Below are 217,260 nucleotides of genomic sequence, written 5' to 3' on the forward strand. Positions count from 1 at the left end.
TAAGTGTTTTTCATCCTTCCTCTGGTGGGTTGTTCCACAGCCTGATGTCACTCCATGTGCAGAAGTTTTCTTTTCCATTTATTTTGTACAGGCTGCTTTTCATCATTAGCAAATGATAAAAAGCCTCTTGTCTTCAGAGAGCAGAAGCTGCTGACATACCTCTCTTTGAGTATTGTATGTACTTTAATCCCATCCTCTTACACATGTCCTAATATGATCACCCCTGTCTTTTTCCATTCCCTCTGGCTATGACAGAAACCCTGCTCTAAACATGTCCAACTAGAGTGGCAGAGCAAGTGTCCTTATTTATTTTATATAGCTCTGCTAATGCTCTGGCACCAGTCCCCTGGGTTATGTCAGCTGTATTTAAATAGAGACCAGAGTCAAGGCTGGTCATGGTACTGAAAGGTGAGTTGTATTCACCTGAAGGAAAAACAAAACCAAACAAAACTACCTCTCTTCATTGACTTACTATTACTGAGAAGCCAACATGTAGACCCCTGGCTCTTATCAGAACCCTTTTCTGAGCCCATCTCTAAATTGACCAGGAAAGGAGGGTTTTAGAGGCTTCTCACACACACACAGAAAGAGGGGAGCAGCCCCCAGCCTCAGGTCCCTCACATCTGGGGCTCAGGTGTTGTTGAACATGAGCTTGATGAGAGAGCCTACTGTGCACTCACCCTATGAATGCAGCCACAGAGAAATTTTGTTCCTGCCCTTCTCTGACACCCCAAAGCTCAGCCCAGTGTGGTTCCTCCATCAGGAACCACAGCACCTCTGAGAGTCCTTGGGAGCAAGTGGGTAACAAGAGCACATAGCCTTCAGGCATGCTGGTGCCATGCCATGCAGTGCTATGCATAGGCACCCTGATCCCAAAATGGAAATTAAATCAAGAAGATGGATGGGTGGCTAAAAGCCAAGCTAGTGTTGTCCTCCCCACTTCCTCCCTGGTGCATTTCCTAGGAGACAGGATACAGACACCACTGGCAACCAAATCTGTAGGAAAATTCACTCTTTTCCATGTTGGAGTCCTACAGTCAGGGTCAAAAGGGGACACTGCTTGTCCTGATTATTAGGAGCAGTGTAATAATAAGGTGTTGAGAGACATCAGCTCCCTTGCACAAGATAATTTTCAAGTATTATACCCTTTGATTGGCACAATCCAACTAGTTGAAGCACCAGCACAACCAATGTTTGTCTTAACAGCCAGGGTGCTACAGCTCATACCATGAAATGGCTCACCCAATTTACCTGCAGCAGCATCTGGAGCTCCAGCCCAGGACCTCAGCCATGAAACCAGCCTCCCTCTCATGGTAGTGGTCACACATTTGCCCTGCCGCTGGGAGGGTCCTGGTGCTGGGACTACCTGGGGGTTGTGTCCCATCTAGAACTGGACGTTCCTCCTAAGTATGTTGCCATGAGGGCCGGGCTTTCCACTATATGGTGTTAGTATAGGTTAAATTACACTTACAAATACCTCAAGCACATGGAAAACTCAAAGCTGTTCTGCAGCAAAAACATTCTCTAAATGAGTGGCCAGTCTTTTCTGGTGTTTCATTTCGAAGGTTTCCAAAGGATTTCTGCGCTCTACCAGGTGCTGAGCACACCACTATCAGTCTTTTCTTTTTCCCTCTATCTTTCTATGACATAGGTTGTGCCCTACCCAGAGAGATGAAAAGACCTTGTACTCTGAAATGGGATGGAGTTATTTCTAAAAATCTCCATCACGTCTAGCTATGGCTGAATCATGTCTGCCAAAGACTATATACTCCCGAGACTCTTAAAAATTCTTCCGATGAGTACTTTTTTGTTTCCTTTCGAAGATATCCAGTTGGATCAGTATTTTCTAAACATATTCCCAGGATATGACATCTACCTAAGAAGTCTTTAACTGCACATGAGGACGCTTTTCTAAGCTACAAGCTGCTGGGCTTCCCCTGCCTCTCTCCTCCCTCAGAAGGTCCTTGAAGGAACAAGAAATGACCTGGGTTGGCTGGGAAGCACAAAGTCACAGGGGAGAGGAGTGTCATCTATTTATTTAATGCCATGCTTTGCCCTGCAATACCTGAAAGAAAAATGGTATTACCTTTTCAGTTGGAAACTGCTTTCAGTGTCTTGTGGCATGTCCAGAGCCAAAGTAGCCACCTCACACGGATGGACTGGGGTTCCTGCTACCCCTTCAGCATGCCTGCTCTGGACTACATAGGGGAAAAGCCATCACGTTGCCACTCAACTGCCCCATCCCTCTATCCTCTTCAAATGGCAGATGAATTGGGCCATGATAAAGACAGTAAATAAAACAGCTCTCTGCTTTGGCACATCTTCATAAAAGCTTTGGACAGTGCCTTTGCCCAGTGGTGTGAGCTCCTTCCTTTAACCATGCTTAAGATAGGAACCACCTCCAGAGCAAGTGCCACAACCCCACTGCTCTCCTCAGTGTCGGTACCCTTCCAGCACATTGTACTGAGCACGGGCTGAGTGAGGGGGAGATCTGAAGGGTCTCCTCAAAGTCTCCAGCCCTGCTGCTCTTTAAGGACAAGCTAGAATCCAAAGCCCACCAATGTTGTTTCCCACTCCGCAGCCCTGAGATCCCTTCCAGGCTGCAGTTCTGTGACTTGCTGCTGGCGCCTGGGGTGTTCCCCTCTTAGGGGGCCAGGACCACAAGGACAGTATGGGGTTGGAGGTCATCTCAGATGGAGACCTTGTGAGAACTTCACTCTGACACCAGAATCATGGAGGAGGAAGCATGCAGGGGGAAGGAAGCACCTTGTTTCACACCCAGACCTCTAATCCGTCATCAGGAAGTAGGCAAGTGTCACCACCAGATTTCTGGCCAAAAGGCAGGATGGGCAAGGCTCTGCCAGGTGAGGCTAAGGTGGGGAGAGAGAAATATTCAGGTACTTCACAATTAATTTTACCAAAATCATAGATTCCAAGAAAATTGTCGTAGAGTTGAATTTCCTCTCCTCTCCTTCCCTGCCTTCCCACATTCTTGCTGCAGAGCATCTGAAGACCCAGGACACACTATTTGCTCAACATTTCTTGCTGCAGTGCTTGGTCAATGAGGATCTAAAGCAGAGCTTTGCCAGCAGAAGCAGAGGGAGTGACAAAGCCCCACTATCTTTTAGCAGCACTGGCCTGCTCCTGCACTCATAGATGGAGAGACAGAAGAACAACTGCTTTACATGGTGAGTAATTTTTAACCCAGAAACCATAGCAATGGAAAAACCACCACCCTCCAACAAAGAAAACAGCCTGATGAAGTAAACACTGACAGACACAAGCCCCCATACCAAATATACACCTTCCTTGGTCTCTAATCAAAAGCTCTCAGCTTTACTCTTAGAATGGAAGCTTCTTGCCTACCTCATTAAAACTTCATGTCCATGGCCAGGGAGGTCGGACTCCACCTTCCCCCAGATGGCCAGGACCTTCTGCCATTCCTGGTCACTGAGCCCCATGGTTCACTGAAGGCAGGTCCTGAGTGCTCCCTGCAGCCGTTTGTCTTCCCCAAAGGGTGTCTGGCGAGCTCCCCCGTGCAATTTATAGCCCCTGCTCACAGACTTACACCTGTTAATCGTCAGCTGGACATCTTGCTTTCTTTCAGGCTTGTTTAACCTAATCAGCCTTCCTATTTTTTTTCTAGGAAGCTATTTTGGGTCAGGTGCTATTGTGGGTGCCACTGAAGGCATCGTTTCTGCTTTTCGTATTGGACTGGCACATGTCCCGCTCCAGACAGAAAGGGCACTGCCGAAACACGGTGCCAGAAGCCTGTCCTGGCTTCCCAAGGACCCAGAGACAGTGTCAAGCTGTATGGCAGGAGATTCCTGAAGAGTACTGTCATCTGCAAGGCCACCCCACCTCCCTCTCCCCTGGCATGCCAAGGACAGACAGGAGAAAAGGCCAGCACAGACAGTAGCATCAGCTCCATCCCTTCCCCATGCTGATCATCTCACCCTCCTTTGCCTGTGGGGTAACATGCACCAGTTACTAATAGAGAAGAGCACAGTGTTAGAAGAGACATGTTCATAAGAGCTAGCTGTATTCAAAGCAGCCCAGTCATCTCCCCAGCCTCTGCAGGAGGGAGGAAGGGGATAAAAGCTACATGGGAGCCAGTTACCCTGCACCTGCCTGCCAGGGTCCTTCTTCTCACCTCTCCCGGGAATGCCCAGGATTAGCCACTGGCTGAGCCTGGACATCGGAGCCAACAGACATACAGCTGCGCCAGAAGGGTGGTTTGCAGTAGGCCAGAGACACAAGGACACAGGAAGGTTTCACTCAACATGCACCCAGCCATGGGTTAAGGTCTCTGGCTACCTCTGTCAAGCCGAATGTCAGTGTTGGGAGGAAAAGTCACTGGGCTGACAAATAACGTAGATGTGCTTTGGGACACCTCCCAGCCTTTCTTCTCCATCCTTGTCAGGGCTGATAATGGCCTGGCACACCAGTGGGGTGATTAGTCCCTTCCAGGAGGAGATTGCAGTCAGAACACAGTCTGATAACAAACCCAGCTAGTGCTGCTGTCCCGAAGCATGCACTTACCTCTGGATGTTTCCAAAGAGGCAAACACCACAGGCCTTGGCAGACAAGAAATGTCAGCCAAGAGCTGAAGACACCTGCCTTGGGGCTCAGGAGAAGAGCGTGCAGCCCCACGGTCCCTATCACAGTGCTGAAGGACCTGAGGTGCATCGCTGCCTCTGCACACATCCATCCACTCTCTGCAAAGCTGGAACAGTTCCCCTGTCCTGGCCTTGCAAGGGGAAAGAAGTGTCCACATACAAGGGTGATCAGGCAGTGAGGAAGATAAGGTGCAGAACCTCACATCCCTCAGAAACACACAGGTTTAAAGGGAATAGTTTGGGTAAGAAGGGTGGCAAAAGCCAAATGGAGGTGTCAACTGGTATCCAAGCCTAGAGGTAAGGGAATTTCAGCAGTTAAAGATTACAAGCCTCTGCCTGTCAACCCGTGACTCTGAAATCCTCCCCTTTTCTCTCCTCTGTGCACCAGTTTGTGTTACATCCAACAATTCACATCCTAAATACCTCAAGGGCAAGATTTCATCTTGTTTTACCCACGCATATACCAGGGCACTAGCAAGTACCCAAACTAAGCTGAACTGATGGAAGAGACCTTGGAACCCCTCTGAATAATTCCTTGTGCTGTTCTCCACAGCACAAGGCTGAGACAGGAGAGAGCACATATCTGCAGCCTCACTCCCCAAGTACTTATAGCAGTAAACAAGCATTTGTACCATCCCAGGCTCAGCCTTGGGTAGGATCCTGAATACTGACCTTACTATTTTACACGCGTTTCAGACACGACAGAAATGTGCTCCTGGTACATGAGAGGCTGCTGCTTATGTACTGAGTTCTGTCATATTCCCCAAACTGGAACTACTCAGTTGCCATAATAACTTCATTTGAAGTTGTTCAACTCTCTGCTCTCTGTAGCTTTCCCCAAGGTGATTAAGCCAACAGTCCTAGCATGGACATTACTGTTAAATGGTCAGTAGGCTTAAAAAGAGTACGGGATTCCATGTTGCTTTTTTTACAAGTGAAATAGTAATAAAATGAAATAATAAAGTCTTCTCCCTAGAGCTTAAATAAAATATCTTAAAGAAATACTAAGAGCTTTATTGTGCACCAAACTGTACCTCAACCCTGTAGCTGTGAAGGGAACAGGCCTCCAATGTCCCTCTTGAGGCACAGTCTATCACTTGCACAATCATCTCATTAAAAGCAAACTACAGAGAGCCAACATATCTGTTGCCTCCTTTAAAAAGCGTCATTCCAAGCACAGCCGTGCTGTCGAGCGTGGCCGTCCGTCTGCAGCCACACATGAGACGCTCACGCTAAACGAGCATAAAACATATCGTTCATCTTTTCGGCCACCTTTTGGTGTGATGTGTGTGCTGTCGCCTCTTTGCAAAGCCCCTCGGCTGGAACGGCGACCACATGGTGCGGGTACCCGCCCTGGGCCCCCCTCCGCGCGGGCCGGAGGCGCCGCAGCAGCCCGGCTCCCTCGGCCAGCGCTTGCTACCATCTAGTGGCCACGGGCGACAGAGACACGGGGACTGGAAGCCACGTCCAAGCCCCACCGCGCCGGGATTTGGAGGCTCGGGGAGGTGGCCAGCACATAGCCTTTATATTTGGGAGGCAGGAGAGCAGGACTACAGTGTCCCAGTGCTGGTGGCAGATGGCAACACTTTTGTAAGGGGCTCGTTTTCAGCACAGGACACAGAGATGGTCTGTTTTGCTCAGAAAGGGCCTGTGTTAGGGCAGCAGGGCAGTAACACTGTTGCAGTTGCAGGAGTAACACTGTTCCTTCCCCCAGACCTGAACACTGGAGAGAGATGAGGTGGTGAGATTGGGGCAGAGGAAGGTCCCATGAGACAGCAGCACAGCCACAGCTGAGCCTCAGGATCCTGCTGTCTTAGAGGCTGTGTGGGGCTGGTTTCTACACAAAAATGCCACGAAAAGGTGCTTAGGAAAGGTCATCTCCCATCTGATGAGCACAGCAGGCAGAGGAAGAGCCATTTCTGGCAAAACAGTAGATGCTTCCTCACCTCTGCATTGCCTCTCTCTCAATGGATGGCAAATGTTTCTATGGGCATCAACGAATGTAGATCATACCACATCCCTGCAAATGGAAAAGCTGCTTGTTTTCCCCATTTAAGAGGGAACAAAGAAGTTCTAACAACTTGCTTGAGCCCAGAGACAGCACCAGTGGAAGAGCAAGGCCTGGCTCTTGGATATGGTTTTAGAAACACCAGCTGTTTGGTGGTTATTAACATGGGGTGCAGCAGTCCAGACAGAGCTGGGAGGCATGGTAGGAATCACACACCAGCCACAGAGAGGGACCAGTTCCAAGTCTTTTTGTCTACATTTGATTTTCTTCTTGGAGTATCGCTGTTGTAAAGAGAGAAATCCAGCCCTGGCCTGCGAAGTAAACACCAGAGCGCCCATCAGTCCCCCACATTACCTTGGCAGTTAATACAGCAAATCACCAATGATTTCTAGCCCTGTCTTCTCTGCAGTCAGACCTGCTGCAAGTAGGGAAATGTGTACCCAAGTGAGAGGCACTAGCAGAAGTTATAGACTTTTTTTCATTTGAAGTAAGTTCATAAAATAAACTTTCAGGCAAGGAGGAGCAAGGGATGCTCCAAAAGCTGGTCCATTTTCCTCCAACAATAACCCAAACCATCTCGTATGCTTACACAGCAAAACAGCTCAGAGGGACAAACAGATTGTTTTTTATCAAATGAGCATTTTCCCCACAACACAATTAAAGAATCTCTGTGAGTAGCCAAGGGCCCTATGGCTGGGATCAGCGGTGGCCCCAGCTCTGCTGTGCCCCCGGGTTGTGTAAAGCTTGGTGTGACATAAGCGTGGTACACACTGCTGGGCCGGGGGAGTGAAGAAGGGGGGTTGGTGCTCCGAAAAAGCCAGGAATATTATATAACAACAACTTACATAATTACCTATTGCATAATGCCAGGGACGAGGCCCTGCATAACGCAGCTGCTGTTTCTATGGCATTTTGCTGATACCCGGCTGCCTCTAAGAGACTCATTTGCACTTTGCTTTAGGAGCCTGCAGCTCAATCTGTGCAGACAGACAGGTGAGACCCCATGCTCGTTCTCCCAGCAGCATTAGCCAGAGAGGTAAGGGTTAGCTGGAGAGGTAAGGAAGGGTGATAGCAACTGGATCTCATAGCCATAGCAAGGGAAGAGGGTTGTGTTTTCTGCAACTGTGCCATTTACTTCAGTATTCAGAGGATCAGAAGACTGACAGAGAAGAGTATCGCATGAAGCTGCATGCATTGCACAGCCTCCAGAGCTTGTAGGAAACAAGGTGGTGTCTAACTCATGGTGGCAGTGGCCAAATACCTTCCAGGATCACACCTCTCTTCCCCTCGCTCTTAAACACTATTTTTAGCAATGCCTCCAGGCAGAGCTCCCCCACACTGGGGCTTTCAGCAGCTGAAAGGTGACCCTGGCTGCTTGCTTAAAAGGAAGAGGAAGGATTAGGAGGAAGAGATTTCAGCATCCAGACAAGATTTGGGCTATGAGGCTGCAGAGCTGTGCCGTGTACTTATGAGTATGACAGCATGGGTCCTTTCAGGTGTCAGGCCCTGTGCCATAAAGCTAGAGGTAGCTTTACCTTTGCTTCAGTGCTCACAGGATCCAGCCTTTAATGACTATCAGACAGGCAACCGTATGACCCAGTCATTTTCTTCTTCCAAAAGGTGCACAGGATAACGCAGGCATCATCTATAGCTCCTATACAGCCATCTATGGTGTACATGACACTGCAGAGCACCTAGACAAAACATTTATCTGGGCCGAGTGGGACACATTGCAAGCCAGTGCTTGGATTCAGTTGGAAAACAAGCAGGAAAGCTGCAGGGCAGCCCAGGACCAGAATATTTAGGTTCCGATGTAGAAGCTGAGGTTGTCTCCAAGGCTGCACGAGGTCTCCCTGGGGGTGCAACCTCCTCTGGAAGGCTGGAAAACTAGAGCACAAAGGGACTGTGGATTTCTGTGGGAAACTGTGAGTGCAGTTAAAGGAATGACAAGTTTGATTAGAAAACAACAGGCAGATTTTAAAGCCATTCCCAACCCAGAAGCAAAGGGAGGAAATTAATTTTTTTGAGGTAAGAACACAGATTATATTGGCAAGACCCTGTAGATCTCTAGGAGTCAGTGAGAAGACATGAAGGAACTGTGGCATCCAGCGGTCCCGTCAGGTGGATTAAACTTCATAATATCATAATGGCACACAAGGATCTGTGTACTACTTACTTAAATAATAAAGCAAGAATGGAATTCCTCCCTCATCCATCACCAACAAAATACTGTAGCTAGAACCTCCAAAGGAATAACTGGAAAAGAGAAAGGCCACAAAAACACATAAAGGCAAAAACATCAAGCAATCAGTATGCATGCAGTATTGTGTGTCTGCCTGACACCCTAAACTCTGTAGTTCAGGAAGCTGTAACAGAGATGCTAGCAGCGTGGCTGAGACTGGGATTTCATGCTCAGGTTAGACTGAAATCCAGGCAGCTGGTGGCTGTTCCCACATCACATCTTATGCCAGAGAGGGTCTTCATCCTCCTTATCCCAGGGCCTTGGGAATATGGGTGCAAGGGGCATCTTGCAAACTACTCTGCCCTGCAATAGTGTGGGGTGCGCTTTGGGCATGGCTGAGTGCTACTGGACAGGTGCTCACAGGCCTGCAGAGGCAGCAGCAACTGCAGCATGGCTAAGAGCAGAGCAACAGCAGCATCGGAGGAAATAAAGCTGAGCTCCTGTGCAAACAAGCACCCTTTCTGCAGCCCACCCACCCTTCCTTGGGACACACACAGAGTCTGCAGGAAGCTGGCAATGCCTGGCTGCTGCTTAATCTCTCTTAACAACGAAAACTTCTTCATGTCTGAGCCACTCCTTGATGAAGATGAATCAACGAGGACACAACACACAGTGCACAGCTCAGCTGTGGGCTCTCAGGGTCCCCAAAAGGGGCAGGAGAGCCCATCGCTATGTGGCAAAATCAGGAGATACAGCTGCAAATTGCCTTGCCCAGCCCCAGTGGGCAGGCAAGTAGCCCTAAAGGTACCAGCACTTAATATGAGGCTGTATGTGGTTTTAAGTTGGATTTGAAGGCAATTTCAGCACAGCCTCTCCCACTCCGTGATGCTTGTGCAGCTCTTTATGAGAGCTTGAAATGAACTGGATCAAGAAACCAGTCTGGGTTTAAAGTAGCTGTGTTTATCTCTTGGCAAGTTTATTTCAAAGCCGGATCAGTACTGTGGCCTGGTTTGTCACAGAGATGGACCAGCACATGCCATGGGGAAACAGGTGGCAGAGCTACTTACATGGGCATTGCTTGTGAAGGAGACACCCATCAAGCCCTCCTCCAAAAGCCTGGGCACTGTGTAACCAGTGGCACAGCGCACACAAATTAGGTTTCCCTTTGCCTGTGTTTCATGGGGTGAAAGGCGAGGAAGCAGACACACTTTTTCATTCCATTTGTCTGAAAAACAGCTTCTCATCCACAAAGCATGAAGCTTCTGCAAGATAAGAGCCTGTGGGGAAGCCAAGATCTACTCCTCATTTGTATTGATGTTTACACTTGCCTTTTAATGAGCTCCAACAGGTTCTCGCTTCCAGCTGCAGTTGGCCCTTTTCAAAGTTCACGGTCTCGTTTTGCATTATCGTTCCAACGCCAAGTGCTCCCTTAGGGAGGAGAGTGACAACCAGGTCGTTTTCTCTTCTGAGAAGCAGCACCAATTTAAGTAGTCCCTAATCCAGTAGTGCTCTCTGCGCTCCACTGGTCTTCTGGGGAACGCCTGTAGGGAAATGGATCCCTCTGCAAAAATGACTCGGCAAAAGGTGTTTTCTTCAAGCAGATCAACACCGGGTGGCAGTGAGCATCCTAGACACAGTGCTGGTGGCCTGGCTGCCCCAGCAGGGCGTTTACAGCTGAGTTGGGGATGGCATCTCTGTTCTGCACCTTTTCCTTGTTACTGTCATACTTGCGATTTCATCTCATTTACATTGCCACGCTTGCAATCAGATCTTTTGACTTGTCCAATCTTGGGTACTGCTGACAAGACAACCACAGTGGTGGAGCTTGATATTGGCTGCAAGATACTGGCCCAACAAATCAAGTACTGGAAGATCTCACATACGCTGAGCATCCTGTGGTTGCTTTGGTAGTGGTTCAAGCATAACGCAGCATCCCTGCCAAATGCTCAGCACAGCTTGCCCTCTTGGCTGCTTGGGATCTAGGGTTGCACGTATTGGTGTCCCAGGCTGGGCACCTTTGGAAAGCTCACCTGTAAGCACCTGTGTGCACAGGATCCATGGGTAGCTAGAAGTTCATCCAGCCTCTTGCCCAGCAGCATCCAGAGGCGAATGCCTAGGAAAAGTGTAAGAAGCAGGAACAGTCATACTCCATCGAAGCAACTTGAGGCTAAAGAACTTCCCAAGGTTAGATGTGCATGCTTCTGTTTAACAGCCTTAGGCAGAATTCTGCATGAGTTTACAATTTTTTAATCCTCTTATACGTGCTCCCGAAACCATATTTCAGACATGGCAGCAGCCCTACTGGGACAAGCTGTTAAAAGCAACCTGCTGACTTGGTGACTCTGCAACAGATTAACCAACACGCAAAGACAAAAATTTGCTAATCACTTTGTAACCATTCACAAACTGCTTCAAGGCATGCCCATTCGAAAAAAAATCAATAAAACCAGAGCTGCATTACCATCAAAGATCTCTGTACTGCACAGGGCTCCCATCTCTGGCACCTTTTTAATTGCAAATTCCCCAGACACCATGTTTTTATATTTTTTTGATCTTCTGCCTTCCGCTAAGTGCTCCAGTGCTAGTGGCTCAGCTGGTTGGATACAGCTGGTCTGTGGCAGCATCTGCCTGGAAATTGCTGGTCTTAGCCCGCGGTCCTTTTATTTCCTTCCCCGTCAGCTGCAGCAGAGATCTCACCACACGTGGTGGCTCCCTGGTCTAAGCGAATCCATGCTCCTTCTCTGGGTTTTGGTGCTAATTCTCTGTCTGTGAGTTTACAGCAAGGGGCAAATTGCACTGGATTTATTATCATCCTGAGCAAAAAGGCCAGTGTTTATCTGCTGTTCTTGCAGAGCTACAGCTCATATAGTTGAAAGCGGTACATTCACCCCCTCAGCAGGACACACCTGCTCCCTCATCGGGGCAGAGAGAGTCCAAATCATAAAAAAACAGGCAAGGGACAATGTTGGGACCACAGATCAAACAGTCAGAAGAAGAAATGGGTCTGCAGATAGACCAGAAAGAGCAGGTAGGTCTCTTGCAGGAAGAAAATGGGTATTTCAAAAGGCTCCCCCACTGAGCAGAACCTGGGCTAAAAGGGGGTCTTTGGGGTCATGGGGAGAGTTCAGATGGAAATTCAGGTGGAAACATGGGCAAGTTATTTTGTTGGGTTTTTTTGTTGTGTTCCTTTATTGTGTTGGTTTTGGGGTTTTGGGGGTTTTGTTTGTTTGTTTGTTTGTTTTAAAAAAAGGACTGACCTGAGCAACACGAGAACTTAGCAGGAAAGTGAAGTCCCAGTCAGTCTGACCGTGAGGAATGAGTACGGGAAGCCATTGATTGAACAGCTGCTTCTTTTTCAGGACTATGGGTCCTGCTTTCTGGTGTTTCACTGTATGGACAGAGATGTGCCCCTCACCTGCTGAGCGATGAGCCCAATGCGAGGGTGCTCCAGGTGCTGGTTCTGCAGCACCCCATTCTCTTGGCCTAATTCACAGGGATATTTAAGAGAGGAGTTATTAGGAACTTTCACATCCAACCATCTCATTACAGGTTATGATAAAACCATTGTAAGTTCAAGGCAGCTAGCAGCACAGGCAGCTACCAGGCACTACACAAAATATAGGGGAATGTCCACAAGAGGGAGAGTTGGTGCCGGTCTTGACAATGATTTTGTGCAAACGGCATTTTGCTGCCTGGCAATTGTTCAGCTCCAGCTTCAGCTGGAGCTCAGCTTCAGCTCCCCCATCAGAAATGTTTCCTTCTCCTGTTGATTCCCTTTTCCACATTATTTTCCCACCTCCTCTGAAGGTCTGGAGCACAAGTCTGATGAGGAGTGGCTAAGGGAAATGAGGGAAAAGTTTAGTTTGGAGAAAAGGAGGCTGAGGGGAGACCTTATTGCTGTCTATAGCTACCTGAAAGGAGGTTGTACCATGGAGGGTGTTGGTCTCTTCTCCCAGGTAACAAGTGATTGGACAAGAGGAAATGGCTTCAAGTTGTACTAGGGGAGGTTTAGATTGAATATTAGGAAAAAATAGTTCACAGAAAGGGTTGTCAGGCATTGGAACAGGCTGCCTGGGGAAGTGGTGGAGTCACCATCTGTGGAGGTCTTTAAAAGATGGGACATGGTTTGGTGACAGTGGTAGGCTAATGGTTGGACTCAATAATCTTAAAAGTCTTTTCCAGCCATAATGATTCTATGATTCCTTCTCCAGTCAAACAGTATTTCATCTTCTTTGCATGGGGTATGCTGAAAGGCTACACCACAGAGGCACTAGACATGGTGCCATCAGAAAGGTGCTGTAATTAAGATGGTTTCTCTGCCCTCACTGCTGCTCTGATCCCTTTTCCTCTTTGTTTTGTTTTGCTGTATTGGAAGGGCACCCAACACCAGCCCCAGCACAGGTATCCCCTCCTCTCACCCAGCCCATCACTCAGACACCCCATATTGGCTGCTCTGGGAGCCCAGTTAGCCTCTATGAACATCTATGTAAAATACCAGCCATTCGTGCTGGGCCCTGTGCTTGGCCTCAACACTCCAGGCCTAAAACCAACTCTACATGGGATTTTCAAACTATTTTCCAAAAATAGTTGATGACTACCAGCAACAAGAACCTAGAGGTCTTTGAGCAGGACCAAGCTAACTGTGAGGAAGCACCAGAAGACATTGGTGATGTGGAGATGATGCGGGGTAGCATGGACTGGGAGAGGTGAAACCAAGAAACTCCATGGCCAAAAGAAGTTCCTGCATATGCACCATTTTTTCTTTATGGCTCAAGGCTCGTGTATGCAGTCACATCCAAAGAAGGAGGGAGCAAACCCCCAGATCATGAGATGACTAATGTAAAGTTTTTTTCATCACAGATGATTTTCCGGGGGGAAGGAAGCAGCAGTGGGTGTCCTGGAAGCTGCCTGTGTGGTTTAGGGTTGGTGGAATTTTTATCAGGTTCCCGTGTGGTTCATGAACAATTGAGAGAGCATCGCCACCTATACCCAAAGGAAGGCAGAGCAGTAAGGGTGATCTCCTTCCAGAGCTGTCCCTCACCAGACAGAGCTGTATTTCCTACAACCTTCTCTCTATCAGATTTTTTTCAAATACTGCCCTGGTCAAACATCCATATTTAGGAAAATTTTGGAGTTTCAGATCTTGCAGAATTAGAACGACAGGTCATTTTCACTCTCCCTTTAGTTTTCCTCTTCATTTATTTTTCTCCTGTTTTCTTTGCCTTGCCCTTTTCACCTCTTCCCTCAATCTCTGGTAATGTCTGGAACTCTGAGTAAATTAGAGTCAGAGAACAAGGGGGAGCACCAGCTCCCCAAACCAATGACCTTCCTCCAGCCCATCCTGCCCCAGAGAGACGTCCAGACTTGGCTTAGTTTCCACTAGTCAGTGGGGGCTGGAGGCACCATAACATGCTCTGGCAGCAGCTGATCTCTTTCTTATCTCCTTCCAGCTGTCCTCACATCCACACAGGGAAGAGGCACAGATCAGTGGCCAACCATGTGCAAAAAGGGTGACCACCTGCTGACCGCAGGTTCCCACCACCCTTCGCTACCTGTCCCCCACACCCTCCATGATGCAGCTTTTCCCAGGATGAATCCTCCACCCTGAACAGTCAGGGCTCCATGCCAGCCCCAGCAGATCTTGCTCTTTCTCATTCTTCCCTGTTCTTTCTCACTGGGGTTTTGGTGCGACCTTCTCCACTCCGCAGCCTCTGTGGTTGGAGGTGCTCCTTGTTGCTGGTGCAGCATGAGCAGCAGCAGGATTTTCCCCGTGGAATCATCTCACCAGCTCCACAAAGAGCATCCCTAAGCCACGAGGTCCAAAACTTTCAAGATACCTTTTTATGAGTGTGGTTAGTGTTTTAACAGAAACTGTAATGAAGGTCATAGAGTTCCCGAGGTAGTTTCCTAACCTGAAAGCTTAGAGAAATGTATCCAGAGGAGATCCATAGAAACCACCTTGCTGGGATCACCACAAAAATCCCAAGCATGGCTCACAGCACCTTGGCCGCCCTCCAGCTGCTGTTGGACTCCGAGTGCCAGAGCAAGCCCTGCCTGTGCCCAGCTGGCTGCGGTGTGGTGGCAGCAGCAGCCAGTGGTGGTTCTGCAAGTGTGTAGGAGAAAATCAGCTCTTCAGGGGGAAGGAACAAAGCAGGGGAGCTGCTGGCAGAGAGGTAATGCCAAACGGTGCTGCTGGCTCCCTCTGGGGAGAGGGATTTCCAGCCTGAGGCACAAAGCTATCAGAGTCAGAGCTTCCTCTGAAGCACATTGCTCCTGCTGGTATTAGCATTTCAGGTATTGCGTAGAAAACTGCCCTGGAAAGAAGCATTGACATGCAGGCCTGTGAGTTCCAACGCCTGACCACTGGCCAAAGAGCTCACTATAGCAGTGAACAGGGTCCATAGCCCAGCGGGGGGCATTGGGCAAGCAGGGCAAGGACAGCACTACCATGTCCAAAATTAGATGATTTATCAGTACACCCACAAAACCTGCCTTGAAGGACATCCTTACCATTGTGAAAGATGCTGAACATTAGTGGGGGAGGTGAGTGGAGGGGTGGAATGCAAATCTATAGAGAACACCACAGGAGGAGAGAGAGATGCCAGCTTTATTGTAAGCCAAAAGCTTAATTGCTCTGCTCCAGATGATAACTCTAATGCTGGGAGAGCTCCCGCGCCCAGCTGGGCTTTTAGAGCAGTTTATCACCATTGGGCGGGTGCAGAATTCTACAGTGTGAAAAACCACCACCTAATCCCAGATCCTGCAGTTGTTGAGCATCTAACTCAGCATTACCTACTCACATAGAGTAACCTGAGCACATACAATAATGCAACACTGTAAGCAGCAGCTTGGCAAATACGACTTTACTACTGTAGGCAGCATATTTTAAGTTAGCTTTAGACATGCTGACAGGAGCTAACATAACCAAAAGCCATCAGAGGTGAGAAGGTGAAGAAGAAAGAGAAGGGCCATGCCTTGGCAGAGGTGAGAAAGCAAGGTGATTTACAGAACAGCCAGTGGATATGTGTTTTATTTGTATAGGATAAGAAAAACAGAAGTCTCTACTGCTAATACAAAGTTATCTTATGTTGAGTGGGATCATTTAATAATATAAAATTACTTCATACAGATGAAGATAGAAGTAATTAAAAGAAAGGTTGTGCTCTGAGGCAGAGTTCCTCTGGCACTGAATTCAGTTCCACTGGGAAGCTCTCACTTGCAGATGCTCCCAAAATCAAATCCCCAAACTTCAGACCGTTTTCCCTAGCAGCTAAGCTATCTGTTGTGTTCCTTGGAGTCATATTTTAGGTTTAAATTTAAGTCTTTATCCTCCTTTCTTACCTTTAACTTCTCTCTAGCTTATTATCCAAACAGCCATGATTTTTGTAATTCCCTGCTCTTGTTAACCTGCAAACAACCCCCAGACTGTGTTACACTGTTCTCCACTGGGTAGCATTTGAAATCCAGAGATGAGTCCCCGTGCGCATCAGCCTGGGCTGTGCAGCGGGGGGCTGTGGGGAGGCAGCTGCCACCCGGGCTGGTGGCTCACTCCCTGCCCTGGTGCAGCACCCGACGGTCCACGTTCTGGAGTGTATTAAGGGTTAGAAGGAGATCTGCCTCAGGACCGGCACTCAGAACAAGGTCTCTTCTGAAAGAGTTTCATCTGAAAGCTAAACAAAACCACATAGACCCCCATGATGCAACATGGTGCCAGGATCTCAGGAGGCTTTTGGCTTTCCAGGAACCTAAAATAAGTATTTTCAGCCTGAGCAAGGTTAGCGACAACATTTTATTTCTTTCCTCCCACCTCATGAACTCACAGGCAAAACACAAGCCGCAGTTTGCCCACCTCAGGAGTGAAATTATAACAGCAGCGAACACTTTTCAAGTATCCCAGTGAAATACGAAACTTGTTCCTTCTTTCTGTCTTTGCCCATGTGTGCTTGCATGATCAGCCTCCCTCCCTCCCTGCAAGAGCATGACTTTCAGTACTCTTGCAGCAGAAAATCATTAAACTACATTTGCCCCAGACCTCCACCCTTTTTCACACACACATGCCACACCGCAGACCCGGGCGCTGTGTTGCAGAGATGCCTCCAGCGCTGCCACAGCACACAGGGGCTGCCTCCTGCCCACAGCGGGGCGACCCACGCAACGTCCTTGGGCAGGGGGATGCTTTCCTTCCCCTCCACACACACAGCTGCAACATCCTCACCATGTCCTGGCTTAGAAACTAACAGAGCAGATTTTTCACAGTGATGAACCTAGGGGAAAAAAGAAAACGGGTGATATTTTGTGAAGGCTAAACATCCACACCAGCTTTACAGAATCATTGAATCATTTGGGTTGGAAGAGACCCTTGAGATCATTGAGTCCAACAATTAACCTAACTCTGGCACTAAACCGTGTCTCTAAGGACCTCATCTACATGTCTTTCAAACACCTCCAGGGATGGTGACTCAACCACTTCCCTGGGCAGCCTGTTCAGTGCTTCACAACCTTTTCTGTCAAGAAATTTTTCCTAATATCCAATCTAAACCTCCCCTGAAAGTGGAAGTGTTTTGCTCTCTCGCCATATATTCCCATCATGTTTAGGCAGACTAGTACTGACTTTACTGACTTTTCATTCTTCTTCTTTTTTTTCTTTTCTTTTTTTTTTTTTTTTTTTTTTTAAGCATTTGAAACAAAATAATCTAATTAGAGAATAAATATTTAGCTTGAAATGAGCAGACAGACATTCAAAACCATTTTCTGACATGACAGATGATCTGAAAGGAGCTGTGCTGCAGGCATTGTGTGCCATTCAAACCCAATTTAAAAATACATGCCATAGTAGCAAAAATAGACATGACCCTAAGCACAAACATCGCCACGCAGACAAATGTCGCCTGTAAAATGCCATCAGCGATTTGCATGGCAGTCAAACCCGGAGGCAATGAAACAGCATTGCCCACCTCCGTGGGCGCTGCCGTGACAAACCAATGCGAACACCATCGCAGCAACATACGCATGTTCCCATGGCAGGGCTTGCCTGGCTGCTCCAGTTTTGGGACCCCAAAGTGTGTCCCAGCCTTTCCTGAAAACCTCAGGAAAACTCCTTTCCCCTTATACACATGACATGACCTCCAACTCTTGGCAGGCTCAGAGACACCCAAAATGACTCTTGCTAGTTTTGTCACATCTAAATTATTGTGACAACCAAATGGCAGGTGAGAGCCAGGTAATGTGGGAAAATAACCTCTTCACCTTTGCACACTGAGGAGCTCACGTCCAAGCGTTCACACCTCAGAGATGCTGAGGAGCAGGGAGACACAGGAGCAGCATCTCCCCTTCAGCAGCTCCATCTCCAAGCCCACACGGCACACCAGGAGATGGGCCCACTCCAGAAAGCTTCAGCTCAAACCCTGGTGCTCCTGAAGCAGCCCTGAGATTGCAGCAGAAGCAGATGGAGCTGTGAGCCCAGTGTTGGTTAGAGGGGTTGGGAAACAAGAGCTGAAGGGCTGCACACCACCCATGCAGGGGAAAGCCACCTCTGAGTGACCAGAGGGACCTGTACTGGGTCCCTATGGGAGTGAAGGGTTGTGACCAGACATTTGGATAGCTCCACATGGGAAACACAGCTACAGGCATGACCTGGTGCAGTCTAGAGACAAGAGAGGTGTGCGAGACCTCTGCAGACCCACCTCACTACCCACATTCTGCATGTGGGAGACCAGCAGGGAATTTATGGGGTTAGATACAGGAGGAAAATCCTAAGGGCAGTAGCTCTGGGATGGGAAAACATGAGTGAGCAAATCACATAGTAACACTGAGCTGCTGTGCCCACATCCCAGGAAAGACATTAACTGAGCATCACAGTGTCTCCACAAGGTCATCCTGATGTCTAACGATTGATGTTTTGATATCAGAAATATTTAAAATCACAGTGATGGCAATGAATCTATTTCATGAACATTAATGGCTCCTTGCAAATGTGTTCTCTAGAGCACAAATATTAAGGAAGACAATTTCAAGCATGGGGTGCTAGCCCCATTTTTCAAATAGAAGTGATGAGCAGCAATCACCAAGAGGTCACGTGGGCAGGAGGAGGCGATGCCCCCACCCAGAGGACATCAGTCCTTCCACCCTAGCCGGCAGCCTCGCCTGTCAGTGAAGCTAATGGGGCCATCCCTGCTCAGGTTTGGAATGAAACTTCACAGATCCCCTTCCTCCTGATCCCTCCTGAAGGCTGCAGTGCCAGAGTGCCTCCTCAAGTCTGCCCTGCCATGCTCAGTAGGCTATGCGGTCCCCGCAACTTTTGGTCACCCCTTTGACCTATTTAGCATTAGGACCATACTGGCAGTCCTTCTGTCCTCCAGACCTTCCACCCAGGGGCTTGTTCTGTTTACATGAAGCAGTTGTAATCAGACCATCAGTGGGCCAGGTCTGAGACTGAGTCCTGGGTTTGCTGCTCTTCCCTGGTCAGTGGCTCTTGCAAGACTGGGGATGAGGACAAGCCAGTCCTGTTCCTGGTGTGACCGCAGACAAGGCAAAGCAGCAGAGCTCCGGCCTTCCTGCATACAGAGAGTTGGGAGATCACCAAGATATTGCAGATCCAGGTGCCTTACCGTGGTTTTGTGAGGTGAGCGATGATAACTCCAAGTTCTGGGGCCTCTCCAGACTATTTGCAGAAACACTAGTGAAGTAGAAGTGGTGATAAAAAAATAAATTGTAATATGAAGGGGAATGATAACTGTTCTGGGTAGAGGAATCGCAGAAACACCAATGCCATGACTGTTCTGGTGGGTAAGGCACAGCTCCAGGTGTTCAGGGCACTGCTGAGTCCTGCAGCCATGGCCAGGCAACCTACATGCAGAGTAAGGCAGCAGGGGATGCTCTGTGTCCTGGGAAGCAGGTTAGATTCAGCTTTATTGGTCCTGAGTTCTCCATTTTATCCACATGAGCAGATTATTGAAATACCACTCAAAATATGCCTTTCTTCTTTCGCTGCCTTGGATAATCTTATCTGCTCAAGCCCTGTCATCCAATGGGTCATTCCTCTGGGCACTCCCATGGCACATGGTTTCTCTTGACGTAGATGATGAAATGACACTCTTTAAAAGCAATTCTGTTTTCCCCAAAGCCTGGAGTGAAACTGAGGCCAGAAGCATTTCTGAGCATGAAATCTGGCTCTGGGCACATTAGGACTTTGTCCTGAATGTATTGCTTGGCTGACAGCAGGCAGAAGTGAAGGGTTTGGAAAGATAATGCCCACTCCACAGAGTCCCCAAGCAGCCACCTATCAAAGAGCCAAGGAGTTGGGACAGTGTAGCAGAGCTCAAAGCACAGGACCTGATCATTTGCAATGCAAAGAGAGGAGATTCACCCATTCCCTCTTCTCTCCTCCTGGTAACTCTCACTCTATTTTGGGCACAAGATGCTCCTACTCACTGCTGGTAACTGATCTAGAAATGTGTGGCCCCAGGAGATTGCAGTTGCAGGGATGGAATCTGGTGGATGCATGTGATGAGCAAAATCTCCACAGGTTTGCTCAAGGAAGGTACTGTACAAGGATATGTCTGTTTTTCAAGATGTGCTTTCCACAAGCACAAGGTGCATGGAGGGGACACAGCCCCTCTGCCAGGATCCCTGCCTCCTCCATGCCTTCAGGGTCCCCACTAAAGGCTCAAGGGAACACAGAGCCACAAAAGGGCAGCGGAAAAATCACGTATCCCACATCTTCCCAGGAGGATCCAAGTATAAACCCACCGTGTATCTGCCCAGTTCCACGTCGGGCTGGGCCTCGCTGCTCTGCAGGGACAACCGGGCTCTTGGCTCTTCACCACAGCCGCTCAGGACTTGTCCCCAGTGCCATCAGCCACTGGCAGGGAGAAGGATGCTCAGCCAAGGCGTTTCTCACAGGACCCCATTGTTTTTGTCAAGGTGTTTCACTTCCAGTGGGGAGGCTTGGGGAAATACAGCTGCCAGGGACTTGCAAGTATGATGGGAGCATGCAAAAGACGGGCAAGACTCCAGAGCACTGATTTATTTTTCTATTGCCCACCTGGTGGAGAAGGGGTTGGTTTCCTTTTTCCAGTAAGAGAAACAAGGGGAGGCTTGCTTTTCACCCCCAACCACAACTCAAACACTCACAATGCTTTTTCTGCTCTCAGAATGAGAAACATTTAAATGCATGAGCAAAGAATGGAAAATGGCGAACAAACATCCTGGGTCACCAAGCGGTGATTCACCACTACCGAGAGCAAATCTCCCCTGTTCCCTGCCACACCAGGTCACGCCCGGCCTGCAAGTCACAGCGAGTTTTCTGAAGGTGCCAGAATGTGCCCCTGAGGCACCTGCTGGGGGGGGGGCTGGTGTGGCCCTGACCACCCTGGGACATTGCTGGGAGTCACCAGGTGGTCACTGCTCCCATGACCTGAGCAGCTCCAGCGAGGTGCAAATGTGAATGTTCCCTAGAGAGAACTTCGGCCTCAGCCTCCTCTTGTTTTTTTGTATTGAGGGCACCCTTCCTGAAAGAAATGCAATGTGCTTGAGAGCTTGAAAGCTCCAGGCTTGAACAGAGCAAACCCAGGATGCCTGGCATCCCATCCCTGGGGTTATTTATAATCCCTTACAGCTGCCTTCCACAAACTATTCCCTAGGAAGATGACCAGAGCAAGGTCCCTTAGCTCCACCTGTGGGGTTTCTGCCCACTTTCAGCATGAAGACACTGACTGATGGTCAGGAAAGGTTTCACTGTGCCCCACAGCTCTCCAGTAATGGTGGGGACCGGCGACTTGCCAAAATTCATGCTGCTTAGCAGAAAGGCCCGTGGTACTTACTCGTGCTGGTGTTGACTGGTCCTGACTCCATATTGCAAGGGGCATTAAGTGCCACCAAAGAAGCCTGTGGGAATGGCAAGTTTCACTCAACCCTAAGGTTACTCTGGGTATTTGCTCCTTTCAAGTCAAAGCTATTTGAGAGCTCAGGGCTGAAGAGATTTTTTGCACAGCCACCCAGTGACTTGAATTGCCGAGCTGGGCCCTGCCTGGCCTCCCCTCAGAGCTAACAACCCTCTCAACCACAGCGGGACCTAGATCTTAACCAGGGATGAGTCAGCTTCACAACTAGCTGTAATCTACGTTGCTTCAGGGCTGAGTCTCATCCAGCTTGACCTTGAAGAGTGTTTTGAACTCATCTCTTCAGACCTCTGGCTGCACAGGCTCTCGGCTTGGTGCCAGTTGTGCCATGGCATTAATGGTGAGTGAGGGTGATCCCACACCATGAACCCCATCACCAGTCCATGAAGGAGAAAGAAGAGTGTTATTGCTGGATCAGAGCCCTGCAGCCAGCTCAACCCTCACCCACCAAGGCAAGCATGCAAGCTCAGCAGCCACCAGCTTTTCCTCAACACTCAATCCTCAATTTCCCCACAATTTTTTTGTTCAGCGCTCCCCAACACAGGCATGGAGTATCCTACCACCTGCAAAAGTTTTGCATGAGACAACGCTGGTTTTCTTTTCCTTTCTCACTCCCCAAAGCCCCACAGCCCAGCAGCTCGGCAGAGCAGGCAGTTCACCCCAATGCCTGCGCACATTTGCACTGGGGTGAGCAGAAATCCCTCCCCAGCCTCCCACTCTCAGGGCACTGGTGTCCGCCCTTTACCAGGGCAGACCTGCGTCCATGCACAGCGAAAGCACAGGGACCGCCAGCGGCATCTCGCCCACACGAGCTGTGCTTGGCCAAAAGCGGGAGCTATTTCTGGAGAGCAGCTTCTCTTCGAGCAGCAGAACCAGGATGCAGTGACCGAAAAAGAAAAGCCCCAGTGTTTCGAACGCAAAGCGAGGTTTCCCAGTCTCCCCCCGGGGAGGATGGATGACATCCTTGCAAAAATAAGAAAGGACTGCAGCGCTGTGCAGCAGGAGGGCTCCAGACGAGCGCTAAGGCTATTTCAATAAAAGCGTAAACACGCCAGATTTGCTGTTGTTGCAGAGCTCTGTGAAATCCATGATTTCTGAGCAGAGTTCAGCTGGAGAGCGTTGGTGCTATAAAAAGCAAAGTGACTTTGGGCTTTGACGCTTCCTCCTGACACAAAAAAAGGTGATTTGTGATTCAAAAGATGAGGAATTTATCATCAAAAGGAGCCGGGACAGAGCTCAATGTTTACCCATGGCAGAACTAGACAGGCACCGAAAGCAGATATATTTATACCCATCCATTAATAAAAGAAGCCAAGTCAACCATACCTTTGTGCTAAAGTTAGAGCACAGCACTCAGCATGCCCTTAAAAAGGCAAGAAAGTTTCCGCAAACTGGGACAGCTGGTCCCACTGCCGGCTCCGCGCATCCCCTCGGTGCCGGCTCCGCGCAGGGGCCGCCGGCACTGTGCGCTGCAGCGGGACAGGAGCCCAGCGCAGCGACGCTTCTCCGAGCCAGAAGGCTGAGTCCCAGAATCTGGTCACGGGCTGGTGGCCACAGCACCTCAGGAGCCAAACAGTCCCTGCTCCACCTTCAGAGTCCTGCAGGAGCAGTGTGACTCTTCACAGAAACAAAAAACCCTCCAGTTTTAACTCCAGGACCCTGTCTCTTCCCTGGTCATGGGGCTCACACAAGCCAGGAGCCTTCACCTCTGCTGCAGCAGAAGAGATGATGGCACGCTGGTGGCAGCACACTGGGGCTGGCCCTGGGGCTGAGGACCCGGTTTGTGGGGCTGTCTCCATCAGTCAGCAGAGGGAAGAGGAGCAGCACCCAAGGGTTACAGGTTTGTTCTGCTGCTGAAGGGTCAGTGCGAGCCCAGGGTGAACAGAGCGTGCAGGATGGTAGACAGTTCATCCCCAATGAGATGAGCAATAGGGCTGGCCAGTGAGAGTCACCGTAAAATCCTGGGTTAGGATTTGATATTTAGAAATGCTTCAGAAATAACTGCAAGTCCCTTAACCCACAGATAAGGCTGGAGTTGTGTGGCTTCACCTCCCAAGCACTGGGGTATGTTACAACACCGCCAGGTAGGAAATCCATAGAAAAGTCAGATCTTTGTTCCTTTCAAGGTGCTTCTAGAAAGCAATTAATTGTCAATCTTGACAAATAAACCGATTAGCTCTTGCAGTCATTTCCCTGTTTTCCCTCTCTTCAGCCCTTGAACCATGCTGGAAACCCTTTGCTGAACCTCTCTCCCAGTTCATCTTGAGCTGCAGGAGCTAGTGCTGGACGTGCTATGTCAGAAATGATTGTGCTTTAAAACAAGATCAGCCACAAAAAATACACCTTGTCTCAGTCAAATCTAAGTGCACTGCAGTTTTTCTTCTCCACATCCCAGTGAAACAGCCACAAGTGACAACCAATCCCGGACTGTGCGGTGAAGAAAACAGGGCTGTAGGCAAGCACAGGAGGCCATGGGCCACCTCTCACCTTCCAGAATGTGACCAAGTTGTTGGCACTCCAGAATGCATTTCACTTCCCAGCTCGCACTGAAGATGCTACAGTTCCATGAACCCGACTGACCTTTGAAAAAGACATGGGACTAGATGACCTCCACAGGTCTCTTCCAACCCAAATCACTGCACAATTTGTATAAAGACAGAAAGGAAGGACGCAAATAACCCTCCCACACCAGTCACTAAGCTTTCCCATCAGCAGGATGCTCAGGCGGCTGTCCCCGAGTCAGCACAGTCAATAGCAGGCCAGCAGCAAAGCCCCAAGCACAGGTCAGCCCCACCTCAGAGATCAGGGCTTCTTCCTGAGCTTTCAGGCTCAAAGCACCTGATACAGCTTGTCAGTGCCAGACTAAGACACCGCCTTAGCAGTCACACTAGCCTCACCCTTGAGCTCTTCTCCAAATTAAATTTGAACTTATAAATCAGTCCAATACAATCCAAACAATGCTTTCCAGCAAACGTTATCATTTATTGACTAAATCCTCACCATGCAGCTGCCAAACGTAGCCGTGCGGCACAGGAATTCACATTCGGCAACCACGTTGCTGGACCCCGGGCTGCCATCAAGCCCTGTGGCCTGGAGCCCATGTCCAGGTTGTTACCAAACCCTCTTCAGATGTACTTCCCAACGTGACAGTGGTGCCTTCGCTCAGTGGACGCTGCCTTCACACACTGAAATGTGCACGGTGCCTTGCAGTCGGCTGTGGCTGACTCACGTGGTTTGTCTATTTTATTATAATTATTTATAGCTTACAGAAGGGCAATGTATGGAATCAGCAGCATTCATTTCCTTAGCCAACTTGCAGCCCATTCCAAGAACCTGCATCAGCTTCCTCTGATGAGCTTTTGGTAAATCCCTGTTGAGCAATGCAATATTATTACACCACTTCTAATGACTTATTAGTGAATTCCAGGATCAGCCATTTTATGGTTTTGCCTGGAAATGACGGCTGGCTGGGAGACCCAGTGTCCCTGCATTCTCTTTTGAGGCGTGCTCCTGCGCTGCCTTCCTCCCCACGCAGCGGAGCTTTGTTTCCAGACCTCTCGCAGCCTCAGCGATCCAGAGCCCTTAAACCAGCTCCTCCAGAATTTTATTCAGCCCTGATTTCCAGGCATCTAATTTTAGCAGTTACTGTTCAACATCCTCTCCAGTTACTGTTAGAATGAAATGAGGGTCATCTGACAGGAACACATTGCAGCTCCTTGGTAAGTACTGGGGAGGAATGCTTAAGGAGCTCGCGCGCCTTCCTGCATCGTTATCAACAATCCTGCCAACCTGGGACACACCTGATCCCAACCCTTTTGTTCCTGGTACCCTGCATTTCCAAACGCAATATGAAAATCCTGCGCTGGCCTCAGCCATACTAGGCATATTTCGCAGCATCATTTCGCTCAATTCCGAGTCTCCATAATTACTTGCCAATTGACCACGGGGGTTTATTATTTGTTATTTTTAGGATCATTTCAGCAGAAAAGGCATCCAATGATATGGATATATATTTGCAGGACATCTTTCACTAGAGGATCTGTAAGCACGTTGTAGAATGTGCATGAATTTCTGCTTGTCTGCAGTGACACTGCTTTTACAGGCAGCAGGACAACAGGAGTAGTGATTACAAGAAACGTCTAAACTCCCAGAGCAAATTTCATTCCGAGCACAGAACACTGGCTTCCAGTTGTGTGTGTTAACTATTAAACCTGTGCTAACACAGACAGCGGGAAGTTGGCTACACAGCATTAAAGAAAACGCTGATACTGTAATTTGAAATGGTTGTCTCTCCTTCCACACTAACAGGTTTAAACACAGATTAGGCTTGGAGGGAAAAAAGGGCGGGGGGGAGAGGGGACTTCTTATCAAATACCAAACAAATGGCCCTTTTCTGCTAATAAGCAGCAATGGGAAAGGATGGCAGGGAAAGGCATGGGGTTAGAGGGAGCTCAGTGCGTGAACAGACAGGGCTGCGATTTTTTGTCAGCCCTGCCAAGGCTTCACCCTTCATCGTTAAGAAGGTCCTGTCTCCCAGCTCATTCTTCACACCAGCATCGGTCCCCTCCGTATGTTTTACCTGCCAGGGACATGGCAACAGTGAAATTCATCCAGCTGCACTGAAAAACAGATGACACACAGGAGCCAGCAGACTGGTGTTTCTCACTTTTATTTAAAAACAGTGCTTCATTACCATTTGCAAAGGGTTAGGAAGGGTTTCCCCCCTTGCTTAGAGTTTATAAAAGCCAGCAACATGATCAATAATTTATACACATGGATAGTAATACAAAAAAAAGGAATAAAAGCTAAAGATCTAACTACTCCGACCTTCACAATTCCAGCTACTTGATAATAATAGGAATAACCCAATGAATACTGTATGGTCTGAAAGCTACTATACAATATGATACTTAACGAGGGAGGGCGGGAAGTTAAGAGGCTGTCACAAAGCCCTGGGATGCAGATACTGCTTCTCCAGAGTCAGCAGAGAAATGGGACCCTGGGCAAGCGGCTCGGGCGTCCTAGGAAATGATCCAGGGGAAGGGAACGCATCCCACTCGGGACGCGTCCTGTTCCCCGGCGGTACCTGGCAATGGGAGGTGCTGGGGAGATGGCGTGAAGGGGCAAGTCCATCGCTGCTAGTGGAGGTGCTGCGGCATCTCAGCCTTGCACTGAAAATCTCCAAGTCTCAAGTAGATCAGCCTGTGAGGTCAGTAAAATACTCCGCCAGCTCCGTATCGCTCTAAAGCCCTGGTTCTCATCTGCTATCAGCCCCACGGTTTAGCTCCAGCTATTTACAAGCAGGATTTATCATATTAAAATTTTAAAAAGAAAAAAAAAGTAAAAAGAAAAAAACTCAAAACCAAATCATTTCCCCTGGGGTAAAAGAGGATTATTTCGTCACTTGATAATGCAGCCAAACCAAGCTGCCAAAACTACAACACACGCACACACACAAAATACTGTGAACAGAAAAAAATAGAAAAACATGACCAAAACTCAGACCATTAATGTGAGAGGCCCAATTTCTGTAAGGAATTCACTCCTCGGGGACGCAACAAGCCCCTCCACCAGCAGAGAACTGGGAATCTGGCAAGAGATTTATTGACCCACTTCAGGGAAAAAAAAAAAAAAGAAGAAAGAAAAAGCATTCCTAAGATGAACCAGCATTTTGCTGGCTGTCAGCCAAATGAATATTCGGGTGGACGGCTTTAAACATCAGCAATCTCCTGGTGAAATCATGCAAGATTTTTGGCTGATGAGTTCTTGCTCTACCACAAGTCGAGAGGCAGTGGGGGAAGCTTGTCTCCTGCACAAGCCTGGACCAGCTGCAGGCTGTCACCCGGAGAGGACAACCACTGGCAAGAAGTTGCCTTGCAAGGTTAACAGCAGCAACACGGAGCTTGGACATCCCAAGTTCCCTGGAGGCTGCCATCAAAGCAGGTGCTGCAGCGGGACGGGGGCTTGTCCTGCCAACTCCTGGATAGAGGGAAATGTAGCGGGGAGAAACCCCAGAGCCTGCTTGACAAGGGCCCCATTTCACGCTCTGGCTATCAGACTCCTGCTTGCCTTGTTGACTGGAGTTTTCATTGTAGAAGAGAAGTTTACCGGGGTTGGAGGGTGGAGAGGGCAATCAGTAAGGTGGGGGTGGAGGGAAGGGGCTTTTTAGACATTAACATCACCAAAAATAGTGTTTTATGCAACAAAGAATCAAGTCTCACTGGTGTATACTACAAAATGTTTGACATTTTCCAAGAGCATGACAAAATAAAAACACAAATAAGTTTACATTGGATGTTCATCTTGTTCACTAGGTTGGGTGGGCTTTTTTTCCCCCTCCTATTGTAAAACAGTGCAAACAGGTAACACACTCTAAAAATCGCCCCTCTGCACCAAGGGCAGCATTCCCTGACCCTGCCAGGCTGGAGGGCTGCGGGCTGCCTGCCACGCCGCCCATGGGCTTTCCCTTTGGAGCCAGACTCAGCAAAAGCACTCTCCAGAGCTGGGTTTTGGTTTTCCCTTTATTGAATTCCTAAGTGCTCCCCCAATGTGTTCTTCAGTTGCCTCCTTCTCTGGGGCCAGGATGGGAAGATACAGATAGAGATGAGCAGGGTAATAATGAGGCTCTGCTTTTTTCATTCCTCTGCTTTGTATTCCTCGCAGCCAAAGCTCTGGGTGCTGGAATCGAAATTCCAGCAGCCAGGTCTCTTTCTGGGCAAAGAAATGGTTTAATTAACCGTTTCACAACTAGTACTCGAGCCAGCAATTGAGATAACCCTCCTCAGCTCTTGCTGTGCGCTTCACATCCACAGATCTCACAATGGGTGAGAATAGGGGATAAACTTTCACTTCACTTTAGGGATGGGGAAGCAAAGTCTGGAGCAGTGACAACTGCTCCACGATGACCCTTGAGGATCACTGACAGAGCCCTGACCAAAACACAGGTGTCCGACTCCTGAGCTCACGCACTCTTGGGCACTGGAACAGCCCTGTCACAGCTCATTTAAAACATGGCTCTGTCTGAACTCATGACACAGGATACATGTAACTGCTTAACCTGGGAATAACTGGCTATAGCAGGTTCATACTGACCTCTGTGGTGGCTCCAGGTCCTGTCATGGCTTTTCTTAGAAAAGGTAACCCACCTCCAACAGTGCAGCCTTCCTAGTGTGGGGACAGTTACAATGCTTTGCTAACGTGCTGGGCATCAATGTAGTTTATTCCCAGTAGGGAACATGCTATACCAGTAGAAGTCACCTATGTACCAGCACAACTGTACCCACAAGGAAAGACAGACCAGCACATTAAATAAATCAACTCTTCAATCCAAAATTTTATCAGTATAATATCACGTGCTGGCCAGACCTATTGCAAGACAGTACAAACAGCAACACTTAAAGAAATGTACTTTCCTCTACTTGAAGAGGAACCCCAGATGCCACCAGACTAGAAGGTGACAAACAGCAAGCTACTTGCCAGGCTGTGGTTTCCCTCGGAAAGCCAAGTCCTGCTTTGCGAGGGACCTGTGACTGCAGACCCATCTCAGGGAGAAGCACTAGCTGCCATCGGTCAAACAAGTCAGGGCCCAGTTTAATTCATTAAGTGTAATTAATTTTGCATAGGGAGATATAAGCTTTGTCCTCACTTCTTCAGAAGATGGATATAGCCATGGCTTGGCTGCTCTAATGCACCTCAAGTCAGTTCACAACATATCTGAGTGAAACCAGAGCTGCTGTTTGCCAAGAGGGAAGAAAGGCTGAAGAGCTCTCCTTGCACAACACAACGCTCACTGGAGAAACCTCGCTGTGAAATTCCAGCTAGTGTGCAAGTTTTTGGGTGGTGTGGTGCTCCTGAGACCTGGAACCAGCAAACTACCCCTGTCTCCTCGCCATACACGTGTCCTGGTGTCCCCTCTGCAGCTCAATGCTGCGAGCAGGCAGCCGGGCTATCGGCAACCTGCCTCGGCGGGGATCTTACAGCATTAGCTATGGAGTTGGGGAGACACTGACTGGTTAACGCACCGCAAGAGCCTGGTGGGGAGCAAACAGAGGAGGTCGGGCTCAGATACAAGAGGAATCAGGTTGGATGGTCTGGAGCGGGTATTACTCGGAGATCATACCTTAGGAGATCACAGCCCCGCAAAGGTTGGGCGCTTCTGCACTAAACCCCTCATGCTTCTAATATACTTGGGTGGGCTGAAGCTGCCATGCATAGACTCTGCTCAGTTGCAGAAATGGGGCTGGACCCCACACTCCCAGAGAGGCCAAGTGGCGGGGGGGGGGGATTGCCGGCAGCACTAGCAGGGCAGGGGAAGGTAGGTACTCGGGGAGGGAGAATCTGGATTTCGGGAGCTGCAGTCAGAACCAGCTGAACTGAAAGGCAGGAAAGGGGCAAAGGGGCCGGGAGCCTCCCCTGCTGGGCTCTGCCAGCTGCGCTCCCCTTGCTCGCAGCCTGCAGACCTGCTGCAAGGGGAACGGCCTGCAGGGACAGGACGGGAAGGGGTGGCCTCACTCAACCTCTCTGCCCCACAGGTGGGTAGAAACAAGTCCAGTAGAGGCTTTTGCTGCATCTCAGCTCCAGAAGTCCGCTGGCTCCCCCACGGTGGAAATGGCTCCCCTTGGATATGACTATTTCTACCACAAGTCCTCCCTCCCCTGCCTCAATAAAACAGCAAAAGCCCCCAAATGCCCCACATCCCCCTCAGTTCCTAGATTTTGTGAAAGCCCCAACACCTTGTTCCCCCCTCCCCATTTTCAAGCTAACCAAAATATTTATATACAAACAACAAAAAAATTGTCATAACAGCAACAAACCAAACTTTGGCTTGGAAAAGAAAAGTTAAAAACCAACAACAAAACCAACAAAAAAAATAAAAGGTGGCCAACAGGCTGGTATTTTGGTGTCCCCTTTATCTAGCTATTCTTCCAGAGAATCAATAGCTTCAGGGTCTCTAGCTTAACTAATGGCTTCCCCATCATTCCCATTTGAGGTGCCTCCTCTCTGCTGTGCACAGAGAGGCCACACGTGTCTCGCTGGGGAAGACCAAAACCAAAAATGTGTGGTTGGGTCAGAACACCTCCCCAGCAGCTTTGCTTGTCGACATCGCTTAGTGTTAAATGCAGGAGGTTTCCTATTCTGGTGTCAGCAGTAGATGGAGAAGCAGGTGTAGTGCTGGAGTTGGAGAGGCTCCACCAACAAACCCACACTCCAAACAGCCCTCTGGGGGGTAAGCTCACCCCAGTACCAATAGATGGAGTCGAGGCAGCTTAATAAAACTGCGCTTCTGCATTTCTCTAACCTTTGGTTAGAGATCCTGCCTCTGAGCACCGGAGCTTACTGGGAGCACTCTAGGAGCCAGCAGCTGAGCGGGGAGGTCTGGAGAGCAGCAGCTCCCCCTCACAACACAGCTCACGCTGTCATCTAAGAACGCTGACTTTGAAACACAGTGAAATCACTGTACGTGAGAGCAGAAGGGAGATGGTCTTGTGAGCCACGGAGTCCTCCCTTAAATAGTCTCTCTGCTTCAAATCTTCTAATATGTAGTGTTTATATGAACTCAGCAGACCAGGTATACAACATTCTATGAGAGGCTGGGCAAAACAGTCCCCAGGGCTCCAACACAACTATGTAAGGGCCTGCAATAGGTTGTGGTGGGAAGTTCCTATGAATTCAGAGCTTGCAAAAACTGCTTCTGCCTCCCCTTAAACTCCTGATCCAACCAAAACTACTACAGGATCACATTTAAAGACTCTTCCCCCACTCAAACCCACGTTTGCCCCTCGCCTCAGCAGCTTATACATGACTTGTTTTTCCTCACTCATTTTAAACAGATTACTTGCAAAAGTGCCGGAGCAGCTCAGGATGAACAGGAGGAGAGACTTTGCAGGCTGGACCTCAGAGGACCCAAGCACGGCGCTGACGCAGGGATCTTCAGCTAGATTTCTTCCTCTCTAAGGCTGCACACGTTTCACCTCTGCATGTTTAACCGCTTGCTGTCCGCAACAGAGGTGCTCTGTGTGATGCTGCATTGCATCTGCCACTCCTTGAGGAGAGAAGGGGAGGAAAGGGCCAGCAAGGGACAAAGATCTTGAAAAGGAGGAAGAAAAACTAAGATAATTACAGCCATCAGCAATGGACAACAATCATCTAGAATAAGTTGCACGTGTGTGGGAAAGATCATCCTCATCAAAAACTCCTTTTGAAGTTCTTGTCCCCTGTACAGCAGAGAACAGCCGAAGTCTTTGGGCAGGTTGAGGAAATCTTCTCTTGCCAAGTCTAAAATCCTGACACTGCTGAAACTGTCCCAAACCTGTGCACATCAGATGGTGATAAAAAACGACGAAAGTCTCTGCATTTCCCCCATTTCCAAATGTAAATGACTATTTCCCACCAGCATTTTAGGTCCCAGCCACAGCGTGCTTCCTTCTGCAGACCAGAAACATGGCAGGTGGAGACTTTTCCCTCACGTATTCCTGTCTCACAGGCACCAAGCACCAGACCCAGGGAAGTAACTCTGTCTGCGTGTTCCTGATTAACTGTATGATATCAGTTTCTAACAGCTTTCCTTAGCACTAATCACCTTTTCCGTGATTGGTAGGATAAGCTATGCACCAACATACAGACACGGAAATGCATTATTTTTACCACAGTTAAAAAAAACCCCAAAAATGAAAACAACAAAAAAAAGCACAATCTTTGGAACAAAAGAATTAAAGGCAGAAATTTAAAGGAAAAAAAAAATACATATTCAAAGAACATAGTGAGGTATAAAAAAGTATTTTCTCTTTTTTTTTTTTGTTTTTGTTTTTCCTCCTCGTCTTGCTATAGAGTTCCTCTACTAGTAAATATTGCAATAGCCAGGCCTCATGAACTGGGGGGGCTGTCCCACTTGCAGGGGGCTCACGTCACTTCAGTAGGGGGCAAATCGGCTGTAGCCACCTCGGTATAAACTCGCCTGTAGAAATTAAATGAGAAAATAAGAGGTCGTTAGGAGATGAACTGTGAAGAAACACTCAGGACAGCATCCCATTGCTCTCAGAAGGACTAACAGACATGCCCTGGCACTGACCTGCCACCATCAGCACCTCTAAGAAGCAAGAGAGGAGAACTTTGCCTGCAAAACCAGAGACATGGCTCAGAAGGACACGCTCATGACCAGCCAGCTGGAGGTAAATTTGCCAAGTCTTGGTCAAAGGGACCTCAGTACCAGAGGTGGGGCTCCTGAGTCCTGTCTCTGAGCCAGTTGTCTAGGCTGTCTTTACGGATAGCAGAGACCAGGACTTCTAAGACACTCTTCACCTCACCTTAAGGTAAAGGTCTAAAATAGACACGATGACCTGGTATCCTAGAAGTACCTGCTTTTCCTTCACTGGCCCCAAAGAGAATCCACATGATGAACTGAGGCTCAAATGGAGGTGCTACACTGCAGGTATCTATATTTAGGTGTCTTTTTCTCTGAACACATTTGTATTCCAGCCTTTGCAGCAACACAGATACTGCACTGGCTAACAGCAGATGGGCAAGCATGTGTTTTCAGCAATCTGCTGTACTCCCCTCTGATGCCAGAACCACCTCATTCCTGCTCTTGTGTAACTACTGCTGGCAGCCAGGACACCGCATCCTTCCATTAGCGGAAGAGGGAACCAAGTGCAGCAGCTTTGCACTGAATGACACTTTGGGTCATTGTTCTACCACCTCCTTTGTACTAGGTGATGTGCAAGACCAAGTAATAACTGGTCCCCTCTAACCTAGCTCTTTTGCTAGTCCACACTCACACACATGAATGCAGAACAACTAGAAACTCAAGCACTGCAGCTAAGGGTCTTCTCCCTCAAAAAAAAAAAAAAAATCTGGGTGAAGTTTAATTACCTGCTAAGCAGTAAACAGCTGTTCCCCATACTGGAAACGAGAAATAGCACTAGAAAGAAAATCCCACTTACCACAGCGCCAACTCCGTAGCTAGCGGCAGGGGCAAGGGCATGGTAAGGATCTGCTGTGTACACCCTGCCATAACTGAAGAGAGGGAGAACAACAAAAAATAAAAGAAAGAGTCACTCTGGGGGCAGAGAAACAGCTGTCTGACCACAGGCAATGGAAGAAGCAGCATGCCCTTCTACACACATGTATGCATACATGCACACACATGCACGCAGGCAGCCCCTCTTCGAAGAGATCCTATGGGCACGTTGCCATGCATCATATGAGATGGGCAAGAGAACATCCTGCAAGGAGGAATGTGGCAGAAACCATGAGTTTAACCTGTAGGAAAGAGGTGAGCACCTTTGAAATGACAGCTAATGCATCCCTTACCTCGCATGATGCAATTTGGGAGGAGAGTGACTGCTGGCACTAGTGCTACTGGCACACTAACAGCTGCTAAATGGAAAGCAGTGAGGGATTCTCCAGAATGAGAAGGGAGTATAAATTTTAATGGTCTCGCATGCTCTAGGATTAAAACATGGCCTTGCTGCACAGGAGATGAAAAACCTTAAGGCAAGCACTGTGATGATGATAATCCTTTGTATCTATACAGAGCTGCATGTTAAAGCATCCTTGACTATGGTATTAGCTGAGCAATTTTTACTTTATGGATGGGGAGAGAAAAACACCCGGTGATTAACCAGCCTGCCCAGAGTCGCAGAGCAAGGAGCTGGCAAGGAACGCCAGGTCTTTGGACTCCGAGGCCGTAACCACACTGGCTCCTTTGTGCAGAGAATCACAAGGATGGGGAAGAGGCCAGAGTTTGTGCCAGTTCACATACACCGGAGGACAATACTGCCCAGGAACAGAGAGACAAACTGTGCATTCACGTCTTTCATGTCGCGTTGTGCATGCATGTGTGCGTGTGCCAGTACAACAAGAAACAGGAAAAGAAGTATTGTGATGGATCAATGCTCCTTGAATCCCTGAGCACAGCAAGCTAGCCCCAGGGGATACCTCCCCCTTACATACCCATCGCTGTAAGCTGCTGCAGCGGCTGCAGCGGCCGTGGCTGCTGTTGCAGTAGCAGGCTGTGCATATCTGTAGGCTGCGTATCCACCCTGCAGGAGAGAAGAGAACTGACTTTACAGATACCTGTCCACCCATGCAGAGCATAAAAAAATAGAAATTAAAAAAGTCACACACATCACAAGGAGAGGAAGTGTTTCAAACTGCATCAGCTCCCATGTCATGTCTATCGCAAGCATCGCCCATTTACTCATGTATATTCCTTTCCTCAGAAGGACCATGAAGACTCTTCCATTACCCCATTTAGTAGAAGGAATAAACTAAAGCAAGCCTGAGCACGGTTATATCCCTGCAGGAAATTAAATTTGGTGTGGAGGAACTGAAAACCAGAAAAGAGCTGAAATCCTGCATGCAATATAATTTTTATGTCCCCTTTCTCTTACGCTGGGGAAATCAGAGGTAGGTACTTTCCATGAAGTGTGTGTTTTAGAAAGAAGACCATTCAGAGAAATTTCTGCTTTTTCCCCCCGTCTCTTTTTTTAAGCCTGGGAAACCCAAAAGGCTAGAATTTAATTTGGTCCAGCTATATACAAGTATCAACAGTCAGAGAAGCTAAAAAGCAATCAGGAAGAGATGGTCAGAGAAGACAGTCCCTGGTGGTCTCAGGCTGGCAACAAGCAAAGTGACATCGATATCAATCAGACCATTCTCCCCTCCCTGAATGTAAGAAGGAAACAAGTCAGGGGAAATTATGCCAGAACAGTCTGTATTGCTGCTGCATTTCTGCCCATGCTACACACCTGTAGTTAAGGTCTTTATAATGCTTACTTAAGAGGTAGTTACTAATGGCTTCCCCATCATTCCTATTTGAGGTGCCTCCTCTCTGCTGTGCACAGAGAGGCCACACGTGTCTCGCTGGGGAAGACCAAAACCAAAAATGTGTGGTTGGGTCAGAACACCTCCCCAGCAGCTCTGCTTGTCGACATCACTTAGTGTTAAATGCAGGAAGTTTCCTATTCTGGTGTCAGCAGTAGATGGAGAAGCAGGTGTAGTGCTGCTGGAGTTGGAGAGGCTCCACCAACAAACCCACACTCCAAACAGCCCTCTGGGGGGTAAGCTCACCCCAGTACCAATAGATGGAGTCGAGGCAGCTTAATAAAACTGCGCTTATTTGCAGCTGAGTTGGCAAAATGTGAATTCTGAGTGAGAGGAAGAGCTGCAAGTCTCCTCCTGGAACTTCCACAGGGAGCTCTGGCGAGAAGAGCTGGCTGGGGCAGGTGGGCACCGTGGGCAGTAATGCAGGAGGGAGGCCAGTCACACTCTGGACTTGCAGGAGCAAAGGCTGCACAGTAGGCAGAAAACAGGGCTCTGAAGCCCAGGTTAGAGTTTTCTTTATTGTACAGCTCTGTACACGTTTTCATTAACTCTGAATGGGGGAATGGTAAATGAACTGGGGCTTTGATTTGCTAGAAACACAATGAGCCATAAATAATATCAGAAAACACCAGATTGCTTTTGGCTTTTTTTTCTTTTAAATTAACAGAAGGGCAGACTTATGCTCTTCACTTCCACCATCAGCTCAACATACCTCTATCACTTATTCCCTATAGATCTTCTCCCTATATGTAACTAAGAGTACAAGATCAGCTCTACTACAGGACTGTGTGTTTGCTCAGCAATGCTCAGTTTTGGGGGTAGGTAGCTTTTAAATTAGAAGTAATGATTTAAAATTAATTTTGATTGCTTTTGTGGGGCCTGTGTTAGCCCCACGAAGGCTAACGTGTGATCCAAAACATGTCTGAGGACCATTCCCTGCTCCAGAGCAGGGGGGATTTACAGCCTCTTCAATCTTCTAGTTAAGAGAAGAAAGAGTAACACAAATCTACACCTCTGAAACATCACCACATTGCGCGAAAAGAGATGCCATGTCACAGTTTTCCCTTCGTAATCTCATCTACCTGTTCCAACCCTTGCGTTCTGGATTTATAGTTTGGTGAGGTTAGGCTCGGTTTTGCCATGCTATCACTGCACCACCATTACTCCCACCTCTGAAACATGATGAAGATGAGATGAATGAGGTGCAGCCTTAATCCAAATCACATCTTCACTGACCTCACTAAATTAAGACAAAATTGGATACCAATGCCATTGTGGTATTCCCTAAAGTTTAGGAGCTTCCTGAACTCTTGATGGGGTCTGTCACTTGGGCACAAGGCATTTTTGCCTGGCACAACCCTCCTCGGGGCAGCTGGCTTCAGTGCGCACCCAGATTCCCGCTCTGTCCCACACTTGCCAGCCACATTTCAGATCAGGAGCCATTTCAAATGCGCCTGGCACATATTCTGAACATGACAGCGAGATGCAGTTTGAAACCAAAGAGGGTTATCATGTAATTCTCTTTTAACTCATGTCTCTCAAAGGAAAATGAAACCAAACCAAACCAAAACAATAAAAAAGAAGAAAAGAAAAGAAGGGTTGGAATCAGGTGTGGGAGGGGGAATGGCGTAACATTTATTAATCAAAATTAAAAACTAAGCATGCTGACATCTGGAGCTAGAACAACCAGCAAAGTCACCACGTTCAGACTCATATTGGCTAGTTCTATCCATCCCAGCATTCTCTTGGGACAGCAGTTCGCCCTAGGCTCTACCACAAGCTCAGTGAAGTACACAGCCTCAAGTACTAGAGCGTGCAGCCACAACAACCTGCTATTACGGAGACAGTCAGTCACCACTGGAGTTAACATTCCAACCTTAACGACTCCCGCAGCCTCCCGCCCTCGCCCCCCGAAATGGCTCCCACCCTAGCCCTGTCCCACACCACAATGTTAATAATTATAACAAGCAATAACCCATCTGTTATATCAGAGAAGGGAACAGAGACTCCACTGAGAGATTTAGAGCGGGATGTTAACATTTCTTCAGTCAACTGCACAACAAACAAACAAAAAAAAAACACACAGGAGAAATAATTCATTGGAGAAATGAAGTTAAGAAATAGCTGACATGTGTATTGCTTTTTTAACCATGCACTGATGCAAAATTGAAGCTACTGTTAATTAAAAAAAAAGAAAAAAAAAATCACAGTATAGGGGTACACACGCACAAGCAGACTGGCTCATTTCAAAGCAGTCTGCGAATTCTACTTGCGTGTACTTCAAATAAAACCAAAAATGGGGATTATAATGGCCATGGTACATTCCTGTCATAGGAGCAATGAGTGTGGACAGCTGGGGGATTTCTGGCACAGGGATGTATTTAGCATGACCAGCAGGTCCAAATACACCAAAACAGGGTGAAGGAAAGAGGAGGAAAGCTGCGACTATTACTCATTATTTCGTAAATGCTTTCACCAAGCTCTGGGACCAGTCCAGAGCAAAGCAGACACTGTGCAGGTCGCCTTGCCCAGCTGATGCTCCTGTTCTCCATAACCCAGGACCCACCTGTAATTCTGTCAATGCATCTAAAGCCTTGCTCAGCTTGTCTAACGTACTAGTTATTTTCTCCTGCTATACCTGTTCACACACAAGTTTAACTGGTATGCAGAGCTCATCCATAACCTTACCTACATGGTCTTACCACCCCTAGTAATTTTTGATGCCGCTCACTTTGGACACTCTAGTAAATATAAACCGTAACAGAGTAGAACATCTTCAACAAACACGAACAATCGTGTCTCCCCCCTCCAAAAAATAATAATTAAAAAAAAAGGCCCTTGTTAGCTGCACCACTCTCCTCCAATGCCACAGCCAAACTGCAAGAGAAGACACCATCAAGTGGCACAGTCCCCGAAACCCAGGACAGCCATGCAAACTCCCACTCCATCTATTTAAGTAATTTCACAGGGATGGGTTTACCCATCTAGGTTCAGCTTTTAAAATCTTTAGCCTCATCTCAAAAAAATGAGTGTGGCTGAGCTTCTGGCGAAGATGTTGAGTCAGAGATGTTTCTATCAAAGGGACAGTTTAAACGCTGCCTTGACAAGGAAACAGGGCAACTAAGGAAAAGGCTTATGCATTTTTACTGGGTACTAATTAACAACCAAAACAACTGTATAAATCAAGGTTAGTCCTTTCTGGTACAGTCTTTTGGACGGTGTGGGGAGCACGTGAGAGAGATGCACACAACCCAAATGTTGCTTATCTTAATTCAAATTCTGCTTCTCTGGATATCTTGGCAGTATTGCTGGGGCTGTGCTAAACCCTCTTCCCCATGTGAATGTGCGGTGCTTCAGCCTCTAGATCTTAATTGCCAAACAACTGTATTTGCCCAAGCATTCACAAAATCACAAATTAAAAATTACTCTTCTGTGATGTTACCACCCTTGGCTCATCAATGAAGCAAGAACATATTTTTTTAAAATTCCTCCTTTAGCATTAGACGACAGCTTTTTCAATGTTGTCATATAACCTCTGAAGTAACACAAACATGGCAAAACAACATATACAGGAAGCTGCAGTCCCAGCTAAAGCAGCATTCCAATTACTGAGCACATTAATGTAGATAAATGAGCACTTTGAAACTATACAGTTCAGCTCAAAGTCAATCCAGCTTCTCTTCCACTCTTCAGGTGCATATTAGGTGATCAATCCAAAGAGAACATGAGGAAATCCAAAACTACAGCTTACTAGGTCAGTGTATCCTATGGTATCAGCTTCCCATTTCTTTTTCCCTTGCTGCCTTAGACAGGCACACATGTGCTGCTGGCACTTTTTACTCTGAAGTCTTTACATCACTAAGACACAACATTCTCAGGTCCCTAGAGAAATGTGTAACTCATGGTACCAGGTAGATACATTTAACCACATGCCAGGTTTAGTTAGCAAGCCCAGTTTTAGGATCTTTCAGTTACTGTATCTCAAATGTGCCTTCTCCACCCCCAAAATGCCCTGTAACATAAGTTAAGAAGCAGAAAGGGCTAGAACCGTTTCCAGTATTTCTGTATTAGAAGGCTGGCATAAGTGCACCAGGAATGAGCATGAATGAATTAAAAGAGGTGACAGGACAACAGTGTCCATTGCAGCAGGTGCTTCTACATGGTAATGGGACAAGCATGACCTTGTTAACCCTTCCATTTAATTTATATTATTATTTTGTTTTGGACGAAGTGCCACTCGGTGTGAAATCTGGACACATGCCGCCCTGCTACAGCAGGGGCTCGGATCACACATGAGTCTGCGCTGCCCTAAAAAAGCCTCTGTTCCCATCTCTAATGTGGTGCTGGAATGGTTAGTATAATTCAGTTTTTTCCACTGCAATCCACAATCTGATCGGTTGGCAGGTCACACTGGCACTCCTACCTGAGGTATTTTAGCGCTAATGATTGGTTCCTGTAAGACTATTCTATAACAGAACACAGGAAGAGCAGTTCAAAAAAACACAGCTGTGGAAAGAAACAATCATACAAACAGCCCACGGCAGGGCTCACCAGCCTTTTCTTTCCAGTGGATGCAAGCACGCTTTTCACAGGCAGGAGCAGTCTTCGCATGAGTGGGTTTGTTTGGGTTTCCCCCCCGCCACCCAGATTGACCCCATTGTAGAAGAAAGATAATCTTTCTTATGAGCCGAAATGAAGCCCTCTGCATCCTGGGGCAGGTTGTTTATGAATTCAGGTGTCTTGCCAGTATGGGATGCATCCAACAAGAGATGGAATGCCTTCTTCTCAGAAGAAATGCTACCAGGATGGTTGCCCCAGGAAAGAAAAAAGGAGTGAGGAAGAGGAGGAGGAGGAGGAAAATGAGAAAATTGGTGCACAGCATATATGTGGAAAAAACAGCCCAAACTTGGGACACTTCCCCTTCATCTGGCATACCACTAACCACTCCTGCCAGCTCAGCTCCTTTCCACCCTTCCTTGACACAACACTACAGACTTAGAATACCAAAGGGAACCTCAATTTAACTCTCCCCCTCGTCCTAACTGAAGTACCCTCTGCCATTCTCTCCACCATCAGGACAAGCCTTTCACCGCAACCAGAGGGAGCTACGCATTGCAGTGAAAAGCACGACAGATCAGTGGGGCACAGGGACACTGCAGTGACACTGTGCTGAGCAAATTCAAAAGGTAACTTCATGTTTGGATTATGGTAACTTTTTCCTCATGTTCACCTGGGCAGCAATAACATAGGAAAAAGCACCACCATCTACCTTGATAAGCCTCCTCTTCGATCATCCTGCTTTCTGACAGTGAGACCAGAGCCACCAACAGCAAAGTCATCAGAAGTCTACCTAACAGCTCTAACCTGACTTGGGGGCTCGGTTTTGTGTTACGTGATGCTACTGCACTGCAGCACCACGTGGTTATGGGGATTCTTCATTACCGAAATCTCTGTCCATAAAGCATGTTAAATAAGCCTCTCCTCCTCACCTCCAACAGAAGCTCTGAAGGAGCTTTCTCAAAAGAAATAGGGAGTAACCCTGGTCAGGCTTCCCTTTCAACATGACAGCAACTTAAATGCCATACCATCAGGCAAGAGGGACTAAGCATTGCTCGTTGGCTTGCTTACTAGCTGTAGCAAAGTCAGTAGTTGGTAGAGCTGGTGTTTTAGGAGTGAGGCAGGAAAACCCAGAACCCTTTATAATCCTTGACACAGTTTTACAAAGGAATGCTTGAATAGGCAGATAAATTTTTAAAGGACTGTACAGTGCAGATGATTGTATATGTAAGAATGAAGAAATGCACCCCATCTCTGTATGCTCGGACAGCGTGTTTTTCAACTGCTGTAACCGTGTTGGGAAAAGTGCCTTTGCAAGACTTGACCCTCAAATCAACAAAAATCAACAAAATCCAAAAGTTAACTCCATCTTGAGTCTAACCCCAGGGTTGTCTACATAAATGTCAGAAGCAGCACCTTCAAAGGAGCGGGGATGTGAAATCTATGCCAACTGTGCCACTACCCAATACAAAACCTCCCCAGCTCCAAAGAGCTAGTACCTACACTACCACAAAAGGGAACTCTGCTAGAGCCAGGCAAGCCACAAGCTGTAATGGCAGTAGTGAACCCGAAAATTTTGGCTTTGAAAGGCATATTCCTACCACAGCTGCTCTGCAACAGCTCTCCATCAGAGAGGAAACTGCCTTTCTCACCAGCCAGCCAGAATCCCTCCATCCACAACCCACCTACGCATACAGACGCCCTGGGGATTTGCAATACAGACTAGCTGGGTAGGACAAAGACAATGACAGGACAAAGTCTCCCGTGGTATCAGAACTAATTCCCAGACAGGAGGAGGCTGCTGACTCTTCTAACCGAACATCTCCACATATTTGTACTTTACAATTCCCCAAAGAGGCGAGCCAACCTAGCCTATTTAGGTACCATTTCTAACAGCAAAATGAGATGTCAGTTTTCACTCTAGCATCTCAGTCTCCATTTTTAATCAGGCCCAGTGTCTTCCCCAAAGGGATAATCTCCACATCCCAGTGGCATATGAACATTTTTAAACATACAGCTTGCTCAGTTTAGTGTGGGCTGCACAAATCAAACCTGAAAGGGCCCCATGAGGGGAGAGAAAAGGGAGGGTGGAAGGGGAGAAGGAAAGGGAAAGTCTGAGGCTAAACCAGTCCTGTTATTTTCATATCCAAATTATGTACACGAGAGAAGTGTTGAGAGAAATTTCAATTCGCTAATCATCTCTCAGGTTGATTAGTAGCAGTGTGCATGTGGGGGACAGGACACCCAGTAAACTGACCCTGGCAATGATCTGGAAACCCAAAGGCTTAGGTCTTGCACCCAGGGGCAAGCGCAGTGACAGAGAAGCATGCTTGCATTCCTAAATATATAAATATATATATATATCCACAAGGAAGAAGAAAATTAAAGTAAATGATATTAAAAAAAAAAAAAAAATCAAACCAAACCAAACCAACAAACCAAAAGAAAAAAAAAAAAAAGGCTGGCTTGTCAGGGGTTGGGGACGAGAAGGCTCCGGTGTGTGTACTTACATAGAGGTCAGCACCGTAAAATCCGTCCTGGTAAACCACACTGCAGAAAATCCACACAAAAACAAAAAACAAAACAAAAAAACAAAAAACAAAAGAACAGAAAACACATTCCGGTTATTGAGGACGGCAGCATGCACATGCGTTTTACACAGGCAGGTGATGTATGAATCCACAACCTGGGCTTTTGGCAGGAGCAAATCAGCAAGAGAATGTGTGTGCGCACGCACGCTAGACGGCTCCAAGTCATCTTCCATGGCATGCAAAGGGGCAGGGGGTGGGCAGAGGGGGAGACAGTATGCAAAGGAGAGAGGGAGGGGAACCACCATCTTGTACAATAAAAATAGACTCAAAAAAATCTGATGTCCTGAAGAAGAGAAACAAGGGTTTAGAAACCTCCACTCTGGTTATTCTCCTGGAATGATTTTAGTTACCCCCTGAACACATGGACACATTGGCTTCATGAAGTGGGCTTATGAAATCAAAGAGCCCCTCAGAAGGCATCCCACGGGGACTGTAGTCACCTATGTCAAAAGCACGTTTCAGAGAGTTGTGTATGATTATGTATTTTGAGCTTCACAGGGCTGCATGACTTTGTTTCTGACATCCATACATCACCTGCTTTTACCCTGCACATTAGACATGCGATAAGATTTGGCTGATCACACAAGCATGCAAAGTATTATTATTCAGCATCATAAAGAACCGATGCAACACCTCAGGAAAACAAGTCAATCAATTCTGATCAAAGTAAACACAGAGAAATGTAATTAAAAAGAAAAAACCAAAAATACCCACAATGCATTGCTTTCACAAGCAGAGATAATGAGCTAAAAAGGTTAGGTGACTGGTCCAAGGTTTGAGAATTGAAAGGTGCAGTGGGAGTCTCTGGTAGGAACAACCTATTCGTAGCAGAGAGGAGCAACTGGAAGGGTTTCCACGGGATGGTGCTTTTTCTGCTTTAAGACATAGTTTTCTTTCTCTCAGAACTTCAAGCAGGAAAACTGTCAAACCAGAGCCTGGGGTTCCCAAAGAGCCACTCTTACCAGGGCGTTTGTTAGGTAAGACTATGCAGCTCTCTTTGGGGACAGGGGTCAGGGAAGGATGAGGAAGGAAGAGAGGGGATGTTCCCACCCATTTGAGTTCAGGTGTGCTTCACAATGAGGGATTTCCTCCTGCTTTGTCTTCTGAATAGCTTTGCGCAAACTCGCTCAAGGCTTTAAAAAAGCATTAGCCCCCACCATCTGTGATGTTCATGGATCTGATGTGCATGACTTACCAGTAGCATTAAGGAAAAAGAAGGTATGGAAGCTTTCCTTTTGGTTATTGCTTTTTTACTTATCAGATGGAATGTGAAATGCTGCCAAGAGCCTGCCACCCTCAGACACCCATCTATTGTAAGGCACGCACACACAAAAGAAGCCCAGCAGATCTTGCCAAAATTCTGCATGCTATTACTAAAAACTAAAATAAAATTTAAAAGAAAAAAAAAAATCTGTTGCAGTGTTAGCTACTGCTTGAATAATTTAGTCTTGCTGCCTTCCCCAGGAAAAGTACACTCCATTCCCAATGGACAGAGTTACTACGGTCTCCAAGAGCGCTGGGAGCAGATGTGAAAATAGAGACCCTTGTTAGAGGAAGAGGGGGAGCCACTTCAGCAGGGAGAAGCAGGCCATAAGATCATGTTTGTTGAAGCTAAATTTTGACAATCACATAACAAAGAATTCGGTTCCTGGGGCAGTGACTTACATTGCTGGGTTCTCTATCTAGGACCAGGAGTGTTTTAGCAGTGATACTCCACCTGCTCCTGCAGGAAAGGCAAACGCATGACAGAAGAAGTGACTGTTGGTTTATGAACAGGTTAGCAGTTTTAACAGTTACCCTGAACACAATCAGTTGGATGAATATAAGCATTACCACATTGGATCAGGCCACTATTTCTGTAACATAGAATCCTGTCAGCAAGAGATGCTGACATCAGCTCTCCAGAGAAAACTGCAAGGAACACTAATAACAGGTAAGAGTGAGACTTCCTGAGTCCAGCCAAGCAAGCACACATGCATCCTCGTTTCTCCTTCAGTTAGGACTTGATTGACACCAACTGCCAGGGCTGAAATTTAGCAAGGTTTATTTATATGCTAGAATATCCATATTTGTGATTCTCGATGCTAGCAAAAACTGAGAGAATTCCTTCATTTGAAAACCACAGAGGCCATTCTGGTTATGTAGACTGATCAGAAGCATAAAGCAGCCTGGCAGCCTATCATATCTCAGTGGCATCTGCAAAAAGCCCACTAGCTGAGCTAAAACACACCCACAAGAAAAAAGAAATATGCTGGTTTTGTAAAGCAGCCATCACATCATTTAGGTATACCAACAGTTGACTTTGTCTAAAAGGAACCAAAAAAACACTCCAAACCCCTAAAGCTCCCTATGGCCTCATATCTACTCTGACTTTTATCCACTTTTGGTTTCAGGTCAGTGAATCCTCTATATATTTACATGCCTAAAACTAAATTACTCTTTATTATTGCACTTTAGTTGGAGAAATAAAATTGATCAAGCTTATTTAGTTTTGAGAGTTCTACAGTAGGTGAGATTTTTTCAGGCCTTGACTTAATTCTTAGAGCTTTTGGTCTGAAATGTAATTTGTCAACATTCTTGTTTAGAAAGCATGGCCGCTACAAATCAGGGCAATATTCCAGCACAGGTTTTACTCATGCTATATATCAGATGTTGCAATGTCTCCATACTCCTATTGAATGCCATCTCAGTTATAAATTGAAGGTTGCATTTGTATTCTGGGGTCAGGCTCAGGTGACTAACATCCTCTCCAATGGTCTGAGCAATTGCTTTCTATGGTATGACTAACCTTCCCTGGATAAATGTTCGTGTCTGTACATAAGTATGTACATTCCACATATGCAACAGTGAATGCCAGTTTGAGTTCTTGAAATAATTGTTAACACTATTAAGAATGGTATGATTTCTTGCACCTTCCTCTGGAGTGTCTAGCACTAGGCACCGTGAAAAATTCCTCTAACCTAAATGGCTTTCAGGTCTGATCCAGTATGGCAATTCCAACAAGCTTTTATTAATCTACATTCTGTGTTTTTGGAATTCTGCTAAGCTCTCAAATGCAGTGATACCATTAAGTTTTGTAACTTAAAACTTAAACACCACTGAGGTTTGTGAAAACCAATTCCTCCTACCAGGTTACAGTTAACCTGCAGCTTACTTTACTGTGTTCTTCCACATTACTCACTATGACTTGATCACTCATGTGTTGCTGACTGATCTTACGGTGTCATCTTTCCACTGGCGAGGAAGAAAGCAATTGATGCAGGATAAGGTGTCAGGAGTGTGTGCCTGCTCCTGACTCCATGGAGGTCACAGTGCCCACGTGGAGAGGTGCCTGTCCTACAGGTTACTGCAACGTGGAACTGAATAGCACATTTTGTATTATTCCACAAAGAATCAAATTCCGTCTACCGAATGTCTTGTAGAGATTCAGACTATGATGACAATAAACACCAGAATTAGTTCATTACATCCTAGTGCTTAGGACTAGGGACAGCTCTGGGCCATTTGTCACCATGCCTTGTTTACTGCTGCCCTGAAAATGTTTACTGGATAGTAGGTTACCCACGAAGGCATGGAATCAGTCAGCAGGGTCAGACAAATGCAATGTAAGTAAACAGAGTCATGAGACAATATTTGGAAGGGATAATAATTGGACCCTGGCCCATATTCCAAATGGAAATATACCCTTCATATGAGACTCAGGCTGGATTTATATCCAAGGCAAAGCCCAGAGTCCCTCCCAGCGCACTACATGTGACAGCCTCTTGCTGGGAATGCTCCAGGCGTCACTCCCAGGGATGAAGCGCACATCCCCCTGCCTGGTGCAAGTATTCAGTGTTCTGCTAGACGGCAGCACTCAGCTGGGCTTCGCTTCTCTGTTTCACTGTGGAGCACTTCCTAATGAAACTGGACTGGGTCATTGTCAGAGCCACAGACAGAGGGAGGAGTTGCAGGTCAGAGGCTGTGGTTAGAGAATATAGAATATGAACTAGGAGCGATGGCAAGAAGTGGTGGATCTGATAACCTGGAAGAAACGCTCTGCTTGGAAGGCCAATGTGTTCAGGCAAGAGGTTTCATTTAAAGGCTTCCAGCGAATTAAATACAAATATTGATGGATTTGCTGGTGAGCAAAGCTACACAGATATATGACAACTGAAGTTTACTTCCATGAGCTCCACTTTAAACATCAGACTGGACTCTAAAAAGAAAGGGTCGCAGCAGCCCTCTCTACTTAACCTGCTACAGAAGGTAACTGCAAGCTTACTCAGCATATATCAGGCCAGCTCCTTGCACTGATGTGTGTGGCTTCCACCTCTCTTTTTATTGAAAGATTTGTAATTTATTTTCTTCCCTTTCGGGGCTAGTCTAAAGGAAATAAGGATCAAGTCCACTTCTCTGTGTTAGAAGATTAATTCCTACTCCTATTCTTTCTGAGAATGTTGCCTGGAAAATATGGCAAGTAAAATTCCAGATACAGGCAATATGAATAAAGCATCCTCAAAATCAGAAACAAAAATAGATAGTTTGGAAGGGATTTGCTGAATTATCTGTCATTCCATCACACATAAACAAACAAAAACACAAAACTAAACCTCACATACAAACCTAGTTCCCTGTACTCTTCAACAGCAGAATACTCTCTTGTAACAGCATCTATTCCACCGCATTACTAGTGAAAACCCAGAGGGCAAAGAATGCTAAGGCCATGCATTCACCGTTGCCACCATTGCTTCATACAACAGCTAGAAGAACACTGCACTTCTGTTCTCCCTATAGTTCAAGCACTCCCAACTTTAAATTAATGGACTTGATTAATCTTTGTTTTAAACCTTTTTAAACCGTCTCCAACAAAGAAAGCAAATCCATTGTGGGTAACTGGCTCTTCTGTGTCCTACTGCCAGATGGTGAGGCATGAAGTAATGGATAATACTCCTCATTCCTGGATATGAAAACACAAATGGAGTGCAAAGAGCAGAACCTTTTTGGAAATTTTAGACCTTCTCTCTTTGCGTCCTTCTCAGCAGTGCTGTAACATATTGGGTGAATGGATGACAAATACCACATAGACAAATTGGAAATTATGAGAAGGAATCCATCAGCGCTTTAAGCTGCTGCATGTACTGAGAATTGTTTCAGTCAAGAACTTAACAAGAAAAAAATTTAGATTTGCCCCCACTGGATGCCATCGTGTGCAGAATGCTCTGGCACTAGCAATATCCTGACTCTCACCATCCAGACAAGTTTAGCTATTTTTTGATTATCCAATCAGCTATTTGACATGTTTGTGCAGAGCACTCTGCTCTCGTGACCAGTGCTTACCCTGGGTAGGCAGGGATGGCTGTGGGAGGTACCGCTCGGACTGCCCCATACACTGTCCTTCCTCGGCCCCTCAGGTGGGCTCCCCGAAATGCGGCTGCTGTGGTGGCTGCAGTTGGATAGGGGAAGCCTGGAACTGTAAAGACAGACAAGGTGGAGGGTGAAAAGGATCTGAGCTCCTGCCCAGAGAAGAACCCTCTGCTTCCAACAAAGTGAGACAGTAGCTCCACAGCGGTGGGACATTTTGCATCAGTCCTGCAGAGGGGCATGCTTATAACCCAGTAAGCATCCCATACGTACTTCCTGCTACACCAGGGCCTTTGGGGGAAGAGGGGTTGCAGAGAGGTTTGGCATGCAAGAGGTTAATGCTTGGGCATGCCTCACCCACCACAAACAGGGTACAAATCCCCCCGCCTTTTGACACCACCATGCAGTCTGGTTAAAGTCTGAGAAGCGCAGAGAGTTACTATCAATATAGCAGGCGGCTCTTCCAAAACTGCAGAGGCTCTTTAAAATAATTTGTCAAGAGGCCCTTAAAGTCAACCAACTTACATCAGTCTCTTCCCTCCTTTCCCCTCCCACTCTTTGCCACCCAATGCTCTGTATGTTCATTTTAAAGCCTGAAAGACAAGATAGCCCATATAACAGCAGCAGAAATTTCCCATAAACTGCCAGTTTACTGAGAGCCCACCTTCATTTAACAAGTATGACCAATAACTGGCTCCATGTATACTGGGGCCTGCTTTATTACGCTTTATGCTGAAGTAAACTGGCTCATGATGAAGTGATGTAAAAACCTCAGAGGCATCTGCAAACACGTAATAAACAGATACCAAGAGGGAAGGAGTCCCAGGGCGCAAACCCAACCCAACGTGCATCGAGGTGCATGCCACTGGGAACCCTGCAGACTCGCGGTTTAGCAGCTTGTATAATATGTACTTTAGGGATTTGTCTGTTTGGTTTCTCTGTTTTCAAAAGGGGGAGGGGAGGAAGGGAATGGCCTATTCCTCACACGCACCCTCCCCTTGTTCTGCAGCCTCCTTGTCTCTCAGAAAGACCCATTCGCTAGTACAGAAATACACTGCAGATGAATAAGTTACAGCCACTGCACAGTACACTTTAGCTCATTCCCAGCTAGACCCATCCTTTCAAGTATATATTATACAGACTGAAGAGAAGAAGGGTAACAAGTCATCATTAACTCAAGCACATTAACAACATAGGGCCAAAGGGGGCTACTTACTGATTAAAGGAATGTAAGTGTTAATACCCCCCCTTCCTGACAGGGGCACTGCGGCGTCATTGCCCAGCGAGACATCTGCTTGAAAGCTGGACGCTAATTTAATTTTAAAAAGAATAGAAAAAAAACAAGAAAACAAAACAAAACAAAGTAAAAAGGTTATAAAGAAACAGCAGATTGAGAACATAAACAAACACCACTGCAGTTAAATGGCAGAAGTGGAAGTGTCTACTTAAGCTCTACCTGCATATAACTCAGGGCCGTACACCGCTCCAACCACAGGACTCAACTTCCAACCTGAAACAACAAAGACCGCAGTGAATGCCAAAATCTACACCAAGAGAAGGAGTGGGCAGCGCAGGGCAGGGGAACCGTCTCTTGCGTGTGCCCCAGCTTCACATGCACAGCTCTTTCCAATTTCTGCTTCGCCTCAAATCCCCCTTGGTGTAGATGAAGGCCAACTGCCTTTTTCTTCTAATGTCAAGTTCTAGGAACAGGTCGCTGTATTGGAGGGAACAGCAAAACATCAGCTGATCCGCAGCAGGGCAGAGGCACCGCTGAGGGAATGCCAACTACCTTATATGCATATTTGCCACCAGCACCCTGCGACCCTGCGTTCTCTGCGTGAACCTTGCTGCCAGCTCCTCCCTGCTTTCACTGGGAACGCTGCGGATCGCAAAGCTCTCTAAAGCCACTGGCCCAGACTGTCACCCCGGGCAAATCAATTTATAGCCTTAAATTCTCCAAACAGCCTTCTGTCTTATTTGCTAGAGACCTGCTAAAAAGCAACGGTGTCTGAACTCCCTCACTAACTGAATCACATGACTATGGTGCAGAAAAGCAATTGAGTCTATTCATCTCACGCTTTCTTCTGTGTTATTTTAGTATTTCCTGTCGTCTTTATGCTGCTTTTCGGGTGAAAGCCTTCACAGAGAATTGATTTTAATATAATCTGGATAAGTGGCAGGAACTGCAAATCATCAGCATAAAACCTACAAGAGAATAGTGCTTAAAGCAGTCATGGGGGTACACAGAGGAACACACTTCCCAGTCAGATCTAGAAACATATCTGTCTTCCCCTCACCTTTCTATGTGGGGAGTGAAGCAAGGGGTGTAAAGCTAACACAATTTGGACTCGTTTCCACAAAGCACTCCATTCAAGAATGATCTTGGCTATTCAGCTAGCAAATCATACAGGTATTTTTATCTAAATAAATCCATACCCCTCCTCTGTCTTACAGTCCTGATGTACTTACTGTGTTTTAACACCACTAACCAGCCTAGAAATCATACAAACACCTTTGTGAACTGCAGCCCACCAACACCACCCCTTCATCTGCTGCAGAGAATCAACAGGAGGTGCAACATTTGCTCCCTCCACAAGACTGGGCGTGTTGCTGCTGCTGCTCTGCCCACCTTGATGGCAAAATACTCCAGTGAGTGGTGGCAGCAAGGGGACTCGGATCAACCCTCAAATTTGGAAACGGTCATAAAACCACTCATCAGTATGCCTTAAGTCTGGCCTAATACTAAAATACCTTTGTGTAGCTTTAAAGCTGTCTTTAAATTGCAGGTTGTGAAAGCAAAATAGTCCTGCCCGTTATCAGGATATCACAAGTCATTGCTATGTAAGCCAAGCTCTGTTACCAAATACTCATATGCGTTTTCTTCCCTTGTTTTCAGGACAACAGAACATTGCTGCTGCATTGCATTTTACTACAAGATCTCCTGGTTCTTTTCAGACACTGAGACTCAGAATCCCAGCCTTTCTGCGTGCCTCTGTTTCCCCAGTTCTGTAACCAAAAAGAGATGGGTTTGCCAGCCAAGAGCCTCATAATCAGTCAGTAGCAGAGCCACAAACAAAATTTGTATCTTCTGACTTCTGAACCTCAACATTGTAATCAAAATGTATTCTCACACTAGCAACTACCTATATGCAGCTTCCTGCCTTGTTGAAGCTATTTGGGAACATTTTCAGACCAAAAATAACTTTTCTGCCTGTTTCAGGACAAAAACCCAGATTCAAAATATGTATCAAAGCAGCATTCAGTTCTGTCAGAAGAATGACTATTTATGCTACATATGCCTATGCAATAAAATTACTGCACAGACAGAAGAACCAAGATATCCCAATGAAACAGGATTCTTCATTACCCAGACAACTTGGTCTTTCTCTATTCAGGTTCACTGGAAAATGACTGAACACAGGCACGGTCTGTAGCAAAAAGTGAGCCAACAAGCAGTGCAATGCCTCTGTTTTCCCAACTGCCCGGGGACAGCTGTACTTTTTCTGTTAGAGCCTGAACTGAGATATATCCATTTATGTATCCTAAGTTATGCTTCTGCATACATATTTAGTTATCTACATGTTGGCAGTAAGGATCGGGAGCGCTGCATATCCCACTGTACAGCACCAGGTGCAGTAGCAACAGGAAACCCATCAGTCCTTGGCTTCTTTACCAGCTTGGCCACTACTCCTGTCTCCACTTCTCCAGCTATAAAATGGCATTCCTCCATAAATGTTTAACCATTATACTGAAGAAAACCACTAAAAATTAGGTTTTTTGGTTCTGAGGAGAGGTCGTGGCTTTTCCATTTTGTCTTTCTTCAAACCCTTCAGCTCATCATTAGTATGAACAGTCTCTCTTACCATTTGCATAAGGCGTGACCATCTTCTTATTGGTCATCACTCGCGCAGTGGCATTGTTAACCTGAAAGTAAGAAAGGGAAGGTGGGGGGAGAGGGAAGCAAGTACAAGACGTTAGGGAAAACAGTGGAAAGCTCTCAGATCCCACACACACACTATACTTCTCTTAACAAAAACAAAAAAATTAAAAAATTTTACGATAATGCAATCTTTAAATTACTTTTAACAGTTGCCATTTAATTATAAAAGTTAAAGCTAAACATGGCACTTTAAAATTATGCATTAAACAAAAGGCCAACGAGAGTAAAGTGCAGATTCTCTGCCGCCCTGTCACCCCTTGGCGTAGGCTGATTTTCAGCTCATTGATCAAAAGGGCAAAACTTTGGAGGTTTTGTCTGGATTCTGTTCAAGAGGCAGCGATCATTTCTGCAGCCCAGAGCAGGGCAACTGAACCAGGTGGCGCACAGGCTGACTTGTTTCTCAAGCTCACCGCTAGGACTGGGGCCCAGCAGGTCACTGCCAGGCACACTTTTAGATAGAAAAAGGTAGCCTGGAGTCCAACAACTTTAGATTTGAACTCCCAAGGCCTGAAGAAATTTCTGGAATGTCACCAGTGGTTTGCATGGTGTACATTCACCAATCTCCTCCCCATCATTTCTAAATCTTTTTTCAGATTATTTTTTTCCTTGTCACAAATCTCATGGAGCAAAAAGAAGAAATACATAGCAGCACACCTGGGTCTTTTTTCAGTTTTATTGTGCCCTCCACCCTCTTTACAGAGCTCTACATAGTTCCAAGCAGTTTGATTGCTCAAGCAAGTGGGGTGTTACCACAGAGATGGTGCTGATAAAGAAAAGATGGACCAGTTTGGAAGCCAAGTTACTGCAGCCCCGTGTCAGACAGCCTCAAAGTTCTTGCAAGGAGGGTGAAGTCTTTATGCAACATCAATAATTTATCAAAACCCATGCCAAATGGGAACTGAGGCCAAGGTGAAGAAGAAAATGGATATAAAAATAAAAGCTGCCTCGGGCCCTTGAGGCTTATGGATGGGGAGAGTACAAGGGGTGGGGAGTCTGGAGCTACATTTACTCTCGTTTCAGCCCCAAAACAATAGAAACATTACACATTTAAAAAGAAAGAATGGGAAACAACAATGATGAGACTGAGAGCATGCAGTTAAACACACACAGATAAAAGAGGGGAAAAAAAACCAAAACAAAACAACAACCACAATTGATTCAGAGGTGGGGAGGAGAGGAGGGAAGAGATAGGGTCTCACAGACAATCATTAAGATGGAGCGAGTGCCTGAAATCAGCTGCTACAGCAAAGTGCAACACAAGCACTTAAAGGAAAAATTGCCAGAACCGATCAGAAACCACCAGTCAGCAAAGAGACCAACAGCTGCATTTAACCGAGTAAAGAAATAAACCAGGGAGAGGGGAGAGAAAGAAAAAGAGAGAAAACAAACAGTAACAGCTACAAACAGGTCTCAGAAAGAGAGAGCAGCAGAAAGAAGGGGCAGGAGAGAGGGAATGGGTGCATTAATAAAAACCAGCCAAACTGGAGTTCAGTAACTCTGAGTAAGATGTGCAAGGGGAAATCACCATGAAGTCAGTAATCAAACAGCTCAGACTGCTACAAAACGATATGTACATCCAAAGTCCAGGCGGCATTACTCAACAGCATTGAAAATAAAAGGCGGAGAAGGGGGAAGGAGGTGGGTGGGGACAACAAGTCAAATCACATTTCGTAGTGTTAATGTGAGATGGCAGATGGATTTTTTCTTTCTTAATTTTGCTTTTATTTTTTTTTTTTTGTAATTTTAAGAAAAATTAAAAAAAAAAAAGATTCTTCTCTAGCGCTTTTGTTTCACTTACCGCCAACTTGTACCATCGCCAGCATTGTGTATAGTTACCATGGAAAGAGTGAGTCAAGTGAAGGGCCCTAAACGCTAAACCATCGAAAAGGGAAATAAAAATAAAAAAACAAAACAAAACAAAAAAAGCAAAATATGCAGACATCTTACTCAAAAAGGCGGCTTTTTTTGTTTTAATATTTGTACTTTTTTTTTTTCTTTTTTTAAAGAAAGAGGGAGAGAGGGAAGACGCCAGTTCGCCTCCAATACAGTGGAACACTAAACTGGTCAACACCAGGTATGCCTGATATGTGGCCAGGTCAGCCAACATTAACCCTGCCAACGTTAACCCTTCATTCCCCTGCGGTGAGAGCTACAAAGTTCAACGATGAGCTTTCACCAAGCTGACTCTGGACAGCAGACAGGTCAAGAAACCAGCCCACTCGGGGCTTCTGTCCCATGTCTCCCCTCCCCTCCCACTACGGGCGTCATATCACACTTATGTGGAGGAGAACTGGCCTCGGAGGAAAGAGAGGATACTGGTTGGCCCCCTGCTTTCTTTTTTGGACACCGAGTTAGAAGTCGGACAGTACTCTTTCAGTTAGTTTTGTTCAGGCCTGGTAACAGGAAATCGGAGCCTCGCAAACTGAAGCACAGGAAAAAATCAAGACAGCAGAAGGGCAAAAATTTGGAGTGGGTGGGAAAAAAACTTAATAAAAGAAGAAAGAAAATTTAAAAAAAATACCCAAAACAACAATAAAAATATTCCATAAGGGGTGTAAACTTTTATACATTTCAGTGCAGGGAGGTGAAGGACACAGACACAAACACACACGCACACACAAGACTGGGATCCAAATGTGAAATAAGTGAGGCAAGACACAAAAAGAAATCAAAAGAATAAATATAAAGAAGAAATTGAATTACTGAAGACATGCACCTCGATTTTACGGCCCTCTACCACGGTGCCGTGTAATTTCTCCCTGGCCCTGTCTGCATCAGCACTATTCTCGAAAGTTACGAACCCGAATCCCTGCATGCAGCGGGAGAAGGGGGGAAAACATGCACATCGTTATATATTGAAATACTGATCTCTAGGTAAATAGAGAAAAAAAATATCACAGTATGAAATCGACATCAGCACAACTCAGCAATAACCTCCTAGAATCACATTGTTGGTTCATGCATGTTTCATAAATGAAAGAAATTAAATTCGATAAAATAAAGGAACTGTAATCATAAGAAGAGGAATTTAAAAAATAAAACAAAAACAAAAACATAAAAGCAATTGAGGCCAGACCAAAAAAGAAGTACAAAGTTACTCGAGACAATTTGTTTTGTTTTGTTTGTTTTAAAACACTAAACCCTATTCAACATAGGCAAGCCAGTCAAGCCCAAGTGGGGCTTCTCTCCCCTCTGCTAATTAACACACAGGCTTTGTGGGACCCACCACCCACCCCAGACACAATACAGGACATGGACACTGAGCAGCACTTCATTCTCTTGAGAAACTGCTACGAGAGTGAGCAGCGATCTGAGTTCACGCCTGGCACCAGGAATTCTGCGAAGCTTTGGGCAAATCAAATACTGAACCTTGCTTTTCCCACCTGTAAAATGGAGACAATAATAATTACCTACCTTAGGCAACTGTTGAGAGGAAGGGCTGTTTGTAAAGCATCCCTTGTAAGCTCTTCAGGGCACAGCTGATGTCTACTCCTGTCCCTGTAACTTCCCTAATAATGCATGGGGCCCTGAAAGTAAGCAGGGCTTCCAGGTGGCACCAGCAAATAAACATTACTTTGCATGAAGATTCAGAGTATTGCACATTCTGGGTTCAAAATTTTCCTGTCTGTGAGTACTGTGTTGACTTGGGTATAAATCTAAACACCTAAATGCCAATTAATCTGCAAAGGCAGGTTTTACTTGACACTGCTGATCTACTGCTACTCCCTCCCACCCTGCGCCCATCTTACTTGGCTTTGTTCTGAGATGGCAACCTCTGTGCCGTGGATGGTAACAAAGCCCTGCCTGGTCAGACCATGAAGTCTGAGAAAAATTGATATGCCCTGCTTGAAGCGACAACAAAGGGTCGAGGACTACTGAAATGTCCCTTTAGTTAGACAAATTCAGATATACCGCATCTATGAAGGCACATGCAATGCGTCTGCCCTACATGCTCATGCTGCTGCCAACTCATGCATTGGCGTAACAGGGCAGGTAAGAGATCGTGCTCCCCTGGCAGGGAGATGGGTGCACTAGCATTAACACAGAGACAACACGACTACAGGAATTAGGATTTTAACTAGCTGCAAATGGTACCTTAGGGCAGACAATTTTGATGAGATATTCTTCATGCCATTAGAGAGAGTAGGGCCAAAGAAAAACGTTTGTCGCATTCTGGTTTTAGGGTATCTTCAGAACAGGAGAAACTGGCTCCTGTGGCTTGATATAGAGCAAATGCCAGTCTAATGTACAGAGAGTAATCTTTGCTGGCTCCGATGCCCTCAGGAGCAGGAAGAACAAAGCTTGTGCTGGATGCAGTGGAAACTCCTGATGTGAATGGGAGAGTGAGGGGATGTGAGTGATTTAGAGCCATGCCCTGTCAGGGAACCGGCATGCTGGCCTCACGGCCCCCCCAGGGCAGCTCGGTGTGGTATGTATGGACCAGATCCCTCAAAGCAGCATCTTGATTTCTAAGCACTGTTAGCAACAAGCCACAAGCAAGCCATCACCTTTCAAGTGCTTTTTAAAGGTCTTTACAATACTCATCTTTAAAGGCCCAAGATGTTTGTGCATGCTGGCCTTTATCATCCACAGCCAGGTTTCCAGCACAAAACTGTTGCACGTTTGTAAAATATAGGGTTTACTTTTTTTTTTTTTCCCTGAACAGCAATAATCAAAGAACTTAGCCAAGTACTGCAATGTTGAGATCAACGAGAGTGCTCCAACCCAGTAATCTAAAGCTTCAGATAACTTCATTTCTCCAGCTGTAAATAAAAAGCTATCTAAATAACAAACGGATGCTTTTTTCAGAACAGCATAGAAGTTTTCTGTTTAAATGAATTAAAATTCAAGCTACAAGAGACTGGGGCTAATAAACCAGCCCAACCGCATATAACTCTCGAGTATGTTGCAGGGAAGCAGGGGGGCTGCGGGGGGTGTAATAGCAAAGCTGATTATGAAGGGACAGGGTATTGTGTCTGCTTCAAAGAACCCCCACAGAGAAAGGCAAGATTGAGAAACGGAGCAGCACCTTTCCCTCTGGTTCTATATAATGGGGAAAAAAGCATCTCTGAAAGGTTGGGGGAGGAGGGGAGGTAAAGACTGCAACAGGAATCTCTACTTCCCTCTTCTCTTTTTACATTAAAATTTCTGTTTGTTCTAGACAAGCCTGTGGAGACCGAATGAAATTTATGTCTTCAGTGATGATGTGAACTGAAAGCTGGAGAGCAGAGGGAAGGTAATTTTTTTAGACATTAATCTGCACAGGCTAGAACCAAACTAAGACTATTTTAATTCACATTTGTTTGCAATTAGTGATGCCTGTATGGGATTTTAAAAACCACATTATCATCAAATATGTTTAAACGGATTAGGAATTTTCACTAATTTTAGTAAGTTAACTCAAAGTAGGGCACAATCCACATGCAGACTATATGAAAATAATTAACAATGTGAATTAAAACAGAATTAATCTGATTCTGAACAACATAACTAATTAACCACAATTTCTGTTCTATTGACAGATCAGTCCTTAGCTTGTGCCAACTCTCTGTTGAGAACCATTTAATGTCAATGTTGAATTAATGCTTTACATGGTTGACTTATGGCAAAGTCAGTATTTGTGCCCCTTTGGTTTGTCTTCTTAACGCATCTCTTAGACATTCAAATTTTCGTAACGAAAAACAACTGAGCGACACTTGACATTTTTGTTATTTCTAAGTTTAAAAACTAGCAATTATATATACATATTTTTATGTGGGAGAGAAAAAAAGTGCATACATATAATTTTTAATTCCTTCTCACAGATGACCTGTAAAGAATAGGGATTAATTTTTACCTGAATACATATACAATAAACAATTGACAGTTTTCCCTCCCAAAGTTGTCTTGCCCTTGAAAAAAGAAAAATGAAAGAAAAAAAGGAGGTGGCAGATGCCCAATATGTACTAGCTTAACTTTATGGTAGGTACCAGTTTGCTCCAAAGTAGTAGGTATGGAGCTAGAGAAAGGGAAGATACAATCCTGGGTGAAAGAAGACTTAAGGTTTCTAAAATCCAGGTTATACAAATAGCTTGGGTTTAATAAGGCTGTTATGATAACAAGGGTGAAATTTTCAACAATTCCTCTTCACCAGCAACTGCCAGGAACTTCTTCCAAGCAGAAAGTAAGTTTAAACCTCAGTGTACCCAGCGAACACTAAATAACCCCAGCAAACATTTTTTAGGACTGGTGAGTAATTTGCAGTGCCGGACTAACCCCTTTTTACCCAAAGGTTTATTCAAAGGGCCTGAAGAGACCGAGTAACTGCCACCCTTTTAGTCTGGCCTCAGACTCTGCAATAAATAACAAGCAACATGATGAGCAGTGAAAAAAAATAATAAATGTATATATAGTATTTGAATGTTTCCATCTCTGAAGAATGAGAAAGAAAATTTACCATGTAACCGTAAAGGGAGAAATCAAAAGCAGACGGTTCTCCTGGGTGTGGCCAGAACACAGAAATTAAACAAAAAAAGAAAACAAAAAACAAAACAACAAACAAAAAAGTAAAATAAAAAAAAGAAAATAAAACCAAAGGAAACTAAACAGAGCCCCTTGAAATCCATGCATTGTTAACCCTGCATTTGTAACAGAGTTTAGACCAGTCACCTCAGCAGCAGCATCTTTGCTTTGTACCACTGGAGCATGCAGCCAGCAACCGGCCTTGCCGTCACCTGCTGCTGTGCTCCTTTTTTCACCAATTTTTTTTGTTGTTTTGGTTTGGTTTTCCCTTATTTCCATAATAAACAAACTTTTAGGAGCCTGAAAATATGGCCGAGGAGACAGCAGCTTAGGCTACCTGTTTCCAAGGCATTTGGATAGAGTAGGAGGGTTTCAGCTATAATCCACCTGAGATGAGCAGGACTGAATGCACTGACAGAAACACAGCACGAAATTCAGAAACACATTATTGAAGTTACACCCACAAATACACACTTTAAGCTGGAGAGGGAATAGGTGTAAACCACACTGACAACATTTTGGCAGCTCTTCCAGCTCCTCCCTGTACCCACGCCACACTTGGAGTGCATTAAGGCACATTCACATAAGCACCTATCTGTATACCTGTGCAACCTGGTGAACTGGATGCAGGAATAAATTTGCCTAAAAAAACCCCATAAATGTGTCTTAAAAAAAAAACCCTGCATGGTTATTTTCTAGCTGCATTGTTTCTGTGGTGTAGCACCCTGGATTCCAGTGCCTGTGGAGGGAAACAAGCACCACCGGGAAGGAGCTCACACAGGAGCAATAAATCAGCTTATACTATCAAGCAATCAACTGCAGCCTTAAGTAAACTAGTTCAGTGTATGGACTAATTTAACTCATTAGTTTCATTCTGCAGAGTTGAAGGCATAAAACTGTACTTGACTGAACTAGGATAAAGGGACACAGGTCATGTCTCCTTCACGACATTGGCATTATAAAAGGATTTGGTGACCCGAGAAGGCCACACTGGTCACTGGTACTTAATTTGTTATTAAGCCTCTTTGTGTTAATAACCCTATTTGTATTTCTGGTTCAACTGATGACATCCGAATAGAAATTATAAAAATAGAATTAAAATTAAAACAAGACCTGTAATTTATTTTATGTAACAAGGGATTGTATGTATTTCACTGAGTGGAAACTAAGTCCAGAACAAGAGTGGCTCAAGTCCAAGCACCTAATCCATTCAAAGAAGAAATAAATGCACATGCAAACACACAGTCTCTTAGGTACAGTTATCAAAACCTGAATTAACAGTCTTATGTTAGCCTACAGTTAACTGCAAACAGAAAAACCTCCTGTTTCCACACATCTTTCTGCACAAGTTTTTAGTTTACTTACAGCACTCCACTCACCAACAGATGCAATTTCTTTGTGAAGAGAAAAGCTACTGTATAGCCAAGACACTTGCACACAAATACCTGGAGGTTTGGCTCTCCCAAGTACAAGGCAGTGAGGGACACAAACTTAGAACAGCCTGAAACCACAAGCTTGTCATCTGCACTAATATGAACTCTCACAATTAAAAATCTAAAAAATAAAGAAAAAACCAAAAAGCTCCCTCTTCAGCCAAGATTTTGCTGTGTGCTTACGCACTCTTGGTCTCTGAATGTCATTGAGGGCACATCTTGGAACGACACACAGTACACAGCTGATGAGCAAAGAGCTTGGATTCCCTTCCCCTGCAGCTTCACAAATGCCACAGGGTACTCGTCATGCAGGCAGACTGCATTAATTCTGCAAATATATCCACTTGTTCGGTTCAGCACAACAGTGCCAAAATACGCATCTAGAGGATGCATCTCCACTAACAAAAGGAGCAGGAATCCTTGCTCTCTCGACTTCCTCTGGAGGTGTTTTATTCACGGTTCAGTGAAGTGCAGGGTAAACTGCAACCATGAGCAGAATGCTATTTAAAGGCACTTATAGAGGTCAGAACTAGAAATGTGATGGTAAACAGGACAAAAATGAAACAAACAGCTAGTTTCCTGGAAGCAAGCAAAAAACTAAACACATCAAGGGAAGATTGATGTCATTCTATTAAACAAGAGTGAAACAAAATGAAATTGAAGGAATGGTTTAAGTTTGTATCTTGTTTCTCACATGTAGCAAAACAATATCAGTGTAGAGTCTACCAGGACTCATATAATCCTACTAAATAGATTGAATCTGGGCAGAAATTGAGTTAGGAAACAAGAATTCACATTGCTTTGAAAGAAGAATCAACAAAACTAATTATAAGCTGCCTCCTACTCTGCCGTGATACATAGAGTCAACAAGTAACACTTCTGAAGCCAAATGCAAGAACCTGAGGCGCGAGGTGGCTGCAATGGACACGCGGTGCTCTCTTTGACCACCAAACTTCCTAAATACACAGAGATCCTGAAGGTGCAGCTGGTTTGATCTGGTTCCCCCAGGCTGTCAAAGCAAACAGCCTGGTCATCTCAGGTGGATTCAAAAGGAAGAATGCAACCCACACTCTTCCTCCTGTCCCTCCTACCAACTAGCCCTGGAGCCATCCCAGCTTAGATCTCCTGCCACAGTTCAGCAGGGACAAAGCGCTGCTCAACCCCATCGTACACTGGGTGGGGGCAAACCCAGGGCAGTTTGGGATTTAACATCGTATCTTTTAAATATTTATAAAACATATACACAAAACTCTACAACCCTTAGGAACCCGGGGAAGGGAAGGGAGCATTGAGAACACAGCACAAGGCAGGCAGCAGGAGCATCTGCTTTCGGATTCCCAAGAGAGAGGAGGAGGAGAAGAAGAGAGAGAGAGGTTTCATATCGTTAGATTAGAATGGAAACCACAGGGCAGGAAAATGCATTCAGATTTATTTTTTTCCTAAGGTGGAGGAAGAACCCAAGAGTGAGTGAGTGGCCTCCAGAAAGATCCGTTTCCTTTGCTTCACCATCAGATCACCAAACTGTTGTTTTTCCATTATTATGTGAATACCAGGTGCTTCGTGCAGCTACACCCCACTCAAACACTGGGGCCTCCCATTTTCATGCTAAGCAGGAATAATCTTGCATTCTTTTAAAAACAGGAATTATTTTGGGTAGAGAAGGATGCAAAGATACCACAAAATTACTCTTTGGGTGTTTTCTCATTCTGTTCAGATTCTGTCCCATCCCTCACACAGGCTCTCAGTTTTGCAACTGCTTTTTGCTAGAAGATGACAAAAAAGCAGTAGAAAACTGCATGGTCAAGGACTGGAAGTACATCTCATTGGATTGTTTTCTTTTTTCATATATTTATTAAGGGTTCGGGACAAAACTCATCAAGGAACTCTTCAGCAATAATTTCTGTTTTAACTGAAAACCAGAAGTCTTGGGCTTTAACAAGTGCACACCAAGATACTTTTCATGGCCATAAATCAAGTCTTCACAGAAAGCCTTCAATGTTAGCGTTGCCTAGAAGGGCAAGGGCAGCTGTGGGCGTATAATACAGGGCTGTATAGATGCAAGAGAGAGTGAAGTTCACATGTGGAGGGGAAAACACTGCTCTGGAAAGCACAGGCAGTGAGGGATGAAGGCTACAGCTCCCCACTTTGCCAGGCCAGTTATTTTTGCTCTTTCTTTTGCAATTACATCCAAACAAGTAGGGATTTGACAGAGGCCAGAGGTTATTCCCAAAGCCAAACAGAAATTACTGAAATCAAGAGTAATTCACTGACAGCTCTGGTCCATAAATATCAGAAGAAAAGCAGAGAGCAGAATCACTATTTACAAACTCAGTAGAGGTGATTGTTTTGGTAAAGAGTATAGATTTCTATTCACAAATGGAAGTAAAACTCTCTAACTAAGCTATCTAGACATTTACTTGTTCAGTCTGTTTTATTAAACAACATAAATGTGGTATTAAGCACAAACAAAGGATGGGGAAAAGGCCGATACTCATTTATTTTGTATACAGATCAACCTCTTTCTGGTTTCCAGCTAATACAGAGACTGAAGAATTTCAGAATGCATCTTGGGCAGCATGGGTGGAAATTTGCAGAGGGCTCTGAACAGGAACATACCCCAGAATACATGTTGAAGCAAAGAGGCCACCTTAAGACTGTGAACCTCAAATCCAAGCGAAAGGCATAGACTCTAAACCGAAACTGCTTAGCTGAATTGCAACTTCAAAATCTCTTGTGTGCATGCACACATGTGCGCACACGTGTGTGGGGGGAGGAGGGGAACTTTGTTTTAATTGAAAATGGGAATCTTAGCATTGATTAAGTCAAGCAGAGTATAGACATGCACTGTGCAAGCTTCCCCCATAGAGCTTTGGCAATGCACCTCGCTCCTGACCTGCAAAACTCCCTGCTATTCCAGTGCTGAACCTCCTGGGCAGAGAGAGAATCACATCAATTTGTCATTGTGGTGATACTGGTTACGTGATGAGAACCAATTGCCAATTAGGACAAAGATCACTGAATCTCTCTGCAGCTGACCTGAGCAACATTTGAAATCTCATCTCCAGAGAAATAAATTACCACTAACCCTCACCAAAACCTCCCTCTTAATATAACTGTACGAGGAAAATCGGCGTGTGAATGCAAATTCAGTGGGGAGAGTTCCACATGGGACAGGGCAAGGGGAATGAGGATTCTTATATTAAGCATCAAATATCTCAAACATGAAAGGCTGGTATCTCAGAAGTGCCGAGAAAGTCTGCAAAATTCAGTAAATAAAATCCTTTCATATACGAGATATGACAGTTTTTCTGTAGAAGTATTTTAACGTAACAAAAAGGTGGTTGGGGGATGGGTGGGTTAAGCTTTGTTCTTGCATTTTCCCATCACCCAAAGCTATTATACACCTTATTCTGCCTTCCCCAGGGGGCACCCATTGCTGTGCAATGGGAACAGGTTGGTATGAGGGCTCAAGTGACTGACTCCCTGTTTGTTCAGAAGGGTGGGGAAATTGATCCCACATTACAGACAGGAGTCCCTAGGAGCATTTGTACATGCTGCCCAGAAATGACCATGCTTAGAGTCTGGAGTCAGAGGGAACAGGAGACATCCCCCAAAATAGCTTTTCCCTTCCCCCATCATGCTAATTCCTGCTGATCTCTGCAGAGTATATTCTCTAGGCAATGAACTGCCTTTTACTCTGCAATCAAAACAAGAGAAGCGGGTACAGAAACAGGACTTACCTTGGAGCCACGCTCATTAAAGATTATCTCTACATCAAGGATTTTGCCGAATTGCTGCAGAGAGACAAGGAGAAAAAATAAAAATATTTATTTTTGGCATTCTTCCTACCTTTTGGAGTCTTGCTTAGTGCAAGAAAGGAGGTGAGAATATCTCCATTTCTAGTGTACAGGCAAAGGCATAAAATTTCACTGATGTGACCCAGTTCTCTCAGGTTAGGACATGTGGATCCTCTTGGTCATAGATCCCAGTTTTTTTCACAAAAGTCTAAAGGAAGAAAAACAATCTCCAGAAGAGTTTTAGGGATCTGAGGTGTCTTTCATTTTCCCCCTTTTAATCTAAATAATTCTTTCTTCCCTCATTCTACTACTTCATCTAAGACATGGTTATATGATTTAATCTCAGAAATCTAACAACATTCTTCAAATGTAATTCAGCACTTCATCTTCCTCCTGAAGTGGCTATCACAAAGAGAAACTTAACAGTGACGTCATTTCTCTGGAGAGGATGGTCACATCAGACTCTCGATCTTTTAGATTCCAAACCCTAAATATCCTTTCCAGTCCCTCACCACACTTTAATTTCCAAGACTCCAAACCTTCGGAAGAATTGATGGCAGATTCAGAAACCACAAAAATAACCAACCCCCAACAGTTTGTTTTTCAGAAAAACATAATTCAACTTCAACCGGCCACATACAGCAGGCTGTCAAAAACCCATGCAAGTTTATCACGTATGATACAATTCTGACCTCAGCGTGGAGACCCCAAGGAGAGCAAGGCCCCACTGCTCTGCGCTGTTTCAACAACTGGTTCCAAAGAGCTCCCCACTTAGCACAAATCAAAAGTGGGTAACAAGAGCTACAAGCTAGAAAAAAGATTTACCACACCCTGTGGAAACATGTACAGATCACATCCTTTACCTTAGAACACATAAAATATTTTAAGTGAACTGGCCAGATTCAAAGCAGTAACCTACAGGTAAAAGCATCACCACTTTAACAGAGCCCTGCAATGCTGTCCCCTCAATGTTGTATTTCCAAACTGGAGGTCTGCTCTCCAGAAAGAAAGGCTTAAGATCTCATTTTCGGGAGCATATATACAGCGCAGTCTTTGTTCTAGAGACGCATATTGTGCTCAGACAAATGCTCTGAGTATTTTTCCTATCCCATTATTTATGAAAGCTTCCATCAACACGGTTTTGACCTCACTGCTTGCAGAAGATTTAAAGGTGGTACCAAATGAAGGAAGGGTCAACAAGGAAAGGACAGTTTCAGTTAGGAAAGATGATGAACACAGCCTTCAGGAGACTCTTCACTTTGCCACAGTGCTCTTAATATAATATTTGCCAAATTTTTTAAAACTAACATTTCCATTTGGAAGAAAATGAGTAGAATGTTCATTCTGTGGGTACCCTGCTTGAAAGAGTTGTGGCCCGATTCACAGACGTGAACATTTACAACCGTGAGCCATGATGACTGAGGAGAAGTTCTGAATATGTAAAGCAATAAAAAGCTATTAAGTCCCTTGAACAAGTATTTCACAACTGTCTTTAAGCAAACATAATGCTTCCAACAATTTTAGCTATAGTTTCTGTCTGCTTCCATTCTCCATTCTTAAAAAGGAGATAGTTGTATTCTTTTATAAATGTTGGTTCACAGATGTTGTTTTTACTGTTCTATTGTTTAAGGACAATACTTGATCTTCTATTCATCTCAAGAACAATGGAATTCACAATATCCCACGTTACACGAAATTTGAATAATGCTAATGTAAACATCCATTTTCCTTAAAACCTCAACATCAACAGCTTAGGCTTGATCCATGCTGGATCCAATCCTCTTTGACCACTGCTGTGCCAATCACAGCTAAAATATATTTTCTATTTCTATCCCATGCTTGGTGTGGGCTTGTCTACAAAGGAGATTGCCCATTGATTGCTTTTTGTTGTCTTTGTTGCATATGGCTTGGGCACTGCCATGAAAGGAATCGGGAATGATTGCTTTCTTGGTAGACTATTTCAGTGTCATTACACAAAAGGGGCTGAACCAATTTAACAGTTCATGGCTGCCAATGGGCTGCCCCTACTCCCTTAGAATCATAGAACTATTTGTGTTGGAAGGGACCTTCAAAGGTCACCTAGTCCAACACCCCTGCAATGAGCAGGGACATCTTCAACTAGATCAGGTTGTTCGGAGCCCTGTCCAGCCTGGCCTTGAATGTTTCAGGGATGGGGCATCTACCACCTGCCTGGGCAACCTGTTCCCTTGTCCTTCTGTGTCTGGTCTTAATAGCTTCCTAAAGCTGGCTCCAGTTTTCATTCTCACCTGTAGATAAACTGATACAGCTCACCAATCCTGTGAAAAACTAGCCCAACAAAAGGAATGAATACAAAGTTTTTGATGGTTTACTAATCTGAAGAGGCTCAAAAGGTCAGGTGAACATTAGGGCTCCAAGCAACAAACAGGAGCGGAAAGCAGCACATCCTGACCAAGAGCAGATCTGTCCTTGCCAGATCAGCTCAGCTGCCTGGCCTTGCCACACACGCTGAAACAGTCTGACTCTCGATAAATGCAAATGCCAAGATTATTTTCAGAATCTTCAAAGCCATCAAAAAATCACCATTTTCTACCTCATTAGAATCATCTTGAAAGAGAACAAACTGTGCAGCTTCTGGTGCACAATTATACTGTGCCATCCTCCCCTTTCTCCACACCCAGCTGGGCCCGGATCCTCGGGTATCGCTGCCAGCGCAGCCGCCAGCCCCGTTCGGCCCAGCTCACCGCACAGGGTTTCCACACCAGCGGGAAATCCTGTCTTGTGTGTTTAATTCCTCGTGGCTGACAAAAAGCTGGCAGTGACACAGAATGCAAGTGCCCTGACCTAACTCCATGAGAGGCCGCAGGGCTGCCTCCCTGCCCTGTAGATCATAGAGGTGTGTCATTTCCTAGGTGACAGAATTAAGATCACCAAATCTTGTGGCTGCAGCATGCACAGACTTGACGTCTACTGCAATGGGCTACATCCACCTATGCAAAGTGCCCCAATCTCTTTTCTACCTAGGAGCTGTGACTGTTTGAAGAGGCAGGATGGAAGGACCTGCTTGGGAGAGAAGGAGCAGTGACAACAGGGGCCAACTGATGAGCTGAGGTTTGTGCTGGGGAGGGGTTTTCTGCTCCATGAACCTCCCTGGAAGAAAGCAGCACGGCCGTGAGGCAACAGGACATGTGCTGGGTTCTTCCAGACTCTGCCGCAGCCATTGGCACAACTGCTCTGACAGCCCCTAACATCATGGCTCTTGTCCTCACTGCTGCAGTGGTTACAGCAGGTCCAGCACTGGAGGCACTTTTTTTTGGTAGTGTGCCAGAATTTTTCCTGAAGAATGAAAGCAGGAAAAAAAGCACTAGTTCATTTTAACGGTTTATATCTCCTTCAAAGCTGAATCTAATTTAGTGGAACATAAAAAGGCACTTTGTTCTCTGATGGTGCTTCCCCTACCAAATGTCAACAGCCTACAGCAAACAATGGAAGTTTTAAGAGATTCTTAATGAAAGGTCATAATTTTTGTATGGAAAATGCTAGGCCGTCTAAACACAAGGGTCAACACCAAGTGCCCCCACAGTAATTTTTTAAAATCATATATACAGGCATGTTTGTATTTTCCAGCAGACAGAGGGTCTGGCCAAATAAAACGAGATCCATACTTAGGTCACACATAAGGACTAAGCCTCTAATCTCTAACCTTGAAGACATGAATCACTGTGCTTGCAGACTCGATTTGTTCACTTAATGATTACCAAGAACTTCTACTTACAACCCTGCACGGCAGCAAGGGAAAAAAATCTTCAGCAGAGTTCACAGCCTCTGAAGAAGACATTGCAGGATCACACATCCCAAATGCTCACTTCCATGTCCAAAAAGCCAGGATCCCTCATCACATGTCAGGTGAACCACTCGCGCACATACCGTATGATGGACAGAAATACACACACACTTCAGTCATGCCACGGCATAGGAGCTATAGCATCTTTTTTATATCTTTGTGCTCCATTCCCTGAAGTGGCCTTGTACAAGCTTTTAGCTATTTTTCTGTAAAGCAGGTAAATGAGAATCATCTCTGCTACAGTGGTAGCAGGGTCTGTTGGAAATAACAGCTTTAAGAGGCATAAAGATATTAACAGACATCAGCTATGACCAGAACCCAATTTTCTTGCTTGAACACGATGTACCTTACCATAGATGCAAGGGCATTGTGCAAGGAAGGGTATATCACGCTGCGTGTTTCTTTCTACCCAGATGACACGAAGGCAGCAGATTTTTCCAGCAGAGGCCATAACTACATTACATGTAATAAATTTGAGAGATCTGGCACCAGAGAGCTTTTGCCTTCCAAGGCACTGACAGTTTGGTAGGGCCCCTCCTGCAGGCTCTGTTCCAGCTGGCCCTGCTGCCTCTCCCTGTCTACAGCTTTCAAAATCAGCTCCAAAATATGCCAGACAACTTAACCCTAAAGATGCAAACAACAGGAGTACAAGGCAAAATCTCTAGAAATCAAGGAACAACAAAAGGTAACATAAGCCACCATTCAACAACCTCACATCCCTACAAGAGAACTCTGTATGCCCAAGCAGCTTTGCACTGGGCCCTACAAAATTCACTGAAAGATGAGTGCAGTGACCCAGCTAAACCTCAAGGGTGCCAAACAGTCTATTCTCAAAGACCATCGAAATACAAAATAACCAGGGAACCACACTCCTATGCAGGAAACCACTTCAGGGCCTTAGGCTTAAGGTGCATGAGCAAGAGCATTTCATATGCAGAGAGCACCCGTACCCCAGCTCCACGGGATGTACTTTCAGCTGAAAACAGCTGTCTCCACTGTAGTGTGTATTAGTCAGTGCTTAGTTACGGCAGCCCAGGGTCTGCCAGAGCTATGCTACCACTACATTGAACTTCCCCACCTAAAGCTGAATCACATATCTTTAAAATAGTAGGGTCAACCCTACTACAGCCAACCCTGTTCAGTCAAGCTACACCAGCACATTTTGTTAACAGAAAGATGGAAGCATCAAGGATTTATAAACCAAAGCACTTCCACAGTTTACCAACTGAACAGACAGTAAACAAGCACCAACAAGCCCTTGTTAGGGTTGACCTGTTGCCCAACACAACACAGATGTTTTCTAAGAAGCCAGACTTTAAAAGGAAGCCAGATGAAGAGTACAGATTTACAGACTGCAGCCATCCCAGCAAACAAAGTGACGAGGAACATAGTTTCTCAGTCATTTGTTATACTCTGACTCACAAATAAAAGATTCTCACACAGAACAGCAAGATGGAGGTGAACAGTACAGCAGGGTTCAGTTCCAGAGATCTTAACACCAGGCCAGCTTCCAGGTCTACACTTACAGCTCCTTGTTCCTGCCTTGTGCCATCCCCAGAGGTGTGACTGAACTGTAACCTGGTACTGCTGCCACAGAAAAGGTACTTGGACTCACGCCCACAAAAGCAGCATACATTCAAAACTCAATTTGAGAGGACTCAGACATGTAGACTGGATGTATATAAAACTGGGCTATAAAAGACAACTCCATGTAATTTTACCCAAGCCTTTCAGGCAAGTAAATCCAGCTAGAGCACAGCACTGTTTCCTAAATGACATTCAGCCCAGTCTCAGTGCAGACTCTTCTGGTAACTCACATGAAAACAAACAAATCTTAGATAAATGTATGATGTAGTCACTGCTGCCTTCCACCAGATGGTCACTACAGAAGTTTCTATGTCCTCTGGCATCAGCACACAGCTTTTGCAGAGCAAGACAGACAGCGCAATAGCTGCTGACAGCTGGAGCGGCACCAGCACCCTCGTGCAGAAGCACCATGGTCCCCAGCGCAGCCCTTCAGACAAGGCTGGATGCTCAAGTAACAACGAGTACACAAGTCCTTTGCAAAAGGTGACTCCAGAAATTGCCCTGGTGAAACATATCAGTGTAAACAGCAGCATCTCCTCCAGCTCTAAGCAACATCAGCAGTAACAAAGTCCTGCCCTGTGACAGGGCTGGAGCGCTCTCTCATCGCAGGAAGAGTCACAAAGAGGCCACCTTGTGTCAGAACGTTTGTCCACCAACACTGGCACATCAGACTTGCTATGTGTGATGAGTGGTCAGTATTAGTCAGAGATTAAAAAGTCTAAAATACATCTTGATATCCAGAAGGCAGGATTTCATCCTTTAGATGTCCAATCCACTCGGAAAGCAGAGTCCCTTTCAGCAACTTTCCTACTGCTGTATTCAGGCCTCGCTCCATCAACACCTGAAGGTCAGAGCTTCTTAGTCTATCATATTACTCACCTACTTACCTTAACACCTAATGAGCAGTTTTCTGCTGTTGCCAATACTCGTGTATCATTAATTACTTGTGAATTTTAATTTATTTACTGGCCAATACGGACTTAAAATTCTACCAAATTCTTGGTGAGAAAGAGTTTGTAGTCTAGCTTGTTATTACTTTAACCTCAAACTATAGGCTTATGGAGGTGTTTTGCACTCTTGACATCAAAATGAAATTGGATGAGAAATTATATCCACTGAGATATTTTAGGAAGTGCAAAGTGCCAAAATGTTTCCCCAGAGGCTGAGATCCGAAGGCTACAAGAGCTTCCAAAAATATCTCAGCTCCCAGAGCTGTGTTGCTTGGGTCACACAAAGCAGTGGTCTATGGATAACATACACTATAAAGAAGCCCACAGTAGTGATACAATAACAACAGTACCTGCCTTAAAATCTAGTGTTAAAAAAAGTACCTACCATTCTGTCATGTTTAATAAATGAAGTTACTAATAATGTCATTGACTGAAGTTATTAAATGTGACAGAATGGTCACCTCTATATTAAACAGCTATGCATTATCAGTGTTGTAGTTGATAACACACAAAACCCCTTTACTGATTGGGCTGATAATGTTCCCCACCAGAAACAGTTAACAGCCTACAAGTAGCCATGGATTGAATATGTTGTAAAGAAGGCAACATCTCCACCTGAAGCCAAAGCCTGAGAGAATTCACACCCTGTACTGTGCTATCCCACCTTCATCTGCAATCGTCATCAACATAGTCCTTATTTTTATCTTACACCATCTCCTTTTTTAAAAATAGTTGAAGTTTCTTGAGCAAAGAGCATTTCACCACAGTAAACTCTGAGAATCTTCAAGTCTGACTCCTTGTATTGTTGCTCTCACAACAGATAAGAAGGACTTAGTGCACAGAAACATATAGGAACTACCAAAACAATCCACTTGGCTTGTTTTTGTGGAAGCAGTTCATGGCTCAGCTTGAGAACAGATGGATTTTCCTCTTGCATGCAGTCCAACTTGGCCTCTATCTTCCCCAGGAGACTCCGAAGTCCATCTGACTCTCAAGGGCAGAACCGCCCGAAGTACCTCAACTAGTTCTATACTGGGAGGAAAAGTGTTTCTTGAAGCCTAAGAGGGAAGGACTGAAGCTATCAACCATGAGATACAAGCACAGACACAATCAAAGCACAGAGTTGAAAGGACTGGAAATGTGTTGAGTGAAATATGAGCTTTTCTTCTGTATACATAGTCCAGTAATGAAGGGGACAGCCTACCAGCAGTTATGGAGAAGACTACTACCATCATGTCAGAGTCCTTACACACACTAGACAAAGAATGTTCCTCAGAAACCGCATAGTAAGATTTTGAAAAGAGTTTCTAACTTCTTTTCAGCACTGACGGCAACTCTTCTGTACCCTTGAAAGCTGTTCCATTGCTTAAATTAGCCAAAATTACTAAGAATTTTTCTTCTATTTCAAAGTTAATTGTGTTTAATCTCAGCTTCCAACTGGAAAATCTTGTGACTGTAAACAAGACCTAAACCCCCTATTAGTAGGTATCATCCATGCCTAAGCACCTGTAAACAACAGACATGCCATCCACCAATGTCGCTTTAATAAGCTGAGCAAATCATGTACCCAACACAAGCTGGTCTTGGAAGTAAACAAAACCATGTAGTTACAGCCTTCTCAAATTTGAACATGAGCAAGACCACAACCCTCCTTCAACCTGGTATCTGCCTTTGTATTATTGAAGCAGCCATCCTCAACAATCGCTAGTACTCTCCAAAATTGTGTTTTCCAAAGAAAGCTTTCCATCCTGCAAGCACAGTCTGGTTTCCACATATGCAGTACACTGCTCTGAGCTGCATCAAACCTGGTTTTGTCAGATTTATCATATGTTAACCAGGTTTTTCAAGTCATTCTCTAACAGTAACCTTTCTCTTTCCTCCTCCTCAAATAGTTTTTTAACTGCAAACCTTGCCAGTAAGGTTTTAATAGTACTGTCTCCATGGGTTGATACAGATCCTGAACAGAACACTGACTGAAACAGACCCCTGGGGAAACTGACACGAGAAACAGTCTTGATCACTGATATCTCCCCAATAACTACTGCTTTTTATTATCTGTCATTAAAGAGGTTTTTGATTCCTCTAATGTTGTGCTGTGTTTATTTGAGATAAGTATTCTTTTTCTTAAAAACCAACATTGGCCACTTGGATGAATTAAATTGGCTGAGCAATGTTCAACTATATCAGTACTGCTTTGTACAACCTTGTCAAAATAGACAAGACAGTATTTGTCTGCAAAGATGTATATTACTTTACACAAAGTCACAGTGAATAGATATTTAAGCATTTTGTCAGATGCTAATATTTTTAAAACTTCCCCAAAAATATTTTTATCTTAAATCAATACATAGATAGTTTGTAGCTCTCTGGGTCACCCTTTTCAATTATTTTCAACAGTAAATCTTGATGGGCACCACTCCAGCCTTCTGCAACTCCCCTAGCTTACAAGTATTGGCTAAAAATTAACATTAATGAAGAAAAGAGCTCCTCGTTTTGACTGTCGCCTTTGGACGTACCTTATCTACATCTGCTGGGTTTTAAATATTAGCAAGTACTGTCTCATCCTCTTTTGTCATAAATTATTTACAAAACCAGATGTGTTACAAATACCTCTTAAATCATATGCACAGCAAGTTTGGTTTGTTTTTTTTTTTTTGCTTTTTGTTTTGTTTTTTCATAGTTTTTCTGTTCTTGGTTTGGTTTTTCCTCCCCAAAAAATGCACAACTATTTCCTAATTTTATATTGTACTGGCACCTAGAGCTTTTCTCTGCATGTAAAAAATCAACGTCTTTTCCTCTGAACCTACATCACTGATATCTCCATGATTAGCACACTTTCTTTTTCACCTGTTTCTTTAAGTTTGCAATCCTATTCACTACCATTTACTTCCTCCTCCTACCTAACATGAAGAATGCTTCGTGTCTTATTAACACAGCTTCAGTGACTGTGGAATCATGCCTTTTTGGCCATCAGTATCATTTTGTTTAATACTTTATAGCTTCCATTAACACTTACCTTTTAAAAGTACCTTCCCAGGCAGTTATCCTGCCAATTGTTTAAACGTGAAGAAACAGACTTTTCTGAAGCTCCTTACATTACTGCCTGATGCCATATTCTGCTTGCACAAAGTAAATACAAATAACAATCACCGGTGCCTAGGCAACCATAGGGTTTCAGGTCAGCTATTAACTCTTCCTTATCTGCTAGAACAAGGTCAGCTATTGATTTATTCCACAGAGGGCACAAAACTATGTGCATTTAAAAAATGACTTATTCCTTCTAGGAGCTTTCTGGAAGTCTTTTTATTGGCGTCATGAAACGTCAAGTAAATATTACCTGTTTTAAGCAGCCTATTGTATTTGCCTCCCTCTAAAAAGCATATACATAAGGAAATGTTTGTTCCATTCCTGAGGATATCTCAAGGACTTGTTAGAAACACATAATAGGTAAGAGATGGTTTCAAACAAGTAACTTCTTCACAGTGAGGGTGCCAGAGCACTGGAACAGGCTGTGCAGGGGGGTTGTGGAGTCTCCTTCTCTGGAGACATTCAAAACCTGCCTGGACACCTTCCTGTGTAACCTCATCTAGGCGTTCCTGCTCCGGCAGGGGGATTGGACTAGATGATCTTTCGAGGTCCCTTCCAATCCCTAATATTCTATGATTCTGTGAACTTGAATTTGTCAGGAAATCCTTATGTCTGCAGCTCTCAAAAACAGTGAAAGTTAGAAAGGAAAGCGTTACGTAATATCCATTTAATCACACATGGGACAACACATCTCAACTCCACCTCTACTCAAGCCTGGATGAAAGCATCAGCTAATGTTCTGTGCCCCAGGACTGGGCTGACCTCTCACATGCTGTTCCATCCTCAGGGGACTTTCTTTACTCCCTCCTTACTATCACATTTATTTCTTCCTCCACGACTCTGCTGTCTACCCAATTCCTCTCCTTGTACACTAGCTTGGGAAAATCACTCCAGGCAAGGATTTTGAGTCTCTCAGATATGACGTTGAGGAGATGTGACCTGACACACAGAAGGCAGAAGGAAAAGATGGGGGTTACAGGCCAGCCACAGCTGAAGACTCAGACAACCCCCTGTAGGAGAAAGGGTAGGTTTCAGTGAATCACCCAAGGGAAAGCATCCTGATCCTGAAAAAGAAATAGGAGCAAGGAGGATTCCGAGAGAAATGCTCCCCTGCTTGAGGCTCTGAGCATGCTGAGAAAAGCAGCAGTGAGAGAAAAAGGAAGATCTGCAAGAACCACTGATTATTTCCTTGGCAAAGAAGCTCTCTGTTACAGGAAAATGGCACGTGGGCTTTTTTTATGTCCCCAAAGATAACTGCTCTTCTGGTGGGCACACCTATCAGCAAACACAAGGCCAAGTGAACCAACAAAAGGTTCTATAGGGATTATACAACTTATCCCAGTTAAAATTACATGAGTGTGCTGGGACTGGAGATGATGCTTACGGAAAAAAATAAACCAAAACCAGATAACTTGGGGAAAAACAGAAACAAACTCATACTATGTATTTCCCCAGCCCTTCTACGTACAACCATTTGTGCACCATTTGGGCCGAAAAAATGCACGGGAAACCTTAATGCAAGCAATTTGGCTGCATTTTGTAGAAGTCACTTCTCAGTATGGCAGTTCATTCACGTTGCCTGCGTGTCCTCATCTGCAAAGCAGAGGTAAGAGTCACCAGGACATGGATGTTCTCATAATTTCCATTTTATCCACAACTCCCACACCAGGAGCACAGGGAGGGACAGCATCAAGGTGAACGAGTGTGAAAGGAGCCAGTTGTCAAACCAAGCACTGGTCTCGAGGGAAGGGGCAGCAGCAACGTGGAACGGTTTATGTAAGAGATACAGCTCCCAGGAGAGGGGAGCAGCAGGAGCACAAAGCAGGACGTGCTAAATACAGATTGTAGCAGGTGGTCCAAGAACTGGCTGTGATTTCAGCAACCGGTTTATCCAAACCGGACGGAACTGCCAACCGCACAGCCCTGCAACAGCATAAAGCAAGCTAAAAAACATAATAGCAGAACGGGCAACTGAGGAGATTCAGCACTCACAGATTGCCAGGAGATGAGTTTCACCCTGAAAACATTCCCACAGATGTCAAGAGTGTGACAATCTAATGTACGAACAACACGGAAGCAAACCCAGAACCACAGAACCATAAGTTTGGCTGGGATCTACCTCCAGACCTCAAAAGTGGGTCTAATGAGATCTGGCTGGCCAGGCTGTGTCCTGTCAAGTCGAATACCTTCAAGATGGAGGTTCTGCAACCTCCCTGGGCAACAAGTGCCACTATTTAACCACTCTCACAATTAAAAGAGGGAAAAAAAAAAAGAAAAAAGAATTCCTGATATCTATTTGAAATTTCACAAGTTCTAACTTGTGTTTGTTGTCTCTTCTCTCACCATTACACAAAGCCAAAAACAATATGGTTACATCTTTTACGTATCCTCTGATGAGGTTGTTGTAGACAACAAAAATATCCCCCCTCTGCCTTCTGAAGGCTGAACAGTCCCAGGTCTCAGTCTCTGCCCACATGCCAGGTTCTTCAGCCCCCTGACCATCTCAGTGGTACCCACTGGGCTTGCTCCAGTATTTCACTTAGATGAAATGTACTTCTTGTACTGGGGAGCCCAAACTGGACAGAATATTCCAGATGCAATCCAAGAAGCGCTGAAGACAGGGAAAGGATCACTTCCCAAAGCCTACTGCTACTACTCACTAACACAACCCAGGCTGCCTCTGCCACAATGGCACGCTGCTGCTCTTGTTTGATTTTTTGGTCCATCAGAACCTCAAAAATCTTTCACTGCAGAGTGTCCTCCTAGGTAACTGCTCCCCAACCTGTACTGCTGGCTGAGGTTATTCCCTCCCAGATGGAAGGCTCTCTTTTGAGTATTTTAGGTATCTTTTGAGTATCTTAAGATTCCTGTCAGCTCACTTCTCCATTCTGGCCAGGTCCCTCTGAGTAGCAGCCATGCCCTCCTCTCCATTTGGTCTCATCCACAAAATAGCTTCTTATGGACACAAAAAGCTTCAAGAACAAGGAGCAAGGATCTCTCACAATATATAACAATTGGGATTCTTGTTGAAGACTGTCAGCAAAATTTTTAACATCTATGCACTCTCTTCAATTTTTACTGTCCAAGCTACGAACAGATAAGCCCAAGTTGTCTCTCATTTATAGCATTCTAAGCTTGAAGCACCTGAATTCAACACACTTAAAATATCGTAACGTTACTCTACATGTGAGAGTGTGTGTATGTGCATTCATACACACACACATAGATGGCTGAAGAGATTAAAAAACTGAAAAAGGAATACTGCAGAATTTGGAGGGGGAGCTGGTTATGCAGTTAGGACCACCGTATACACTCAAAGCCTAAGGTGGCAAGAGGAACCTTAGCTTTGGTCTTTCATGACTTGAGTCCTCTGCATTGCACCTTACACAGGCAGCAACAATTAACTTTATTAATAATATTTCTGAAGACTTTAAAAACATGCCATCAACCAAGGATGCTACCATCATATCAACAAGTCAAATATTCCTGATGATGATGACGTATAGATATCTTCACCTGAAGGTTAGGTCACGAAGCATCCAGCTCATTTATCTCTGTGTTCATGAGGAATGAGTCACCATCTATACACATGTGAACAAACTCTTCCTCAAAGAGCTCATAAACTGAGAATGATGAATAGCATACGAAGATTAACGAAGACAAACTATTTGGTCAGAAGAAACAGAATGCATATCATACACGATGTAAAATACCATCTGACTTGCACTAGCTTTTCCACATGCAACTGCTAGTCGGCCAATTCCTTCCAGCAATTTTTCATCACAGAAACGGATCACGAGGAAAGACGTAAATATTTCAACAAGTTTCTAAGCAACTGAAATACAGTGCTTTGCAAGGGATATATTGAGACAACATTCAGTGCTAGTCTTTACTAGGAAATAAGGTGAAGTTTCAGGGTTTGTTTGGTTTTTCATTTGTTTTCTCTCCAAACCAATTGGTAGCTTACACTGAACATTTTGATATGAACAAAACAGTTACAGTTTTCACGTGTATTTAACAGCTAAGTACTACCAATTGTCCTAGTCCTGCAAATACTTTACAGCATGCTAACTAAATGGAGGGGGAAGGGCTTTTCACCCCCATGAATACACCAGCACCACAAGTCCCACCTGTGGGGAAAGAGAATCTGTCATGCCTTAAAAGGCACTGGTAACTTACCCCAAACATCTGCCGAAGGTCAGGATCTCGAAAGCGGAAGGGAATGTTAGACACATGAAGTCGTTTTGGAGTGGATTTGCTCTCGGTATTCTCACTGTTCTGTGTCTGTGATTGCTGTCCATCTGTCTGTGCCCCTCCTTCCGTCTGCTGAAATCAGAAAGACAAAAGAGTGTGCATGAACACAAACCACACAAATTCCTTTCCTGTGCTTTGACTATCTGTTTTTAGGTATCAGTACTACACTTGCAATTGCTATTATCTAGCACTTGACAATTATTTTGATAAAGTCAGTAACGCTTAACAATTGATCTGTTGTTCTTCCCCTCCCTTTCCATAAGTAAACAGTAATGAGATCTCAGCCTCCCTCCCCTCATATCACCTTTTAGCTTAGTAAATTTGCCTTTGGTTTTCTCAAATTACTTCTCTCTTTTCGCCTGTTCTTCCTCACTTCAGCTGCCACCATAGGAAAGCCCTAATGAAGAGGCGGATCTTTCATATCCTGAAGCTGGGAGGTGGCACTGCCACTCTAATCTCATGTGGCAGGATGTTCATGCCATCATCAAAATCCCACAGCTGAAGTGGCAGCTCTTCACTGGGCCAATACCAGAAATGCATCTCCAGGCAAAACGGCATCTGCTCTGTCAAGCTCCCTTCAGATAAACATTACCCCAAAAAAAGATCTATAATTAAATGGCAAAATCCATATACGAACAGCTTACGGGTGTCTTTGCTTAACCTTTCTCATACATTTAAAAGTCAGCCCAGAGACAGCAAACAGTCGTTACCACTGCAAAATTCATAAAAACTCCAAGTGCTACTCTCTGCTACCAATTCCACAGCTAAAACAAGGGAATTTGTTCCAGCATCCCCAAGCACTGAGTGGTACAGCAAAGCCAGGTCAAAGCAAGGGCCAGGGGCACTTGTGCACAGAAGAAATACAGCAAGAAGGCAGAGGAATAAGGGAGACCAGCGTGGCAGAGGAGAGACCTAAGGCCTCCGCAGAGATGACTGGCAGGGGAGAAAAAAGGAAGAGAACATCAGCCACCTGTGATGGGCTTAGACTAAGAAGTGCTCAATTTTGAACACAGCACTAAATACGAAGGCAACACCCCTTTGCAAATTGGCTTGGTGAGAAAATGGTATTTTTCGCACTTTAGTCAGAAAAACTACCTCAAAACCTCAAAGCTACAGACAAAGTAGACTACAAATTGGTCTGGTTTATTGCTCCGTCCCTTTCCAAGAGCATGCATGGGCAGGCCAAGTTGTTCAGAGGGCACCCACTCGTGCACTCAACCTCCTGCTGCTTGCCTCGGCCTCCTGAGAATCATGCTTTGACCATCCGTATGATGCACTTTAAAGTGTAATTTTCATTTCTTTAGATGCCAACCTGGCTTCTTCCTCAACCCATCAAGCAAAAAGAAGTTCTACCAGAAGGCAAGGACCATGTAATTGCTAGAGTCAGCCTTTCCTAAGCACCTTTGAGAACACATGCAGGCCTTAAAAGTAAAGATTTAAGGGGAAGTGGGGGAAAGTGTTTGGTTTTTTTTTTCCCTTCCTGTTTTAAGTACACAATTTGTGTACCAAAGAAGAAAGAAATCTCAGCAGAGTTGCCTGCACTGACTCCCCAACCACTGACTGGACTTGCTTGACTGCTTTGCACATTATTTAATATACAACACTTCATGAATATTTGCAAAAAAACCATCTCTCCACAGATAAAATAAACTGGCAACATTAAGAGAGCTTCTTCTGGCCAGAAACGTCTCTTGCAGACATGACCTTGAACTTCCATATTGGTTATAGCGCACTGACAAGAGCAAGCAAACGGTGAGTACTGGGGTCTTGTCATGCTGAGCAAAGCAGTGGCAGTTTTCCATTTTGTTTTAGTAGGGCTGCAGATGCAGCATAAAACATGTTAGATCAGGTTAATATAAATTAAGCTGTGACAGGAAGAATGAAGATACTGCCCTGCGAGTATCTTTACTTCCCAGAGTCGTGCAAGTCTCAGAGGCCTAGCAGGATTAAACATTTCTATTTGGCTAAGACTCATCCATCCCCCAAACATCAAATTTTCGAGAACAACCTCAAAAATTTCTATTTGATCGTATCTAAAAAGCTGCATCCCTCTCTAAGTTCCCTCTCTTCTCCTACCCTCACCCCTGTGACAAAATGCATCTCTAAACATACAGAGCATGCACCCTAGGGGAAGAATCAATGCAGCTGGCTTGCAATTAAATCACACCATGCTATTTGGTGGTTTTATTTTTATGACTCCATCAGAGTCCTTTGCTCCTCAGGGCAAATCTGTCCAAGAAGGACAAAACACAAGAGTAGCCTATCCATCACTACTATACACAACACCTGCAAGTGAGTCCTCCAAAATAACTCCCCAAAATCATCAACGCTCCTGCTAAAAGGGATCCCTACAACTCATTTTGGAGTGCTGCTAGTGCAATTTGCCAAATCCCATGTTTTCTGTGGCTTTGTGTAGAATTTCAAGTGAGCAAACACCCACGCACAAAGGTGCATCTTCAAACAGACACACTACTGCGTCTTCTGCAGTGTGAATGATGAAAGGCACAGATTCTGAACAGCGACAACAAAAATGTTTTGGTCTTTAAATTAAAATATAGGTTGCACAGGACTGGATCTGACACTTTCACAGGGGAGGTCATCTGCGCTCCTCTCCCATCCATTTGTTTGCAGGCAGAGGGTGGAAATCCTTTCTTATCAAGGGTGCAATGTATCATGTACAGTGGCCTGCTCAAAAACACTCGCAGCTGTTCCTGTGTATGGCAGAGTGCTGCTGCCACACTGGAGTCATTCTGCAGCACACGACGTGTACAGGAAGACAAAGGCCTGAAAGAGGAGAAACAATAGAAGGCACAGGAGACCTCAGTCCACTCTTCCCTTTCTGACTACACTGGGAGTCCCCAAATGTTTTTCAGGGTTTCACATACCCTGATTTTTCAGCAGTAGTTTAACATTAAACACCTTCTGTCTCTTAATGATGCAGTTCTCTCATTTCTATCGTCCATGGCCCTAAAGTAAGATTTGAACTTTCAGCCACTATAACATTAGCTCAATACATTTGTGTACTGCCACACATTCAGCTACAACATAAAGGAAAAGAAAAACAAGTCTCTCAGATCTTGCCTTTTTTTTTTTTTCCCTTTTATAGTTATTCCTTGTCTTAATTCATTAGGAAGTAGATAAAAGGAAGAGCCTGAAGCGTGTTCTCAGGCAGCACATAATGGAGATGAGCAACAGTGTTACCCTGACCAAGCCAGACAATAAAAGCCCACATTTCACCGAGTGTGCACTCCCCACCCCGAATTTCAGCTCCTTCCTTCTGGCCTCACATCAACACTTCACAGGGAAGAACTGGTCCTCACTCTTCCCTACAGATAGCAATTCAGCTCAGAAGGGAGCTAACACACGTTCCCTAGGTCTCAGTGCCTGTCATCAATGAACACGGAGACATGCTGCAGCAAAGATCCTGCTTTTAGAAACAGTATTGGATCTACCTTACCTCCTCAGCATAGTCTAACATATACTTATGCAGGTGATAATGTCATTCATGCCTGTACATGCAAGCTTTGAGCTTTGCTCAAGGTCACTGAGAAGCGCATCAGAGCTCAGGACACGTGTGATATGTGCTTCACTTTCAACTACTTGCTGCCTGTGCCCACAGTAAGGAAACCCTAAGCAAGAAGTAGCAACTGCATAGAGAAACATGGATGTATAAAATGTGTACGTATGCATGTAAGAGGTAAGGAGGGTGTTGTGAAAGGTTTGGGGGCCACTCTGCAACCATCTTCCCACCTTTTGACTAGAGTCTTCTGTCCTAAAGCAGCTGGTGAACAAGCAAGTGCTGAGGAGCGCCAGTGGCACCTGAACTCTGAGCAGATCTCCATCTGCGTGACCAGACAGAGGGCTGAGGGCTACCTCCCCAACAAGCCAGACAAACACCGAAGTGATGGGCCAGGACAGACACTATTAATACCCAGCACATTCTGTTTCCATCTCCCACTTGCTACTAGAACTGGAACCGCTTCAGGTCCAAGTTATAGAAAAGCAAAAAACCAAATCCCCATCCTCTCCCCCAGGAACCAGGCAGTTCAAAATGTTGTGAATCATAATGAGGAGGTTAAGAGCCATAAATCACTGCAAAGAAAATATTTACAAAACACAAACTGTAACTAATAACTATATTTAAAAGCGGACTTGGGTGGCTTACAAAATCTGGGAAACAGACTGTGCTCCCTCCACTGGTTCTAGACCAGTCTTGGATTCAAGGAAAAAAGAAAAGCAGAAAAAAACCCTACCCTGTTTGGATCAAGAGCTTGAGGAACTGTGTAGAGACAAGGACTGAAAGCTGTGACTGGCAGAAGGCAATCTTCCCACCACAAAGGAGCGTGCAGACAATGCAACGTGCGAAGGTCTCTGCAACTTCTCGTCAAGAACCCAGGTCAAAACAACCAGTCACCCACCAAGGAACCAATACCCACTGAGCAGGTTTGGTGGAAAAACAAGTGAAGAATTAGGCACTAGACACAAGACCCTTCTCCTGCCCTATCACACTCTACCAGAGCAAGACTGAGGTCCTACACATCCAAGAGCAAAGGGCATGGGAACTCCTGCTGCTTAAACAACATGTGTTTAGCAGACAGAAGACTGCTGAGCTAATAATCACCTTTCAACAGCAGTAAACATGATTTTAGAATTATATCCATGTACTTGATTTCTCAGAGATGCTAGCAGTGTTGCACTTTAAAAAAGAACTGCGCTACACTAGAGGCACAATTAATAAAGTGCCCAAGTACCTTGTATGCCAAAGACCAGAGACAAAGAAATTGCTAAGGACATACCAAATAATGTCTGCTAGGCTTTTAGTTATTTTCAATATCATCATGTTAATTCAGGGTATGTTTTTTTCATATTGTTAGTTACCTGGTTTTGGACATACTGAAGGTTAGGTCATTTTATTCATTTTCCTCATTAAATAAATATATACCCCACGTGAAGTCAGAACACAAACCTAACACAGGAAACCACACAGGAAGCTTTGCTACCTGCTCTGCTGGTCATGTCAAACCCTTTGTGAGCAGTTCCTCACAAAACAGGGATGCCCTGACAGGGTAAAGGCAGCAAAACAACTTCACAAGCTGGTGGTCAGCCCTGGATCACCCCACTAACAGTGGCAGAACAGCCACACAGTGACAGACTAAGATCCACTCAGTCCACTGTGTCTGACAGCAGCCAAATCTGTGGCACCTGTGGAAGAATGTAGAAACATGGCAAATGTTTGGTGACTTCTCTCCAGCACAGCCTCCAGCAAACTGAGCCAGCTGATGTCTCAATTTCTAAAGTATTCCATGGACAAGAGTTCCAATGCTAAACTCTCCATTTTATGGAGGAAAAAAAAAACAAAAACAAAAACCAAAACAAAACAACAAGCCCACAACCAAAAAACTCCCACAAAAAACAAAACTGCTTTTTTCATATGTGGCACCCAATTATTTCCTACATGCATCCTAGTAAGTGAAAATGGGAAAGTTCCATATTTTATTCCCCATACCATTCAGTATTCTATGTACTTGTCATATGCCTTCATTCCTGTCAGCTCTCTTTGTAATAGAAGATTTCATTTCTTCTCATAAAGAATCTGCTACATCCCTTTCATCATGACTATTATCTTTCCCTGTACTACTTCTAGATCTGCTGTAACCTTTGAGAGATATGCAGAAGTACCACAGCTGTATACTCTAACCTAATGATGTTTACTGATTTATTTCCTATCTCTCTTTCAAAATCATTTTTAAATCTGCCTCACTAGACACAAGTCTACAAGTGCTGACAATAATCTGCCTCATACTCAATAAAATAATCTGCCTCATACTCAGAGCAAATTCCCAATGTTAAATGTCAGAGTTCGCTACCTCAAGACAGCAATTTCCAAGCTGAGGTGGCCAAACAATCGGCATCTAGCTGCTTATTTGAAGCTGGTTCTTTCTTGTGTCTACCTGCTCAGCAGTATCAGAACACCAGTGAGAATATTCATTACACATATTCTTCACCTGAAATACCTCACATGAGCAATTGCTTTAATTACTAAAGTGATGAAAAATAATTACAGAGGAAAATTCTGCAATCTCAGACTAGGCAAGAAATACTCAAGGGAAAGTCATCATTATAGCATCATCCATGTGTTACAGAAGTCAGCTGTGGAAGCCGTGGTGTCACTGGCTCCCTTCTTTCCAAACTCTTGCTAGATGTATGGGGCACAGCCAGATGACAAAGCAGCTCCCCTGTCTTGCTTCTGAACATGATATATAGAGGTCCCCCACCACAGATGTGTCTCCTTTAAGAAATCTGAAAGTCAATATCCCTTTATGGTATAGCAGATGAGTTAAATATGTTTCAGTATGGCATGTCAAGAAGCAGAGAGACACGATGCTCTGTAATTAAATAACGCTTTATACTGGTTCATGACAACGTAACACCAAGGCGACAGCACCTGCCATTTTCATGTGAATTAATTTACATAAACTTATTCCTCTACTTCTATACCTCCAGCTGCATTCCGTAATTTATACAGACACACAAATTCTTCCCTCTGACATTAACAAGAGAAATGACTTGAATAATCAGCTCACAGTATTAAGTGCATTGCATTTACTATCAAGCGAGCTTTTTTAGTTCAGCGGATGATTAATCTTCCCTCTGTGGGTAGAGCACTGGGAGATGCAGGGAGCTGACAATTGCTCTCGGCTCCTGGCCATGCTCTCCATACGCTCACCTTGCAACAACAGCATTTGCTGGATCCCTCCAAGAGTTGCTCTAATTCATTAACGCAGCGAAAGAACTGGACAGCTTTCTGCCAGGTCAGTGAATTAAAGTGGCTCATGTAAGGAATGCCAGAACCACTAAACAGGAGTGGGAGTATGCGCTTGGAGCCAGATCTCTCCTTTCTGACAGCAGTGAATCTTTAGATCAGTTCAGCTGTCAGAGGTACCGCAGTCTCATTAGCATCTCCACTTGGAGCTATCTGTGCTGGGTCTCTCCATTAGGGATAAGTGTGCTAATGTAAACTGGGAAGGGGGAAGAAACCAGGCGACCCAGTACCAGAAGTGAAATGCGCAGTGTCAACGGTTTTGGAGACAGGCTGCAACAGGCAGACCGAGCAGCCCAAATATGGTCCGGTACCTCAGTCTATTTTTAATCCAGGTCTAGCAGCTGTGCTTTGGGATAGTATCAAGAGAAAGGACAGATGCTTAGAGACGAAGACTGGGAGACCCACATGCCAGGGAAGAAACAAAGTCCTGCAGATGAGGCTTGATCCTAAAATAAAAAAGATTCCAAAATATAAAGCTGTTTGTATTACACCACCTATTGTGTCAATTTCTTTTCCACATCACTGTTCTGAGAGCTTTGAATGCTTTCCATTACACTCAGACCTCCAGAACCAAGCTCATCTCTACCTCATGCCACCAACCAGTCATTCCCCTTTGCTCAGGGCAACTACGTAGGAAGGTATGGACTTTGATTCTCAAAGTTTATTTTACTTAAGTTCACTGCTGATGTTTGAACTGAGACTTCCAGACCACTGTCTATTAACTCAGAAATCACCGCTCATCTCAAATTGTCCAGTCTGACTTGCTCATCAGAATCTGCCAAGTTTCTATGAAAAGGTGCCTCCATCCAGTGTATTATGGACCCTGTTATAAATTCCATTACATTGCTGCATAACATCTTACCAAACAGATGAAACTCCCCCTTTTCCATGATGGAATTTTAAGCCACTTCATATTCCCTGTTACTTTTGCAATTATTCTAAAGGCTACCAGCAGGAAAGCCCAGCCATCTGAGCATACCTTTCACTATGTCGCTCTTTCCTGCCAACTGGACCAAGTACAGGCCTTGTTCTTAAAAGCAAGAGGAGACCTTATCTGCCTGGCTGAGGAATTTCCGAATCATCCCATGGGAGCACAGGCTTCAAGTCAGCAGCTAAAAAATTCTCCGGCTGTTCGGTTTAGGGTATCGTATTCACACACATGGCAGCAGTTGCACTTGTCAGTCACAATAATGGGAGGGAAGGATCATACATCACCCACAATGACTTTCTGCTCTATTAAAGTTAGCACTATTGTTTGAGCAAGACAAAATGGTGAAAGGAAAAGATGCCTTACAGCATAGCATTCTAGTCCACATTGACTGAATATGTAGATCAAACCAGTAACAGTATGTGTGATGGACAAGATGACTGACTTTAGCTGTAGATGTTTAAGGTGAAACAACCAACTCATTCTGCTGTATTTTAACAGCATGCTTTAGCTTGAGTAACTACTGAGCTTTCTTCCTTCACTTAGTTCCTACATCATTAATCAGCATACTGAGAAGGAGAGAAGTTACAAGCAGCCCATAGAATCAAAATGACTTCACAGAGAAGGAGTCCTAGACAGAAAGACAAAAGGACTCAGAAGATCCAGGACCCCGTCCATGTGAAACTCTGGCATGTGAAAGGCTCTTGGCTGAGGCGCCTTCCCCCTCCCCCTGGATTTCTTCATGTGCCACCATCTGGGATCCTCTGGGTTTGACCAGTCCCAGCCACAGCAGCAGCAGCAACACGCTCATCTGAGCCCTCACCCTTTCCCAGCTGGCTTGGGTCTGCGAGCCTGACTCTGTACGCTCAGCTCGCACATCTTTAACCACATCAAATGGTCAGACCAGACGTGCCCACCTGTTTCCAACAGCCAGTACAAGCGTTACGTGTTATTCAGCCTGTTTGTCGGATAACCCCTGCCAGTCAGGCTCCCTCTGCAGCCTCCTGGCAACACGGCTGCCTCCCAGCAGTCTCCCAGCAACGCTCCCTCCCGCACAGATGGGCTCCCAGTCCCTCCTCGCAGCCTCACCAGCCTCCCCGTGCGCTGCGGGCTCCTCGGAGCCGGCATTAGTTGATGAAACACAGAGCTCAGCCCTGCAGCACCACAGAGATGGCTCCTAATATGGAAGAGGAGCAGAAGGGTTGGCTAGAGCTTACATCCAGGGTCAAGGCTTGCATCATTTCCATTAAAAAGAAACTGTCTTAAGCCCTGGGCAAGGATGGGAACAGCAAAAATACACAGGGAAAGCCACTGCCCTGTTTTATTCCCTATTTCCAGCCTTCCCATCCAACTGGCAGTGCTCGAGATAGCTGTCTGCTGGAGATGGGCAGCCCAGATCTTATGGGTTGGAACGACATCAGACAATTGGGTACTAAAATGATGACTTGCATTTCTGCACACTGCACTCTGCACCAGCTCCACGTTTTATTTCCAGCCCGATCTCTCCTCATCTACATTTGTATTTGCTGAGGAAGGCACCTGAAGTTCCTTTTGCACGCCACCAATCTGCTTTGTAACCTCTTCCTCTATGAGACATTGAAGTTGCAGCATTCCCAAGTTTAACTCTAAGATATCCAAGTCATAACCAGCAGTGTCAACTGTGCAGCCACTGCCCACTGCAGAAACAGCAGAGCAGCCCGCTGGGAACCACACACACTCGAGCTGGCACTATCAGTTCTTGAATCATTGGCACTGAATTCACTCGGTACTTACTGGGGGAAAAAATAATCTCTATGAGCCAAACACCCAACTACAAGTAAAACTGAAAGTATTAACAGATTAAATCCGGCCCTGAGCACCAAAGGCTCTCACCATAAGGCTCTTTATTAGGAAGTTAAGTCTTAACAAGTGGCTTACGGGGTGGATAAAGCTTTTCCTGGGATAATCTGCCAGCATGTTGCCCAGTGCCCATTCCAGGCCATGAGGAGAAAGCAAAAAAATACAAGAAGGTGAAAATCTTTGTTTGGCAAATGGATGCCAGTAGCTGAGAGGTCCTCTCTGTCGTCTTCAAAAAGTCAAAGAAAATTGTTTTTCTACTCTGCTAGCTTCCTGAAAACAAAAACACACTGGGATTACACCTACAATGCCTGTGCTCACCCTAATTCTTTGTACTGTCAACCTTCCAGAATTTGCCTCTTTCACATTCATTTGAACTGTTCACCAATTAACTCAAGGTAATTAGCACTTTTGTAAAGGACTCTCTTTGGACAATGCCACCATGGTAAAAACACCGAGTACTACTGCTTTTTGCAGACATTTATGAGGGGAACATGCACAATACAAAAGACAGGAGCCTAGTAATGTAAGGTCAGAAGCTATATTTTCTTTATAATCCTCTCCTTTTCAAGTCTACTGCTGATTTGCTGCCTACTTAAGAAACAGACAGCAATCTAATCAAAGGCTTCTTTTTCCTAAAGCACTGTGGCTCCTGTCCTGCTCTACATACTCCTGCACTTACTGCAAGAGATCCGTTCTGCGTGCTGGCCGTGTTCGTGCTCTGCTCTCCATGCGGCTGCGTGCTTCCATAGAGCGTCAGATTGTGCTCGCTGGTCTGGCCTGCATAGTCCTGAGTGTGTGGCACCCCATACTCTGTGGGAATCCCGTTCTGTGGGGGTGGCGGAAATGGGATTGTGGTGAATGGCTGCACCATTGCGTCAGGAGTTGCTGCTGGCTCCTGGTTACCCTGCAAAAAGAGACAAGGAGAAAACAGTTTTATTATACTGGAGAAGAATCAAAACATCAGCCTGAGAAATCATCTACATGCACACGTGTTCCACAGAGTTCATGTAAACATCCCACCCACAGCCACCATAATATTGCTCAGTCTTCTATTATCTTCTCTATCAAAAAGAGCACGCCTTGCTCCTCTGAGCCATGACACTGCTTTCCTAATCCCTATCGGGCAGCATTCTCACTATTGGGTGACATATAGAGAACAAATTATGCGGCTTACAAGTTGAATACCCCTGCAGTCTCACAAAATGCTTTACACACAGTAAGGCATCATTTTGGAAGGGGAAGAGGCACTGAAACACTGGAAGGGAGAAGGAAATAGACAGAAGAGAGTTCTTTAATATCCCTAGAAGAACATTGTCAGGGTCTATCTCCTCCAGTCTGACCCTCGTGGCTCTGCTCACAAGCAAGCACATTGTGTAGTTCAGAGCACACCCTTCTCTGTTGTGCTACAGTGAAAGAAAATAAGCACTCATTCTAAAATTGATCAATGCAGCAGCCCCTTCCTTTGCGCTGGCAGCACTGAGTACAGAGCACGGGTGCCCAGGTACCCATCAGTGGAACATCCCATTTGCTTTGTACTGGCTGTGCAGAAGACATGGAACAGCTATGGCACATGAGAACACAAGCCTGGAGGATAAATCACTCCCCAGTCCTGAGCATCACCACCATCACACAAGGCATTGATTACCCACCCCTCCCTCAGCTTAGAGTGTCCCATAGAGACCTCTACACTAGGACAGCTGACTTTTTAGCAGCTTTTAGCACTACCTTAGATGTAGTTGACACCAGCCAGATGACTAAGAAACACAGCTGACCATGCAAAAGAGATCCCCAAAAGACAGTCAAAAACCTACCCCACCATGCCTGAAAACCACTCAAGGCAAACACAAAAGCATGCAACACTGCAGGGATCTCACCAAGGTGGGAGGAGGGAGCTGCATTCAGCCACCTGGGGTGAAGGAGAACAGCTCTGACATTGAAACCCAACCCTGGGAAGCCCAGGCAGCTGCACTGCTCCTACTGGTTCCACCACAGCAGCAGAAAAAAAAAAAAATCCATGGAAAAGATTTATGATAGGAAGGCTGCTTGATTTATGTGTGTGTCAACAGACTAACCCTGATTTTAAATTTTGGCTGCCGTTCCAGCCCTGGGTCCTCCCCCACAAAGCCCAGAGGTGCCCAAGCCTATTCTGACACCAGCATGCTTAAATCAATGGAGTAAAAGAGAAGCAGACCTTATCCCGCGGATAGGAAAGGCAGAGCGGGAATTACCGAGCAGCCTTTCAGCAGAGAGCGTGCAGGGGCTGACGGACCTCCGGTGAAGCCCGACAAACCTTTCAGTCCCTTTATCAGCCTACCTGCAGCTTTCTCTTACGGGCAAAGGAAACAATGATAAATGCAGTGCACCTCCAGCCAGCACCGGGTCATTCAGACACTGGCTGAATCCCAAATTTGCTCTGACATTAGTCTATCTGGTCTGCCTCCCCTGGGGGCCACGTGGCCACGCGCTCCCGCAGCTGGAGAGAAGGAGAGGGAAGGGCATTCAATACCACTTAGCAGAGCCGCGCTGCAGTCTTGGCCCGCGCGGAACGATGGGCAGTTTCATTAACTAAAGTCCAGCCGCTGCATAGCCTTGCTGCCCGCAGAAACACAAAACTCCGCAGCCTTATCTGAGAAAGAAAAATTCAGGCGAGCACGCCAGCCACGGGCAGCGCTCGGTTCACCGCTCGCGCTCCCCTGAGCTGCTGCAGCCCCGCGTCGCGTGCTGGCAGCTCTGCGGAGGTTTTTCACACACCAAGAACAATTTCTGAAAGCAGGACAGGGCTTTCTGCCCCAGAAAGGAGGGCAGATCCACCAGCCCTCTGCTTGTGCTCATTCTTTTTTCCTTCTCAGCTTCAAAACAGGGACCTAAACCACCACCAAGATCTGCAGGGCAATTACAAGCGGGAGGGAGGAGAGGCTGAACACTGCTATCCTGCTGCAAATCAGGTACCAGCAACATCCATTGCTCGCCCACCTGCAGAATCCATCCTCTGTCACGACAGCTCCACTGTCTGCATACTGCCTCCTTTTCAAGCTCGTTTGCTTACTGTACTTCATTATATCCAATTGTCTGTGTGCTTCCATATAGCCCACGGTGTCTGCCCATTTCTTGTGTTCAAAATAGGAGCCAAATACGAAGCTGATTTTTTTATTATTATTATTTAAAACTTTGGTAGAGGAACCCCAGGAAAGATGCAGTAGCAGAAACTATTTCCAGTTTTCTTAGAACAACCTAGATTTACACATCAGTGGTGGCCCGGATAGGAGCATGAGAATGCTAATTAGCCACAAACAAAACCTATTCTGCTGTCCTCTCAACAGGGCAGGGCTGCTCCCCAAAAGACATACTCTACCGTATTGTTTAATCTCACTCTTAGACTACTTAAAATGCCAACCATAAACCTTATATAATCTCATTTTCAATGCTTTTTATCCCTCAGTTAACACTGTTCCTTCAAGTTTAAACACATTTCAACCTTTTAAATATTTTCTCTCCCTTCTTCAATTATCTACGAATGTTTGAAGGACAAAAAATATGCTCTTCTGTTGCTTGTGGTGTTTTGATAAAACATATTTATTTTGAGCTTAATCATACCTCGCAAGCCAAAATATCCTGGTAACTTTATTTATTGCTTCTCTCTGACCTTCCTAAGATTTTCAAATAAGGGTTTCTGGTGCAGAATGAAATGTTTTTAATACTATTGTCACTTCCTTCCCCCTCCCCCCAGTCATACTAACATGAAAAAATCCTGTCTTTTATTACAAAAGTATACTTAATTTAATGTCTCAGGTTATCTGCAGATCTATCACCATTATGCTTGTCCAAGTTTCATCATCCCACAGAGTATATCTGTATCGCAAATTATTTTTTTTCTTGGTGTGATTATATACACCTTTCCCATCTGAACTTTTTTTTGTAATTTTAATTTCCTTTGATGCTTTAGAATTACTTTTCTTCTGTCTCCACCAGTGCCTACAGAGGAGGACTCCCAATGAGATCTCTGCAGGTTTCATGGCATACTGATAGCCTCCAAACCCGGAGGAGATTCTACCTCTTCTGTTATTCTACAGAATTCCAACATTTACACAACACCTTGTATTTTAAAGAACTAACACAACCAAAAGAATCCAAACACATTTATTTTCCAGCTCTGAACCTGAACTCCTTTCCCTACTTCTAACCCACCAAGGAAAATCCTGCAGTCAGAGGCGCTGCTTTTCCCATTTCTCAGGAGGTACAAAGAACACAGAGAAACCCCCAGGCTTCCTGGTGAAGGTACATACGTAGGAGGACAGACTCAGCTGAAAGTATTTTGTCTATCCAATCTGGACAACATCCCTCACTGCACTGCCAGTCCTGCCTGTTTTAGCTCACTAAATTCTCTTAAACACTGACTCAAATGCAACAACAGACTGAGATGAGTATGTCCAAGAATAGTCACCATGCCCAAACACACGCAAGGATGCCATCATAGGACTAGGAAAGACCAGCTGCAGCTCCCCAAAAAAACTATTGCTGTCTTCAACTTGTGTGATAGGATGGAATAAATTTTAAGCAGTATTCAGGAGCAGAAAGACACATTTCTCAGCCACAAAGCAGGGTGGCTGGCAGTCTCCAGGAAGGGAGCTTAAGGGACATTTGGCTGCAGGAACAGTTTGGCAGTTCCAGGCTAAGCCATTCCCTCCATGAGTTGGTGCTACCATGTACTGACCCACACTAGATGTCATCCCATGCTCACCAAACAGGGAAAGGCTGTTCAGTGCAACTGCAACTCAGTGTAGTTAACACACGCTTCTTAGAAAAAGGAAAAAACTTCAGTACAATATACGGTAACCTACAGTTCGAAGAAAACCAGCAATTCCTACGCATTCATTCTGTTGCTCTACTCCCAAAGAAATCACTCATCCATGTTAGGCAGGAACTCAAAGTAGCTCCCCTCTTCCAAAACGCTGACATCTGATTCATCAGCACCCAAGCTCTCAGGGCACAAAGAGGGATCTGGGATTTCCATCTGGGCTCCCCCTCCAGGTCCCTATTCTCAGCCCTACAAAGGTCCAGCCATGTCCTCGCAGATGCTTACTTCCTTCCTTAGGTCAGGGTTTTTGCCTACACAGCTCAATACAGACCCACCCCACTTTTGGTTTAAAACACAAATTAGCTAAACCAGTTAAAAATCCCTGATGGGGACACATTTCCGAGAGTTTATGCAGCTTTAAGTTAATTAACAAACTTTGTAGCTCCAAGCTAAGTGAAGGAACGGTAAGTAACCACCCGCAGCAGTACCTTGCAGAAGGGTGGGAGCTGGGGTCATTATCACAACGAGGAACAACGTGGTTCAGCAAATGCGACACAAGATGAATTCTTTCAGCAGACAGCAGGTGGTGATCCAAGATCACGGCACTGGAGTGCCAAAAGCAAACACCAGAAAGGCACACAAAGGCCTCTATAAAACTGTCAAAGATGAGTCTATTTTGTGAACGTCTGGTTTTGTTTTGCTCATTAGAGAAATGGGTGTAATTATAGGGATATGAAAGGAGTCTTATAGCAATGCAGCTACAGAGTCCTTCTGTATTGGTACGCCATAATATGCATAGGTATTAAAGCATAATCAACCAAATAAAAATTATAATCTCAGTAAAACTGAACTGGCACGATGTCTATATAGATATTTCCATGCAAACTGCCATAAGGTAAATGGTCTGTGCTTTCCATAACCTCACTGTGAGTCATAAGCATCAGAGAAAGGTGCAGGGAAATGCTACAGCATGTAAACATCAAATAATCTCTTAAATATGCCTTTCAACTCTGGTAACCCCCAAATCATTGGGATAGACACGAGCATATATACCTATTAGCAGCATGGGGTTTCTAATCGGTATGCCTTTGCTGAATTCATTTTATGAAACCTTGAAGCAACTGACTTGCAGCTAAGGAAAGGCAATTAACCTGTTTGTGAGGACTGGTGTGTTTCAGGCTACGACTGTTTGCGCTCTGCGCTAGCCTAATCCCTTTCGTAAACAGCAAAACTGTTTGTAGCTGAGACCTGAAGAGCCTGGCACAACCATCCAACCTGGAGCTGCTGCCTGCCCTCAGCTCTCCCATGAAAGGGAGACACACATTAACCCTCTCTCCAGGCAGACCCACAATTTGCCTGCTGATAAACACATCAGCAAGCAACTTCTTTGCAAATGGAACAGATACAAAGCAGCGTGAGGGTTGCTCCAAGACCCACCAGGAATTTGAGCATGATCCCTTCCAGACAGCCACAGGCTGGGGCATTATACCAGTGATAAACCCCAACCTACAATGGTAGCTCTCATAGCATGTTGAATCTAAGCCTTGATTTCAAAAACAGTACTTTTACTCCTTAGGATCATGAAGCTACCCAAACACAAGCCTAAGCAATGTACAGGATGATGAAGGAATGGCTTTCCAGCTCCCCAGTCACATCCAAACAGGGACTTGGCCACACGAATGCTGTGGGTGCCCACTAATGTCATACATGCTCCTTACCCCAAAACGCAGTAATAACACTTTCTTTGTTATGGCCTTTTCGTTACGGATTAGTTTCTGAAAGGAAAGAGTGGGTACAATAACTATGGAAAGGAAGTTTGGAGGTAAAAAGGATATATAAAGATTATAATCATCCTGTCGTCTTCATCTTTGTACAAACTCGTTCCTTGATTCAGAAGGGTATATGACCCTAACCCGACACCCACAGCCCACACTAGAAAGGCATTTCTGTTACTCCAGAGAGTACGACTGGCATGCCTGTCTTGCTGAAGACCCAGACTGATAAAAATCAACATGCTTTTTCTTGATGTGGGTTGATCATAAAAGTACCTTGACAATGATCTCAGTAATAAAGGTATTTGTATTTCATCTGCACGTATGGAGCTTCATCTTCATTTGACCTATGACATTTGACCTATGACATACAGGTGTAACAGAAAAGGACGCTGGATTTTGACTCTACTACCATGGACACAGGAGCAATTTTTCCTGAATACTCCCCAAAACATTGCTCTACCTATAGGTTTGGTGGAGTTTCATGCTAGTTTTGTTAAAACAGAAGAAACTTTACATGCATGCATTTTTTTTTAATTTCCATCAGATGTAATCATTTTAGGAAACACTTTTTGCATTGGGTCAACTTAAGCCTAAATAAGCTAATCTTTCACCGGGGGGGGGTTGGAAGTCTGCACTCAAGCTAGCACCTAGCTAACCATTTAAAGGCATGTTTCCGTCGACTTCCTGGTGCAAGCTTGCACTAGATTATCTAATCTTACCCTTCCTTCTCCTAGATATGTAAAGCAAGGGAAGAACAAGTTATCTTCCAATATACACGCTATCATTCCAGCCCACCAAAAACTGTTCCATAAAATAAAACAGCTGGCCTTTTTTTAAGAACTTTACAGAGAAGAAGTTCAAGCCCTTCTTTTGTAGGAAAGGATGAAAGAAAATTATAGTCTTATCTTACTCTTATACACAGGAAGAACTCACTCATCCCCATGCTGTCATTATTTCCAGTAATGGTCAACTTCTGCTCTATCCCAATGCACAAACGCAGGCTCCCAGTGCTGAATGCATAACGGTTAATTAAGAAGCCCCAGGCATCCTGCAAATAGGCTTTCTGTTGGATATAGCCAAAGCTTTAGAGTTACACAACATTAAGAAAACCCAGAGCCATGTCTACTTACCAGCCTGAAACATACCTTTCACATTTTAAAAAAGCACTGATTTTCTGCTCCTGAAATCTACGTTACTCCTCTTTCAAAAAAAAGTTAAATGTTACTGGCACAAAGACATCCCACCAAAGGCTTTCAATCAATTTACACTCTCTGGGGTTGATTAGAAAGAGAGAATTGTGCTTCAAGAGATGACATCGAGGTCTCAACATCTGTTTCCATTCCATATTAGGAATGAAACCACCTCCAAGAATTACTGGGGAGAAGAGAGTGGGGGTGTGGAACAAAGGAAAAAATCACCAGGATGGATTTGTCCTCAGCAGCAAAGCCAGCAAGTAAGAGAAAGGCTCAGGCTCAATTTTTTGTTCCAGACTGGTTCTTTATCACCTACCCTGGCTGTATTCTTCCCACAAGTACAATATTCCAAGTGAGTATTTTCCACTTCATAGTCCACCTTTCTTAGGAAAAAAGATTTCCATAAGATGACTAGCTTTCAACAAATAAATATGAAAATAAAGTCTCAAAATGTTACAAATCCTGTCATACATTAATCCAGCGGGCACCCAGAGTGGCAGAAGCATCTCCCACACAAGTGAGATTACTTTACTATTGGGTGAAGAGGGTTAAGTTTCTTCTTCTGGACCAGAATTCAAATGAATCATAGCTAAGAAACAGTGTGCTGCAGATGTGTCACGTATGTTTAATCCAAGCTAACCACGATTAGCTTTTCAGCAGATTAGCAAACCGATCACACTCACAGCTGCATGACTGCGAATCCTCACGCAGGGAGGCAGCAGGAACTGGAGGCTGGTGGTGGGGAAGGAGCGTGGGTAACTGCTCTTTCAGGGATCATCTATGGGTGCACCAGGGTTCCTGGGCACTCATGTACGTGACTCTCAGATGGCTCTGTGCTGGTTTTCTGCCTTACTCCTGACCACTAACCCGTGGTTCCTGGTGCTGCTTCGTAAAAGAAGGGCTGCAAGAACAGGGAAATATAACAGGAAAGAAAATCCCATCTGGCCTCGTGGTAACTCTCAACCAGGCTGTCAGGTTAGTGTCACAGCTACCGTTATCTCAGCTAATTCTGCAACCAGTCTGCTCACTCCAGACAGCTTTGTTTCAAGGAAGACAGTAGTTCTCTGGGTGACGTCATATTTCTAAAAAACAGTATCTGCTTCTCCAACTCCAGTCAGGTACCTGAGCTGGGCTGATAAGTTTTTCATCCCACGTCCCTGCTCTGCAAATGGACTATCACCCTGTATCTGCAAGCACATCACCACGTCTCAGTGAGTGTGGAAAGTTATTCCGGCAACCTCAAGAAGTCAAACTGCTTTCCTGAATGTTTAAACCCTCATGAAGCTCATTCAACCCCTTAGAAAGATTTATATCTACTTTAGTTAAAGGAATTTTTCAAAGACCTTACTATGTGATGCAGCTATCTCTAAGAGACTCTTCCAGATCTCTCTCTATACTCAGTGCTCTTCTAAGAAGGATTCTGAATATTGCTTTTGGCATGGGGCTTCTCTGTCACCCTCTCCCCTGCTGTGAGTGGAACGAGCTGAAAGTGGTACAGAGCTGTGTGGAGGTGCTGCTCCAGGCTGACTTGGACAAACCTCAAAGCCCCATCACCCAGCTTCACTTACACAGGCCCCTCCAACTCCCCCAATTTCAGTGTCCAGCAGGAAAGTCCTCCCACCTGCCTGCACTAATTCCAGCACCCCACAGGGAAAAGGAGCCCTGCCTCACTTCCAGATGAGGAAAGGAGAAAGTGCCAGGAAGGGGAGAGCACATCTGGAATCCATTGCAGAGTGCTGAATGCCTCGGAAAGAACTGCAGAGCTGGCAGAAACCACAGCGAGGAGCCGCGTGTTTGGGCGTGACTATGGAGCAAAGGTGGGGGAAGAGATGTATCCAGCATACTTAAACACAAAACCAGAGCTCCTCTTGGGGCTCTTTTTTTTTAATGCAAGCAGCTAAACATCTCAGTCCTGTCACATTTTCACTGCCACTGGCCTAGTGTGGGTAGGGTCAGAATTCAGTACAGGAGACAGGGGATGCGATGCAGCAGCCCCAGCCGAAGCAAACAGGATTCATCTGTGACTCAAGTGCCAGCACTCAGTAACACAGCGACAATATTACTTCAAGCTGCTCTCAGGGTTGAGGTGGGGGGAGGATATCTGAGACTGACTTGGCACATGCTCGGGAACAGAAATTTGATGGTTTAAAAACACAGATTTCTTCCCACAGTTACTTTCCATTCCAGCAATGCATTCTCCTATCTCCTGCTACTCATTTGTTCCAAGAGGAGTTTTCCATTTTCAAGGAAACCTCCACTATGTGTCTCGGAAATCAGAGGTTCTTTAAAGGAATGGTCACAGAGAAGGAACTCACCAATGCAGCAGCCTGGTACAAAGGGTGACTACAGCTGTTTGGATATATTACCAACAAGTAGGGTGTGGGAAGCATTGCTGCTTTAGCATGTGGCCTTGACCAGATGAAAAAATAAGGTGATACACACTTCCACACATGAATTTTAAAAAGGGAATTAAAAAAACTCAAAAGGGAACAAGCGAGAGCCACAAAAATGACCACAAGATTGGAAAAAGCCACATGGCTGTACACTGAAAAACCTGAAAAGCCCAATCTATTTTGCTTATAATTAAAAAAAGTGTCAACTGATTATTTTGTGAAAGTATATTAATTGTCAGAGGAGGAAAAAAAAAAGAAGTAGGCACTAATAATATGTAATCTAATGAACAAAGGCATCAATAAAACCAATAGCCAGAAGCTGAGTCTGATAAATTCAGTTCTGGTAAAAGGTACCATTTTAGTTTGTTTACTGATTCCTAAATGACAGTCATTAAGTCAGCTAGTGAGGAGGACTCAGCCCTTTCCATCTCTTCATGCCTTTGTGCTGAAAACATTATGTCATTCAAATCAGAAGTACCTGAGTGAGACATAATGGCTTACAACACATACACCAGAAGACACAATCTGAGGCCAGATCTATAGGACAATGTTCTGGAAAGCTAAGAAGAGCTGGTGGAAGTCAATGCACATAAATTAAAGCAGATTAAACTAAGCAGCAGACACATTTATAAGTAAAATGACTTCACCTTATGGAGGGGAACAAGCTATTGAGAAGTATGGGTGCAGTTTCGTGTACTACCTAATATGATAAACTACCAGCTGGCCTCAGAAGCATGGGCTCTGCTTCCCTCCCCGGCTGTTGCGAGACCAAGTCATGCCACAGCTGTAGCCAGAAAATTAATCCAAACAATAGTTGTCTGTTTGGTCATAAACTGAACTGTCTCGCTTTATATCTGCCTAAGCACGGTGCCCAAAGCAGTGAGGCGGCTGAACATATGGCCAGGGCAGAGAGACGAGGGAGACTATTCTTCTCACAGCAGCCCATAGCTATGCTACATTAAGCGCAACTTGGAAATGCACCTGAAAGCCACTTTGTCCCAGAACAAGAGGTTATGTGGACATTCCGCATATGTTACTACCTCTACCTGCTTATCTTATGCTTAGCTTTCAGAGCATCCCCATATAAGCCAGCAAAGTTGGTTTTTACACAGTGAATTGTCAGGTATCTCAGGAAAGAATTCCCCTTTGTTATCAAATCCTTTAGAGTCTCTTTCCCCTAGGCCTTCCAGCTAACATATGTTTACTGAATTCCTGTTGTAACCACAAACCAGCATAGACTTCTCCCTTACAAAGGCCACCTGCACAGCTCAAAGGTGAAGCCCCAGGTCCACCGTGTGTCTGACCATCCTTCACTGCTCTTCCTGGGCTGGGTGTTCTTAATGCAGGTCCTGCAGCCCCTCCACTCAAGCAGCTCCCTCCGTACCTTTGGAAGCATGCTGCTCGCCCTTGTCACCACCACATCGATGCCTTGGCCACAAAAAGCACGTGTGGGTTTAACAACAGCAATACACCAAATCTTCTCATTAAACTACTGCATATTACTGGTAGTTCCACTTTTAAACCGCTCTGTTTTACTGAAGTTAAATCGATAAACCTTAAAAGCTAAATTGATATAAGAACAACTCATTTTGGTGGCATGCCTGTCAGCATCTGCAGCTCCATTAATATGTTACTGCACGCGTTCCCATGAAATTTACCCCTCCATAATTCCCAGCAGACATACACCTTCTACAGCCAAGTGCATTAAAGATCCTTTCTCTCCCTGCCTCAGTCTGTCTGCTCGCACCTACAGGAAGACAAGAGAACAGGCTACGCAAAACTTAAACCCTTTCAGCCAGTCGGTCTCCCCTTCTGTACATCCCCTTTCACGCATACAGTGTCAGGCTAAACAAAGCCGCCTGCTCCAGGATACAGGCCTAGAAAAAAAGCATTAGCATCTGGCAACCAAGAGCAGCACCCCAGCATAGAAGCCTGAGAGCAAACACAAGTCTCTGGCACGAAGAGGAAACACTGAGATGTATGCTTGACTGCTCCTGTCAATCTTGCAGTGGGGGAATGCCCAATTTTTTTTTTTTTTAAATATATTTTTATCATATTACTGAACGGAAACGCCAGGGACTGCTGCAGCCCCTGTCCCTTGAGGCTCTGCTGCTGCCATCAGGCTGTGCTGCCTTTGCAGCGATGAATATTTAAACAGGGCAATAAATATTTCAGAGCACATTCATCCCAATGAGAAGTCTACTAGCATAAGGGAGACGAGACAACCAGGCAGGGTCAGAGCTGCTCCCTATTTGCCCCTCTGGCTCCCACACTGCCTGCCCTCCCTTGGCCCTCCTTCCTTCCAGCCCTCAACAGGCACCTGAGAGCCTCAAATATTGATGAGCACAGCTTCAGTTACTTTCCAAACAAGCAAAAACACTGTGAAAAAGTAAAAAGGTGCTCTGCTTTCCAGAGAGGTGCAGAACGCACTTACCACATGCTTTGCCTTCACCTTTTCTGGGGCCTCTGGCTTTTGGCTGTAGTGCTCACACTCAGGGAGAAAAGAATTTGCCTTAAGACCCCATAGGGTCTTAAATCTTTTAATATTGCCCCTTCAAAGAGCAAAAATACAAGCCCACCAAACCCAAAAGCTCAACCAGAGCCTGGCTGAGCGATAAAGTATGAAAGCCTGTCTTCTCTCCCCCCCACAACTCCCTTCCTTAATTTCAGGACTGCATTTACTCAGGCATTTCTTGCTCGCTAGCAGCTCTGCTGGGCTCTCTGTGGGACGCTAACAGATGTACACAACTTGGCCATCACTGGGACAAATAAAATCGGCTGGAAAACAGGTTTAGGACATACAGAAAATGCATGCATTTATTCAGCTGTCATCTGCATGTCGCTCAGGTACTGGGGCTATTTTGACTTTCATGGTGCTAAAAGGTTGCATTTTTAACAAGGATCTTAGCTATGTTCTCACCTATAAAGAAACTATTTTTAAAAATAATTTCGAGGGGTAAATAAAATTTTGCAGTACATTTTGAAAGAAATCAAAATCACATATAAGACACTTGTTCAGGATCAAATTTACAGGGCCATAAAAACCCATGGCGATGCTTAAAACCAGACTTTCATACCAGCTTCCACTGCATATCTCACTAGATTCAAAAGACAAGATATTTCCTGGTCACGCAATATATGGAGAAGCCTTCAGAAAACAGATAGCACCTACCCTGAATGAAGGGAAGCCAAAAAGACACACTCACTAGGAGCAGCCAGCAGCCAAAGGGTTATCTTAAGTGACAGGTGTGAGCTGGCCTGCCCTGCCTAACTGAGCTGCACCAGGGCAGATCCTTTCCAGGGAAAGGCTGTAACTAACAGCATATAAAAAATTAGAGGCACCTCTGCCTTTCCCAGTGCTCACATTTTAAAAGATGATGGTAACTAAACTGCAATCTCAACATGCCACATGCTTTCAATGACACCTCTCGGACTGCACAAGGAGAAGCTGCTCCTCATACCTGGATCCTGGCCCAGCTTAAGGTAGAAGCTGGGCACCAAATGGCTCGGCCCTGTCACGGCTTGGGCACGGCAGGGCTCCTGCGAGGGTATGTGACAACTCAGCAAGGTCTGCAGATGCACGGTCTTGGATTAAACTGCTAAATTCCCCTGCAGTCTCATTTCAGCTGCTTTGAGACCTTTGAAGTGAAACAGATGGGTCTTTCCTATGCACAAAAATGGCCCTGCAGCACATCGAGAGTGAGCTTTCTACCACAAGCCAGAGCTCCTGCTATTTCATCCATGGTCCTCATGGTCAAGGGAAGAGATCAGGGCAGCATCCAAGTGCTGCACAGCCTGCTGGGGATGGCTGTTTTCCTATTAATGAAATTCTGTCCCATTCCCCTGCTCTGTGGCATGAATTTTCTCCAAAGCAATGTATTGGACCGTCAAACAGGAAAACCTCTCTCCCTACAGCAATTCAAGGAAGACCAGCTGCCTGCTGAATAGGTAGATTTATCAGCTGCCGCTGCCCTCTGTCCCTTCTGACCAAAGGCTCCTGGAAGAGCAGCAGCAACCCTCCTTCAAGACTGGTCATCAGCCACGCCACCAAAAAGATGATGCCTTATATTAAAAATATAAAATGGCAATCACAGCAGTGTATTTAAGAAAGTAACAACAATACCGCTGCTTGGCCAGCAGCTAGTCCTGGGATTTTACATCTCTGTTCCTAACCATCAACCCAACTGTCCTTTCATGTATCACTAAAACTAAAGGATCCAGTCAGAAGTCAGACCCAGGCTGGCACAAAAAAACATCTTGTACTTTCCTATCCTATTAACAGCCCTCATACACAGAGGAAGCAAAATATCCTGGAAGATGAGCAATTACCTCACCAAGTATTTTAGCGCAAGAACCACCATTTTGCAGCAGACATCAAAATAACAAGTGCTCCTCTGCTAACTGTGCAGCTCCACGTTATTCCCATGATGGGTCGCATACCCAACAGCACACTTACATGGAAAAAAATGGCATCTGATCCCAGGCAAGGATGAAAAGATAATGTTTGCTACAATACAAGAAGTGTTAGGAAGGAAAACAACATTTAATCCTGTGCCTCCTGAGGACCTCTCATGACTCCGAAAATAAATGTAAACAGATGAAAAAGTTAATTTGGATCCTATCAGCCCCACTGGCATGCAAAAGGCAGAGCAGGCACTCTGGGGACTAGGGAGGGAAAGATTTGCCATAGATCAGGTTACTATCACTTACAGCTGACCTAAAACACCACAAGATTTCAGCAGACTTTGCCAGTTCTTCTAATTTCCATAGGTACAACCCCCTCTCTTTTAAGAAATGAGATGTGTGAAATGTGAAACACCGCAACTGAGGACAGGGAGGAAGGAGATCCTGCAGCACGTGTATGCGAGCAGCCAAGATGATAATCCTCACTGTTTTAGAAGGAGCACAGTTAACTGAAAATAAGAAAGCAAAAGTGAATTATTCTTTGAAGAACCCATCCATCCAAAGCAATGAGGACATAAGGAACTGGAATCATTTCTCATCAGTCTGAAGCCACTGCATGGAACAGACAGACAGACAGTTGCTCTGTCCTACAAACATGCTCCTTCAAAAGACATGTCCCTCTAAAACCCAACACACTCTTGGCTTGGAAAGCAGGAGACCCAGCTTGCTGGGTGAGCTCAACACAATTATCCCCCAGATGGGCCAGCACAGCCCACAGACATACTTCATCACTGCCAAACCTGAGAAACGTTCTTCAGCATAAGCCCTTGGCACTTGGTTTTAACTTCATCTCATTTGAAGGGATCTGAGCTGCCCTGCTCTGCTGGAAGCAAAGGGCAGGCAACAGTCAGAGGATCAAGGCTAAACAGGCACCAAACGCAAGAACAAATCAGGGCTCTGTAACCTATTTTTCTGTTACGGGTGATCCCTTCCTACCTCATGCATCCAGGCTGGTAAAGCTTATCACAAACTAAGGACTTTTTGTATCCTAATACATTTTTAGGAAGAGTTAATATTCAAAAGCAGCCAATGACAATATGAGTAGCAGCCCACAGCAGCTCAAGTACCTGTCATTACCTGAAGTCCATTTGCTTTCTTAGACCTTCAAAATGCACTAGAAGATTCACAGGAAGACTGATGCATGTGAAAACCCTCCTTTAAATCTAGAAATTAATCACCAACATTTATTTAAAAGGCCATGCTCCAAATATCATGTAAGATTAAAACAATGGCCACTGAATCTCCCTGCACTTCAGCAACAGCAGGACTGATGCACCTGACCTCACACCAGAGCAGCTCACACAGGGACAGAACTCCAGGCAGGAAGGTGGGATGGACACAGCTGAGGGCAATTCCCAAACCCCCTCACAGCTGGATGGGCTGCAGGAGGCCTGACCCCACACTGGCACTCTTCTGCTTGGACTGCCAGAATAGTAGCCAGGAGGCTCATCACAGCACTGCATTTAAACTGTGTCAATCAGACATGGTTCTTGCTTGCCACCAGCTTTTCTCCTAGATTTAGGCCAGGTAGTATCTCAGAATAATTGTAGGGCTACGCACTAAGCCTCACACCTAACCCAGAGACCTACACTACACTTTTGAAAGCCACTACAGCTCTCCATAAACTCTCTAGAAGAATGAAATTTAGCTTCCTTTACTCTCCTCCAAAACATTCAGAAATTCCTATTACTCAGCTCTAGCTATTATTCTTTTCTGTGTTACACATAACATGGTTCAGAGTTTCCAACCCCCCCACTAAAAAAAGCCACTTCGGCTTTCTAGATGCGTTCTTGGCCACGTGGCTGAGCTGCGAGGCAGGACCTCTGGCACCCAATGAGGCAGGAGGCAGAGCAGGCACTCATCTGAACTGAGAAGCTCAAGTCTGCAGTTTCTGGTGCAGCTTTCTCCCGACTTCTGTCCCACACTTGAAGTAACTCCTGCAGCTCACCATCAAAACCAATTAAAAGCATCCCTAATAACAACAACAAAGTCCTGAGAAATCACATTTGAGCAGAAAGAGACAGTAACATCACTGCCTCTCTTATCTCCTCACAGCCGGGCTTGTTCCAGGAGGACCTGCACGTTGTCTACAGTCAAAGTTGCCACGGGGCTGCCCAAAATGACAGTTTCAGACTTGATGGAAAACACAGCTCAGGGATCTTTAATCTGATTTAACCCGGTTTATTTAGATCCACTCAGTAAGACAAGGCATTTAGCAGTCTAGCTTTGACAGAGCATCAAGATCCCAGCAGTCTTTTCTTCCACCTTTCTGAAGTCCATGTTACCAGATAAATTCATTCTCACATCCCTTGCGGCATTTTGACCAAAAGGAGCTTTGAAGATCTAGAGTCCCTCAGAAAATTTCTCTTAGGATGAAGGTTTATAGCTGGCTTTGGATGACCTGAATTCTTTCAATCACAAAGAGGGTCGGTCCCTCCTTGACTACACCACTCCATCAGTCACACTTGGCATATGCTCATTCACAGCCCATCACCCATGTCCCTGTGAAGGACACCTGGAGCAGGGAACTGTCTCAAGTTCTCACCACAGCCTCCAGTCACCACTTTCTTCATTCCCATTTCTCACCACACTACACTCCTTACCACAGATTTGCTCCACCACAGTCTAAAGTGACCCAAAAAACCAAACAAACAAACACACACAAAATATCAACACTCCCCCCAAAAAGTTTTATATAAGAGGGACTTGTAGAAGTACTTTTCCTCCCTCTCCCACTGCTTCAAGACAGAAGAGAGCTTCATCCTGAGACCAGGTGGAGGCAGACCAGAGAACAGTTTTGAAAAACAAGTGTAACAACATTAAATAGCTTCATCACACACACAAAGAAAAGCAAGAGGAGTATTTGAACAAAGCTAACATGCCACAATACCTTATAGTCCAACCAAGTCAGCAAATTGACTAATCCACTAATTTCACCAAATTACCATGTTCTTTCTCCTCTACCTCCTGGTAGAGGCTGGAACGATCCTTTGTAAGATAACACAGATCCAAAACTCTGCCTGTGAAACTCCAAAATCCTTTCCCCTGCTGCCCTATTTATCTCAACCATGTTTTACAAAGCAGGAAGGGACACAAGCTAGAAAACAAAAGGCCTTCTTAGTTCTGCTCCATAATATTCCTAAGTACTTTGCATAATAGTTCGGTTTTGATAACCTCCTTTCATATGCTGCAATAGCAAAAATAAGAAAAGCTACAAAGAATAACAAATCAACTTAAGGGTTTCACTCTTCATGGAGGGTATGTGAGACAAAGAAGGACTAGAACTATCCAAGAAATCTGAACTCCTCTCCAAGGCATTTTTAAACCTGTCTTTTTAAGTAATTTAAAGCAGGTTTTGCTATTAGGACTGGAGGGAGAGCATAGGCTTCAGATAAGGAGCCTCAGTGAAACCCGATGGGTGAATGATGGTCTATGCACTGTGTAGGTCAAACTCTGATTATCTAAATCTTAGTTAATCAAAAGCAATTATCTGAAAGTCAAATATGCCCTCCAAGTCAGATAGCTTGGCGAGACCGGGACTTATAAAGCACACAGAAATCCTAAACTCCACAGGACCACAACTGCAGAGACTATGAATTTTAAGTAGGATAACCGGGAGGACAGTTCAGAAGGTTTTAACCGTATTCAAGACTCCCAGCCCGAGGGCAGTCTTCAGAACCGACTAGAAGATTACCCTTGCAATTACTCGGACATTTTTGGTGTCTCCATGCACCCTCAGATTACAGGCTACTTGGAGTGCAATTCCAGTTAGGTATTTAGAGAGGACTCAGGGTGAAAGTCTCCATTACAGGCAGGGCTGGTAGAGCCAGGCTGGCTGATACTTCCCATTCTAAGACACTGTTTTCAGTTGTTTGTAATTTTGAGAAACCATTTTAACTTTTTTTTTCATGCTATCCGCATTTGATTTCAGGGTTGCTAATTTTTTGTTACTTCAGATGTATCAATCCAACCAGGGAAAGAAGTAGGTGGAATATTTTGTCTCGTTTATGATTGAGGGGGGTGGACCAAACAAAACGCCTCACACACTTTGAAAGCCCTGTGAGGACTTCATGTTTAACAGAAAAACTTGCATTTCAGCGATCTATATTTAGCAACCCATACTAAAAAGTCACCAAAATCTGACCAACATAATGCTTGTTTTACATTTTACCAACTATATCTATTAGTAAAGCCATATATGACAGTGCAAAAAGGCTAAAAACAAGGTAAAAACCCAAAATCTGCCAAAAGGAACCAATCCACTCTTCACATTTATCACGGATATAATTATTTAGATGACAAGGCTGTGCAAATTTAACAGATGGTGGCAACAAGCTTTACATTAAATATTAGGAAACATTTAGCAATGCTCAGAAAGGAAAGGACTTGGATTGTCGAGGCTGGCAGTGGCATCACAAATGTTTTTGCGGCAGGTCACTCACCATCAGGAATGGTTTAGACACAGTTGATTCTAACAGGAAATAGAGATGCTTGAGGGAGGGTGGCAGTGCCACCTGCACCCCATTATCTGTAATCTCATGCTCTGGTTCAGGGCTCATCCACAGCTTCACAGGAGATACCTGCAAGGTCAGATCCCGGCCTGGAGATCAATGACAGCAGGGAGATTACCCATCTCCCATACTTTGCACCATCACCTTTGCAAGGATCAAGTAATATGGAACAGGAGTTACCTCAAATCCAAAGGAACCCAAGAAACAGATCTGGAAGTGTAGTGGAAGGCAAGTAAATTGGGACAAGAAACCTGAGCACCAACAGGACAGACTTAGTGTTGGGGGGAAAAGGGACAGATCAGACAAGTTTGACTGCAACAGGAGCAGAAAAGGCAAACTAAATGAGGAATGCAAGGAGTGAGTGGAGAATTAAAAAAACATATGACAAGAAGGCTGTAGTGAGCACAGGGAGGAGGAGGAGAAAGAATAAGCAGGCCTAAAAATTAGCTGAGAAAGAACTGAAATGGTCAAGGCAAAGAAGTAGTGTGCCGAATGACGACGCATAACTGGAGAGGAATGGAGACAGGGACAGCATGGACATGGACTTGCACAGGACAAGCACTAACCAGGGATCATGAGGAGAGAGTGAGAGGAAGAAGACCCATTTATCCATCTATGATGGATGGCAGAGCTGAGACAGGCGAGGTCATGCAGGGATGGAAGAGAGGGGAAAATGTGCCTACTAGCGTATGCTCCCCGAGCCTAAACCAGAGCCTAATATTGTGAAAAGTCACCATTCTTCCGCTGTCAGCAAATACACAAAACCAACTGGCAAACACAGATCAAGCTGGCCTGCAGAGAAAATGACAGCTAATTACACATTCAGTGTAAGGGGCAGAGGTCTGTGGGATGCATCTGGGACGGCCAACCCTGCTACCGATGCTTGCAGAGGTCATCGTGGTGACACATATACTGGAGCTGATGGGGACGGGTGGAGGGCTGTCTGGTTTTTCTTTCTTGTGGAAAAAAAATAGCATACAATCATGTGATTAAAGACTATCATAAATAGAAACAGAAATAAAGAGAACAAATGAAGGTTTCTTTCCCAACTTAAAATATGGAAATGCCCTGGAATTGAAGTGCTTTCCCATTACCATCCTGATAACTCTCAATTCAGTTTGTGAATAATATTGCTCAATGGACATTTTTTCAAAGTGGAAAAAAAAAAACCCAGATATTTTAAACAAAGCACACAGTTCAACTGCTCCAGCATTTGTCCTGTTTTCTTTTACATAGGCAAAGCTCACTGTAGTTTTTTAAGAAAGCTTTCACTTGAACACTAATTGCTCTAGCTTCTGCGCACCCTACAAAGCCAGCCCATATATCCCAGCTCCCATGGTCATAGCATGAGCTTCAGCAGCCCAGGAAAAAAATACACAAAAACCACAACATAAAGATCACAAATAACTGTACAGGAGCAAACCAAAATGCTTTTGGTAGGAAAGTTAACATTTCTCTACTCTGATTCCAGAGAATGTGTCAGATAGAAAGAATACCTGACTACATCCTTTATAACAATATTAGAACAGATTAAGGTAAATCAACCACCTCCTCCCTGGTACTTAGACCTTCAAGGAATGCCTGTCCGTCAATTCTGTGACTTTGCAACTGGGAGACACACAGGTTAAGGAACTCATTGAAAAGGGGCAGCTAACTGCACACATCATCTGCTGAAAATGTATCTAAAAGAGGAACATCAAGCATTTTACCTGAAGCAGTTAATAAGGCCAGAATCCAGGCCTAAAACCATCAGTTCTCCCACTGCAGCCCCCTTTTGCAATGGTGTTAGAATTTTATAGTAGAAGGCTGGTCGATACTAATTAAGTGCAATGGAGCCATCATGAATTAATAACCTGCAGGGGAAGACATTGCTGGTTTTAAGGGCTTCTCTCCTTCTCAACCTTCAACTTTCAGTATTTTTTGGTAGCTCGCTACAACCTTTTCACTAATCCAGATACTTCACAAATTAATAGTTCTTAAAATAACAATAAAACAGTATGTTAAATTTACACAGCCTTGTCATCTGAATATCACAGCATGTACTGTGGCAAACTTAGGCATCCTCATTTCTCAGTTCCCAGGTACCCGGGGATTAGTTACCTAGTCACCTGCAGAAGAAATGCATTAGGGAACAGCGAGGTTATTTCTAGGACAGAGACTTAAGGAAATGGCACTGCTGTATCAAGTTCCCCCTTACAACACCATCCTGCCTAGGCAACACTGAACACAGCTTCTGCCATCCCAAGTCTGCTCTGCACACACTTACAGCAGTTCGCTTCTACTCCAACGCATCTGAAAGTGCTCAGGAAAGGTGGTAAGGAGAAAAGGACTTGAAAAAACACTTACTGGGTTCTGATAGGCCCCACTGATTTTAAGCCCTTAAGAAAAAGCCCTTCTCAACCAGCAGTTAAATTTCTAAGTATTACAACGGTTACAGACACAACCCACAGGCCCACCTCAAGCAACCGTGTCCTTACATCAGGGAAGTGAGCCGCAGATCCAGCTTTCAATTCCCAGGGGAGATTCTCCTGGAAAAGTGACCGGCCAGGATTCCTCTCACACAAACCTCTGCTGCTGACACGGTGTCTGCAGCGCTAAAACAAAGTCCTACGACAAAAAGTAGAAAGGAAGCAAAAACTAGGGGACAGGCATAGGCAGAGAGACAGTTATCGTGTAAACAAGCGTCGCTTTTGAAAGGCAAAGAAGAGCACAAGGCCATGGACAGAGGGCAATCCCCTTCAGACAGCTCATGCAAGTTTGCAAGAGTAACACCAAACCGAGGAGGAAACAGCAAGGACGCTTGGCCAGAAAAGAAAAGGAGATGCAATCCTCAAAGCAAGAGAAGGAGACAGGGGAATAGCGGTAGCTCCTGAAAGAAGTCAGAGAGAACAAAAGAGAGCCTTCCACTATGCACAGAAAAAGCTCTTTAAAAAAGAAAAAAATTTAGTGAGGCAGGGGAACCCTGCAGAACCCAGCTTGCCTGGAGGGGAACAGATCCTAAAGCAGACATAAGGGGACGGCTGTTCTGGGACTCGGTCTCCCTTGCAGCCAGGTCAAACAAAGGAGGATGGTCTCCTATAATTGGATGCATTGTATATTTTTAGTTAGCACAAGGTGGCTGTCGTGGCAGGGCTCCCCATCTCCTGTCTTCCTCCCCCTCCAAATACACACCCCCTGCATGATCCCAACACGGAACACAGACAAAGATCCATTTTATCACGCCATTACTGTGATGGGAGGTAGAGAAAGATAGGGAAATGGAATGAGGCAGAGGAAAGAAGAGGAGACAGAGAAGCTTTTAATGAGTAAGCCACAGCTCTGATTTAAATAAGATCTCCATTTAAGGAGCTCTCCATTTGCCTTTTTTTAAAATTAAGAAATAAAAAAAAAAAACAAACCAAACAATCACTGACTGAGCAAGCAACTTTTGGCTGCACAAGGTTGTCTCAGCTACACACAGGGTCTGGCAGGGAAAGGGTTATGGAAGGGGGAAGGGAAAGGGAAGAAAACCTCTGGAAAAAATGAGGCTGCTTGCTGGTTCATTTTAACAAGGACATAAATTAGTCTCAAAGCCACAAACGCCATCACCTCCCTGAGCCCTGGGCAGAGCGTAGCAAGTCAAACACGTGCCAAGATAAACGGTGCTGGCTGGAGCCTCCGAGGGGTGCTGTGGGGGACAGAAGGGGGCACGCTGGCAGGCAGGGCAGCAAAGACACTTCAAGCAGTGCCACAAAATGCACACTGGTGATCCTGCAGCTGCACAGAAGGGGACCCTTCAGATGTTCCTGCCTACACCCACATCAAAATACGTGAACTCAAGAAAGAAAGAGGGAAAACAGGGTGCTGCAGTCGGAAAATAGCAGCTCTCCCCAGCCTGGCTTTAATTACCGCGAGCAACCCTTCTTCCTCCTCCTCTTCCCACCTTGGAAGAAGGCCGCCAGCAGGCAGCAACCCAGGTGAAAGGCTCCATCGCCAGCAGCAGGGAGGCGAGCAGACAATGGCGGGGTGATTCATTACAAAGGCACACATACATATATACATACATACACACAAACACACTGGCTTGCTCGGCACTGCCGGCTGCCACATGGGCTGGCAGGTCTCCTTAAGGAGGCAGCAGCTCCCTTCCCACTCTCCGAGATGCTCGACACCTTCCCCCTCTCCCAGCCCTGATGGGAAACAGATTCGGAGGAAAACGCCAGCAAGGCACTGGGCTGTCCAAGAAAGGGAGGGCTTTGTGCTCCACGCAAGCCAGCAACCTCACCGTGCACCGCACAGAGAAAAAAGCCTTTTAGCATATAATTCCCATCCACCCAAGACTCTCTTTTTTATCTGCAATTAGCACATGATGTACTGGGCCTCGTTTAACACTCATTTTCACTGATTTAGGATTAAGGGGGATAAGACCAGGGTACTTTCTGTTAATGAATCTGAGCTCTTGCTCTCATTAGCAATTTTGGTTTCCTCTTCTTGAAGCATGTTTCTGCCTTCCAGCACCTCCAATTTCTTCCTGTAACTGCTTCTAGTCTTCCCACCTCACACACTCTCATTTGCTTTACCAGCCCCCCATGCCTGCAAAGAAGCTGATCTCCCAGATTTCCAAGGAAGATGGGTGAGCTTGCTCCCTAAAACACAACAGAACACAGATCAGGCAGGCAGTGTTGTCTGGAGACTGAACCAAGTGTAGCGAGAGACTGTAGCAATGTTGAATTTAGTAAGTGGCAATTGCCGGCTTACCATACCAACATTTACTTTTCATATATGAGACAAAGTTCCAATGAAATACATTCACAGGTTTTAATGTCACTCCACTGCTTCAAAGCAGCACTACAGAATGGGAAAAATGTGGCTGGGTATATTGTCCTGGATGTGCCACACTCAGCCATAACTACAGTGAATCACTGCTAAGGACCAGCCTAGGAAGCCAAATGCTCCTCCTGCAAGAAGCAGCACTAAGCTACAGCTAAACTCACCTTCTGTGTCTTTCTCAACTGTGCATAAAAGGGCTATCTGTTCCTCATTCAGAGACCACAACCGAGAGAAAGTCTGAGCTATCCTCCTCTACTATTTATTTTAATATGCATCTTCTTCAGCATCAGCATGTAAACATGCAGCACAAATCCTGAAAACCTATCCTAGATAGTACATACAGTCATAATTCAAGGTCAACCAATACTAATAATGCATGGTCTTGATGTCTCCTTTCCCACTCTAGTAAATGAACAGTTTCTGTGGAAGACAGATTTCCCTGAAGTCTATCAAGATATCCCAAACCTTTAAACAAGTTTATATCCACTTCGTTTCAGCCAGTGCTCCAGCAGAATCCCATCCTTCCCAGATCCACATATCTCCAAACCAACCTGCTCGTGCTTCAGGGTGCTCAGTCCTAGGCACACACAAACTGCACGCACTTGCGTACTGGGGACCCAGGCACAAGCTGTGTGTCTAACAGTTGTGGCCGAGAGCACATTGCAACACAAGGCTGCGCAGAATAACTCTTCAAAATGTGCACACACCAATCAGTAGCTTGGGGGCACACACCTCCGTCTAACCGGGCACTCTCTGAGCACGCAGCAATACATAAATGGACTCCAACCATAGAGACATAGCTTTTCAGCCTCACTCACTAAACTAAATATAGGTACAGAAAGCCTCAGGAGATTTCTGCAGAACTCTTCCATCTCAAAACAGAAAGCCTTGGTCCAGATAAAAAGAAATCGGTAACGGAGGGGACTAAACAGCAGAAGGTGGGGCTTGGGAGCCTAGGAAGATACCTTAAGAATGGATAGAGACCTTTTTTCAGCCACTGACAAACACAAGATGAGAGAGAGGAAGGGTCAAAGTGGGTGTCACTACTTGCAGCAGATTCATTCCAAGCCATGCACCCACAAAAGCGCCTTGCACTGGGACATGCAGGATCTCAGCAGCAGCTACTGAACGAGGATTCAGCAAGGGCTAAGGAAAGCCAAGGAGACAGTATGCATCTAGTATGAAAAACTGCAGAGGTCCACAAAAAAAACCCAGCACTTGTGAAACACAGATTTGAAGAAAAGTTCCCTCCAAGAGTCCTTTCCTCCACCCCTTTGGGAATATCCCCCAAAGGTTTCCAGCTCCGCAAAGCACTGCAGGGCATTATATAATGCCTAAACTCCAAAGGATTCCAGCTCCCAATGTCTCTCTCCTCTTCCCTTTCCCACCTCCCTCCCGTGGCAACTTGCAGATGCCATGCCAAACAAAAATCTAAAAATCCAAAAATATTCAGCAGCCTTAAAACGCGAGCATCGTCTCATAAAACACCGTTGCGAGGTGGGGGAAATGCAACGGCCCTGGCAGCTGGGTGCGCTCCCCAGGAAACGTCAGCCGCTTTCCCCCCGGGAAGGCACCGGCAGCCCCACGCTACCTACAAGGGCTTCCCAGCCCTCACGGTGACCGGCAGCTGGATGGAGAAATGGCTGGGAAGACGTTTACCTTCGTGCTCGTCCAGGATCGGTCCTTCAAAAGAGGCGTTAGCCTAACTCGGGAGAGAGGCACCCGTGCTTCTCACGCACCTCTTCTCCCTAGAGAGCGCTGTGAGGCTGCTCCGGGCAGGGGGACTGCAGGAACCCCTTCCCCAAAGCGCCCAACCCGGGTGCCCGGCGCGACGGGGCTCCCTCCCGCCCCAGCGCCGGGCGGGGGCGGCGCGGAACCTCGTCCGCCCCAGGGGGAGGCGGCGGGGCAGCCCCGCTGCCGGCCGCTCCGCTCCGCTCCGCACCGCGCCGGGCACCCTGCTCCCCGCCCAGACAAAGCCGGGCAGGCAGGCGCCGCGGCATCGGCATCCCAGCCCGCCCGCCAGCCTTACCTGAGTTACCATTTTCTTTTTCTCCATAAACCAAAATGGGGGAGCCCGGCCGCAAAGGGGAGGGGAAAGAAAAAAATAAAGAGGAAAAAAAAATTTAAAAAGCAGCAGCCCCGTGCAGGCGGGCGGCGGCGGGTGCCTGCGCTGCGCTGCCTCGCCGGCGCGGTGCCCACCGAGCCCTTTTTCCTCCCTTTCTTCTCCCGTGTTCCTCCCTTTCTTCCCCCTTCCTCCCTCCCTCCCCGGCCGCGGCTCCCCCCGCCGCCCCCCCGGCTCCGCCAGATGGCTGCGGGAAGCACCGCCCCGAATGCCGAAGGTAATTAATACGAGCCGGGACCGCCCCCGCCGCGCCCCGCCCGGCTCGGCCGCCGCCGCGCCCGCAACCCCGGCAAGGCGCTCCCTCGCCTGCCCGCCGGGACCCCCCTTTCGCACCCCCACACAACCAAGGAGCTGGAAACAAAAGCGAAGGTCGCCCCGCGCAGCGCGGCTCCCTGCCCGGCAGGACCCCACGGCCTGGCCGTGTCCCTCTGCACCTACCATCGCCAGCGGGTCGCGGCTGGCGGCCGGGCTGCTCCCGCCTGCAGCTCAGGAGGCGGGAGGGCGCATCTCCCAGCAGGAGGATGCTCGGGAGATAACTGTCAGTTTGGCACACACCTCCCTCCTGCCACAAAGGGGAGAACGCGTGGGTGACACGGTGCGTCAGATGAACCGGAAGCAGAATCCGTGCCAGGATCTGCATTTCTTTCATCATAAAAACTGGAGGTCGCTGGACTCCTTCCCAGCTTGCTTTTTTTCCCCTCCCATTTATCTTCAGTAAGCATCTGGCCCTTAACACCTGAGCACTCTACAGTTGGCAGTGCTTGTTCTCCCAGCTACCCCGTAAAACACACCGATATACTGCTACCCTATTTAGCAGATGGGATCCAAGATGCTCCGACTGATGTTTCCCAACGCTGCACCCAGGGAAACCCGGGACAGGGCTGAGCACAGGTCCACCGGTCTCTTGGCTAGACAAGGAGACAATGCCAATGCTCCAGTGCTCATGATGCGGAAATAAAACCAGCTCAGGCAAGTTGCCCTTCTGATGTCTCTTGACACCTGGTACTCAAGAGACACGCAGGTTTTTGCAGCAGAAAAGCCAAATTACGGTGCAGTAACAAGCTGCATCCCCACGTGTTCTCTTTTGCACAAATAGGCCATCTTATAATTTGTACTCAAAAAAAACCCAAACCCAACCAATCTAACGATTTTTCCTTCATGGGCTTCTGCTAGTGCACTGCTCTCCAGACAAGCCGTGCTGCACTTCACAGTTTCCCAATTTCACCACCACAAACCAATCTCTGACTCCCTCCCATCCTCTTTCTCTCCTAACACAGTAGAAGGCCATCAGGAGCACGCATCCCTGCCACACTCCCTCCTCTGACCGAGACAACGGCAAGCCCTTACATCCCACCAGAGCATGGAGCCAGAGACCCATGGGCCAGCGACCCCGTACGACCAAACTGTGGTTTGGTGTCCTCTTGAAAGGAGTCAGCCTCCACGGCTCCAAGGCAGAGTACGCATTCTTCCCAGTTATCTCATTCTCTCTGCTAACTTGTATCTAACAATACTACAGGTTTACAGGCAGTATTGCAAAACCAGGGAAAGTATTGGATTATTTTATCCTCTCCTATTACAAATCTGAGATTCTGGACCAAGATTCTAGGTCAAGTGTGAATTCCATTTCAAAGCAGCAGAAAACACAGTGACCTCCTTATACCTTTGCCACGACAAAGCACCAGGTTTCAGCAACACATACCTCGTCCACTAGACCTCTGCAAATCACTCAGGATATTCTCCTTATTCCCTCCACTTAACTGTTGCATTTGCCCAGTCTCTTCTCTGCTATAGAGTGGCAACTTCTTGTCCCAGAACTAGGGCATAGACCTTCAAGACAAAGAAACATCATGCTACCGTCACTCCCCACTGTTCACCAGGAGAGCATAATTTCTAATCCATTTTGGCCTTCACCTTAGGAACCTCCAGAAATATTTGCCATCAAAAAGAATCCTCTAAGGAAAAAGAGGTACCCAGCCATGCACTGAACCCTCACTTGCACTGCCTCCCCATTGCCCAGTTGGTACACCAGCTTTGCTCATGTGTCAGCAGAGTGGGAACTCCCTTTGGTGTAATCTACTGCTGGTCTCCCTCTTCCATCTCCATTGTAGGCCAGAGAGCATCTCCTCCCCCATGCTTGGAATATATCCACCTTTGCTCCTGTTTAGCAAAAGAAAAGCCCCAATTTCCAATGGATGTGCTCTGGCAACAAGAAACGCAGGCCTGCAGGAGCTCTGATTGCCATAAAACCTTCTGAAAGTAACATCTGATACAGATTTTCAAAAGTTTCAAGAATACCATGGAAAACATTATCAGACTTGATAACACTTGAGGTCTTTGTTGTCTTGGGCTCTACTGGAGCCCAAAAAGCAATACTTGATAATGAGCAAGGCTGATAAAATTAATTGGTGAATCTGTGCAACTCACCTTTCCTCACTGAGTGTTGGGGGTTCAGAAGTAAGTTTGGTGGACCTCCATCTAAGTTGTCCTATTTGCAAATCATGGAACCACTATGCAATTAACCATCACTATTTGCCACCCTCTACTGAGGAAAATCAAAGACCCAAACTGCAGAACACGCTGCTTGAAACACCAGAGGAGCATGAGTAGCGCTGAAGGCTGGAAGCCTGAAGAACATACCACTCAGAGCCATGAGATCATCCCTTCCTACTTACTGCATCTATTCAAGAAGCAACATATTCAGAATGGCTCTTGATGCCAATACTTATGAGTTCTCATGATTTCTTGTGCATCACAGGCACATATGCGTTGAAACTTCATTACCATGCTGTAGAAGTTGCATTCTGAAATAACTATGGGCAAATGTAACTGGTGCCAGGACACAGCTTATCATCTTTACCACTTCTGGCAAAGCTCATTGTTCCCACCCGTGCACATCTGCACCACTTCTGTATTCTCTCCTGTGTTCACCCAGATGCACATGATGGTTTTTGGTTCAAATCCTAATGGAAAATAAGATGGAGATGGATGTTCAAGCAAATGGCGACAGGGCAAGGCCAATGAAATCACAGTGATGAGAGCAGAGATGAAGAACTAACCTCTAGTTTGACTAAGTGGTTTACACATACATTTTCAAATACTTGGGTTAGTTTAAAACTCATAGGACTAGTAGAAATGGCAAGAGAAGAGAAAGAGAAGGAGAAAGAGAAGGAGAAAGAGAAGGAGAAAGAGAAGGAGAAAGAGAAGGAGAAAGAGAAGGAGAAAGAGAAGGAGAAAGAGAAGGAGAAAGAGAAGGAGAAAGAGAAGGAGAAAGAGAAGGAGAAAGAGAAGGAGAAAGAGAAGGAGAAAGAGAAGGAGAAAGAGAAGGAGAAAGAGAAGGAGAAAGAGAAGGAGAAAGAGAAGGAGAAAGAGAAGGAGAAAGAGAAGGAGAAAGAGAAGGAGAAAGAGAAGGAGAAAGAGAAGGAGAAAGCCACAGGTACTCTGCTTTCAGCAAGTTCAAGGTTTGCCTTCCTTCTTTTGCTATGCCTGTAATTCCTCTTTGCTGCTAAGGTGCAAAGAAAGCACAGCCTTCAATTTTAACATCCCATTACCTGCATTTCTGTGCTGGCTCAAGTTTAGATGGAGCAAATCTGCCAGCTGGATCAAGGCCAGAGGGAAGAAGAAAAAAAGTTTCAAGTGCAAAGAACCAATTTATCAGGAACAAATCTTAACAACCAAAAGACACACTTCTGGTGGTGGATTCTATTCATGTGTGTAATAAAAACCCTGGTACAAGGTAACCTAACAAAATACCCTTTAGTGCCTATCTGAAGTATCTCAGGGTAGATAATCTTCAACTGCCAGTCTACATTTCATGTTTTTCTGGATAAATTTGGTGCCTGTGAGGACAAGGAATGCTGACACCGAATAGCCAAGGACTGTGCAGAGAACATCATCTTTCACTTGGCTCCGAAAGTATTTGAGCCTGACCCATAGCCTCTGGCTTCTCCGAGACTCCACACACTGGGCCAGCAAATCTCACGTGTGTTCCAAATATAGCCCCCTCCCCTAGTAGAGGCTGTAATACAGGCTTTGCCCTGCCCCAAATGCTGCTCTCAAACTCACCCATTGCTATCACCCTACACATCCTTGCCAGACCTCCAAAAGCAAAAAAGTGACGAATGAGACTTTTTTGGAAGTCTTGTGGGTGGTTTCAGAGGAATGAAGAGGAATATAGGTGAGAAGCCGCTCCCGGTGGCTCGCCATCCCTGCGGGATGGACTGCAGTCACACGTACAAGTCACATGCGCGCAGACAACGCAGTAAGACACACAACAACAGACTAGTTTGTGGAACACAGATGGCATTGCTGTCAACTCAACCCCCCTACAGGAAAAAAAAAAAAAACAACCAAAAAGGGAGGGAGGGGACAAAAAGCCAAAAATACAAACCAAAAGTCTCAAACAACACCGACCTTGGAGTTAAAGTGTCAAACAGTTCCACTCATACACAGGAGCCTCAAAGCCCTTCAGAGCCAGCGGGCTGCCAAGGCCTGAGACGCACCAAGCCAAGGAGCCCAGCATAGAAGCAGCGTCCTTCTACAAAACCAGCACGCAAGCTCCAGTTTTGCCTGAAGAACATATAGAGCAAACGCCAAGTCTCTATAAAGTCACCATTGTCCTTTTGCTTACCTGGACAACTGGGTATTGGTAATCCATACAATACACACCATACATAGCCAAAGATCCTTCAGCTAAAGGCCAAATGGACACAGGACTGGAAGCTTCAAACTCGAGTCTCCGTCTTTCAGCCTTGTGGGAAGGACTCTGGCAGCCCTGCGCAGTGCTTGGCTCGGGCCTCTGGGGCCACTCAGGTTGACACTAGCTCAGCTGAAAATAAAAAGAAGCTGCCTGGCTCAGCTCAGCTCAGCCCCTCTCTTCTGGGATCCAGCAAGGCAGCGCTCAACCATAGGCAGCAGACGCTCCTAAAATTAGAAATCCCCTACTGAAAACGGCCCTGCAAGCCTTGACTGAGAAGCGTTCTGTGACTCCCGGGCAGCAAACAGAGCGAATCCCAGGAAGAGGGGGACACAGGATCTTCGCAGGCACCGCTGCCAGGGATGGGAGGAAGCAAACAGCATTTAGGATCTGAAAAGAGCATATGTTCTGGGCTCTAGGTGCGTCAGAGGGATCACTCCCAATCCAGGACAGGGAAAAACATATGGGACTGTTCCTCCCCCACCCCCATACCCTTCTTGCTGTCCTCGGCAGGGACAGGTGCTGGGATTAGCATAGTAAAAAACCCTTTGGTGTCAGGGAGGGAGGGAGAGGGGACAAGCCACGTTGGTATCTCACGCTGAAGAGATCTCTTTCACAACGGAGTATATGCCCGTATCGTTTAACGCCTCTCCCTCCATCCGCACTTGAGGCGGGCAGGGACAGCTGCCGGAACGGGGCTAGTGGGGGGAGTCGGGCCCAGGGATGGCCCCACCACTCCAGCTCTGTGCCGGCAGGTTACCCCTTTCAGCTGTTCCAGTCAAACTGGGGGCTGAGGGGGGATTAACTCTGCCACAGGGGACATCGAGCAGTGGGGAGAAAGGGGGCAAGGCTGGGCAGGGCCAGTTGTTGTGCCCATTTTAGGAAGCCCGTCCTCCCCACTCCCAGGGAGGAATCTGCTCCCTGACTGACAGGGACAGATGGGGAGCTGTCCGGGCAGAGTCCAGCAGGCTCACCCCGCAGGCCCTGCATGCCGGGCACGCCACCCAAAAGCCCACTGTGGATTCTTAGAAGACACACCATGGCTGGGGGGGCCCGACCTCCCATAGCAAATCATATGAGGTTTCACCCATCGCTACACCAAACCACACCAGGTGGATGCATGTCCAAAACTGGGCTCCCAAAGCATTAACAGCCCAAAAGGTTCCCACTGTCCTCCAAAGGACAGCAGTGATAAAATCCCTCCCTCTGAAGTTTAAAAAATGAGGATATTATAGTGATCAAACCCAACAAGGGCTATCCAAATTTACTCCCGCCTCCATTTTAAATGTACATGGGGAGCGGTTTTTTTGCATTTCTAATATTTCAATTTTCTGTAGTGCTGCTGTGCATCACTGAACAGCCACCTCAGCCTAGCTCTGGGGTAGCTGCCTTTCCATCCTTATTGATAAATTCCTCCCCCTCAAAAAGTTAAACTTCAGATCTTTTTTTTTCCCCCAAGAGGTTAAATACATGGATCATTCTTGAGCGCAATTTGCATGCACGGCACTTTGTAATTTAGGTAAGGGGTGCCTAATCTGCAGCCCCTGACCCACCCAGCCTGGCAGGACAGCTCTTGGTTTGTCGGCTGCTCCCACTGCCCCACGGTGCCTCGCAAGACACAAGCTGGGCGAGTGGTCACAGCAGCTGCCGCCCACTCTCATCATCTTTCCTGGGGCCATAGGGCCGCTTCTTCCTTACAAAAACAGCACGGCCAATTTGAGGAGTATAAAGCATGACATTTTCTACATCTTAAAAAAAAAAAAGTTTCTATAGCCATTGTTTCTGTGTGAAGATTTGCACAGTGAGAGAAATTAATTGCCCATAAATGGGAAAGCAGCTATGCTTGTAGATCTCTTCACTGGGAAAAAGGATGAGGCTCCCACAATAAACTTCCATCTAATTCTGCCTTAGGTCAGTTTATTTTGCCCCAGACCAGCTTCCTGGAGCTCACATCATGCCTCCTCCTCACCTTCAGAAGGCTGTCTGTCCACCTCTCAGCACTCCCCCTTCAAACCCCACTCTGGGGCACAGACAGTATCTGGTTTCCTCTGAACAGCCAATTCTTTTTTCCCTTCTCCTTTCTGTAACTACAGATTCAATAGGTGCCTGCCCTTCATTCTTTTGCATAGCTCGTTACTATGCACTCAGGCAATTTAGTATCTCCAATAACATCTTTTTATGAAAAGCCATTAATTTATAAAAACCTGAAGTCTTTTCCACTGCCTGTTTTTGCTACTCAGTATTAGTGCCCCAGGTTTTAAAATCAAATCCCTGAATACGTTAAAAACCTTACATTTATTTCACAGTCCAATTCTTGCCATTTCCAAACAGGCCTCAGGGGAATAAAAGATATCCAAATCCTAGTGCAGATACCTTACTATCTATACATACCAGCAAATGGGCAAAACAAAACAAGGAGAGGGAGCATCACTTAAGCTCCTCTTTTGTTTTAAATACAGATTCAGATAGAACTGCCATGCTCTGAAGTTGTTGATGCAGATTTAAATGTTCGCCTTAACCAGCATTAAGATACTGGGGTGACACTTTGGTAAAAAAGCATCACACCTCCTGCGTCCCACAGATGATTAAATGACAAAAACTAGTTTTAAACTTGTATGTGCCATGGTGGATACAGCAGGATTAAACAGACTTTATTGACTGGTAATAAACTATGGAATTTCTGCAGGGCTGGCCATAATGGCTGGTTTACTACTGCACATTGAGTTGCAACCAGTTTTCATCAAATGTAAGATGGCGCTGCACTCCATAGTTTTATTTCAAGATAAAGGCCCAACTTCCTTGCCATATAACCTGCTATGCACATGCATTTCCAGTAACACAAGTTAGGTAACTGTTATAAAATTATAGCCTTGTTCCTGCAAATGCTTGCACATATGAATAATTTTTAAATTACATAAATATTTATACTGCAAAAGAGCTCCGGACAGACAGGATGAAATCAATTGCTATCATACAACGTCATCTAATCTTTTCATAAAATTCATCAAGCTACATCATAGAACTGGGTTTTGCAGCTACGCTACCCCAGCCAAAAGCCTGCTCTAGAACCTCCCTCTCCAGCAGTTGGGAACTGTGTTCATCTCCAGCATAACATTATTCCTGAGCAATTTCTATTTCTTTTTGTTCATGTGCCAGTACCATCCTCTGGCTTAACCGTATTTTCTCTTTCCTTTACAACTAAACCTCCCTGGTGTATCCCCTCTCTATCCATCTTAACAAGCAGCTGTTCTGCTCTTTTCTCACATGACAGGCTTGCTGTTCCCCAGCCTCTAGAAGGCTTTTCTTGCACCTGATCAACCCCATGCTCATTGCTCATCTTTTTTTTTTCTTTTTTTTAAAAAAAGACATTACCCAGAACACCATAGTTAGCTCTTAATCCGTTTCACAGTTCCAGCACTAAACTGCATCTTCACGAGCCTCATCAGTACTTTCCTTTGTAGCACCATATCAGAAGCTGTAGGACCCATCTACACAGTATCACGTGAAGAAAAATGCATGAAGTTAAGAAAATGGGCTATCTTGAAGACAGATAGGCTGATATGGCGCAATCCTATTGAGATGGATTTGTGTTGCCTTTTATCTCATTTTTCATTTGTGTCCAAGCCTTTAAATACTATTTTTGTCTTGGATTTTGCATGCAGCTGAAGTTGGACCAACACGTCTGTATTTTCTCAGATCATTCCCCATCATCAACAGGGCTATTACACTTCTCCAAACACCTGGTAGCACTCCTGACTTCATAGATTAAAACTTGTATCAGTTCTGGAACTTCATGGACCAGTTTCTGATGCTTTCAGGAACAGGAATCACTGCTCCTGAGGCGACCACACAGCCCAGCCCAGCCTGCATGCACGAAGGTCTTTGAAATGCCCAAGGTGGAGGTTTCTATGGTAGGTTCATACCCATTACCCATCCTGCTTTTGCTTCCATGATCAACTCTATCTGTAACAACAACAAAAGATTTGTTCATTTTTTGTGATCACAGTGCGTATCCTCGTTAATTACACTAACCTCAACACTAAGTGGCCCTACATCTTCCCTTCTTCTCTCTACTTGTATTTCAATAATTTGTCACCCATTTTCTTAGTAGCATTTCCAAGGTTGGCAGTTCTCACTTTATCCCTACAGTTCCTGACCTTAAAGGCATAGTAGTGTCTGCTCCTAAGTCCTTTTTCCATCCCTTGTAAATTCTCTTTTTGCATCTAGTAGCCTTTATAAGGTGATTGTGCATCCAGTTAGGCTGAAGTTTCTTCTTACAAGCTTTTCTGTCTTTACTTATATCAAAAATTTGTATCCAAAGTACCTCTAACAAAAAAACAAACAACAACAACAAAAATACACACCACACACACACAAACCCAACCACACACCTCTATATTCAAGACTAAGTTTTCAATCCAGTTCACTGACTTCATTAAATATGATTCTATGACATATTTTGCTTCATGTATCAAAGCCTGAATCATGATCACCCCATCTAAAGGTGGGGACATGGAGGCTTCTAAACAACTTGTTTTCCTGTAGTAGTCATAGCACCAATAATTTACTCACTGTCTTAACAACAGGTGATGATGCTATACTGAAAAAATCTTTTGACCCTATTATTATCAGCAACATTTGTTCTCCAAGCCTTATCTGAGAAATGAAAGTTTCTTGTACTAATATTTCTAACGGTACGGGGAATAGTATCATCTCAGAGCCTCAAAATCATATCCAAATCCAATCCTACAAGGGATTACAGCAGACTCACAGCAGCCCCTCTGGGACCTCTTTTACCATTCTTCCCCACAGCAATTTTGACCAGAAACAGATCCTGCGTTATCAGTATTACTCTTCTTTCTTCTTTACAGTCTACTGCATACAATACAGCCTATCGTCTATTACATCTACCCTATCTGAACTGCACATAATCTTGAATGCATGTTAAAGCCATGATTTCTATTCTTGCAGATTGATATTATCCCTATAATATCCAGTTTCATGTTCTGCACCAGTAGCTCTGGTTCCTCTATTTGTTATTTCTAATGCCAGGAGCCTGAAAAAAACCCTGATATGTTTGTGCATTTACTGATCACACAGCTCCCAGCTCCCTCAAGTAAGAGCATCACCCATCTAGTTACTGTTAAATTTTATTATTATTTTTATAACATCAAATTTTATTTTTTTCCATGTCCTACCCACCCATCGCATTGCCTAGAGATACTGTTTTACATGCTGCTGTAGCAGCATTTACCTAATTTTCCTCTTTCTGCGTACTAAGCAAAGCATGGAGAATACACAAGTTTTCCCAACGTTCTCAAAAGCTAGCATTTTGCTTCACATGCACTGATCTCTTTGATGTCTGCAGACTACGGAGCATTTTGGAATACACAAGACCACAGCCCTGGGCTCTGCTTTGCCTGCTCTCTTCAAACTGCTTACAGCAAGCACACCAAGTCACAATTACAATTATAGCTATAAGAACAGAAGCTAGCCATAGTCTTCCTATACTTGAAGTGCATCCATGGTAGTTCCCAACATTTTCCACATACCTTTTTTTTTTTTAATTGCTAAAAACTATGGTACTGTGGGGACACAGAAATACAGCATGGAGTCTGAGATATTTCCATACTGCACAGTCATTACACCACAATGATCTTTACTAAGGAAATTACACAAACAGTTTCATTTTATAAACTGAATTTATAAAATCTTTAGTATAATTCTCTGTTCTCCAGACAAATTAATCCAAGCCTTATCTAGTTACTCCCACTAAAGAGCTCTTACCTCCGCTGATTCTAACTCTTCATCGCTAGAAGCCTGGCTGATGCTCTTCCTCTCACCCACCAAAAATGGCATCTTTAACAATTAGCCAATCACTACATCTGCTAAACTGGGTCATCAGGGATCTGATGAGCAGCTTACAATATGTCTCTGCTTTTTAAAGACTGATGTAAATGTAGGAAACATGCCAGCGAGCAAGGATGCATTTTCTGGCTGGATATGTACTGATTTCCATAGCAGCTAAATACATTGAGTGGCTCAGCCAGCTCATACCATTGTTAGACAAGCAGCACACAGCACTAAGATCACATCTTTAGAGCTACAAGAAATTCTCATTTTGCACCAGAACAAGTCTCGTGTCCTGAGCACGAAGGTGGCTTTCAGTCACTCCAGATGAATATATTGGAAAGTCATAATTCCTCTATAGGGCTACATTTTCTGGGCTGTGTTGCTTGTTTGGTTTGAATAGGTATAACATTTTTCAAAGAGCTGTGTGATTTTTTTTTTCCTTCCAGTTGTAATATAACCAACATCTATAAAAATTACATATGGTCTGGTAGTTGTTATTTTGACCCTGAAATCATTCGAGATTCAAGTGGGGAGGACATAAATGTAGGCAGAGCACGTACGGCAAAGCTCAATATTCAAAAATGGCAAGCAGAAGCAAAGGTGATGACAAATAGGTGAACACATGAATTGGTTTTCCTCACATTTCAGAAACCTGGCATTTTCACACAGGTGTCCTGATCTTGAGAGCAAGAAGATCTGGTGGTGGATCAGGTATGCAAAGGAGAGAATAACTTGGTGCGAAACCAGCACGTTCCTTGCGAGTGAAACGTGTTAAGCATGCAAATCCTGAAGATCAGGAACAAGATGCATTAAAGAGAAATGGAACCGGCAGTTCTGGGAGATGTGGAGTAGCTGCAGAAGCAAACGAGCGCATGTTGGATTAGTGTAATAAGGACATCACAGGAAAGAATTTCAATGTGTTGGTAAATCCATAAGAACCACTGCTTGCCTGAACTCAGCCTGATCAGTTAGTGCTACTGATTTCTTCTTGTTCATTAGGATTAAGGTTCCTAAATCACATTAACACAAATGAAATTACCAAAAATAGACTTTGAATCCAACAAAACTAAAATCTCCCTGGCAGAAGGGCTAAGAAGCCCAAAGCTAGAGAAAGTAGCAAACACCGAGTTACGGGTAGCAGAGAAGACAGTCGCATCACACTCACTGCTTCTGCCAGGGAAATTCCGCAGGTAGACAATGGAACCTCAGTCATTACACATTCCAGTTTTCATGGATAAAATTCACAACCTCAAGAAAATTTTAGAGAGGAAAAATACTGAAGACAACATTTAATAAAATGAAAGCTCTGAAATAGCTCCTGGTCATGCCCTTTCTCCTCAAAGTGCTGGAGATCTCTCTTTTCAATCTCCTTCTACAACATGTTCTCCATTCACAAGACAATTTATTTACAAGTGATGGAGTTTGCATCTGCCTTTACCATTCTAAACACGCCCAAACCAAGCTCTGTAGTCCTGAAACTGATGTAAAGTGGCTAAACAGCCAGGTACCATGCATGCTCTAAACTATGGGCACAAGATACTTGCATCCTGCTGCCGCCCTCAGCTATTCACTGCATCATCACCTTGGCACAGCTATTAAATATTAATGGTTTGTCTAGACTGGAAAACTAGCACAGTTTTAAAACACAATTACAAATACACAGCATAAAAGGACAGGTCAGAATTAAAAATAATTATTTCTAAGTACCACTTATTTTCAATGCCTCAACAAACTCTGCTTTAGGGAAGGACAAAGAAAATGGAGGCAGAGCAAGGATATCACGTTGGTCTGCTGAAGCAGCATATTACAAGACCTTTGTTTGCTGGAAAACTCTTTTGTTTTGTTGAGCTTTCTTACAGTTATCCAAGTAGAACAGTAGCATTAGCAAACTCCAGAAACCTACAGACCAAAACAGGACTCGTGAAATCACAAGCCTGGATCTTCCTCAGCCAGAAAACAAAGCTCTCTGAATACCCAATCTATGGAGTCATGGCTGTCAAGAAAAAACAAGACTCTTGGAGAAACCGCAGGAGAGTAAAGACTCTTGATCCTGAAGTTAGATCTGTGTAGGTAGAGCCTTTCTGAGGTTAGAAGTACAGATCCTGCCCACACAACTTCAGCGGCCGGACAAGGACCCAGAGTCAATTCAGGCAAAACTCAAACTGCCCAAAGTCTGTCTCTGAAATTGTTGCAAACAAAACATGTAAGGCAGTGATGAATACTCATCTGAAGTTTGAAAAACCCTGTGTCAAAAGATTGTGCTCCCAGAACTGAAGTTTTATGCACAATGCCAGCTAACGAGCTGGCTCCAAGGAAAGCAGCTTTAACAGAACAATAACTCATAGAAATATATTAGTGATGAAGTTGCAAAATAAAGCTGGCAGCAGTCTGGACATACTAACAGCATACAGAATACACAACTTCAACTTTAATTCCTACTCCAACCCATTGCTTTACACGCATCACAAAATCTGTTTTAATGATGCTATCTTGAGAAATCTCCAGCACATCTGAGTGTAACAGGCGACAGGTTCAAAAGGAGCTTTTAAAACCAGACAGGCTCCATCACCTTAGTTATTATCAGACACACAATATAAATGGGGAAAAGAAAGTACACACAGATTTTTCCAGAAAAAAAAAAAAACAAAACATGTGTTGGGCCTGGGCCTCCTTTCAAGGAGAACTCTTAAGTGCTTGGCACTGCTTCAGGAAGAAAGTAAGTGTACTTTTGGGCTAAGCAAAGAAGGTGATCGTAGCAGAGTTTTCTTTTGGGACCACTTGTATTTGCACTTATCTTGGTAATGCTACATGTCCATCAAAATGCTTTTTGCCTGTTACATGAAAAACAAAAAGGTGTCCAGATGCAGAATTTCAACATCAAAGAAGTTTCCTCTTGGTAGTTTAGACATTACATGACAACCACGCTGCCTTTCTATATTCCTTTGGGGGTGGTGGAGAAAGGGGATGCAGACAGAAAGAAAAGAGCAGAGGCAGTTTTCCTTCAATGTAGAGGCTGCTGGATGTACCGACTAGCTTCAGGAACTCAAACAGATAAAAGCTTTGACCATTTTGTCTCTCATACTCCCACTTGATTTTTCACTTAACAAGTAGCAGCAGTTCAATTAGCTGATCCTTAAGGGGACGACTTCATACCTAGACAGTTAACAGGGAAATGCAAAAGACAAAGACTTGACTCTTCGACGAAATACAGCAGCTTAAGCTTGAGCATGTCTCCAGATCTCTTGCTAAGCTTAGAAAAATTAAGGTTAATTCCTTAATTAAAGAACTATCTTCCTAAGAATAAATATTATTAAAAGTCACCAGATGGTAGTATCAGAGATACGCTCACCAAGTATTTTTAATTGAATGAATCACAAACTAGGGCTGGACTGCACAGGCGATTTCCCCCATAGTGTAATTATAGTTACACCGTTATCTCAGCTCCACCAGCACGTTGCCACGTGGTAGCTGTGGGGCCGCCGGTGACACCAGGCGCATTCCCAGTCCCTTGCAAAGGCTGGCGGGATAAACTACTTTTGCTGAGGGTTTGAGCGAACACGTTTTACCTCACCTTTGCCTGGGGTGAAGGGAGCACACGATCAACTATTGCACAGCATTTCAGTACATGACCGTGTCTGACTCATCCAGCTGAGTGCTCGCTCCCCAACGGAGACGGTTTTGCTATGGATTTTCCTCCTCACCTCACCTCCCAGCTTATCAAATTGCTTCCATGTGACAAACTAAAATAGAAAAAGGTACTTGTTCCAAGTTATAGAGTGTTCATACAATAAATTACACTAGTACTGACTTAAATTCATCCCACCTTAGAACAGGATGCCTTCCCAGCTACACACACAAAAGCAGAATTTGGAGGAACTGTTTTCTCAGGCAGCATTTTGTTCTTTTGACACAGGAGCAAAGGCATTCTCTGCCTAACTTGGTTCAAATGGAATAGCAGAGCAGCTGCCTACACACTGTAACCGTGCAAGCAAGAGACAAAACATGTCAAAAATATTAAGCTAAACTCTTAATAGAATGGAAGTAAAAGAGAAATAAACAGGCAGCACAGTCTACGTGAGACAGCCGAGTCTGAGACCACGTTACTGGCAGGAACTGAGGAATTGGAGAATATCATGCAGGCAGGACCTTTGGCTGCTGCAACAGCAGGTCACCAAATAAATCTCAGGAAATAATTTGGAAACAGTTCCAGCGTGGCAGTATACAGAATATGATACGTTCAGCGTAAATCTGTAAAGACAATTTCATGATAGAAGAATTACATCTGCCCATTAATTTCTTGTAGGCCCCAGTTCAAAATATCGCTCTCCTGCTAAGCTTCAGATGATGAATCCTGCTTTCTCCTCATTCCCATTAAAAAAATAATAATAATACCAAACTCAGGCAGCTCAAAAGAGATTCAAGAACAAAATACCAGAACTGCTGCAGTTAGGAGTTTGGTGCATTTGCTGCGTGTACAGAAATGATCCAGAAATAGCACGCAAAGTCGAGGTTTGGCAAGAACGATGCAGTTTACCCTGAAAGAGCAAAGTCAGACACGCTATATGAATGGTGACAGCAGCAAGTCATGCTTTAATGTAGGGAATGACCCCAGGGACTACTCTTGTTGAGGCAGAGGTGCTAGTTATTGCTGTGTCCCTCCTCCAGTGGTTTTAGTGGAGAAGGCGGCGGCTGCGGTAGAGAACAGAAGAGGTATGTTGAGGCTATGCCAGCTCTTAGGCAAGAAGTAGTCTTCACATTGCCTTCTGCCTCAGACTAAGACAAAAACACTAAAAGGCAGCAAATACCAATATTTTGTTTGGTTGGGTTTTTTGAAATCTATCTATTTATCAGAAAGCAGGAGTGATCAGAATTCTGGAAATCTTGTTCTTCTCACAAGGTCTCAAGACATTGGGACCAAGGTCTACCATAGGCACAGAAGCTGTTACCCACACTTCTCTCCAAAAGCCAAGAAGACTGACTAAAGCCTGACATGGCTCAGTCCCAAAGCCTGTCCTGTGGGCTAGCTTCAACTTCCCAGCAAGTTTTAAAACAAGCTACAGCAGCTGAAATCCTTGGACAACAACCACTGGGGACTTTCTCTCCAGTTGCATCATCTGCACAGTCAAGATACATGCTCTTTTTAGAAGCTTTCTGTAGCCTCTAAAATTTCACACATTCATTCACCTCAATTTGCCACTATCTGCATCCTCTGTCCCAAAGCCAGGAAGCCCTAAAGATGGTTTCCTGGCTCCCAGGAAAACCCTTATCTCTGTGTTCTGCCACTATCAAGAAATTGCCATCAAAGACTTGACTCGCGTTCTCCGTGAACCTCTCCAGTAAGTCTGCAGTGGGGCTATTCTCACTTTGTGGTAACAGGATTACCAACACAAAAATTAACTGCAACCCCTCTGCATTCTCAGCTTTATTATATTGGCAGCACTCGAACTTCAGCCTCTACAGCTTTACGGGTCTCTAAGCATGAATTTAAAAGAACCACTTATCTCAGGCTAGAGATTTGTGCATAGGCCAGAGTTAAAGTAGGGCAGTACTTAAGCTGCATCTCAGGCTCACATTGTAATGAAGCAAAAGCGGCAACTTCAAGCTCTGAAGGGGCATAGCAGGCACACCTCCTGCAACTGCTCTGAATCAGATAACTTCTGAGAAACTTGGGTGAATATTGAGAATGTAATACGGTCTGCGACTGAACTGCTTTAGCAGGCAGGTCGAGCTGCAGCATCCTCTTTAAGATGCATTACCAGGTCCTCAGTACAGTGCTGGGAGTGAGACCCTTTTCTGCAGCAGAGAATGTGCAAGCCCTGCAGGACGCAAACTTCAGAGCGGCAGATTGCCAAAAGCATCTCTGGACAAAATGAAGAAAAACCATCGCTGCCACTCAACTGCCCCAGATTGTCTGCAATAGAACAGAAAAATACATAACCACCATTGAGATGAAAACAAAGAAAATTATGGCCATATAAAAAAAATACATTTAAGAAAAAGGCAAAAACCACAAACAAACATGGAAAAAAAAAACCACAAAACAAAACACTTTCTGCACATTCTGTTCCTGACTTATCTTCTTTACAATTATGGGACAGATCTAATAACAGCTCCTAGAAATCCAGCTGTCACATTTTGATAGTTCACTGATTGCCCACAGAGATCTAATTACCTCGGCCAGTCCACATGCCTAAAACCTCACGTGGGCACAGCCATTCCTCAGCCTTGCCCTGCCAGAGGTCTGGAGAGTAGAAGCAAGAGCAATGCTAGGATGATCAGATGGTTTTTGGAGCCACCAAGGTCAAAGTATAGGGACAAGATGAAGGGAAACAGCTGCTCTAGAGGTAGAGACAACAGAATGCTTAAAAACCTAGAAAAATAATTAAACGAACTAATGAGCCATAGTTGGCAAAAGAACCACAGGTCAATGAAGATACAATTCCTCAGTGGGGGAGAGGTGAGAAAGGGGAGCAGTTCTCCCATGTCAGCGCAGAGGGGACCAAGTTAGCAGCTCCATAACCGAGCTGTGACAAGGAGGAGATTTATTCTGGAGTTTCAGGGCTGGAATAAGCAGTAGAGGATGAATGGAAAGGAATGTCTGTGGTGGATCCAAACAGGAGACAGGGGTAAGATGGCAATGCCACATGGTTTGTTTTTTTATTGGGTTTGTTTGAAAAGGAAGTTAACAGAAAAACACCAGCAGCTTAAAATGCTCTAAGCATACAGCCTGCCACTCCTCCTAGGTTGTGACAAAAACTCCTGCCCCGCAATGAGAAGGAAGGGGTTCTTGGGATCCAGCAGCTCTCCTACTCTTCACCCCCAGCTGGGGGCGGAGGGGGCTCCCCTATCAGTGGCTCGGCAGTGCGGAGCTCCCCATGCTGGCACCAGCCGCCTGCCCAATTCAGACCTGTAATCTCCCTCAACTTTGATTTAATGCAGCAATTACTGGTAATGTGGTTTGAAGGAGATAAATGCCCAGTACAGGGCTGGCTGGCACTGATGCTCATTCCGCTCATGATGCGAGAACAGTTTTAATTAAAATCCCCTTTATGATAAAGGAGCTGCTTGACTGGATGTTTCTGTGCAGCCCTGATACGGAGCCTCCTCCAAAGCGGATTAGAAATCAAAGTTTCCCCCTTCTCGCTACTGGCAACACACAAAAATAGGGAACACAGTCACCATGTCACCTCTCTGCATTTCCTTAACCCTAGAACTGCTGGGGAAATGCCCAGGCTTGCTTAAAAGCAATTGCCACCTTTTGCCATGGCTCTAAGTGTTTTCCAAAAACTAAGCACTGGGGCTGCTTTAATTGGAATAAACACATCGAGAGAGCCCATCTTCAGTTTCCCCTCTAGTTGATTTAAAAGAAATCAGCTTGGCTTCTGCTATAGCAGAACTGTCCCCATGGCCCGCATTCTGACAAGGAGGGAAATTAGACCCACGTTGCTCTGGCAAGAGGGTGGAAAGTTGGGATCTAGCTGAAAGGCTGGAAAAGCAGAAGCCTCTGCTGGGCAAGGCTGAGCGGCATGGACAGGGAAGAGGGAAGGAGCAGCACTGCAAGATAAAGGCATAAAATTTGGCAGAGCAGTCAGGATCCCAGCACAGACATGTTCCAGAAATGATCTGTCAGTTCTTGATCGAGTTACAGCAAATGTAGGTGCAATTTTGGGTTGGTTTTCTTTTGTACAGTATAGGAAATACCAGAGATGAATACATTAAGAACAGCTAGTTTCTATTATTGCAAGTGCCAGGAGCAGATTGTCACAGTGAGAAATTGGCCTTGTGCATTACACAGAAAAGGCAGCACTGGGTTTGGAAGCCTGCAGACAGTGCAATGTGAAGATAAAGAGCCTCAAGTCGGAATGCACATTATTCCTCCCCTTAAGCCACCAAACACTCGTAAACATAAAAAGGCTGATTTAAGCAGCTGAATTTCTCTGTGACCTTCAGAATATATCTGTGGACCATGGGATTGTCCAGGTCTTCTCCTGGGACCCCCCTGTCCTTTTCAGAGTCTTTGACTCATTGCCCTGGGAGTGCTCCATATTCCCTGAAATTGTCTCTTTCCTCAAAGCACTCAATGCCAGTCCATGGGATTCTGCTCCAAAAATACCCTTTTCTTTCAAATTTCTTTCTTAGTTTGAATTGACTCTCATTTTCCACAATTGCCCACCACCTTCAGACAGCACAATATCAAACAACAGATGAAAAACAAGAATTAAAAAATATAATTCTCAACAGAACCAGGAAGGATTCAGCACAACAGCATGACCAGCTGAATCCATAGGAGTCTGAAGCAGCAGACACCAGACCAAAGGCTGATGTGGCACCACCGTAATGGTAAAACAAGCCTACAGGAGCATGTTGTCCCTCAACAGCATGAACAAAGGGTAAAAACACCAGATCAGAGATGGCAATGTGAAGATTTAATGTGGTTTTGCTGGTTCACAAGGGAAAAAAATGAAACCAAAAAAGGCCTGGTATAATTAACAAGATTAAAGGGGGATTTAGGATCAGGACAGAAAAGCAACAGGCCAGATTGATCCTTACAGGATTAAAGCTGGAATCCTACTAAGAGTCCAGTGGTTGAGAGATCAACGCAATGTAATGGGATTAAATCAACATCAGCTTTTGTTTTTACACAACCGAACCCCCTGTGCCCATGCTTTTACCACTTTGGATAAGCAGCTGAAAAGTTGACTGGTACCTAGAGACAGTCAGTATGCAAGTCAGCCAGGCACCTCAAAAAAATAAAAGTGGTTTATAACAAATTGTCCAAACAGCCAAGAAAGCTCAGAATTTACCAAAGTCCAAGTTTCAGCCAGCTCTAAATTAATTGGTATCAAGTGTGGTGGGATCACCCCAGGACTGATGGATGGGAAAGCTGGGAGGATAGTCCCAGCTGTATTCAGACATGCTCCTGATGGGCAATTGCATTTTGATATTGTCTCTTGCCAGCGAGGAACAAAGGACACAGTATACTCCATAGAACATATCAGTGAACACGTTTAAGACAAATTGCCGCATGTCCCCATTGCACAACAATATCTAAGAATTACAAAAGTGAGAAAAGCCTCTTTCAGCATGTATCATTTGCATTACAGCTGGTGCAACACATGCAGGCCAGCTGCACCTCTATTCCCTTGCCCAAATTTCCGAAGCCTGTCGGTAATTTGAGTTGGTAGTGGTGGTGGGAGGGAGAGAGGGAAACAGGACAAGGCACTCCTTTCTAGAATAAAAACTTTAAAAATAGTATACATATCTTGTAGGACAGAAAAACATGCATGTTTAAATGAGAAGGGATCCATTGCCACCCCGCTCAGCTGAAGAGGGAAGGGGTGTTTATTGCACACCTGTTCGCAACTGCTAAACAGCTGCATCAGAGAGAGATGCCCCCCATGCAAGGAAAACGCATTAAAGCATCTCAAATTTCTACAGAGCTTCTGAATCCTAGAGGTGTTTAAGAATAGCAGTTACACATGCACTACATACAGTCCACCAACTCTTTTGCTGCAAAAGAAAAATTTCCTCAACACTAAAATTTTAAAATGCAGATACTGCCCATTTCTTAAAAGATGTCACAATCAGTAGCCTCACCTATGCTAAATGTGCTGCTTCTTTTCAGCTGGTTGGATCAAGAAAAGTAATTGGCATTCACTGCTCCTCCTCACTCAAGCAGCAGCCAAAATCTCAGTGTAATAAATTGGGGTGGGGGAAGAAATAGCTGGAACCACTGCTGGATTCAACACGCCTATGAGCAAAGCTGCTCTGCAGCGTTACTGAGACGCTCCTGATGGAGCTCTGAACCCCACTTACGCTGCCAAAGAGGCTGTGCTGCTTTCCTGAGAGATGCTGCGTCTTCACTCAAAAGGGTTCTCCGTCCAAAAGGTACATCAAGGACGCAAGCTGACGTCACCGTAGTGATTGAGGGTGGGATGAGAAAAGGAGGCCCTTACGACAGAAATGTAAAGTTAAAAAATAGTAACAGGCAGATCATACTGCACGTTTTCTATTTTCTAGCCATGCATACATATTTGAATTCTAGGGCTTTTCCTGCATTTAAACTTTGCTTCATCACCAGACAATTTATAAAGTATTAAAAAAAAAAACAAAAACCACACTTCAGAGGGGTACTCCAGTATCATCCTATGCCAACTCCTTAAAGCAGAAAGAATAATCATCCCTAAGAATATCTTAAAAAAACCTGTCAACTGGTCAAAATATTTTCACTTCATCGTTGTCTTCATGTCCAAGATTCACTTAGAGCATTGTGTGAGGAATAGCATGTTTCATTTGAGGTAGGAGAAAAACTAACTGCCTTTGCCCTGGATTCAGCTACAGACCCAAGAACCATCTGGTAAAAAGGCAGCCAGAGCATTGTGCAGGCAGTATATTAGTCATGAGATGTAGGACTCTGAGAACAATGAAACCTAAATTTAAGGGACAGATGAGGGAAACTTAATTACTTGTTCAAGCTTCTTCACAGCTTTGAGGAATCTTTAACACTTTCAGCAAAAGAATTTAGCACCAGAGGGCACAAAGCACGTCCTCGACTGATTTCTTAATTTTCTGCGAGCCTGTTCTCACTTCCAGTGTGGAACTATCTGCACCGGTCCGCCAGCACAGCCTGCCTCTCCGATGCACAGCCACAGGATGCGCAACATTGCCCTCAGTACCAAGTACCATCCAGAACTGTGGTACTGCAGATACAGGTTGCAGATTTGCCTTCAAACTGACAGCTCCCTAAAGAAAACATTTTGCCAAACCTCACAACGTGATTCTAACTCCTGCTGTGCCCAGCAGCCCCTGTTGAAGGATGAAGGCATCTCTTCAGCTAATCGCACAAGCCATCCAATCATACTTTTGGTTAAGCGTGCACACATATGCAGTTGATACCCTGGTGACCACTTAGAGATGTGGCAAAAAAGCCATCCAAATTCAGATCCACTGAAAGACCTTTCCTATACCATCACCGTAACATCTGGGGTTTGGACAACGGTAAAGTTCTGGTGCTGCTGGAACTAAGATTTGCAAATAAGCACCATGAGAAGTGCAGGAAACACAGATGTTCAGTCTCAAATTGCTATTTTCTATGCTCTTCCTCAAGCTTTCAGCCGGAAACTGGGAAGGCTGAGGTTTATTCTCTTCTTATTCTTTTACAGTTTATTCTCTTCCTTCCAAGATAAACAGGCTTTTTGGTGAAAAACTAACTTAAACAGGACCTGGTCCCTGTCAGTCTCCCAAGATTTGGACCGGCTTCCAGCAAACAGAGTTCCCTGCGCTCATCACTGTTTGCACAGGTGGGAATGGCGCAGACAGGCAGAAGAACTGCTGGGGAAATTTCACACTGACTCAGTCAGCCCACCTCCCTCTAATTCTTTTGTTTAGACTCAAGGAAAGAAATTCCTGAAAGTGATGACAATGTGCTGGGCACTGATTTTACTTGATTTCATATTAATCAAATGTAGCCTACAGAACAGATTATCCTGATCCCGAATCTCCCTTCTCTGAAGCCAGTAGCTTAATTTGAAATGCCTTCTCTTTTTGAACTGCACTAGGCTTTCTTGTCTCAGTAGTGACCTTGGCATCTTCCAGGATTACAGGCTTGCAGAAGCACATAACTGGAAAAGATCATCTGGATTATCAACTCTGGTCCTCTAATAACACAGGTGGTCTCATTAGATAATCTCTTTCATAAACTCTTTCTTTCTCAGTTTCCCAAATCTCCACAGCCTGTATAAAACCCTAGTTGCAAATAGATGCAAGTTGCTTTGTCACACTAACCCCCATGGGAACGCAATGCAGACACCCCCAAACCAACTGTGCACAGAGCAGCCCAGGTGTGGAAGCTGTATAACCGTGTTCATGAAGTGCTGCACCAAAGCTAATAAACCTTATCGAGCAGCAGAACTCATTATCTCAGTTGCAGGGCTGGACAAACATAACTACATTACTTCTGGATTCAAGCTCCTACATATGCATGCCACAGTATGGCACCGCCAGGACTTGCAGGCGGGGGAAACGGCTTACAGGCTACTAGTCGAGGATCTTTACATGAGCTCCATTTGATGATTTTCCAGGGCTTTCCTGCTCCAGAGCAAGAATCCAAAATCAGTGTTTATATTAACACAAAGTGCCTTTCACCATACCCACCAAAATTCACCCAGGCCCGATATGTAACATGCATTCAGGAAAACTTTCCAGCACTCTGACAGCCACAGTCTCCCAGAATCCACCATATCTTGACCTCTCTTAGTGGTGACAACACCATGCATGTACCTTTCACACACAGCAACTGCGTGTTCTCCATCCCGTCAGAGCTTCAGCGGATAGCTGACCTGTTTATTTGCCATTCCTACCAAACAGGTTCCAGCCGAAGACCTACAGGCACAGCCAGACTTCCCCAGCAATAGCTGCCCTAGGCTTGGCACCAGAACAGAGCAAAGTGGCTGTTTTCCCTGGATAGCCACTTGCTTTGCTGCTATCAAACGCATGCTTTGAAAACCACGCCATAATGACCATACTTTTCACTGGCAGCACCTACCTCTCATGAAAAAACTCAAACAAATAACAGAAAGACATGACGTGAGGAAAAGCACGTTGCTAAGACCCAAGTTTGCCAGCAGAGTGGGGTTTCCAATTCCTTAGTGGTAAAGCTGATGAGCATGGAGCCTAGAGGGAAAAATTATTCCAGTGAATGCAAAGAAAAGCTTTTAAGTGACAAAAAGGCAAGTAAAAGCCAGGTCAAGAAGAAAACCAACAAAAAATACTTCAAATTGAGCTTGGCAAGCTTACTAGCACTATTCTTACTTGTATGGTAGATAATTAGTAGGTCTAGGTAAGATATTCACTTTCACAGGGGTGTAGAGAAAGAAATCATTTCTAGTTGCAATAGGCAGCCAGCCCTCTCGCAAGCATTCAGCATGTCCTCTGTACATCACTGCGAGAAATGAGGAAATTATCTATACCCACTATAATCTGAGATCAGAGCAATGAATCCAGTGCTTTCCTACCAGAATCCTAGCAACAGCATGGACCTCCTCTACCTTGGTCTCTCCTGCCTTTGATAGTTTCATCTGTCTTTGAGCACAGGAGAAGGATGGTTGATAAATTGCTTGCTAGGGCTATTGCCCCTTCCTTTCAACCTTTCTTCTAACAAGAGACCTCCAGCAAGGCAACATTCATACATGCAACTCTCAGAACACATCATGCTCTTTAGAAAATACTTGGAATTAAATGACTCTAGATTATATCTTATGACTCACAGTACACAAAGATTCATCTGCTCATAAATGAAAAAAATAACAGGGCTTTCTTATCCAGAAAAGGGTTGAACACTTTTTCTACACTCAGACCACTCTGCCTCTGGCTGTCGCCAGCAGAACGTCTGCCCCATGTTGTCAGTACACATCTCCTGTTGAGCCAAGACCATCTCACCTTCATAGCCCAAATTACCCCATGTCCTATCCAGAGAACTTATGACTAGGAGCCCTCTTGAGCAATGCAGGAGCCCAGACAACTAAAGGCAAATGAGGAGGAGAGAAGAGGCAAAGGTAGATTTAGATGGCCCCCTATGAACAAAATGCTCGTTTGCAAAACCAGAATCCCTATATGTAGAGGCAAAGTACCCACCTTGAGTTTCAACACTGCCAATCAGATGTATGCACTCCAACGATTTGCAACATCAGAGACTTATCACACCATCTCTGCTTCAGAAACACTGTATACAACTGCGTCCTACACAATGAGAGTGTTAAGATAAATAGTCTCTCTTGATATTTAATGGCACAGCTAGTCTGCCGCCTTCACTTCCCTCATAATGCCAAGCATTAGGTCACCATGGCAGATATTTGAAGTTTCCCCCTCTCCAGCTCTCCACAGCCCACAATCCTCTGCAGTCTACAAGGCTCTCATTTAAGAGTATCCTGCAACAAGTTACACCCAAGGGAATACAGTTCAGCAAGCAGGAATGTCAGTCTGAACCAAGGCTAAAGCACCACTTCATTTCAGAAACGGCACTAAAATAAGGGACTGTGATGTTGCAGGTAGCTGTACTTTTGGGTTCAGTATCCACACTATACTACAGCTTCAAAAGAAGGCGTGTTCTCCTTTTTATTTTATTATTTGTCAAATGTGACAGCATTCAATATTGCACAATCTTTTCAAGGAAGATAATTCTGTAACGTGCACCCTGGGTGGGGGGGTGGGGAGAAACATTACGGTTGCTGTGGGAACCTTAATTCTGGATTTCAGGACCTGCATATTTAAAACCTCAAATTTAACATTGCATTAATGTCGCTTCATGCATTGAATTAAGGAATGACTCAGTACAAATCTCCATGCATCCACTGAAGTCCTGACGTTCCAAGGACAAGAGGCACAGAATAGAGAAATCACAGCACAGGGAACAAGGGAGAAACCTGTGAGCTGGGAAGCAAGAAACTGGCACAGCCAAGGCACAGCAAACCCCACACCAAACCAGATCTGTCACTCGGGGCTCCTTGTTCTCACTGCTAAAGGTTATGTAGCCTGACAGGATAAAAAGAGCTTAAAGCAGAAACACAAATGGGCATGGAGGAAAAGGTTCCTCAAGGGACCAAGGAGGGGAAGATTCCCCAAAAACAGTAGGGTAATCTGTACTGACAAGGGAAAGATCATATCCAGACAGCACAAATTCACTAATTTTTTTTTAATTATCATGGCACAATGCCTCGTTGATGTCCTTAAAACCCATTCAGCAATCCAAGCATTTAACACTTTTCCCCATTCCTCTGAGGTTTAACCACAACGCAAGCACAGCAACAGTGACCGCCCAAAGCTTAGGGTGTAGGCAAAAGGAGCAGTCCCCAGATGGGTACCAGTCTTCATCCATCAGCAAGTGTCCCAAACTCACACCTCTCTTAATAATCTGGGACAACCCTTCACCTTTTGGGCCAAAGCTGGCCTTTACACAGGCTGACACCTCCATTCTATGGGACAGTTCTCAGGCATCACAGGGCAGAGGGGAGGAGGTGAGACTGACAGGCAACCGTCCTGGCTCCCACTCTCACTCACATCCTCCACCTTTCATCTGGGTAAGGAACATCTCCATTGTTTACTACTTCTCTAAAATCAGCAGCAGCACGGCTGATTTACTTCTCTTACCCCACCCACCAAATCAAGCACAAATCTCAACTGAGCCACAGGGCCTGCCCAGCCTTTCTGGCTAAAAACGGGCACCCCAGTTTGGGGTCCCACTCACCAAGCTGTGGCAGGGGGAAGAGCGGAGAAGGCGGACGTGCCTGCCAGCGGGGCCTGACAGACGAAACCAGGCAAGTGTGCATACCCCAGCACAGAATCAAGTTACCCTGCAACAAAGATAGTGTGTGTGTATGTGCAAAGGAGGGAAGTCAAATCCTTCTGTCAGGGTTCCAAGGCTTGCTTTGTTGCTAAAATAAACCAGTGTTTGTTCCTGGGAGTGATGGGGAGCTGCACTCTAAAAGCAGCAGCAACAAGAACCCCCACCCTCAGAGTTACAATTAAAATTTAAAACAAAACAAACAAAAAACAAACAAAACCAACAAAACAACAACAACAAAACCCACAACCACAAAAACTTGGGAACTGATTACTCTTCACCTCGCCTATCTAGCTAAGGAACCCAAGGGCAAACTGCTGATCTCAAGAGTGCCCAGGAGCAGACAAAAGTACACATAGATGACTAACTAAGCAACCAAACAGCTGACTGCTCCAGAGGAAATTCCAGTCCTTGCTCAAAGGCTGAAAATATATATATGCTTTTATATATGTTTTTACTTTGCTTGCTGGATCCATATAACACTTTACACATGTTTTTCCTGACATTATTTTCCATACTCCATCAGAAACTCAAGTAACTGTGCTACTTCTGGAAAAACAGCCCTGCATCCAACTTTTGTCAAAACAGCTTCTCCCCTCACCCCCAAAGCCCCAAACTGCAAAACTACCTATTCCCTCCTTGATCCTCTCTTAACCCTCAGTAACCACAGATCCCTTTCTGCAGCACTTCTTCACCACCTGGGATGTCTCTCATTAACACCAAAATCCCATAGAATAGAGGCACATAGGGAACAGTCTTATGCATGAAAAAAAGATAAAATATATCTATATATAAACAGGTCTCACAGATGGCAGACAGTGAGCAGCATTACACCAAAAATGTCTCTGAGGCACCTGCTCAAAACTGCCAAAACTTTCCTCTCCAGAGGAACTTATAACCACATGAAAAGCGTGCCTGATACCCAGTTAACAGTACTCGCTCTAAATATTACTTTTTACATGGGAAAACTACATCTGACTGTGTGTAGAGGCTGCAGAGAGCGAAACCCAACGGCCACGGCCACTCACAGAGTGCAGAGTCCTTCAGCTTTCCATTCCTTATATGTGCAAAGTGTGCAAGCCCTCACACATGCTTCTCTACTCACCCAGAGGTACATCATGTTAGCCTGGGTCCTTCAAACCCAGCAGTGAGGTGATCCGGCAACACGAGAGGCACTTCAGTAAGGTTGTTGAGACCGAGGCTGGTTGAGGGTTTGGTGTTGTGGTTTTTTTGGTTTGGGTTTTTTTCCCCCCCTTTTTTTTTTCCTTTTGGAAAAAAAAAATCCAAACAGCTCAGTTTGAGGCTTAGAAAGCGTCTCGCCTCCTCCGCCCCCCTCCTCCAGCTCTGGCTGCTTTGCGCTCTTCTCTCGCACTTAATCTCTCCCTGGGAGTTCCCAGCCCCGTGTGTCTGTACTGGCGTGCACAGCACACACTCTGCATTCGCCTCCAGGGAATTTCTCTCTGTCATTCTGCTTCTAAAAACACAATCTCGGCCTCACAAGATTCTTGCAAGAGGCAGGGATGGGTGGGGTTAGTAATAAATGCAGCCCAGGTCCCAGCGCCGGAGCGTGCTCACTTTATAAAAGGGATCTTTAGACATGAATGAGACAAAGCCTTGTCCTCCAAGGTCACCGGGGGTGATTCCCATTCCCCCCACCCGCTAATTGCTCCTCCAGGAACCATCTGCAGATGCAGGAGCCATGCGTGGTGCCATAGGCAGGTTCTGCATGTCTTCATCTACCCCATTAGTCAACACCCAAAATTCAGTCACAATTCAGTAGCTGTATTTAATCATTAACCGCTGACAGGCACCAAGAAGCACAGCTACGGGGCTCCTGAAGCTAAGCAGAAAATCTGTGGTATGCCAGCCACCCCAGAGCTCCCACAGGAGAAACAAGCACTGTCAGCCTGAGCTGGGGAAGGGAAGCGACTCACAGATAAAAGGGTTAATCTGCTTTCGCAGGTGGCTCTGCATGAGTATTTTACAGACTTGCATATTGCTAAAGGGAAAGCAGCAGCTGGCTCTGGTTCCTCGGAGTGTATCGGGTTCCCACTTGCCCAGAGGCAGCTCCCCCCAACTCTGACAGGGGCAAGCACCCTCTCGCAGCCTTGCGCTCCCAGACCGCTCCAATTTCAGTTTCACAAAGCTCTGCCGGTGAGGCAGCAGCCCCAGCAAAGGCACGCCGAGCAAAAGACACTCGCTCCAACTACCTCCACAAGCTCCAGCAAGCCCTTCCCCGCACAAGCAAATTCTCATCCCATCCCCCATGCCCAATGCCACAGGACAAATGTCACCTCCATCTCATTAATCAGTTCAACTGCTCTTCCAAACTAGGAGAACGGGTTTCTCGCCCCCTTCCCTTCCCACCTCAAAGTGAAGATTCGACTTCCCTTGCAGGGCTCCAAATGCCAAGTTAAAATTGGCCTCTTCTCAAACAGGGGAAAAAAAAGAAAAAGAAAAAAAAAAGAAAATAAGAAAAAAAATCATGTTTTCATTGAGGCTCTGGTCTCCTTGGAAATGAGTTTGGAAGAAATATTTTTATCTCAGCTAAAGATACAAAAATGGTGCTATTTCATATATCACCCCTTCTGCCTTTACTTACAGATTACTTAAATGAAATCCAGCAAGCTCAAAGCAAAGCAAGCAGCCGTGCAGCCTGCCCCGCTCCACCCACAAGTCCAGCCCCAATCTATGTGGGGCAACAAGCTGCTGTGCCTCCCAGTGCGGACATCCCAGCGCAGACATCCCAGGCACGCTCCTCAGGGTGCAAACGCACCCTGGGGCAGGCTTGGCCCAGGTACTGGTGCAAACACAGGAGATGCTGATGGGCTTTAAGGGAATGCATGCATGGTTCTCGTTGCACTCATGCATCAAAACCTGGAGAAAAGGTTTATCATCATCACCACGGGGATGTGCTCGCTAGATAGAGGCAGGACACCACTCGGCTTTCCAGTCAGGAGCAGGAGCCCTGATTCAGGAAGCTCGGGTGTCATCAGGCTGTTAAACTATGGCATTTCTCGGGCCTCCCATCTCCTCTCACCTTTTGGCATGGCATGGCAGGTCGAGAGGGTGAAAAGCAATGTTCCTAAAAATCTCTTACTGCACCAAAGCCTGTGCACCACAGTCTCCGAAGAGCAAACCATGTGATCCATAAACCTGTTCCCAAATGCTCTGAGAGGAGTGAAACAGCAGCAACGCTGACATTTGCATCATGGTTAGACACTTCAGTTACCATTTCAGCAGCAGTGCCACACCAGCAGTAGCTACTAGTTCAGCCAGTCTGCAAACTCAGGCAGACACATGCATCAAATAACCTTGATGGTTATTTCATATAACCTTTTGAAGCTTTTATTCTGATCCAGAATCCAAATCCAGAAATTATCTTGCTATCATTTCAATGACAGCTGAGATTCCTTGCATGCAGAGGAGAAAGTGAGAAGACATGTGGACTAGGTAAACAAACTCAAATAAATCCTACTTCATATGTATTTCCATAGAAGACTTGGAAAAGATCAGTGTGTAAAACTAAGCTGAAGAGAGACCAACAAGCTCTCTAATTTAAAAAAAATAAAAAATAAAAATCCACCTTCTTCCTCAGGCTCATTCTTTAGCCTACTCTTCCACAAAGGAGAAAAGAAAAACCTTCAGAATAAGGCTGTTCTTTCATTTCAACAGCTGGGGCTTGTTACAAATCATCCCAGCAACTCCACAGCTGAACAGGTTGCATTCAACCCCAAAGCAAAACCAGACCTATGAACCCTTCTTGAGTCATCCAAATACTGGCTTGAAATTCATCCACCACTGTTGCTACCAGGCCATGACCTCTCTGTGGAAGGTATATGGGAAGGTTGCTGGAAGCAGCAGACTTCTGGCAACAAAGTGCCTCATCCTGGAGCACCTTTTGATGAATTGCAAGAGCAGGTTTCTCAACGCTCAATATACTTGAGCAGCGAGGAGTACTCGGCTGCTCCGAAAACGATGCTGCAGGATTCTTCTGGAGGCACCACTGCTCTGGTTCAACAGAGCTGTTGCTGGTGCCCATGGGTTCACACAATCATGAAGGACACAAAGTGCACACCTGAGACTATCCACAGTTGTAGACAATACTGCTGGCAGTGGGGTAACCGTGTTAGCCTCAGATTACAAGCAAAATAAAATATTTACTTGGCCAACATAATTATGTGGGGGAAAAAGAACCAGATCAGCTATGAATCCTTCTTTAAGTTTTTATTCAGATTATATAGATTTTCAACTGCATTAGCTGATATGTAAAAGATATCAATAGAAGACATTGTTTCCTGGAAAATTTATTCTAGGAAAACACAAAATATTCTGTAAGTAGCAAGAGGACAATGGTATGTTGATGAGTCTAATTCCAGAAAAAGAAAGACAAACATGACTAAGGCTTCTGACAGGTAGCTAGGATCCCCTCCAGATGCTTTATCTTAATCCTAACAATGGTGCTTTCCAGGATATATGTTAGGGAACTTGGAAGGCTGCTGTGTGTGGAAATACACATGATCTCTCAGGGTTCTCTCCTGTCTCAAAAAGGATTAAAAGCAGAAAGAAATGTATTTTAAAATTAATATGTAGTGAGCTAAAAGAGAAATGTTCAGAGCTGTAGCCTAGTGAAACACTGGTCCCTCTTCTCTGATGGGAAGCTGTTGTGTAAATCAAAGTGAAGGGGAAAGAAAGCAGTCTGCAAAGATATTAATGCTTGCTAGAGAGGTAAGAAGGTGTCAGCAAGTAACAAAAGGGGAAAGAGAAAAAAGAGAGCAAGTAACCATCTATTTAATATTATATCAAGATATTTAGCAAAATAAGAGGCACTGGAAAAACAAAAAAAATTCTACGTGCTTCTGTACCAGTATCAAAAGCCTTAATCACATACAACAAGAATTGTGGCTGCTCAGTTATATGCTATTAATTCAATCCAAAAATACTGTGGTATATAAGTTTCAAATAAGCCAAATGCTTAAAAAAAAAAATTTACAAGAAGTTCTACCCTATTTAGGAAAGCTCTGAGTGGGAAAATGGAGAGTGGGTATGGCACAGTTTCAAACTGACGTTATCTGTTTCTAGCTGATTGTGTCTCACAAGCCTGATTTCAAATGCTCGTGGATTAACATTCTAGCAGATAAAGCTCAACACAGAGTACGAGCTGGTATGTCTGATACACACGACTGAAATCACATTAGATAGCAAGCAGGATGAGTGGGTAGCTAAGCACCTCTTCATAACAGAGGGAAAAACCCATCTGCTCACCAGGAATTTCAAACACAATGACACTCGCAGGAGGTGTCGGGGGGCTAATGCCAAAGAACACCCTCGAAATTTCTAAATTACAGAAAACAATTTCTTAGTTCAAGAAGTGTTACATTGAAAATGAGCAATTCCATATTAGATTCCATCTTGGCAGAAAAGAGCAATCAATCCGAAAAATAGAAATTAGCGGTAGCTTAGGTAAAAATGATTGTGACAATCACATTTGGGTATATGGAAGAAGAACAGAGACCAAACCAGTGTATCTGCGTACATACTCAGCACCTGAGTGGGACCAGAGGTACACTGGCATATTTTTCCTGGACAGATAGATTGCTTATTGGGCTTTCCTGTCACATCCTCACACTTCAACACTTTTATGTATTCTAGCAAGTGAAAAAAAGAAAAGCTGAGAGAAGGAAATAGAAACAAAATCAGGAAGGAGAAAAATAAAATTTACAAGGGAATCCTAATGACAGGAGGTGAAATCCACAGCCAGAGCTGGAAGACGATAATGAGTTTTTCAAAGCTTCTGAAGAATAGCAACCCCAGCAATTGCATTGACCTGCTACTACAGGGAAAAGGTAGAAACATCCCCAATACCGAAGAAAGAGCCAAAGCATTCAATACGTATTTCTGTTCTATATTTGGAGGAAAGTCAGCTGTTGCAGTCTGTGATAATGACATGCTTTCCATTCCAGCAGTAACTAAGGAAGATGTTCCAACAGCTACCCAACAAACAGCACTGTCATGCTCTTATCTAGCTCAAGCTTACAAACAGAAGGGATGAAAACAGATAACAAGTGGGTTTTAACCAAACTACAGCTGTGAACATACTCAGGTGTGGACACTGGGAGGGCCTGCAGTCTGCATCCAACTGCAGGACCTGCATCTGCAGGTCTATAATAAGCCCTAACTACAGTACTAATTCTCCCCATTGTAAGGCTCTCTCTGCCTCTGACTTCCTGGGCAAGACTTTGATGAGGAGTACAGTCACACAAAGAGGTGAAGAACTGCTTAACAGATCACTTCTCAACTTTAATTCCTAGGTAATTTTTTATTCTTTTTCATCTTGTATGGATTGAGGGGAGACCTTATTGCTGTCTGCAGCTACCTGAAAGGAGGTTGTAGCATGGAGGGTGTTGGTCTCTTCTCCCAAGTAGCAAGTGATAGGATGAGAGGAAATGGCCTCAAGTTGCATCAGGGAAGGTTCAGATTGGATGTTAAGAAAAAATTATATGGAAAGGGTTGTCAGGCTTTGGAACAGGCTGCCCGGGGAAGTGGTGGAGTCACCATCCCTGGAGGTGTTTAAAAGGCATATAGGTGAGGTTCTTAGGGACATGGTTTAGTGGTAGAGTTAGGTTATGGTTGGACTCGATCTTGAGGGTCCCTTCCAACTGAAATGATTCTATGAAACCTGCTGTAAGGCCAAAAGTGCAACTGTGATAAAATGACATCCTCAAATGCAGGTGTTTGTTGGAGCATGTATTATTGAAGCCCTGCTGCTGTTAGCTAAGCTCAGCCAAAAGATTATACCTCTGTCAACACCAGAAGACTGCATCAGGAAAGCAGTACTACCAACGAAGCCACCAATACCAATTTTCTCAGCATCTGAATTTTCCTAGGAGCATCCAGGTTGGAACTCTTCCACCAATGAGAGCTAAAATAACACCTCAATGCTGAGCAAAATGAAAAATGAAGTAGGGTCTGATTATGGGGAGTTTGCGGAACAAAGCAGCAAGTAGAAGGCCTCAAGCAGGGAAGCAAAAATTCAGTTGTGCAACTGAACACATCTGGGAGAGTATTTGGACACACAAATGAAAAATACTGATCATAAAAATATCTACTCCTGATGTTTAATAAGGCTTCCTGGCAACCTCTCCTGTAAAACAAAAGCATAAAATAGTTTTTAAAAACAGCCTGAACTCTAAAATATAATAATATTCTTTCATGGTTAATAAGCGCTATCGAATCTATGTCTTCGTCTTCACTGTGCAGTTTTTCTTGGCTGAAAACTCGAAGAGGAGGCACTCTGAGGTTGGGGTAGGGTGAAGAGGGAAATTTCATTTCAAACCAAAGGAAAACAGTTGCTCTCACAGCCAAGGGCCAGACCAAACTTTCACATTTCATGCAGAAGGAGGATTCAGACTGAGGATGAGACTCAGTCATCATTCCACCATGATAAACCCTTCAAGAACCATCTACAAAAGGTCTGACTGGAGATGGGGAGACATGCTCTGCAGTTTGGTTTTCCATTTGGTTTGGTTACTTGGTGTTTTTGTTGGGGTTTTTTGTTTGCTTTTTGGTTTAGGGGGGTTTTGTTTGGTTTTGGTTTTTTGTTTGTTTGTTCTTTTAAGATGATTAGAGACAGGGCTGGGAGCTATCTGGGGAGAGGCACCAAGGAAGCCCTGGGCACTCATGCAGTTCCTATGGAGATAAGAGGGTCATCTTTGAGGTTGGTTTAGTCCTTTAGGTGCCACTGGAGACTGCCTTGGTGGCACAGTCCTGCTCATCTGCAGAGCCTCCCTCCGCTCAGGATCCTGGCATTATCTCTGATTATCAGCATTTCTGAACCACAAGGTAGATTTCCTCTCAACATCCAAAAGGACTCCAGGAAGCCTCTTTCTGCATTATCCTCTTTGCGAAAGGAAGCAAGAAGAATACAAAGTGCATACAATAAATCACCCAGAAAAATACCACAATCCCTTTTAGATGTTTTGCCAAGTAAATAAGCCAAACACTGGCATATTACGAGAAAAAAAGCATTTTGTTATACAGCAACCCATTTCATTACTGGAAAACTGGATTCCCTATTCTCTCTCCTGCAGGTATGGTTCAGCTACACAGCCAGAAGCTTCAGAAAAGAGATTACTTATTTAAAAGCAAACTATCAAGGGCTAGTTTATCTTCCACAGAAAGCCAAAAGCCTGAAACAATAAAACACCTTGACATGCAAACAAAACCAACAATTTTCAGGAACTGTTCTGCTACTGACTTCACATAATAATTAAATTTAAGTCTTTAAATAAATTTCAGAAGGTCTCAATTCACAGGCTTATTGTTCGAGTACGGGTTTTGTTTTGTTTTTTTTAAAAAAGGGGGTACCAAGAAAAGCTTTTTAGGCTTCGTTTGGGATTTTCCTCTCCTCACAAGTACACTCAAGAGCACTATTCTGGAAGGCACTGTCAGTCCTTCAAGAGAAACGCAATAAGCTCAGTAACTAGAAAAGTTACACTGCTGAAAATGTGTTTCTAGACAAAAATACACTTTTAAATAAAAACCAAGCACACCCACATCAACAAAACTAAATTGTGAAGCCAGAGAATTCTAAGTTAAACATTGAAGAGCACAGAAACATTTAGATGTAAGGAATTCTTACAGTTACGGTATATTGGTTTGGGCATTCATTTGCAGAAGCGAAATGGCAATGCAACGGCTCCCAGCATATGAGCAAACGAGAGTTTGTGCAGCCAAGTGGGAATTTCCATTAATTACACCTCTTAGCCTTACTATGGCAGAACAGGAGTGAAGTTTGCAATCCTCTACCACCTTCTGAGAAGCTATTATAGCATGCTGAAGGTCTGGAGAAGAAAAAGCATTTTTGCAGCTGTGTTTTCACCCCAGGCTTGATTTTCAAGCTGTATCTTCTCCTTTCTGTCACACCTGGATCTAGTCTGAAGTGTACACTGAATTGGCATATAGCAAATATATTTAGATACTTGTAAGAGGGGATAAGAATAAGCTCTAATGCTGGTATTTTTTTTTTTAAAGTTTAGTAAACTAATAGCTGCCTTAATATTTTCACTAGTAACGTCCAAAGAACAAAGTTTGATCTCCCTTCAGTTTTTTCATGAAGTAGCAGAAAGTGTTATGCAGCATTAAACTCCAGCAAAAGTCTATTTTTAGTGTCAAATCAGGAGTACAATATCCAATAGAACTGATAAAGAGCAGAAAGATTCTCTATGCCCTAGACTTATTTGTTGGTGCTAAAGATGATGTTCATTTGGGTTTGGATTTTGAAGTGGAAGCCATAAATACAAAAATTCAACTCAGATTCTACCTCAATATCTCACCTCTTTATAGTCTGCAAGGGAAGTTACAGCAAAGGATGAACTGATGGTGCCAAAGTGTTCTCATATGCAAGTCTCATATACATGAGATTTCAGGGGCAAGAGTGAAGGCTTCAGACACCTCATCAATGGAGCTACGGCATCATTACACCATTTTTTGTCTCTGTGCTTCCCATGTCAAGCGGCTGTGCTGCATCAGCAATTCATCAGCACAGCAACAACCCAGCAAATTAAGGAAGGATATGAAGATGAGAGTATTGCAGCAAGGGGGCAAGGAGAAGACAGGGCATCTCTCTCTTCTCTGGCCCACTGAAACTGACTTAGGCCTGCTGCTGACAAAGGGGAATATGGAGCGAGAACAACACCCTCCTGCGAAAGGGACTGACTCCTCCTGCCTTGTTTGTGCAAAGGAAGGTTAACAAGGCTCACAAGTTATTCAGGAAGTAATGGATACCCTCTTGCTCTGAGCAAATTCCTTTTCAATAACAGTAGTAATTTCCTAGGCAATACAACTATATCAAGGTATAATGGCTACTATATTTATCTACATAGGCCCTGTTCTGCTGGGATCTAATTTACTACAGCATAGAAAGCAGTTTACAAATCCTGGGATAGTAACATTGCTAGAGACAGGAATAAAATTCTATCCTGTATCATTTGGTTTGAAGATTGGGTTTTAACATCCCTTTTTAAGAGTATAAAATGCATTCTCTCCAACTTAGACTCAAAAGACTAATAAACGGCAGAAGCAGACTGCAAATACACTTATGAGAGGGAAGAAATCAGCTTAACAAATACATCCTGCACATTTTTTAACCTTATTGTCACAGCTGCTTTATTTCTTCTTTTATTCAAATAACATTATTTCATTCGACCCTCTGAGAAGGAAAATAATCTGTGACATTACCTAGAAGCCTTACGTACCTAATGAAGACAAAATATCTTACATTTGTGATGTTTTTATTAGCTGAATGCCTGAAATACAGCTTCAGTATGAGAAATGGCACAAGCATATAATCAGCAAAGAAAGGAATTACTGCAGCTAATGAAGAGGTAACACAAATAAACACTGAAGTACATGTCCCAAATACCAACAAAAATAAATTGCTAAAACACTTTGGTGGAACACAGCACCAACCTGTGATAAGTAAGAGTGGGTGGAAAGAGACCAAACACACGTGTCAGGGGACTGCAGATACTTTCATTATGTAACGGTAGTAAGAAAATCCAGGCGAAATCGCCATTAACAGAACTAAAAGCAAAATATTTCATGAGGAGTATTGGCAGTTGTCAAACCACATAAAGGAACAGCAGACTGTTCAAATGTAAAAAGCATTAATAAAGCATAAGACAAGAGGCATAAATAGATATAAAATATAGAGAAAGATGTCTGGAGGACAGAAATGCTACTGGAAAAATTTAGTTATAGAATACAATATCCCCAACTTCAATTCCCAATGATCAGCAAAGGTCAGTCATCAGAAAAGCAATTCTGCTTCTGATCTCATTCTGAGCAAAGCCGTCTTTAACCATACCTGTGCCACCACCATCTACCCAGATTATTCTCATGGCTGCAGCAAACAGCTCCCTCGATCTGTCCTCCATTCCTCAGGGAATTATGAGCATAAGACGATTTAGAAAAGAGTGTGTATGTAAAGACTAACCACACTACTTGTCTCCTGCTTTTTAAGCAGAAGACAGTCTATTCTTCAAAGTCTTTTTAGTGTATGTAGTTAACATGTGACTTCCAAGATGGCATGTGGATAGATATTTGCCTATTAACACTATTTTTAACAGGGCATTTTGCCATTCTGCAGATGTCACATACAGTAAGTACTGGAAGCACCCTGAGTTTGTAACATGGGTTGTTCCCAGAAATTCAGATGTATTTCTTGGCACTTGTGTCAAATGACGTATTTAAGTCGGGAGGATCTGGACTTTCATAGGAGCAGACCAGTTGTAGATTTGGTCTTCAGCATCACCCCAGTCTATGGGGTACAAACATACTGTAACCCTCAGACACCTTCAGCTGAGCTTTTATTAAGGCTGTTCCACATTCCCTTCTTTCCCCACATCCTGCCAGAGCAAAAAATAAAAATTACAGTACTGTAAATTCCATTCTAATGCCTTTTCTGATCAAATCCTGAAAAAATTAGACTTCTCCATTAGCAGCTGATTGCAGCTTCCATTCTCTTATGACCCCTGTCTACGAAAGACAAGCTCAACGACTAGCAGCTCCCTCACATTCAGTTTATATGAGATGAATGGTATGAAGTGACTACAGGCAGTCAACTCGTGCAGTTATTTTGCCCTAGGTCCTATGTAATACATTCTCATCTTAGTCCAAATTTAAGCTTTAAAGTGTAGTCATATTGTCTAACAACTACTGTACCCACTAGAAAAGCTACTCACTTTGGTAACAAAGCAACCAGCAACAACAACATATGAAATTCCTCCCTGTTCCCAGATTCCCAGAAAACAACAGTGACTAGAAACATCTTTTTCCACCCTTGTGTGACCTAAAGAATGCATTTTTCCTTTCAGATAAAGGCCTCACTGTGGTTATCTAATGCTAATGTCACTACAAACTGGATTAGAGACGCCCAGAAACCTCGAAATATGTACATGGATAGTCAGCTGTATCCTAATTCTAAGTCTGAAGGAAATCAAATGCTCCAAATTGTGCCTAATGTAGTTAAGTTTGCCCTTTAGGTAGGATAGACCAGTAAGAACATATTACACAGTGATTAGATTAATTCTTGAGTGAAATTCAGAGGGCTGGCTCTATCTGTCTATTGTGCCAGTATATTTCAAATTATTTCAGAGACTAGCACTCTTCCTGTGCTCCGCTCCGCAACAACAGCTGCTCAAGAAATACAGCAGTTCTCTGTCTGGGGGGAAGTTGGCAGCAACTGGGGACAAGGCTGCTGTCAGAGTTCAGCTCCCAGTTCTGAAATGCCATTCTACTGGAAATACCAAAGAGCCTAAATCCAGCTACGTATACTGCAGGATGTAAAATAGCTGTATCTCAGCTTTCAACAGAAAGCTCCTGAGTCTCATGACATTTACTCCTTTGGCCCCTGTCAGTCTTCCTCCAGACCCTTCAAAGGATTGGATCTAGCTGCCATAAATGGCTGGAAAACAAGTTGTTCTCCAAGCACTTGGAATTGAGGAGCAAGGGTGACAGGTGCCCCAGAAATAGATATGACAATCAAACTGTTGCCAACGCTAGCCACTGCTGTCCTCCTGACCTGTACGAAAGGTTAGCCCACGCTCTCCAGGTGTATGAGGAACGATGGACCAGAAAATGGGAGGAAGATGTGTTTGCTGGCAGTACCTGAAGTCTCTCCTCAATAAAATCCAACCGTGAAGGAATTTCAGTGTGTCTCATCAGATAAAATCCTACCAGTAAACTTTTACTAGGCCTGGCAGCAAGCACAGCTCAGTGCTGCTGTGACATCAGAGCGCAGCCCGTCACAATCCAAAGGCACCAGAAGAGTTAAAAACGCAGATTCCTGCTAAAACTGCCAAGAGCTACAAACCTTCCCCTGTGTGGGCGGCAGCAGCAACTAAATCCGCTCCCCAACAACTGGCTGGCCTGAGGAAAGACAGGAGGGAAGAGACAGGTCATGGGGGACAACCCCCCCAAGTAAAGAGCAGCACAGCATCTGCTCAGGTTTTCAGTTAAAATTGGTGAGACAGTTCTCTTCATTTTATCGCCAGCCTCTCGAGACAGCAGCCTCTGACCTTTATCAGGAAGAGCACCCTTGTCCTCTAATCACAGACTTCCTGGAAAACGCAATCTAGCCAGCAATTAATATAGAATAGAAGGGGGGAAAAAAAAGCTTCATAACATCAAATTACCACTGCAATATTTTTGAATACATCCCCCACCACAATGGCAGAAGAATTCAAGCATGTTCTCACAAGTCATCTCGCTCCACTAGCACTATTTAACAGTACTTATTTTAAAGATTTTCTCTCACTTCTCGCCCCAACAAAAAAAACCTGCCCACCCCCCCCCCCCAAGACTTGTTTTGCAGATGTTGCCTGCAGCAGCACAGCTTCTTGCCGTGAAAGCTTCAACACAGGTGTGCAAAGCGTGACCTGGGCAGAATTACATGTGCCATTTCCACTGGGAAATCTGAGAGACTTATTAAGCCAGGACAGTGCCGATTAATCTACTAATGGAATGAATCAAAAGTGTGTTCCCGGCCCTTTCCCTTTCACATCCCAAAGCCTCGGGGGAGCTGAAACCATCTGGCAAATGCCTGCTCCGAGAAGCATTATGCTACTGCTGGAAATACCTCTCCCTTATATTGAGAAGAATGAAACCATCTTCTACCCACCAGCTATTCTCAGGAGCACCTGCGTAGCTTGCCGAGGTTGTCTGCTTGCACGCAGCATCCTTCCCCAGCCAAAGCAGAGCTGCTCACTCACCATGCAGAAGCCAGCAGAACAGAAAGTGATCCCATTCATTTACTCGGGGTCCTGCTGAAGCGGCCAGCACGAGCGGGGCGTTGAAGCAGTTACCGTACTCAGCGTGATGTTCACAGGCTGCCCTCCCACAGCAGAACCCAACTGCAGGCAGGCACAAGCACACTGCCCAGACTGAGGAAACGCTCCTGCTGAATTCTCTTAGTCCTTGGGAGCTGCAGGTAGGGTAGCAAGGAGGTGTTTATGTTCATTTAAAAAAAAAAAAAATTCCTCTAAACACACTCAAAATGGAGATCTGGCCAGAGAGCTTAAAGGGAAATCAAGATATCAAACAGCTCCAAGGTTCATACATGATACATGTTATTACTGTGAGACAGAGGGAAGGACTGACTCAGAGATGCTGAACACCCTGCACCCTTTGAGTAATAAGCAAGCTCAGGAAGAAACAGAGCTACAAGGCAGCTGTGACAAAGAAAGGATCTCTGGCACTTTTATGATCATACACGAGCAGAAGACTTTCCTATCTTACAATTTAGACACACGAGGAAAGAGAGAAAAGCCCAAGACAACAGCAGTCATACGGCTGTGGAATTATGTAGATAGTAACAACTGGCTTTTGACTGTCACAGCAAAACATAAGCACAGGGCAGGGGAGACAAGAGGTCCTCCATGTTCAGAGGCAGCACAGAGCATGTTTAGACAAACATCCATCAGGAATTGCCAAACTTGTTATTACAGACTCCCAGAAACAGGAACTCCAGTCTCCTAAATTACTGTTCCAGTGCTTCACTACATTGAATCAGTAAATGCTAGCTTACCCCATAATATCTAATTTAAGCCTTCTTTGATGCAAATTAAGCTGCCTTCGATGGACATAGTAAATAATCAATCTTCATCCTCCATACTCCTCTACTCTTTTTTTTGAAGAAGGAATAAGCTCAATATTTTCCACCTATGTCAGGCTCTCTGAGACTCCTTTTCTTGCTCTTCCCTGGACTTTTTCCAGATTCTGTCTGTATCTTTCCTGCAGTGCCTAGAACTAAGCACAGTGCTCCAGTCGCTGTGATGAGCTTAGAAGAATAATCACCTTCTGCAGTTACTCAACAAACCTGGAAATGCATTCCAGGTTTTCAAGATCACAAAAACAGCACCACGTACTGTTATCTCCTATTGCCCCAGTTCTTTCCTTCAATGTTACTGCTTAGCCAGCTATTCTCCATTTTATATTGCATATAGAGTTCCTTTTGTTAATAAGGCTTGGTTTTGTTTAATTTCACATTGTTGGATTTGAGGCCGTTTCTGCAATTTTCTGTAATCTGACATCTAATCCCACCTTCCAAATGCTGCCAGCCACTCTGCATACATATAGTCAGTCACTATTTCATTACCCTGATGTTTGATGAACAGAAGAGCAGAGCAGCCAGAGCAGACCATGTTAAGACTCCAGATCACACACACGCAGAAAAGCATGACATAATTGCTCCAAATATGGTTTTTGAATGACGTGCTCAATCCCTTCTTAATTTCACCTTCCATTTACCTAGTTTATGTAAAGGTCATGTGGGACTAGGTCCAAAGCCAGAAGCTTTCTCCATCTGCCAGGCCTGCTGCCATGTCAGAAGAGAAAATTAAATTGATCTGACATGATTGGTCCTTAAAAATTAGCAACATATGTCTGTTGCTGCCTTAGTTTTCTTCAGTAAATAATCTGACCATAAGCATCTTATTGCTTTTTCAGCATCTTTTCAGGTTCTGAAACTACACTGACCAGATGTATTTCTTGGGATCTCTAGCCTCTTTGGAAAAAAAAAAATCAAGAATAATATTTATTCACACACACTTCATTCACTTGAAAACCGTGAGATTTCACGCTATGTAGAATATACACTGGAGACAACCGATCACTCCAGCACAGCCTCTGTGGGCCTTAACCCTCACTGAAAGCATCTGTCCATTTATACCCCCTCTAAGCAGGAGCAGTGCTGTGCAGCACCTGTGCCTTCCAATAAAACCAGCTTGGGCCAGGAGCCTGCTCAGGCCAGAGAAGCACCAGAGATCACCTGCCCTCTGGGTTCTCTCTAAAAGCTACTCTCTGTTACCAGCACTCTTTCTCTAGCATCCTTCCTGTACCTCCCCTGAGTCATTTTGGAACAGTGAGGACTTGCATTACGAAAAGCTTTTCCTCCCTGCCTCTTTGAAGAATGAAACACCTAAGCAGGCCCGGCAGAGGGATGGCAGGGCCCGTCTCAGCGCTCCCTAGCTGCTCCCCGTGCTGGGTTCAGGCACTGGACCCATCTACTAAACAAAATTTGCCCTATGGAGGACAGTCATTCCGCAGACTTAAGGGAAGTCACCCCAAATGCTTGCGGGACGCAAGAGGCCGAACCCTCTTCCCCCTTTCTCCCTACGGCTTTAGTCCTTCCCGTCCTACAACGACAGCAGAAGCTTATAGCAGGGGACACGCTGCGGGGCTCTCTGCGGGAAGGACAGAGGAGCGGCCGGGGCCCCAGCGCGGGCGGGGCGGGGTGGTGAACGCTGGCCGGGCGCCGGCCGCCCTCTCCTGGCAGCCCAACGCCACAGCGGCCCGGACCGAGCCCCGTCAGGGCTCCCCAGCGCAGGCACACGTTCCCCCGCACTCCCCTCCTCCTCTCCGAGCTGCCCCGGGTGCACCGGGGCAGGACACGACGGCCAAACCCGAAGAGCTGAGCCCCCTGCCACGCTGCAGCAGCGCCTGGCGAAAGCCCGTCAGCAACACACACGTGCATACGTTTATAGGTATCTAGAAATAACTTTCACGAAGGTACTGTGATCTTTCAGAAAAATAAAATACTGAATGCACAGAAACTACTTCAATTTTCTTCTGTCTGTTTGGGATTTTCTTCTTCCACTTAAGAAGAAAATCTTCACCCATGCAATGGCAGCGCAGCTGTGCAAGCTGAGCACCCCGAGGTCCCCTCAAGTGAGAATTTTAAAACCACTCTGGTTTCAAGTTTGCTGTGTACAGAACATTTTTTTCCATAAAACATACCTAAGGTGGGAGACTCATTGCCACAGGATGTTGCGGATGCCAAAGATTTAGACAGGCTCAAAAAACATTTAGACAAATTCGATAAAGAAAAATCTATCACAGGTGACTTGAAAAATAAAAATCTATGGCCAGGAAATCCCAAAGCCACAGGATTGCTTCAAGAGTACAGAGGAGGGGAAGTTTCACTGAATCTTGGCACAGCTCCCTCTGCTTTAAGTACTTGCTATTAGACACGGTCAAAGCCAGAACACTGCAAGGCAGAGACCTTCTGTCTGACCCAGAATAGCCACTTTCATGTCCTCAATAGGATATAATATCCATGAACAGGCTGTCTTCTCTACGCCATTTGGTTTTGGTCCTCCAACTGATCATTTTACAGACTACTTCTAATACACGTGCTACACTCTCTAGCACTCACATAATCATTCAGAAGGGGAAATCTAAACAAGATGTTGTCCCTCCCGCCAAAATAACAGAGTGGCCTGGGAGTCTCCAAGACTCCTGCAGACATTGGGTAACCCTTCAATGGTCAAGAAGTACATCTCAGGAGAAAAAGTGGTCTCCCAGTCCTCTCCCAAGAAGGATGACTCACATCTCCTCTCTTTAACCCCAAGCAGAGATGAGAAATTGCTTGAATCAGAAGACTCAAATATGAAAGGAATTTGTATTACATCATCCAGCCCATTTCCTGCCAACGCCTTACAAACCCAGAGTTTGGACGGACTATTCATCAGCAAGGTGATCATTACTTCCCTTGAGAAGCTCTTTATAGGACCGAAGCAGTTTGTTTTCAGGAAGTCTTCCCACATATCTGAATTAGATGCACTCCTTAACTACTTCTTCTCATACGACTTTTCTCCACATGGTTATTTGTTTTCTGTTTTTATTGAGTATCAGCGAGGTGTGCATTACCATGGAGCTCACCAAATGTGTTCATAAACATTATTCAAGGTTCTGTAAAGAAAGGGTTCCCTGCCTTGTATTCAGAGAGGGTGGAAAGGCAGCAGACATAAGGGAAAAGTGAAATAATATATGGTCAGAGTGATCCACTTGCAGAACTTGTGTCAACTTGTGCTTCTATTATTGAAGGGTTTAGATGGTAGGAAATCAGCTAAAGAGAAAGGAAAGGAGGGATTTGGGGGAATGTGGCCAACCAACTCAGTTCAAAGAGGAACTGCAGAAAGCAGGTTTATAACAGGCTGGGTATTTAGTGGTGTACACATTACAATATTTTCTGATCCCAGTTCCTGAATCTTTCCTGCAGTTCCTTAGGGATTTAGCTGGGGCCTAAGAAAATAAGTAACCACTTCTTAGCACTTTAAGTGATCAAGCATCTTACCAAGACAGTTTTGGATTTGGGGGAGAAGTATTGCTGGACTAGTCTCAGCAGATCTCATCTTCCCACTTCCAGCTCCTCCATGATTGCAGATGTGCTTGAACTTCAGCCTGTAACCAACTCCTCCTTCAATTTTTAGCTAAATACTCCGCTCTCTTCTTTCCTTCCCAGATATCATGATTTACATTGCTTTTAGCCTAACTCTCTCCACTATCAACACTCTTTTATTTTCTGAATGTGCTAAGAGCTATAACGAGTTAGATGCACTCCAGTAAAGGGTGTCTCAGGAACCTCTCCCCTCCTGTAGCAGTAAATACCTGTCCACAGCACACCTTAACTGGCCAACATCCTTCATAGCTTAGCTGCTAAATTGTAACCTCCCCAGCAGTTATCCCACTATGTACCCTTGAACCCCCTCTGCGTGCAGCTGCCTCACAGATGCTTCCCACCTCCTGAGTATGTTGACATTTTTGACCTCACCGTATTCTCTAAAGTGAAGTTCATTATTTTCAATGGGAGGTTGCAGTTAGGTCAGTAACAGAACATCCCTTTGGTCCTCTAGCACAGAGCAGAAACATTTCACTGCTTGCCTGAAGAGAGGCTGTGGAAGCCAGGAAGCAGCAGATTTGGCAGTCTTAACCCTAATTCACCTCATTTTAAACATAGGGAAGAAATTTAGAACCATTTCCCCTCATTAACTTGGTCCTATCCCAAATTCTGGGTTGTTTGCTTTCAAGCACTCCTCAGAAGCACCAGGAACACCAAGTCTGGTCTTCTCCATTTTATACAGAGGACCTCAGGGGCTTCCTGCTCTTTGTCCTGGCTGTTCACTCACGGAGTGAGGTGTTAAAACTTTATTTAAGGCCTTTCTAGAACCTCCCTCTGTCCCTCAAGTTAAGCATCTGTATTAAATACACTCTACTCAAACCAAAAGTATAAGAAACAAACAAACAGAAAACCTACAAACAACTCTACTTTCTAGCTCCTGAGCAACTTAACACTTCTACTGCCACAACCTCACCAGTTACCAAGCTAGTTAGGATACACACTAGAGGGTTTATTTTCATGGTCAGTTACAAGCAGGAAAACAAATTAAAAACAAAAATGCTTTTCAGGAACGCTACTTGCAGATTTAAACTCTTGAGACAGAGTCTATTCCAGGACCAACAAAGTAGGGCACTGGAGAGACTGTGGTTGGTGCTATCATGGAACAAATAAAAACAACAAATGGCCAAACCATTTTCCTCCAGAAGTTCACTTTTAATTTGTCTTATGAGAAGAGCATCTCAGTCTGTTAATACTAAACCAAGATATTTTTGTGGATATCCTAATCCACACTGCTAATCCACTGCTATCCACCCAGCTGCTAATCAAGTTGTGGCAATATGCCCAAATGCATGCTTCATCCACATGATGAAGAAGAGGAAGATAGGTAAAGGAGCCTGATACTGCAAAGACAAGACAACAGAGGTTTCCACCTCTGAACTGTCTGCAAGACCCCAGCTACTGGCAGCAGAGACCATGGATGGGAGCAGCAGTGCCTCTGCGGAGCCAGTGCCAACAGGCAGCCCAGTGACCTGCTGTCCTCCCTCCCCATGGGAGCTCATGCATACCCTTCACACCTCAGGATAAAAGGCTTCCTTGACCAGCTCCCCGCATTTGGGGGGAAGTGCACAAAGAAAACAAATGGGGGAAAAACAACAGTGGAGGCTTCCTTTTCTCAGGGATTGCCACTGCCACTGTTCAGCCAGCACAGCTCACAGCCCTGGGGAGGGGAGGACATGCAGCCACCTGCTGCCTGTGATGCCCCAACAGTTACTCCAAAGCAGCAAGTGGGTAAAGACCCTGGGGAACAGGCTGACAATTGGAGAGGATTTAACAGCATTTCACCTTAACCTTGAATGCAAACCAAGGGGATAGTGATAAAGCTGTTCCTATCAGTTGCCATGGGCACCCGCGCTACCTTGGGCTGCAGTCTCATCCACCTACATGAGAACAACAGGTCAGGCCTGGTGAGTGCTCAGATGGAAAACCAGCCACTGAAATGAAGCTGTTGTAGGAAGTGTCACTTGTGATAGGTAACAATGTTTCCATCACATTAGTACCAAGTCAATGGCCCTGTTTGATTTAAGAATTGTACTCATAGAAGTACAAGCTTTTAAAAGAGGCTTCAAACCAACATCCTAACCCGTTTTGATAGCTGAGGATCACTTTCCGTAACAAAAGATGTGTAACAGGTCTAACATCCTGACCCATTTCTGGTGTCTGCAATTACCTCCTGCTTCCATAAACTCACTCTCCTCCTCTCTTCCCTTCAGTGGCTGCTAAACAACGTGTTCTTGCTTATTTTGCTTCCTGTTGGGGAACAAAATTGTTCTGTACAGCTGCCAAATTCTGCCACGGAAGTGTCAGTATTCAGCACTCAAACAAATTTCAGATATCGTGTCTAATACAATTCGACACAGAAAACACTAGAGCAATATGACATAGGCCTTGGCTATATATAAAACAGCCTGGTGCAGTCAGCATGGAATAGCTTTCTGGAAGCAGAGTGTTTACTCTTGATGAGTTTGTTTTTATGTAAAAGTTATATCAATATAGCTGTATCAGTCATTTTCCGTGTTGAGACCAACTCATAGTACCTCAGAGCTGTTTGTCACAGCTTGGGAAATGAAGCAAGGAAGTCTTGGTTCACTGCATTTTAGGCAGGCGCTCATGTTACCAAAAAAAAAAAAACCCACCCAGAAACACCACTTTGTTGGCAGGCCCAACAGAGGGATAAAGAACTGAACAATCACCAGAGAATAAGCTCTCCTCATGAAAACACTTGGTTCTCATCTCTGCTAATGATGTTACACTAATGCTGCCTGTATTTTCCCTTCACTGAGGGCTTCATTCCTGCCATCTGCATAGCTCTGGGGAAAAGGAGGGGGCATCCTGCCATTCCTGTATGTGTATTAGACATCCACACAGCAAACCTGGAATTCTTGAGAACAGTCCCAGAGTGCTCTCCAGCTCCTTATGCAGCAGTACTGTACCCCAGTACTGCACCACTTCGGCAACAAAAAGCCTTCTCTTTTTAGGCAAACTTACACCATAACGATTTAGCTCACATGCTCCTGGGCCCCATCACCAGAAAAAATCCAATAAGACAGCATTATGGCAGGGTAGGTAAAGAACAACCCAGAAACTCTTGGTTATCATAAAGCAATCACACAACAGCAGAATTAAGAGTAATACAGCCTCGATATGAATCCAGCTCATTTGCCTCAGTGCTGCTGCCCATGCATGATGATGACAGAATGCTTAAATATTTGGGAAAGGATACAAAATTAACTTCATACCATAGACCTAAGCATTTCCAAATCGCCAAACTGAGGACTCAAACCAATCACATATTTCAACTACAAAAAAAACCCCTACAATAAGCTGGAACATCTGGGTATGATTTAACCACTAGAGGGTGTAAAACAGCATAGTGAAAGATTTGCAGCCAGCAATTAATGACATTTAGACCTTGAAGGAGCAAAAGGACGTACAAACAAGTGAAGGAGTAGGATGCTACATAAGGTGAACAAAAGTGCAAGTTATATCTACAGAATTTCTAGCAGAACTAGTGTGGTCACACAATAAGAAGCCCTAGAAATAAAGCTCTGATTTGCTACTTCTGCTAAGGAAAACATTGTGGCAAAAAACACAGCATGAGTATTTACAATAAAGAACTGCAATGGGAAAGAGCGAGAGACAGAGACACTCACCAGCTCAAATCCAGCTCCTAATCTGAGGAAATCTGTCAGAATTGCTCCTGCATCTCATAATTTGTTACAGGGTCAGGATCGCTACATGTATTCCCATACCACTTCCTTCCTTCTTTCCCAGCACAGAAAGGCAGGTGATGGATCAGCCATCGCTGTCCCTCCCACACCAGTCCTAGTCTGCGGCAACAGAGGACTTCTTTCTCTGCTGCTACCATGTCACAGGTCCTGAATCAAATTAGCTAAAAGCCTTGAAACCTCATTAGTGAGAACCAGACCTGAATTTAAGATGCTTCAGGGCCAAAAGCAAGAAAGAAAGACAAATACCTAACACAGATCAAGATGTTACTGAGAGCAGAAAAAAAAAAAAAAGCTCATAAAAATCTTTTTTTGGCTGCATTTGCTAAAATGAGAGCACGCAAGTTAAACTGAAGCTGTTTGCCCACAAAGAAATTTTCATAAAGCTATCTGCCATTTGAAATACATATGCACAGTGGCTAATACATTACTTCCTGTGCTCATCCATACAGAGTCCTCCAGGGCTGCCCAGGCAGTAATCATCATTTCAGGCCCTGGCTGCTGCACAGCTTCCTGTGCCCATCTCCACTGATCTGCCAGCAACAGATGGTCGGGACTTTCAAACGAGAAGAATTATTAAGGCATGAGAAAGAAGAAACCTGTGAAGAGGGACGTACTGGCAGTCACCAAAATGAAACACCAAAAGACACTCCTAAATGGGTAAGCTGAAGTACAAAATAGGGCGCAGAAGGTTCTACTGGAATGGACAAGTGAAAAGCACGTATGAACCACGTTAAGGATCTGGGACTGGCTCTGCCTCTCAACCCAGCATCCCTTACTTAGCCTGGATAGATTAGGAACACAACTCCCACAGCATCCCAGCGTGTAATATTTATTTGTGCTGGTTAACAGTTTAATATATCCCAGTAGACATTCTGAATAATTTCCTCCTATATAGAAATTCATACATATGTTACAAGTACTTAAGATTCAAGCTCTTCAGTTGCTGAAGCTGCACTATGCTGCACTTTCTTCATAACATCTCCTGTTATGCTGTTGCTGCATATACCCAGACCTCATCAAGATATGATGAAAATCACTTTCTTTATATAGCAGTACCTGAGAGTATTAAAGAATTTGATTTTGGTTTTGTTATTTGCTCATTACCAAAATGTGCTGCATTATTGATTTTCCGTGTATATTAATTTCCTGTTACACTGGTTCATACTCTGCTTTGCAGTAGCACTGCAGAACACTGAAAAAAAACCCCATTCAGTCTAAGAAGGGAGGTTTAATGTGTGACAGTTGTATCTTACAACCCATTAAATTTCATTTGTTCCAAAGCATCTCCTCCTTCCGTCGTGCAAATTCATCATCTGGGATTTCTCTGTCTTCTGCTAGGAGGCAAGAGAATGCTTACAGATGCAATGCAGTGAACAGTGTAATTTTTACTGCTGCAGAAGGAGAACATCCTGAATAAGAGCAAGGAAGAGGGGCCCTGCAGGGCTTGAAAGGAAGGCAAGACAAGTTCACAGATACTAGAAACAACCCAATGGGATGTGTCATTCCTTACTCCACCAGCAAAGCAAACTCTCACAAAATTTCAGTGCTATTTTGCTCCCCAGATGCTAGAATTACTGCAGTAAGTATAAAACGGGGCCAAGCACGCACTGGCATTTAACATCTACAATCACTAACACTGAGGAGATATAGTGGGAGCTTTGGACAGGGATTTTAAGTTACAAATTTTTTAAGAATAAAGAATTTCCTAAGCCATTGGTAATGTGGATGATTAACCCCTTGCCAGGAGTGTTGCCACATACCACTGGAGGCCATAAAAAACATTCAATCTACCACATATATTTCCACAAGCGTTCCACAAGAGCACAAAACAATTTCGACTCCATAACTAGACAGCCAGGAAGGTGTCGGACAAAACATCCATAAGTGTAAAGAGATGAGCACACAAACACATGCATTCGCTGCAATCAGACTCTTACTTGATTGTCTCTTGCTGGGTATCCATGATAACCTGAAGTCAGAGGCTCGTTCTGCAAGACAAGAAGACAAAGAATGAATGTTGTGGTAACAAGGAATAGAAACCAAGGAATTATATGCCTGTCTTAACTCAGCTGAAAACGAGAACCTGCATGAAATGGGGGAAGAATGAGCTAAGATTAAAGTACTCTGCTAACTTCCTATTCTCCATGTAAGCCAATACACCTAAGATTCATTCTCAACTGCATATGCCAAACTGTACAGAAGAAAAAAAAAATAATTCAAAGCCATAAAATAAGCATAAACTATTCTTACCTCACCCCCTGTAATTTCAGCTGTGTATAATTTTTGTAATTTTCCCAAGAATTTTTATATGCAAACTTCGTTTACCATCATGACAACTGAACAAAATAGAACATTACTGAAGCTACTGCCTACCTTGCCCAGTCTTGAATAAATGTTTCCATAAACATTAGCCACAAAAGTGTCAATTTTCTCCTTTTCAAAGGTATACTAATAGTTTAAGATGTACTTAAAAAGCAGTCAGTGCAACTTCAATCACCCCAGTAAGCCTGAGAAATACCTCACACACTCCCAACAGGAAATCAATCCTCTAAACTTTCTTCCTTCAACCCAGAAGGGACTCTGAGTCTACATGTTTTGTGTTATTGGCAGCCTCATCACCCTGCTCTGCAGGAGTACATCAACCTCCAACACCTCTGGAATTTCTCCATTAAATTCTCAGATTTGTCTCTATTTTAGCAGTGTAGCAGGGATTAAGATATTATACTTCATGATACTTCCTAAATGTTTATTTCTTTTTCTTAATTTATTTTCTGTTATTTTCCCTCCAACATCACCTATTCGAAATGGGGACAGGGCACTCACACAGGGCTCATGCATGCACCTTTCTCTCTGGGTGGAGGATAAACTAAGTTATAATAAACAAAGCCTGTATCAATTCCACCTGGTAGCCCTGTGCATTCACATGGAACTCCCAGTAGAAAGCTAGGAGGACGAAAAGAGGCAGCCACTCTCTGCAATCACTTTTTAGGTCTGTTCCTATCTCTTGTTATGACTTGTGAGGAGGAACTCCTAAGTCAGCCCTGCTCTTTCTCCAGCAGCTCTCAGGCAAGGAGGGGGGCCTCTCTAGAGGCCCAAGGGGAAGATCCTGATAAAACACAACAAAACAATCCCCAACTGTCAAAACCAAAGATATTCTGGGCATGAAGTTGACAGAGACGTATGATCGCTGTCAGGAAGAGTTTTTGTTGAGATGTTTTTGTGTTTGTGCTGGGATACTGGGGTTAAACAGACCAGCTCCTACCAGAGAGAGGTCGTCTGCTCTCCACAGGGCATGTGGCTGCTGGCACAATTTCAGAGTTTACACAAGAGCACTTTAACACAACTTCTGCTAAAAAACAAGGTGCTAATATTTCAATACAGGGACTGGCAACGCTATTTTAAGTTCAGATTCATCCTCCCTCTCTTCCTCTTTACCTCAAACCTACCCAGGGGATTCTCCGTGGAAACCTGCCAGGAAACATCCAGGCTCTCCTCGGGCTCTCACACTAAAGCTACAGAACATGCACAGTGTGAGAGCTTCAAGGACAACAAAACTTATGGCAGCCAGTTTTGGGGATTAACAGTAATTAATTAGGTTGACCACCCTGTGAGTACATTCTTCTCGAATACTAATAGCCAGCAAGCAGGTAAAGCACAAAACTCCACAAATAATACAGAAACACAAAGAAGGACACAGAAGTTGGAAGAAGCAAGTGGAGACCGACAGCTACAGTACCAGGGTCTCATCGAGCTTTTGGGTTTTAACCGTGAACTTAATTAAAAACCAAGCAACATCATTATGAAAACACACAACTATTTCTTTTCCCCCAGCGTAAGCACAGATTATAAAAAAACTACTGTGATTGCTGTTCCTCCCACATGCTACAGTTTACCAACTTATCTAAGTGCCATAAGCATCCACCTGTATCAGGAGAGATAGTCTTCTCTAAAAGACCATTCATTCCAGTTACGCTTTTAACAGCACTTGTACACACACCTGCGAGGTCAGTACCTCAAACAGGCTGTGTGCCTGTCTCACAACACGTTGGAAAGCATGAAGATTTCCACATAGAGAACGAGGAATTAAAAGAGAAGTTACCACTGCAGGTACCAAAGATAGGGACAGTGAACATAAGCAAAGTTATAATGAAGAAAGGAAAAATAAATCGTTATCTTGAGGATGGTAGTTTACACATAAGGGACTGAAAAAAGGAACTGTCACCAAAGCTGTGGCAGAAAAGAGACAAAACCAAACTTTGTGGGATTTCCTGAAGTCAAAAGACCTGGATGCCCAGAAATCACATCTAGAAACAAAGCAGCTTCCTAAGCAGAAGCGAAGCACAAGCATGTGAAAAGGAAGAGAAAGATTATTACAGAGATCTGGTCCACAGTATGCAAGAGGTTGGAAAGAAACAAGAAAAATCAAGGGCACAGGGAAGACGCTACCAGCAATCTCCACTTTGTTTTTTGGAAGACAAACTCCATAAGTAGCAGACTAAAAACATTTGAGGGATACGGTTGCATCAGAAAGTAAAAGAAGAGGTAAAAGAAAAGGTGAAAGAAGGTTATGTTAGGAAACAAGACTTTGGAGAAAGCAGAAGTTATAAAGAAGACAGCAGCTGGAGCATTAAGGTCACAAAAAGGCCACAGATATCTCTGCCTTTCATACAGCAATGCTACCACCAAGGACTGAACTCTCTGCAAAATCCCCGCTGTGCGTATCATTGCTCTAATTGAACTTAGCTCTCTGAGACAAGGCAGGAAGCGCCTAGGGAAACAGTCTCCTGCCAATAATCTCCAGTGCTGCCAATTTTACAGGTCACTAATGGTGAATCCGGGGCCTGCTGCATGATTATTCCATACGGAGTTTCCTTTTGTTGAAAACTAAACAGAGCAAGAAGTGAAAGCAGTAAACTCCTGCAACTGGAACGGGACAGTTCAGCAGCACCCAGAGGGAACATCCCAGTTAGTTTGCGAGCAAGCCAAGGCTGGGGGTACAGCTCCATCTCCTCCTCTGCCTGCAAATGCACAAAACTAATCCCACAAAATGGAAGTGAAAAGAGAAAGAGGGAAGATTTAACATGGATAAATACTCTGCCCACAAACACAGAGGGATCCTGCCTTCTGGCAGCAGCCTGGTGGGAGAGGGAACCCCCACATGACTCCATCTCTCTCACAGCTCCCTCCTGTCAGTTACATTTCTCTTTTGATACCAGCATGCAACCCAGACATTCGTAAATAAATTGATTTAGGCAGTGCTAGCCTGCAAAATCAAATCAAACTGTCACTGGGATGTTTCACTAGCTCGTTTACCACTGAAAGGCATTTATTGGGTACTTGCGATTTGCTTTAGAGAAGGAAGGAAAAAAAACCTAGGAGCTAATACAGTACATCAGCTTTATGTAACACAAACTGTGACACTATTCAAATGGTATTGATGACCTCACGTATGGGTTTCCACACTTCTGCAGGACGTGTGAGCATGGTGGTTGTACTCCAGTAACAGTCCCTGTGCTGGCCAATGGGATCCAACAGGATGAAAGCCACAACTCAGTCAAAGCCCCTCAGCCTTTAACCCCACCTCTTTACTTCAAATTTTCCCTCTTCTTTAATTTCCCAGCCTTGTTAACACAAGTTCTTTCCCACTAACATTTGCAACAGCAAGGTCTGCCACAAAGTGCAATCCACAGGTACTGTCTTGGGTCACAAGACAAACACAGTACAGCCAGTTGCAGACCACTCAAAAGCAAAGGAGATGCTCCTGCACTAGCAGAACAGTCAGGCTTTAGGGTCATTGGGTTTTTGACACCTCTCGACTTGATAAATTTTAACACAAGGAGTTGTCCATAAACCGGACACCAAGAAGACATGATCAGCTCTGCAGGTCCTATTAACTTACAAAAGGCCACTGTGGACTGGAGTAGAGGACATTTCCTCTAGAGAAAATGCTGTAACACATAATGCTCTCAAGGTTTTCTTAAAAATAAACCCAAATTTTAGCTTAAAGAGGCAATAATTGTCTTTGACCTAACTTGACCCCAGAACAAATTAATTTTACATCACAGACTCACCATTTTGCCAGACACAACAATTAGTGAGGTCTGATTAGCAGTTGTTTCTTGACAGCCGAACTAAATCTAAAGCCTGCAAATTACAAGTCTGCTGCTAGGAACTGTTATCTTCACGAGTTCATCAGTATTTCCCCAGCTGGAGAACCAATTCCTGCTGAATACAAGCTTCATTTTGTAGTGTTGAGTCCTTTTGGTTGCAAAGATAATCTCAGAAACACAACTAAGCAATCTTTCTTTTCTGGATCTGTGGTGTGCCTGCTTTCCTGACAATGCTAGGAAAAGTGAAGTTAATGCAATCCTTTCAAGTTTCACAACCATCTCCTGGCTCCTGAGCAACAGCAGCAAAACTGACAGAAGAGCAGCTCATCTGCCTCTGCTCTGACAGCCCCCAAGAGTTACTGGTAGCACAGCAGCCTGGTGGCACGACAGAAGTGACAAGGGAAACCCCCAGCCCCGGAAAGCCAGAAACCCCTGGACTACATAGAGCAACAAAATAAAGGCGACAAGAAGTTACTAGTTCTTCCCAAAAGCAAAATGGGATTTTGACGTGGTGAGATAGCACGACTTACACATTTATCAGAGACTTGTGCTAGATAAGAAGTAGCCACTTTTCTAGAATAGAGAAAGATGTTTACCCCCCCCCCAAAAAAAGAGGCTGAAAACACTGGCAACTAAGCTATTAATCTGAAAGTGACAGCTGCAAAAAAGTAAAGCTCGCAGCCAGACAGAAATCCCAACACTGTTTGCCACAGCCCAGTGGTCCACCCTCTCTTTTCATTTACTTCTTGCATAGCATGAAAGACAGAAACCCTGTGCCAGGAGGAAAGGGGGCTTGAAAAAGGCATTTTAGTACTTTAACTGTGGTAGAACACTAATAAAACTGCAAATTACTTGACCTTATTATCAGCTACCAAGAAAACATACAAATAAGGGTCTGATGAAGAATTGCTTAAGTTACTACACATAAACAAAAGAGAAATAACTGTTTCTTTGTCCAAGTGTATCTGATGCATTCAGTCTGCTTTCTTGACTGTGTGTGCCATCTCCCTACCTCAAATTGTCTGTGGATAAAATTAACGGGAAAAGCAGCTTCTACGGCTGAACTACAGATTATTAATGAAAAACTGAATTAAAGTAGTTTTTAACTGGATCTGAATGTCACCCTTCTCCCTTGATACTTATCCTAATTTGATATACAGCTCTCGCTAATCACTCTGTAGTTCCAATACCTGCATCTATGGTGTGGGACTCTTCCCCTCAGCTGTCTTCACTTTCAATTAAACTTGCTTCTCAGCTTTGGCCAGTTTCCACATACCATCTAGCAAAGAACTCCTATTTATTGCTTCCTTGTTTTTGTCCTGACATCAACAACCTGTGCTCATGGTGACGCAAGTAACAGGACTTTTATTTTACTCCTTACCCTTCCTTTTTTTTTTTCTTGAAAGTGTATTTGCGGACTAAATACCCAAGATCTTGTTAAAAGGCACCACACCAAGTACGCTGCACGCTGCTGTCCTTGATCGCTGGGAAGACGCACGCCGGCTGGCAGGACCTCAGCTTCCCACATCCACTCGAATTACTGAGGACACATCGAGGGACAGGAAGCCAAAGGTGCCATCGCCAGCATGGGCCTGATGCCAGCAGCTGCCCCCACGAGGGCAAATAAGCACCCACGGGCTCCCTCCTCTGGGCCCTGGAGGCCAGGGCCTGGCAGGGCCGGGATGGAGGCCCATCCGGCCCTTCTTCCTTCCTGGAATTCTGGCCTTGTTGCTGCGGTTACAGCGGTCTCCGGCCCACTCCACCCCCTTCCCAGGTTTCCCCTTCTCCTAAAAATATCATGTTTTCAGCAGGCCAGCATGATGTCAGACACACGGGACCAGAGAGCTCCTGCCACCTCACAGGGCCCAGGATCCCTGTGGGGGCGGACGATGAGGTTCCCCACCTCCGGCCCCTCAATGGCTCCAGGAGCCCACATTAGCCCAAAGGCTTTGCCACCACAGGGCTCTCCAAAAGCTGGCTGCCCACCTCTGTAGCAGGGTCACGGTACTCAACAGCCCCAGGCGGCCATGGGGCCTGCAAACCCTCTGCTTGGCCATCACTGAGGAGCAGGACCCGGGCTGAGGGAGGCCAGGCCCGCCAGACGCCCTGGGCGGGAAGCCCAGTGACACAGTAAAGTCGAGAAAGGAAGGTGATGTCAGATGAATAAAAATAGCCTTCTGCCCTGGCCAGGGTTTCAATACTTTGGAGCAATTAGCCAGGCGAGCCCACAAGGTGGCCAACAAGACAGAGCGGGGCAACTTTGGGAGACACTGTGTCCCCGTCAAACAGAGCCACCCAAACCCGTCAGTGCAATCTTCTGTATTTGAAATATGTATTTTCTTAACTTCAACCTCCTGGCACTTCTGTTCTGAGAAATCCAATGTATACTCCAGGAACAATAACTGTTTGGTGTAGCATAAGCTGTAGAACAGAATACACACAAATATACATCTGACCAAACCATACAGAAAGATGGTGTTTAAACTTTCCTGTCTGTTAAAAAAATCAGTATACAAGTTTACAAATGCACAAAAAGGTTTTAAGATGACAGTGTCTGTATGAAGTTACAATACATATGTCCAATTCTGCAGAGAGAGGGGGGACTTTTGTACACAGAAAGCACTTAAGCACTTGCACAGCTAAAATGGAAGAGCTAAAACTGAAGGATTTTACAAAAATTCTTTATAACAATGCAGATTCTTCCCTGATTTGGGGGAAGCGGGGGGGAGGTGTCAGGGATTTTTATTTTTTTAGGGGGCGGGCGAGTGGTTTTTTGTGGATTTTTTTGTGTTGGTTTGGTTTGGGGTTTTTTGGTTGGGTTGGTTTGGGTGGGTTGGTTGGTTGGTTTGGGTTTTGTTTTGTTTTCTTTAAATAATGGAAGTAGATTTCCAGAGGTCAGAAGCAGCTTTCCACCAAGTGGGTTTTTCATTTTCCAGATCAGCCAAGGGCTGTTTCCAGCTTCTCAAAGTGATGAATTTCATTAATTTAGTGTAATTCAAATGTGTGAAACATACACTTTTTTTTGGACTAGATATGGCAGCACCCTCATACTGCTCTGGGCATAAAGGCACTACAGGCTGCCTCTGCTGGTCCACGACCTACACTGGCAACAATAGATCCAGTGCAAGTTAAAGCCCCTGGGAATACTGTGCACAGTGTGACGTCTATGATCCAGCAAATACAAGGACACTCTGCATGCACAGAAGTCAATAGCACAAAATATTGATTTCCCTCCTCTTTTAGTAGGTAGAAGCATTTTAAAATAGCAGATCATCTTCGCTTCCACGCTTACTCAACAGGGACAGGACAGGGCTCATAATAAGGCTTTAAAATCCAGCACTGGGGGCACCTTTGGCTGCCATAATTGTTACATGGGGATGAGAAAGCATTTAACACGTAATTCATGCTAAGCCACTCATTACAGGGCAACATGCTCACGGCATGAAAATTCAGCTTGCTCAACCACCATGGCTACAAGCTTTCGCAAGGTGAAGAGGACTATTGAGTTTTGCCTTTGTAGACAGCTTCATTGCTTCTGCTTGCTCAAAAGCCAGGATGGAGAACATAGGAAAGAACAGGACAAGGTAGATGACAGATCCAGAAGGGAAGTCAGTTGATCACAAGCTTCTTGGTTGATTTTGCAGACATTCAGAGGCTGTTGCTCAAAGGCTAAAAAAGTACTCCTACTTTCCAGAACAAAATTATAGTTATTATATTACCTGCAGAAGAGAAGGCTGAAAGTAATTTGTTGGTTGGGTGTGAAAAGGCTGTGATATAAAATTAAACCTGCCTAGCTTTTAGGGAAATCAGCAGGAAAAAGAGATAGAGGCACAACAGCATATGATTCAGACAAAATCATGCTGTATACCAAGTGCTGCAGGCAAATAGGTGCTGGAGAAATTTTCTGTGCCCTGGACACGCTGGACTGATTGCATAAGCTGCCCTAAATAGTTACAGAAATTATTTTCCCAAGTTTGTGTTACAAACCAGCTTCCCTTTCCCGAAAGACATAATTTCTTCGAGCAGTCTAGACAAATGCAGTTTCATCTGCCAGCCCCAGAGAAAGGAGAGAAAGGGAGGCAGGCAGGCGGACGGGCCAGAGCTGTCATGGCAAGGGGTTAAAAAAGCTGGAGGAGAGAGGAAGCGAAGGGCTTGGGGTGCGGGGTGAAGAAAAGGCAGGCTTTGGGAGCACCGGCAGCCAGGGCTGGTTCTGATCAAGCCCACCGGATTGTGGAGCTGCACAGGAAGTGCTGGGGGGCTGGGGGTCTCAGCCGCCGCCATCCCAAACACACTAGAAACCTTTGTGTTCCAGCAGCACCATCTGGAAACAGTTAGAGAGAAAACAAGTCCCAGGCCTTCCCTCGCAAAATAAAATAAATAAATCCACTGTTAAGAGCACTAAGCCTGGCCTCTTCATCCCCCTCCTGGAAAGCTCCTCTCCCTGCAACTCTGGGGAACAAAAGGGCAACTATACAAGGGAACAAACCCCCTGGAGTGCTGTGAGAGTGGCTTGTGGGTCACAGCAGCCCTCTCTGCTCACAGTGTGCATCCCAAAGTGGCATCACAAGGGGCAGAGAAAGGCCAAATCCTTCATCTCCTGGGCAGCACCCTGCTTCAGAAGCAGTGCTGGTGAAAGAGCATCCAGGGCACTATTTGCATGTAGTATGACCAACACGGGGAAAACATGCACAGCAAGTTCAACTACAGCCACAGTATCCCCAAATGGGAGATGCGCACACTGAGGGCTCACCCTGAATTTAGGCCTCTTGGAAGCTCTCATTTCTGTGCCAGAAATCAGCACACAGATGCAAGAGAAACCACTCCAGTGGAGATAAATATTCCAGATGCAAGCCAGAGATTTAATTCTGTTCTTAAGAGGATGGAAAGACCAGGATGCGAAACGCATCGTCATGGTGATGCTCCCCTGCTGCCTCAGAGGTACCAAGAATCAGAAGGGCGACAAAGACTGATCCAGCCATTTCCACCCCCCTGAACGGGCTTCTCCCGATAAGGACTGGAGCAGCCCTCCAGTGCCTCAGCACATGTTCTAGAGACAAAGAGGGTGTCTGTCTCCAAAATGCCATTCACTACTATTTTAAAAGGGAAAAGCAGAGGTCATGACTGTTGAATTTTACCAGAACAAATCCCCATGTAACAGTTTATTAGAGAGGTACTCCCGTTGCAAGGTTGCTATCTCCACAGCTAAATAAAGCCTGCAGGGCTTTTGCCCTTCCCTCCTTTACCTTTATTTACCTCTCTCTCTCCCACACATTAGTATTTTTCAGGGTTTTTTCTTCTAATTAGACACCCAAATGCTGCAACACTTGCCTACAAAAATGTAGAAACATATCAAAACAAAATCAAAGCTAACCTTTCAACATCCCAATTAAGCAATTACATATGGAAAACAACATGAGTGAATCCTGCTACAACACAATGCCATTCCACTACAGAAAACATGGATTTGCTTTTCTTCTTACATCCACCCTGTAACTGAGTGCCATCTCTTCATGAGCCACAGACCGTTTGGATGGGATGTGGCCACATGCCAAGGCCCTCTATAACCAGAGTGCAATTCATAAAAATAAAGTCTTAAAATAACTGGTTTTCGCAGCCATTAACCAAGACCTCGTTGGAATCCACTTCTGTTACACAAACCTCCTCACTGCTCCTGTGAAGTTGCTGCTAAACATGATTGTCCTGGGATGCCAGAATGGTAACTGTGGTCACACCTCTCTTCTAAGTATATGAAAAAGAGAAATCCTGCCTAAGCTAGCAGAAACAGCCACCCTGGACAAACTGCCCCTATAGCAGGCTGTAGCTGATGCCCCAATCTGGCCAAATAACTTATACTGAAGGAATGATGCATCCCCATGCAGGCAATGGTCACAGCTAGAAAGGGCTTAAAACAGGGAGGAAGGGAGCACTAATCAAATAATCTCCTTCCCTCCCAAAGAAGGAACACCTCCTAAATGGAATAGTTTTGAGAGGAGTTTCAGTACGTGATTTGTTTCAAAATTTTGAGAGAAAGGAAGAAAGACTTGCCCTTCATTTGGAAGGCAGCATCCCAAAAGTCCGGAGAATGCTTTGCAAAGAAAGGAAGATTCAAAACAAAACACCACCCAACCCAGCTATGGGGACAAAACGAGGCATTTACAGTAAGTTACTGTTTCCATTTCATTGCACACAGAAGCAAGGCAAGCCACTCTGAAGGAGTTTCTAATAAAGATCATGTTACTGTGGAGAGCAAAATTATCCAGCGAGGTATCTGTAAGTGGCCTGAATTCTTCAGTTTGGGCCAGATGGGAGTGCTAGCCCTGCTTATAAGGAAAAGGCTGCTGCTGCCTGTATTCTACCCAGAAGAGCCAAGAACTTTATGTATTAATGGAAAAATGAAGTGAAAGGCTGCCAGAAGTCTCAGGCATTGGATATTCTTATACTATTGTACATCCCGTGTTTAAATACAGCCATCAACCACAAAAATAAGATTGCATTTAAACAGCAAGAGGTCACAGGAACAAATCGGGCCAAATCGGGTGTCAGAGACCTTTGGAGTGACTGCAGCATTAAAGTACCAGGCTGCTGCACCCCAGGCACCCAGGAAGCTGCAAGACCCAGGTCTGCCAAACAGGCAGGCGACAGACACAGTTCTTGCCTGCGGCATCCCACAAGCCTGCAATGCATTTCTCTCATTTTACCAGCTTTATGTTTAGTTAAAGCCCAGGAAGACCTCAGAAACACACAACCTCCTTACAGAGCCTCAGTTCCACCCTATTGTCTTTAGGCATAGTCTGAAGCCAGTGGAAAAAGACCCATCCCACCCCTCCAGGAGGTCTCAAAACCCCCAGGCTGCACATTCCTACCAGCACCACACAAAAGCATCAAAGCCCACTCCCTTCCCTGCCCGCAAGACAATGTAACAAACAAGCTGCTCTACCAGTGGTGGAACTAACCGAAACTAGTTCCTCACAGATTTGTACCCCCTGCCCCCTGGCTGCTTCCCATCCTGGCCTCCCACGGCCACAACCACAGTCCCCCGCCACGGTCCCGCCGGGCAGAAGGGGGCACATGCCATGGCCAGACCCTTCCCTCCGCATGATCCGTACAGAGCGTGTAATCCACCAGTCCTGACCGCCTCGCCCTCCATGAGGCATCAGCTGCATCTCTCCCCACAGCCCACCCTCATTTTTCAAGAAGCTTTTAGGAAGGCAATAGCATTACAATTCTACCAACTTTTACACGCAACTGAAATTACCACTTGTTTTGTAAGAGTGCACGCGTGGGAAGGGATTGTCACAGCACATTAACATAAAACTTGTTTCTTTCACAATTTAGTCTAAAAACCTCTCTTGTGTGCAATCCCTAGAGACTTCTTTGCATTAAGAAGTTACATTTCCCTCCTTGAGCCTACAGATGAAATGCAGAAGAGATCTAAAAACACCCAGCTCCTGAAATTACGGCATCATGTATCTGCCTATGCAGCACATTCAGATGAAGGAAAGAAAAAAGGGAGCCACCCCCCCACTAAACACACCAACATCTTAAATCAGGTTCGGAGAAACTGGCAGTACAGCAAACTCCTGAACTGGAGCAGACTGAAGGCACCATGGCAAACAGCAGAGAGGGCCAGTCAAAGCTTCAAACCATGCCAAAGCATCCTTTTTGTTTTACTTCTCAAGGTTTCTTTGTAACTACAGCCAAGATTTCTATTCAAAGCTCTAGACAGCTACAGCCCTATAAATTCAGTTCTACTTGCTCCTTCTTTCTGCACACTTGGTAACAACTGCTCAGCCCAAGTATAAAGAGATAAAAACCCAACTACCTTGAGCTATACAGTCACACAAACCTTTTAAGAGCGTGATTTTTACAGCCAGATTAAGCCAACCTCAAAGACCACACTACGAAAGGGAATCATCCTGTTCTTTGCCCTCCTGCTCCCAAGCATCCCGACCTCATCTCTTGCATGTGCAGTAGGGATCACAGAAGAACACGGCAAGTCAGATCAGCTTGCTGATCCTCCTGGAAACTAATCCCTCAAAAAGGAGAAGGATTAACTTCATGAACAAAGGTGGTCACGACAGACCACGTAATCCCAACCACCTGTACATGGGAGGGTGCAGGACCACATAGTTGGAGTCAGGGAGAAGGCAGGGCTACTCTTTCAATGAAAGGATAGTCTCAGATCAGCTTAAACCAATGATGAAACTGCAACAACAGGAGCTTTGCTGACAAGCCTCCTTCTTAGAAACTACCTATCCTTGGCCTCCATGTGTTTCTTTAACATCTTTAACACTGCTTCAAGATTTAGAGTTTTTACTCCCTTGAAGAACCAAACATAAGAAACGTCAAGCAGTCATCTGATGCACCAGAAGAAAGTCTTATTCCTGACCACATTTCACAGCTTCCTCATGCCAAAATATCTCTAATATTGTATGGTCTAACCAGACATGGCTGATATTTGTTCATACTTATATACTTATACTCAGAAACAAGGAACACCTCAAGTCTGCTGCTGCTCCACAAATGACTGGACCTGCTTAAGTGAGTTTTCACGAGCAATGGGATGCTCTATGGATACTAGTCACAAGTACCCAAAACCAAGTTGCCATGCTTGGTCTACTAATCATTTGCACGCTTGGTCTACTAATTATTTGCACAACTGCGAGAATGCAGGAGGGAAAATGCACTTTTATCAATTAAATCTACCCACACTTGTTAGCTAGTTTTCAGATCAGTAATTGGGGAGGACCTATAAAAAGAGATGCTAATGTTCTCCCCCTTCCTGCTCGCCCCCGAATTAGCAAAACCACACATAGACCCCTTCTGTTTCCAGTGCTTTGGATTTGTGAGCTCCAGCGCTTTCACACAAAAAGCACTGCTCTTTGCTACAGGCCCATACACCATTGTCACAAAGAGGTGCCAAGGCTTTGACAAGACAAACTGCAGAAAGTATTGGCTGACACTGATTCTGGAGAGGATGCTGATGGTAGGATGAGGCACATAGAAGACTTCACTATTAGGCATGCTAAAAATACAGATCCTCTGTCAGAGCCATCCATATTTCAGAAATGTTTCTGCTTCTCCGCTTGATGCTACAGCCTTCAACAACAAGATCTGCACACGTTCAAGAGCTGAGAGACTCTATCCCAGCTTGGAATATGACCCGGCTTCAATGATTAATGCTTTCATTACCTCTCAGCTGGGTTACGGCATGGTGATGTTGACAGCACAAGACTTCAGCTTTTAAGAAACTCCAAATCACACAGAAACAGGAGCTGATAAATTTCATGCCTTGAACCACTGCAGTTCTCCATGCAAATGGCTAAGCAGGTCTCAGGGTAAACTTCTATACAGGTCATAATGCAAAATACGCTGCTCTCGAAGCCAAGGATCATCACTAACTTCAACACTCTCTAGGAGTGCTAGGCACATGCTTACTCCAAACACTCCCAAAACAAATAAACAAAATGAGAAGCAAAACCTTTCTTTTACATTAAAAAAAAATGAACAGAAATCTTATCTTCTAAAGCTAATCTTGAAGGAGTATATATTGCTTTTCCTAAAAAGGATAGGAAAGAACAAGTGTCATCTCATTATATTAGACACATTGCTTAATGCATTACAAGAAAGCACCCAAACTATGACTGCAGAAGATAACATTGTACATGTATATAAAATATACATTTGTGCCAATATATTACACATCTATATATTAACTTGACCAAAACTGAAATATAACAGAGTCCTAAACTTTCTAGGCAATGACCAAGAACAGTGAGGATTTTGCAGCACTAAAACCATCACAGAAGTTAAGAAATGCCAAGGCAAGTTGCTGGATTTGCAGTGCATCTTCCCTGGGCCAAAAACCAGATCTTCAGGCACTAGCACTACTGTCTGCAGCGTATAAATGTTTGTGTCAAAATGAAGCTTGTAATCCTCCCGAGTGAAAAACCAAACCTCTCAAATCCCATCCCATATGAAGACAGCATTGCGTCAGAGTCTATTGAAAGATAGCATTGGTGCCCTAAGGATTACTTTCAGCTTTAAAGCAGCACCAGAAAAAGAAAAAAAATAGTAAAATATGCTGGAATTTCACACAGATGCTGCTGCATGGAAGGCTGTTATCAGCTGCACAGAAAGGCACTGCACAGATTCAGGACAGAAGAGCTGAACACATGCAAATCAGAGATTGAATGAGATTGCTTCTATCCCCCACTGCTCTTCAATCAGATTGGGAGGATGAAGGAAAGAGCCGGAAATCTGCTCCCTTCTGGATACAGTCAAAAATCTCCTGGGGGAAGAAAAAAGAGGGAAGGAAGAAAAAGGCTTCCCTTTCAACTGCTACCATTACTAAAACCAAAACGGGTATAAATGAGAAACTCCAAAACTTAAAATCTTGACTACACTAAGATATTGTAGTACGCCCCCAAATTCTGGCAATGGCACTTCTAGCTCTCTCCTGCATCCTAGAAGCCATTATTATAGTAAGGCCTAGCTTCTCAAATGAGTACATGTAGGCCTTACCATTCATGAGTCCCAGTCCATCACCTTTTGAATTTACTTCTGGAAGGGCTGGATGCTTTTGCCCACAGCAAAAACACATTTGCAAGCCCCATGTGCTAACTGGGAAGTGCAGCCTCAGGCTTTCTCCTGGTTGTTGCAATGGACACCACTGCAGGCTTCGCACCCTTGCAGCTTGTCTTCCTTCCACTCATCCAACCTCAATCAAGAGAGGGAAGCTTGTTTCACACACTTCCCTGTCCTCTGTCAGCAGAGAATACTACACCTCTCTCCCCATTCCTGCCTGTACGAAGGACAAAATAAGTGACCGTTCCCTTCCTTCTAGCCTTTTAATCCCATAACCAGTCAATAACGGGTCAATGCTCATGGACGCATGCAATGATGTAGGCCTTCCTGGGGTTTCTTTTGCTTTTTCCTCCATTAAATCAGTTCAGGTCCCCTCTGTTGCTTGCTGTAGAGAAACCACGGCAAGCAATATTGCAGCCATCACTTCAGAGGCAACAACATACTCCACTGCTCTGGGCAGAAGAATCAAAGGGGGAAAAGAAAGACAGCACAGCCTTCCCCCTGGTTTGCCCACCACAGCCACACACCACAAACTGAGGCTGGGGAGACAAGCAGTGACTCTGAAAGCCTTTTCCTTTGGTTGAGAGGACAAAGCCTTCGGCAGGAAAAGCTTTCGCCCAGCCAGCAGAAAGGTACATCCCGCCAGCATCCCGCGTTTGCACTGGCATGAAAGGACGGGGTTTCTCCCTGGCAGAGAGCTCTGTTTCCTCCAGCATCTGTCAGACTCTAGGGACCTCTTAGCATTTTATCAAACACCAAAATCCCAGAGGACCGTCACAGCGCAGGATTTAAAAAAAAAAAAAGCCAGCCCCTGCCACTTTGTACTCAATAATTTACATACCACCTTACTACAGGAATCAGTTTTTGAGGGAAATTATTGGTCACAATTCAGATTATAACCCCTATTTTGCTCAACAGATACACTAGTTTTTAACTATCAACATAAATACTAAACAAAAACCCAATCCAACGTCAAGGCTGATTTATTCATCAAAACCACCAGAAGGAGACTCTGGACAAAGAGGATGAGACAAAGAAAGAGCTGATTTACATGATCCAATTAGAGGTGAAAAAAACACTCCTCTGCGCAGCCAGGAGAAGGACCTGAAACTCCATCCGACCCCGTCAACCGGGACCAGAAAGCACTCTGGTCAAAGGAAGCTTCCCCAGGGACCAGCCACCTGCTGTAATTGCTTAAAAAAGAAAATACAGAGGAACAAAGCAGAGGATCAACACAACGAAGATGGTACCAAATGTACACTCGGAAGTTTTTGCAAAGATAGGTGATAATCTCCTCTAAGAGTATAAAATGTACCTTAGGTAGCTCTTATGAGTTGTGATAATGCGAACAGTAGAGATCTTTTAAATGTTTAACAACAAAAAAAAAAAATTCAGATTAGTACAAATAACATCATAGGCAAATGGGAAATGGTTTCCATTAGAACAATAAAGGAAGCACTTCCTCTCAGAAAATATGAAACATGATTGCTTTTTAGCACAACCACTCTTGAAAGCTCAGGATGCAGAAACGAGGAGAACCTCAAATTGTATGCATAAAATAAGGACGTGGTTTGCTGAAAAATCCACGCCATGAAGATGAAACACAGATAGGATACAATATCAGATATTGCATACAGAGAGATGGGAGAGAAAGATTAGGGCCTAGGAGTCTGGGCAGACTTTGGCACAGCTGCCAATAACCCTCCCAGCAGCAAAAGGGCCGGTGCCCACCCATGCCGCAGATGGAATGACCGTGGGGCAAACCAGTCCCAGCAACATGCGGCTACACAACCCCAGGTTGAGTGTGGTGCAGCCGCCCCCCTCCCCGGCCCTGCTCCCCCAAACACACACAGAGCGGGGTGCCCCGGGGCAGGCACAGCAATGAATTCATCACCGGGTGCTGGCAGGGTGCCCCGACACGGGGAATTCAATAGGAACAGCAGGCTGAGGAGGAGTGAATAATTCAGGCGATCCGCTCGCTTACACCACGCTGAGGAAAGACGAAGCCAGATTGTATCGCCTTCAGCCACCCCGCGCGCCTGCGTTCAGGGTCAAGATGGGAAGCCACGCGGGTGGGCAAGCTGCACATGGGTGGGCAAGCCCCACACTGCCCAGGAAAGCCACTGGCGTCCTGAACCGTGCCACACTGGCAGGAGCTGGCGAGCCCTGCCTGCCCTTGCCACCACGGGAGCGGAGTGGTGATGCGCCACACAGCACCGCTTGTTCCCCTCGCACACAGCTCCCTGTGTCCCGCCGGGAAGGAAAAAGCCACCAGGAGGGTCATGTGCTCTCCATCAGCCCGGCTCCCAAAGCTTAAAGCAGAAGAGGATGGAGGCTAATCTCACACAGCCACCGCTCTGCCCTAGGAAAGGCTGGCATTAGATTAGTCTATCAAAAATAGGAGAAGCTGAGGGAGGGAAAGAGGGATAAGGGAAGACAATGGAAAAGTGTTGGGGATATGAAAAATGTTAACCTTCAAAGCGATGGGGTTACTGAGTCAACATTGCATCATGCAGCAGAGGAAGTAGCTTTTGGAAAAAATCCTGTCTGCCGGTCAGTAACACCTACTGATGACCAGGAGCACAAAGAAACACTGGGGAGAGTCTGTGTCTCCCTCACCCAGACTGAAAACAGGCACTGATTACAACCCAGGACACTCTAGAAACACAATTTCTTCTTGCCACCAACATGAACATGAAACCCTCAAAAAGGGCAGAAATTATCTCTGGATTTCTTTCCTCCCCTTTCCACAATAACACATCTAATGCTGAAATTGTTCTGCCAGACTTCAGCACTTGCTTCAACACGGCAAAAATGCCTCCAGCACATAATGAACATGTTCCCTCCTCCTCCAGCTCAGCAGACAGCTTTGCCTCAACACCAGGTACCCCATGTTATCCCCCCAGCCAGAACAAAAGCATGCCAAATTGGCCAGGGCATGAACAAACAGCGGTTACGGCAGCTGACGGCAAGACATGGAGCCTCACTGCATACCAGGCAGCTGATAGCAGCACTGAGTCAGTCTTCCCCATGAGGAGTTCTCCCCACAGTTTCTGCTCTCGAGGACATTTCAGCCAACTGATGCGGCACCGAACACTTCACACGGCAGCAGCGCCGGTGCTGTCCCGGTGAGCATCGCGCTACAGCTCACGGACACGCTCCAGCAAACAGCGTGTGTAATGGCACCGTACAAGGCTAAGCAGATGGAGGAAGATCAGGTCCACTGTGCTCAGCAGAAGCCCCAGCGAGTAGAAATTAAAAAAAAACTTCTCATTTGCTACCTACTCCTTTTTCTGCACAGGCAGACAGACAGGGCAAAGCACAGATGTCTGTCCCATTACACATCTCCCTGGGGCCTGCCAGGACTTAGACTGTAGTTCAGCAAAGAACCCCAAACCGAACATGCAGCCCCAAGTAAATCCTCACAAGCCTGGGCTCCAGCAGCAGCTTCTTTATCTCCACTGCATTTTTTTTATATTTTTAAAGATCTTTTTGTCACTCTACTGACTGTCACAAAGGTAGTATTTGGAATGTACAAATCTGCAATAAAAAACCGTGCAGAGAGAAAACCTTAACAACTGTATTTTAGCTGAATACAAAGTTAACACAGAGATATTTAGACCAAGCATTTTGACGCTTCAGATCATACTGTACAAACACCTGCAAACCAGTAGCTCTTCCTTTGTAAACAGAGGCAGGATAAGAGAGAGGGGGGAGAATAGTATGAAGTCCCTCTCAGTCTAAATCTCTCGTTCCTTTTAACAAATAGGAATTACTGCATCATCAGATTTAGTGGCAGTACCTAAAACCAAATCAGATTTGGCGAGAGGAGAAGAAAGCTATTGCCTCCTGACATTTGCAACTTCGAGTATATTACAGCAGCTCCTCCATTTATATTTAGTACACTGGTAAAGAAAGCAGCGGTCTCTAATTAAACAGGCGCAGCGTAATCTTTGCTGAGGGATCAAACGCACCAGGAACCTTCCCCTTCCTGGTGCGGCAGCTCCCTGGGAAGCCGGGTTCTCAGACACTGCGGAAACCATCCCAGCTCAGTGAGTCACCGCTGCCATCCCAACGGGCACGATACACAGGGCGGCTGGAAACCCCCGCTGGGAGACCAACGAAACAGGGAGAGAAATACAGATGAGGTCCCGATTTTGCCTGCTCCAAGAGGTTTGTTTTATTCTTCTCACTTTGGACCAACAGTTTCCCTCATGCCTCCTGGGACTATCTCACCATCGAACAGGACCACGACCATGGTTTTAGCTTCACCAACACCATGATGAACTCTACAAGCCAGAAGAAACTCAGATGATGTGCCTCTTGCTGGCCAGGGAGGACCTCCTGGAAGAGCTCCTGTGCACTGAGGTCTCAGGCCATTTCCTAGCATGAGGGAAAAGGAAAGTAGCACAAATTGGAAGCAGCAGAGGGTTGCAATATGGGGGTGCAGGGCTTCGTCAAACACTGCCAAAGCAGTTTTTGGTATCCTTGAGCTTTTACAGAAGCTGCAGACTTACAGCTCTCACCTGTTTCCCCAACTCAAATGTTTCAAGGAGTTTATTGATTCCCTACAAGCTCCTCACTATAAAACGTTCCCCATTTTTCTTATGTTTGCATTCGGCACAAACAGTCCTGGAACTGCTTGAGCACATGCTGCCCAAATTCAGTGAAAAATATGAAGGATGCAATTTCCCTTTAGTTTTGAATTCACTATGAAAGCATGAAAACACAGTATATGGCCATATGGCCACATGATACCTGCAGATACACAGAGGTCTATACACAGGTCCATAATCAAAATGTTTTGGCCTTCTACTGAAACAGCAGCACACAAAAACCAGTGAAGCATCCTGAAGCATAACTGATGTCAGTTTTCATAACTGATCCTCCTCACTCCAAGAAAACTGTAGTTATTTTACATTATGACCTTCAACCTACAGGAAACAGCAAAGTAAGAGCTGAGGAGAAATATTTACAGAGAGGAAACAGCTGGAAAGGGGCCAGATGAGTATCTTTAACGTGTACAAAGTTTTCTAGCTCTCTGTTTCAGTTTCTGGGCCAGCTGAGAGTGACCAAGCAGCACTGCGCTGCCCCCAGCTGCAAACGTGAATCTCAGCCCCGAGACTCCCCTTGACAATCAAAGGAAGGGTGGGAATCTCTCAATGAGCCTGCCCAGGAGGTAGAAATACAGCATATTGGGCCAAACCTCATTACAGGGCATCTCCGGCCTTTCCTCTGCTGCTTGCTCGCTGTGACAGCCAATCTATCCGTCACACAGCTCATCAGCATGCAGTCGCCTGTCCCTCCCCTGCCCACACCCTCCCCATACGCACCCCAGCATGCAGCAGTAATTGCCTTTCCTATTAGCCCACAGCGACAACAGCTGCCATGGCAACTAGCAATGATTTTAATAAGTTTGGTCTGTTTTCAAGGGCAGCACACGCGTGCCGGCATATGAGCGCGTTGCAGACGCGCGCCGAAGGGAGTGAGGGCCTGCCATCAGCTACAAAGGCAGAGTTGAAAACACGGTTAATTGGAGAAACCGCAGATGAACAAACATTTATCCCCCTCGTCTGCAGGAGGAGAGGACAATCACTCACTCCTAAGGCAGCACTGGTGTGAGAGAGCTCAACAGCGGCGTGGTGGTACTAAACATGCACAGGGCTCTCCTTGCGAGAGCTGCAGATGCTGCCCAGGTGACAGAAGGGACATGCAGCTGCACCATAAGTACAGCATGCCATGTTCATGTATGCGCTGCTGCTCTCAGCACCAGGGAGATGGGCACAGCAAGCACTTGACAGCACCTTCCCTCTGAAAGGGACAGCAGACACAACCCAGCTTCTTCAACAGCTTCTCTTTCAACAACTCTACCAGAGTGTCCTCTCAGGTCACCCTCTGAGTCTCCTGGGCTCCAGAAAGTCAACACGCAGTTACTAGTTTAAAAAAACCAACCAAACAAACAAACAAAACCCAAACAAACAAACAAAAAAGACACCACACCAACCCACAAACAAACAAACAACCAGCATTAAGGAGAAAAGTTTTGCCATTGTTGCTGTGCGCACACACACAGAAAACCCCTGCTGATTTACAGCTTTACTTTAGCCCTTCAGCATCTGGGGTTACCTGTCATGGCCTCAGCTACAAGCATCTCTCCTGCCAACTGCACCCACAGGCAGGATCCTCCCAGCACCTGCACCCTTCCAGCATACCACAGCCCCCAGGACACCCCGACTCCCCAGGCAGCTGCAGGTGGCCTGTTTCCCTTGCTCCCAGCACCACAGCACAGACATCAGGTCTGTAGTACCTCAGGCTAATCCACAGATCAGTTTAAACTGCCATGGAAGATGCAGCTGCCGCACACCAAGAGCAAGGCTGTGCATTACGGATAAAGCATTCCAACGCCTGGCAGGATCCACAAGGGACAGTCCCACACCCTTCCCCAAACAAAACAAATAGTGGTTCACAAGCCATCCCCTCTTTTTAAAGATGATCTAGCAGGCAGACAGCCACAACCACCAACACAGTGGAATCAGCTGGATTTAGTGATAAACTCCTTCTCTTTGGCATTACTCATTTTCTATGAGATCAAGAAAAAGAAACATGAAGCCAAATGGAGAGCAGAGGTAAAAGATCCCTCCTTTCAGCAGCTGTTTACCATCAGGCATCTCAACACAAAGAGTCACTACACAGGGACTGTTCCTACTGTAGATACCCCATGGTCACAAGCCCTTGGTGGCCCAGAGCAAAGGGGTGTTACCAATCCGACCAGCCTACCCCAGGTGGCCTAACCCTGTTTAACCCAGTAGTACTGACACAACATTTGCAACGCATAACTTTTGTACTACTATTTTTTTCCCCAAAGACTTTTGCAGGTTTGGCTTAATCAGCTGTTTGTCATCCACCCATCAGCTGCTACAAAGGGACACTTTCTGCTATGTGAACTGCACCAAATCTGTAAACTTCATGTAAAAAACTTGAAGCAAACAGACAAGTAAAGCAAGAGTGGCGTAGCAAAGTTCAGATTTCCAAATCAGCTACACAGTATCATTCCCAGCCTCACAAGCTATGCAGACGCATGGGAGAGGGCATTAAAAAAAGGAGAGAAATCCATACAACCATATATGTATTTAATTTTAAGTGAATTTTGGTGCTAGAGAAAAATGCTATAGTTAAAATTCTGCAGAGGATACACTGTGCTAACATGGCAAGCCGAGGTAGCATAAGATGGTAGAAGTGGGCAGGTCACCACGCATGCCCATCACCCTCCAAGGACCATCCTGAGATGGGGTGGGCAGCAATCAAGCAAGGAGGCCACCAAGTTGAACCTAGGGGAGGAGAGATGGCCTGTGGAACATAGTACCCTGAGATTTCCGCTCCCCCACGGGCGACCTGGTGTTATTTCATTCCTCTGCGTATTTTCTTGCACCACACTTCCTAATGTGAATGCTATGCAATTACGCACATTAGGATTTAAGAAGGGCTCAAATCCGTGATAACAGAGGCTAGGCTAAAGAATACAGGGTTATTTAACTGCTGAAAACAAAGGATTAAATCTATGAACAGGAACCAAGAGATCTGTTTTGATTCCTGTAATGCTATCTGCCTTGAACAAACTCTGGATACATTAGTCTCTGGCTAGTCTGTACATGACAAAAAAACCTCATACTACCTTACTCGCTTGAACGACTGAGCCCCACTGGAAGCGATGGGGGAAAAGGACTTTCGGGAACTTCCTCCATTCCCTTTGTCTGACTGTGAACCTCTCCCCCAAGCACCAACACTACTTCATTTTGCTGTACATCCTTCCGTTCCAAGCAGCACGTGAAAACGATGCTCTATCCTTGCCAGATTCATTGCTGCCCAGGGGGTTAAATACAGCAGCAATGAATTGACCAGTCTTGTTAATTTAATTCAGCTACACGGGAAATCTGTAAACAAAAGCAGAAGTCATGACAATACTATGAGAGGGCTCTGAACACAGGATTGTATAATTTGCTTTTGGTTATCACTGCTAACCGTGCAAGGAAGAAATTTTCCTACTGGACATTTTACATTTTTACTGTTAAAGCTCTTCCAGGGAAGAAAAAAGTTTCCTACAGGCAGATCTTTTTTCTACTCTGCCAATTAGCCTCACACATAACACGCTAAATTAGCATTTGACAAGATGCACTTCCAGCAACTCCAACCCAGGGCTAATTTAACAGCAGCCAGAGGTGATAAGTCTCCCTTGACTCCCCAGGGAAGGCAGCACCACCTGCCCAGACTCTGCTGGAATGGAGCAGCCTTGAGGAGATGAGTGATACCATGTCCCACCCTCCCTTCCCATTGCAATCTTATTTCCACCATGCATTTGTTCAAATGCAGCCTGTGCAAAATTCATCATATTTTTTTCTAGAAGTTTTATGGAGATAGTTGCTTCCATGATGAGCACTAGGCAATAACCATCTGTAGATAAGCAGAACATCCAGAGAGTGAAGCTACCCATTCAACAGCCTCTGCACCTCAGGAATAGAATCATACAATCATTCGGGTTGGAAGAGACCCTCAAGATCATTGAGTCCAATCATTAACCTAACTCTAGCTCCAAACCATGTCCCTAAGTATTTCACCTGTATGCCATTTAAGTATCTCCAGGGATGGTGACTCTACCACTCTCCTGGGCAGCCTGTTCCACTGCTTCACAACCCTTTCTGTGAAGAATTTTTTCCTAATATCCAATCTGAACCTTCCCTGGTACAACTTGAGGCCAATTCCTCTCACCCTGTCCTTTGATACTTGGGAGAAGAGACCAACACCCTTCATGCTACAACCTCCTTTCAAGTACTTATAGACAGCGATAAGCTCTCCCCTCAATCCATGGAAGACAAAAAAAAAAGAAGTTACCTAGGAATCAAAGTTGAGAAGCGATCTGTTAAGCAGTTCTCCACTACTCAGTGTGACTGTATTCCTCATCAAAAACTTGCCCAGGAAGTCAGAGGCAGAGAGAGCCTTACAACACTAAGAATTTATTCATGGAAGGGGAACAATGCCACATGTTTACTCCTGCCCAAATGGCCCAGATATTCAGGGACTGTCTTTAAAACCTTACTCTGGAAATGAAAGTAAAAATTGTTAATCCCAGAACCAACCAGACAGATCTACAAACCTGTGCAAACTTCCAAGAATTCAGGCATCGAGAAATTGGTGACCTAGAGTAAGAAACTGATCAGGAGAATTGACATTAAAATTGTATTTCAGACTAACCCTGAGGATCAAGTAAACCACACAAGCCAAACAAAACACTTGATACTGCTGTGCAATCAAGGCTGGTCAGTTTGTCCACTGTACTACACCTTTTCCAGAGTATTTGCATCATCTCTTTATCAAACACCAAATCCAAGAGAAGCAACCCTACATAAAACCTCACAATAGATATGGGAGCCCAGCCACTGCGATTCTGAAAGGCTGAGGGAGCTGGGTCTCTTTAGTTTGGAGAAGAGGAGACTGAGGGGTGACCTTATTAATGTTTATAAATATATAAAGGGTGAGTGCCACGAGGATGGAGCCAGGCGCTTCTCGGTGGCAAACAATGATAGGACAAGGGGTAATGGGATCAAGCTGGAACACAAGAGGTTCCACTTAAATTTGAGAAAAAACTTCTTCTCAGTGAGGGTGACAGACACTGGAACAGGCTGCCCAGGGGGGTTGTGGAGTCTCCTTCTCTGGAGACATTCAAAACCCGCCTGGACATGTTCCTGTGCGACCTCACCTAGGCGTTCCTGCTCCAGCAGGGGGATTGGACTAGGTGATCTTTTGAGGTCCCTTCCAATCCCAAACATACTGTGATACTGTGATTTTATCCTTAACTAAGAGGCAAATGTAGACTACAGAGTTCATAGAGGAGCTTGCTAATGCCTTGTCAGCAACAGCAACAAAACAGCTGAGACAAGGCATCTTGGAATATTTCAGTGCACGCAGGAGCCCAAACCTCTCATCTCCTGCTACACGTCCCCAGGACAGTCAGGGACTGGCACTAACTCAGGCGGACTGTCACCATGTTCACGTCATAGCCAAAGGTTTCCTTGTTCTGAGGGGCCAGGACCACTCTCCCCAGTTTGCCTGCAACCCCCACACCAAGTAATACCAAAACCCAACAGAAACAGAAGCATTTTTATCATAGGATGAACCAGACCTAGTGAAGCACTATTCATTCCCCATCTACATGTCAAAATACGCAGACTGGCTAATCTTTTCCCTATACATAGAGATGCCTCAGCATAATAAGGAAGGAAATCGAGATCACCAAAGGTGAAAAACAGTGTGGTACATAACAATGCTCTATCGAATGCTGCACTGTAAAGCAAGCCAATCTCCCTATCAAACTTCAACAGAGCTGCCAAACTCTGCCCCATGAAGCTACTAAGACTGTAAGCTACTTCTATGGTAAATGCCAGCAGTAATCATGAGTTCCAAAAATGAAATAAACTTAAAAAAAAAAAAAAAAACCAACACAAAATCTGTCTTCCTGTTTTCACTGGAAAGGTCATGCCTATTTAAGGAAACCTTCCCAAGCAACATGGACATGCTCCATCTACATCCATCAACTAACAGCCCAGAGTTAAGTGTAATCACTCATCAAGGAATTCCTAGTTCTAAAAGGAGTCATGGTCCAAGCTGCAAATCCAACCCATGCTCCTCCTGGCATGCAAAGCAGTCACAAATACCTGATGCCACAAGATAAAAACATCATCTCATTGACCAGCAGAGGAAGAATTCTTACTCACCCCTTTAAGTACTGAATAATAAGAGGAAAACAAACACAAAGTCTCACAGCCCCTTCATCTGTTCTAGTCACCACCGTCCCCATGGGAAACATCCATCACAAGGAGAACCTACACATTGGTCACGGTCTGTCTGAAAGAGATATGCTTACATATGTTCTCAACCTCAGACTGAGAGGTTTCAGGACAGAACATGAAGCATCAAGAATTCTTAGCGGTACTAATTTGTGATTTAATGACAGAGAAAAGTTATTTTTCTGAATCTGCAGTATTTGGCACTGACCACATGATGCTCCTGTTGAAAGACGACAGATCAGGCAAGATGGTGAAGTGCAGCAAATCTTTTCTGGAAGGGTGCAATCAGTGTACAGAGGCCCACACAAAACACAGACCTAACTACAAGCATCATTTCAGACAACACATACTCAAATGCCAGTCTCATTCACCACACCGAGGGCCATCACAAGAGTTGAGTTGGACAAGACTAACTCACAGGTCAGAAGCGGCACCGGAGGAAGGAATGAAGAGACTGAAACACTACAAAGAGCTAAGTCCTACTGCAACACTGTTTATTTGAAAATCTAAATCCACAGTTGGTCCATTTCCTTTTTTCTTCCCCTTCTCCTCTTCTCCAAGGCTTTCTCTGGCCCATGATTGACACACAACCATCACATGGACAGCACTGATCACAAATGTCTCTATCAACCCCTGCTGATTCCATCCCATCCTGGCAAACGGTGGCCTTGCCTCCGCTGTTTGTGACTGTGACCTCTCAGCCCTGCTCTGACAACATGAGGCACTTGGCATGCAGAACACCGATCTTAGGGAAACCTAGCCCAGGAAGTCAGAAGTTTCCAAGAAGTGCTCAGCTATAAAGGTCATATAGAAAAATAGCTGTTAGGTCCAGCGGGTGACATTAGCAGACGCCAGGTCTCCACTGGATCCATGTGACCACCAGAGTGGCCCCCAGCCTCATCTCCTCCCCTCCCCTCACTTCAAGGCAACAAGAGTTCCTAGAACACATGCCAAGGTATAAAGAAAGTGTGGCCAGATTCGTCTTTATCTTCTCTTGGGAAAAAACAGTGAAACGTTTTTGGTTTTTTTTTTCCTCCCCTACAGCTTTATGCTACTTCCAGCATCATAGTCTGACAATCCTGGCAATAAGACAGTGCATCTAGTCCAAAATCCTGGTCTTGTTCTCCAGGGCTCTCTGTGGATGACAGAGCCCCAGCCATACAGCACATTTCTGGTCCCTCCTTTTCTCAGTGTTGTACTTAGCTAAGAAGAAGAGAACAGAACCAAACACCCATGCAGAAGCAATAAAAGGCAGGCAGTGACGGGATGCATTAAGGGTGAGTTATTTCAACAAGCAAAAGGAAGAAGATACCAAGTCCATGATCACCCAAGTACTTTTCACCCAAGACACCTGAATCCCAAGTAGCCCTTTTGCAGCCCAAATGCCTCACAATGTCTCCCCAGCACAATGTGCCTTCACTTGCCTCCCTCTGCTCCCCAATAACCCGCATGCACCCACACTAAGACCTTTGTCCCCAAGGAGGGGGGAGCTACCAGCCCCACACACACACGGTGCAGGGAATGAGTCAGGAGCTGGTTCCTGCCCTTCCTGTCCACACAGCAGCTTTTTGCTTGCTAACAGACCGAAACACGCTTTTAACTCAAAAGGCAAGGTAGTGACATTCTCTCCTAAGATGGCATTTTGATTGCAAAAGTCAATGGCTATGGATTTAAAAACACCAACTGCAGCTAGCCATGCAACTTCCACTCTGTTTCCTCATGTGCAGGGATACTACAACAAATCAGGCTTATGTGCTATTTTTTCCTGACTCCCGCTTCATTCAAGCCTAGGAAGTGCTGCATTCTGAGCAGGAAAAACGGCTACAGAAATCAAAAGGTATGTGGCTTTGGAGTTAAAGACAAGTTATATCTCTTTTACTTAAAAAGAGACAGATTTCAAACCTCATATTTCAAGTAGTTTCACTATAATGATCACCAAGTTACTTATTCAAGTTTTTCCACTGTTTTTTTAAGATGAAGACAACAGAACTTTACATTTGCGTGACATGACACAGTTAAGGATCAGCCTCTGGAAGGAGTAAGTATTCATATATACAGTGGAAGCTGTAAAGAGCTGTAGATCAAGGATTTAAACATTACCAAAACCCAACCAGTTACAATAAAAAAATACAAATAAAAAATAAGTCAACGGAATTTTTGCAAAACTGGTCTTACTACCAGTACCTCAATTCCCCGTTTCTACAACAAGAGATAATATACCTTTTCTACCTCTCAGGAAAACTGCACAAATAAGATCACTAGTATATATGAAGCACCCACACTACAGTGGTGAGTACCATAGCAGAGACCATTAAAAATTAATAGGTCTGTATTCAGAGCAAGGTTTAGATTATCTGCAGTAAATTCGATTTGAGGTCACACAAGACAAGATGAAAAGAAAGAAATGAAATAATGATTAGCTCTCAGTCCAAGGCCTGACCTCACACGCATTTTAACTGAAAACAAAACTCCTGCTAGTTTTAATAGCACCTCAGCAAGTGCTATCCATTTAATCACTTATGGAGATGAAGTAATCTCTAAAAACATAAAATGTACAACCACGTAATTAAGACCTCACACGGTGCCTCCCTGTCACATCCTCCTGCCAGACACAAGCTCTAGTCCCTACCATGCTGGATGCACCACATAACAAATCTCCCCCACGTGCAGCCTGGTGCCGCACTGGTTCTCACTCTGGCACATTCTCTGTCTCCTCACCCCTTCGCATTGAGGACACAGCGCCCAGCAGCTTCAGACCACCCAGGACAAATACCAACTCTCACAGCACCGCTGTAGCATAACACACCTCCTCCTAAAACTGGAGGGAGCATTGAGGACATTCTGCATTTTCATACACTTCAACTTCCAGTCCTGGACAAAACAAATAACACGATGGGCAGGAGCTTCAGAAGTCGACTGATTTCTCCTGCAGGCTGCCCAAGAGACAGCTGTCAGCAAACCAGCAGAAGTGATACGCACACTTGATTGCCTCAGTTTCCTTCACAATCTGGATCATTCCTGAGGCAAACATCACACAAACTCCTGATTCCCACTCTTACACATCCCAGCAGCCGCAGGACACCTGCCCACACCATGCTGCCAGCTTCCACCTCCTTCGGTATGCCCCACAGTTCAATCTGCTGCGGCAACACCACAGCTTAGGTTCTGTTCTCTGAACAAACTCTTTGGATCACCCCAGGTTGCGTGGCTGGTCCCACTCATGAGAGCAGAAGCAGCATCACTTAAAGATCGTGGTCTTTAATCCCATGAACCGTGCCAGGTTACTCCAAAGCTGAGCTTTGAGAAGAACTGGTGTATACAGGCATGGAGAAGCACCTGCAAAACATAGTTCATCCTGGTCCAGCTTTGCTCCAAGGCTACACAGGGCTTTTAACATGAAACAAGGACAGGAAAGAGGCCTCTGATGGACCTTCTCTCCAGGATAGGAGAGTACAACGCATAATAGAGAAGCCCTTTAAAGCACAGACTTCCCCCCCAATTCTCCTTCCCACAAAAAGGAAGCAAAGCCACAGAAGAGCATAAAAACAAAAAGCTGGACAGAGATGGCTCAGAAACACAATCCCACAGTGGCTGCTCTGAGAGTCAGGCCTGGCTACGCCGCCTGCAGACCCGGGGCCCCAGGGAGAAGCCACCCAGCCCTGCGGCAGGACAGAGTCCGGCCTTCCCCCCGCCCAGGGGGGTGAGCAGGCTGGAGGAACGGCGACCTTCCCACCCCTCTCCGCGCAAGGGAACAGCAACCGCAAGCAGCAAATTATAGGCCTAGGATCCCAGCTACAGCCTCTCCTCAGCCCACGCAGCACTAAATCAAGGCTTGTAAGTGATGCCTTGGTGGGATTTTCTTCCCAGGCATCATCCCCGACGGTGACAACCACCCCAAGTGTCTGCAAGAATCCCCTACAGAAATAGCAGGGGAAAAGCTGTGCAGAAAGCCTCAGCTAAAAGAGCACACTCTGGTCCCTTGAAGAAACCTGAGCTGGATCCAGATCCCAGGGCCTCAAAGGCCTCTGGGGAGAATATTTTGATATTTGCAACACACAGAAATGCCACATAAGGTTGCTTCTTTAGCCTCTCTATTAAAGGAAATTTAGCTACGTAGAGCCAGAGGGTAAAAAGTGCTGACACGTTGGGGGATTTTTTCCTCCACTTAAATGGTGCAGGTTCTCCTCCATCTCTATGCTAATCTCTGCATTATTGCTGTGGCAATTATGAGCAGATAAAACCCAAGAAAGTTGTACAGAAAAAGCAACAATTGCTTCCAGCCCACACTCTCTGAAGCGAGCATCCAATCTTCCCGCACAACGAACTCTCCTAGACAAAGGCAAACACAAGCAACAGCCCCGGGAATGCACAGCCACTTCAAAGACGTGCCAGACCAAATCCCACTGTCCTACCCAAGAGATACAAGTTAAAGAGCTCATGACCTCTTTTCTAATCAGTATGAATCACAAGTACACTCTGCCCACACTCCAAAGGTTAGGAGGTGGCAATGGTACAGTTGATTGAACACCAATGTCACACCAACTGAGCTGGCAGAAGCTACCAAAGTTTCTTGCTCTGCCCAAACAGATGCTGGATCCAGCTCAAGTTCAGCTGTTGCTGCTCACTAAACAAGGGGCTCTTGTATACAACCTTTCCTAGTCTGTGGCTACTTAAATACATCGTATCATTGCTAAGGAGTGAGTATCCCATCTCCTTCAGTCCAGCAAGAGATGCTTGGGTTGGTTTCAATAGATGCCATATGTGAGCATGACAAGCCAAACAAGAGAGAGACTGGAACAGTCCACAAGCCTCTTCCCCAAACATCCTGGAAACCCTCCAGAACCAAGAACTCAGGTTAGAAACTTCAGCCTACAATGGGCCCTTCTCAGCAAAGGCCACCGGACAGCAAAGCTTTCCTGCAGTAGAAGTGCCCTGGCACAGCTCAGTGGACAGCTCGGCAGAGCCGTGACAAGGACAGCGGTGGGTCAGGACAGTGGCATCGCCCAAGCCTGGTGAGGACTGTTTCATACAGCCCCTGCCCTCATTGAGTTTGGCTCCTACAAACATCTCAAATTCAACTTGGGAAAAAGGAGTGTGCTCAGGAAAGTGAAGCAGAGGGAGTGGGAAGCATACTGGGGAAAATACGCATCTTTCAAACTAGCATTTTCCTGAATTTAGAAAAGATTGCTGGCGAAATTAAATTTACCGGAGAGCAAAGGGAGTTAAGGCCCAAAATGCAGTCAAGCAGCTCTAATCCCTAAACATCGGGATTATCTCATGACAGCTACACTCCAGCGTCCACTCAATACCACTGTAGAATGTAGATCAACAGAATGCTTCAGTGAACTGGAACTCGTTACCTCTAATTGCTTCTCTCACTTCGCTTCTGGATGTCCCTCTGATCCCCCAGCCACTGCACTTCAAAAGCACGCATGCACACACACACAGAAGGTCAAGTAATATCTGAGATGGGCATATTAAATAAGAGGTTTCCAGCCGATCAAAACACCTGCTCTCTTCTTTCGCTTTGTGTGAAAACTAAGGTTTGGCCCACACCATGAGACAAGTCAGCAGTGTAGAACAGTAGTTTTTAAAACATCTTCAACCGATGCGACCCCTAACATTTGCCAAAGGGGTAGAGGTTCCAGTGCAGCAAACCAAAGGCTTCTAGCAACAGGCTTTATTTTTCCAAGCTAACAGGGCCATGTCCTTCAGCAGCAGTCTCCAGGGTGGCACAGACCACACACAGAATCCAGTTCAGGTCTGTCTCGACTTCAGTTTGGCTTCCCTACCAGTAGTGCAAATGAAGTGGTTAGTTTGGTTTTTTTTTTAATTTTATTTTCCTGCTGCCTCTTTTGCATCTCCTTTGTTCTGGTATTTCTGCTGCCACACCACCGCAGAGCCACCGAAAGCCCTCAGTGCAGCCACGGTAAAGCACAAAGCTAGCACAGCAACACCGCTGCTAAACCTTCAATGACCAGCACTTCTTCGAGACAGTCCTGAAAACAGCAGTGTGAAACCCTGACGCAAAAGGGCAAGGTGGAATCCCTGCTTGCTCAGTCATAGGGAGGAAAAGCCGACAGGAGGGTATTTCACAGGACGTGCTCTAAACTCAGCTAGGTGGGCAACCTTTTCAAAACACGCCGGGTTTTCTGCAAAATGCCAGTGTGCTCATGTTTCTAACTGGGAATTCTGAAAAGGAAAAATAAAAAGCATATGTCTACAGTCCGTACACATACACAGAAGGAAACCATCTCCAGTAGAGCCAGACCTCTGTTTGGCTTCCAACCTCACAACCACAGCCATCACCTTTAAACACAAACCTCTGAAATCCAAAAAGAAATACTGACAGAGCCTGGACGAGGACTAACATATCCAGAACACTTTACTTGGGCTTTCCATTTTCCTGAATATGGCAAGAAAAGAGCCAACATTAAAGGGCTCTTAACACCTCCAAAATCCCAACTTTGGGTCTGTTTGCCAAGCACTTTCTTTGAACTGGAGTTTTTCTAAGTCTTCCCAGACTGCCTCAGGTCTAACTCATAACACTCAATTTATTTATTTTTCTTTTTTAAAAAAAAAGGACAAAAGCAAATGGAGAAATAACAACAAACTTAAAAGTGATTCATTACGTCTCATCACATCAGTAATAGTCTGTCCAAACAGCATCCCAGGAAACCTCATCCTGGATCCAAGGCAGGGGTCGGCTTCTAAATATTGGAACTTCATTTCTCTTCTAGAGTACCTTGTATCTCCTGTATTGCTCTGCATCTCTTTACACAGACTGCCACACCATGAATAATAACAGGGAAGAAAAAGCTAACGTGATTACACAACTTTTCCACATTTTACTGGTACTAGATGTTCTCTTCTGTAAGAATTAAAAATACACATTTCCATAGGGTCCCCAACAAGACAAAAGTTGTTATTAACTGGCCCCTTCTCAATTACAGTCCTAGTCAGGCTTCTTACTTGTAAAATCCAAACCTGTCTACAGAAATTATCAGCAGATTGATTTCTTGCTCTTCTCAGGAACACCACAAATGGGTCATAGTTTGAACAAGGACACTGGCTGCCATGGAGCACCAGCAATGTCCCTGCTCACCCCTTTCTGTGGCACGCTGCCACCCAGGGTTTCCAGCCTTCATGCTAGAAGGACTCAAGCTGGTAGAAGATGCTACAGACCATCTTTTGGCCCATGGTAGGAAGATAAATCATGGACTTTTTTGCGGAATGAAGAGTTATCATCTATTACATCATTATGTAGTCACAAGGGACTGATCTCAGCACCACTAGTCATCTTTATGAACCCTATGCAGACATGCCTGAACGACCACACAAGGTCACCACTTATCACTGCCAGTAAAAGTTTACGTGGCCTGGATAAGGCCTAGACCACAGCTGCACTGTCTTCCCTGACCAGTCAGCCATGTTCGTGGTTGCAGAAGAGTCATTCCCACAAATACTCAGGAACATTGAGCACACAAGTCATTCAGGAAAGAGGAACAAGGATGAGCTCCATTCACACCTTGCATCTATTTCCAACCACATATTACCCCTAGGTATAATTTTAATTCACTAAGCAGCCTAGACTCCATAAAAAAAGTTAAATCAAATTCAGCTTGAGGACTGAACGAGGAGCTGATTAACTCATTCAACTCCATGCAAAGCAACCGGAAGATATTTTAACAGCTTTCTTCAGCAGTGTAAGCTGTCTGGTACACCTCTAGCACCTCGATGGGGAAGACAAACACAGCACTCTGGAATCACACCCCTGTCTGCATCTCCAAAGAGAAAGAAGGGATGCTTACAAGCTAGCCACAACATTTCTTGTCTTTCATCACGCAAGGGATAGAGGAGGAAAAAGATTATTGCAAGGATACTTCCTCTTCCATCTGTGCTACAGTCAACCTCTCCTGACAAGCAGCAAATACAGCTACATCAACAACTGCACTTCGGTGCAGTTTCACAAGTGACTTAAGCCAATATAACGTGGGGTTTTTTTGGTTTTTTTGTTTTTCCGGTCCTCTCTGTTAGGGACTATTTTTACCCAGATCAGCAAGCTGATCCAAATGATTTGACACATCCAAGCCAGCAAACAGAGAGCAAGCTAGTTCCTAGCTAGTATTTATAAAGTTTAAAAGCAGCAGTACCTTTGGGGACCTTTACTTTCAAAGCTTACACACATATCCAAATACTTGCAGGAGACATTCCTGGCTGGTGGCATTTGATTTTTGCCACTTATGGACCAGAGGGAGCTAAAAAGCAGCAGTTTATGCTGGACCTTTTCCGCCCACGCCATGATTAACTGAAATACGTCCCAGAAGCAGATAGCAGCCATGATCCGATTTGTCCCAATCCCAACTCAAGTAGCTTTACACCACCCTCCTAACAAGATCAGCACTGGCCAAACACCATTTATCCGCCCTGATCAGAGATGGATTAGATAATGAAACCCTAACTGCATAAGCTGTCTGAGCATGCTGGCCTGAGACAGTAGAAAACAAGAATCCCAGTAAATGTAAGGGCTGCTTTAAGCTTTAAGGCACACTTTGCCCCAAGTTCTAAATAAGTAGCTATTATCTTATCTTCCTATAGGCTAGTTTTTATATTTCATGTTAAGAGACCCCAAAAAAAGCTATTAGTTTTACAGCTGCATTAGTAATTTCTATAGCTAAATGATTTACTTCAGCATCACAAGCTGCGTTCACATCCTGAACCATTGGTAAGTGGAGGTTATGAAAAGAAGAACCCGTGGGGAGCATGGCACCCTGCGATTCCTCGCTATCAGCCCAGAGACATGAGGTCACCAAGTTTACAGAGCAACAGCCTGTGGCTCTGGAACAGGAAACAGAAAATTGACAGGACCTGCAGGAAAAACAAGGTGCAGCAGTTGCTGGTGTTATTTCCAGCTCCCAGTAAGCCTTTAGTACATGTGAGAGGAGGAAAAAAAAAAAAGAGAGAGAGAGAAAAAAATCAAAGAATAGGCTCTTTATTCCTCTTGTAAGCATTACATACAGTTAAACATAGAGAATTTACTATAAAGAACCCGTTATTCCAAAATAAGGTACTTGAAAAGAGTACAACATCTGAACAGAAATCGTCACAAAAGGCAGTCTTGTGTTTTGACTTTAAGGTAAAAAGATATCGAATTTCCCAAACATTAAAGAACAGATTTTTCCTAGCTCTGATGTTGTTTGCAAATTTGGCATCTCTTGCAACCATGAGAAGGCTCTCCAAATAAATAAGCCACACTCTTTAACAGCAAAAAAAACTCAAGAGAAACCTCTGGACATAATGGTGTGTGTGTATACATACATACATATATATATATATATATGCTTATTTTCATCTTTTATATTGCAAAGATTGAATTTTTTTTCCATATCTACACATACAGAAAGATTAAAATTATGCTAAGAATACCAAGTAACTACAACATGGGAGTCTCAGTGTGAAGGATAGTTATACTGACTATAAACACACTTAACTTTAAAATTGGACTCTACTAGTTGCACTTGTCCACCTAACTTCTCCACTGTTTGCCAGCTTTTCACATGGAAACAAAACCCAGCTTTTTGCTAAAATCCACAATTAATCCCTACTACCATTGCCACCAGTATCACACATTGCAGTGCACATGCACTGTCATAGCTCCGTGGTTGAATGCTGCAATCTTAATATCTTGTACTATTCACTGAACAGATAAAAAAATGCTTTCCTCAATGTAAGCATAGCAGGAGGGCTTTTATGTATACAGAAACTGTACTCGCTTGCAATTAAAAAAAAAAGACTGTTCTCTTAATCCCGTTCAAGTCTCTTCCTGGGCAATTTTCAGTTGATTTATCCCTGGTTTACATCAACACCAACCAGTTTAACCAATAAGTGCAGGTAAACTGGTGCATCCCCTGTAGCTACACAGGACTCGTGCCTCAGTTTGACTCCAAAGAGCTGGAAGAATTTCATGTCACCATGTTCACGCACTCATTCATAATCCCTTACAAGACACAACGTATAAGCACTCCTTCAATGCTGAGGATCGTTTTCCTTGCAACTATACACACTGTCTGAGTCATACTTGACATCTACATGTGGGAGAAGATACTACTTCAAGGAATGCTGGGGTTTTCACTGGCCCTTGCAGGAGCACGAGCGGCAGCACTCGGGTGTGAAGCTCCAGCCCATGTTCAGCCCACAACATCATGCTGAGAAAAAAGTGATGTCGTGAGGTAGAGAGACCACCCTGAAGGGCCAGACATCAAACAGAAACACAAACTAAATCCTCTTGCTGCAAGCTATTAAAAAAAAACAATCTTGAGCATGCAAACTGTGGACAGTCTAGGAAATAAAAAGGGAAGATTGTTGGCCAGCATTTGGCATCTGGACGAGAATCACGTTGGAGAGGACAGGATGCTCCCCTTCGAAACTATCAGCAGCACTTACCAACCCAAGCAAAGGTGAAAAGAGAAACAAGTTCAGATGAATAAATCACTCTTCTTCTAAAGGGCTCCAATATACTTGCCACAAGAAGCAGAAACAAAAAAGGCCAGCGCAACTGCCATAATAACACAACCCTGTACAACACCCAGACAAAGGAAAGCAGAAATACCTTGGCAGCATCACAGCAGACACACAAAAGGGAATGCACCTGGAAAGAGCGATGTTGTGGGGACGATCAAAAGGTGCTGGTAGAAGACGACAGGCACGCTAAGATCCTGCCGGCAGCCCCAGCGCCGAGCTGGAAAGCGCCCACCAGACACCCCATGAGCCCTCTCCCCACTCCCAGGCAGCACCTGGGACTTCTGCCGGTGCCCCACGAGACACAGAGCGGCGCGGGTAAACCCGCCGGTCCCCAAAGCGCCGCCACCCGCGGCCTCCCGCGGGTCCCCGGCCCAGGGGGCGGGCGCAGAACGGCGGCGCCCGGAGCGCCGGACCCCGCGGCGGTCCCCGAGGCTCAGCCGCGGCCCCACGTGCTGCCCGCGCCCCGGGAGCCGCCGCCGCGGGCCGGGGAGCCCCGGGCAGGAGACCCGCTCCCCGCGCTGCTCCCGACCGCTGCCGGCGGGGGAAAGGGCCGCACGCCCGAAACCAACGCGCTGAACCCTGCAAACCGAAATTAAACGCGACCCGGCCCGGCCGCCCCGCTCCCGCCGAGCCCTGGTCCGGGAGAGCCGGCAAGGGCCCGGCCCACCCCTGCCGCTACCTGCATGCCGCCGCCGTCGGCCTCCGCCTCCGTCCGCAGCCGCTTGCTGTGGCCGCCCTCCGCGCCGTCCCCACCGGGCATGGGCTGCTCCAGCTCCGGCTCCCGCTTCACGCCGCGGGCGGCCCCTCCGCCGCCGCCACCGGCGGTCAGGAGCTGCGGCTGTGGCTGCTGCTGCTGCTGCTGCGGGGGCTGGCCGCCCTCCGCCATCCGCGCCGCCGGAGCCCCGGCCGCCCCCCGCCGCGGTCGCCCCGCTCTGTCACCGCGACGCCCGGCGCTACCGGAGGAGGAGGAAGACGAGGAGGGCGAACCCCGCGCCGCGACCAGAGCAGCGGGCGCGACGGGCTCCGACCCACCGGAGCGCCTCGGTCACGGGCTCGGCGGCGGCTGGGGAGGGGCCGAAGCCCCTCGGCAATCTCCGGAAGCGCCGGTCGAGCCGCCGGAGCCGCGCGACCCCCACTCGGCAACCTTCGGCGGCGGCGGCGGGAGGGGCTCGGGCAGGGCGGGGCGGGGCTCGGCGCGGGGCGGGGCGGGGCCGCCGCGGGACACAGGCCTCGCGCTCCCGCCGCTGCCACGGGGCCGCGGGAAATGGCCGCCGGGGGCCCGGCGCTCCCGCCGCACCCGGAGCGCGTCTCGGGCGGCGGCCGCCCAGCCACGCACCCGCGCGGCCCAGCCCCCCGGCCTGGGCTGAGCCGGTGGCCGCAGGGTTGAGGCGAAGGCGGCCTGGGCTGTGCCTGACCCTGACGGCGTCGTTTTGCACTGGGGCTGGGCCGGAGGCTCTGTGGTTTGGGCCGGTGCATCTTCGTAAAGGACCGGGGTGATGCAGGACCCCCTCCGCAGGGCTGGGCCGGTCACGTTGGCCGCGGGGGCGCAGAGCTGTGTCCCCGGGGTCCCCGCCACAGGCACAGCCAGACTCCTGTCCCCGCTCCACCACGCGGCCTCTCGGGGTGAGGTTTGCACGGCCCTGCCTGTCCAGGCGGTGCTGAGCGGTGGCGGGTCCGAGGTGAGGGGTACAGAGCTGGTCTCGTCCTTCTGGGGATGTGCTGCCCAGCTCAGCACCTGGTGCTGCCCCTGCTCAGCACGGCCGCCTGTGACTCGTGGGATGCGCCTGTTCTGGCGTTTTCCAGGAGCCCTCCGGGCTGTTGTGGCAGCTCCGCACACTCTGCATCGGATTTTCTTGAGAAAGGGGATGATCTGCTTTCCCACTCCTAATGGCACCTGTGGGTTTCTCCTGCATTTTTATGTATAACTCTTAATTCCTCCTGCTGCACGTCTTCCAACCGGGTGGAAACACCAATCTTCAAAAACATGAAGCCTGTTCATGAGCCCTTTAGTACATCACATTTTTGACTTGGGGAAACAAATTTGGGATTCTCCACAGAAACAAGAAATTGATTTTATTACAAGGCTGCTGTCTGGTAGCACCAAGGACAATGTCTGCTCTGAAACAAGGACCACACAGGCAACCTGTACTGTCCCAAAAGTAGTCTGGAAGCCATGGCAACTTGATGGAGAACTGATCTGCCGATCATAATACAAATCTGTGGTTGGCTTTATTATGGGATGGGAGTGGCACTCCTCTTCTGCCTGCCGATACTTTGGAGGAATGAAAGCCAGGAATGGAGGTGGTCGTAAGTCAATGCACCTAGGAGGAAGCCCTTCTTGACTTGCAATCCCAAGCACAAGCACAGACTGGGTAGAGAATGTACTGAGAGCAGCTCTGAAGGGAGGGACTTGGGGGTGTTGTTTGATGAGGAGCTCAACATGACCCAGCAATGTGTGCTTGCAGCCCAGAAAGCCAACCATATCCTGTGCTGTATCAAAAGGAGCATGACCAGCAGGTCGAGGAAGGTGATTCTGCCTCTCTGCTCTGGTGAGACCTCACCTGGAGTCCTGCATGCATCTCCGGGGTTTCAACATAAGAAGGACACGGACCTGTTGGAGAGGGACCAGAGGAGGCCACGAAGATGATCAGAGGGCTGAAGCACCTCTCGTGTGAGGACGGACTGAGAGAGTCGAGGTTGTTCAGCCTGGAGAACAGAAGGCTCTAGGGAGACCTTGTAGCAGCCTTTCAGTACCTAAAGGGGACCTACAAGAAAGCTGGAGAGGGACTTTTTACATGGGCATGTAGTGATAGGACAAGGGGCAATGGCTTTAAACTGAGAGAGGGTAGATTTAGATTAGACAGAAGGAAGAAATTCTTCACCATGAGGGTGGTGAGATACTGGAACAGGCTGCCCTGAGGAGCTGTCGGTGCCCCGTCCCTGGCAGTGTTCAAGGCCAGGTTGGATGAGCTTTGAGCAACCTGGTCTAGTGGAAGTTGTCCCTGCCCATGGCAGGGGGTTGGAACTAGATGATCTGTAACGTCCCTTCAAAACCAAACCATTCTACAAATCTATGATGACTTCTCAGATATCACCATGTGTAGCAAAGCCTGTGGACTGGTTAGGTTGTCTTGATGTGTCTTTGAACATCTGCTGATCTTCATGACATGATAGAGCCTTTGGTTTTGAGTGACAGTTACAATACATGACTCCAGTCTTCCCTTACACCACATTTTTCCTGATCCAAAAATAGTTTTCAAGGCCACATTAAAAGCTATTTTAAGTGGTATGTTTTTGTGCTGAGGTGCCAGCTTGTCTCCTCCAGTGAAGGGGAAAATCTCTTTTTTCAAAATGATTACAAATCCCCATGGAGTGGCAGGCACCCAGAGGACATTTACATGCAGCTTTTGTCTGCTCACCCACCAAAGGTAAACACGTGTCTCATTCATCTTGACTGGGTTTGATAAAATGAGCCAGACTGTCAAAACAACAGGGAAGAAACATGTTCAGTCTACCCTTGGCTTGAAAAGAAGCTGAGATTCTCATGACAGCGATGCTATTAATTCAGAGAAAAGCAGCATTTCCGTATTTGTTTTCCTCCTCATTTTAGTGATGGTGGGTACAGGTCAAGGTGTTGCCCATGAAGCGCTGCAGAAGGCTTCAACCTGAAGACAAGTTAGGAGTAAACAATTTGGGACAAATATGTGTGTGCACTTGGAAGCACTCGTCTCATTGTGATCTCGGCATCTGCCTGATACCCCCCTTGAGGGATGTTGAAAGAAGGAGTTGCTCTGCAGTGCCCAGCCTCCAGTTTTCTCTTCATCTTCCACCGTCTCCTGCAGAGACGCCACCCAGGAGAGCTGGCGGTGCTGCAGGCTGGTGTCTTGGGGAGGCGTTTTTGGCTGGCCGTGGTCTGCAGCCCGCCAGGGGAGCAGCCGGGACACGGCAGGGCCCCAAGCACCCTCAGTCACAGAGCAGGTGAAGGGAGCTGAGCCAGAGTGCTCTGCCCTCTACACCAAACTGACCTGCAGCTGCAGCTGCCGTGCCCTGTGTTATCAGTTGCTTTCTGTCATTACTGCCGTGATATTTCATATTATTATTTTTCTGGCTCTTTCCATTTCCACTTAAAACAAGATTAATGAATTAATCTTCACAGTACACTTGTGGGATCGGTATTATCTCAATTTAACAGACGGGATACGAGGCATTCCTGAAGTCACAAAAAAGCTTTTGAGCTGGGACTACAATCTTAATCCGCTGATTTCCTTTCACACAACCCAGCTGCCTTTTAGGTATTTGTATGTGACATCTGAGACATACTAAACAGACAGCTGACTCCTCTGTTAACCCTTCACTGCTGCACAGTGCTCTTGCCAAAGGCTCCTATGTGCCGTGACTTTATGGACAGGTTTGCAGAGTGCTTACCAGTGCTTTGTCTTTGACGGATCAACGAGAGGCAACTGTAAGAAACATTATCCCTTCAGAGGGCTTAGAATTTGATATGAAGAATATATCTTTCTAAATATATTAATACAATTTTTGAGTAAAGTTGCGGTGGTTCCCCCCCCCAAAAAAAAAAAAAAGACACCCTCTGAAGGGATTCCTTGAAGGTACATGTGCTGGTGCTCTCACTGGGCTGGAGATCAAGTGGCATCAGGCGTGAAACATCTATGAAAGAACAAAGAGTTGGGTCCCACAAGATGCTGGGCTGGAGCAGAGTCAACGACTAACACAGGTTCTAAGGCACAAGCACAAAGTGAGGTACAAACCGAGGGCATAGAAATCATTAGGAGACAGTTCAAAGAGCAACAAGGCTGGTGAAGGGACTTGAGCACAAGACCTATGGGGAGAGTCTGAGGGAGCTGGGGTTATTTAGTCTGGAGAAGAGGAGGCTCAGAGGTGACCTCATCACTCTCTATAACTATCTGAAGGGAAGTTATAGCCAGGTGGGGCTTGGTCTCTTCTCCCAGGCAGTCAGCAATATGACAAGGGGGCATGGGCTTAAACTCTGCCAGGGGAAATTTAGGCTGGATATTAGGAAGAAATCCTTTACAGAGAGAGTGGTCAGGCATTGGAACGGCCTGCCCAGGGAGGTGGTGGACTCGCCGTCCCTGGAGGTTTTTAAAGTGAGGTTGGACATGGCACTTAGTGCCATGACCTAGTAAACAGACTACAGTTGGACCAAGGATTGGACTCGATGATCTCTGAGGTCTTTTCCAACCCAGTCGATTCTGTGGTTCTGTGAAAGCAAAACTCTCCACCACCACAACTAAGAATGGCTTCTTGCTGCTTCCATCATCTACACATGATGTCTGATCCCACTGACCAGCTCCCTCTTGCCGCTGCAGCCTCCCGCAGCTTTGCCCTTCTGCTTCCCAGCGGATTCGGTCTCTCTGCTAGTGGGCCAGGGGAGGTTGAGTAGCTTGTCCAACCGTGCTCATTCCTGCTGTTTCTATCCTGCCAGCCAAGCTCCTGGAGCCAAATGCTTTTCCTCCTGACAGCATTACTCCCACAGGTAGCGAAGTGCCGCCAAGGTAAAGTTTCAGCCTGTACTTTGGTCCTGGTTTGTCAGGGAGCGGTGATGGAGTTTTCCATAGCAACGAGTGTGGGTAAATGTTTCTCCTCGCTTATCTCAGGCTGGCTCTTTGCTACAAAATCTTATTTACAGAAGCTGCTTTTTCTTGTCACCGGCAAGCACGCAGCCAAAAATACATAACGTAAGTCAACAAAATCCAAAGACTTTGTCACCTGACCTAAACCGTCTGCCAGAAGGATGCCAGTCCCCAGGCAGTGGCAGGAGGCCAATATCAATATGGCACTCTGATGCAAAGGTGCTGGCAGCTGTCAGTCAGTGGGTCAACACCCACAATGCACCTGGTCTTTTCCCAGAGCCACCTCTTGCAATGAGGACACCTGGCTTCAGCAAATGCCACCGAGCACCTCAGCACTCCGGCCGAGCAGCGGTGTCAACAGCTGGGAATCAACTAGAGAGCTCAGAGCAAAATTTTCCTGACTCGTTTTCCAGCTGGCTTCAGATATCACTGCAGTGCATTTATCGTTGCTAATTGCTGCTCGATCTGTGGTTCTGTGGGGTATCATCATGTACCAAAGCTGTGCCATTTCAGGTACACCGATGCCACTAAAGCAGTACAACATCTGCAGTGCAGATGCAGTTCTGTGCATACATGCAGTTAGCATAAAAATGCTACCTGCCTGCATTGCTTGTGCCTGGAAGGATGGGGAATAAAGTAGGTCCTTCAGCACTCCTAATATGAAGGGTCTCCAACTATATCCCCCAAATATATAATAATAGGAAACTGTGTGAAGAGCTTATCTAGGAAATGAAAAGTCTTTCGCTTTCCTGTTCAGACCATGGGCCTGACCAGCTCAAGATAAATAACGTGAGTCACAGAGGTACCACAGGGAGTGTGTGGGGAAGCAGACCAGAAAAAAAACAAAACCAAACCAAACACTGGCTGTCCCCCACCCTCTGGATGCCAGAGATATCAAGAAGCAGGGAAATACCTGGCATTTATTCCCCTCGGTTGCCCATCAGGAGTGAGCCAGAGGCTGTTGGAGGCTGGAGTCTACGTCAGGAAGCCAGTGGCGGTGGCTGTTGATAGAGTTGTCCCTCCAGTAGCCTGGCTGGAGTCACAGCCCTCGCACAAACACATCCCTGGCCGTGTCTCTGACGTCCCTCAGGGCTGTGCCATCCTCTCTCATGCACGAGGCCGCAGCAGCCCAGTGGCCGTGACATTATTATTCAGCTTACATGGGCACCCAGACAAACAGACGGTACAAATCATTATTTGCAACCGTTCATTTCCAAACGGGCTGGAGGCTGCGCAGTCCGAGAAGGGCAGAAGCCCCGCCGGAGGCAGAGTTCGTTCCCAGTGTAACCGTCAGACGGAACGAAGGACAAAGCAAAACACCCGCTGTGGTGGCCGGGCACAGCGTGCGAACAGAGCGGGTGTTGTCATGTAACTCCTGTTCATTTTCAGTGAAGCACCCTGTTTATTAGGGCCCCTTAGCTACAACTCAATTTACTACATGACTGATCTCTGGAGTCGAGGCTGACTCTCTCCTTAATCGGTTTATTGAAAAGCATCTGAAAGTGCATTGTTACACACAAAATGCCAAACTAAGCTGGTCCTTGACACGACTCAACTAGCAAGAAGAGCCGTCTCCCAGGGCAGAGGAGAGCTCGCAGATATTTGCTACAGCGATCCCTGTATCACCTTTCACTCCTGTGACTGATGCAAGGACAAAGAGCGGGAGTGTGGTTGAAGCAGGCCCACACCCTGATGTTTCCCAGCTGTTGCAGCCTTCCCTTGGGACGGCCGCCGTCTGCGCGAATTACAACAGCACGGATTACGCCCCGGGATCCAAGCCACAGGAGCGTTTCCAGGATTGCTCCAGCTTCTCGCTATTCCAAGCATTTTGCAGGCCCCTCCTCTTCTGCTGCTGAAGCTTTTAGCTCTTTGTGTTCTTCACGCTCGCAGAGTTTTCCAGTTCCATTCCTCATATTTTCCTTGGTCTCAGCTTTCAACTGAAATTTCCACGTGTCCAGTCGTACTTATTCAGCTTCCCAGATCACAGCACATACATTATAAATGACTCCACCTGCTGGCTATTCAGCAATCCAGCATTCATTTCAAAGAGACTAAGACACATAATACTTACTCATACAAACAGGATCGCCAAATCATGCCCTTAGATTGTGTCTTTTCTGCAAAAGATTATTAGTTTTTCTTTGCACAAAAAAGCGCTATGTGAATTTATGATAACAACGACCAATAAGCACTTGCAATCTGATTTTACCCTTTCACTGCGCTATTTGTTGCTGATACAGCACACATTTCAAATAAGATTTGAAAACATACTACTATCTTTTTTCCTTATGTGATTTCTTCACTCTAGAAATAGTTACAGCCTCCTTGGCTTCAGATGGAGATTAGAAAAGTGTGATGAAGCACAAGAAATACTTTACATATGGGCCAAGAGGATATTTTAAAAATCAGGCAAACTCCAGTTTGTAAAGAAAATCCCCCATACGTGTTACATCTGCAAAAATACTAAGAGTTTGCACAAAAACCCGATGCGTGCAGGAACACAGAGCCAGCTGGGTCAAGAGAACTGACTCCACGAGAGCGCCGAGAAATCCTTTTCGCGTGATTCAGCGTGACATTTATGCACTTGCTTAACTTCAAGCATGAGAAATATCACGGCAGTCAATGAGGTTATTGACACGCTTGTGGACGGGGCGATTTTGCTGGCGCGGGGCTGAATCAGGGCTGCGCCAGCTGTGGGCAGGGGAAACCGCGCACATCTGTCTCGGAACATCTCCGGCTGCCCTGCAATTGCCAGCACGCTCTGTATCTCCAAGAAAATGAAATTGTTGCAAATGCAATTTGTAGCCCCCACCCAAAAAAAACCAAGCAAAAAGGCTAACTCTCTCTCCCAGAATCGTGCAAACTCCAGACAGCACATAATCCACTACAGGAAATATAAACGCCTAATGCAATTTTATAGGCGTCTGGAGGGTGCCAAGTTTGCTGGCCCAGACAATAGGTTGCAGATTTCTCCATGGAAAATGAAAAAGAAAGAAAGAAAAATAAAAAAGGCGGGGGGAGGGCTGCGGCTCTTGTCAGGGCTCTTCAAACCTTGGGAACTTCAGCTGTGGCGCTGGCAAGAAAAGCCGCTAATCCTGCAGTCTGTAACAATCAGAAACACAGCCATATTTAGTCATGTTTTCCAGCCCCTTCTCTTATTCCTGCCTACTGAACAGCCATTTGGAAGGTGAGCAGGGCTACAAATTCAAACCAAAATAAAGCATTACTAGCCCGTGACAGATTGAGAAGGGGATATCCACAGCCCTGCGCGGCCGATGATAAAAGCGTGGTGGAATCCCTGACACCAGAGCTGGCCAGGGACACCAGCCCTGTGCTGTAGGGTCCGGCTGACCCAGAAATCAGCCGTATGACTCAGGATTACCAGCGCTGTCCTGGCCCCGCTCCCTCCAGAGGCTTGCCTCCCGCTTTATTAATACCACTTTTCTTCACACAAGTTGCACTCAGGTGGAGTTAAGCTGGTGTGGGTAACACAGGTTAAATATGGAATGGGGAAATTGCTGTAGTCTCCCAAGTATGTGCTATAAATTCGGGCAATTTAGGGCGGAGAGGAAAGCTGTAAGCAATCTGAGTGTATTCTTCAGCAGTGGGAATGCACAGGTAGGGCACCTAAATAAATGTAATTGTGGTAGCAGGCTATAACCCAGTCATTCTGGAGGAGTCACTTAGTTCTATCTCCTGGAGTCACTTGCAGTGATTTTTAAAGATACAGTATCTTTTTTTTTCCCTCTTGATTCCCATTCACCAGCCGTCAGATTGCTTGGGTGCCTCAGCTGTACATCTCTTAACAAAATACACTTTGTATTTGACCTCAACACTGAGTTTCCTCAGCTTGCAGTATGTATTTAGAGGCTAATCATGATATTCATGTGATGGACTTTACCCTGGAAAACTTCCACATTCTGCTTTATGCAAACTCACACACATGCATCTGTTTGAACCTGTAGTTAAACTTGTATGTACATATATGCACAAACACATACATGGCAGGGTTTAAGAAAGCCTCAGCACTGCTCTTTTTGATGCCTCTCACTGGTGCCTCTCCCAGGGCCTCCGTCTCCTCATGCTGCCCGTCCCGCCTGGAGGGGGCTGCTCTGTCCCCCCACCACTGTGCACAGCACCAGATTCTGGGTCCCAAGGGAGCCCCTGGGCAGCTCCTGCTGTCAGAAAGTCACTGTGGACTTGGGGGCACGTCCTTGAATTGCACCCCCTCTGCTGCAAAAAACTCGTTGAAGGCCCCAGAACTATCAGGAGCATGAGCCTACAAGCTGAGTCTCACCGCCCTGCCTCTGCTCAGCCCTCTTCTCCCCCAGCACACACCGAGGTCTCTGCAGCATACCCCAAATCCCTGCTCGCCCCTCCCCTGCGGCAGCGATCCAGTTGCTCTCACCCCTGCTTTTCTAACTGTGGAAGACACACAGTGCCTGTCCTGTTTGCCTTCATCCCACGCACATCCCGTGGCCATCAGGAAACACTGGGTCACAACATAAAAGCTCCTGAAACATAAGATGAGACGGGTGGCAAGGTCTTGTAGGAACCTTTGGGTCTACCCTGTGGGCAGGAGCAAGCCTTTCCGTGGCCATCTTGCATGGCCCAAGGCAGCATATTGACAAAAAAGAGTAACTGCTCCATCTTTCCTTCATAAATGCTCAGATTTAATCTTTAGGTAGGAGATGGGAAAGGCTGCCCTGTGTCACTGAGCCCAGAGCCCTGCAGCACAGACATCACGCCAGGTAATCCCTTTCATAAATTGCTCCAGCTCCAACTAAAACCACTGTTAATGCGGTTTTCAGCTCCTCTACCTCTGTGGGGCAGCTGCTTTAGAGTCAGTTTCTAGCAAAGCTCTCTGTTTAACGTTAAACTGTTGTCAAGGCATTGCTTGGTTTTGAAGAAGAGCACCTCACACTATCACCTCTGTGCTGTGATGAAATGCCAGCTTAGGTGCCACAGCATCCAACCAGTCAGAAACAGACCCAAAAACATTACTGACTGCAATAAACTTCCTCTGTGTGCGTTAGCGCTTCTAGGCGAGCTGAGAAGCGTGGGATCCTGACCCTCAGGAGCAAGCCCCCACTGCAGCGTGCGGCGGTAATCACATTTCATCCCAGCACAGACAAATTCCTTCTGCGCTTCCTCTGAGCCGCAGAGCGCAGCACGCCCGCCCAGGAGAGCACGTTATAATCAAGCTCAGCGGGACTCATAATCAGCACAGGTAAGTACACATCGTGTCTTGCTGTGCTTCGGAAATAAATAAGGTGACCCCTTTCTGCCTGCTGTATCGCTGATAATTCATCCCCTTCCTCCAGTTTTCAACCCATGAGGAATTTCTTCAGCTGAAACCATTCTTCATTAGTTTTCCGAGATACTTAATTTTTAAACGCATCGCAGTCCATCAGTCACAGCCGGAATTCTCCATCCACAATTTCCATGTCATCCTCCATGGTTGTAATTTAGCAGTAGGACCCTACTAGATCCACACATCCTCAGATTTTACCCAACAGCTTCTGCCTGAGCCTGTGTCCTGCTGCAGACAGGTTGTGAGCAGTCACTGACGACAGGTTTTATATTTTCACCAATGGTCTCTCTCCCATTAATGTTTGTTTCTTTTTTTTCGAAAGAGGACAGAAGTGCAAATCGCAGAGCAAGAATTGCCACAAGCACTTATTTTCTGTGAAACGTTGTGCTGTGACAGGCTTTGCCATCAAAGCATTTGCTGGGCAGTTCGGAGAGGAGAAAAAGGAGAAAAAAAAAAAGAAAAAAAGAGAAAAGACAGTTAATATTTTATCTATTCACTGCTCAGCAAAACCAGAAAGTGGTCGCATCAAAACCACATGCGAGCCGTCCCTACCCTGGTGCAGCGGCTGCCTGGGTTAGCAAGGGCTGTGCTGATTCCAACGAGAGAGAAAAAAGGCAGCATCCAAAAGCCAAGCAGGTGAAGGCAACAAATTATGTCGGAGCAAAATTTTCCCGTCTGCGCAGCCCATTGCTGCTGTTTGGTTTGCTCTCATCTGGTGACTTCAGCAGGACAAGTTGACCCTGCTCCGTGCGCAGATGGATCCCCAGTTTCAGCCACATGAGGAGCAATGTGGGGCTGGTGGACCTGGGAATGGGGTGGTTGTGATTGTCCCGGTGAAGGCATCTGGGTTGTTGCAATCCAGCCATTACTCCCAGCCTAAACAAAACCCTAAGTGCCTTGTTTTTAGTACTGGAAGGGGGGTTACCTGCCCACACAGAGGCAGGGACCCCGTTGGGCAGGCACGGGGGCTGCTGGGACCAGCTGGAGGGATGGCAGGGGGTCTCTAACCTGTACTGGAGGTTGGTCCTGGGGTGGGCAAAAGTACTATCAGCCTGCTACGATTCACAGGGAGCGCTCCCTGCTTTGGTGGGATGGGGCAGTTGGAAGCTCAGCCTGAGCCCGGGGAAAATGCCTGAGCAGGGTATGAGCACATTCTGTGGGGCTGTGGGTGCTGGCAGGGACCCAGCCGGGCACCTGGCTGTACCGCACACCTCAGCCTGTTCTTCACCCGCTGAAGAGAATGCTGGGAAGCTTGGCTGAGGTCATGTTACACCCTCTGTGGCATATACACCTGACCCTGCAAGAGCCCGGCAGAAGGGCTTCTCCTCTCTGAAATACACCCACCCCAGAGATACCAGCACAGGGCTCAGCCCCACACCCTGGCAAGCTGGACTGCGGGTGCAAGGTGCCCCATGGGCTCCCACACCAGCACCTCTCACCTTCCACAGCCCCACCATGACTCTGCCCTGGCCGGGAGGAGAGCACTGGCCTTTCCAGCCCCAGCTCTTCCCACCTGCTGCAGGGCGTTCCCTTCCTCTGCTCCGGCAGTCAAGAAGGGCTTTGTTTGATGGGGGAAACTGGGGTCAGCTGCCCACAGCAGCACTGCTGCCCACACACCCCTTGCTGATGGAGAAGTGGGTCCTGGGGAGCCTACTGCCAGTCTCACCTGACTGCCTTCTGACTTCAGGGCATTTCCCCTGCCTGCACATATAGGTTACATTTCCTATGAGATTAAGTAGTCCAGTTCATACTTTTTGTTTGGTATGAATGTCCCATGACAATTCATTTTAATTGCCCTGCAGCTTTTAATAGCTTGTAGCAGCACCACAGAATCATTTTGATTGGAAGAAACCCATAAGATCATTGCGTCCAACCATAACCTAACTCTAAAACACATCACTAAAAGCCTCATCTATACGTCTTTTAAACACCTTCAGGGATGGCGACTCCACCACTTCCCTGGGCAGCCTGTTCCTCTGATTCACAACCTTTTCTGTGAACGTTTCCTAATATCCAATCTAAACCTCCCCTGGCACAACTTGAGGCCATTTGCTCTTGTCCTGTCAGTTGTTACTTGGGAGAAGAGACCAACACCCTCCATGCTGCAACCTCCTTTCAGGTAGCTGTAGAGGCAGCATCTCCTGCTGAGCGAGCTGTAGGTACTGCAGCCCTATGGAGAGCAAGTGTCCCATAGCACAGGTTGTAGAGGTGCTGGGGGGATGCTGAGCCCAGACAGCAGAACAGGGAACAGCTGTTCTGTCTACGCAGGAGGCCAAGACCTTGACATGTGGCTTTGGAGAGAGGCTGTTTCCAGACAATCCTGCATGATGATCCTGGATGCAGCTCTGCCCGTGCCGTGCCCCACGTCCATACAGCGGGCGGCCACCTGCTCTCTCCATCACGTACCGCTTTATGAGAGAGAAGCCACAGAGAAGATGCAGTCTGCTTCCTCCCAATGATTTTCTCCCTAATCCTCATTCATTCACTGTCTGAAGCAAAGGAGTCAAGTCTCTTCACAGGGACAGGGTGCCACAGGCTTTGCTTGTCCTCAGCGTCTCCCTAAAACTATTCCAGGGCCGTGCTGTACCTTGTGAGGGAAGGACCAGCCCCACAGGCCATGCTGAATGTGGCACAACATCCTTGGCCACTGGGGCACCTGCGCTGGTCCCATCTCTGTCCCGACGCTTCCGATGGTGGTAGCAGGGGACACGTGTCCTGCACCAGTCAGCCCTGCAAATTCAGGCCCTTGTCCCCAGCCACTCCACCAGCTTTTCTATTCAAACAGCTCTGATTTTCTCCGCTTCTGCTCAGGGAAGTGCTGCAGGCAAATGACCTCTGGGGCAGGTGAGGTTTTAGTCTTGGTGTAGATTTCCTGCACCTCACCCTCCACTGAACAGGCTTGACCACTGCGCTGGCATCTCTCCTGAGCCAAACTCCCCGGCTGCAGCAAGAGGTGAGCACTTCCCTTAGCAAAAGAGCGGGGATGCGGTGCAGATAAACTACATGAGCAGCACAAATGCAGCACCTGTGGGTATAAACTGGAACACAGCAGGTTCCATTTAAATATGAGAAGAAACTTCTTCTCAGTGAGGGTGACAGAGCACTGGAACAGGCTGCCCAGGGAGGTTGTGGAGTCTCCTCCTCCGGGCACATTCAAAACCCACCTGAACGCCTTCCTGTGTAGCCTCATCTAGGTGTTCCTGCTCCGGCAGGGGGATTGGACTGGATGATCTTTCGAGGTCCCTTCCAATTCCTTACATTCTGCGACCTTTCTTTGTGTGGCATCCCACCACAGTTTCTTAACTGGAGATCCTCACTGGAGCATAAGCTGTGACCTTGAAGTCACCTCCAAGAAGCTTCCCAGGTGAGAAGAGATGGTCAAGCAAAAGCTGATCAAGAGCTTTATCCGTGCCTTACCCACAAGGACACATCAAGGTGAGACAGCTGGGTGCCTCATGCCTCCGAAAATGATGATCCGGTGAGCTGTGAGCTGCACAGCACGCAGTTACACTGACAGCCGAAAGGATCAAAAGCCTGCGCAGCAAATTGGGCTGCGTGTTATCTCGTTAAAACCTTTTTTGGCTGTGCCAATACCTCTGCTTCAAAGCCTGCTGCAGTTTCTAGCAACAACATTAGCACTTCTTACGCAAGCTGAGAGCCTTGACTGAGTGGGAGCCGGTCTCTCCCCTAGAGGTGAACTCCTTCCACCTGCACGGGAGGCTTTGGGAAGCAGAAACAGGGTCTGAGAGAGCCAGCCTGAACCCAGGATGAATTTGGCAGTGCAGACAAGGTGCACGCAGCCCCCGTGACCCTCTCAGCCCCAAGTGGGGAAGTGTTGAGAAGGAAATGAAACAAGCAGCTGTCAATATGTGTCCACTGGGCACGTGGCAGCCTAGGGAGGCCACATCCATCCAGCAGCCTGCAGGGCGGGGAGGCTTTGCCAGGATCCTCTCGAGCACCGAGGACAGCCCAGGATTGGGAAGAGGGGTCTGGGAGGGAAGAGCCTGGGCTGTCTCTGCCCACACACCCAGGAATGTTCAATGCCCGGAGTTTGGAGGAAGAAAAGTGAAAAGTGGGCTTTGCTCTGGTGCGATGCTGTTTCTTTATAAGGCAACACAGGGCGATGTTTCCCTGGATACAGTGGGAGCGAAGAGCAGGAAGAAAATTTCTTTGATCACAGCTCCAAGGGTTGTTTTGTTTTGTTTTTCCCCATTGAGTCATCACTTCACGCACAAAGCTGGTGCAGCGTGCCTTATGGGGCCAGCTGGCCAACACAGCTCTTGGATAGACAGCTCAGCACCTCACTTCTTCTGGGCACACCTCTCAGCTGAGCCCCTGACCACTTCGTCCTCAGAGAGATATTTTTCTGGCCACAGAACTCCACTTCAGCCTGGCCTTACATGAGGTCAGGGATTTGAGTGACAGTTCCTCTGCTAAAAAGGAGCCTAAGGAAGCAATCCATTTATCCTGAGTGATCCACCCTACCATCATACCTTCTTCCATGAAGTTCCACACAATTTCCATCAAAAGTCAATTAAGGCTGTCGTGAATGAAGTCATTCACAGTATAATTCCAGATTAATTAGCAGAACACAACTACATTATGAGTAACACAGCGTTGTGAAGCCAGCCACTCCATCATCATCTGTTCTCCACTTCCTCCCTCGTTCTTCTGGGTGCTGAGAGATAGTGAAAGCTCCAGGGCAGACCTCTCCTCGCAGGGCACGTGTACACTAGGACCACGTCCCACAGGTTTCTGCTGCCTGCATGTGTCCTCACCACTGCAACTGAGAGGAGAAGGCAGCCTGCCTTAAATGCTCCTCGTGCACAACCAAGCGATCACCCCATGCAGGAGTGACTGTACTTTTACCTGGCTTTTCAGTGTCCTTCTCTGTAGATTTTACCCAAATGGAGAGCACCATAGGCCAGCCCTCCCCAGTTTCAGTGAAGGAGGCTGTCCCGCTGCAGGGAGCTGATTTGAGAAGGGACTCCAGCACCTCTCAGACCATCATCACGTGAGGTGTTTCATGTTTTTCTTTTCCTTTTGCTGCTCTGCTGCTTGTTTTGCTCAGCCGTGCTGAACAGGAGAGTCACAGATTTAGGACTAGAGAGTTTTGGTGTCTTTTTTTCTCCTTTTCCTTCTGCTTTCGCTCTCACTGGTGCCATCAGAAAAAGGAAAGAAATAGTGATAACTGTTTGCTGTCTGTCTGGGCCTAGCATTTGCTATCTGTCCTGGAACTGGGAATATTGTCTCTGGCTGTGCTTGGAGACAAAGTTTAAAAGGGCATGCCCCTGGCAAAGTTCAGATCTGGGCTCTTCAGGGAAGGACACGCAGCTGGGATCTTGCCAGCAGAGCTGGGACAAGGCATCGTCAGACCAGGCTGAGCCGCTCTCAGGACAGAGAGTCTGGCCCCATACCCAGCCGGGATGGGGACACACACCAGCTCCGGAGCTCCCTCCCCACTCCACACGCCCCGAGCCAGGCTGTGCATCCACACGGATGGATGCTCCTGACAGCACAGGCCAACAATTAATGCTTTAAATGTCCCTGGGGCCTGTTGCTCACTGGTCTCTAGTTGGGCAGCAGCAGCCTGCGTTTTAGTTTCAGATCACTCAAGCCATTGCTCTGAGCAATCAGTCTCCCTCCAGACTGGGAGGGCTGCAGTTTTTCACCATTGCTCCCTCCCTCCCTCCCATCCCAGCCCTGCAGCTGTTTAATCTGCACCCTGGGCTTCAACAAAGTGATTCTCCATTTACATTAAAGTGGTACTTGAGACATTTTGGGGAGGAAATGAAGAGGACTAAAGCCTAAACCTGGCAGGTCACTGCTCCTGCAGCCAGGGGACCCAGCTGTAACTGACTCTAATGGTCACTGTCTTCACTCTGCCCTGGGGGCAGCTGCAGCAGGAACAAGCCCAGCTCAGCTGCTCTCCCGAGCAGGACCAGATGCTGCAGGTTTGGTGATTCACCTCCATCTCCCTGAGGCTGTGACAAGGCTGATTGCTCTGCCCCTGGGTTCTGCTGTTCCAGCAGCCTGTGAGGGCCATGCTGTAACCTGCATTGCCACAATTTATTATTTTTTTCTTTTAGCTAGGTTTATTATATTTCATGACCTGGTTTACAGATCCTTTGTGCCAGCACAACAGCCCAGTGCAGGGACAGGAATGCTTGAAATTAACTTTACCACCATCCCTTGCATCTTCTGAAACTATGTCCACCTGCCCCCTTCCATCCAGACCCTCCCAGTGCCTACTGGGATCAGCCCTGAGGTTGGATCGTGTGGGCAACAGAGCTGTAGCACCGACTTTAGGAACAAACTCTTTTGCAGGGCCTGCAGATCAGGTCCCAGGTCAATCTCTTTTCCTCTCTTGCTTATAACAGCATTTGTGACCACTCACCCACTCAGATCATCCCCAAAAACTCAGGAGAACCTGTGTGAGGCATTCAGTGGCTCTGAAGACCAGAACAACTAATTTGGAGCCACGAGAACTTGCTAGCTCCAGGTTACACTCTGCAAAGCAGAAAATGTTGTGCGAGACTAATTTCTGCCTTTTCATGGGGACACACAAGAAGGTGGAAAGTTGAAGGAAATGACTGTGCCAGTTTCCATCTTGCATAGGACAGAGCAGCCCCCAAGCGGCACGCCAGCTCACTCACAGCAACGCCAAGGGCACAAAAAGCAACCTGAGCTTAACAGGGTCAGCACGCAGGTGTTGGGACATTTCTGCTCTGTACCACAGCAGTGCCTGGCCAGCTGGCCTTGGTTCAAGGTGGTCCTATGATGGGAAAGCAATTTCAATGTACCTTCACAAAGGTACCCTACATGTCTGCAAATCACTTTGGAAAAAGACTAAAGTATCTGAACCTGTAAACTCCCAGACAAGAGTAACTCCATTCCTAACGATGCACATGCAAGACAGCACAGCAGCGCTCACATTCCACCAATGCACCTCCATCCCCATACTCATTAATCTCTGTTCAGGCTTGTAAAATCTGCGGCCTCTGTAACACAATGTCAAAAGTTGTTCATGCTCACACTGACCCCTCCATGCAACTACACCCACACATGCAGCAGCACCTGGTGAATCTTTATGCCTTCTCCTTCCAAGCATTAAGTTCCTTATTCAATTTCTAGCAAAAATGTTACAAAAAGCAGATTCTCTGGGGACAAGCTGGAAGATGAACGAAAGGCAATTTTGCCAATCCATTGATGAAATAGACTTCTATACATATTGATCACCTCCTCCACTAACCTTACCTTCCAGTGACTCCAGAGACTGGAAATAAAAGCAAAGAAAGGAGTCTGTTTGCACAGTTGTAGTTACAGACTCAGAAATACCATCGTCAGGCCAAGAACAGAACTAGCTCAGCTCAAATCCA

General features: G+C 45.6%; 2 protein-coding genes across 2 annotated transcripts in view; both read right to left on the minus strand.

The window, feature by feature from the left end:
- Positions 1-3,461, minus strand: part of MB (myoglobin) — a gene marked incomplete at both ends in the record, with an annotated part of 4,839 nt that extends 1,378 nt beyond the window's left edge. The window contains one exon of the mRNA XM_080363786.1: positions 3,367-3,461. Within this exon, the coding sequence (XP_080219912.1) occupies positions 3,367-3,461 (95 nt within the window). The remainder of the gene's footprint in view (positions 1-3,366) is intronic.
- Positions 3,462-32,290: 28,829 nt separating this feature from the next.
- Positions 32,291-199,841, minus strand: RBFOX2 (RNA binding fox-1 homolog 2; the record flags this gene model as incomplete). The annotated part of the gene is made up of 14 exons (XM_080349804.1): positions 32,291-32,662; positions 33,648-33,720; positions 34,660-34,748; positions 42,600-42,639; positions 48,000-48,132; positions 49,240-49,332; positions 49,480-49,533; positions 51,887-51,947; positions 54,680-54,772; positions 63,638-63,691; positions 77,321-77,467; positions 87,665-87,889; positions 162,837-162,887; positions 199,635-199,841. 14 exons carry the CDS (start codon positions 199,839-199,841, stop codon positions 32,618-32,620), a joined length of 1,365 nt encoding a protein of 454 aa, XP_080205930.1. The 3' UTR covers positions 32,291-32,617.
- Between the last annotated feature and the right edge of the window lie 17,419 nt (positions 199,842-217,260).

The sequence above is a fragment of the Nesoenas mayeri genome (assembly GCF_963082525.1).
Source record: "Nesoenas mayeri genome assembly, chromosome: 1".
Lineage (NCBI taxonomy): Eukaryota > Metazoa > Chordata > Aves > Columbiformes > Columbidae > Nesoenas > Nesoenas mayeri.